Here is a 241,021-nt window from a genome sequence, read left to right as displayed (position 1 = left end):
GTCCTATTCTTCTCCTTTTATACTGGCGGTGTATAAAGCTGTGCAGTCCTATTCTTCTCCTTTTATACTGGCAGTGTATATAGCTGTGCAGTCCTATTCTTCTCCTCTTATACTGGCAGTGTATGAAGCTGTGCAGTCCTATTCTTCTCCTTTTATACTGGCAGTGTATGAAGCTGTGCAGCCTTTTTCTTCTCCTCTTATACTGGCAGTGTATATAGCTGTGCAGTCCTATTCTTCTTTTACACTGGCAGTGTATATAGCTGTGCAGTCCTATTCTTCTCCTTTTATACTGGCAGTGTATATAGCTGTGCAGTCCTATTCTTCTCCTTTTATACTGGCAGTGTATGAAGCTATGCAGTCCTATTATTCTCCTTTTATACTGGCAGTGTATGAAGCCGTGCAGTCCTATTCTTCTCCTTTTATACTGGCAGTGTATAAAGCTGTGCATCCCTATTCTTCTCCTTTTATACTGGCAGTGTATGAAGCTGTGCAGTCCTATTCTTCTCCTCTTATACTGGCAGTGTATGAAGCTGTGCAGTCCAATTCTTCTCCTTTTATACTGGCAGTGTATGAAGCTGTGCAGTCCAATTCTTCTCCTTTTATACTGGCAGTGTATGAAGCTGTGCAGTCCTATTCTTCTCCTTTTATACTGGCAGTGTATATAGCTGTGCAGTCCAATTCTTCTCCTTTTATACTGGCAGTGTATGAAGCTGTGCAGCCCTATTCTTCTCCTTTTATACTGGCAGTGTATGAAGCTGTGCAGTCCTATTCTTCTCCTTTTATACTGGCAGTGTATATAGCTGTGCAGTCCAATTCTTCTCCTTTTATACTGGCAGTGTATGAAGCTGTGCAGTCCTATTCTTCTCCTTTTATACTGGCAGTGTATAAAGCTGTGCAGTCCTATTCTTCTCCTTTTATACTGGCAGTGTATGAAGCTGTGCAGTCCAATTCTTCTCCTTTTATACTGGCAGTGTATAAAGCTGTGCAGTCCAATTCTTCTCCTTTTATACTGGCAGTGTATGAAGCTGTGCAGCCCTATTCTTCTCCTTTTATACTGGCAGTGTATAAAGCTGTGCAGTCCTATTCTCCTTTTATACTGGCAGTGTATGAAGCTGTGCAGTCCTATTCTTCTCCTTTTATACTGGCAGTGTATAAAGCTGTGCAGTCCTATTCTCCTTTTATACTGGCAGTGTATGAAGCTGTGCAGCCCTATTCTTCTCCTTTTATACTGGCAGTGTATGAAGCTGTGCAGCCAATTCCACCTTGTAGACCAACTAACCAAGTACTTTCACTATCCTGCAGAGGAAGCACTCCACAGTATGCTTGAGTAACCGCAGAGCCTCTTTGTAGTTCCTATTGGTGTCCTCCTTTTGTGGCTTTGGTCAGTAGATTAATGGTACTCTACAAGACACAAAGGAAATTCTGCAAGTTTTTTTTTTTTTTGGTTTGCTGATTAGAAGAAAAATATTGTAGCACCCTTTGTTCCATACTGTAAGAAACTAGGGGCCAGATCCACAAAAGGGATACGACGGCGTATCTGCTGATACGCCGTCGTATCCCTGTTTCTATCTATGCGACTGATCCACAGAATCAGTTACGCATAAATATCCTTAAGATCCGGCAGGTGTAATAGTTTTACACTGTCGGATCTTAGGATGCAGTACCGCGGCTGCCGCTGGGGGCATTTCTCGTCGAAATTCCGCGTCTGGTATGCAAATTAGCACTTACGGAGATCCACGAAGGTTTTTCCCTTTGTTAATTTTCCGTAAGTGTTAGTTTGCCGTCGCAAAATTAGGGCTGCTTTTACAAAGTGTAAACTTAGTACACCATGTAAAAGTATACCCTTCTTTCCCGCGTCGCTGTCAAATTTTTTATTTATTTTTTTCCCCGCCGCATCTCTTTTTTACCCGTCGCGATTCACAAAACTCGGCGTAACGCAACGCAAAGCACGTCGGGAAAATAGCGTCGGGAGCATGCGCAGTACGTCCGGCGAGGGAGCGTGCCTAATTTAAATGGGACTCGCCCCATTAGATTGGGCCCGCCTTGCGCCGGACGGATTTAAGTTACACAGCTGCAAATTTCTAGGTAAGTGCTTTGTGGATCGGGCACTTAGGTAGAAATTTTGCGGCGGTGTAACTTAAATCGGAACATTTAAGTTAAGCCCGCTGGTTGTGGATCTGGCCCTAGATCTCTAGATACTTATTTTGCTAATAAATGTTAAAGCGGAGTTCCACCAATATAAAAGTCAGCAGCTACAAAAGTGTAGCTACTGACTTTTGTTAATCGGACACTCACCGGTCTCAGGTTCCAGAGATGCGGGCGTACGAAGCCTAGCTCGTCTCACCCTCCTCTCTGCAGCGCCAGCATCGTGACTGTGGGCGCCCGGCTGTGGCTTCACACAATGCAATGCGCGAGCCACGTTGCATGCGTTGATTGGCCGGGTAATCATCTGGGACCTGTGACGTGTCCTAGATGATTGCCGAGAGGGAGATGGCAGAGGTGAACCTCCTTCCGGTTCCCAGGAAATGGGAGCTGGAACCCTCTAGAAAGAGGGTTTCCGCCCCCCAAAAAAATGATATGCCAAATGTGGCATGTCAGGGGATCACCTTCCCTTAAAACGGAAGTTACATTTTTGGGTGAAACTCCGCTTTAAGTATTAGTGGCCCATATTTTTAAAGCCTCTACACCAGGGGTCAGCAAACAGTAGATTTGAGACAAGAAAAAAAAGCATATATTGAGAGTCCAAGGGCCGCACACCCCAAAATGTTGTAAAGACAAAAATGGAGAAATTCCCCCCAGGGGCTTTTAAGCGACATACTGTGTAAAGTATATAAAATTCAAAGACATGGAAATGTATAAAATATATTTTTACTAGGTTTCTGTATCACAGGTAATGCAGATGCAGATAGTTGTAATATTAAATACATTCAGGTTACAGACAGTTTGAGACCTAACTCAACAACAATTAAATATTAAATGATACAATGGAATAGTATATAGTGCCATTGATAAAGTAGATTCCATAAGAATACCCTGACGCGTTTCGACCACAAATTGGTCTTCTTCAGGGGGATTTGTATTCTGGAAAGATGTCAAAAAGAGGTATGTTAGGTTACTAACATTCAAGCTAAATGCTGGCACCCATAGTACAAGTAGTCTGGATATATTTACTATTCGAAGCATATAAAAGATGACATGTAACCAGAGATGATGGCCGTGGTGCAGACAAAAGATCCCAGTATCCCCAGGTCGAACGTCCCAGTCTATCCAGGCGGGAATCAACCAAACAGAGGCTTGCAGGGAGTCTCGGGTATAGACCTGCGAAAAGGGGGGGGGGGGGGGGGCTAGGAAAAACAGACGACACCCATAATGATTCAATATGTGTTTGTAATAAGAATATAAAGTCATTGTGTACTAATAAGATCTTGGCATAAATATGTATAAAGGAATATGGTAGAGTATAAAAGGTATTGCAAACAGTAGATAGATATCGATACACCATTTTGTCAGGGCTAGGCTCAGCCCTTCCTTCTCTGAGCTGGCTGCTCAGCTGTCAGCTAATTGCCAGCTCCTATCTCTCCACAGTGACTCACCTGTTGATGATCCTGCTGGTCAGTCCTGCCTACTTAAGCCTTCCAGTTCACTTGCTCTCTGCCTTCGTAAATAAGGGCTACTTTTACTGTACATCCATACAGGGTGATACTGTGGATATACTGGCATACAATGTGCCACCGTCTCGATATTGTATAGATCTGGCTAGGAACTAGTAATTTTGGACTTTGAAGGCACACAATAGATATGATAAGAAGCTAGATACATTTATTTTATGGAAATGTCGTAAAAAAACTGTTACAAATATAAAATCAAAGAAATTAAATGAATAACTGGTCCACACAGATTATCACAATCGTAGCACAATTCTATCATAAAAAACTCGAAACAGAGTATAATTTGAAATTAACTGTGCGATGTGTAACCAGGCGGTGGGTCCAGAGGAAAGGAGGGCTCGCTCTACATGTTACGTGTTACAAGTAACGCTTCCTCAGGAGCATAGACATATGGATATGGTTAACCGCGTTGCAAGTAGACAACAGTCGGTCTTTAACCTAGCATTAGCCGTGGTTCAAAATAACCACACACATTGGCTAGTTAGGGGAGTGTTATCGTTTAAACAAAATTATGATAATGAGTAGCAGGACGGTCATGTGCTGGTAAGCAGAGAAAACGATCCCCAGGGGGCACAGGGCTGGTCAAAGGAACAGTGGCTATGTTTTTAAGCCAAGCAGCAGTGAACAGGGGGATAACCGTGAATAACAGAGCGCTGGCTTGAAAATTTAGAAGTGGATTCAAAGGTAAAAAAGGTCCTTGGAAGCCTGATGCATATAATATATGTGTGCCGCCACGTAGTGTCCCCCGATCGCGAAGGACGCCTGCTCTCTGCCTTCGCCTTGGTCAACATCATAGAGAGGGAACCAGGAAGTGAAGTCTAAGAGATGTCTAAGAGATGTCTAAGGCTGAGAGGTCAGGAAGGATTGCACTAAATAGTGTGACATATTTGCAAAGTTTATGCTGCAGAACTGACCCAGGGATCCCCATAATCTTCAAATTATTCCTCCTGGACCTGTCCTCGATATCAGCAATCTTAGCTTTGACCTTATCCATTTCCTCCTCGTTGGTGGCATCTGAGATCATTTATAGTAGAGGCATATTCCCCCATCTTGGTCTCTATGTTATCTTCCTGTAGCACCCTCTAGTGTACTAGAAGTAGAATGGCTAGAGTTTTTTGAGAGTAGTTAAATTTCCAGGCTTTGCTGGCAGCCAAGCCTGGGTGTATTTGATCTGGGTTGGGAGTGACTCAGAGTAGAGCTGGTGACTCATAGGCAGCATTACCCAGACCTTCCACTTCTTTCCAGGGCCTTCTAGAATATTCTGGAAAGGAAGGAGGAGATGGGAGGTAGAGCTGCTTAGGGTGTTTTGAGGAGCCCTGACCAATCCCCAACCTGTTTAAATGGGTCTTGCCAGACTTGCATATAATCACAAGGCGAGTAATCCCTGTAAATGCACTATTTTTAATGTACCAAAAAGTCAGTGCGTTCACGACATGGGACTTTTAAAGGCTCAGGTAAGTAAACGGGGGGTGGGGGGGGGGCTGGGGGCTTTTAAACATGAACCTTTACAACCCCTTTAAGAAATTCAGTATATTAAACTTGTAGATTGAAAATTTAAATGAAATTGTCCAGAAATCTTTATTTTATTTTTTCTTTAAGTCAATATGTGCATGGCCACCGTGTGGAAGATCTGTAAACTCACTAGAAAATCAGTTTCCAGATATACATACAGTACTGGAGATGACGCCAGAATGTGGTTTATTTTAACTAGGAATCACTTCCCCTTAATGCAAAAATAAAAAAACACACATGATAATGTATCACAAAACAGGAAGACTATACAGGCATTGGCACATAGCAAATCAGTATCATCCTACTCGGTCAGGATCGGTTTTACTGAGATGCTGTTACTCGGGATAAGAGGTTCCAGTCTTTATCAATGTAGCGCCCTGCTCCTGATGACCAGGCGCTATGTTTAAATTTAGTGGGTGTTTGAGCTGGTAGTTAGCTCAGACTCTGATGATTAAGGGCCCTTTCACACTAGCGGACCGTATGTCCGCATTTTCATCCGTCTGTTTGCGGATGAAAACGGGACATACATGGGTCCCTATGTGATTACGGGTGTCAGTGGATGAACATCCGCTGAAACCCGGAATTTGTCCGCCTCGGCAAAGATCCGCATTTGCAGACGGAAGAAATCCTATTTTTCTTCCGACTGCCGGATCGGATGAACACGGACATACGGTCCGTGTTTGTCCGATCCCCCATAGGGGAGAGCGGAGGAAACACAGGGCGGTCCCTGCACAGTGTGCGGGGACCGCCCTGTCAGCTGCCAGCTCAGCGGGGATTTTACGGAGGATCCCCGCTGAGCAAAGCGGACACACGGAGCGGATCATTACTGATCCGCTCCGTGTGAAAGGGCCCTAAGGCTAAATCAGCCTCTGTTCCAGTCTATGGCTGTGCTTGGAGGGTTTTCCCTTCGTTTGCCTGTAGGTGGCGTTACCGCCACAGACCAATGTTGGAACACTGGCAGGCCAGAGTGTATTGGGTATTTTTCCTCGGGACAAGCCCAGTGGGAGTGGTCTCCCAGCTGGGGAAGAATACTTAAGGGGCAAACGTCAATTTCTCAGGTCCTTTTTGTCTCGTGGCCCTCCTGCAAGACTTTCTCCCTGGTGTGGAGTGTTGTGCTCGCCCCCTCCCTTGGACTACAGGAGAATCAGGACGCTCTCTACGTTGCAGATAGAGAAAGGAGCTGTGTGTTAGTGGGCGTCCTGACTCTCCAGTAGTCCAAGGGAGGGGGCGAGCACGACACTCCACACCAGGGAGAAAGCCTTGCATTACTGTGTGGAGTTACAGACAGAAGAACAGGAAGTGAGGATTTCTCAGAAGAAATAAGGACATTTAAAAGCAAAATGGAAGGATGAGGTAAGTGAAGGAGGACTGCACTAAGGTAAAGGAAGATATTTAGGGGAAAAAAAATTGTACCTTTACAACCCCCTTTAACCCTCAAGTGCTTTTTTTTACCACTACTATTCCTTTATACTGGCTTTTAACATTTTCAAATGCAGCAAATTAGAAAGTGGGTGAAAGGTTTAGCACTGGGAAACACTTTTTGAGAGATAAATAGTGCATTTTATATACAACTATATAGATCATTCCAAAATGAGGAACAAATCTGGAGGAATGAGGGACAGGGACTTTTTTCCAAATCAGGGACAGTTGGGAGCTATGTGGAAGAACTGTCATGAGTTGCAGTTAGTTGGGTTTTTTAATGTTGCAGTTCTTCTTTTTAAATTAAAGATTGTGAAAACTGATAGGAATGATCTCAGCCCGTGTGCCCGCCGCCTTTTCTGAAGCCACTTTTGCTTCCTTCCTCTTTTAAGCTGCCTGCAGCTGAGCTCTCCATGCAACAACCTGCTTCATCACATCTATTAGGACCTGTTGGGCGCTGCCATTTGTTGACCTCAAACCTGCTTTTCTCAGTCCTTGTAAATACAAAACGGCTCAATACAACTTGACTGCATGGAAAGATAGGTGCGGGTCAGACGGTGGTCCGATGTCATAGTGAAGGAACTCAGGAGCATCTGAAAAGGATCAGAAAGCACCGGAATCCATAATACATTTTTCTATATATAAAAACACTGGTTGTATTTCTCCTCAGCACAGAATCGGGATTGTGTAATATGGATGGAGCGATGTATGGACTGCAACTTCCATTTCCCATCATCCTCATCTGTAAGTAAATCATTTCTCAATGCTCTCTCTGTATTTTCCTACGTAGGTATTTTTAAAATATATTAATTGTATAATTTGTTCCAGAAACATGCTTGTAATCCAAAGCACTTGTACATCAAAGCATTTTTTTTATAGGGTATAAAAGAGAAGAGAGGCGCCTCTAAGTGTAGCAATAAGTTGCTAAATGTTATACCTTCATTAACCGGTTAACGCCCGCCGCATGTAAATATACGTCCACAGAATGGCACGTACAGGCATATGGGCGTACATGTACGTCCCTGCCTTTCCGCGGGTCGGGGGTCCGATCGGGACCCCCCCCGGTACATGCGGCGGTCGGATTCCCGCGGGGAGTGATCCGGGACGACGGCGCGGCTATTCGTTTCTAGCCGCCCCCTCGCGATCGCTCCCCGGAGCTGAAGAACGGGGAGAGCCGTATGTAAACACGGCTTCCCCGTGCTTCACTGTGGCGGCGTATCGATCGAGTGATCCTTTTTATAGGGAGACACGATTGATGATGTCAGACTTACAGCCACACCCCCCTACAGTTGTAAACACACACTAGGTGAACCCTAACTCCTACAGCGCCCCCTGTGGTTAACTTCCAAACTGCAACTGTCATTTTCACAATAAACAATGCAATTTAAATGCATTTTTTGCTGTGAAAATGACAATGGTCCCAAAAATGTGTCAAAATTGTCCGAAGTGTCCGCCATAATGTCGCAGTCACGGAAAAAAAAAAAAAAAAAAAAACGCTCATCGCCGCCATTAGTAGTAAAAAAATAAATAAAATAAAAATGCAATAAAACTATCCCCTATTTTGTAAACGCTATAAATTTTGTGAAAACCAACCGATAAATGCTTATTGCGATTTTTTTTTTACCAAAAATAGGTAGAAGAATACGTATTGGCCTAAACTGAGAAAAAAAAAAAAGGTTATGTTTTTTGGGGATATTTATTATAGCAAAAAGTAAAAAATATTGCTTTTTTTCAAAATTGTCGCTCTATTTTTGTTTATAGCGAAAAAAATAAAAACCGCAGAGGTGATCAAATACCACCAAAAGAAAGCTCTATTTGTGGGGAAAAAAGGACGCCAATTTTGTTTGGTAGCCACGTCGCACGACCGCGCAATTGTCTGTTAAAGCGACACAGTGCCAAATCGCAAAACCTGGCCTGGGCTTTAGCTGCAAAATGGTCCGGGGCTTAAGTGGTTAAATGTAACCATATTGCTACACAGTCTGATGGACCGTTTTCATCAGACCAAACCGATTGTGTGTGGGCCCCATCGGTTATTTATTCTTCGGTTAAAAAAATTCAAACTTGTTTTAAAATTAACGGATGGATACCTAACCGAAAGAAAAAAAACGATCGTCTGTAGGCACGTCCATCGGTTAAAAATCCACGCATGCTCAGAATCAAGTCGACGCATGCTCGGAAGCATTGAACTTCATTTTTTTTCAGCACGTCGTTGTGTTTTACGTCACCGCGTTCTGACACGATCGTTTTTTTAACCGATGGTGTGTAGGCGCGACGGACCATCAGTCAGCTTCATCGGTTAACCTATGGAAAAATCCATCAGACCGTTCTCATCGGTTTGACCGATCGTGTGTACAGGGCATTAGAGGCTCCTCTCTTCTCTTTTATACTCAGTTGTGACATGACACTACTCCATTATCAAGACATCGCTTGTATATCAAGGACACATTTATCAAAAAATGTTGCTTGTCTTGCAAAACGCTTTCAAAGCAAGTTACTCTCAAACCAAGGTTTTTCCGTATACAATTAGTCCCCAAAGTAGCATTAACTTGTTTAAAAATTATCATCAGTCTATTGACAACGTAATAACACTCTCTTATTCCATTGAACTCTTCAGGTCATTGGACTTGGAGGAAAATAAAAACTTCATTCCCAGCAATTACAGATTTGTTGATGTCACTATGGGGAAATTCCAAAGCACATGTCCTGTAGTTCTTCCTAGGGTTTCTGTTTTTTTTTCCCTTATGGTAAAGCTCTTGAGTTGGGATCTGGCAGTTGTGGCGGCCAGTCCATCAAAGGCAGTGGCGGCTGGTGCTCAAAATTTTTAGGGGGGCGCAAACAAATGAAAAAAAAACAAAAAAAAAAAAACACAATTGCAGCCTCACTGTGCCCATCAAAGGCAGCCACTGTGCCATGCCATCAATTGTCACCACTGTGCCCACATCAATTGTCCCCACTGTGCCCACATCAATTGTCCCCACTGTGCCCACATCAATTGTCGCCACTGTGCCCACATCAATTGTCCCCACTGTGCCCACATCAATTGTCCCCCACTGTGCCCACATCAATTGTCCCCCACTGTGCCCACATCAATTGTCCCCCACTGTGCCCACATCAATTGTCCCCACTGTGCCCACATCAATTGTCCCCACTGTGCCCACATCAATTGTCCCCACTGTGCCCACATCAATTGTCCCCACTATGCCCACATCAATTGTCCCCACTGTGCCCACATCAATTGTCCCCACTGTGCCCACATCAATTGTCCCCACTGTGCCATAAAACACAGCCACTGTGCCCACATCAATTGCCCCCACTGTGCCCACATCAATTGTCCCCACATCAATTGTCCCCCACTGTGCCCACATCAATTGTCCCCCACTGTGCCCACATCAATTGTCCCCCACTGTGCCCACATCAATTGTCCCCCACTGTGCCCACATCAATTGTCCCCCACTGTGCCCACATCAATTGTCCCCCACTGTGCCCACATCAATTGTCCCCCACTGTGCCCACATCAATTGTCCCCCACTGTGCCCACATCAATTGTCCCCCACTGTGCCCACATCAATTGTCCCCACTGTGCCCTGTAAAATGCTTCCAGTCAGATTGCCCCCCCCCCCCCCCGCCCGGCACTTACCTTTCTGGGATTTGCCGTCCTCCTTCCACGGTCCCTCGATGTCTTCTGCCGCCCTCGATGACGCTTCAGCCAATCAGGTTACCGATAACCAGAATCAGTGAACCTGATTGGCTGAGACGGCCGTCAGTCTTATCCAAGGGAAGTAGCACACTACGTTCCGAGGATAAGACATCCGGGAGCTGAAGGGCTGTACTGGGAAAGCCTATCCGCTGGCTCTGAAAGGCACTTCCGCACGGCCAACCAGCTGTCCTTATTCAGATAATCGGCGCCCAATGTCCAGTTATCTTATTAGGCTGGCCACAATAACATACACTCATGCAATGCATGAGCGTATGTTATTTGCGCGACGCTGCAAAACGAATTCTTAAAAGCCTTAAAGGGCCGTTTTTGTTTTTTTTAGGACTACAGGACGGACGGACGGACGACGCCCCCTATGGACGGGCTGCCACTGATCAAAGGCCATACTCTGTCTTCCTTCACTCATAGTTTGTCATAGCTGCTGCGCTCTGAGTGGACAGGCGATCTCAAGGGATCTGTCACGTGTCCCTAGAGATCCCCTAAAGGGAAGGGCTGCCTAAGGCGAGAAGAGAAGTCGCCGAGGCGGTCCCTGGGCGAAAGCAGGAATTGGGACAGGAAGTCCCACTCCTACCGAAGCCCCCACTCCCCCCCAAAAAAATGACATGCCAAATGTGGCATGGCAGGGGGTGAGGAGTGCTTAAGGAGGACGTTCCACTTTTGGGTTGAACTTCGCTTTAAGTGCTGACCACCGAGGAATGGTATGTCATTAAAAATAGAGTTGGTAACCTTTTGTCATAGAATGTCATCAGGAGGTGTGGCTACGGCCATCCACTCTGCTCAATATATACTACTAATATACTACTAATTGACCACAATTATTCACAATTTAAAGAGGAAGTAAACTTCCTCTGCAAACTTTTACCTATAAGTAAGTCTATAATAAGGCTTACCTATAGATTTAGAAAATATTTCCTAAACCTGTACTGTACAGTTTAGGAGATATTTCCAGTGCATGCAGCCAATGACCTCACTGGGGCATGCGCTCTGAAGGAGCCGCCCACGTGTGCCGTTCCTTCCAAGCCCGTGCCGTGAACGACCCTCCCCCGCCCCCGTGATCTCGTGGAATCCACCACGGAGACAACTTTTATCAGAAAGAGGACCGTCTGCTGTTTAAGAATATACTGGTGTTATAGCAGCTATCTGCAGCCATAACCCCGGTCTTCTACGTCAAAGTACCGACGTATAATAATGGCGGGTGGTCCGCAAGTTTATATAACAAAAAATTGTATTAATCATTTTTATGTGTAAAATAAGAGAAATGCATTTTCTAAATCATTTTCTGATAATTTGTCAGCTTCCCCATTAGATAAAGAGGCAATTTATCATATAAGGATGGAGATGAAGACAAGGGAGGCAGGTTTGGGGGAATTTGGATTTTAATGCAAATATCCACGTAATTTCCAGTCCTGATATCTCATTTATAACACTTTTTTTTCCTCTGTTCCTTTTAACAGCTCTGATCGGACAGCTAGGTAAGTTTACATTTTTTTTATACATATATTGTTAGAAAATTATGTATAACAACCTTATGATTTTTCAGTGTTGGGACGATACAATTGTATACATACAAACAGTGGTGGCTGGTGCTCAAAATTTTTGGGGGGTGCAAACAAACGAAAAAAAAAACATAAATTGCAGCCTCACTGTGCCCATCAATTGTCGCCACTGTGCCATCAATTGTCGCCACTGTGCCATCAATTGTCGCCACTGTGCCATCAATTGTCGCCACTGTGCCATCAATTGTCGCCACTGTGCCATCAATTGTCGCCACTGTGCCATCAATTGTCGCCACTGTGCCATCAATTGTCGCCACTGTGCCATCAATTGTCGCCACTGTGCCATCAATTGTCGCCACTGTGCCATCAATTGTCGCCACTGTGCCATCAATTGTCGCCACTGTGCCCATCAATTGTTGCCACTGTGCCATAAAATGCAGCCACTCAGCCCATCAATTGTTGCCACTGTGCCATCAAACGCAGCCACTGTGCCATCAAACGCAGCCACTGTGCCATCAAACGCAGCCACTGTGCCATCAAACGCAGCCACTGTGCCATCAAACGCAGCCACTGTGCCATCAAACGCAGCCACTGTGCCATCAAACGCAGCCACTGTGCCATCAAACGCAGCCACTGTGCCATCAAACGCAGCCACTGTGCCATCAAACGCAGCCACTGTGCCATCAAACGCAGCCACTGTGCCATCAAACGCAGCCACTGTGCCATCAAACGCAGCCACTGTGCCATCAAACGCAGCCACTGTGCCATCAAACGCAGCCACTGTGCCATCAAACGCAGCCACTGTGCCATCAAACGCAGCCACTGTGCCATCAAACGCAGCCACTGTGCCTTCAAACGCAGCCACTGTGCCATCAAACGCAGCCACTGTGCCATCAAACGCAGCCACTGTGCCATCAAATGCAGCCACTGTGCCATCAATTGTCACCACTGTTCGTCCTCTGGTTAACCATTTGGAAGCCGATTAGAGCCCACAGGCAGGCTCTGATAGACACTTCCAAAACACACCCACGGCTGTTATTCAGATGGCCGATGCTCAACGGGGGGCCAGCAACCTGAATTGTGGGCAGCGACAATGCATGAATCTATGTATTGTTGAGTGACTGGTGCAGGTGACAGGGGGCGGCGCTCCTGCGCCCACTATGGACGCACCGCCACTGCATACAAATGTTTTATAAAACAAAATTCTTAAAAGAGAAGTATGTTTTTTTCTTTTTTAAGATTCATACTTACCTAGGTTGGAGTGGATGCTGCATCTGTCCCCCGCTGCCTCTTCACTGAGAACTGAGCCACTGAACACCGCCGATGGCTCGGTTCTATCACCTCCCCTAGCGGAGAGCTGCTGACTGTCAGTCAGCATCTCTCCTGCTCTGCTCCTCCACGCTCATTTTAAGCTGTGGAGGGGCAGGCAGCAGCCGTCTCAGCCTCTCGGCGGCGGAGACGCCTATCAGCCCATGTATGCAGGAGAAGCTGGCTGTAGAAATTGTGTTCCTTAAAGTGATGGGGGTTAGGGCAGATTCCAGAATACAATTTAGGCCAGGCTGGAGATCCATGTATGAGGCTGCTTCCCTGGAATGTTCCTGGGAGAGGAGTATCCAGCTAGGAGATGTAAAGAATAAAAAGCTGCTCTTACCCTAAAATAAATTAATGCAATCCCCGTGTTAGAAATCAACACACTAATTCATAAATCTTATTTAAAAAATGTATACATATAAACAATTCATAGAAGTGCAAATGTCCATAAAGTGCTGTCCTCTGTATTAAAGTGCAATGGTGCCAAGTGTGTTCTCCACTCCAACCAATTCCACTTGTGTCACCACCAGTATCCCCTCCAGGGACTGAACTCACTGATGGTTGTTGACCCTCAGAACATATGCTTAGGAAGGTCAATACAGGATTTTTGTCACAGATCCAATGTACCGAATAAATAAAACATAAAATGCACACGCAAATAAAGTGCCTCAACTGGCACCCGGACCGATCACCCAAATGCTTTCACCAGGACACCACCCATCTGATCTGCATAGGAGCTAAAGTACATTCCAAATAGCAGAAATTACACAACAGGAAGAATCCTACGCGTTTCATCATAGGACGTCATCAGGAGGCGTGGCTACAGCCATCCTTGTTGCTATATATATGCTATCATCAGATGGTTCTTCTTACACAGTAAAAAAAAACATTAAAACAAAAACATGTTATTCAGCTTCATTGTAATCCACTGGTGTTTAGCTCATTACCCCCATCTTGTGGTCAAACACCATATTGCATATATTCATAATATAAAACATCTTCTCTTATCTGATACCTAATTTTTAATTAAAATTTATAGTAAAAAAAAATCGAAACAAAAATTTTAATAAAATAGATTATGTAGGGCCTTATGGGTAGATTCAGGTAGGGGCGCGCTAATTTGCGGCGGCGTAGCCTAGCGTGTTTACACTACGCCGCCCTAAGTAAGAGAGGCAAGTACATGATTCTCAAGGCACTTACCTCCTTACTTAGGGCGGCGGGCGTAAGGGCGCCTAATTCAAATGGGTTGGAGGGGGGCATGTTTAATGGCAATGAGGCTTGACCTCACGTTTTTGACGTTTTTTGGCCACTGCGCATGCGCCGGGCGCCTAAATTTCCCAGTGCGCATTGCGGCTAAGTACGCCGTACGGGCCTATTGATTTCGACGTGGACGTAAATCCCGATTCGCGGACGACTTACACAAACGACGTAAAAATTTAGAATTTCGTGGCGGGAACGGCGGCCATACTTGACATTACTATTCCACTAGAGCCTAGCTCTAACTTTACACGGCCTATCTCTTACGTAAATGGCGTAAAAGTACTGCGTCGGCCTGGCGTACGTTCGTGAATCGGCGTATCCCCTCATTTACATATTCTACGCCGACCGCAATGGAAGCGCCACCTAGCGGCCATCCAAAATATTGCAATCTAAGATAGGACGGCGCAAGCCGTCCTATCTTGGATATGTTTAAGCGTATCTCTGTTTGAGCATACGCTTAAACTTAGGTCGGCGTAGATTCTGAGTTAGGTCGACTTATCTACTGATAAGCCGGCCTAACTCTTACTGCGATCAAACTCTTAAAAAAATCTGCGATCAAACTATTTAGATTGATATCAACATTCATTCCATGAGAAGTAAGAGTATCCAATTCGTAAATCCAGCACGTCTCAGTTTGAGAGACCGCTTTCTTCAAACTGGACCCCCCTCCAGTGTTTTTTTTAACCCTATCTATAGCATAAAAGGTAAGTAGGTTAGCATCTTTACTATGGAATGAACGAAAATGTCTAGAGACATACAGTATTTAGAGATTTTTTTAGCATATCGTCTCTTATCAGTATAGGTCAATGCCTTTTGAAGATTCTTTCTACTTCTTTATGCTGTCTATTAAACCCAGTATCAAAATTTAATTCTGGGATTTTTCTTTCCCTACCCCCAGTATTTGTCCTATATCCATTTCCCTCACTATTTTTCTAGTATTTTACAGATCTTTTTGGTCATATCCTTTAACTAGGAACCTTTGGGTTAATATTGTAACGGACCGCCTGGCAGCCCGCCTAGGTGCCTAGGCCAAACAGTGCCTCCTGCCCTCCAAACCCTTCCAGCAGTCTGATAGCTAATACCGGCCCTTTATCCTAAGCATCGTTCTCAGACAGATATTGAGGTAAAAAACAAATGAATTACACTTTATTAAAACCCAGACAAAGGCTTGTATACACCCCAGAAGGACATTCCCCTCTTGGGGATATTAGCATAGATTACATAAGTAGTACAACCAGTAAAAACATGACCATGCAAACTTCAAACAGCAATCCAATTAACAGCTAGCAGTGATCTAATTAACCACCTGAGGCCCGCGCTATAGCCGAATGACGGCTACAGCACAGACCTGAAAATCCAACAGGACGTCAATTGACGTCCGCCCCTTTCCTCGTTTCCCGAGCACGCAGCGGGGAAACTCTGTGCTGGCCGTGTCCCTTGGACACAGCCAATCACAGATCGCCGTGAACGGCCATTTGGAGTGGCCGTTTGCTAGGCGATCTGTGCGGCCAATGAGAGATGATCTCATATGTAAACATATGAGATAATTTCTCATTGCCGGTGATCTGCCGTGCTGGTTCCAGGTATCATGGAAGTTCCAGTGCATGCACGAACTGATGCGCTGAGATGGTTCCAGCTATCGGGAAAGTTCCTTCAAGCACTGCGCAGGTGCAAACTTGCTGACGGAAATCCCCGAACGGCGGCCGGCATCCAGGGCGACGTGGATCCCCAATCCACGGGGATGTTAAAGAATGAGCCTGGATGCCGGGCGAGGTTCGGAGATTTCCGTCGGGAAGTTTGCGCCTGCGCAGTCAGTGAAGGAACTTCCCCCATAGGGGAACATTGAGGACAAGTCACTGGCTCTCACAGAGACAGCGTCCTGTCAGGGAGAGAGGAGACCGATCTGTGTCTCTTGTACATAGGGACACAGATCGGTCACCCCCCTTCCCCCACAGTTAGAACACTATGCAGGGTACACATTTAACCCCTTCCTCACCCCCTAGTGTTAACACCTTCAATGCCAGTCACATTTATACAGTAATTAGTGCATATTTATAGCACAGATTGCAGTATAAATGTGAATGATGCCAAAAATGTGTCAAAAGTGTCCGATGTGTCCGCCATAATGTCGCAGTCCCATTAAAAAAAAAAAAAGTCGCAGATCGCCGCCATTACTAGTAAAAAAAAAAAAAAAAAAAAAAAAAAAATTCTGTCCCCTATTTTGTAGGCGCTATAACTTTTGCACAAACCAGTCGCTTATTGCGATTTTTTTTTTTTTACCAAAAATATGAAGAATACGTATCGGCCTAGACTGAAAAAAAAAATATATTGTATTTTTTTTCAAAATTGTTGTTTTTTTGTTTATAGTGCAAAAAATAAAAACCGTAGAGGTGATCAAATACCACCAAAAGAAAGCTCTATTTGTGGGGAAAAAAGGACGTCAATTTTGTTTGGGAGTCACGTCGCACGACCGCGCAATTGTCAGTTAAAGCGACGCAGTGCCGGAAGCTGAAATTTCACCTGGGCAGGAGGGGGGGTATATGTGCCTAGTAAGCAAGTGGTTAAACAGTAATCTAATTAACAGCTAACTTATTGACCATAAGGCCCCTTTCACACTGGGCGATTTGCAGGCGCTAAAAATAGCGCCCGCAAACCGACCCTAAACAGCGGATACTGTTTCTCCAGTGTCAAAGCACTGAGGGCTTTCACACTGGAGCGGTGCGCTAGCAGGACCGCTCCAAAAGTCCTGCTAGCAGCATCTTTGGAGCGGTGAGGGGAGCGTTGTGTTTACCGCTCCTTCCTATTGAAAGCAATGGGAAACCGCGGCAGAGGAGCATTGCCGCGATATTAACCCTTTTTCGGACGCTAGCGGGGGTTAAAACCGCACCGCTAGCGGCCGAATACTGCCGACAGTATAGCACCGCTAAAAATATACCGCCACTGCACCTCCCGCCCCAGTGTGAAACGGGCCTTAAGCTAATTAACAGCTAGGCACCTAGACAAGCCTTGATTAGTCAGGGAGTGCCCACCCAAGACAGTCCAGTATTCAAGAAGACCCAGGGCTGTCCAAATCGTATTAATCAGCTTTCTTTTCACATACATCTTCTCACTGAGTTTCAAGCTGGCAGAGACCATCATGGCTTCCTTGACTGTTAAATGTGGTAATAACATGTCATCTTGCATTATATAAGTTCAGTCCCTGAGGGGGATAATGGTGGTGACACAAGTGGAATCGGTTGGGGTGGAACACACACAGAGCTCAAGTCACTTTATTTTAAAGGAATTGCACATTTATTTGCACCATTGCACTTTAATACTGCACTTTATGGACATTTGCACTTCTAAGAATTGTTTCTATGTACCAATTGTTTGTATAAGATTGTATAAGATTAATAAGTAAGACTCGGTTCACACTGGGGCGACACATCAGGGGGCTCAGCCGCCTGACGAGTCGCGTCCCATTCAATGCAATGAAACCGTTCCAATAGGAGCGACGCAAGTCACTCCGACTTAGAAAAAGGTTCTTGTACAACTTTGGGGCGATTTGCATTGACTTCTATCGTCTTGAGGACGCCTTGCCGAGTCGCCCCCGAAGTCGTGCCGCTGGAGTGTGAACCGACTCTTAGTGTGTTGATTTCTAACACAGGGAATGCATTAATTTCAGGGTAAGCGCGGCTTTTTATTCTTTCAATTCATAGTGGTAAAGCTGCAGCTACCCCATTTTTATTATTTAACCACTTGCCGACCGCCCCACTTACATACTGCGGGGCGGCGGCTCTATTGCGTGAAATCACGTACAGGTACCTGATTTTTACTTCCAGGCCTGCGCCAATGACACACTCCCGCTGTAATTGGACAGAGCGGGAGCCAATCAGCGGGTCCAGCGGACAGGATATTTGACAAAAATAAGCAGGTAGTCACAGAAACAATGAATGAACGTAATTGGGTTGGGATGACTGATACAAGGTTGAGATAATATACTGGGCCAGATTCAGAAAGAGATACGACGGCGTATCTCCTGATACGCTGTCGTATCTCTGAGTCCGGCCGTCGTATCTATGCGCCTGATTCATAGAATCAGGTTACGCATAGATAGCCCTAAAATCCGACAGGTGTTAAGTGTCTTACACTGTCGGATCTTAGGCTGGAATTTCACGCTGGCCACTAGGTGACGCTTCCGTTTGTATACGCGAGGAATATGCAAATTAGTATTTACGTCGATTCAGAAACGAACGACCGCCCGGCGCTTTTTTTTTTTACGTTGTTTGCGTTCGGCTTTTTCCGGCGTAAAGTTACCCCTGCTATATGAGGGGTGTGTGCGGCGTATCCTATGTTAAATATGGCCGTCCTTCCCGCGCCGAGTTTTGACATTTTTACGTCGTTTGCGCAAGTCATTCGCGAATACGGCTGGACGTACTTTCCATTCACGACGCAAGCATGACGAGCTGCCGACGTCATTTGGAGCATGCGCACTGAGATTCAGTTGCAGCCGGCGCATGCGCAGTTCGTTCGGCGCGGGGACGCGCATCATTTAAATGATACACGCCCCCTACCTGCCGAATTTGAATTCCGTCGGGTGGATTTACGCAACGCCGCCGCAACTTTACAGGCAAGTGCTTTGTGAATACAGCACTTGCCTGATAAACTTGCGGCGGCGTAACGTAAATGAGTTACGTTACGCCAGCAGAAAGATCCGCTGATCTTTCTGAATCTGGCCCACTGTATTTACCTGTTATGGTTACAGAGACTTGTGTAAATCTAATTACTTGAATCTAAGTAAATATCTGGCTTTGAACAGCTTTCCATTTCAAGATCCAATTTAAAGGATAAGTCCATGAATAACATTGGATTAAACATCCTCCCTCTTGGCCTTCGGTACCTTTTTGAAATAAATAAAAAAGCTCACCTTCCTCTGCAAAAGCCACGACATGCCATTCTGGAAATCAGCTTCCTGCTGCCTCAAAAGTTGTCATGAATCCATTAATTACTGATTGATGGGAGAATCAGAAATCGGTTTCAATCAATGGGGTTGCAGGAATTAAGCATGTACTTCTATGGAGACCTGATTGCTGACTACCATGATGGTGTACAGCTGCTTCCATGTTGGAAGTTTAACATTTGTTTTCTTATTAACCACTTAAGCCCCAGACCATTTTGATGCTAAAGGACCCGGACAGTTTTTGCGATTCGGCACTGCGTCGCTTTAACTGACAATTGCGCGGTCGTACGACGTGGCTCCCAAACAAAATTGGCGTCTTTTTTTCCCCCCACAAATAGAGCTTTCTTTTGGTGGTATTTGATCACCTCTGCGGTTTTTATTTTTTGCGCTATAAACAAAAATATTTTTTTACTTTTTGCTCTAATAAATATCCCCAAAAAATATATAAAAAGTTTTTTTCCTCAGTTTAGGCCGATACGTATTCTTCTACATATTTTTGTAAAAAAAAAAAAATCGCAATAAGCAATTATTGACTGGTTTGCGCAAAAGTTATAGCATCTACAAAATAGGGGATAGTTTTATTGCATTTTTATTAATATTTTTTTTTTTACTACTAATGGCGGCGATCAGCGATTTTTATCATGACTGCGACATTATGGCGGACACATCGGACACTTTTGACACATTTTTTGGACCATTGTCATTTATACAGCGATCAGTGCTATAAAAATGCACTGATTACTAAGGATGAGCTCCGGCGTTTTCGTATAGAACACGTGCAGAGCCCGCCAGGAAGTGAGCACGGCGCTGTGAGCGCCAGGGAGACATTGTCCCGATGCTCGGCTGCAGGGATCGTGAAATGTCTCCCTGGCTGTGATTAGCACAACGCCGTGCTCACTTCCTGGCGGGCTCTGCACGTGTTCTATGCGAACACGCCGGAGCTCATCCTTACTGATTACTGTTAAAATGACACTGGCAGTGAAGGGGAAACCTGTAGTGGGCGCTGAAGGGGGTTAAGTGTTTCCTAGTGAGTGATTCTAACTGTTAGGGGCGTGGCTTGGCGTGTGACGTCACTGATCGTCGTTCCCTATGACAGGGAACAGACGATCAGTGACAGTCTCACCAGGAAGAACAGGGAAAGGTTTATTTACACTTACATCTCCCCGTTCTTCAGCTCTGTGAGCCAATCGTAAGAACACCGGTGGCGATCGGGTCAGCACAGTCACCGAGCACAGGACCGGGTCGCGAGCGCCGCGTGGCCGGGACCCACGGCTGGGCATCTTAAAGGGGACGTACCTGTACATTAAAGGATCACTAAAGGAATTTTTTTTTTAGCTAAATAGCTTCCTTTACCTTACTGCAGTACTGGTTTCATGTCCTTATTGTTCATTTTTGCTTTGAAGTTGCTGTAATTCTGCTGTGATCTCCACACTTCCTGGTTGTCTGTTTCCTTATAACCACAGTACTGGGAGCTTTTCACGGTGGTCTAAGCCAGTGTTTCTCAACTCCAGTCCTCGGGGCGCACCAACAGGTCTTGTTTTCAGGCTTTCCATTATTGTGCACAGGTGATTTGATCAGTTTCACTGCCTTAGTAATTACCACAGCAGTTTGATCTGAGGGAAATCCTGAAAACATGACCTGTTGGTGCGCCCCGAGGACTGGAGTTGAGAAACACTGGTCTAAGCTGTCATTACTGTGTGTCTAAAACTTAACAGAACCAATCAGATTAATTTTAAAAACAAAACACTGCCCTGGATTTGTTTGTTTTTGTTCTGTGTGTCTCTCTAGTTCACAGGAACATGAAACCAGTTTAAAAGTGAAACTAACCTGCAGGCACATTATAGGATTGCTTTGTATCTATTTGTAATCATTTTTAAAAGGAATCAGTTAACTTTTATGTCTCTATACCCTGTAAACAGTCATTTCAGCAAAAAAAAAATTTCCTTTAGTGACCCTTTAAGGTGACCAGATTTTTAAAATGAAATCAGGGGACATTTTTTACTAGTAATGGCGGCAATCAGCGACTCTCTGCCAGCCACCACCCCCCTCACAGCCTGTCAAGTCTCACTCTCTGGGCCCCCAGCTACTACTGGGTGGGGAGCGGAGGAAGATCACTCCGCCAGGGAAGGCAAGGAGATAAGGGGGCTGGCCGAGACGTGAGCCAAGGCAGAAGAACATGAATGGGCATGCACCCGAAATTGAAGAAATATTCACTTCATTCTGACCAGCACATGATCATCAGAAAGGGGCACAGATAATGGAAAAAATACACCCTCCTAAGCTACTAGGCGCAGCGAAGCGTGGGGGTGGAGTTCCGTTTTTTTTTTTTTTTTTTTTTTATTCTGCACTGACTGTCTTTGAAATTGTCCCAGCCCCTGTTCAAATCCAATCCGGGGACAAAACTGGGGACAGATTTTGTCTGGGGACAGTGTCCTCAATCAGGGGACTGTCCCCTGAAACCGGGGATGTCTGGTCACCCTACTGTACATCCATATGCCCAGCCGTGCCATTCTGCCGACGTATATCGTCGTGCGACGGTCCTTAAGTGGTTAAAAGTCACAATCTGCTGTCAGGGAGGATATGTATTGGCCATTGGTGTACATGGCATATTCTTCTAAATTCTGGATATTAAAACACCAAGTTGGTCCAATCCAAGTGTTTACTTTGGACTGACCCTTTAATCTTTGTACGAGAACTACAGTTCCTTCTGCCTATCCGGTAGGCAGATGTTTCCATTTTTAATAGTTACTATTATTATCTTACAGGATCTGCAGCAAGACCGGTGGTGACCTTCAATCCAGACTGGAATAAGATCCACATAGGACAATATACAACAATGACCTGTAATATGGAGCCTCCTGCATCTCTCTATTACTGGTACCGTAATAACAATGAGCTATTTACAAAGCAGAAGGTTTTGGCTTTTTATGCTGGGCCAGAACACAGCGGGAATTATAAGTGCCGGACCAGCACTGGCGGTACAAGTGAGATCGTCACACTGAGCGTTATCAATGGTAATCTAATATGGACATTCATTATGTTTTTTTGTCACTATCAATAACATATTGTAGTTATCAGCGTTCACTTTTTCTGCATGGAGTTTGTATTTTTCTGTGTGCTCTAGTAGGTTTAACTCTTACTTGTCAAGTGAATTTCATGGTGTTACCCCTAGAAGAACCCCTGGATTGTCTGGCTCCCTCTGCCCTGCACCTGTGGAGTCCAGCTCTGTACTTGAATTTGAGTGACACCAAAACACCTGTACATTTTAGAACTAGCTTCATTAAACAGGAAAGCCCTGGAAGAAAAGGGTGGATAAGACAGTTTTATGATAACAGCACTGTTATAAATGATGTATATAGCTCTACAGAACAGATAGTGCACATGGGCTTTGCTGCTTAACTGCAGACAGGAAAAGGAACATTATTCAGGGAAAAGACATAGAGCTTACCATAGATGCAGCTACAAACTTATAAACACTGCAGGGGCAGCACAGTGGTGTAGTGAGTAGCACTTTCGCCTAGCAGCAAAAGGGTTGCTGGTTCGAATCCCGACCACGACACCATCTGCCTGGAGTTTGCATGTTCTCCCTGTGCCTGCGTGGGTTTCCTCCGGGTACTCCAGTTTCCTCCCATACTCCAAAGACAAGCTGGTAGGTAAATTGGATCTTGTCCAAATTGGCCCAGAATATATATGTATGACTGTGTGTCCCAAGCGTGTCGAGATCCTACGGGGTAAAATTACCGCACCAGCCAAGCAGACACTGGCTGGAAAAAAAAGCACCTAGAGGCGATTCAGTTTCGCATTTGTAGCACTATACAAGTCATACAGCCGACCAATAAAAGAACGCTGTGTACTGGCAGTGCAATCATTTTATAGCAGCAAGACATGTGTATCAGGAAGCGCTGATTGCACTGGGCACTTCTGCGTTCCAGCGTGGAACGCATACGGGGTCGGGCAATGACATCAGTGTGCGGCCACCGAATGCGTTCCAGCGTTGAACGCAATCGGCAACGAGGACGTCGCGTACACTTGTTAACCTCAAGCAGCTTCTGCCCTCCATCCAGAAAAGTCTCGCCTTCCACTGCCGGCTCTGTGAGGATTACAGAGCCACAGCGGCGAGTAGAAAAGGCTCCTAATTGGCGGGGTGTGAGTTGTCCGAATGGGGCAGTGACACGGTATGCATTTAGACCATGGTCCGCTATTTAGTGATGCCCGGACTATGGGTATAAATACTAGGGGCCGGATTCAGATACGAGATACGACGGTGTATCTCCAGATACTCCGTCGTATCTCTGAGTCCGGCCGTCGTATCTATACGCCTGATTCAGAGAATCAGTTTCGCATAGATTTCCCTAAGATCCGACCGGCGTAAGTGTCTTACACCGTCGTAACTTAGGCTGCATATTTACGCTGGCCGCTAGGTGGCGCTTCCGTATAGTTACGAGAGGAATATGCTAATTAGGTATTTACGCCGATTCAGAAACGTACGTCCGGCCGGCGCATTTTTTTGAGTCGTTTAGGTTAGGCTTTTTTCGGCGTAAAGTTACCCCTGCTATATGAGGCGTAGCTAATGTTAAGTATGGACGTCGTTCTTACGCCGAGTTTTGAAATTGTTACGTCGCTTGCGCAAGTCGTTCGCGAATAGGGCTTTGCGTAAGTTACGTTTGCGTCGAAACCAATGAGGCTTTGCGGCGTAATGCGCCGTTCGTAAAATACGTCAAATACGTTGGGTCAAAGTGAATTTGAATAAAACACGCCCGCATCAAACACATTTGAATTAAGCTTGCTTACCCTGGACGACATACGTTACGCCGCCGTAACACGGGGCGCAAGTCCTTTCTGAATACGAAACTTGCGCCCTAATTTACGGCGGCGTAAAGTATCGCAGATATGTTACGCCAGCAGATAGATACACAAATCTATCTGAATCCGGCCCTAGGGCTGTGGAAATTAACTATTAATTCCTCGATTAATCGTAATATTTTTTTTGATCAATCAAAATTCTTTTGATTGGTACTCGCCTCTCTGCTGGCTTCCGGGTCTTCAGGGAGTTCTGTGGGAGATCCGGTGACGTCACAAACACCGGTGGGGATTGCCGTGTCCATCTAAAGGGCTCCTTTTCTGTGCCTTCATATGTGCATGCCGGCGGGACCTTACTATCTGCCACACGCAAGGGCTGTTACACTTCCCTCTATCAGTTCCCTTCTATCAACCTGGGATTCTACAGCCATCCACTGGGAGTTGTGATAGTTCTCGTCACGGGACATCTACAGTACAGACCAAAAGTTTGGACACACCTTCTCATTCAAAGAATTTTCTTTATTGTCATGACTATGAGAATTGCCAGGTCACTACCTCTTGAAGCTCATCAAGAGAATGCCAAGAGTGTGCCAAGCAGTAATCAAAGCAAAAGGTGGCTACTTTGAAGAACCAAGAATATGAAATATATTTTCAGTTGTTTCACACTGAAGGCATGAAAACTATGAAGTAACACATGTGGAATTATACATAACAAAAACGTGTGAAACAACTGAAAATATATTTCATATTCTTGGTTCTTCAAAGTAGCCACCTTTTGCTTTGATTACTGCTTGGCACACTCTTGGCATTCTCTTGATGAGCTTCAAGAGGTAGTGACCTGGCGCAGCACCCCATCACTCTCCTTCTTGGTCAAATAGCCCTTCCCCGCCTGGAGGTGTGTTTGGGGTCATTGTCCTGTTGAAAAATAAATGATGGTCCAACTAAACGCAAACCGGATGGAATAGCATGCCGCTGCAAGATGCTGTGGTAGCCATGCTGGTTCAGTATGCCTTCAATATTGAATAAATCCCCAACAGTGTCACCAGCAAAGCACCCCCACACCATCACACCTCCTCCTCCATGCTTCACGGTGGGAACCAGGCATGTAGAGTCCATCCGTTCACCTTTTCTGCGTCGCACAAAGACACGGGGGTTGGAACCAAAGATCTCAAGTTTGGACTCCTCAGACCAAAGCACAGATTTCCACTGGTCTAATGTCCATTCCTTGTGTTCTTTATCCCAAACAAGTCTCTTCTGCTTGTTGCCTTTCTTTAGCAGTGGTTTCCTAGCAGATATTCTACCATGAAGGCCGGATTCACACCGTCTCCTCTTACCAGTTCTAGAGATGTGTCTGCTGCAAAAGGTGGAAGAACCTAGAATATGAAATATATTTTCAGTTGTTTCACACTTTTTTGTTATGTATAATTCCACATGTGTTACTTCATAGTTTTGATGCCTTCAGTGTGAATTTACAATTTTCATAGTCATGAAAATAAAGAAAACTCTTTGAATGAGAAGGTGTGTCCAAACTTTTGGTCTGTACTATACATGCTGACGGACTGATGTTAGCCCCTCCTCATCTGGATTCAGCAGTGGTATCGTTGTACACATTTTTATACCAGTATCATACTAGGCTACATGTTTTTATAACTGCTTTTGCTACCGTTTGGTATTACTAGCACCATTTTTACAGTTTATGTAGCTACATCGATTTCATCTCCAGTGCAATATTTATTTTGTTACCTACTTGAAGACTATAAAAGTTTTAATGCTATTCCCCTCGAGCGCTGCCTTTGTGTGTTTTTTGTATCCTGCTATCCATTTTTCCAGTGGTTGGTAGCTGCACTGGGAATCAGCCTGCAATGAGAACAGCTAAAAGTAGTTTGATCTGTATGTGCGTTATAATTAATCGAAATTAGTCGATTAATCGATTTAAAAAAATCGAATAATCGAGCACAAAAGTTTTAAATCAGTAACAGCCCTAATAAATACTATGCTCTGGATTGTCAGATTGCTGTGCACATTCTCCTGAAAATCTATTGTACATTACACTTGTATTATATTTTCAGATTTGGTATATTGGAGATCATACACTAATGTCATTAATGTCTCGACAGGCTCCTTCAATCCAATAGAAGTTGTAGTTTCTCCCAACACAAAATGATGTTTCCATCAATGGTGGATCATCACATCCTCGGATATAACAGATCTCATGTTGTGTTTCAGGTCCGGTCATCCTCCAGGCTCCTCTCTATATATATGAAGGTGACAACATATCTCTCCAATGTTACAGTCCATCTAGATCACTGGCAACACAGACAATATTCTACAGGAACAATCGGACAATCCAGAAATCCACCACCAATGATACTTTACAATTAAAATCTACCGACCTGAAAGACACCTACAAATGTGCCAAACAATTCCTCCTCACTGCTATCTCTCGTACTTACAGTGCTGAAACCACTATTTCCTATACAGGTAAATCCTGCCGAGTAAATTTAGATTTGGAAATTGCAAAATGCTAATCAGTAAAATAAAATGATCTGATAGAAAAAATCAAATGTAAAGCCGGCCCATACAGTAGATGGAGCGATTGTCTTTCCAACCACAGGTTGCAGAAAATCGTTTGATTCCCCCCCGCAGAGCTATTGTGTTCTCCCAGCAGGGAGCGTTCCGGCCGGGAGAACACAATGGGGGGTTATTTACTAAAGGAAAATCCACTTTGCACTACAAGTGCAGTCGCTGTAGATCCGAGGGGGTTATACAAGAAAATCTATTGTTCTGCCTTGAAATACTCGCAGTAAAGAAACCCTATAGTGTGCGTGTACATAGCTTTTGACCTTTTATTTGGTTATACTCTTTCTATTCCATTCTATTCTTCTGTTTTTTTCTATTTGAATTAGAATTGAACTCCATTCGAAATGTAATTTGTTCAATTTGAAATTCAAATTTTGGAAGATGGTTAAATTCTTTCTATTCCATTCTATGCTATTGTTTTTTTCTACTCTATTCTTCTCTAGTCTATTATTTTATTTTCTATTCCATTCTATTCTTTTTCTATTATATTCAAATTTATTCTATTTGAAATGAGAATTTCAGAAGATGGTTATATTCTTTCTATTTTATTCTATTCTATTGGTTTTTTTTTATTCTGTTTTATTTTATTCTTTTATTTTCTATTCTAATCTATTATTTTCTATTTTATTAGAATATTGGGAAATGGTTTTATTTATTCTATTCTTTTCTATTTTATTGTTATTTTATTCTATTTTCTGTTCTATTGTTTTCTATTCTATTCTAGTTCAAATTTATTCTATTCAAAATGGTATTTTCAGAAGAAAGTTATATTATTTTTTATTCTATTCTATAGCTTTTTTTTCAATGTTATTCTTTTCTATTCTATTTAAATTAAAATTTATTGTACTTGAAATTAGAATTTCAGAAGATGGTTATATTCTATTTTAATACATTCCATTAATTTATTTTCTATTCTTTTTTTATTCTGTTATTTTACTTTATATTCTATTTTGTTCTGTTTTACTCTATTCTTTCTATTTTATTCTATTATTTTATGATTTATTATATTCCTTTATTTTCTATCCTATCCCTACTATTTTCTATCCAATATTTTTTCTATTTATTTATTTTTTTCTATTCTTTTATCTGCATTTATTTTGTATTCTGTTTTGTTTTACTCTATTATATTCCAATCTTTTTTTTTTTTATTCTATTCCATTTGATTTCAAATCTCAAATCTGATTCGAAAACAATTTGAATTTCATCTGAATATTTTTTTCTTTATTTCGGATTTGTTTAAATTGGTTTCTATTATCATTCGGGAATTCAGATACATTAATGAAAAATGTGTCAGAATTTGAATTCGGAAACTAAACGAACCACACATAGACTGCCTGACTCTGTTGCCGTGTACTCTTGATCTTGCTCCTGGCATGTAACCAGTACCCTGCTGCCTTGTTCCTTTCCCAGTTTTGTTTCCCCCTTCCCATCCACTCCTCCAGTTTTCCCCTGTCTTGTATGTTTTACACTTGTAACTTTGTACATTTATAGCCAGATTCAGAGAGAGTTACGCCGGCGTATCAGTAGATACGCCGACGTAACTCTGAATCTGCGCCGACTTATGTTTAAGCGTATTCTGGAAACCAGATATGCTTAAATTAGGCTAAGATACGAGCGGCGTAAGTCTCCTGCGCTGTCGTATCTTAGGGTGCAATATTTACGCTGGCCGCTAGGTGGCGCTTCCGTTGAGTTTGGCGTACAATATGCAAATGCCTAGATACGCCGATTCACGAACGTACGTGCCCCCGTCGCAGTAAAGATACGCCGTTTACGTAAGGCGTTTTCCAGCGTAAAATTATTCCAACAAATAGTTGGCCTAGTCAATGTTAAGTATGGCCGTCGTTCCCGCTTCGAAATTTGAAATTTTTACGTCGTTTGCGTAAGTCGTCCGTGAATGGGGCTGGACGTCATTTACGTTCACGTCGAAACCAATACGTCCTTGCGGCGTACTTTGGAGAAATGCACACTGGGATACACGGATGGCGCATGCGCCGTTTGTAAAAAACGTCAATCACGTCGGGTCACCAATCATTTCCATAAAACACGCCCCCCCAACCTCATTTGAATTAGGCGCGCTTACGCCGGCCCCATTTACGCTACGCCGCCGTAACTTAGGAGGCAAGTGCTTTGTGAATACAGTACTTGCCTCTCTGACTTAAGGCGGCGTAGCGTAAATACGATACGCTACGCCGCCTTAAAGATGCGGCGCCCTACCTGAATCTAGCTATTAGTTAGTTGTTAGGTTGCTGCATTTTGTCATTCAGTTTTTCATGCATTCTCATGTTTATTGCTTGCAGGTGTGTAGTTATCTTACATCCACAGTAAATAAATCTCACTTTAAAGATACAGTTGAACCTCGGATTACGAGCATAATCTGTTCCAGGAGAATGCTCGTAATCCAAAGTACTCGCATATCAAAGCGAGTTTTCCCATTGAAGTCAATGGAAACTAAAATAATTTGTTCCGCATTGACTTCAATGGGATGCAATATCGAATGCGGACAGAGGTGGGGGGGGCACCAGAGAGCGGCGGAAACGGACGAAAAGGCCCAAGGACACTTTGGCTCGTTTCCTGCGCCCCCGTACCTCAGGCCAAATGAGGTACTGCAGGCCAATGTTCAGCTTTTCTCGGCTCCTGCGCCCCCGTACCTCAGGCCAAATGAGGTACTACAGGCCTATTTTCGGCTCTGTTCAGCTACTGCGCCCCGTACCTCAGGCCAAATGAGGTACTGCAGGCCTATTTTCGGCTCTCTTCGGCTACTGCGCCCCCATACCTCAGGCCAAATCAGGCCAAATGAGGTACTGCAGGCCTATTTTCAGCACTGTTCGGCTACTGCGCCCCCGTACCTCAGGCCAAATGAGGTACTGCAGGCCAATGTTCGGCTTTTCTCAGCTCCTGCGCCCCCGTACCTCAGGCCAAATGAGGTACTGCAGGCCTATTTTCGGCTCTGTTCAGCTACTGCGCCCCCGTACCTCAGGCCAAATGAGGTACTGCAGGCCTATTTTCGGCTCTGTTCAGCTACTGCGCCCCCATACCTCAGGCCAAATGAGGTACTGCAGGCCTATTTAGCTTGAATTCTACTCGCCTTGCAAATCAACACTCGCAAACCGAGTCAGAATTAAAAAAAAACGCTCTCAAACCAAGTTACTCTTAAACCGAGGTTCCACTGTATCTACATATGGTTTGGTTCCAGTTTCTTTGTGTAGATACATCAGGGCTTCTGTTAGGAGTCATGGGGCCCCATACAGCCTACCTGACAGAGCCCCCTTCCCCTGTCTGAAAGTGACCAAGGACATAGGTTTATTAGTCCCTTTCTCTGTAGCCTCAGCTGCACAGATGAATGAATAGGAAGCGTGAGGCTTCCTGCTCATTCACAAGCGGAAGCATAGAATCACAGTTTACTATGCTTCAGAGATGAATGGACACAGGGGTGATTGATACTGATCACTTACTGTGTTCATTCAGGAAAGGGAATGGTCAGAAAATTACATATTTACTGGGCGCTCCCCCTGCTCTCCATTCTAAAACATCCCCCTGAGTGCCCGCAGCAGGAGGGGAGAGGATGGAAGCCAGCAGAACTGTGGGGGAAAGGGGCACATAGGGGGGCCCAGATAGCTGATGGAAGGCATACATGTGCTAGAACCAATCCCCCTGCAGTGCAGCCAGAGTGGGAAAGAGGAAGAGATTCTGTCAGTGCTGCAGGGGAAGGCAGAAGAGGATCGTGTCTGCAATAAGCCAGTACATCTCCTGCTAAGCATGTGCCGGGCCCCCCGTTTTTGAACTGATGGAACCCGGGCCTAGTACAGGAGAGCTGGCTGTAATGCCATATCAGCGACTCTGAGCTATATACTGTATATCTGGTCATCCCAGCTGAGAATTCCTGACATTCCAAGACATTGGACTCTGGTGGTCCTTTGTGAGTCTTCTCAGATTCAATAGACCAGGGTAACATTTAGAGCAGAGGTTCTCAACCTTCTAGTGCCGTGACCCCTTGATAAAATTTCCCCAGTTGTGGGGACCCCTAACAGTAAAATAATTTTCGTAGCGTGGGTTATCAGCACACAAGAAAAGTAATTTGCGCCCCTAATCCGCAGACATTTTGCGCTCCTTAAGTCCTTTAAATGGCAAATATAATCGCAGGTAGTGTTACTCACTGTGTATTCCGACTTCGCGGTGTCTTTTAGCAGTGACACCTATGCCGAAATCAGAAGATAGGGTCTCCTGCAGCCCCAAAAAAGGGAGAAAGAAAGGCGCACCAGCCTCGTGTACTACCGTTTGGCAAATTTTAATGAAAAATTAAAATAATGAAAACTACTCACAAACAAAGAATGATAAAAGGCTTGTCAAACGATAAATGAAATACCCCTCAAACCACACTCCAGAATGTAGGGGGGGGGTGGCGAGGTGCGTTGCCGCTTGGCTGATGCGTTTCGAGGTGACAGAGACCTCTTCCTCAGAGCCCAGCAGCCCCTCCCACTTCACATTCCCCACCAGTCAGCTAACCTCTAGTCTCCGCCCCCCCAGCCATGCCGTGAACTGAATGGGCGCCTGCGAAGAGGCTGAGTGAGCGGCCGCAGGCTCCAGGAACAGTCCAGCTGGGCAGCCACAGGCTCTAGGGATGGCCTTGCTGGGCGGCCGCAAAAAGGCTTGGAGAGCGGTGCGGTGTTCAGGAACAGCCCAGGATTTGGTGACCCCTGGCAAATCTTTATTTGACCCCCGAGGGGGTCCCGACCCCCAGGTTGAGAACCACTGATTTAGAGGGATGTTCTGAGAAGGGAGGAGATGAGAGCAGAACTATAGAATTGTACTTGTGAAGACGGAGGAAGTTTGGGAATTGGGCTCTGATCATCTCCAATATAACTTTAGCAAAAAGAGCCTCACCCTACCACTGAATGATTTAGCTTGTTTCAGCAGCTTATATTATAGCATTTCTTATATTATTAGTTTAACATTAATCAATAATTCATAAATTGGTATTGTGCGTTTATATTTCTGTATAACGTCTTACAGAAAATTCCAGGACTGTTCCAGTGACTTTCACACCAGACTGGAGCAAGTTACTTACAGGAGACGATATAACAATGACCTGCCATGGAGGAAACAACGTGACTTATCAGTGGTTGCAGAATGGTACGTTAGTGGCAGAAGGACAGATCTACACAATCACATCTGCCCAGGTTGGGCACAGCGGGATCTACCAGTGCCGGACAAGTCATGGTGATAGTTTACCATTCAGCCTGGAAGTCAGCGATGGTGAGCCGATCAGTTCATTTCCTTAGAACGCTTTAGTTCATTCAAAGGAATGAATTACACATTCATTCTATAGGCATACAAAATTGTAAAAAGAAAATATTATACACAGCTTTTTTTGCAATTTTTATTTTAAAAAGTTACATTGTAAGTAGAGAACATCATAAGCATTTGCAGAAAGGTAAAAGGCTCACAATACTGTATATCAGTCTGTGGGGCAGGGCTGTGTGACAGGGTTGTCGTTACGTCCTCCATGTTTCCCTCCTCGTTGGGTGCCAAGCAAGGAGGGTCACATGAAAGTCCTACCCTGGGGGTGGGTTCTTCTGGGCTACGCTAGGGGTTACCTTTACTTATGTGCCATTTTAATCAATGCCCTGGGACAAGGCTGAGGGTGCCATGGGGAAATACTGTACTTGATCTTAAGGTGGGCCTCTACTTTTAAAGATGAACATACAGGCCCAGATTCACAACCGAGATACGCCGTCGTATCTATGCGACTGATTCTTAGAATCAGTTACGCATAGATATCCATTAGATCCGACAGGCGTAAGTCTCTTACGCAGTCGGATCTAAACTGCATTTTTTTTTGACCGCTAGGTGGCGCTTCCGTCAAATTCCGTGTCGAGTATGCAAATTAGCTAGATACGCGAATTCCCAAACGTACGTGCGGCCGACGCAGTAAAGTTACAACGTTTACGTTAGGCTTTTCCCGGCGTATAGTTGCCCCTGCTATATGAGACGAATGTTAAGTATGGCCGTCGTTCCCGCGTCGAAATTTAAAAAAGTTACGTTGTTTGCATAAGTCGTCCGTGAATGGGGCTGGACGTCATTTACGTTCACGTCGAAACCAATGACGTCCTTGCGGCGTACTTTGGAGCAATTCACACTGGGAAATTCCACGGACGGCGCATGCGCCGTTCTGCAAAAACGTCAATCACGTCGGGTTACAGTAGTTTAACATAAAACACGCCCCCCCTTCCACATTTGAATTAGGCGGGCTTACGCCGGACGATTGACGCTACGCCGCTGCAACTTATGGAGAAAGTGCTTTGAGAATACAGCACTTGCCCGTGTAAGTTGCGGCGGCGTAATGTAAATCAGATACGTTAGGCCAGCACAATTTTACGCGGCCTGTACGTGAATCTGCCCCACACTGTTTGCACTATGAGAACAAATTGCTCTGATCCTAAACACACCTCAAAATCCACGGGGGATTACATCCAATACCAAAGTGCCTGGTATGGACTCGGGGGGAGGGGGGTGACTGATCCGAATTCTAGTCGTTCTGAAAAGTTGGAATTCATTAGATAAACAAATACATTGAACACATTTTAAAGGATTTGAACGACATTTGTTGAACAAAAAAAAACTCCCCTTTTTTTTTTTTTTTTTAATAAAAAAAAAAATTAATATATTTTTATTTTATTTTTTATTTAAAGGGCAAATTTTTTTTTTTAGAGGTCCGGAGGTCCCCAGGGGCCCCAGATGGAGACCCCCCTTTTTTTTATAAAAAAAATTATTTGTTTATATTTTTTTCTTATATATATATATATATATATATATATATATATATATATATATATATATATTTTATTATTAAAGGGCTCAGAGGTCCCCAGGGCCCCATGTGGCAAACCCCCTTTTTTATTTGTTATAAATGTTTATTTTGTTTATTTATATTTATTTTTTATGTTTTTATTAAAGGGCCCAGAGGTCCCCAGGGCCCTGGATGGCAACCCCCCCCTTTTTTTAAATAAATGTTTAATTTTTAATTTATTTTTTTATTAAAGGGCCCAGAGGTTTCTTTTTTTATTATTATTATTATTAAAGGGCCCAGAGGTCCCGGATGGCAACCCCCCTTTTTTGTATTTTTTTTTTTATAAAAAAAACAATTTGTGTATGTGTGTATATGTATATGTGTGTATATGTATATGTGTGTATATGTATATGTGTGTATATGTATATGTGTGTGTGTGTGTGTATATATATATATATATAATTTATTTTTTATTAAAGGGCCCAGAGGTCCCCAGCAGGGCCCCGGATGGCTACCCCCCTTTATATATATTTTTCTTTATTTCTTCTTTTTTTTTTTTTGTAAAGGGGGCCCCCCCGCTTCTCAATTCGCAGCAGCCCCCCCCCCCCCCACTTCTCAATTTCAGGCGGCAGCACACCCCCCCCCCCCCTGGTTCTCTGCTCCAGGGGAGCCATGCCTGAAGCTGTGTAAGGGGCCCCATAATTCCTGATGGTCACCAAGCAGTTAAATACATGTATTTCTCTGTAAAATATCAGTTTTGCTGTAGTAGACTGTATACAGTACATTGCATAAATGTACCACTTCATGGGCAGGGTTAGGGCGCCCCCCTGGCATGTTATTTATTGGAGTTTTTCAAGTTTCACTTGAAGCATTGCTAAAATTGCTGCTACCTTACTTTGGTCCAGTGGGGCAGTGGCCAGCACCCAAGTTCCATTTGCATGTCTGCCCCTTGCTTTTTAGCCTAGAAAACAGCTAAAAATTATTTTTAACATTCAGCTCCCATTGAATTCAATGGGGGTTCGGATTCAGCACCCAACCTTTACTCATGTTCACCCAACCCACATCAAACCCAGGGCCGATCCCAGACGGGGTGCACCGGGTGCTCTGCACCCAGGCGCCAGAGGGGAGGGGGCGCAAAAGTGTCAGGAGCATCAAGTGACACCATCAAGTCGGGAATGTGCTTTCCCGCAGCAGCAGCCGCTGTACCGTCCGGGGCTCCAGGCGTCACTAAATGGCGCCCGCAGCCTCGCCTGTGTGTCCTCTCTCGCCCGCCTGTCGCGCCCGCTGCCGCTATATACACCAGTAGCATAGCAGGCGCGCCTGGCGCGGCAGATCCATGCCTTCTCTAATTTGTGTACACTGACTGTCCCCTTCCCACACTGCCTGTCTTAATCATACAAACTGGAAGCACGACCGCGCTGGACAATGGGCGGGACTTTTTAAGTTAAAAAGTGGGTGATTGGTTGCTAGGCAGCGGGGCAGTCCCAGCAATAAATCACTCACTTTTAATGGGAAATGTCCCGCCCATTGTCCTGAGCGGCCACGCTTCATGTCCTGTGTGAGTAAGGTAGGTTTTCTGTGGGGAGGGGGGGCTGTGCTGTGCAGGATAAGGGTTTGATAATGAGAGAGGACTGCGATGGCAGGGGGAGTCATCCTGAGATGGGGGGGTCAGTCTGCCATGGGGGGGTCAGTCTGCGATGAAGGGGGGGTGGGTCTGCGATAGGGGAGTCAGTCTGCGATATGGGGGGAGTCAGTCTGCGATATAGGGGGAGTCAGTCTGCAATATGGGGGTAAGTCTGCGATGGGGGGGTCAGTCTGAGATATGGTGGGAGTCATTCTGCGATATGGGGGGGGTCAGTCTGCAATATGGGGGTAAGTCTGCGATGGGGGGTCTGTGATTGGGGGGATCAGTCTGTGATGGGGTGGTCTGTGAATTTGGGGGTCAGTCTGCGATGGGGGGTCAATATGTGATTGGGGAGTCCGTCTGTAATTGGGGGGGGTTCAGTCTGTGATGGGTCGGTCTGTGATGGGTCGGTCTGTGATGGGTCGGTCTGTGATGGGTCGGTCTGTGATGGGTCGGTCTGTGATGGGTCAGTCTGTGATGGGTCAGTCTGTGATGGGTCAGTCTGTGATGGGTCAGTCTGTGATGGGTCAGTCTGTGATGGGTCAGTCTGTGATGGGTCAGTCTGTGATGGGTCATTCAATATGTGATTGGGGAGTCCGTCTGTAATTGGGGGGGGGGGGGGGTTCAGTCTGTGATGGGTCAGTCTGTGATGGGTCAGTCTGTGATGGGTCAGTCTGTGATGGGTCAGTCTGTGATGGGTCAGTCTGTGATGGGTCAGTCTGTGATGGGTCAGTCTGTGATGGGTCAGGTCAGAACTCTAGGGTTCCTTTGGCACTTTTTCTAGTCTCCTTGAGCAGCGAACAGTTGCTAATTGATTTCCTGCCTTAGAGTGTCTTCATAACTTCAGGACTAACACCACTTACCGAGGACACCTCTACCACTGATCGTCAATGTAACAGAGCACTGCACTAAACACCAATGCAAAGGGGACCTCTCCAGCTAACCACTTATGTAAGAGGACACCATACTGGGCAATAATGTTAAAGAGCATGCCTTTTCTTGGCCACCAATGTAAGGAAGCACTATACTGACCTCCAATGTAAGAAGGTACTTCTCCAACTTGACATTTAAAGCCCCCTCTCTCTGTCCACTACCCTCTCTCTCTCAGCTCCTCTCTCTGTCCACTACCCTCTCTCTCTCAGCCCCTCTCTCTGTCTACTACCCTCTCTCTCTCTCAGCCCCTCTCTCTGTCTACTACCCTCTCTCTCTCTCAGCCCCCTCTCTCTGTCCACTACCCTCTCTCTCTCAGCCCCACTCTCTGTCTACTACCCTCTCTCTCTCTCAGCCCCTCTCTCTGTCCACTATCCTCTCTCTCTCTCTCTCTCTCTCAGCCCCTCTCTCTGTCTACTACCCTCTCTCTCTCTCTCTCTCTCTCTCTCTCTCTCTCTCTCAGCCCCTCTCTCTGTCTACTACCCTCTCTCTCTCAGCCCCTCTCTCTGTCCACTACCCTCTCTCTCAGCCCAATTGGTGAGCAATGGTAGGCTGCATTTGATGGGCACTGGTGAGGCTGCATTGATCTCTTGTACCATGTCTGCAGTCCCTGATCATCTCCTGTATCATGTCTGCAGTCCCTGATCATCTCCTGTATCATGTCTGCAGTCCCTGATCATCTCCTGTATCATGTCTGCAGTCCCTGATCATCTCCTGTTCTATGTCTGCAGTCTCTGACCATCTCCTGTATTGTGTCTGGGGGCTCTTTCTAAACAGACTCTCTAACAGAAGCCCTCTCTGTGTCCATCAGAGAGGCCCCCCCTCCAGGTTCAATTAGAGTACTCTGCTTCTCTTCCTGTTTTTCGTTTATTGTTAAGAGATCATGGGAGGATCCCGGGGTAACAATGACTCCTTAGGGGGAGCATCTCTGTGTTTGAGTCGTTGCCATAGAAAAAATTGCAAAGGGGGAGGGGTTAGTAAGGTGACCACGCCCTTGTAGGGGCGCCAGAAATATTTCTGCACCCAGGCGCATATGACCCTAGGATCGGCCCTGATCAAACCAAACCCAGGTATGTTTGGCTCATCACTAATCAGCAGTATTGTGATACAAACAGGGCTGCTGTTAGAAACCATGGGGCCCCATACTGACAACCTGGCACGGGCCCCATACAGGAGGACCGGTGGTACCCACTTATCCACGTCCTTGGATACAAATAAGGAACGAGAAAAGCTGAAAATTATTTTCTGAGAGAAAAAAATATGGGAACTACTTCATAGCGCTTTAGCAAAGTGAATGTCGTCCACTGAGGATCTAATTTAACTGTTGACTTTGTAATCTGAAATCTTAATGGCAGATACAATACGAGTTACTGCAATATGTATATTCAGTTTTTTCTTTTGGGATTGTTTATCGTAATAATTTAATAACCATTTTGTATTGTAGGTCCTCTTATCCTGCAGGCTCCAATCTTTGTGTATCGGAGAAGAGATATAAATATAAAGTGTCACAGCCGTCCTGAATATTCTGCACACGGGATAAGACTCTACAAGAATAATGATTTCATATATGGACATCTCCATGTTTTCTCTATCTCCTTTCATGATGGAAACTACAACTATTCTGGAAGATACCGATGTGAACAAGTATTATCCCGGAATGAATATATAACGCACACAGATGAAGTGTCCCTACATGTCAGAGGTAACTCATTGTGTGTCTATGGTGTTGTCTGTAACTAATACAGAATAACTATGGCTCCGGTCATCTGTTCCCATACCAGTGTGAGCTGGACCTCCTTCTCCACATAGATCACATCTTCTACAGGTCAGTTGTGTTGTAGACGACCACCAGGACCATGGAGAGATAAGAATTTGGCTATCCTGCGCCAAATCATTCCATAGTATGTAGCCATGAGCAGCTACGTGAACTGTTATGTAATGAAGTGAGGAGAGGGGATGTGGAGCTGGGCCAGCACAGACAGTCATTAAACACTCCTAGAATAGTAGAGGGCTATGATGTGCAAGGAGGAAATGGGCTGTGCTAGGGAATTTACCTTTCTGGAGAACTCCATTTGTTCTGAAAGTTCAAAAGCATAGTGATAGGGGGTTAATACAGCAGCTGGATTGCCAAATATGCCCCCCCCCCCACCTTTTTGCCCCTCCATCATTCATAGAAACTGCACTGTAGCTTCAATCAATGAAAAGCACTCTATGAATGGAGGAGGAGAATTTTTCATTCATTCCCCCATCCGCCCAAAGAGGTCAGAAGATTTCAACAAAGACAGTCGGCACCAGCACAAGGGACACGTCTCATCAAATGTAAGTAACATTCCTTGTTCTGATTTTTTTTTTTTATAATTAAACTTAGGCTTTAAGTTCATGACAGGGTCTTAAACACTTAAAATTCTAGAACAAAGTGAGATGTATCATCAGGGCTTTATTTTTCTTAGAGAATAGGTTTCAAGAACTCCCCCTTTCAAAGTCACCACCTTGTCTCGGCCCCTACCCACTTTAAAGCACTGTCCCTTGGTTCCAACTCCTACCTACCTCCCAGTACCACCCCTTTTAGAGAATACAGAACAAGTAGCATTGGTGCTAAGTAATTTGTATGGAATTTGTCAATGATAACAAGAAAAGCAGTAAAAAAGATCAAATGTAGAAAAAACAAGCTGCGCAAATAATGTGAAATTTCAAACAAAAAAACAACTAGCATACATATTTGAAATAATTGTGCTGATGATGTGTTGAAATCACTGTAACAAATAGGTTGCCCTATTTGTGTCACATTCTAAGTCCCAGTGAAAAAGAGTGAACAAATCAATGTCCTATTTTCAAAAGAAAGGACGCATCAGATAGTGGTTTAATAGCTGGAAATGTACTGCTCTCCTACAGGTAAAATGGTGACATCAAACCAAAAGGAACCACAGAACAGTGATGAGATAGAAAGGAAATCCTCCACCTTCCAAAATAAGTGCCTCTTACCGAAAGGGAAGATCCCAACCAGAGATCTTCTGTTGGCGTGTGGCTTTCTAACCCAGCCTAGGGGTCTATGTAGCAGGATATCGTTTCTCCGGTATCTGATAGATCTCCCACCACTCACAGATGGTCAGATGTGATTACAACCAGGTGAGGAAGGAAATAAGGCTGACATACCGTAATCCAGTAAAACATTTTAATGTAAAAAATAAAATAAAATCGCACTTACAATAAGAAGATAAAAAAATCGCATGTGAAAGTTTGTAGCCGGCCGGCTAACACAGCCCGTTCACTCCTGGACTCTGTATGTAGTGATGACGTCAGCACGCCGCTTCACCCCCGGGACTCTGTATGAAGTGATGACCTCAGCACGCCGCTTCACCCCCGGGACTCTGTATGTAGTGATGACGTCAGCACGCCGCACTTCCTACTTCCACCTATGGACCGCCTAGGCGACTCCTCCTCTCGCCTTAGGCGGCCCCTCCCTCCAGGCGATCTCCTGGGACACATGACAGGTCCCAGGAGATCGCCTGTCCACTCCTAGAGCTCAACGTGAATCGCTCATTCGCAGTGCGCGCCCAGCCATGAAGCTGAAAGCTGTCACGGCCGTTTGCCACAGTGTGAATAGAGGCGCCGGGGGAGAGAGGAGTGAGGCTCTGGGCGGCTGCATCGCTGGACCGTGGAGCAGGTAAGTGTCTGTTTATTAAAAGTCAGCAGCTACACTTTTTGTAGCTGCTGACTTTTAATAAACATAAAAAGTCTGGAACTCCGCTTTAAAGGGGTTGTAAAGTTAATTTTTTTTCCCTAAATAGCTTCCTTTACCTTAGTGCAGTCCTCCTTTACTTACCTCATCCTTCCATTTTGCTTTTATTTTTTGTACTTTATATGTTTATTTGTTTTTTTTCTTTTCTTTACATAAAACAGCATATGGAAAGGCACAGGGCAAATACTCTGCCAAAAACAAACATGAATACAATCCCCTTGACAAAAAAAATACATAAATACATACATATCCGCTCTGGACCCTCCCATAAACTCCCTCACTAAATCTTCCCACTCTAACCCTTTTCTTAGTCATCACTCTCTCTCACAGAGAGACAAGTGATGCATCTGCCCTTTCCCCCCTCCCCCCCCCCCCCTCAAAAGACGAGAGAAAAAAAAAAAGAGAAAAAAAAGAAAAAAAGATAAAAGAGGGGGAGAGAGAAGGGGAACCCCATCCTCTCCCTCCCTTAAACCACAATTCATAACAGGAAAGTTGGTTTATCCTTCATATTATATTTTACATTATAATTCCCTGCGCGTATCCGATTCTTCATTTATCAGGTTCAGTCATTAATCTTTTCCCCTCATCTGAATTTTTAAACAAATTCCAGCTCTTCCACGTTTCTTTGTATAGTTTATTTCTTTATCGTACATCACGGGACACAGAGCGGCATTCATTACTATATGGGTTATATGGAGTACCTTCAGGTGTAGACACTGGCAATCTCAAACAGGAAATGCCCCTCCCTATATAACCCCCTCCCATAGGAGGAGTACCTCAGTTTTTCCGCCAGTGTCTTAGGTGTTAGTCATGGTTTAGCTTGCCTCCACATCCTTGGGATTAGGTGAGCTAACCGGTTCTGTCCAAAAAAGCCTCAGCGCTAAAGTGGTCAGTAACCGGACCCCAAACCCTTGGGGTATAGCCCATAATGCTTTTCTTTTTAGAGAGCTGGACCCTGGGCCCAGAACTTAGAAACCTTTGGGTGCCTAATGTTTCTGTTGCCAGAGTGCTATATGGGCCCAGGACAGTGGATCCTTCATAGGAACCCAGGGCCTGAAGGTCTAGACATCCCCACCGAGATGGGGGAAGATTGGGCCTCTTGCTTGGCAAAGTCCTGCGGCATGGAGCAGGTAAGTGAGGGGAAAAACTTGCGGAACTTGGTTCTTAGCAGGTTTTTTCTGGGGGGTCACAGGGGACATGCCTAAAGTTATGCACTGCATCTGGCAAACTAGTCACATATCATAAAGATAGGATGGCTCTATATGTATTATTCCCCATAAGATGTGACCTCCCTTGTAGTGTTGGAAAAGCATTGAGTGGGGCCTGTGATATAAAAGTATATGTGTGTGTCAGAGAGCTGTGCTTACCTGCAAGCCTCCAGGCGATGCTCCATTCAGTCTTCCTCCTCACGGCCTGCAAAGCAGGCAAAACGCCGACCTCCTCATGGTTCCAGGCTGCAGGCTGCAGTTTGCTGGAGCAGAGAGGTCCCTTCCTCCCAACCCCACCCCCCCCCTGTCGGGAGGGGCATTTCCTGTTTGAGATTGCTGGGGGGGAAGGGCGGGTCAGTGGCTTAAGGAAGGGGCGGCCCTTCCTTGTTTGTTCCATATAGCTCATTCAATACTTTGGAACTGAGGAGGAAAGACCAGAACGGCAAGCACGGGGCGCCGAGGACACACAGTGGCCAGAAAGAATATTGCAGTCTTCAGAAAGACTGTTTTCAAGCCTAGGAATAGGCTGTTTCTTTTCCATCTCATAGTTTTTCTTGCAATACTACTCAGGGGGACAGAATGTTTTTTCTTTCCTAGATTTGAAAAAAAAAAAAAAAAAAAGTGTCATCTAGGGGAGAGGAAGCATTTTTTATCCCCCAAACAGGTGTTTGGGCATTTAACTATTTATAAGTCCCAGGTACCAATAAGTAGCAGGTGTACCTCGGTATTGTACCATGGCATCAAAAAACAAGGGTACAAGAGGTGGGGATTCCCCCAGAGAGTCTGAGGTCTCGGACAATGCTATGCCGCTGCTTTCCCCACAGGGAGCCTTGGGGCCATCGGGATCTGGGGCTGGAGCTGACGCGGGTCAGTCCAACCCTAAGATGGTCACGGAGGAGGTATTACTCACCTCTTTAAAAGAGATGCAGAAAAGCATGGGTAAAATGATAGCCGCAGCTATGCGGGGCAGTAAGCGGAATAGATCTCCGTCGCCCGAGCGCGGACCCTCAGAAGAGGAGGTCCTTTCCTCAGGGGAATTGGACAAGGACCAAGTAGGTTCAGGGATCGAAGATCCGGATACAGAGGAGTCTGGGGCAGTCTCCCTGAGGGAGAGCTGGTGGATTCAAGGATTGTCGGACTTGGTCCATAGGGCATTCAACTTGCCAGTACCAGATCTCCAGGTATCGACGGTTTCAGCTTTGGGCTCACTGAGGGCGCCTCAAAGCAATGCTGTGTTTCCGATCCATCCTCTATTAGAGGGAGTTTTGTTCCAAGATTGGAACAAGCCAGATAAGATCTTCTTACCACCTAAGAAGTTCTCTGTCCTATATCCTATGGAAGAAAAATTTTCCAAAAGATGGGCTACTCCTGCAGTGGACGCAGCCATCTCATGTGTTAACAAATCGTTAACATGCCCTGTAGAAAACATACAGGTGTTCAAGGATCCAGTTGATAAGCGCTTGGAAGCACTACTTAAGAACTCCTTCACTACTGCAGGGGCAGTAGTACAGCCAGCTGTGGCTGCGATTGGGGTCGCTCAAGCATTATCGGATCAATTTAAGCAGATGCTTAAACTTATTCCTGCCCAGCAGGCAGAAGAATTTTCGGATGTCCCTAAGGCCATATGTTTTACGGTAGACGCAATCAAGGATTCTATCCAGCAAGCGTCACGTTTATCGTTATCCCTTATCCATATGAGAAGACTCTTATGGTTAAAAAGCTGGGAGGCTGAGCCCCCATGCAAGAAGCTCCTGGTAGGGTTCCCCTTCCATGGAGGACGACTCTTCGGAGAAGACCTAGATAAATACATTCAGACCATTTCAAACGGCAAGAGTACTCTCTTGCCAACTAAGAAGAAGGTTCAGGGGCCTGCGTTTAAACGACAGTATTCCCCTGGGCAGGGGCCCTCTAATGCCAAGCAGTATCGACGGCCTCCTGCAAAAGCAAACTTCGGCTTCAACAGCAAATCACAAGGACAGGCTGTTAGAGGCAAAAGGCAGTGGTTTCGCAAACCAGCAAAACCAGCCCCCAAGCCAACCTTATGAAGGGGCGCCCCCACCCACGAAGGTGGGGGGAAGGCTGCGACTCTTTTCAGAGATTTGGGAAGCCAGCATTCCCGACGAGTGGGTACGGTCTTCCGTGGCCACAGGCTACAAATTAGATTTCCTAAGGTTTCCTCCTCCTCATTTCCAGGAGTCGAGGATTCCAAACGATCCGCCTCGGATTCCGGCCAGTCCTGGAACAGGGGCTGGGTTTCTACTCCAACCTATTCATCATCCCCAATGGAGATGTCAGGCCAATTTTGGACCTAAAGATGGTAAATGCATATCTAAAGATCCGCTCATTTCGGATGGAATCCGTGCGGTCAGCAGCTGCCACACTCCAGAAGGACGACTTCATGGCGTCCATAGACATAAAGGATGCCTACCTTCATGTTCCAATTTATCAGCCACATCAAAGATATCTACGCTTCATGGTGGCTTCGCGTCACTTCCAATTCGTGGCGCTTCCCTTCGGGTTGGCTACGGCCCCCCGGGTGTTCACGAAGGTCCTAGCTCCGATCCTAGCCAAGCTAAGGATCCAAGGGGTCACGATCCTAGCATACCTGGACGACCTCCTAGTCATAGACCACTCGTCTCCCGGCTTGGAGCGAGCAGTGGCCCTCACGGTCCAATACCTCGAGAGGTTCGGCTGGGTCCTAAATCGAGAAAAGTCAGCTTTCCAGCCCACAAGGCAGTTGGAATATCTCGGCATGAGATTAGACACAGAACAACAAGGAGTGTTCCTACCTCTGAGGAAGGTAAAAGCCATCAAGGAATTAATCCTACTGGTTCTAAGCAAGAAAGAACCGACTATTCGCCTATGTATGAGGTTACTAGGCAAGATGGTGGCCACGTTCGAGGCGGTACCATACGCCCAGAGCCACACTCGCATCCTACAGGCAGCCATCCTGTCAGCATGGAGCAGAAGGCCACAGGCCTTGGATATCCCGTTGCCGCTCTTATCAAGAGTCCGACAAAGTCTGTGTTGGTGGTTAGACCCTCAGAATCTACTGAAGGGGAAGTCTTTCAGCCCAGTGGCTTGGAAGATAGTGACCACAGACGCCAGCCTGACGGGCTGGGGAGCAATTTTGGATGGTTGCACTCGCCAAGGTACTTGGGCAAAGCCAGAGAAGCAGTTGCCCATCAACATCTTGGAGCTCAGAGCTGCTCGACTAGCCCTCAGGGCTTGGACGTCAAAATTGCAGGGGTTCCCGGTGAGAATTCAATCAGACAATGCCACGGCCGTGGCATACATAAATCACCAAGGGGGAACCAGGAGTCAAGCCGCTCAGAGAGAGGTGAGCTTGATTCTCCTATGGGCAGAGGCGCATGTGCCCTGCATATCGGCAATATTCATTCCAGGAGTGGACAACTTTCAGGCGGACTTCTTAAGCCGCCAGACTCTATGGCCGGGGGAATGGTCTCTGCATCCACAAGTCTTTCAAGCACTCTGCCAAAGATGGGGAGTGCCGGACGTGGATATCATGGCATCGAGACTCAACAAGAAACTAGACAGGTTCATATCCCGCTCAAGGGATCCGATGGCCTGCGGAACCGATGCGTTGGTTTGCCCTTGGCATCAGTTCAAACTTCTTTATGCGTTTCCCCCGCTCCAGTTACTACCCCGCCTGCTGCGCAGGATCAGGGTGGAGCACATACCAGTCATCCTGGTAGCTCCAGCATGGCCCAGAAGGGCATGGTACTCACTCATCCTAAAGATGGTAGTGGGAGACCCTTGGACTCGTCCTCTACGGCCAGACCTGCTATCGCAAGGTCCGATCCTCCACCCTGCCTTACGGCATCTAAATTTGACGGCCTGGAAGCTGAATCCCTGATTCTCAGGGGTAGAGGTCTGTCTCAGAAAGTAGTCTCTACCCTAATCAGAGCCAGGAAACCGGTCTCTAGGGTGATTTAATACAGGGTCTGGAAGGCCTATGTAGGCTGGTGTGAGTCCAAGCGATGGCTTTTCTCGCAAATTTACCATCGATAGAGTATTAAGTTTTCTCCAGCTAGGAGTGGATAAAGGATTGGCATTAAGCACAATCAAAGGACAGATTTCTGCTCTGTCAGTGTGGTTTCAGCGGCCGCTGGCCACCCACTCGCTGGTTAAGACCTTCCTTCAAGGGGTCTTACGTATTAGACCTCCAGTTAAATCCCCGCTTTGTCCGTGGGATTTAAATCTTGTTCTGTCAAGTTTACAGAAACAACCGTTTGAGCCGTTGGCTGAAATTCCTTTGGTTCTACTGACAAGGAAGTTAGTATTTTTGGTTGCCATAGTTTCCGCAAGAAGAGTTTCGGAGCTAGCGGCCTTATCCTGTAAGGAACCATATCTTGTTTTTCATAAGGACAGGGTCGTTCTCCGCCCTCATCCTTCCTTCCTACCGAAGGTCATATCCAGTTTTCATTTGAACCAGGATTTGGTATTACCATCCTTCTTCCCTAAACCTACTTCCAGAAAGGAAGGGTTGCTGCATACCTTGGATATTGTCAGGGCCATGAAGGCCTATCTTAAAGCTACAAAGAAGATCCGGAAAACAGATGTGCTGTTCATTCTACCGGAGGGGCCCAAGAAGGGGCAGGCAGCTGCAAAGTCCACCATTTCTAGGTGGATTAAGCAATTAATCACTCAGGCCTACGGCTTGAAAGGGTTGCCTCCTCCAGTATCATTAAAGGCTCATTCTACTAGAGCCATGGGCGCCTCCTGGGCAGCACACCACCAGATCTCTATGGCTCAAGTTTGCAAGGCGGCAACCCGGTCTTCTGTCCACACGTTTACAAAATTCTACAAGTTGGACGTAAGAAGGAATACTGATACTGCCTTCGGGCAGGCAGTGCTGCAGGCTGCAGTTTGAGACCCTCGGATTCCGGGGGCTCCTCTTTTTTGAGTTAAATTTAAAATTTAAAATTATTTTTCTCAACTAAGTTGGATTTATTATGATTTGAGTATATCTCTAAATTAAATCCTTTTGTCTTGGAGATGTTCTCCCTCCCCTCATTGTAAGCATTGCTTTGGGACATCCCATATAGTAATGAATGCCGCTCTGTGTCCCGTGATGTACGATAAAGAAAAAGAGATTTTTAATACAGCTTACCTGTAAAATCTTTTTCTTGGAGTACATCACGGGACACAGAGCTCCCACCCCTCTTTTTTGAGGACCATTTTGGGAGGCATACTGCTTGCTACAAAACTGAGGTACTCCTCCTATGGGAGGGGGTTATATAGGGAGGGGCATTTCCTGTTTGAGATTGCCAGTGTCTACACCTGAAGGTACTCCATATAACCCATATAGTAATGAATGCCGCTCTGTGTCCCGTGATGTACTCCAAGAAAAAGATTTTACAGGTAAGCTGTATTAAAAATCTCTTTTTTTACCCTTAGCTGAGAGAACTAGGTCTTCCATAGCTTCTATATCTCTAACTCTATTTATCCACTCTAAAACTGTTGGTGACGTAGGGCCAGATCCACAAAAACCTGACGTAACTTAAAAAATCCAATTTAAGTTACACTGCCTTAAAGTTTCTACCTAAGTGCCTGATCCACAAAGCACTTATCTAGAAATTTCAGGCTGTGTAACTAAAATTCCGCCGGCGCAAGGCGTTCCTATTCAAATGGGGCGAGTCCCATTTAAATGAGGCGCGCTCCCGCGCCGGCCGTACTGCGCATGCGCGCCGGCCGTACTGCGCATGCGCGAAGTTACGTTACGCCGAGTTTTGAGGATCGCGACGGCTTAAAGTTGCGTCGGGGATAAAAAAAATGACAGCGGCATGCATTCCTGAGGGAGAACTCCATGCCCATTTTCAAAGAAAAAAACGGCATGGGTTCCCCCCCCAGGAGCATACCAGGCCCTTAGGTCTGGCATGGGTTGTAAGGAGACCCCCCCCACGCCGAAAAATTGACGTAGGGGGTCCCCCTACAATCCATACCAGACCCGTATCCAAAGCACGCTACCCGGCCGGCCAGGAAGGGAGTGGGGACGAGCGAGCGCCCCCCCCCTCCTGAGCCGTGCCAGGCCGCGTGCCCTCAACATGGGGGGGTTGGGTGCTCTGGGGCAGGGGGGCGCACTGCGGGCCCCCCCACCCCAGAGCACCCTGTCCCCATGTTGATGAGGACAGGACCTCTTCCCGACAACCCTTGCCATTGGTTGTCGGGGTATGCGGGCGGGGGCTTATCGGAATCTGGGAGTCCCCTTTAATAAGGGGGCCCCCAGATACTGGCCCCCCACCCTAAGTGAATGGATATGGGGTACATCGTACCCCTATCCATTCACCTGGAGGCAAAAAGTAAAAGTTAATAAACACACAACACAAGGCTTTTTAAAATATTTTATTCTGCTCCGGACGCCCCCCCTGTCTTCGTTATTAGCTCAATTACCAGGGGGGGCTTCTTCTTCCGCTCTCCGGGGGTCTTCTCCGCTCTCCGGGGGGGGTTTCTTCTTCCGCTCTCCGGGGGGGGCTTCTCCGGACTCCGGGGGGCTTCTTCCATCTTCTCCCCTCTTCCGCTCTTGACTCGGCGAACCCCGGTTCTTCTGCAGATGTCCGGTGCCTTCTTCTTCAGCGCTGGCTGCCTGCTATGTTTGTGTGTTAGCTCGATTTCAAACAGGCAGCCAGCGCGGTCTTCTGTGGCGTCAGGGTCTTCTCTTCCTTTCTTCCGATGTTGCCTCGTCGCCTGTTGTCGCTGTAATGATGGAAGCGCGCCTTGCATCACATTTATATAGGCATCACCGTCCCATCATGCTCCGGCAGGTACCCACGTGGTGGGTGCCTACCCACGTGCACCCACCACGTGGGTACCTACCGGAGCATGATGGGACGGTGATGCCTATATAAATGGGATGCAAGGCGCGCTTCCATCATTACAGCGACAACAGGCGACGAGGCAACATCGGAAGAAAGGAAGAGAAGACCCTGACGCCACAGAAGACCGCGCTGGCTGCCTGTTTGAAATCGAGCTAACACACAAACATAGCAGGCAGCCAGCGCTGAAGAAGAAGGCACCGGAGAGCTGCAGAAGAACCGGGGTTCGCCGAGTCAAGAGCGGAAGAGGGGAGAAGATGGAAGAAGCCCCCCCCCGGAGAGCGGAAGAAGAAACCCCCCCCGGAGAGCGGAGAAGACCCCCGGAGAGCGGAAGAAGAAGCCCCCCCTGGTAATTGAGCTAATAACGAAGACAGGGGGGGCGTCCGGAGCAGAATAATAAAATATTTTAAAAAGCCTTGTGTTGTGTGTTTATTAACTTTTACTTTTTGCCTCCAGGTGAATGGATAGGGGTACGATGTACCCCATATCCATTCACTTAGGGTGGGGGGCCGGTATCTGGGGGCCCCCTTATTAAAGGGGACTCCCAGATTCCGATAAGCCCCCGCCCGCATACCCCGACAACCAATGGCAAGGGTTGTCGGGAAGAGGTCCTGTCCTCATCAACATGGGGACAGGGTGCTCTGGGGTGGGGGGGCCCGCAGTGCGCCCCCCTGCCCCAGAGCACCCAACCCCCCCATGTTGAGGGCATGCGGCCTGGCACGGCTCAGGAGGGGGGGGGGGGGCGCTCGCTCGTCCCCACTCCCTTCCTGGCTGGCCGGGTAGCGTAACACTTACGGCGCAAAAAGGAAGCTAGAAAGCTTTGTGGATCGCCTTAAGTGCTAATTTGCATACTAGCAACGGCATTTCGACTCGAAATGCCCCCAGCGGCGGATGCGGTACTGCATCCTAAAATTAGGCAGTGTAATTCAATTACACATGCCGGATCTTCTGTGTAACTTTGGAAAAAGCCTTTTGAGGATCGTTTCCAAAGTTACACACAGACTGAACAGCAGTTAAGTCGGAGTATCTCTTTTGAGGATAACCCCCGTAGTATCCCTCCACCGTAAGGGTATACCTGCTTTAGCTGCATTTACCAAATGGCACAGAACTGAGTTCCGATAAGTCTGAAGATAGGTGAAGTAGGAAAAAAGCGGGATCATTGGGTATTTTTAACTCAGAAATTTTTTGCAAGATTCTTATAATTGACAACCAATAAACTCTTATTTTTTTACAAAACCAAAATATATGAATCAATGTCCCGCTTTCTTCTCCACATCTCCAACATCTGTCAGAATTTTCATTGCAGAATTTTTTGAGTCGTACTGGAGTATGGTACCACTGCATCAAGATTTTATAGTTTAATTCTTGAATTCATGTACGGATTGAAGAGTTTAGAGTCGAAAAGATAATCTGTTTACGTTGTAGTGCAGAGAAGGTCCTATCTAGGTCCTTCTCCCATTTGTTAAGGCCTGGTATCTCCTGATCCTCCCTAAATTTATTTAATAGTCCATACATTTTAGAGATCCCTCGGGCTAGTGGTTCTAAATCATTACAGTACGACTCAAAGATTGTTAACTGACAATGAAAATTACTTCCCGGGCCTAATGATCTAAAAAAATTACTTAATTGCAACGCCTGCCAGATATTAACTTCAAAAGGACCTCCTATTTGTATTAATGTTTTAATCGATGGCCAGTTTTCTGATATAATAAAATGTGAGGCCTGATATACTCCTTTCTCTATTAATAACCGGAAACATCCTCTTTCATTACCCGGACTAAAACTTGGGTTCCCCAATATGGGAAACAAAGGTGATTGCACTGTGGAAAAGTTCCCGTTTTGACATATACGTGCAGTAATTTTTAGTGTTGTGCCAATTATAGGGTGATTTTTTAAGAGGAGCCAGTAATACTGTATAGCACCAAGGTGCTCTACCTAAAGGAACTGTACTCAGCTGTTGTTCTATGTCAACCCACCTCTTAGATCTAACATGTTTACACCAGTCCACTAATCTAGATAGATGTACTGCATAATAATACTTAAATATATCTGGGACCCCCATTCCACCAAGATTCTTAGGCATAGTCAACAGATCTCTTTTAATCCTAGGACGTTTCCCGGCCCAGATAAAATTCATAAATAAACTATGTATCTGACACAAAAAAGTCACTGGAATCTTAATTGGTAGCGCCTGAAGTAAATACAAAATTTTCGGAAGAACGGACATTTTGATTATACTAATGCGGCCAAACCAAGAATGGGAACCAAGTCGCCGTTTGTCAAGTAGGGCTCGTAATAGATTATACATTGGTAAAAAATTCATTTTAAAAATGTCCTTTTCTTTTGATGGAATATTTGTGCCCAAGTATCTAAGCATTGGACTCCATTTAAAACAAAAATTTGCCCGAATGGAATCCCGGGAAAGAGGGGATAGTGACATGCTCATGGCCTCTGATTTAGTCTGATTTATTTTTAAATTAGAGAGAGTGTCATATATCATCCGCATAAGCAGAAACCTTGTGGATTCCTCCCCCAACCCTAATACCCCATATATCCGGATTCAGGTGAATTCTGTTCAGCAATGGTTCCAAAGAAAGAACGAAGAGAAGGGGTGAGAGGGGGCAGCCCTGGCGAGTACCATTCGAGATGCTGAAGGGTTCAGAAAGGACCCCATTTGCCTTTACAACCGCTTGAGGGTTTGTATAAACACTTTTAATCCAGCTAATCATTCGTTCTCCCATTCCTATTTGTTTCAGCACCTCCAAATAAGAACCGCCAGTCTACCCTATCAAACGCCTTCTCCGCGTCTGTATTTAAAAATACACACGGTATTTTTTTATCATTTACCTGATTAATCAAATTAAGAACTTTTGTTGTATTATCTCTACCTTCTCTCGTGGGGACGAACCCTACTTGGTCTAAATCTATTATTTGGGGGATCCATGATTGTATTCTGGTTGCTAATATTTTCGTAAATATTGTTCAGTAACGAGATGGGTCTGTAACCTCCACAATCCGCCGGGTCCTTCCCCTCTTTTGGAATTAACGTAATATGTGCTCTCAGGGTATCCATAGGGAATGTGGAAGTCAGACCCACCGCATTAAAGACTTTTGTCATTTGTTTACTTAGCAACTCAGAAAATTCTCTGTAGTAACTTATAGTAAAGCCATCCGGACCAGGAGATTTTCCAGATTTGAATGATTTTAATACTTCAGTCACTTCTTTTACCGTAATAGGAGTGTCCAGACTATAACGGGCTGGTGAGGGTAATCTCGTCATACCTGTCGAGGTTAGATATTCTGCTATCCTGGACTGAGGGGAAGTAGCGTGAGGCAAGTTATACAAAGTAGCATAATACTTCCCGAATGTCTGGGCAATATCTTTAGGTATCTGTTTTAAATGTCCCTCTTTATCTTTTATTTGTGATATATAAGTTGACCTATTCTTTTCTTTAATTTTCCCTGCTAACAATCTGCCACATTTATCTCCTATTTCATAATCTATTTGTTTCCCTCGTTGGATTAGGGCTTTTGCTTTAAACCGTAAGATCTCCGACAGTTGTCTTCTCAGATGTCCCAGCTCCCTACCTACTGATGCTGTCTGTATCTTTTTATGCTGTGTTTCTAAGGCCTGGATCTCATCTAATAATTCTTTGGTCTGTTTTTCCCTTTTCTTTTTCAAAATTGCTCCATGTTTGATTAAAATTCCTCTGATCACAGCCTTGTGTGCCTCCCAAATCATACCTGGGTCACTCTCAGGAATGTCGTTTATCTGAAAATATGCTATAATTTCTTTAGATACATCGTCCCTTACTTCAGGATTTTGAAGAAGGCTTTCATTCAATCGCCAGCATCCCTTACGTCGAGTGGCCAGGTTAGACAGGGAGAGACACAACGAAACCGGAGCATGGTCCGACCATGTTATATTTCCGATTATGATTTCTGTAACGTCTGAAATTAAATAGTGTGGAGTCAAAAACATGTCAATACGCGAGTACACTTGATGTGGGTTGGAAAAAAAAGTATAATCTCGTTCTTCTGTATGTAAAGTCCTCCAGGCATCTACCACTTGCATTTCATGCATTTTTTGTAGTATACTTCTTCGGACCCGACAGGGGACAGCTGAAGTTCCTGAGGAGGTGTCGATTCTAGGATCTAGGGGGATGTTGAAGTCCCCTCCCAGAATCAATCTCCCCTCTATAAAATCCCTTAATTCTGAAAGAATTTTTTTAACAAACTGGTCCTGCTGTTTATTTGGTACATAGATTGTTGCTAATGTTACCTTAATATTTCCAATGCTTCCTTTAAGGAAACGAAATCTCCCATTAGGGTCTACCCGTTTGTCCACTAAGCACCATGGCACTCGATTAGATATTAATATTGAGACCCCCTTAGATTTAGCCTGTTGATTTGGAGCATGATACACACAAGGGAAAAATCGATTTTGAAGAAGAGGGAGTCTACCTGCCTTAAAGTGTGTTTCCTGAACATAGGCTACATCTGTCCCGGATCGCCTCAAATCGTTCAGCAACATTTTCCTTTTCTCTGGGACATTAAGACCCTTAACATTCAAGGAGGTAATCTTCACCTCTTCCATTTTTCAGACAACACTGACAACAACAACAAAAAAAGGAAAAAAGAAAAAAAAAAAAGAGAAAAAAAATACAAAAATTAAATAAAAGGGGGGGGGGGAGCACCCCTCCCAAACCTACCTATACGCTCCTTCCTAACCCCTTCTAATCCCTCCCTCCCTTCTAGGCCCAATCGGGCGCGCACCCAAAACTGAGCCACCTGACTGTGACTTCAGTGGGTAAAACCTAATTGGGGGTTTTGGCACAAGATGACCGGGGGGCTCAGACCTAACCTCTTATCCACCCCGGCTCTGAGTTTACTACATTTACCATCTGTAGTCAATCTTCTAAACGTATATATATCCACTTTAAGCCAAATCGCCTTATTACTTCTTATTTATATCCAAAAAAAAAAAAAAACGCTCATCAACGCTACCCTATATCATCCTTCCTACTCCATCTCTCGTAGGATCCGGACAATCCACTAAAACTCTAACAACACATATATCTATCTTCTAATCATTGCACATTCATGTTCCTCCGCTCTCTCCCCGGCGGTCACATCTTCCTTACTTCTTCTTCAATTCCCGAAAACGAATCTTTAACGTTTAAAGCAAAGATTCTCTATCAAAATATAAATTTTATTCCGCAAAAATAATATCTCATATGGCCCCCCATAAAGAGCGGGCCAAAATACCAGACGGTCTTTGAAAATTAAATTTAAACTGGGAGTACCGCCAGAAGCGTGTTTTGATGTATAATAGCCAAAGTTCGGTAGAGGAACACAAATCTGCCCATCGGTAAGTCTATACAGTATCATTAAAATATCAATTCTCCGATCCCCTATAAACATAGCACACATCCTTGATCAAAATATTATGCCCTACGTTCCCCAAAAAAAACTATAATAATAATAATAATAATAATAATAATAAACAAAAAAAAAGGGGAGGGGGGGCCAGAAACCACCAAAATAATATCCAGTTATCCTTCACCTAAATTCATCACCAGTTAATATTACTGTTCCCTCCCTTTCTTTTCCCATTTCTCCCCTTTACCTTCCCCCTTTTTTCTCTTCCCTTAACCCTTGCTTCTTCCCTCTAACCGCCCCTTAAACAACATATAAATGGTCCTTGACGGACATTTTTTTCACAAATAGAGGGATTGGGAAGGGTAATATAAATCCAACTTTTATTTAAATGATTTAAAAAAAAAAAAATCCGAAAATCCCTCCTGAAAAAAAGTTGGGACATAAAAAATAAATAAATAATAATTTTATATCAGGGGTATTCTTCATATTCTCTAAAAATCCCTCCCGAAAAAAAGTTGGGACATTTTTTTTTTTTTCAAAAAAAAAACAAGAAAAGGGGGGGGGGCAGAAACCTCCAAGATAATATCCAGTTATCCTTCACCTAAATTCATCACCATATACTGTTCCCTCACTTTCTTTTCCCATTTCCCTTCCCCTTCCCCCCTTTTCTCTTCCCTTAACCCTTCCTTCTTCCCTCTCACTGCCCCTTAAACAACATATAAATAGTCCTTAACGGACATTTTTTCACAAATAGAGGAATTAGGAAGGGACATATAAATCCAACTTTTATTTAAATGAAGAAAAAAAAATTCGAAATCGAAAAATCCCTCCTGAAAAAAAAGTTGGGACATGTTTTCTTTTTTTTCTTGTCTTCTTTTTTTTCAAAAAAAGAAAAAGAAAAGGGGGGGGGGGGCAGAAACCTCCAAGATCCAACATATAAATGGTCCTTAACGGATATTTTTTTTCACAAATAGAGGGATTGGGAAGGGACATATAAATCCAACTTTTATTTAAATGATTTAAAAAAAAAAAAAAAAACGGAAAATCCCTCCTGAAACAAAGTTGGGACATAAAAAAAAAAAAAATCAATTTTTATATCAGGGGTATTCTTCATATTCTCTATCTCACTTCAGAAGGACCCAGGTATCTCCCCCCCTTCTTTTTTCTGGGTTGGCGTTTTCTTATCTATAACCACATTTTTTATTCGTTTAGAAAAATTAGGAATAAATTGTAGCCAGTCTGGCACTTCCAAAGAATCTACTTCCAAAAATTTAAACAATTCTGGTAAGTCTGTGCATTGTTTAAGAAGGAAGGATTGCTGATTTTTCTTAATTGTTAAAGAAAGCGGGTATCCCCAGCGGTACGTCCCACCACATTTTTTAATGATATCTAATAGGGGGCGTAGTATTGCTCTCCGCTAAAGGGTAGCCCGTGAGAGATCAGGCATAATTTTTATTTGAGACCCCCTCATATCTTATCTCCCCCGCCTCCCACGATGCCCGGCTAATAGCCTCTTTATCTGAATATCGGTGAAAACAGCAAATCACATCCCTAGGCCTATCTGCATTTACTGAGCGTGGACCCAGTGATCTGTGAACTCGTTCGAATTCAAATGTTTGGGATGGGGGAGTAACAATTATTTGAAGACAAATTGAATAAATAGTCTCTTGCAGTTTCTCTCTTTCAGTTGTTTCTGGGATCCCCCTGAACCTCAAATTTTTGCGACGGCTACGGTCCTCAATTTCTTCCAGCTTTAACTGTATGTCATTACACGTTGGTGGATATTGTGTTTGTGTCTGCTCTAAATGTGTAAACCGATTTTCTAGGGCACTCAACCGACTCCCATTAATTTCTAATTTATCCGAAAGTGTTTTTATGTCTCCTCGTACTGCTTCCAAATCTCTCCGATGTGTCTCCTCAACTCTGGTGACCAAAGCTTCCATATCTTCCTCCACTCTAGAGACAAATTGCTCCATATCAGCACGTGTTGGCAATGTTTGTAAATCTGCCCTGGTTGGGAGAGCCAAAAGCAAAGTCCTGATATCAATCTCCTCATCTCCATGTTTCTGCTGTATTATATCTGGGCTCGGATTTACAATTGAGCTTAGACTAGAACTAGGGGAAACACAATCTTCTCCCCCCTCCATTAACCCACTGAATACTGTTAATGTCAATATATTTCTGTCCTGTGCTTTTACTACAGTATCTGCAGTTTCAATGATCTCAGGCAATATCTCTATGGGTTTGGGGGTCTCTAGTGATAAATCTGTATATTGCAGTGTCTTTCCCTGTTTGCCAAGCCCCACCACCTCGTACCTCTCCTGTATCTCCTGTGTCATGCACAGAGTATCGTACCGCCCACAGCGCTCCTCCGGCTCCCCGGATCTCACAGGCTCTGATGGCTCCGATGACACTGAAGATCCCTGCCCGCACCTGCGCTCCTGCACGGCGACGGCAGCAGCAGTGGCGGTGGCGGTGTCCTCTGTTGCAGAAGTTGCAGCGGCAGCGGCGGCTGCTGCGACTGCGCGGGTCAAAGGAAAAAAACCTTCGGATCTCTGGCTGTTCCACGCCTCTCTGCACTCTGACACTGCGGGGTCCAGTCTCCCTCCTCCTCATTCCAGGAATCCAGCAAAGGTAACAGTAACGGTAAACTAAGCACTATAAGCCGTCACACATCCACTTCATTGAGTCCTATTAAAGTCCTGTTGATGGTTATGGCTTTTGTTTTTTAACTATGACCGGTATGCAGAGTATGAAAGATATGCGAGTTGTACGAGGTATGCACTGCAGAACACACTGAATATGCAGGGTATGCACAGTATACAATGAATGCAATGAATGCTTCTGCACAAACCCTCCATCCACCAGCCAGCCAGCAAGTCTCTCATCAGTCTTCTCATCAATCAGTCAGTGTCATCAACTTCTCCAGTTTAGCCAGGTGGTTTAGGGAGAGGTCTGAGCGTGTGTTACTCTACTCCTTCATCTTGCAACCACACCCCCCTTCATTGATTTAGGCCATTTTGCTTTTAAATGTCCTTATTTCTTCTGAGAAATCCTCACCTCCTGTTCTTCTGTCTGTAACTACACACAATAATGCAAGGCTTTCTCCCTGGTGTGGAGAAAGCCTCTTGAGGGGGGAGGGGGCGAGCAGGAGTGTCAGGACACCCACTAACACACAGCTCCTTTCTCTATCTGCAAAGTAGAGTGTCCTGACTTGCCTGCTTGCCCCCTCCCCCATAAGAGGCTTTCTCCACACCAGGGAGAAAGCCTCCCATTACTGTGTGTAGTTACAGACAGAAGAACAGGAAGTGAGCATTTCTCAGAAGAAATAAGGAGTCTCGGACCAAATTTTTCATGCAAAAACAGAGTTTGTCCATTTACATCCGTTTTTCATCCAATACGTTTTTTTAATTGAAGAAAAATATTGGGGGGGGGGGGGGGTCTCCAGGCTGCTATCGTTTCTGTTATAAACCAGAAAACTATATGTATAGCCTGTTGTCCTGTCACACAGCTTATATATCATGACCCCATATCTGGCACGCTTGCTGGGGAGAAACTGTTTGAAAGCAAGGCGGCCAGAAAACATAATCAGGGAATCATCAATGCAGACAACTTGATCGGGAATAAACAAGGCTGCAAATTGTTGGTTGAAGTGCTTTACGAGGTGGTGGGTGTTCGGCTCATCCCTAGTCAGGAGTCAACCATGCTTGCTACTAGTTTATTTGGACATACCTATTTTGTAGTTTTTTTCCCCACTTTATTAATAGTTCTAACACTTGTCTTTTTCCTAGACCTGTTCTCAAAGCCAGTTATTACCACCAAGCTGTATCCAGTGACAAAAGAAAACAACATGACTCTGATATGTGACACAAGTCTCAGTCCAATCAGACAGGGGACAAAACTGCAGTTTGCTTTCTACAGAGATGGACGAGAGGTACAGAAATTTAGTTCATCTCGCCAATATAAAGTCCAGTCCACTCAGCCAAAGGATTCTGGGAATTATTCCTGTGAAGTGAGAACTCCGACCAACAGTGTCATCAAAAGAAGTGAAGAATTATATTTCCAGATACAAGGTAATAATGTGTAATAGTTGGGGCATTGGGATCACAGTATGAAAGAGAGAGCTTAGACACAATGGCCCGGATTCAGAGAGCAATTGCGCCTGCGTAACCATAGTTACGCAGTGCAATTGCTGACTTGCTCCGGCGTTATGAATGCTCCTGATTCAGGAACATCGTAACGCCGACTGCAGCCTAAAATCTGCCTGGCATAAGGCTCTTATGCCACGCAGATTTTAGGCTGCATTCTTGTGATGACCGCTAGGGGGCGCTCCCATTGTGCTCAGTGTATAGTATGCAAATTGCATACGAACACCGATTCACAATTTTGCGCGGGCCCTGCGTACGCAAGTTACAGAGTTTCCGTACGGCGTCTTTAGCGTAAGGCTGCCCCTTCTAATAGTAGGGGCAGCCAATGCTAAAGTATACACGCCGTTCCCGCGTCGTGAAATTTGAATTTCACGTCGTTTGTGTAAGTGATTCGTGAATGGCGCTGGACGCCATTCACGTTCACTTTGAAGCAAATGACGTCCTTGCGACGTCATTTGCCGCAATGCACGTCGGGAAAGTTTCCCGACGGCGCATGCGCTTTCCAATCGGCGCGGGAACGCGCCTAATTTAAATGATTCCCGCCCCCTGCGGGATCATTTAAATTGCGCGCGCTTACGCCGGGCAATTTTTCCGCAATTTTTCCGCAATTTTTCAGGGTTGGTGGTCAATAGGAGGAGGAGTATTCCCCCTATTAGTAGGAGGAATACTATCCCATCATTGGTATCGGTGGATGATATAGTGCCCCATTGTTGGTGTCAGTGGGAGGAATAGAGCCTTATATCAGTGGGAGGAATTTTGCCCCAAGGGCCTGATAAAGGCTAGCAAAGGGCCACATCTGGCCCTCTGGCCGCAGTTTGGAGACCCCTGATCTAAAGTATTATATTACATGGCCGAACCATAGGATTCAAACCCTGTTGAAGATCTGCACACACCAATATTCTGTAGATAATGTGGAAAGGCCCTGATGGTACAAGTGCTGAAATCTTTAAGAACGAGCTTTAGTCTGGAGGTTCTGCATAAACGCACACTGAATCCATAATGTTTTAACTACAGGGTGGGCCATTTATATGGATACACCAAAAACAAAAGTTGGATTCAAAATGGCCAACTTCAAAATGGCCGCCATGGTCACCACCCATCTTGAAAAGTTTCCCCCCTTACATATACTAATGTGCCACAAACAGGAAGTTAATATCACCAACCATTCCCATTTTATTAGGGTGTATCCATATAAATGGCCCACCCTGTATAATATACCCAATACCTCACTAGTCAAAAATAAGTGAATCCGCCTGGATTCAAGTCGCAACGGGTTGGTTGACTCCTGCTTGTAATCCATTAACCCCAAACTTTGAAGCCATCCCCAATGAAGTCTATAAATCTTGGTACTAAATTCTGGCTGAAAAAAGACACAAGATATAGTGGGGGGGGGGGGGGGGGTACATTTAATGTAATTTTAAGGGGGACAAGTTAAAAACCCCAATCCTTTTACATTCTTAGGAGATGACTTTATTGTATGTGGTGTTACGGAACAAAACAATTCTCACAAACAGCATCAGTAAAAATATATTCCGGCATCACAGATTTTGTGTATGTACCGTATATACTCGAGTATAAGCCAATCTGAATATAAGCCGAGGCACCTAATTTTACCACAAAAAAATTGGAAAACGTATTGACTCAAGTAAAAGCCTAGGGTGGGAAATGCAGCAGCTACTGTAAGTGCAAAAGAGGGTCAACAGTGCCCATCTGCAGCCTCACTGTGCCCATCTGCAGCCTCACTGTGTCCATTTGCAGCTTTACTGTGCCCATCTGTAGCCTCACTGTGCCCATCTTCAGCCTCACTGTGCCCATCTTCATGCCTCACCGTGCCCATCTTCATGCCTCACCGTGCCCATCTTCATGCCTCACCGTGCCCATCTTCATGCCTCACCGTGCCCATCTTCATGCCTCACCGTGCCCATCTTCATGCCTCACCGTGCCCATCTTCATGCCTCACCGTGCCCATCTTCATGCCTCACCGTGCTAATCTTCATGCCTCACTGTGCCCATCTGCAGCCTCATGTACCTGATCTCCCGCAGCCTCATGTACCTGATCTCCCGCTTTGTCATGCAGTCTTAACTGCATTCGGCGGCTGTCCACTGTAACAAAGCCCCGCCTCCTCCTCGTCCGAGCAGTGAGGTAAGTGTTCAGTTTTACGTCTATCACTGACGAGGAGGAGGCGGGTCTTTGTTACAGTGGATGGCCACCGACTGCAGTTAAGACTGCATGACACAGCGGGAGACTCGATTATAAGCCGAGGGGGGCTTTTTCAGCATAAAAAATGTGCTAAAAAAGTCGGCTTATACTAATATACGGTAATTGATTTATTTTTCATTGTACCACACTGCTTTGTCTTAAAATGTTATTAAAATGTGAAATACAAAGTAATTCCCTTACTGTACCATGCACCATGTTCTAATTTCAGGAGAAAACCACAAAAAGGATTATAAAACAGTGAATATAATACGTCTGGTATTGTCGGGCTGTGTGTTGTTCCTCGGTTGTGTTTTCCTCATTCATCACATCAAGACAGAAGTCATTACACCCTCTAAGAAATGAATGGAGAAATGGAGAAATGTTGTGGGTCGGGGCTAATACCTGCCTGTTAAGACCCGACCCATGTTAAGCCCCGAAGTGACATCTTGAATTCTTTGGCGGGAACACCATAAACTGAAGTTTTGACTTAGATCTACCATCTGGTTTTGTTCTACGAAAGGCAGTTTTGGTTGCATTAAAAATAATGGGCCAGATTCATAAAGAGTTACGCCAGCGTATCAGTAGATACGCCGGCGTAACTCTGAATCGACGCCGTCGCAAATTTAAGCGTATTCTGGAAACCAGATACGCTTAAATTAGGCTAAGATACGAGCGGCGTAGGAGACGTATCGTCGTATCTTAGGCGTAGGTGGCGCTTCCGTTGAGTTCAGCGTAGAATTTGCAAATGACTAGATACGCCGATTCACGAACGTACGTGCGCCCGTCGCAGTAAAGATACGCCGTTTCCGTAAGAGATACGCCGCGTAAAGATAAAGCTGCCCCCAGGAGGCGTAGTCAATGTTAAGTATGGCCTTCGTTCCCGCGTCAAAATTTGTAAATTTTACGTTGTTTGCGTAAGTCGTCCGTGAATAGAACTGGATGTAATTTACGTTCACGTCGAAACCAATACGTCCTTGCGGCGTACTTTGGAGCAATGCACACTGGGATATGTACACGGACGGCGCATGCGCCGTTCGTAAAAAACGTCAATCACGTCGGGTCACCAATCATTTACATAAAACACACCCCACTCATCCTCATTTGAATTAGGTGCGCTTACGCCAGCCCCATTTACGCTACGCTGCCGTAACTTAGGAGGCAAGTGCTTTGTGAATACAGCACTTGCCTCTCTGACTTACGTTGGCGTATCGTAAATACGATACGCTACGCCGCCTGAAAGATGCGCCGCCCTACCTGAATCTAGTTAAATGTGTACCTACCTAAGCATGAGCCACACAGGAGGCTAATGTTTGCCCAAAATTGCAATTTAGCTGTTTATCACTTTGGCCCTGTTTCTAGGTCCTCATGCATGACTGTCTATTCTACTCAATACTCATTACTGAGATTTTGTTTTGGCACAACTTAGGACCAACCAAGACCTTGGGGGTCAATAAATAAACACTGGTCATCTAAAGCTGGCCATGCATTTGTAGATTTTTGAACAGACATTATTTCAAACATTCTCAGTATATTAAATGACTTGACAAATGTCATTTGGAAATACTTCAAATTTTTATTTGCTTTGGACATTTGATTATGGAACAATTGCTTTTCCTGAATGAAAATCACAAACACTGTAAGAAATGTGTTTGTTTGAGAACAATTTTCCATCCTGTTCAACTTTTCTTGAAAATCTTTGAACAGAATTCTACTAGTGTATGGCCAGCTTTAGGCTGCATTCACACCTAGGCGTAGGCAATAGCGGCGTTTTTATCGGCGTTTTTTTTCGGCGTTTTGTCGCGCGTATTCATGCTAATATGCGCGTTTGCATACAGCGTTGTCCGACGTTTTTGTACTTAGACGTTTTTTTTTTAGCCAATAGGAAAAACTATCATCTTTTCATCACTTGTTGCTATGTTGGTAGATTTTTTTAATCTTCTGCATGGGCGACAAGTTCTATTGACAAAACGCCCGTAGCAAACGCTTGTTGTCGCGCAATACGCGCGTATCTGGCGTTTTACATTGATTTCAATGGAAAACCAAAAACGCTCAAATACGCGCATATCGCGCGTATTGCGCGACAAAAAAGGGTCCGGAACTTCTTTTGACTACAGGCGATGCGCGTCAGGCGCATCAGCGTGCAGATGTGAACCATGCCCATAGCCTTACATGTATTTTGGTCCCTCTGGCGTTTGTGCGCGTCGCGCTACAGGCGACAAAACGCCAAGGTGTGAATGGGCTCTTAGATCTTTTGCCTTGGGTGCATACAGGAGTAGTCACCAAGTCAATTTCTCCCTCCCCGAGGTCCTCCATTGGTTGACCGTAAAGGACAGAATCACATTTAAGGCCCTCTGCTTGACGCACAAATGTGTACAAGGAACCGCCCCCCAATATCTGTGCGAGAAAATAAAACACCACACCACCAATCGCGTTCTATGTTCTACCAACCAAAATCTTCTACAAATTTCCCAAGGCCCGCTACAAGACCAAAGGAGAACGTAGATTTGCAATCCAAGGACCTCGAATGTGGAACACACTACCAACTAATATCCGAACGGAAGAAAATCACCTGGCCTTTAGGAAAAAACTCAAGACCCATCTTTTCTGAAGGCTAAATGGAAGGAAATGGATACCAAGCGTCTTGAGGCAATTCAGTTCTCATTTGTAGCGCTATACAAGTTATTCACTCACTCACTCACTCAAGGGTTTTTTACAAAGGCAGGTTGAATGTCTCATTTAAAGTAAACTGGCCATGTAGTCTTCCCTAGGATCTGTAAGTCTGGGTATAGGTCAGTAGTGGATTTAGGTTTTATGCTGCCCTAGGCCTGACTAAACTCGTGACCCCCTAATTTAAATATGACACACCTCTTCCTGTCAAGGCCACACCTTTTCTGTTTAAGACCCGCCCTGAAATGTTTGAGTGGGGATACTAGTTCTAAGGGCCTGGGGGGCAATGGATTCCCTTAATTTGCATATATTTCCTCTCACTTGCTGTTTGGCTATGGGGCAGGAAGTGAAATCTCTGCAATGGGACAGGGATGGTAAAAAAAAATAACTGACAGAGGCTATAACCCTCCCTTACTCTATCCAAAATGAAAAAAAGTATTGCCTATAGTTCTACTTTAAGCACAAATTTCTGATAATTTTATGGAGAGGACTATAACCTCCGAGGACGAGAGGGCATCTGTGATAGGCGGAACACGCTGGGAAGCCGAGTGTTCCGCCTATCACGGAACAGCAGAAGGAGGAGGCGCAGCTTTTGAAAAATGGACGGCCGCGGTCTGCATGTTAGGTTACCGGCGTATAAGACGACCCCCAACTTTCAAGAAAAATTTCATGGGTTAAAAAGTCATCTTATACGCCGGAAAATACGGTATATATTAATCTAATTATCCTGACTAGGCTGATGACTGAGTTTTGGACCAAGCTTCTGAAAGAAGAATTTTAAGATACATATAAGTCTGTATAAAAACACTGCTAATCCCCTCCCCCTATCTATGCTGTATTTAGTGCTTATCCTCCAAGGAGTCCCTATTTTTTTAAGGTCCTCTGTTCGCAGAGCCCACGACTCTGTAATCACCACCATGCTCTCTGTCACACCTAGGACGAAAAGGCGATATTTAGTCTAACAATATCCTGTAATGTGCAAAAATCCCAGACAGACAGATGTTGAGATCAGGGCTCTTCGGGGGCCAAACTATCACTTCCAGGATTCCTTGTTCTGCTTTAAGATAATTTACAGAAATGCAGCCACAAACTTGCAAGGAACCTCCACCATGCTTCACTGTTGCCTACATACACTCATAATTGTACGTTTCTCCAGCCCCTCACCAACAAACTGCCTTCTGCTACAGCCAGATATTTCACATTGTGACTTTTGTGCAGCCCAGTTCCTATGTTTTTGTATAACCAGTTGCAGACTTTGGGCATGCTAGACACGCCCACAAAAAATGTCATCATTGTACACTGGGCGTGTCTAGTATGTCCAGTCTTCTGCCCTGCTGCCGGGATTGCCCCTGTCACAATGCACAGCAATTCAGCTCTGATTAATCACAGCTGCATTGCCGAGTACACAGAGAAGGAACCCAGCAGCAGGAGCTGTAAAAAAAAAAAAAAAAAAAAAAAAAAAAGCAGTCTGTGGTTTATTCTTACCCTTATTGCTCCCTCACTATATGTACAACATGTATAACAGTATAACACAATAAAGTTTTATTGTTGGGGAAAAAAAGGCGTGTCTGGCAATGTTTAGCAACAACATTACTTAAAGCGGTGGTTCCCCCTTAAAAACAACTTTTTTTTATTCCACTGCCCCCCCACATTCCATCACGATTAAGGCACATATTTTTTTTTTCCTGCTGTACATACCATAGTACAGCATATTCATCCGGGTTGCGAGTCCCGCAGGAGTGGGCGTTCCTCACATGCTGTTGATTGACGTTTTGCCCAAAAACGAGCTCTCCCCCCGTCGCGTAAGCCGCGTCACGGTTGGCGAAAGGAGCCGAACGGCGAGTCGGCACTATACTGCGCATGCGCATCGCCGTTTGGCTCCTTTCGCCAATCGTGACGCGGCTTACGCGACGGGGGAGAGCTCGTTTTTGGGCAAAACGTCAATCAACAGCATGTGAGGAACGCCCACTCCCGCGGGACTCGCAACCCGGATGCACGGGTGAATATGCTGTACTAAGGTATGTACAGCAGGAAAAAAAAAATATGTGCCTTAATCGTGATGGAATGTGGGGGGGCAGTGGAATAAAAAAAAGTTGTTTTTAAGGGGGAACCACCGCTTTAAGCAGCGAATACAGAAAGCTACAATGAAACATTGTTTCATTTTGTATTTTTATGTTTATTCATTTACAAATCAAAGAGACTAACTTCAATCTGCAGATGAAGTCAGTTAAAGCAACCTGACTAGTAAGGCTTAAGGCCGGGTACTAACGAGCAAACATGTACGATGAAACCGGTCCGTCGGACCGTTTTCACCGTACATGTCTGCCAGAGGGCTTCTGTACGATGGCTGTACTAACCATCGTACAGAAGTCCGCGCGTAAACAATACGCCGCGACGATGACGCGGTGACGTGGGCGGGCCTGCCATTTAAAGGCTTCCACGCATGCGTCAAAGTCATTCGACGCATGCGAGGGACGGCGGGCGCTCGGACATGTACGGTAGGTCTGTACTGACGACCGTACATGTCCGAGCGGGCAGGATTCCAGCGGACGGTTTTAAAACACGTCCAGGAATATTTGTCTGCTGGGAAAAGGCCCGGCGGGCAAATGTTTGCTGGAATTCGGCCCGCTGGCGCCTACACACACGACCGAACATGTATGCTGAAACTGGTCCGCGGACCAGTTTCAGCATACATGTTTGGTCGTGTGTACGGGGCCTTAATGTTTACAACCGATCCTGAACTATTTAACTTGACAGATAGTACCCAATGTTTAAAAACGTCCGTTTTGTCACGTTTACATGCCACGTTTGCGTTTAGAAGTGTTTTTTTTTTTTTCAAATAGTCAAAATTAAAAAACGCCTGTAAACTAAATGCGGCTAAGCACGAGTTACCACGTTTACAAGCTGTTACAGGCGTTTGGAGTTTCAAATGCCTCTGAACATCCGTCCCGAATGCATTTTTTGGTTTTCCAAAAAATTATTCTAAACTCAACTGCCTAGAAACGAGGAGAGTTCAGGGGCAGCTGAAAAAAAAATCGCCCAACTGCTCCTAAATGTCCGTTTACCAGCAGCAGTATACATGAAGCCTAAATAAAAAGTTGTATTTTTTCAATTAAATGTTCCTCTATTGAACCCCTTATTAACCCATAGTTTATTTTTTTCAATTTTATTAACTAATATTTAAACTTTTTTGTCTGTTTGTTTGCTTTGTTCATTAATATTTTTACACTTTTTACATATATTTACACATATCGCACTGAAAAAAGCACAACATTTAAAAAAACTTCTTTGCTTCATTTGTAAATAACCTAGCAATGCTTTGTACCAAAGTCATACATTTTGTGTTTTAAACAGGACAAATTACAGAATAAAATGTACACTTTTTGTGTGCAATACTACTATTTTTAAACTAACAATGCTCAAAAAAAAAAAAGCCTTTTGTTTTGTTTTATAATGTTTACCGTATATACTCGAGTATAAGCCGACCCGAATATAAGCCAAGGCACCTAATTTTACCACAAAAAACGTGGAAAACATATTGACTCAAGTATAAGCTTAGGGGGCCAGATTCACAGTGAGAGTACGCCGGCGTATCTACTGATACGCTGGCGTACTTTCAAATTTGCCGCATCGTATCTTTAATTTGAATTCTCAAACCAAGATACAACGGCATTTGGGTAAGATCCGACAGGCGTACGGCTTCGTACGCCTTCGGATCTTAGGATGCAATACTTCGGCGCCCGCTGGGTGGAGTTCGCGTTGTTTTCCATGTCGGGTATGCCAATTAGCTGTTTACGGCGAAGGTACGCGCGGTCGTCGCATTCTCTTACGTCGCCGGCTTTTCCTGACGTAAAGTTACGGCTGCTATTTCATGGCTTATATTTAGACTTGCTATGTTAAAGTATGGCCGCGTCTAATTTTAATTTTTTTTTTTTTTGCGCAAGTCGTCCGTGAATAGGAAAGGATGTAACGCACGTCGCTGTTCAAAAAGTTACGTCGCTGCGACGTCATTTCGCGCAAAGCACGGCGGGAAAATTACAAAACAGAGCATGCGCAGTACATTCGGCGCGGGAACGCACCTAATTTAAATGATACACGCCCCATTTGAATTAGGCGGGCTTACACCGGACGGCTTTGCGCTACGCCGCCGCAAGTTTACAGGCAAGTGCTTTGTGAATCAAGCACTTGCCCGTAAAACTTGCGGCAGTGTAACGTAAATGCAATACGTTACGTCGCCGGAATTCTATGTGAATCTGGCCCAGGGTGTCCATCTGCATGCCTCACTGTGCCCATGCCTCACTGTGCCCAGGCCTCACTGTGCCCATACCTCACTGTGCCCATGCCTCACTGTGTCCAGGCCTCACTGTGCCCATGACTAGACTGACGTTTAACATGGGAGTCTAAGGAAAGGGTGCCCAGCTTTGAAAAATCGGTGCTCCCCAGCCGTAGGTCCCCCAGACAACAAACTTTGCAAACTTGTAGAGGAAAAGTGGGGCTACAGTTTGGGGTCCAGGGGACCTACGGCCGGCCAGTACAGGGTCCCCAAAATCCAAGAGATCAGGCGCAAAAATGTGACTCGAGTATAAGCCGAGGGGGGGCATTTTCAGCACAAAAAAATGTGCTGAAAAACTCGGCTTATACTCGAGTATATACGGTAATTGTCTAAGGATGGCGAAAAAAAAATCATTGTTGCAGGACATATTCACAAAAAGAAAGCCTTGTTCATTCTTAAAAAACTATTTATTTATTACGTTATTATCCTAAGTAATGACAACATTATCGCTAAATAAACAGGCTCATAGCAGAGATTTGAAAATTGCTCTGGTCCACATGGGGTGAAAAGCTGTGAGAACCGAAGTGGATAGAGTTAAATCACTTAGCCTTTTTTCCATGTCAGAGGTATAAGTTTTAAGCCACTATTCTTCCATAAAGAACACTTCTGGCCAGCCTTCTCCATACAGTAGATGGGTGTACCTGGGTCCCACTGGTTTCCACCACTTCTGTGCTGATCGCACTGCTGGACATCTTCCGATGTCGAAGGTCAGTAAGCATGATGTGTCTTTAATCTGCTTCATTACGTTTTCTTTGGCCAACCACCAGGGGCGGACTGACCATTGAGTCACTCGGGCACTGCCCGAGGGCCCTATGCCATTAGGGGGCCCCATCAGGGTTGCCAGGCTCAGTAAAACCAAGGACAGTATGTAAAAATGTGTTTTTTTTTAGATCTGTCCCTGATATGTCCGAAACCGACATGCTTTTGATGTGAAAATCACGAGATTTCTCCTACGCCTTCCAGGACGGCACACCAGAGAGATAAGGGCTCCTCCCACAGGAAACACAATCAATTGACAAGTTTGTTATAAGTTCCCACCCACCCCCTTGCTCCTCAGTATTTTGATTGTGTTTCTCCCGAACACAGCGGCACGTTTGTTGTTTTATATTACCTGGAGACGGTGAGGTCGAAGGGTACCCCTGTTGAGGCAGGTTCAGGGAGGCCGGGGAGAGCTGAACTAACCTGTTGGCTTCGGTCGCTCACAGGTCGCCACAAAGATATGCATGGGCGCTCTGAGCTGTGGTGAAAAAGCCATCGTCCCTCTGCAAAAAAGCCGCCACGATACTGCTCTCTCCTTCCTGGGGGGGTTGCCACTAAGGAGCATTGCGCTCCAAGCCTCTCTCTGAGAGAAACGGGAACCGCGCCACCGGAGCGTGGGCGTTTCCTTACAGGGCAACCCGGAAGTGACGCTTCGGCGTGGAGAGCAGCGTGGAGCGGTGGGGTCGGCGGCGGATAAACCCTAACACAGGTACCGGCAAGCCAAGGACCCAGCCAACCTCCTCATGGAACAGGAGGAGAGGAAGGCAAATGTGACTGCAGGCAGATCCAGGTCGGGGTGTGGTGAGTACTAATCCCCCTTGGAAAGGGAGGAGGAAAGGGAGTGAGAGCTCCTGGCTTTCAGGGGTCTGGGATCCCGGAGCCAGCCAGAACAGGCTGGAGTTTACCTCTCAACACCCTTTCCCCTCCCCAGTACAAACCTGCAGTCCTAGGGGAGGACAGAGTAAAGTGTATATCTCTTGTCTTTAATCTCCCCAGCGGAGCCCAGGAGACCCAAATAAACAATCTCCTGCCGCTACAGGGCAAAGCTCCTCTAAAAATAAATGTGTGGGTACTGTAAGGATAAATTCCCACCCAAAGCCCTTTTGCTAAGAATCTTTTAAAAACTTTCCGTGTAGCCACCAGGCAGCCAGTAACTTAAGGTCTGACATAGAGGAGCTTATCCCTAGAGAGGACACATCCTCCCAGGAAGGCCTTGTCTGAATGGGATCTAGTGCCCTTCCCCCCACTTTCACAGTCATTCCCTCTAGTCCAGTAAAGGAAACTAAGGAAGACAGGGAGGTTAAGGGGGAGCCGAGCAGAATAGGACGCCCCATTCACCCTAGTGGATCTGGGGGGACTTCTGCAGGGAAAAAAATCGGCCTCTGAGGACCTTATAGAAGTCCCTAGAATAATCTCATATAAAGGCCTGAGCAAGGCTCAATCCAGGGTGGTGGTTTTTTATCCACTCCATTAATCCCTAAAGGATTAGAGCCAACTGCCATGAACCTGACAGCTTACAATGGTGCTGTTAGAGGTTTTTAGCCCAGCAAAAACCTACCTCCTAAACTCTTAAAGTGGGGTGGACAGGCACTCATAAGGGACATCTTAAATGTATATATATTACCCTTGAGGAGGTTGCTTATTAGTGGCAACATCTTCCCAAGTTCCAACAGGTGTCTGATTGCCTATCATCTCCTCCTTACACTGCTACTATATCTATCAGTGTATAAGAGTTAATCAATAAACCTCTGGTGGCTTAGGCAACAAAACCACCAGGGCTGTATGAGAAGCAGAAAATGTGAGCCTGAAACCCTTAATTAAGAGTTTTTTCTCTGCAAACCTCTGTGTTAAGGCTATGAAAATTAGCCTGTATTTAGTATGAAGCCCTACAGGTGTCTGATTGCCTCCAGCCTAAGATTGTGATCACCTCTGCATTAGAGATCTAATTGATCGCTGGGTCTGTGCTCGTTAAGACCTTAAAGGCCTGGACTCGCTCCCACCTGTGTGTATGGATCAGCTACAACTACTCAGACTTATGCATGGTAAAATAGCAGCTACCACTATTGTGGTATGATCACACACCTCAGACTTCCATTATTGGAACTACCATATTCCTCCACTGAGGGAAGGATTAGTATCTGGAGTTCAGGCTCTGCCTAGGATAGATTGTTGGCCTGACCGCATCAGAAATGCTATCCTATGGCTCACTAGAAATGCATAATGTTGATTATGTAATGGCACACAGTTGCTTACCAAAACGCATAACATTGATATGTTGGTAACACTTCTATTATATAACCATACACCATTGCTATTCAGAAATGCTCAACATAGTTTACTGATAGTAATATTTCTGTGGGTTATGCGACTTTACAAGGTTGCTAGTCAGAAACGCACAACATTGGAAGTTTATCTTGTGTCTTTTCTGTTATATAAATATCCTATGGTTCATCAGAAATGCATAATATTGACTATGTAAGGTTACACTACTGCTTATCAGAAACACAGGTCTTTGAGTGACTGATAGCGACATTTCTGCTGGTTATATGACTGTACAATTTTGCTAATCAAGAAAACGCACAATATTGTAGTGGATATTTATGTAGGTTAAGTGACCGTACACGGTGGCTATTCAGATATGCACTGAATTAAGCTTTCAGTTGCTAGTGACATTTCTGTTGATTAGATGACCCTACAAGGTTGCATTAAGTAACACATTAAGTGGTCAGCAACATTCTGTTGGTCATATAACTGTACAAGTTTCTAATCAAAAAATGCATAACATTGTATTGCTGGGAATGACACTTCTGTGGGTTCAGTAACTGTATACTGTTGCTATTCAGAAACGCACAGCATTGGGCGTCTGGCTAGTGACTTTTCTGTTGAGTGGCCGACAACATTCTGTGGTATAGCTGTGCAGGTTCTCTAATCAAAAAATACACAGCATTACTGGCAGAAACGCACAGCATTGAGTTTTTACTAAGTGACATTTCTGCCGGGTATATGACGGGGTTGTCTTGTTAAACAGAAATGCACAATGTTATTGTTGGTAACGTTTCTGTCTTAGGTCCCATACCCTGTTAATGATTTGAAGTGTGTTGGTGCCACTCTCTGGTCATGACTGCAGGTGGTCTAGCACCAGCAATACACAGTTGGGGGGCACATATGTCTTTTTGTGTGGTCATACTGGCTATGCGACTGCTTCTTCGTGACCATCGAAAATACGCAAGAGGTGTTAGTAATTTTTCTGTTGGTTATAAGACCGTACTGCGGTCGGTATCAGGAATACACAACACTGAAGCTGTCCTTGTCTTCCTGTTTTTGAACTTATTACCTTAGTTTGCTGTACATCAGAAAAACACAGCATTGGAAGGTGCCCGTGTCTTCTGTGTTTTTTTACTCAGAAAAACGCCATAATTGCTATTGTCCTTTCAGTTGGATGAAGGACCCTAACCTATTAAGCATCAGAAGCTCACATTGGAGCCTCTGTCCCTTCCCTTTGCTTAGGTTACATGGTATCTTATTACATATTAGAAATACACAACATTCTAAGTTTGATTTGTGTCTTCTTTGTCCTACAGGTGACTGTATATCAGAAAATATAACAGTGAAAGCTGGGTGTGTCTTCCTGTTTTAATGTTCCATATTAAACCTAAGCTGGCTACCCTTCAGAAATTTAAGATTTATGACCTGTATATCTGTGATATTAATTATATATCTGTCACTTTATTTCAGACCTTATTTTCCATACACATGGAAGGAACAGGATTTCTGATGGCAAAAGATTCAGTCCTTTACATCTAGGCATGCCAGAGACATGCCCTAGACCGGAACCCAGTAGGGTTATAGGACACTAGAAGAAGGTCATAAAAATCACCTATCATGGTTATAAAAAAGAGGGGTTACGCTGTTAGAAATTGGTTGCTTGAGGATACAACATCAGAGCTTATCTGACTAGTTCACCCAATCCGATAAATTTACAGCTCGGTATGTATCCTTCAGGTCACCCCATTGGACGAACTGGATGTGAATAACCAATATTCGTTTCTTACTCCTACTATAGAACTAACCCTATGGTAGGGATCTTCTTAACTTGGCACTCTCTGGTGCCTGGAGTAGATTATGCACTCAGACGCCGTGTATTTACAAAATATTGTATTTTGTTGGCGTGCGGCACTCACGTAATTTGCCCTGAGAGTGTAGGGCGAATTGTGCCTGCGGGTTGTGCACAGGGGTGCTGTGGAGAGTTGCTTCCCCTGATACCTTTTGTTTTATATGCCAAAAAATGCAGTGGTTACTCGCAGTTCTTACCAGGCTCCTTCATGCATAGTTTAACGCATCTGCCAGCAGGACTATAAGGAGCTGGGGGATATAGAACAGATTCACATCTGACATGTCAGCATTCAGATGGGAAGAGAACCAGAAGTTGGAAATGACCAGGGGGTGATTGGACTTACTTGCCAACAGGCTTGCATAGCAGCCGTTTTTGACCTGTCTAGCAGTGTGCGTTGGAGACAGGGGGTTGGTCGGCACAAGTGGGCGGGCGCAGGAGTGAGCCACGCCAAGACATCCTGTGGACCTGACACTGACCAGTAGGTGTCCTCTCTATAGAGGCACATGCATTCTGATGAATGGAGGGGGGCAGGTGAACTGAAGGTGAACCACCCCTCCTTGAAGGTGCAGGAACACACCAAATGCCCTACTTGGGTACATACCTGCCCAGTCATTTGAGTCCAGGGAATAAGCTTTCCATAATCTAGTATCCTTGAGTGGGTTGATTTCCTTGTTTCACCATGACTATGGCGGACAAGAAGGGGACCCACAAGGATTGTCCGTCAGGAGACCCTTTTTTTCTAAACCATTCTCCTGAACAGACCACTGGCTTGTAACCAGATGTTTTTTCTTGGTCGATCAGAGTAGTTCCTTGTGCCACAGAACAAATCTCTGATTAAACTTTTTGATGGTCCTATGCAGCAATTGCAGACATTATTGACCACGATGGCTAGAATATTGGCACAGCCAATCCTATCTTAAATAATTCACAGGCTCTCAGATTTTTCTTTGAGAGCACATGCCACCTAGGTCCTGCATCCGAAATGGAGACAGGGACATAGGTGGAGCGGACCTGCAGGTCAATTACATGATCCAGCTAGGATACCTTCATCACACACTAGGTAGTGTAGGTGGTGAAACAAAGTCAGACTCTGACATTTAGCAGAAAGACCTTGCAGGCAAGGGTCCCACCCTAAAGTAGGCCTGAGTTCTTTTATATCCTCTCTGGTGTGCCGTCCTGGAAGGCGTAGGAGAAAATCTACGTTGGATCTACCGGTAACGGTATTTCTACGAGCCTTCCAGGACGGCAGGCCTACTACCCACCCTATGTAAAGAAAGGTAAGCTATATGCTAAATGGTAAGTACCGATGGGGTGCCCCTTGTGAACCAGTTCAAGATTACTTTATTAAATACTGAGGAGCAAGGGGGTGGGTGGGAACTTATAACAAACTTGTCAATTGATTGTGTTTCCTGTGGGAGGAGCCCTTATCTCTCTGGTGTGCCGTCCTGGAAGGCTCGTAGAAATACCGTTACCGGTAGATCTAACGTAGGTTTTTAGCTGCCCCGCCTCTGCACTGCCTCCTGGCGTGGTGGCCATCTGTAAGCCCAGGGGCCCCATAATCTTCTATTGCCCGGGGGCCCCATGAGTTGTCAGTCCGCCCCTGCCAACCACTGTGTCTACAGTCCTCAACGTTGCCTGATCAATGGTGTCCTCAATGCTGAGAAATACAGGCAGATATTTATCCATCATGCCACACCATCAGGGATAGTTGTTATATGTACAGTTTTACTTAATGCTCTTACCAGTGAAGCTAATCTTTACAACATGGATATAATCTTAATATATAATCAGGCAATTTTCAATTTCACACAATTTGCAATTTCAATGACCTATTTGCTTATTTAATTTAATTACTAGCTCTTGAAACCATAAGAAAGCATTGCTTATGGTTTACATATATTAATATATGTAAATATTTCTAGTAACAAATGATCACATCGATACAAATGTGATCAACCTTATCCTGGGTAAGATGTGGGATCTAAGTCACTCTTGCAGTGCAATGATTGTTGGTACTAGAGGTGGTAGTTGTAGCATCTCAGAAATTGCGTACCTCCTACCTTGTGGCAGGCTGTGGTCACTAGGTTGCAATTTTTAGGTTGCCATGGACTTCGAGAACCTGACATCTCCTAAACCTTGCTGACCACAATCTGCAATGCAATTTCTTATACTGATTTGACTGCTGTACTGTGGGTTGTATTATGACATGTGTTCATCCTAAATGTCTTGCGTGTTTTGTATTCCACTGAAATGCACCTTTTTTGCAATTTTGTAAGACGACCCCCTTCCTACTAGTCTGTCTGGAAGCTGAGGGGTAGCCGGAACAACCGCTGACAGGAAAAAACGCTGACAGGAACAGGCTTTATTCAGCTTTTTCAAATCTCACTGTGCCCATTACATGCCTCACTGTGCCATTTCATGCCTCACTGTGCCATCACATGCCTCACTGTGCCATCACATGCCTCACTGTGCCATCACATGCCTCACTGTGCCATCACATGCCTCACTGTGCCATCAACATGCCTCACTGTGCCATCAACATGCCTCACTGTGCCATCCCATGTCTCACTGTGCCACCCACATGCCTCACTGTGCCACCCACATGCCTCACTGTGCCACCCACATGCCTCACTGTGCCACCCACATGCCTCACTGTGCCATCCCCATGCCTCACTGTGCCACCCCATGCCTCACTGTGCTGTCAACATGCCTCACTGTGCTGTACCTTACTCATGTACTGCGGGTGTCCATTATTCAAAAGCCGCGCCTCCTCCTCATGCTGTTCCATGATAGGCGCCTGTGTTCCGCCTATCACGGAGGTCCTCTTGTCCGTGATAGGCGGAACACTGAACAGAGCCTCTGCTGGGAAACCAAGTGTTCCGCCTATCACGAAACACCACAAGGAGGAGGTGAGGCTTTTGAATAATGGATCCCCGAGACAGATACCGGCGTATGAGATGACCCCTGGTCAGTGTCTTGGCCTTTTATGTTCAAGGTGATGAACCATTGGGGGTTTGGCGCTAAATTTCTGGGTATCCTGTCTGTACTTTACTATTCCCCTGAAGCTAAAGTACGCTTTCAAGGTATTTTTTCAGAATCTATCGAGATCCGTAGAGGTACAAGGCAGGGATGCCCTTTATCTCCCCTGATATTTGCAATTGTGATTGAATCCCTGGCTATAGCTATTCGTGAAAATGCAAATAACAGGGGTGTTCGATGTGCCAAAAAGGAACATAAGTGCGCCTTATTTGCAGACGACCTTTTACTTTTTTTGACTGCACCAGAAACATCCCTGCCCGAAGTATACTCTCTTATGGACGAATTTTCTCTGGTTTCAGGTCTTGCTGTAAACATAGCCAAATCCAGGGCCCTCAATGTTTCACTTACTGAGTCCACTGTTTCTCTACTGAAAGAACGTTATAGATTCAAATGGGACGCCTCTTATATTAAATACCTAGGCATTAATTTGACCCCCAATATTCAGAATTTATATCTAGCCAACTATCCCCCTATGTATAGAAAACTTGAGAAGGATCTGAAAGACTAAGTAGAACAGGGCAGACCAGGTGTATGCCGGCACAGCCGTGGTAGCATAACATACAACAACATAACATATGTCCCCGGTGGAACGTAATGAGAGCAGTTCTTACTTGGTCAGCGGGGAGTATATCGGTGATCAGAGCCTGAATGTTTGAAGCCTTTGGGAGAATCCTTTCTCGGGCTCATTTGATCCAGAGGGTGATTAATGGAAGCAGCTTTGGCGGGAGAGTCGGAGTGAGAGTTTCCACGGAGTGAGCGCAGAAAAACTTCCGCTTTAGACGGATCTTGAAAGGCAAGCTGGTCACCGTTGGGGGCTTTAAGTCGCAGAATCGCAGGAAACGCAAGAGTGAATTTGATTTGTCTCTGGTGGAGTTCCGAGCATATAGACTGGAAGGCTTTCCTCTTGGACACTTCAACGGAGTAATCCGCAAAGATCAGGATTTTTGCCCCATCAATTTGGAGGGATCTGGATTGTCTGAAATTTTGCAGGATGGTGGCCTTATCCGAGTAGTTCAGATATTTTGCGATAATGGGACGGGGGGTTTTGCGGTCCGAGGAGACGGTTCCCACCCGGTGTGCTCGCTTAACCGTGCAGGGGCCAGGAAGGCCCAAGGCATCAGGTATACGTTTGGAGCAGAGATCTCCGATTGCAGAGGCCTGTAGTGATTCAGGGACTCCCACAAAGCGCAAGTTGCTCCTTCTGGATCTATTCTCTAAATCATCCAGCTTCTGGAGTATATACCGATTAGTTTTATCCTGGGCTTCCTCCGTGGCCTGTGCCTGATACAGTTCCTCTTCCACGTTAGAAAGGCAGTGTCCCACCCCCAGGTTCTTAACCTGGGGGTGGGGACCCCCTTGGGGGTCGAATGACGATTTGCCAGGAGTCACACAAATGAATGTTATAAAAACATCAATATTATGATTGATAAACATTAAAATGACATTGATTTTTATAAGAACATCATGAAAAGTCCATACAGTGATGATTCAGTGTATTCTACATATTTCACCAACCTATGGCTTCTTCGGGAGTGGTTTTATATAAATACTGCATATTTAATCAAAAAAAATGTAAAGAACAATGTGTTAATACAAATTTACAAAGAACAGATTGTATATGAAAAGAAGAGAAAAATAAAATGGTAGTTGAAGCAAATTATTAGGGTACATACAGGCCCGTCGCTACAGCACAGGCAAAACAAACAATTGCCTGGGCTTCCCCTTCCCAGGCTGTAGCGTGGCCGAGCTCCTCTTCCTTCCTTCCTTCCTCCTGGAGTCCTGTCAGTCCGGCCAGGTACCGCGCGTGTTACAAGAGATTCAGTTTCCCGGCCGGTCTGACAGGAAGTGCACACTGAGTGCTCACTTCCTTTCAGTCCGGCCGGGAACACAGGAAACTGAATCTCCTGTACCGCGCGGTACCTGGCCCGGCTCGGGCACTATCTGATAGGGGACTGGGGACCCATAATGATAGAACACCAGACTGACAGGAGGAAGAGAAGCTCGGCCACGCTACAGCGGCTGCCTACAGGTGAAGAAGGGGAGGTGAGAATAGAAAAACATAGGGACTAGGGAGGGGGGGAGGAGTAAGAACTAGTGAAATTAGTGAAGCTCTAATGTAGGCTTTGCGCGCGGGGGGGGGGGGGGGTTGGTTGCTTGGGGGCCCCCATTTTGCTTGGGGCCCCTAAATTCCTTCAAACGGCCCTGGGTACATAATAAACGCATTCATAAGCATTCTTGGGGGGGGGGGGGGCTTCCTCATCTGAATTATAGCAAATTAAATTCCTGCTACATGTTATGCACCAGCTGGATAGATCATGGAGAAATCAGCAAGCCTCTTACCAAATACCTTGGACTGTCTACATTACAAAAAGGGGTCATTTGGGGTATTTCTGAGTCAGTACATCAGGATTGATCAATTTTCAGATATATATCCCATAGTTTGTGGAATTGTATACCTTTCCTACAGACTAAATAATATATACACTGATTTGGGTTATTTTCACCAAAGAAATGTGGCAGAATAGATTTTGGCCTAAATTCACGAAAAACGATTACTGTATTTATCTTCATATAGCGCGCACCCCCAACCTGGAAGGGAAATTTCCTGAAAAAAAGAATATACTTACAGTTTGAATGCCCCTCGTCGGTGTCTTGCCCGGCATCCATCGGCGGCCTTGTCCGGTCCGGCGTCCGTCTGCGGCCTCGGTGGTGTCCTCCCCACTTCTCCTGCGCTGTTTTTGAGCCGATACCCGCTTCCCGCGCTGTTTGAACGCCGCCGACATATACCGAGCGCAGTACACTCAGGCATGCTCGGCTCCTCTCGCATAAAGGCTAGGAGGCGGCACAGGGCGTGACCACGAGGGGAGCCGAGCCTGGCCAAGTGCACTGCGCTCGGTATATGTCGGCGCATCGCTGGGAAGCCGATGCGTGTAACTGGCGGCCGCGATGTCCGCCGGGTACACGCGATCGGCGGTGACAGCAGGGACGTGGAGCTCTGTGTGAAAACACAGAGCTCCACGTCCTGTCAGGGAGAGAGGAGACCGATCTGTGTCTCTTGTACATAGGGACACAGCATCGGTCACCTCCCCCAGTTAGTCCCCTCCCCCCACACAGTTAGAACACACCCAGGCTACACATTTAACCCCTTCCTCACCCCCTAGTGTTAACCCCTTCCCTGCCAGTCACATTTATACAGTAATTAGTGCATTTTTATAGCACTGATCGCTGTATAAATTTGAATGGTCCTAAATTTGTGTCAAAAATGTCCGATATGTCCGTCGCAATATCGCAGGCCTGACAAAAAAAAAATAAAAAAATCGCAGATCGCCGCCATTACTAGTAAAAAATCAAAAATAAATCATAAAATCTATCCCCTATTTTGTAGGCGCTATAACTTTTGCGCAAACCGGTCAAATACGCTTATTGCGATTTTTTTTAAACAAAAATATGTAGAAGAATACGTATCGGCCTAAACCGAGGAAAAAAATATAAAAAAAAAAAAAATTGGGATATTATTATAACAAAAAGTAAAAAATATTGTGTTTTTTTTCCAAATTTTCTGTCTTTTTTTGTTTATAGCGCAAAAAATAAAAATCGCAGAGATGATCAAATACCACCAAAAGAAAGCTCTATTTGTGGAAAAAAAATGATAAAAATATAATTTGGGTACAGCGTTGTATGACCGCGCAATTGTCATTCAAAATGCGTCAGCGCTGAAAGCTGAAAAATTGGTCTGGGCACGAAGGGGGTTTAAGTGCCCAGTAATGAAGTGGTTAAGTCAATATGTGCATGGCCACCATGTGGAAGATCTGTAAACTAGAAGATCACTAGTAGATACGTTTACCGACGTACATATAGTACTGTAGATGACACCAGAATGTGGTTTATTATAACTAAGAATCATCACTTCCCCATAAGTGCAAAAATAACACATGATAATGTATCACACAACAGGAAGGCTAGGGGGGCATTGGCACATAGCCTCTCAGTGTCATCCGACTCGGGCAGGATCTCTTTTGCTGAGATGCCGTTATTCGGGATTAGAGGTTCCAGTCTTTATCAATATTTATTCATCTTTAACCACTTAAGGACCCCTTCACGCCGATATACGTCAGCAGAATGGCACGGCTGGGCACATCAACGTATAGGTACGTTGCTCTTTAAGCCCAGCCGTGGGGTCGCGGGCACGCGCCGGCGACCCGGTCTGAAGCACCGTGACCACGGGACTCGCAGACCCGATCGCCGCTGGAGTCCCGCGATCGGCCCCCGGAGCTGAAGAACGGGGAGAGCCCTGTGTAAACACGGCTTCCCCGTTCTTCACTGTGGCGGCAGCATCGATCGTGTCATGCCTTTTATAGGGGGACACAATCGATTACGTCGCACCTACAGCCACACCCCCCTACAGTTGTAAACACACTTCAGGTCACACATAACCCCATCAGCGCCCCTTGTGGTTAACTCCCAAACTGCAACTGTCATTTTCACAAAAAAACAATGCATTTTTTGCTGTGAAAATGACAATGGTCCCAAAAATGTGTCAAAATTGTCCGAAGTGTCCGCCATAATGTCGCAGTCACGAAAAAAATCGCTGATCGCCGCCATTAGTAGTAAAAAATTATTAATTAATAAGAATGCAATAAAACTATCCCCTATTTTGTAAACACTATACATTTTGCGCAAACCAACCGATAAACGCTCATTGCGATTTTTTTTACCAAAAATAGGTAGAAGAATACGTATCGGCCTAAACTGAGAAAAAATATATATTTTTAGATATTTTTGGGGGATATTTATTATAGCAAAAAGTAAAAAATATTGCAGTTTTTTCAAAATTGTCGCTCTATTTTTGTTTATAGCGCAAAAAATAAAAACCGCAGAGGTGATCAAATACCACCAAAAGAAAGCTCTATTTGTTGGAAAAAAAGGACGCCAATTTTGTTTGGGAGCCACATCGCACGACCGCGCAATTGTCAGTTAAAGCGACGCAGTGCCGAATCGCAAAAAGGGGCAAGGCCCTTTAGCTGCATTTTAGTCCGGGTCTTAAGTGGTTAAAGGCGATCAACATTAACCACTTAAGGACCGCCTCCTGCACATATACGTCGGCAGAATGGCACGGCTGGGCACGTACCTGCGGAGGCTCTTTACCACGTGATCAGCCTGTCCAATCACGGCTGATAACGATGTAAACAGGAAGAGCCGTTGATGGCTCTTCCTCACTCGCTCGCGTCTGACAGACGCGAGTAGAGGAGAGCCGATCGGCGGCTCTCCAGACAGGGGGGGTTTGCGCTGATTGTTTATCAGCGCAGCCCCCCCTCGCATGCCCACACTGGACCACCAGGGAAGGGGGCAATAAAAAAAAATTAGAAAGATGCCAATCAGTGCCCACAAATGTGCCGCCAAAGAGTGCCCAGTGCCACCTATGAGTGCCCATCAGTGCCGCCTATGAGTGCCCATCAGTGCCGCCTATGAATGCCCATCAGTGCAGCATACCAGCGCTGCCTATCAGTGCCCATCAGTGCCACCTCATCGGTGCCCATCAGTGCCACCTCAGTGCCCATAATTGAAGAAGAAAACTTACTTATTCACCAAAAAAAATTAAAAAAAAGAAAAACTTTCTAAATTTTCGGTCTTTTTTTAGTTGTTGCGCTAAAAATAAAAATCGCAGAGGTGATCAAATACCACCAAAAAAAAAGCTCTATTTGTGGGAACAAAATTATAAAAATTTCATTTGGGTACAGTGTAGAATGACCGCGCAATTGTCATTTAAATTGCGACAGTGCTGAAAGCTGAAAATTGGCTTGGGTAGGAAGGTGCGGAAGTGCCCGGTATGGAAGTGGTTAAAATGAGGGACAGTCCCTCTAAATCAGGGACAGTTGGGAGCTACGCATTTTATATACAACTATATAGATCAGACCAAACTCAGGGACAGTTGGGAGCTATGTGGAAGAACTGTCATGAGTTGCAGTTAGTTGGGTTTTTTAATGTTGCAGTTCTTCTTTTTGAGATAAAGATTGTGAAAACTGATAGGAATGATCTCAGCCCGTGTGCCCGCCGCCTTTTCTGAAGGCACTTTTGCTTCCTTCCTCTTTTAAGCTGCCTGCAGCTGAGCTCTCCGTGCAACAACCTGCTTCATCACATCTATTAGGACCTGTTGGGCGCTGCCATTTGTTGACCTCAAACCTGCTTTTCTCAGTCCTTGTAAATACAAAATGGCTCAATACAGCTTGACTTCATGTAAAGATAGGTGAGGGTCAGACGGTGGTCCGATGTCATAGTGAAGGAACTCAGGAGCGTGTGAAAAGGATCAGAAAGCACCGGAATCCATAATACATTTTTCTATATATAAAAACACTGGTTGTATTTCTCTTCAGCACAGAATCGGGATTGTGTAATATGGATGGAGCGATGTATGGACTGCAACTTCCATTTCCCATCATCCTCATCTGTAAGTAAATCATTTCTCAATGCTCTCTCTGTATTTTCCTACGTAGGTATTTTTGAAATATATTAATTGTATACACTAAAAGTGTAAGGGGCAGATCCACAGAGCGAGTACGCCAGTGTATCTACTGATACGCCGGCGTACTTTCAAATTACCCGCGTGGTATCTTTGGTTTGAATCCTTAAACCAAGATACGACGGCATCTGGGTTAGATCCGACAGGTGTACATCTTCGTACGCCTTCGGATCTAAGATGCAATACTTTGGCGTCCGCTGGGTGGCGTTCACGTCGTTTTCCGCGTCGGGTATGAAAATTTGCTATTTCCGACGATCCACGAACGTACGAGCGGCCGGCGCATTCCTTTAAGTCGTCTCTAGCCGGCTTTTTCCGGCGTATAGTTAAAGCTGGTATTTTGTCGCGTATAGTTAGACTTGCCATGTTAAGTATGGCCGTCGTTCCCGCGTTTAATTTAAATTATTTTTTTTTTGTTTGCGTAAGTCGTCCGTGAATCGGAATGTACGTAAGTCACGTCTATGTTAAAAAAAAAGACGTAATTTTGCGCAATGCACGGCAGGAAATTTAGGGACAGGGCAATGCGCAGTTCATTCGGCGCGGGGACGCGCTTCATTTAAATGAAACACGCCCCCTAATCGCCGATTTGAATTCCGCCGCCAGAGATAGACTACGCCGCCGTAACTTACTTACTTAACTTGAAAATAGGCTTCATCCGACCGACGTAACTTGCCTACGCCGGCGTAGAGTGGGCACATATTTACGCTGGACGTATTTGGCGCTCCCATTGATTTTCTATTCACATATGCAAATGAGGGAGATACGAACGTACGTCCGTCCGACGCAGTGTGCGTAAAGTCAGACGTCCGGCGTAAAGTTATGCCCCATAAAGGAAGTGTAAGTCAGCAGCATCCCTGCAAAGGGCTGCACCAGGGAACTCAAGCCGACATATATTACATAGTTTACGTTGGACGGTATTCTATGTCAAAGTAATAGCGTATAACAGCGGGCAGTCTGCAAATTATAAAAAAGATTTGATGAATAATAAAAAATAAAATAAGAGAAATGCATTTTTTTTTTAAAAATGTGTCAATTTGTCAGCTTCCCCTATCAAATAAAGAGGCAATTTATCATATAAGGATGGAGATGAAGACAAGGGAGGCAGGTTTGGGGAATTTGGATTTTAAAGAAAATATCCACGTAATTTCCACTCCTGATATCTCTGGATCTACAGTAGAGATCATTTTCACATAATCAGTTTTCAGTGAAGGTCATCTCCTCTCCTCGTGTGTGTGTGTTTTTTTTATCATATGCTTAGTTTGAATTGCTCAGGTTTGTGAAACATTTATTTTTAAATAAACCACAGGCCTCATTTATAACACTTTTTTCCTCTGTTCCTTTTAACAGCTCTGATCGGACAGCTAGGTAAGTTCCCATTTTTTCATACATATATTGTTAGAAAATTATGTATAACAACCTTATGTTTTTTCAGTGTTTTCCCTTCCCCCAGTATTTGTCCTCTACCCATTCCCCTTACAAGTTTTCTAATATTTTACAGATCTTTTTGGTCATATCCTTTATCTAGGAACCTTTGGGTTAAATATTGTAATAGACCACCTTGGGCACCCCGCCTGGATGCTTAGACCAAACAGTGCCTCCTGCCCTCCAAACCCTTCCAGCAGTCTGATAGCTAATACCGGCCCTTTATCCTAAGCATCGTTCTCAGACAAATGTTGGGGTAAAACCCCAAATAAATTACATCTTATTAAAACCCAGACAAAAGCTTTTATACACCCCAGAAGGACATTCCCCTCTTGGGGATATTAGCATAGATTACATAAGTAGTACAACCAGGGCTGGACTGGGACACAAATTTGGCCCTGGACTTCATCCAGACTGGCCCACTTTGAGAGATCTCTCCCATGGCGGCCGGACAACTCCCGCACCCCCCGGCCACCCAAGCCCCCTCTCCCCCTTCACTAGCCACTAGCTGTTCTACTTTATTAGCGTAGAACGGCTGGTACTGGTACTCTTATAGGCAGTACCAGTGGGGAAGCTAGACATTATTTCACCCGGGGCAAAGAATCAGTTCGGTGCCCCCCCTTATGGGACAAGATTAGGCAGAAGTGAGAAACTCCCAGGCCATAGCTGTTGAGTCAGCTGTCTGTCCCCTCCCCCATGCTCCTCTGTCGTCCCCCCTGCTCCTCTGATCCTCCCTCTGCTTCTTTGTTCCCCCAGGTGAGCGCTGCAGGGAGGAAGAGGAGGTGAGCACTACAGTAAGGGAGACACAGAGGAGCGGAGGGGGGCGGCGGTCCGCTGTCATTGAAGCCGGCCCACTGAGCCATCAGCCCACCGGGAAACTCCCTGTAGTCCCAATGGCCAGTCCATCCCTGAGTACAACCAGTAAAAACATGACAATGCAAACTTCAAACAGCAATCCAATTAACAGCTAGCAGTGATCTAATTAAACAGTAACCTAATTAACAGCTAACTTATTCCCCATAAGCCCCCTTTTACACTGGGGCGATTTGCAGGCGCTATTGCGCTAAAAATAGCGCCTGCAAACCGACCCTAAACAGCGGACACTGTTTCTCCAGTGTGGAAGATCCTGCTAGCAGCATCTTTGGAGCGGTGAGAGGAGTGGTGTGTTTACCGCTCCTTCCCATTGAAAGCAATGGGAAACCGCGGCTATACCGCCGGCAATGAGCCTCTGCATTGCCGGCGGTATTAACCCTTTTTCGACTACTAGCAGGGGTTAAAACCGCACCGCTAGCAGCCGAATACTGCCGCAATTCCGACGGTATAGTGCCGCTAAAAATAGCGGCGCTATACCGCCACCGCACCTCTCTCCCCAGTTTGAAAGGGGCCTTAAAGTGGATGTAAACCCAAAGTTGTTTTTGATGTCACAATGTAGAGTATAAGATTTCCTATCATTTGTGCCCAGTCTTGCCACACAGAGTTAATCCAGCTCTGAGCAATCCTCTTTTATTGTTCAGTGAAAATTAACAGACTTCCAGAGAAAACCCTGTCTAAATAGAAAATCCTTTCCTCTCTCCTTGCTTTGAGTGACAGGCTATTTACATATCTAGCTTGGACATGTTTATCATATGTTATGTTATGTTATGTTTATCATAATATGAGGTGATCCACAGTTCATTGTATATTACCAGGATGTGTTATGTGGGGGAGGGGTGTATTTCTCACTTTTTATACTGTGGATCACCTCATATTATGATAAACATAACATAACATATGATAAACATGTCCAAGCTAGATATGTAAATAACCTGTCATTTAAAGCAAGGAGAGAGGAAAGGACTTTTTATTTAGACAGGTTTTTATCTGGAAGTCTGTTAATTTTCACTAACCAATAAAAGAGGATTGCTCAGAGCTGGATTAACTCTGTGTGGCAAAACTGGGCACAAATGATAGGAAATCTTATACTCTATATTGTGACATAATTTTTTTTTTTTTGGGGGGGGGGTTTACATCCACGTTAAGCTAATTAACAGCTAGGCACCTAGACAAGCCTTGATTAGTCAGGGAGTGCCCACCCAAGACAGTCCAGTGTTCAAGAAGACCCAGGGCTGTCCAAATCGTATTAATCAGCTTTCTTTTCACATACATCTTCTCACTGAGTTTCAAGCTGGCAGAGACCATCATGGCTTCCTTGACTGTTAAATGTGGTAATAACATGTCATCTTGTATTATATAGGTTCAGTCCCTGAGGGGGATAATGGTGGTGACACAAGTGGAATCGGTTGGGGTGGAACACACACAGAGCTCAAGTCACTTTATTTTAAAGGAATTGCACATTTATTTGCACCATTGCACTTTAATACTGCACTTTATGGACATTTGCACTTCTAAGAATTGTTTTAATTAATTTCAGGGTAATCACAGTTTTTTATTCTTTCAATTTATAGTGGAAAAGCTGCAGCTACCCCATTTTTATTATTTAACCACTTAAGCCCCGGACCTTTAGGCAGCTAAATGCCCAGGCCAGGTTTAACAGACAATTGCGCGGTCGTGCGACGTGGCTCCCAAACAAAATTGGCGTCCTTTTTTCCCCGCAAATAGAGCTTTCTTTTGGTAGTATTTGATCATCTCTGCGGTTTTTATTTTTTGCGCTATAAACAAAAATAGAGCGACAATTTTGAAAAAAAATCAATATTTTTTTACTTTTTGCTATAATAAATATCCCCCAAAAACATATAAAAAAAAATGTTTTCCTCAGTTTAGGCCGATACGTAATTTTCTACCTATTTTTGGTAAAAAAAATCCCAATAAGCGTTTATCGATTGGTTTGCGCAAAATTTATAGCGTTTAGAAAAAAGGGGATAGTTTTATTGCATTTTTATAAAAAAATTTTTTTTTACTACTAATTGCGGCGATCAGCGTTTTTTTTCGTGACTGCGACATTATGGCGGACACTTCGGACAATTTTGACACATTTTTGGGACCATTGTCATTTTCACAGCAAAAAATGCATTTAAATTGCATTGTTTATTGTGAAAATGACAGTTGCAGTTTGGGAGTTAAACACAGGGGGCGCTGAAGGATTTAGTGTTAACCTAGTGTGTGTTTACAACTGTAGGGGGGTGTGGCTGTAGGAATGACGTCATCGATCGAGTCTCCCCTATATAAGGGATCACTCGATCGATGCAGCGCCATAGTGAAGCACGGGGAAGCCGTGTTTACATACGGCTCTCCCAGTGCTTCAGCTCCGGGGAGCGATCGCGACGGAGCGGCTATAAACGAATAGCCGCGCCGTCGTCCCGGATCGCTCCCCGAGGGAACCCGACTGCCGCATGTAGCGGGGGGGTCCCGATCGGACCCCCGACCCGCGGAAAGGCAAGGACGTACCTGTACGCCCATTTGCCTGTACGTGCCATTCTGTTGACGTACATATACATGCGGCGGTTGGGAAGGGGTTAAACACTTGTCGACCGCCCCACTTACATATACTGAGGGGCGGCGGCTCTATTACGCAAAACCACGTACAGGTACCTGATTTTTACGTCCAGGCCTGCGCCAATGACACACTCCCGCTGTAATTGGACAGAGCAGGAGCCAATCAGCGGGTCCAGCGGACACGACATTTGACAAAAATAAGCAGGTAGTCAGAGAAACAATGAATGAACGTAATTGGGTTGGGATGACTGATACAAGTGTAGCGCCTGTGTACTTTAGGTACTGGTGCTAGTTAAATTTAGAGGGAGAATGGAGTGTAGTTAGACTCTGATCCAAATTGTTATGTGCAAAACAGGGTCTCTGTCTCAGCTTGGCTGTGCTGTGGGCTCATTCTGTTGCGCTGGGGTGTTCTTCCAGCCCCGGTGCTGCAGGTGGCAGCAGTGGAGTCAAGGTTTGGGTGCTCTTCCCCAGCAACCAATCAGGAGGGTTCGGCCTCGCTGTGCATGCTGGGGAAGGGTATTTATGGGGCAGACGCCATTGGTTCTGGGTTCTCCTTCGTCCAGTGTGGCACCCACCTTTAGGGAGACCACATCACGGCGCCCCGGCATTATGGCCTACCTGGTCCTGGTTCCGGGACCATGTTGGCCCAGAAACATCTGAGCAGCGACGGGAACCCAGTGAGCGACTGGGTTCCCACCTTTGAGGATCCCAAGCGGTATAGCTGTTCGGTGGGGAGTCCGTCTGAGGATCGCCATTGAGAGGCTGGTGGTCCAAAAGGGCCTCGACAAATCACTGGGGATCGAGGTAACCGGACACTGCAGGATTGATCCCCCTGTCAGTCGGTACCTGGGCGACATTAAGAAGGAGATCCAGGCGTACTTCACCTAAGGAGGATTTCCTCCGTAACTACAAATCAGAGAGGGCCTGTGGCAGGGGTGTCTCTCTGAGTTTTACCAAGGAGGGTCTGCGGCAGAGACTTTTCCTCAAGTTCAAGTTCACCAAGGAGGGTCTGTGGCAGAGACTTTTCCTCAAGTTCAAGTTCACCAAGGAGGGTCTGTGGCAGAGACTTTTCCTCAAGTTCAAGTTCACCAAGGAGGGTCTGTGGCAGAGACTTTATCCTACAATTGTCCGAGTGATACTCCGGCTGGCAGGTCAGTGAGAGAGGCCTGTCCGGGTACGCTAAACCCACTCACATAGGAGTGGTGCAAAGAGAGTGTTACGCTTGGGAGCAGGACTGTTTCCCTATCATTACGCCTCAATCTGCTGTTCATCTTTCTTCTTCAACTTTACTTTCCTCACCACAAGTTTATTGTTTTCACCCGGCTGGGTAATAAAGAGCACAGCAAAGAACACCTGTTGCGGACATTCCTTTACTCCTACCAAATGCAATACGCATCATTCACCCCTAGGAATTCGGGGGAGCCATGAGGTAAATGTGCCACCCAAAACAATCAGCAGCTCCTCCGGGGGTAATGCTACACAAGTTGAGATAAAATACTGTATTTACCTGTTATGGTTACAGAGACTTGTGTAAATCAAATTACTTGAATCTAAGTAAATATCTGGCTTTGAGCAGCTTTCCATTTCAAGAATTTAAAGGATAAGTCCATGAATAACATTGGATTAAACATCCTCTCTCTTCCATGTTGGAAGTTGAACATTTTGTTTCGTATTAAAAGTCACAATTTGCTGTCAGGGAGGATATGTATTGACCATTGGTGTACATGACTTATTCTTCCAAATCCTGGATATTAAAACAGCAAGTTGGTCAAATCCAATCCAAGTGTTTACTTTGAACTGACCCTTTAATCTTTGTACTAGAACTACAGCTTTTTCTGCCTATCCGGTAGGCAGATGTTTCCATTTTTAATAGTTACTATTATTATCTTACAGGATCTGCAGCAAGACCGGTGGTGACCTTCAATCCAGACTGGAATAAGATCCACATAGGACAATATATAACAATGACCTGTAATATGAAGCCTGCTGCATCCCTCTATTACTGGTACCGTAATAACAATGAGCTATATACAAATCATAAGGTTATGGCTTTTTATGCTGGGCCAGAACACAGCGGGAATTATAAGTGCCGGACCAGCACTGGCGGTACAAGTGAGATCGTCACACTGAGTGTTCACAATGGTAATCCAATATGGACATTCATTATGTTCCCTTAATTTGTCACTATCATTAACATATTTTATCATTCACATTATCTGCATGGAGTTTGTATTTTTCTGTTTTCTCTAGTAGGTTTAACTCGTACACACAGTCGGACTTTCCGAGAAAAAAAAGACAGGCATGAAGCTATGTATTGTTGGCACTGCTGCCCACTATTCAGATGTCTGGCCACCTGATGCGCGCCGGCCATCTGAATAACAGCGGTGGGCGTGTTTTGGAGATGCCTGATTAGTGCGAGATGCTCTAATAGGCTTCCCGATTAGAGCCTGTGGGCTCTAATCGGCTTCCAAATGGTTAACCAGAGGGCGCACAGGCTGGTTAAACAGTGCCGTGTTAGGGAATCGCTTCCCTAAAACTGCCTCGCCTCTCAGCCAATCAGGTGCACCGGGTCTGGTTACCGGTCACCTGATTGGCTGAAGCGACATTGAGGGCGGGAGAAGACATAGAGGGAGCGTGGAGAGGACGGCGCTGACCCGAGGAAGGTAAGTGCTGGGCTGGGGGGAAACTGGCTACATTTGGATGCACAAACTGGCTGCATTTGAGGGGACAAACTGACTGTATTTGAGGGGACAAACTGACTGTATTTGAGGGGACAAACTGGCTGCATTTGAGGGGAAAAACTGACTGCATTTGAGGAGAAAAACTGACTGCATTTGAGGAGAAAAACTGGCTGCATTTGAGGGGAAAAACTGACTGTATTTGAGGGGATAAACTGACTGTATTTGAGGGGACAAACTGGCTGCATTTGAGGGGAAAAACTGACTGTATTTGAGGGGAAAAACTGACTGCATTTGAGGGGACAAACTGGCTGCATTTGAGGGGAAAACTGACTGCATTTGAGGGGAAAAACTGACTGCATTTGAGGGGACAAACTGGCTGCATTTGAGGGGACAAACTGGCTGCATTTGAGGGGAAAAACTGACTGCATTTGAGGGGAAAAACTGACTGCATTTGAGGGGACAACCTGACTGTATTTGAGGGGACAACCTGACTGTATGTGAGGGGACAAACTGGCTGCATTTGAGGGGGAAAACTGACTGTATGTGAGGGGACAAACTGGCTGCATTTGAGGGGAAAAACTGACTGCATTTGAGGGAACAAACTGGCTGCATTTGAGGGGGAAAACTGACTGTATTTGAGGGGACAAACTGGCTGCATTTGAGGGGAAAAACTGACTTTATTTGAGGGGACAAACTGGCTGCATTTGAGGGGAAAAACTGACTGTATTTGAGGGGACAAACTGGCTGTATTTGAGGGGGACATACTGGCGGCATTTGAGGGGGAAAACTGGCTGCATTTGAGGGGAAAAACTGGCTGCATTTGAGGGGAAAAACTGACTGCATTTGAGGGGACAAACTGGCTGCATTTGAGGGGAAAAACTGACTGTATTTGAGGGGACAAACTGACTGTATTTGAGGGGAAAACTGACTGCATTTGAGGGGAAAAACTGACTGTATTTGAGGGGAAAAACTGACTGTATTTGAAGGGACATACTGGCTGCATTTGAGGGGAAAAACTGACTGCATTTGAGGGGACATACTGGCTGCATTTGAGGGGAAAAACTGACTTCATTTGAGGGGACAAACTGGCTGCATTTGAGGGAAAAAACTGACTGCATTTGAGGGGACAAACTGGCTGCATTTGAGGGGAAAAACTGACTTCATTTAAGGGGACAAACTGGCTGCATTTGAGGGGAAAAACTGACTGCATTTGAGGGGACAAACTGGCTGCATTTGAGGGGAAAAACTGACTGTATTTGAGGGGACATACTGGCGGCATTTGATGGGCACAGTGGCACCAATTGATGTTTTTTTTTCAGTTTGTTTGCGCCCCCCACAAAAATATTGAGCACCAGTCGCCACTGGTCCTCAGCCCCCCCCCCCCCCTCCATATTACAGTCCTCAGGCTCCTCCAGCTTTAATGTCATCAGCCCCCCATATCACTGTCCTCAGCACACACATTTCTTAGCTCCTTTTCAGTCTTTCACACTAGTGTTCTCACCCCTTGTAACTTCACCCCTATCTTATTGTTTTACCTTACACAGACAGGAGATCAGAGGAAGGCACAGCACATCTTAATGGATAGTGGGTGTTGCAAAATAGCGATTGGTTGCAAGGACCGCCCTTCATCCTAGCAGCCAATCACCTGCTTGTTAACCTCAAGCAGCTCCTGCCCTCCATCCAGAAAAGTCCCGCCTTCCGCTGTGAAGATTACAGAGCCACGGCGGCGGCGAGTAGAAAAGGCTCCTAAATGGTGGTACCAGAGTGGTCCGAATGGGGCAGTGACACGGTCCGCATTTAGACCATGGTCCGCCATTTAGTGATGCCCGGACTATAGGTATAAATACTATGCTCTGGATTGTCAGATTGCTGTGCACATTCTCCTGAAAATCTATTGTACATCACACTTGTATTATATTTTCTGATTTGGTATATTGGAGATCATACACTAATGTCATTAATGTCTTGACAAGCTCCTCCAATTCAATAGAAGTTGTTGTTTCTCCCAATACAAAATGATATGTTTCCATCAATGGTGGATCATCACATCCTCAGATATAACAGATCTCATGTTGTGTTTCAGGTCCGGTCATCCTCCAGGCTCCCCTCTATATATATGAAGGTGACAACATATCTCTCCAATGTTACAGTCCATCTGAATGGGTGACAAAACAGACAATATTCTACAGGAACAATCAGACAATCCAGAAATCTGACACCAACAATACTTTACAATTAAAATATACCGACCTGAAAGACACCTACAAATGTGCCAAACAATTCCCCACTGGCAATACTATCTCTCGTACTTACAGTGCTGAAACCACAATTTCCTATACAGGTAAATCCTGCCGAGTAAATTTAGATTTGTAATTTGCAAAATGCTAATCAGTAAAATAAAATGATCTGATAAAAAAATCGAATGTAAAGCCGGCCATAGAGGGAGCGATTGTCTTTCCTGCAACCACATGTTGCAGAAAATGGCTTGATTCCCTCCAGCAGAGCTATTGTGTTCTCCGGCAGAGGGTGGGGCGCGGGGACCGTCCGGCCGGGAGAACACTTAGGCCCGGATTCAGAAAGGACTTACGCCTACGTATTCAGCAAACAAGATACGCCTGAATTTTGGCTTGATACGACCGACGTAAGTCTCCTACGCCGTCGTATCTTGGGTGCTTCCATTAATTTACGCGTCGAATATGTAAATGACCTAGATACGCCGATTCACGAACGTACTTGCGCCCGTCGCTGTAGTATACGCCGTTTACGTAAGGCGTACGTCCGGCGTATAGTTACTCCACCAAAAGCAGGGGTAAGTCATGTTAAGGTATGGACGTCGAAACAGCCGTCGTATTTTACGTTGTTTATGTAAGTCGTACGTGAATGGGGCTGGGCGTAGGTTACGTTCACGTTGTAGGCATTCAGCCAGCGTATCTTAGGGCGTAAATTCGATGTGATTCTGAGCATGCGCACGCATGCGCCGTCGTTCGGCCCTTCATTTACATGGGGTCCCGCTTCATTTCAATACATCACGCCCACTACCTGCCTACTTTGAATTAGGCGGGCTTACGCCGGCCCATTTACGCTACGCCGCCGTAACTTAGGGAGCAAGTGCTTTGTGAATACTGGTCTTGCCTCTCTATGTTACGTCGGCGTAGCGCATATGAGATGCGCTACGCCCGCTCAAAGATTCGCCGCTGTACGTGAATCTGGGCCATAGTGATGATTGCAGGAAAAATCAGACATGATTGCTGTCACCAAGTTAATTGATCAATCAACTTGGGTACATTCAGCCTGCCGACTTAAGCAGGAGAAAGGGAGGGGCAAAATAGAAGAAAACCTATTGGTCTGCCTTGAAATCCTCACATTTCTGTTATTTTTTTTTCTATTTAAATTAGAATTGAATTCCATTCAAATTCCATTCGAAAATTAAATTTATTCTATTTGAAATTCTAATTTTGGAAGATGGTTAAATTCTTTCTATTCCATTCTATGCTATTGTTTTTTTCTACTCTATTCGTCTTTATTCTATTATTTTATTTTCTATTCCATTCTATTCTTTTTCTATTATATTCAAATTTATTCTATTTGAAATTCGAATTTCAGAAGATGGTTATATTCTTTCTATTTTATTCTATTCTATTGTTTTTTTTTCTGTTCTGTTCTATTTTATTCTTTTATTTTCTATTCTAATCTATTATTTTCTATTATGTTAGAATATTGGGAAATGGTTTTATTTATTCTATTATTTTCTATTCTATTTCTTTTATTCTATTCTTTTCTATTTTATTTTCTGTTCTATTCTATTATTTTATATTCTATTTGAGTTCAATTTTATTCTTTTTAAAATGTTATTTTCGGAAGAAAGTTATATTCTTTTTATTCTATTCTATATATTTTTTTTTTTTATTCTTTTCTATCTAAAGTGGATGTAAACCCGAAATTATTATTATTTTTTTTGCTGTCACAATGTACAGTATACGATTTCCTATCACCTGTGCCCAGTCTTGCCACACAGAGTTAAACCGGCTCTGAGCAATCCTTTTCTTTTTTTCCATTGAGATAAACGGACAAACAGAAGAAAACTTTTGTCCGTTCTTCCCCCTTGCTGTGAGTGACAGGCTATTTACATATCTCATGCACTAGCCTGAGACAGGCATTATTTTTTAATTCCCACCCCCACTCCTTTTCTGAAGTCATGCGGTTACTTTTCTGAATTTTGACTGAATGTTAGGGATCATAGCAGAATTCAGTGTAAGGAATACACAGGAAAAAATGCATGTTGACAAGGGGAGTGTAGAGGGGGGCGGGGAGTCTACTGACATCACGACTTCACCCACAGAGCTCCAGACAACAGATCCACCCACAGAATCTGCAGTTTTTCAGTTCTTATAACAGACAAAGGGGAGACATTTGACAGGTAAGGATACATGCATGAGGCGTCTATATCCTTATAGATCAGCACTATGGGCCAGATTCACAAAAGGGATACGACGGCGTATCTCCTGATACGCCGTCGTATCTCTCAGGCCGCGTACAGACGACCAAACATGTACGATGAACCCGGTCCGCCGGACCGTTTTCACCGTACATGTCTGCCCGGGGATTTCTGTATGGTGGCTGTACTCACCATCATACAGAAATCCGCGCGTAAACAATACGCGGGGCGTGTCCGCGCAGTCGGCGCGACGATGACGCGGCGACGTGGGCGGCCCTGCCAGTTCAATGCTTCCACGCATGCGTCGAAGTCATTCGACGCATGCAAGGGATGGCGGGCGCTCGGACATGTACGGTAGGTCTGTACAGACGACCGAACATGTCCGAGCGGGCAGGATTTCAGCGGGCTGTTTTAAAACAAGTCCAGAAATATTTGCCCGCTGGGAAAAGGCCCGGCGGGCAAATGTATGCTGGAATCCTGTCCGCTCGGGCCTACACACGACCGAACATGTCTGCTGAAACTGGTCCGCGGACCAGTTTCAGCAGACATGTTCGGTCGTGTGTACGGCCCATTAGAGTATCTATGCGACTGATTCATAGAATCAGTTACGCATAGATATCCATAAGATCCGACAGGTGTAATTGTTTTACGCTGTCGGATCCTAAGATGCAGTACCGCGGCCGCCGCTGGGGGGAGTTCGCGTCGTAAACCAGCGTTGGGTATGCAAATTAGGAGTTACGGCGATTCCCGACGGTTTTTCGCTTTCGCTACGTCCCCGCTAGTCTAGTTTCCTGTCGCAAAGTTAGTCGTTTTTTTTGGTGCCTTAACTTTACACAGCAACCGTATTGCTGTATAAAGTATGGCCGTCGTTCCCGCGTCGAAATTTAAAAAATAACGTCGTTTGCGTAAGCCGTCCGGGAATACGGAATTACGCTACTCGAGTCGCTGTTCGAAAAAATGACATCACGGCGCGAAATGCACAACGGGAGGTCGGAAACGGAGCATGCGCAGTAGGTCCGGCGCAGGAGCGCGCCTAATTTAAATGGCACACGCCCATTTAAATTGGCCCGCCTTTCGCCGGAGGCCGCCGGCGGAGGATTTCATCGCAAGTGCTTGGTGAATCAGGCACTTGCGATGAAAAATTGTGGCGGTGTAACGTATCTACGATTATATATTCCATTCCTTTATTTTCTATTCTTTTGTTTTCTATTTGATTTTACTCTCTTTGTATATTCAAATTTGATTCGAAAACTATTTGAATTTCATCCGATTTTTTTTCTCTTTATTTCGGATTTGTTTAAATTGGTTACTATTGTCATTCGGGAATTCAGACACATTAACGGAAAATTTGTTTGAATTTTAATTTGAAACTAAACGAACCACACATGTCTACTGCCTGACTCTGTTGCCATGTACTCTTGATCTTGCTCCTGGCATGTACCCAGTACCAGGCTGCCTTGTTGCTGTTGTTCCTTTCCCAGTTTTGTTTCCCCCTTCCCATCCACCCGTCCAGTTTTCCCCTGTCTTGCATGTTTTACACTTGTGTATATTTGTACATTTAGGGCTAGATTCAGCATTGAATTACGCCGGCGTATCTATAGATACGCTGCGTAAATTCAAAGCTGCGCCGGCGTATCTTCTTTCTGTATTCAGAAAGCAAGATACGCCGACATTAGCCTAAGGCCCCATACACACGGGAGGATTTATCCGCGGATACGGTCCAGCGGACCGTTTCCGCGGATAAATCCTCTCGAGGATTTCAGCAGATTTTAATGTGATGGAGTGTACTCACCATCACATTGAAATCCGCGCCGAAATCCTCTGGCGATGACGTGTCGCGCCGTTGCCGCGATTATGACGCGGCGACGTGCGCGACGCTGTCATATAAGGAATTCCACGCATGCGTCGAATCATTACGACGCATGCGGGGGATCCCTTCGGACGGATGGATCCGGTGAGTCTATACAGACCAGCGGATCCATCCGTTGGGATGGACTCCAGCAGATGGATATGTTCTGCATGTCAGCGAATATTCGATCTGCTGGAATCCATCCCAGGGGATAAATATCCGCGGAAACAGATCCGCTGGCGTGTACACACCATAGGATCTTTCCGCTGAAACCCATTTGCTGGGATTTATCTGCGGATGGATTCTATGGTGTGTACGGGGCCTCAGATCCGACTGGCGTAAGTCTCTTACACCGTCGTATCTCAGGGTGCATATTTACGCTGGCCGCTAGGTGGCGCTTCCGTCGTTTTCGGCGTAGAATATGCAAATGACCTAGATACGCCGATTCACAAATTTACGTACGCCCGGCGTTATTTTTTTACGTCGTTTACGTTAGGCTTTTTCGGCGTAAGGTTGCTCCTGCTATTATGAGGCGTACGCAATGTTAAGTATGGACGTCGTTCCCGCGTCGATTTTTTTATTTTTTACGTCGTTTGGGTAAGTCGTTCGCGAATAGGGCTGGACGTAATTTACGTTCACGTCGAAACCAATGACGTCCTTGCAGCGTACTTTGGAGCAATGCACACTGGGAAATTCCACGGACGGCGCATGCGCCGTTCGGGAAAAACGTCAATCACGTCAGGTCACCACCCATTTACATAAAACACGCCCCCCTCATACTCATTTGAATTAGGCGCGCTTACGCCGGCCCCATTTACGCTACACCCCTGTAACTTACGGAGCTAGTGCTTTGTGAATACTGCACTTGCCCGTGTAAGTTGCGGCGGCGTAGCGTAAATAACATATGCTGCGCCCGCACAAAGATACGGCGGGCTACTTGAATCTAGCCCAGTGTTAGTTGTTAGGTTGCTGCATTTTGTCATTCAGTTTTTCATGCATTCTCATGTTTATTGCTTGCAGGTGTGTAGTTATCTTACATCCACAGTAAATAAATCTCACTTTAAAGATACAGTTGAACCTCGGATTACGAGTATAATCCGTTCCAGGAGAATGCTCGTAATCCAAAGTACTCGCATATCAAAGCGAGTTTTCCCATTGAAGTCAATAATTCATAAATTGGTATTGTGTCTTTATATTTCTGTATAATGTCTTACAGAAAATTCCAGGACCGTTCCAGTGACCTTCACACCAGACTTGAACAAGTTATTTACCGGAGACAATATAACAATGACCTGCCATGGAGAAAATTACCGGACTTATCAGTGGTTTCAGAATGGTACGGAAGTGGCAGAAGGACAGATCTACACAATCACATCTGCCCAGGTTGGGCACAGCGGGATCTACCAGTGCCGGACAAGTCATGCTGATAGTTTACAATTCAGCCTAGAAGTCAGTGATGGTGAGCCGATCAGTTAATTTCCTTAGAGCGCCTTTCTCAAGATAGGCCCATTTGCCCCAAAAAAAAAAAGGCTTCGGGGGTTGTAGCTCGACGACCAGAGGTCACAGAAACCCCACATTTGGGAGGTAGGCAGTTGAAGACCTACCCCAAAACTGGTCAAAATATGGGACAGCTATCATTTATGGTTCCGAGGATACGGGCCTGCTTGCACAGCCTGTCAGAAGCTACATACAGAGCGGCCAATATAAATATAAATACAAGCTGACACACTGCAGCAGACTGATAGGATCACAGGGCTTATAATAATTATTTGTATATTACTCATGGTAATTAACCCCTTGCCACCCAGGCCAATTCTGACACTTCTCTCCTACCGTTTCCCCGAAAATAAGACGTACTCCTAAAATAAGCCGTAGCAGGATTTCCAAGCATTTCCGAAATATAAGCCATACCCCCGAAAATAAGACGTAGTGATGGGCGTGACTATGCGTAGCGGTAAACAAGACGTGATAGGCGTATGTACCGTAGTGTACTGGTGCGGAGCTGTAAAAAAGTCGCGCAGCCCTTTTTATCTGCATCATCGTGACAGCTGCTACGGTATCTCTAGGTGACCGCAGAGTTGTCAGCAGCCCCATCAATAAGGTCGGTTCCCCCTGTCAGGTCCCGCTGAAAGTGAAAGTAAAAAGTCTCCTCAGTGAAGTGACCAAGTGAGGAGCAGGACGCTCTGTCCTCAGGGGAAGTAAAGCTGCTTCCCAGCACTGACCAGCAACAGTCTCTCACCCCACACAAACACCAGGGGACAGGGGGAAAAGCTTCAATAAAATAAGACATCCCCTGAAAATAAGCCATAGGGCCAGATTCACGTAGCTCAGCGGATCTATAGATCCGCTCGATCTACGTGAATTAAGATCCGCTCCCGCAAGTTTAGGAGGCAAGTGGCTAATTCACAAACCACTTACCTCCAAACTTGCGACGGCGGATCCTAAATCCCCCAGCGGAATTCAAATTCCGCGGCTAGGGGAGTGTCATATTTAAATCAGGCGCGCTCCCGCGCCGATTTAAATACGCATGCGTCCGGGGAATTTCCCGGCGTGCATTGCTCCCACTGACGTCAATAGGACGTCAGTGGTTGCGACGTGAGCTAGACTTGCGACGCGCGTGTTCGTGAATCGGCGTACGCAAACGACGTAGGAAATTTCAAAATCGACGCGGGAACGACGGCCATACTTAACAATACTTACCCCTGCTTTTAGCAGGGGTAAGTATACGACGGAAAACCGCTACGGAAACGACGTAAGAACACCGCGTCGGGTCCGCGTACGGTCGTGAATTTCGCGTATCTCGCTGATTTACATATTATTCAGTGTAAATCAGCGGGAACGCCCCCGGCGCCATTTTTAAATCAAAAAAAAGATCCGACAGTGTAACACAGTGTGACACTGTCGGATCTCAGCCCTATCTATGCGTATCTGATTCTATGAATCAGGTGCATAGATAGGACTAGAAAAAATCCGAGATACGATGGTGTATCTGAGATACACCGTCGTATCTCTTTTGTGAATCTGGCCCATAGTGTGTTTTCTTGAGGAAAAATAAATATAAGACGGTGTCTTATTTTCGGGGAAACACGGTACATGTTAAAATCATCATTTGTTTTTTGCTAGAAAATGACTCTATGGTGGTCTTTGCACTTTTTATGTTGCACGGTGTAGAGCTGCACGATTCTGGCTAAAATGAGAATTGCAATTTTTTTGCTTAGAAGATAGATCACGATTCTTGCAGGGTAACATCATCTTTCACATTAATACAAAAAAAAGAAATGGGCTAACTTCACTGTTTTGTTTTTATGGTTTTTATTATTCATTGAAGTGGTCAAATTCAGTGTGACATAAAATATTGCAGCAATAGCCATTGTATTCCCTAGAGTCTCTGCTAAAATATATATATAATGTTTGGCGGTTCCAAGTATTTCTAGCAAATAATATTGCTTTCTAACTTAAGAAACAAGTGTTGGACTTTAAGTGGTTAAATTTCCCGCATTTACACACAGAAGTTTGATCTAAGAAGGAAGTTAGTTACAATGTTTCATTTTGTTTACAAACTTGGCAGACTGCCCAGATTTTTTCTTTACACACAGAAGTGTATCCCTTTGATCTAAGAAGGAAGGTTAGTTACAATGTTTCCTGTTAAAAACTTGGCAGACTGCCCGGATATTTTCTTTTGATAGCTGAAAGTCTTTCCACTTGTTATATGAAAGAATCAGCAAACTCTGCAGGAGATCAACAGGGGGGTTGAATCGAGATCACGATTTTTTTAACGATTAATTGTGCAGCTCTAGCACGGTATTTGCGCAGCAATTTTTCAAACATGTTTTTTTGGGAAAAAAACTGTTTCATTCATTAAAAAAAACACTAGTTAGTTAAGTACGATTTTTTTTTGGTATCCTAAACGATGCTTTACATTTTTTTTTAGGTTACATGTTTAGAGTTACAGAGGAGGTCTAGTACTAGAATTATTGTTCTCTCTCCAACGATCGTGGCGTATGTAACCTGTGTGTATCTGGCTCTGATACTAGCCAGTGCCTACCCAGCCACTGACTAGTATCTCTCCCCAGCCTGTCCCCACACACCCTCTCACCTGCTGACCTGTGGATTGGGGAATCACTCCTGCAGTGTTATTGTGTTCTGCCAGTGAGTACAATGATCAGTCTTGCTAACTATAACTGGCAGCACTGATTGTACTCAAGTCGATTAATAGATTGACTTGTGTGAAACCAGCTAGCCCATACATAGATTGACTATGGCTGGTCTCTGCATAATTGGCATAATTTCAATCCATGTATGACCCGCTTAACCACTACGCAGTCCCTAAATATCCTTCCACTCCTGTACATAGTGCTCACTGTCATACTCTCCACATTCCTCTCCTGTACATAGTGCTCACTGTCATACCCTACACACTCCTCTCCTGTACATAGTGCCCACTGTCATACCCTCCACACTCCTCTCCTATACAGAGCACTCACTGTCATACCCTTCACACTCCTCTCCTATACATAGTGCCTGCTGTCATACACTTCTCTCCTGTACATACTGCTCACTGTCATACCCTCCACACTCCTCTCCTATACATAGTGCCCACTGTCATACCCTCCACACTCCTCTCCTATACATAGTGCCCACTATCATACCGTCCATATTCCTCTCCTGTACATACTGCCCACTGTCATACCCTCCACACTCCTCTCCTGTACATACTGCCCCATCATACCCTCCACACTTCTCTCTGGTACGTACTACCCTCTGTCATACCCCCACACTCTTCCTGTACATACTGCCCATTGTCATACCCTTCACACTCCTCTCATGTACATAGTGCCTTTTGCCGTACCCTTTGCACTCCTCTCCTGTACATAGTGCCCACTGTTAGACCCTCCACATTCCTCTCCCTCACCTGCACATACTTCCCACTTATATACTCCTTCCTTATGTCGCTTACCCACAAAAACAGTTCTTTAAAATTATACTGAATACCCTCAATGTTACCAGTTCTAGAATGGAAACACTTTTGTTAGTTCAACTAAAGGAAATCTCAGTTCTCATATTTGTTCTGCCCCATTATTAGTACTTATCAGGGGTCAAGTCCTGGGGAAAAAAACCAAGATCCACTCCCCCACCAAAAAAAAAAAGTATGCTCATATGCATAATTACTGAACCGCATGTTTTTTGTTTTTTTTCTGATCCACTGTACCTTAGTAATCCTTTATGTTACTGGCCGCTTCCTGTATATGGATTCATCTGGTAGTGTGCGGGTATTCCGTCACTTCCTCAATGCCACAATGTCTCCTGGGAGCTTTTGTCATTGTTCCCAGGAGACATTGCAGAGGTCTGCCACGAGTTATCGCAGGATTTAGAAAGAAGCAAGTTACTAAGGTTCGCCTGCCCTTGACAGTGACTCGAGCTGGGCATCGCCGCTTAGTGAAGGATTGGCTTGGGCGGCTCGGCTGCTCTTGTCCTGCAAAGGGAACTGAGTTCCTGCTGTGAAAAAAGTGCAGGAACTCCGTTCCCACAGGACTTGAGCCCTGGTACTGACATTACTACTTGTTAGAGGCCCTGGGGTAGGTTATGCCACAATGTACAAGTATACACAGCTTATTAGCACATTAGTGTACACTTAAATTTTCAGACTGAGCCCTACAGTGCTGCGCTGTGATGAATCAGGCGGGGCCCGGACGCTCCATCTTCACCCGGTCTTCCTTCTGGGTTCTATGCCTTTGGTTACTTGCCTTGGCCGAGCTGCGTTCATGTCATTCCCACGCAGTCTGTCTCTTACGCCGTCGGATCTTAAATGCATATTTACGCTGGGGCGTGTACGCTGATTTACGCCTAGAAATATGTAAATCAGCTAGATACGCAAATTCGCGAACGTACGCCCGGCCGACGCAGTACAGATACGCCGTTTACATTAGGCTTTTCCCGGCGTAAAGTTACCCCTGCTATATGAGGCGTACATGCGGCGTACCAATGTTAAATATGGACGTCGTTCCCGCGTCAAATTTAGAAAATTTTACGTCGTTTGCGTAAGTCGTCCGTGAATGGGGCTGGACGTAATTTAAGTTCACGTCAAAACCAATACGTCCTTGCAGCGTATTTGGAGCAATGCACACTGGGATATGTCCATGGATGGCGCATGCGCCATTCGTTAAAAACGTCAATCACGTCGGGTCACATAACATTTACATAAAACACGCCCCCCTGTTCCACATTTGAATTAGGTGGACTTACGCCGGCGCAACTTACGGAGCAAGTGCTTTGAGAATACTGCACTTGCCCGTCTAAGTTGGGGAGGCGTAACGTAAATAGGATACATTACGCCCGCTCAAAGATGCGCCGATCTACGTGAATCTGGGCCTGTGTGTATGTATACTGTGTGTATGTATATTGTGTGTCTGTGTGTGTATACTGTGTGTGTATATTGTGTGTCTACTGTGTATGTATACTGTACTGTATGTGTGTGTGTGAAAATACTGTGTGCGTATATTGTGTGTCTGTGTATGTATACTGTGTATGTATACTGTGTATGTAATCTGTGTGTGTGTATATTTTGTGTCTGTGTGTGTGTGTATACTGTGTATGTAATTTGTATGTGTGTATACTGTGTACGTATACTGTATGTGTGTGTGTGTGTGTGTGTATACTGTGTGTATATTGTATGTCTGTGTGTGTATACTGTGTATGTAATCTGTGTGTGTGTATACTGTGTAAGTAATCTGTGTGTGTATACTGTGTATGTAATTTGTATGTGTGTGTGTATAGGTTTCATACTTCATATTCCCATCGCACACATTCCTGTATACTGTGTGGCCCCATAATCTATTACCTGGGGGCCCCATAATCTCCTATTGCCCAGGGGCCCCATAATCTCCTATTGCCCGGGGACACCATAATCTCCTATTGCCTGGGGGCCCCATAATCTCCTATTACCCGGGGGCCCCATAATCTCCTATTGCTTGTGTGCTCCATGAGTCGTCAGTCCGCCCCTGCTCACAGGAAAGTCCTAACCTGGGGGTGGGTTCTTCTGGGCTACACCTTTTCTACAACTTGCACTTAGGAGGGACATGCTGAGCTTTGTCCACATCCACCTTTCTAGTGCAGCACCGCTTCTCTAACAGTATGGGTATTTCCTTAGGCTAGGTTTACCTTAGGGTGACCACATTTCCAAACTGCCATTCAGGCACACACCCCCTCTCTCACCTTCCCCCCAAAAAAGATGAGGGGGGGCGTTGGTAATGTAGTTTCAGGGTTGATGGGGAGTTTGTAGGCGAGTTATTTGTCAGGAGAATGCGCCACTTGCCACCAGATGCAGTGCCGCTTGCCACCCATAGCCTGCCACCAGATGCAGGGCTGCTGTCTCTCTCTCTGCATGAGCCACGCGCGTAGAAGAAAAGGAGTGGCGTCACTATCTGGAGAGTGAAGAGCACACCAGTCCCTTCTGCTTGCCGCTGGGTGCCAGAGAAGGAGGAGGTGCCGAGGTGGGTGGAGACAGCAGTACTGCACTAGGCGCAGGCCTCGCTCCCGGTCTCACTGTCTGAGAGTAAATTATCACTGGTTGCAAGACGCCAAGCAGCGCTGGCCCTAGCAACCAGTTCCGGAAATGTAATAGTAACGGTCAGGGGTTAACGCCGTTACGATATTCCATTCCACCAACCCACGACAGCTTCCGACACTCCACAATCCAGCAGACATGACCCATTGGATTTCCCCCAGAAAACGAGACACACAGCTCTGTTCTCTGGTTCCAAACGAAATAGCTTTTAATGACAAACTCAGGCTCTTTTTATACAGTTAGCAACCAAAATGAAATATCTTAGGAGCCAGACTTAATTAACACCTTAACAGTATGTGTCCCCACATTGAATGAATCACACTATTATTGACCTGTTGGGTTCAGAATTAACCACCTGTAATATTTCAAGATATCCTGCAATACATTGTGAATTATCATTACTGTCCCATCCCATGTAATTCAAGATATCATTTCTCAGTCATCCTATGCCCCTAGTGGACATAGGATGACCCTAGACACAAGAGTCATTAGTGAAGCTGACACAGGAGTACCACACACCCTCAAGAAGCTTTGGGTCCCACGGGCCATACCGTTACAGTAGTTATTAGTAAGTAGGAGGTGGCTGTGTCCTCTATTCTATTCCGGGACGTTGTATTTTCCCAGAATGAAGGTGCCTGAGACCCAGGAGTCCAGGACAGACATGTCAATTGCGGGACAGTCCCGGACAATCCAGGACACGTGGGCACCCTAGTTTACCTATGTGCCGGCCAGGAACACATGCATAATGCATAATAATGGGACCAGACATTTTTCCCCTCACACCCCTGTGGATTCTCTTTCTTCTGGAGTCTATGAGAGAAGACCCGGCTATTTGAAGTGTTGCCTCCACCAATAGTAGGCATCCACATGACCACATCACACAGTGATGCAATTATCTGAAGAAAGACCCCAGGGAGTAAACACAAGAAGACAGAAAGATCATCATGTGCCCATGAGTTTACATAAGTAAAATGGATATTTTATTAAATTTTATTAAAAACATGCATGCCTGTTACATACTAGTAGGAGAACAGCTGGGGGAATCAATGGTGGAGAAGGATCTGGGGGAATCAATGGTGGAGAAGGATCTGTTTTTTTTTAGTAGATCATAAGCTCAATAATGGCATGCAATGCCAAGCTTCGGTTTCCAAAGCGAGCAAAGTACTTTCTTGTACTAGGAGAGGTATGGACTCTCCTAGTACATACTTTCTTGTACTAGGAGAGAGATATCATTTTGCCCCTGTACAAATCATTAGTAAGACCTCATCTGGAATATGCAGTTCAGTTTTGGGCACCAGTTCTCAAAAAGGATATCGGGGAGCTGGAGAAAGTGCAGAGAAGGGCAACCAAACTGATAAGAGGCATGGAGGAGCTCAGCTATGAGGAAAGATTAGAGGAACTGAATGTATTCTCTATTGAGAAGAGGAGATTAAGGGGGGATATGATTAATATGTACAAATATATAAGGGGTCCACCGTCCATATAGTGAACTTGGTGTTGAGTTATTACTTTCTGCTATAAAATATATCCAATTAAAAAATGGAAAAAATCGAATTTCTTCATAAATTTAGGCCAACATGTATTCTGCTACATATTTTTGGTATAAAAAATCACAATAAGCCTATATTGATCGGTTTGCACAAAAGCTATAGGCCCTGATTCTCAAAGCACTTACGCCGACGTATCTTTATATACGCCGCGTAAGTGCACAGAAGCGCCGTCGTATCTATGCGCCGGACTCTTAATGCAAGATACGCCTGAAATGTGGCTTCATCCGATCGACGTAAGTTCCCTACGCCGTCGGAGCCTGGGCGCATATTTACGCTGGCCCGCAAGGGGCGCTTCCATTGATTTACGCGTCAAACATGCAAATGACCGAGATACACCGATTCACGAACGTACTTGCGCCCGTCGCAGTAGTATACTCCGTTTACGTAAGGCGTACGTCTGGCGTAAAGTTATTCCACCTATAGGAGGCGCATCCCATGCAAAGGTATGGGCGAAGGAACAGCCGCCGTATTTTAGGTCGTTTACGTAGTAGTACTTGAATGGGGCTGGGCGTAGGTTACGTTCAGTGATTCGACGTATCTTAGGCGTTAGGTCCGACGTGATTCTGAGCATGCGCACTGGGAAGCGTCCACGGGACGGCACATGCGCCGTTCGTTCGGCCCTTCATTTACATGGGGTCACGCTTCATTTAAATGCATCACGCCCACACTCCACCTACTTTGAATTAGGCAGGCTTACGCCAACGGATTTAAGTTACCCCCGGTGCAACATTGGGAGCAAGTATTTTGAGAATACTGTGCTCGCCGCTCTACACTACGTCGGCGTAGTGTATATTCCATACGCTACGCCGGCATAACTATGCGCCCAGGTATGTGAATCTGGGCCATAGCGTCTAGAAACTATGGGATATTTTTTATTTATTTATTTTACGAGTAATGGCGCCAATCAGCGACTTACTGCGATATTGCGGTGGACATTCTGACACTTTGTGGGAACCAGTGACACTAATACAGTGATCAGAGATAAAAAAAATATGCACTGTCACTGTACTAATGACTGGCTGGGAGGGGGTTAACAGCAGGGGTAATCAAAGGGCTAAATGTGTGCTTAGCCAGCGTTTAACTACTATACTGTGTGAGGCGCTTTTGCTAGGGGAAGAGATGGAATCTATTTATCCCTTCTCTCCTGACAGATCTGAGATCTGCCTTTTTTTTTACATAGGCAGATCGCAGTTCTGTCTCTCTGCCCGAAATACGAGTACCTTTAGGTCAATATGTATTCTGCTACATATTTTTGGTTAAAAACATCCCAATAAGTGTATACTGATTGGTTTGAGCAAAAGTTATGGCTCTCTCTGCAGCAGCTGAAAGCCAATGGCAAGGGAGAGGAAAATAATCCAGCTTTCAGCTGCTGCAGAGAGAGCCATACAGGTGATTGGCTCGAGTAATTACCCTCCCACAACAACGCTGATTACCCTCCCTGCCCACATCCAATTCACCCTGCTGCCTGGGCCCTGTACAGAAGGACCGGTGGTACCCCCTTATCCAGGTCCTTGGGTACATATAAGGAAAGAGAAAAGCTGAAAACTGTTTGTTTTTTTGCTAGAGAAAAAAAATCGGGGAACTACTTCATAGCGCTTTATCAAAGTGAATGTCTTCCACTGAGGATCTAATTTAACTGTTGGAATAAATTGGGGTGTGGGGGTAGTATGTGTGACTATATGGTGAGTCACTGAAGTGCAAAACTATTGCTAGTTAGGACCAAACATGCTAAGTGAATAAAATTAAATATACGCATAAAATAGGGTGAAATGGATGCAAATAGACCCAGCCTAGGACAAAAGCACAAAATAAATTGAACTAGAAATCCACTAGCAACATACAAACGTGAGATAAAGTGCTGTGATGCCCGTAGCTAATTATATAAAAATATAAATATAAATAGGGATATGCACACAATTGTGCAAAAAACATCAACATATATCACCAAAAAAGTATAAAATCCTGTGGTAACCAGAGTTGGATAGATATGCCCAACTGTGTAATAAAAAGTGTATAAAAAAAAAACAGTAGATCAAAAAAAACAAAAAGTCATAGAGTCAATCCAAATATATCCAAAAATGTATATATAAAAAAGTGTCACAAAAATCAGCAGTAAAGTGATGAATCCTCAAACAATTAATTGAAATTCAACTTGAGTGCAGTATAAATTTAAGACAGTGCTTCTTGCTGTGCTGGGTGATCACACTATGCAGTTTGTGTAAGCGCGGTGGTCCCGGTGCTCCCCCACTTGGGTCCCCACTCACCAGAAGCCCTCACCCCTGCAGGGGTAGGGTGCAAAACACGCTGCAATGTCTCTCAGTCCCAATCCTTCCTTCCCTGAGCTCTCTTAGAACGACTTCCACCAGGTGGCAAGGATCCTCCTAATCGTCCAGGCTCCTCCAGGAAAAAAGACAGGCTCCCAAAGCATGATATGTAAAAACCAGGGTAAGCTTTATTTGCACTGCCACTAAAGAGCTTGGCGTGCTAAATACAAATATGAGCGTATACAAACAATGTAAAGTATTGCCCACAAGCTAGTCAGGACAAGGGTAATAAAAATGAATAAAAATAAAAATAGAAAAAATATATATTTTTTTAAAAATGAGCTATCTGCGATGATCGCAGGTGTGCAGACACGGCACTATCGGTCCGGTATGTAAGTGGTAGCAGCTGCCGGACGCTGTGCGAACCACTGAATTGGTTAGCTGTTCCACCCGAAAGTGCGTGTGCGTAAAGCGGTTACACGCACTTCCGGGTGGAACAGCTAACCAATTCAGTGGAACGCACAGCGTCCGGCAGCTGCTACCACTTACATACCGGACCGATAGTGCCGTGTCTGCACACCTGCGATCATCGCAGATAGCTCATTTTTAAAAATGTTTTATTTTTTCTATTTTTATTCATTTTTATTATCCTTGTCCTGACTAGTTTGTGGGCAATACTTTACATTGTTTGTATACGCTCATATTTGTATTTAGCACGCCAAGCTCTTTAGTGGCAGTGCAAATAAAGCTTACCCTGGTTTTTACATATCACACTATGGGAGCCTGTCTTTTTTCCTGGAGGAGCCTGGACGATTAGGAGGATCCTTGCCACCTGGTGGAAGTCGTTCTAAGAGAGCTCAGGGAAGGAAGGATTGGGACTGAGAGACATCGCAGCGTGTTTTGCACCCTACCCCTGCAGGGGTGAGGGCTTCTGGTGAGTGGGGACCCAAGTGGGGGGGCACCGGGACCACCGCGCTTACACAAACTGCATAGTGTGATCACCCAGCACAGCAAGAAGCACTGTCTGAAATTGATACTGCACTCAAGTTGAATTTCAATTAATTGTTTGAGGATTCATCGCTTTACTGCTGATTTTTGTGACACTTTTTTTATATATACATTTTTGGATTGACTCTATGACTTTTTGTTTTTTTTATATACTGTTTTTTTTTTTTTATACACTTTTTATTACACAGTTGGGCATATCTATCCAACTCTGGTTACCACAGGATTTTATACTTTTTTAGTGATATATGTTGATGTTTTTTGCACAATTGTGTGCATATCCCTATTTATATTTTTATATAATTAGCTACGGGCATCACAGCACTTTATCTCACGTTTGTATGTTGCTAGTGGATTTCTAGTTCAATTTATTTTGTGCTTTTGTCCTAGGCTGGGTCTATTTGCATCCATTTCACCCTATTTTATGCGTATATTTAACTTTATTCACTTAGCATGTTTGGTCCTAACTAGCAATAGTTTTGCACTTCAGTGACTCACCATATAGTCACACATACTTTGGTTTAGATGCTGCCTTTTATTTTATATTTATTTATGCTTAGCTGTGCCTAGCAATATATTATATTTCCAGGCTGGTGGATGCCACCTCTGGTGGTATTAGTGTGCATTTCTTCATATATATTGCCGTGTGTCTCCATTTCCCTCTAGCCATCGGCTATAGCACAGACAGCGCCACTACCCCCACACCCCAATTTATTCCATTTTTATTTGTATCCTCTTGGGGATACAATAGAGGGGGGGCTGCAGTCTTATTATTTATATTTATAACTTATACCATTTCCCACATCTTATCCTAAGCGCGGGTATTCCATCTATTTTCTATCTAATTTAACTGTTGACTTTGTAATCTGGGGCCAGATTCACGTGGGAGAGCGTATCTTTGTGCGGGCATAGCATATCCTATTTACGCTACGCCTCCGCAACTTAGACAGGCAAGTGCAGTATTCACAAAGCACTTGCTCCGTAAGTTGCGGTGGCGTAGCGTAAATCGGTCGACGTAGCCCGCGTAACTCAAATGTGGAAGAGGTGGGCGTGTTTTATTAAAATGAGCCGTGACCCCATGCAAATGAAGTGCCGATCGTATGGCGCATGCTTGGTATCACGTCGAATTTACTCCCTAAGATATGCCGGCTCAATGCCTGTGACGTGAACGTAACCTACGCACATACCCATTCACGTACGACTTACGTAAACAACGTAAAAAGATACACTTGTTTCGATGTCCATACTTTGCATTGGCTGCGCCTCATATAGCAGGGGTAACTTTACGCTGGACGTAAGCCTAACATAAACGGCGTAGCGGGCGCAAGTGCGTTCGTGAATCGGCGTATCTACCTAATTTACATATTCGACGCGAAAATCTACGGAAGTGCCCCTTGCGGCCAGCGTAAATATGCACCCAAGATACGACGGCATAGGAGACTTGCGTATCTTGGCCAAATGTATGCGTAACTGATTCTAAGAATCAGGCGCATAGATACGACGGGTCACATTCGGACTTACGACAGCATACGTGGAGATACGCCGTTGTAAGTCCTTTGTGAATCTGACCCCTGAAGTCTAAATGGCAAATACAATACGAGTTACTGCAATATGTATATTCAGTTTTTTCTTAGGATTGTTTATCGTAATAATTTAATAACCATTTTGTATTGTAGGTCCTCTTATCCTGCAGGCTCCAATCTTTGTGTATTGGGGAAGAGACATAAATATAAAGTGTCACAGCCGTCCGGAATATTCTGCACGCGGGATAACACTCTACAAGAATAATGATTTCATATATGGACATCTCCATGATTTCTCTATCTCCTTTCATAATGGAAACATTGACTATTCTGGAAGATACCGATGTGAACAAGAATTATCCCGGGATGAATATATAACGCACACAGATGAAGTGTCCCTACATGTCAGAGGTAACTCATTGTGTGTCTATGGTGTTGTCTGTAACTAATACAGAATAACTATGGCTCCGGCCATCTGTTCCCATACCAGTGTGAGCTGGACCTCCGTCTCCACATAGATCACAGCTTCTACAGGTCAGGTGTGTTCTAGATGACCACCAGGACCATGGAGACATAAGAATTTGGCTATCCTGCAGCAAATCATGTATGTAGCCACCATGAGCAGCTACGTGAACTTTTTTATAATGAAGTGAGGAGAGGAGACAGCACAGACAGTCATTAAAGAGGATGTAACCCTGATGGGTTTTACTTCCTCTTTGTTTCCCTGTAAAGGTAAATCATAATGGGCTACTAAGCATCGCATAGTAGCCCATTATGTGACACTTACCTGCAGGAGAAACCCGCAATGTCCCAGTCTTCTTCACTGGTAGCGAGTGGCCATTCTTCACCCCTCTTCTTCCGGGGTCTGCGAACTACGGATTTGTGACTGGCCGGGGTCGCGTGGGAGCCGTCAGTCACGGGATGACCCCAGCTTGAAACGGCATGGCGTGCCCTTTCAAGACGGCGCATGCGCAGTAGAAGGCATCGTTCGGGGACATTGCAAATATCTCCTAGACCGTGTAGGTTTAGGAGATGTTTTAAGCACCTACAGGTAAGCCTTAATCTTGGCTTTCCTGTAGGTTAAAGTGGTTGTAAAGGGTTTACAACAGTGGCGGTGCGTCCATAGAGGGCGCAGGAGCGCTGCCCCCTCTCTCCTACACCACTACTGAAAAACAATAAGAAGATTCATGCATTGCATAAATCTATGTATTGTCGCCGCTGCCCACTATTCAGATGGCCGGCCCCCTGGCGAGCGCCGGCCATCTACATATTGGCAGCTGATTGGCTGTGGAAGTGTCTATCAGAGCCAGCGGCCTGAGGGCTGTAATCGGCTTCCAAATAGTTAACCAGGGGATGCACGGGGGGTGCGTTCCCTGGTTAACACTGACACGCATCTCAGCCAATCAGGGTCACCGAATCTGGTTACCGGTAACCTGATTGGCTGAAGCGACATCGAGGGCGGGACTACTTCGAGTGATCGTGAAGGAGGATCCGAGGATGGCTAACCGAGACAGGTAAGTGCCAGACAGGGGAGACGGCAATCTGGCGGCATTTTAGGGGCAAACTGGCGGCAATTGATGGGCACGGTGGCGACAATGGCATGGCACAGTGGCTGCATTTGGCATGGCACAGTGGCGACAATTGATGGCACAGTGGCTGCGTTTGGCATGGCACAGTGGCGACAATTGATGGCACAGTGGCTGCGTTTGGCATGGCACAGTGGCAACAATTGAGGGGCACAGTGGCGACAATGGCATGGCACAGTGGCGACAATTGATGAGCACAGTGGCGACAATGGCATGGCACAGTGGCTGCGATTGGCATGGCACAGTGACGACAATTGATGGCACAGTGGCTGCGTTTGGCATGGCACAGTGGCAACAATTGATGGGTACAGTGGTGACAATTGATGGGCACGGTGGCAACAATTGATGGCACAGTGGCTGCATTTGATGGCATGGCACAGTGGCTGCGTTTGATGGGCACAGTGGCTGCGTTTGATGGGCACAGTGGCTGCAATTGATGGGCACAGTGGCGGCAATTGATGGGCACAGTGGCGGCAATTGATGGGCACAGTAAGGCTGCAATTGATGGGGGTTTTTTTCGTTTGTTTTCGCTCCCCAAAAATTTTGAGCACCAGCCGCCACTGGTTTACAACCACTAGAAGAGGAAAGGGCTATGATGTGCAAGGAGGGAAGGGGCTATGCTAGGGAACTGACCTTTCTGGAGAACTCAATTTTTTCTACAAAGTTCAAAGGCATATTGAAAATTTAAAACAAATTGTTTATGGAAAGGAAAAACCTTGCAAGTATTTTTTATTCATTTTTTTTTTATTTTTTTTTTACAGTTTTATACTTAATGAGAAATGTTCCTTATGCTGGTTCTGGCTGTGTTAGTTGAAATTTTCAGTGCTCTGCCCTCCTCCATACCCTCGCAGTAAATATATTCCAATGCTGTGGGGGGTTAATACAGCAGCTGAAGTGCCAAATATGCCCCCCCCCCCATCTTTCTGCCCCCTCCATCATTCATATAAGCTGCACTGTAGCTTCCATCAATGAAAAGCACTCTATGAATGGAGGAGGAGAACCTTTTTTTCATCCTCCCAAAGAGGGCATAAAGTTTCAACAAAGACAGTCGGCACCAGCACAAGGGACACTTCTCATCAAATGTAAGTAACATTCCTTGTTCTGATTAAAAAAATAAAAATAATTAAACTTAGGCTTTAAGTTGATGACAGGGTCTCTTTAACCTCCCTGGCGGTATGATTATGTCACATTTGTACGTCTCAAAGTGGTACATTGTTTTGCATAGAAATTTGGCATTTTACTGTATATTGTAGGCCTGTAATTCTTAGGAATAACACACTTGAAGTGGTTGTAAATCCTCAGGTAGAAATTTCACCTACAGGTAAGCTTAGATTAAGGCTTACCTGTAGGTGCAAGAAATATCTCCTGAAAAAAGGAAAGTTTCCCCAGTGGGGTTTTTAGGCAGCAAATGTTGTTGCTTGTTGTGGGAAATTACAAAGGCGTACCAATATTTGTAAAAAAGGTAGAAAAGATATTTATTTTAGCAAGTAGAACAAGTTTGATTATAAAACAATGAGCTATGGTACAGTTTAAACATTGAGAACACATACATATGATGATAAAGCATCAAAGTTGCATGACATTGATCAACATGATTGGCTGATCTTTGAGTCAAAATGTTCCTGACGCGTTTCGACTCTTGCATGTGAGTCTTCTTCGGAGGAAAAGGTATATGATGCAAACTATAACAAAAAATAAATATATAATAATAGAATACATAATATATAGTACAGTCTGAGTAAGAATATGTTTTAAAATGTATAGTTACCAACTCACAGGTTGTGTTTCTCAGTTTTATTTGGACCAGAGTAGAGTTAAAGTCCTGAGGATCCCTGATAGCTTGTCTCCATACGGGTGGTCTATACCCCCACACGAGAGTCCACAGAAATGCCCCTTATGAGTGGCCTACAGGAACTCACAGTGTGAGTGGGAAGGAATCCAAGTACAGCCAGGGAGCGTGGGCCGGGCAGGTGGACAGGGGGCCCAGCAAAGCAAGCTGCCTGAGTGATGCCTATTTAAGAGTTCAAAAATAGAGTGGTATGAGTACCAAATTTAGATATATTTTAAAGTATAAAAATAATAATAAATTGTATCAGTAGATGGCGCTCGACCTGCACATGTACCCCATTATAATAGTATATATGTAAAGACGGATATCTAGAGTACCATATAAAACTTAATTATGTAAGTGCATATGGAAAGTTCAGTGGTGTAAAGGAAGGGGTGATGATGGGAAGGGTAATCAAACTTAATTTCGATTTGTTATATGAAATACAATATAGATTAAATTAGGATACCAAAAAATTATTATATGTTGGTATAATGTGTGGTGAATCAAAACAAAAGTGTATGTGTAGGGATGAATTTCTTAGTGAGTGTGAAATGTGTATGTGTGGGTGAATATGTGAGAGACAGGAAAAATAAAGAATAAAAATTGTTGGGTAGAAATAAATAAATAAATATAAAACAGTAGAATTAAATAAGTGAATAAATGGGTGGATGGTGATGTGTGAATATGATAATAAATGGTAAAGGACACAAACAAAGGGAACGAAACTGCTATGAGTGGGGGCTAATGGGGTGAAAGGTAGGTAAATATGTTAGATAAAAGAGTGCCAGTTAGATTAGTGTAAAAGTGTGCAGCTAAATGATAAAAAAGTGCATTATTAATAAATAGTGTTGTTATAGAGATTAAATAGAGTTGTAATAAAGTTACCTTGTTTGGATGTATAATAGATTATAGAAACAAATTCCAGAAGAGGCATTAGTAGGCGTATCTGGAGAAAAAAAGGTGTGATTCATAAATAATAATGAATCAACAGAAAAAAGTTGTTGCAAGTGTGCAGAGTTTTGGAAGATTGTAGTCTTACCCTCTGTGTGGTGTATCCAGTAAGGTATGGGAATGGGATCACAGGCAGGTGTCAGGTGTACACCTAGTGTGTTTAAGTATGTGCATGTCAGGTGCCTCCACTTAGGTAATCACTCTTAGGCAGCTGATGCCTTGCTTGGAAAATCCCTGTCCAACCTGGTGGGCTGCCCCTCCCAAACAAGCTCCTCCAACTGAATCAGGATGCCAGGGTCAGATGACCCTCCCAGCTGTGAGCTCCTCGGCGTCAGAGAGGGGAATTAACCCCAACCCTCTGTTGCGATCGCGAGCGCCACAGTGACGTCACGTGCGCGCGCACTGCGCGCGCGCACGGGGCGTCCACGGCTCCAGGGAGCGTCGCTGACGCCGTCAGTGGGGAGGAAACACCTCCATCATGGCGCAGTTAGCACCATCTTGTGGAGGAAGAAGAGAACACAGGGCCCTGCGTCTCCCCCTCCCCACTGAGAGACCACAAAGGTAGCAAATTGTAGAGGTACTCAAGAGGGAAAAACCACCCGGTGGAGACATGACAGGGTCCTATAGGAAGAAAAAAGATATATTAATAAAGTACTTATTTATAGATATAGAAATAAATTCTGCTGAAAGTGAACATTTATGCCCATCACAGCAGAGATTACATACATGATTATATTACAGTCACAGCATTGATCATGAGCAGTGGATGTCAAAAGATTTATGCATAGACCATATATGCTTGTTTTTTGGAGTTTTATCATGAACATCTGGCATTGCCGCTGTGGGTGGGTAAACATATGTTGAATTGTCTATACTATGGACTATGATACTTAGAGGGGGATATAGGGATATAGAGATGTTCCGAGTGGCTATTTGGAGTTTTTTTGGAATAAGAGAAAATGTACAAAATAATAATAATATTGATTGTACCAAATTTTATGTATTTGGAACAGAAGCATCCAGATATATGGATATTAGCCATATATTGATTCTGATGGTGGTGCCATGGACATGACATGTGTGGGTATTTAATGAAGAATATGATATATACATAGAACAATTTTATTGGGTTTTTCCCGAGGTGAAACCTTTTAAAAAGGGGGCGAATGAAAGGGCATCATTCAGGCCTGGTTGCTGAGTAGCCCCCAGCCTGAATATCCATTTCTGTTCGCGTTGTAGTAAAGTTTTATTCCAGTCGCCTCCCCGATCTGGAACAAGAACGTGATCGAGGGCGGCAAAACTTACGTGTGGTACACGATAGTTATGAGAGAGGGCAACATGCCTCCCTATGGGGAGGTAAATGTTCCCAATGGTCATACTATACTTGTGTTTGGAGATTCGTTTTTGGAATTCCTGTTTAGTTTTACCTATGTAATAGGCCCCACACTCGCACTCCATGAGATACACCACTCCGCGTGTGCGGCAATTCACAAAATATTTGGGCTTGAAGGTCTCGCCATTTGGGAGGCAAAAGGTTTTTTCTCTTCTTATTAGGTAACAGCATGAGCAGTGTCCACACTGGAAGGTACCAGGTAGGGGACACCGTGATTTCTCATTTGTAATATCCTTGAACTCACTAGACACTAAAAAATCCCTAATAGACATGGCCCGCCTATGTATAATGGAGGGATGTGTGGTAATGAAGGGATTAATTTTAGGGTCATCGGTTAAGATTGTCCAGTGTTTCTGTATTATGTCTTTTATCGCTTTGTGTTGCAAAGAATAGCGGAAGACTGGTCTAGTGGTCTCGGATTTGAAGTCAGTTATAGTTTTCTTTTTCGATAAGAGATCATTTCTTAATTGAGTAGAGGATCGGTTATAGGCCCTGCGCAGGCAGTTTCTACTATATCCTCTGGTTAGAAGTCTAGTCTGGAGTTGGTCTGCCTCCTCCCTGAAGAGCGAGTCTGTTGAGCAATTGCGGCGGAGCCGCAAATATTGCCCATAAGGGATGGAACTTTTTAAGGGAATTGGATGGTGGCTGTCAAAGTGTAAGATGGTATTGCCTGCTGTAGCTTTCCGAAACAGAGTACTGCGTAAGTATCTGTCAGGATCAATGAACAATTTCACATCAAGGAAAGTTAAAGTATTTTTGTCATGTATCATAGTGAATGTCAGGTTAAAGTCGTTGATGTTCAATGCATTGAAGAAGGCAAGGAGGTCCTTTTCGGGGCCATCCCAGACGATGAAAATGTCATCAATATACCTCCGCCACAGTTTAATGTGGCGGAGGTACACGGCGAGGTTATCATCGTCTGGGAGGGATCGCTCCCACTCCCCCAGGTACAGGTTGGCGTAGGATGGGGCACAACATGTCCCCATCGCTACGCCTTGCACCTGGAGGTAGTGGGAGCGATCAAAGGAGAAAAAGTTGTGATATAAGATATATCTCAAACCCTTAATCAAAAAATCATTAAAATCAGGAGTGAACATATGTCCACGTGTAAGGACCTCTTCAATAGCACTGAGGCCCTTTTCATGAGGGATGCTGCTATATAATGCTTCCACGTCAATAGAGACGAGGAAAGCTTGATCACACAGCATGCATCCCTCAATGGTTTGCAAAAAATGCATGGTGTCCTTAGTAAAAGAAGGAAGAGATATGACATAGGGTTGAAGGTGCGCATCTATGACTTGGCTGAGGTTTTCGGAAATCGAACCGATCCCGGAAACTATAGGTCGTCCAGGAATGGGGGTCTTATTTTTGTGAATTTTGGGCAAGCTATAAAAAGTGGCCGTTTTGGGGTGCTTGGTTCTGATGAAGTCTCGTAGATCTAGAGAGATAACACCTTGAGAAAAGGCCTGATCAACGAATTTATAGAAATCAATATAGAAACGGGTGATGTTGTTTATGGATATTTTACAATACCAGTCATTGTTTCTTAAGATGGTTTGGCACATGTCAAGGTAGGTTTGGTTGTCCATCAAGACAACATTTCCCCCTTTGTCTGATTGTTTGATAATAATTTGTTTGTTGTTGCGTAGAGAATCGAGGGCCTTGAATTCTTTTTGACTGAGATTTTTGGGGCGTAAGTGAGTGGTGGCAAGCTTACACATGTCTCGCATTGTTTGTCGCACAAAGGTAAGTATGCTAGGGTTAGTGCCAAGTGGAGGGAATTTTTTAGAGGGAAGTTTGAACATATGGAGGGCATTGTCGGACACCAAAAGAGGTTCCTCCAATAATGTATCTAAATCAATGAGGTCAATTAGATCAGCCGTGTTGTTTTCCTCATATAACAGAGTGAGGTCCCTTAATGCCTTAAATTCTCTCATAGAGACACCTGACCAGTCTGTTGTGTCTGAATTAGTATGTTTAGAATAAAGGCTTCTCAATGTTAGTTTGCGCGCAAAAAGGTGAAGATCAGTAATGGCCTCGAAAAGATCAAAATTGCGTTCAGGGCAGAAGGTGAGACCACGTAAGAGAACTGTTTCCTCATCAGGGGTTAATGGATGAGAGGATAAGTTAATGATACTTAGTTGCCGGTTGGTAGCCGGACAACAAAGGGATCCAGGCCCTTGCCCATTTTTTTGGGGAGGGGAGAGCCGGGACCCCCTGAGGGGTTTAAAGTTTTTCGTAGAACTGGTTCAAGTGTATCCAAAATGCCAGTTTTATTAGCTTGAGTATCGATTAGATCAAAATTAGTGGGATATGTAGTACCATTGATCACAGTCGATGGTGTGTTCGTATCAACCACAAAGGTGTCATCATCAATGATAGGATCATTGGTAACAATGCGTTTTTTTACATCTTGTTCTTCAGAGCCTCTATTATTGCGATTTCTTTTGTATTTTCCTCGACCTTTATGGACGGGATTGTTATCCTGTCCTAATAGAGGTTGGGGGGGCACATTAGAAGTTGTTTTTGTTGCATTAGGTCCTTGTTTGTACTCACGTGGGACTTTTTTATGTTGCATTTGTGCAGAGGTATTGTTCCATTTATAGGCCCGCTCCTCGGAAAAGGCAGACTTATCACGCCAGAATTTGACTTCTTTATCCTGTAGAATATTCTTGTTAAAAGATAACAGATTAGTTTCAAGCATTGTTTGCAGTTTAATATATGCATCATGTTTTTTATGGGGAGACAGCAGAGCCTCCAAAGTACCAATCTCGGTATCCACTACAGCAATTTGTCTAGTGTATTCCCGAGATAGGATATTCATCATCTCTTGAGAGCATAACTGTAAGTTGGTTTCCCATTCTTTTTTGAAAGGGGTATCCACTTGTTCAGTGTGAGGAAAAATTTGTATGCGAAGACCAAAAGGGTTTATCTTGGCGCTAGTATATCTTTCAAAAGACTTAATGTGCCAGAACAGAGACGACTTCTTTTCTAGGAGTTTTCCCAGTTTGCGAAAATGGGAAGAGATCTGGGTATCGACCTGTTCCCCTTTTTCAAATTTTGCTTCATATTGTTGCATCAGGTTCATCCATTCATCGCCTTGATAGGCGGACATGTTAACACTTCTAGTTATTCAAAACCATAAAACAACAAACAAACATATGTTAAATACAGTTGCACAGTGCCAGAGCTCATAGGTTATACTTTCCTGTGTCCATGTGGGGAAGAATAGGTGTTTAGCCACCGGGAAAATATATGAAAAAAAAGGATAAGGACACAATGGGATGGGGGAAAGTGCTGCTCACCCCTAAATAGATAATGAAAAAAGGAAAGTTTCCCCAGTGGGGTTTTTAGGCAGCAAATGTTGTTGCTTGTTGTGGGAAATTACAAAGCCGAAAAGGACCTCCTTGCCTTCTTCAATGCATTGAACATCAACGACTTTAACCTGACATTCACTATGATACATGACAAAAATACTTTAACTTTCCTTGATGTGAAATTGTTCATTGATCCTGACAGATACTTACGCAGTACTCTGTTTCGGAAAGCTACAGCAGGCAATACCATCTTACACTTTGACAGCCACCATCCAATTCCCTTAAAAAGTTCCATCCCTTATGGGCAATATTTGCGGCTCCGCCGCAATTGCTCAACAGACTCGCTCTTCAGGGAGGAGGCAGACCAACTCCAGACTAGACTTCTAACCAGAGGATATAGTAGAAACTGCCTGCGCAGGGCCTATAACCGATCCTCTACTCAATTAAGAAATGATCTCTTATCGAAAAAGAAAACTATAACTGACTTCAAATCCGAGACCACTAGACCAGTCTTCCGCTATTCTTTGCAACACAAAGCGATAAAAGACATAATACAGAAACACTGGACAATCTTAACCGATGACCCTAAAATTAATCCCTTCATTACCACACATCCCTCCATTATACATAGGCGGGCCATGTCTATTAGGGATTTTTTAGTGTCTAGTGAGTTCAAGGATATTACAAATGAGAAATCACGGTGTCCCCTACCTGGTACCTTCCAGTGTGGACACTGCTCATGCTGTTGCCTAATAAGAAGAGAAAAAACCTTTTGCCTCCCAAATGGCGAGACCTTCAAGCCCAAATATTTTGTGAATTGCCGCACACGCGGAGTGGTGTATCTCATGGAGTGCGAGTGTGGGGCCTATTACATAGGTAAAACTAAACAGGAATTCCAAAAACGAATCTCCAAACACAAGTATAGTATGACCATTGGGAACATTTACCTCCCCATAGGGAGGCATGTTGCCCTCTCTCATAACTATCGTGTACCACACGTAAGTTTTGCCGCCCTCGATCACGTTCTTGTTCCAGATCGGGGAGGCGACTGGAATAAAACTGTACTACAACGCGAACAGAAATGGATATTCAGGCTGGGGGCTACTCAGCAACCAGGCCTGAATGATGCCCTTTCATTCGCCCCCTTTTTAAAAGGTTTCACCTCGGGAAAAACCCAATAAAATTGTTCTATGTATATATCATATTCTTCATTAAATACCCACACATGTCATGTCCATGGCACCACCATCAGAATCAATATATGGCTAATATCCATATATCTGGATGCTTCTGTTCCAAATACATAAAATTTGGTACAATCAATATTATTATTATTTTGTACATTTTCTCTTATTCCAAAAAAACTCCAAATAGCCACTCGGAACATCTCTATATCCCTATATCCCCCTCTAAGTATCATAGTCCATAGTATAGACAATTCAACATATGTTTACCCACCCACAGCGGCAATGCCAGATGTTCATGATAAAACTCCAAAAAACAAGCATATATGGTCTATGCATAAATCTTTTGACATCCACTGCTCATGATCAATGCTGTGACTGTAATATAATCATGTATGTAATCTCTGCTGTGATGGGCATAAATGTTCACTTTCAGCAGAATTTATTTCTATATCTATAAATAAGTACTTTATTAATATATCTTTTTTCTTCCTATAGGACCCTGTCATGTCTCCACCGGGTGGTTTTTCCCTCTTGAGTACCTCTACAATTTGCTACCTTTGTGGTCTCTCAGTGGGGAGGGGGAGACGCAGGGCCCTGTGTTCTCTTCTTCCTCCACAAGATGGTGCTAACTGCGCCATGATGGAGGTGTTTCCTCCCCACTGACGGCGTCAGCGACGCTCCCTGGAGCCGTGGACGCCCCGTGCGCGCGCACGTGACGTCACTGCGGCGCTCGCAATCGCAACAGAGGGTTGGGGTTAATTCCCCTCTCTGACGCCGAGGAGCTCACAGCTGGGAGGGTCATCTGACCCTGGCATCCTGATTCAGTTGGAGGAGCTTGTTTGGGAGGGGCAGCCCACCAGGTTGGACAGGGATTTTCCAAGCAAGGCATCAGCTGCCTAAGAGTGATTACCTAAGTGGAGGCACCTGACATGCACATACTTAAACACACTAGGTGTACACCTGACACCTGCCTGTGATCCCATTCCCATACCTTACTGGATACACCACACAGAGGGTAAGACTACAATCTTCCAAAACTCTGCACACTTGCAACAACTTTTTTCTGTTGATTCATTATTATTTATGAATCACACCTTTTTTTCTCCAGATACGCCTACTAATGCCTCTTCTGGAATTTGTTTCTATAATCTATTATACATCCAAACAAGGTAACTTTATTACAACTCTATTTAATCTCTATAACAACACTATTTATTAATAATGCACTTTTTTATCATTTAGCTGCACACTTTTACACTAATCTAACTGGCACTCTTTTATCTAACATATTTACCTACCTTTCACCCCATTAGCCCCCACTCATAGCAGTTTCGTTCCCTTTGTTTGTGTCCTTTACCATTTATTATCATATTCACACATCACCATCCACCCATTTATTCACTTATTTAATTCTACTGTTTTATATTTATTTATTTCTACCCAACAATTTTTATTCTTTATTTTTCCTGTCTCTCACATATTCACCCACACATACACATTTCACACTCACTAAGAAATTCATCCCTACACATACACTTTTGTTTTGATTCACCACACATTATACCAACATATAATAATTTTTTGGTATCCTAATTTAATCTATATTGTATTTCATATAACAAATCGAAATTAAGTTCGATTACCCTTCCCATCATCACCCCTTCCTTTACACCACTGAACTTTCCATATGCACTTACATAATTAAGTTTTATATGGTACTCTAGATATCCGTCTTTACATATATACTATTATAATGGGGTACATGTGCAGGTCTAGCGCCATCTACTGATACAATTTATTATTATTTTTATACTTTAAAATATATCTAAATTTGGTACTCATACCACTCTATTTTTGAACTCTTAAATAGGCATCACTCAGGCAGCTTGCTTTGCTGGGCCCCCTGTCCACCTGCCCGGCCCACGCTCCCTGGCTGTACTTGGATTCCTTCCCACTCACACTGTGAGTTCCTGTAGGCCACTCATAAGGGGCATTTCTGTGGACTCTCGTGTGGGGGTATAGACCACCCGTATGGAGACAAGCTATCAGGGATCCTCAGGACTTTAACTCTACTCTGGTCCAAATAAAACTGAGAAACACAACCTGTGAGTTGGTAACTATACATTTTAAAACATATTCTTACTCAGACTGTACTATATATTATGTATTCTATTATTATATATTTATTTTTTGTTATAGTTTGCATCATATACCTTTTCCTCCGAAGAAGACTCACATGCAAGAGTCGAAACGCGTCAGGAACATTTTGACTCAAAGATCAGCCAATCATGTTGATCAATGTCATGCAACTTTGATGCTTTATCATCATATGTATGTGTTCTCAATGTTTAAACTGTACCAGAGCTCATTGTTTTATAATCAAACTTGTTCTACTTGCTAAAATAAATATCTTTTCTACCTTTTTTACAAATATTGGTACGCCTTTGTAATTTCCCACAACAAGCAACAACATTTGCTGCCTAAAAACCCCACTGGGGAAACTTTCCTTTTTTCATTATCTATTTAGGGGTGAGCAGCACTTTCCCCCATCCCATTGTGTCCTTATCCTTTTTTTTTCAAGAAATATCTCCTTAACCTACACGGTTTAGGAGATATTTGCAAAAAAGACTGTACCAATGTCTACGGCGCAGGCGCACTGAGTTTTATGAATGGGGTCATGTTGTAAGTGACGGTTCTCGCACGCCTGCGCAGGAGTGACGTCACGCGACCCCGGCCAGTCACAGAGCTGGAGTTTGGGAACCCCGGAAGAAGAGGGGTGAAGAATGGACGCTCGTTACTAGCGAGGAAGACTGGGGACATCGCGGGATTCTCCTGCAGGTAAGTGACACATAATGGGCTACTATGCTACCTTTGCAGGGAAACAAAGAGGAAGTAACACCCACCGGGGTTTACTTCCTCTTTAAATCTGTCCAAACAAGAGTCTAATAGACATCCCGGGTATGATAAAATTTGAAACACAAAATCATAAATTCTACTATAATAAATAACTTACCTGTCCTGGTTGCCCGCGATGTCGGCACCCGAAGCCGATCTGTCCCTTGGCTCTCGGGTGCTGCCGCCGCCATCTTCGGTAAGGGAATCAGGAAGTGAAGCCTTGCGGCCTCACTTCTTGGTTCCTTACAGAGCATGCGCGAGTCATGCTGTGCGATCCCACTGGTCCCTGCTGTCTTCTGGCACCTGTGTGTCTCCCGGAAGACAGAAAAGGGGGACTGAGTAGAGGCCGGACGTGGCGTAGATCACCACAGTGATCTATGTCCGAAAGTGAGAGCAAATACCTGTATTACACAGGTATCTGATCCCTCCTCCCCCTGAAAGGTGCTAAATGTGACACCGGAGGGGGGGAGGGTTCCAAAAAGCAGAAGTTCAATTTTTGGGAGGAACTTTGCTTTAAGGGGCACAAATTTACCTGCCTTCAACCCGACAACCTACGCTACGCCACTGTCTCTTGGCACTTCTCTAATTTTACCGGTGCATTACTGTAACGGAATGACCCGGGACAAACAGAGACTTTGGAAGGATGAGGGGTACTCCTGTGCCAGCGTCATTAATAACTCTTATGTCTAGGGTCACCTTATGTCCGATAGGGCCATAGGGTGACTGAGAAATTATATCCTAAATTACAGGACAGGGGACATTACTGATAGCTCATATTGCAAAGTGTTGGTTTATTCTATGACTCATCTCTCTGTGTAGACTGTTGACATGCTAATTGAGTCTGGTCCAGGATCTCTAATTATGTATGCTAAATACTGTTTTGTGTGTGGAATGGAACTTGTCAAGCTGTATGCGGACACAGAACGTCTGTCTAAAGATATGGTTTGAGGGGAATGCATTGTGTGATGGTGTTTTGTTTGAATTCTGTTAATGAAGGAATGTGACTTCTCAGGTGGAGTGATTAGATCATGATAATTATAGCCCAGCACCGAGATGGCTGGAATGTTTAGCAATTAGCCATCTGAAGGTGTATTGAAGCTCCCCCAGGGTGTGATGTGTGGGTGGAGAGTTTGATTGTTCCTTTCATGCTTAAACTGTATATAAACTTGAGAGCTAACCATTAAAGTTGTCTTGCATTTGAAACCAGAACACAGAGCTGTGTGTCTCGTGTCTGGGGGGAATTCTTATGGGTCGTGTTCGTTTGCCTGATTGTGGAGTGTCAATAAGCTGTCGTGGGTTGATGGAAGGTCGTAAACGGTGGTGACCGTTACAATTACCACTGTAATTTTATGCGTCTTTTGGTCACTAGCGGGGCACTTATAAACCCCACAGTGTTTCCTCGCACACTTATCTGGCCTCTGTCCCTCTGTAAGCAGCCTTTGGGTAAAGAATCCTTCTTACAATGTCCAGATGGCAGCTTCTACCCATCTCCTCTGTAACACTGATTCTCTCTTCAGCCAACTTCCCATTGGGTATCCACCCCAGATCTAGTTTAGTTTCCAGGGCACTCAGCACATGGTTAATGCTGAGGCCAGGCCCAGGCAACAGTTCTTCGCATAGGCCTCCTCCCAGGAAGAAGCCCCCGGGGGAGAGATAGTTATGTAAAGGTGCTCCCAATCAGTTATCATCTCCCAAAGCCTTACCTCTAAGTCAGCTGCTCAAGGGTTGGGGAGGTCAGATAAAAATTCATAACCACATGGGAAAACCTTTCAATACTGCTTGCTGGAGCCTCCTCCCAGCTATAGGTGGAAGCAATCAAGCCACTAGACATAGGGAAGACTCAAAACGTTAAAGTGATACTAAAGCTTGTTTTTTGTTTTTTTAAATAACAAACCTGTCATACTTGCCTCCACTGTGCAGCTAGTTTTGCACAGAATGTCCCCAATCCTACTCTTCTGAGAGCCCTCGGCGGCTCTCGTGGCTCCTCCCCGCATTAGATAACCCCCTGGGAGAAGCGCTCTCCCGTGGCGGTTACCTTGCTGGCACGCTCCTGTGTCATACACTCGGCATCTATGGATGCCGAGTGTATGACTTGGCCCCGCCCCTGTTGCCCGTGTCATTGGATTTGATTGACAGCAGCGGGAGCCAATGGCAGCACTGCTTTCAATCTATCCAATCAAAGCCGGGACTCCATGGAGAGAGGGATGGCGGGAATGCGCCCATGGAAATTTGGGGCTCATGTAAGTAAAATGGGGGGGCTGGGGGGGGGGCCGGACACTGCAAGGTGTTTTTTCACCTCAATGCATAGGGTGCATTAAGGTGAAAAAACAAGAAGGTTTACAACCCCTTTTAATTTAGCTAGGAACACCACTGCATAGGGCAGGGTCCCTACATACAGTATGTTTTGTAGTTTATATGCTTTCTATTTTAGTTAAAGTTGTTACATTTAATGATTTTCTCAATTCTAGACCTGTTCTCAAAGCCAAATATTACCACCATGCTGTATCCGAAGACAGAAGGTGACAACATGACCCTGATATGTGACACAAGTCTCAGTCCAATCAGACAGGGGACAGAACTGCAGTTTGCTTTCTACAGAGATGGACGAGAGGTACAGAAATTTAGTTCATCTCGTCAATATGAAGTCAAGTCTGCTCAGCCTAAGGATTCTGGGAATTATTCCTGTGAAGTGAGAACTCCGACCAACAGTGTCATCAAAAGAAGTGAAGAGTTCTATATCCAGATACAAGGTAAGCATCAAGATTAAACTGTTTTAGAAGGGTTGTACACCTTATTTAAGGTCCTCAGATGTTCTGCATAAATACACACGGAATCCCAAGGTGAACTATAATATATTTAAAGTGGTTGTAAAGGCAGAAGTATTTTTTTTATCCTAATGCATTCTATGCATTAAGATAAAAAAACCTGTGTGCAGCAGCCCCCCCCTCTCAGCCCCCCAATACTTATCTGAGCCCCATCTCGATCCAGCCATGTTGTACGAGAGACTTGGCTGTACAGGACTCTCCCTCCTGGTTGGCTGAGACACAGCAGTGGGGGCCTCATACTATCATAATGAAATCATAATTTCATTCTGTTTAATATTAGGTCAGTTGTTGGATTTTGGAAACTTGTCATCTGAACATATAAATATAGTTAGAAAAGTTGACATTACGGGATCTGGAACATCATGAAACATTTCAAAACCCCTTTCTGCACACTTGTGAAACCCTTTGACTGGTTGTGTTATATCTGAACAAGTACATCCCGTCTTCAGGGACCAAAAAAGATGGCTTAGTATCTCCCCCCCCCCTTGAAACTATAAAGGAATTTTAAAAAGGTTCTAAAGTAATAATTTTTACCCTAATACATTCCCCCCAATAAAGTGATTGTAAGAGTAAAAGGTTTTTTATCTTGATGTATTCTCTTAATGCCCAGGCACACCCTAATCACCCTGTGCAGCATATAAGCATATATTCTCCCTACTGCCCTAGCTCCTCCCTCTACTCCCCACACCACTGCTGGGTTCCCTCCTCTCCTGCTGGCTGTTGTTGCAGGGATGTTTTAGGATGAATGTGGGAAGGGGCCAGTAAATATGTTATTTATTGGCCCCTTCCCTTTCTGAATGAAGAGCGAGTGAGCGATCCGTAGGTAGTGTTTGAGCTTTGGGGTGCACATCCTAATAGGCTGCACACACCTATTTATAAGCTGCTCCCCCCAGCCCCTCTGAAACACTTACCTGAGCCCGATCTTGATCCAACACTGTGCCCATCTGCAGAAACCCTATTCCCCTCTCTCTTTTCACAGGAGACTCTGCAGCAGGGGGAGCCATTGGCTTCTGCTGCTGTCAGTCAAATCCTGTGAGGAGGGATCAAGGGGGCGAGGTTAAGCCATCCTCTATGCGTCTATGGACATAGACAGCCTGGCTTGGGAGCAAGCCTGCATCAGTGCCCCCACATGGAGCCAAGATTGCTGGTGGGGTACTCCAGATAAGAGGGCTCAGGGCTGCTCTGTGCAAAACTATTGTACAGAGCAGGTAAGTATAGTATTTTTTATATTTAAGCTATTTAAGCTTTATAACCACCACTAATAACAAGGTGAAAAATGTGCCACTACTTGTTTCCATCCCTCCTCAAACACTTGCCTGAGTCTGCTCTTAATCCAGTGCTATCCCATGTGCAGCACCACTGGTCTTTCTTCCTGCTCTCATGCCACGTGCACACGATCGGATTTTCCATTGGAAAAACCTTGGATGGTTTTTCCGATGGAATTCCGCTCAAGCTTGGCTTGCATACACAAAAGTTCTCTGAACTTTTGACCGCCAAAAACACAGTGATGTACAACACTACGGCGAGCCGCGAAAATGAAGTTCAATGCTTCCGAGACGATCGGATTTTCCGATAGGATTTTTTTCCGTCGGAAAATTTGAGAACCAGTTCTCAATCTTTTGTTGGGGAAATTTCAACAGCGAAAGTCAGACCATACACACAGTCGGAATTTCCATCCAAAAGCTCACATCGGACTTTTCTTGTTGGAATTTCCAATCGTGTGTACGCAGCATTACAGTATATACTTATGACCTGTCCTGTGAGGAGGGAGCTGGGGTCACATGATGCACACAACATGGCTGGGGAGCACGCTCACACAGGGGCCCTCAGAGCATATGGCTTACTATGGGGACAATCAGAGAAGAGAAGGAGAGAACAGTGCCCGCAAGGGACTGCTAAAAAAGAGGTAAGGTAAGTATAAATAGCTTTTTTATTTAAAAAAAAAATTGTCTTTTACATACCTCCCAACTTTTTGAGATGGGAATGAGGAACACCTATCAGCAAAAGTATACAGGCATAGGACACACCCCTTGCCACGCCCGTTTAAAGGAGAATTGTGCAAAAAAACGAGATTGGTTAAACTCACAAGTGCTTTTTATACCACTACAATTTTTTTCATTCAATACATTTTTATTGAAAAGGAATTATATGCATACAAATAGAATATACATTGAACATAAAGCAATACATAATACAGTCATGTTCAACAATGCAATTGTCAAAAAAATAAATAAATAGAATTCCAAGATAACATGGCGATATACAGTGAAAAAGTTTCATCAAGAGTATCACCGAAAAACCTCTGTTAGTGGGTCTCCACATCCCGGGCACGCTGCACCCGGAGATCCGGACCCCACCCTATATAGCAATCAAGTGTCATCACATACTCATGTAACACTACAATTTTTTTTTATACTGGCTTTTGGAATTTACAAATACAACATTTAGAAATTGGATGAAAAGTTTAGCGCTGGAAAACACTTTTGATAGATAAAAAGTGCATTTTATATACAACTATATAGATCAGACTAAAAATGAGGGACAAATGAGGAGGAAACAGGGACAGATGGACATTGCTTCAAATCAGGGACAGTCCCTTGAAATCGGGGACAGTTGGGAGCTATGCCTTTTACAACCACTTTAAGAACTTAAGTCATTCATGAGAGCCAGTGGCCTGGATTCAGATACATTGGTGTATCTTCTCGGGGGGCGTAACGTATCTCAGATACGTTACGCCGCCGTAAATTAGGGCGCAAGTTCCGTATTCAGAAAGAACTTGCGCCCTATGTTACGGCGGCGTAATGTATGTGGTCCGGCGTAAGCCTGCCTAATTCAAATGTGGATGATGTGGGCGTGTTTTATCAAAATTTAGTGTGACCCCACGTATTTGATGTTTTTTACGAACGGCGCATGAAAGAATCCCAGTGCGCATGCTCGAAATTACGCCGCAAAACGTCAATGCTTTAGACATGAACATAACTTACGTACAGCCCTATTCGTGAACGACGTACGCAAACAACTTAACATTTTCAAAATTCGACGCGGGAACGACGTCCATACTTAACATTGGATACCCCTCATATAGCAGGGGTAACTTTACGCCGGAAAAAGCCTAACGTAAACTACGTAAAAAAATGCGCCGGGCGGACGTACGTTTCTGAATTGGCGTATCAACCTATTTGCATATTGCTTGCGTAAATATACGGAAGCGCCACCTAGTGGCCAGCGTAAATATGCAGCCTAAGATACAACAGTGCAAGACACTTACGCCGGTCGGATCTTAGGGAAATCTATGCGTAACTGATTCTATGAATCAGTCGCATAGATACGACGCCGCACACTCAGAGATATGACGGCGTATCCGGAGATACGCCGTCGTATCTCCTTTCTGAATCCGGGCCAGTGACTCTATTATCAGCTTGGACTACTTAGCAAACAAACTACTTTGCGTGAAACCAAAGACCAAGCAAACTTTGATCACTTTTAATCCTATTAATTATGCAGTTGCTATTGTGTTTTGTAGTACCTTTTCTGTAAATAAATTCTTGCACTGATTTTTTTTTCAGTAAAACAACATTTTAAATTGTCAAGCTAAATCTCTAAATGCTCTAAATCATAAATTAAAGAATCCTTGTCTCCTTGAAGAAAGCTGGTATATTTTAAACTCTTGGTTACATGTTACATTCTTGGATGGATGTGGCAGCAAGTGACATTCTGATGTAGCATTTCCTTAGCATTCATAATTGCTATAGCAGATGCTGTGAGCAGTGTGTATCTACTGTAGCAGTGGGACCCTGTGCTACTGAGAAGATTGCTGGTTTACGCCAGATTTTTGGAGAATCAGGCACGCTGATTGCACAGCTGTGTGCTGGGCTATTAGTTGTGACCTGACTATGGCTCAGGGCTCCACACAACAGACAAGAGGTCTGTACCTGGGAGTCAGGTGGACTCCCAACCTCTTCAGGAGTTATAGAGGCTTCATGGGGCAGCCAGAGCGTGCATGTCTGCAGGAGGAAGACTTAAGGCCTATACACACGCTTTGATTTTCAGACGTCAATGTTGTAATATGTTGGCCGATTTATGTAGGATATTGTATTACATTACCATTGTAGCGCTGACATTCTTGTATATTGATGTGTGTTTGCATACTTTAATACAACGTCTATGGACATTGCTATGTTCAAGTATTTGGAGCCATCTAGTGACCAAATACTGGTAATGCAGAGAGATGTTTTGTTTAGTATTTTGGTTGCCTTGGAGACGAGGAGAGACCCAAATACTGGTAATGCAGAGAGATGTTTTGGTTGAGGATTTTGGTTGCCTTGGAGACGAGGGGAGACAAGAGTGTAAACAAAAGCCTTCTGGAGGCTGATGCCGAGCTGCTGGGGAGAAAAAGGCTGAGCTCGGAGAGCTAGAGAAGTGGCCGGATTGCAGAGACCGAGAGACACTCATCCGAGCATCAGAGAACCGGATCCATCCAGCGGAGCTGAACAGAGCTGACGGAGAAGCAAGTTGCAGTCACAGGACCCTGAACAAAAGTTACTACCCGGAGCTCCGATCCAGTGGGTGAGCGGGTCACGACCCACAGTTTGCTAAGTTTACACACAGACTCATATACAGGCCTCACTTGGATTTATAGTTCCACAGAGGAGCAGAGGAACTGAAACTGAGAAGGCTTGAGGCCTATCTAATTTGACATTTCAAGCGATTTTAAAATAGTTGTTGCAGTTACACCAGGAGCATTTTCACTTCAATTTGACTCATCAAAACTGTGGATTACAAATCACTTTAGCTAGCGAAGAAAAGAAGATAAAAGACCAAGTACTTTAAGTGAGATCTCACGCATAGCTAATAAAGTAGGGGGAGCTCCCAGGTATAAAATGTTTATGTATATTGTTTTCAAAAAGCTTATGTTTAAATCAATTGTGCTGTCGTCTTACGTTGGGATGACAGCACAATTACTGTAATCACTTATTTGCATATTTCACAGTAAAATATATCTCTGGTTAAGTATCCAGTTGTTGTGGCGTACTGTTTTTCTCACTCCAAATGCAGTCAGTGGATCCTGGGGTTATAATACAGGTATTTTGTATTGTCTTACATTGTATTGTATTGCATTGCATCACAGCTGTGCCAAGGGGATTGAGCCAAGTTAGTGGGGTTTATTAGTAGAGTGCAGGCCCAAATTAAACCAGCAGCTCCTTCGGGGGTCAGTGCTACACGTGGGGGCTCGTCCGGGATTCCTGTCACTCTACAAGCAAGCCCGCCCCTTCACGCTATCATGGACCCCATCAAAGTAGTCCAATGGTGCAAAGCAGAAGGGACAAGCTCAGAAGCGAGCGTGGTCATTGAACTTCCAGGGAGCGACTGGGGAAAGAAACAAATTAAAGAGTTGGTACAAGCATTGTCCCCGGACATAAAGGCTTACGTGGTCGCAGTGAAACCCGATCCTGGGACCGACTGCACCTATGCACTGATAGAGTGGGAACGGGATGTCCCTGAAAACTTCCACGGTGCCAGTATAAAATTGTCCGAAAAGACAGAGTTCCACCTGACACACCCCAGCAAACATGAAGGGCGCTCTCCCAGTCAAAAGCAGTTAGAACCTTTAGACAGGAAAGCAGAGGCTGCTGTTAAATCACTGGCAGAACGACAGCTGGCTGATCTGAAGCGACAGTACTGTAACATACAGGAGAGGTTTCAGGAGACCTCCAGTATGATAGCTGAACGCATTAATGGGTTACGTGTCGTTTTGGAGGACCAGAAAGATGGCCAGATAACGCCCAACACTGGGAAGGTACTGAAGAAACGCACCCAGGGCCGCTTGCAGGAAGTAACCATCCGGAAGGATTTCCACATTGACGGCCAGATAGGAGAAAGAGGGCAGAAGGACAAACTGTCCTACACCAGCCTCCTACACCAAATAGAGTTGGGGCTACAGAAAGGATATCTGGAATCGGAAATTAGAGAGGCTGTAATCCATGCCATCAGCCCAGGTTCAAGTGTTAGGGGCATGTTGGAGAGGAAGAGTGGATTGACCTTGAACCAGCTAAAGAGGATACTGAAAAGCTATTATGAGGAGGAAGATGCCACTGAGCTGTTTCATCGACTGATAAATATGACACAGGATAATAGAGAGACTCCTCAGAACTTCCTATTTCGGGCCATTGAGCTCAAGGACCGCCTGCTGTTCACATCAAAGGAAGAAGGAAATGGAGAACATTTTGGAGCCGAGCTAGTTAAGAGGAAATTTAGGAGATCTGTGACTACGGGATTGAGGAGTGACTATATCAAGCTACAACTGAAGCAGTATTTGGAAGATCCCTCCACTCCGGATGAGGTCCTCATTGAGAAAGTGAATGAAGCGGATAAAATGGAGATTGAGAGGGACCAAAAACAGGGGAAACTTCAACCTCCTAGCACCACAAGTGCTAAAATACAGCAGATAGGTGTCCCCTCAGACACTCAGGAACTTAATGTATTGGCAACAAGCGTTGAACAGGGATCATGGCTTTCACCTATTCACCACCTACCCGTAGGTCAGACTGAACTGGAGAAGCTGTTCCAAACCCAGAAAGAAATACTGGAGATGATGACCATGTTGATGATTCGTCTGGTGAAACCCCAGACAGAAGAAGTCCTGCCACTCAAGGCTCCAGAGACTCCTACCATTAATCATCCTATGAAACAAACACAGACAGTATGCTTCAAATGTGGAGGAGTAGGACATCTCAGGCGAGTGTGCCCAAGCCCAGTAACTGAAACAAAATCCAAACAACTGGGGGAAAAACTTCAGAGGGCCCCAGTGAAGGAGTCAACTGGGCGCCCGGTTGCAATAGCGAACTCCCCACCGACACATATACCCCTGACCACTGAGGTCACCAACAAGCCAGGAGGGAAAAGAGAGAGACCCCCAAAACCAAAGGCGAAGGTACAAGCCACCAGGCAGGTCAAAGGTACTGCAATCAGTGGATTTCCCCCCAAGCTAGTGGGACCCTCCCCAATTGTTCCCATCCAAGTAGAGGAGATTTATACGAAAGCCCTGCTGGACACTGGAGCCCAAGTAACCTTGCTCTACAGGGATTTCTATGACAGACATCTCAAGCACCTGCCGTTACAGAAATTGGAGGAACTAGAGATATGGGGATTAGGCACCCAGAACTTCCCATATGATGGTTACCTGCCGGTCAGACTCACCTTCGACCCAAGTACAGCAGGAGAGGCTGAGACTTTCGACACCTTGGCCATAGTGTGCCCTCGTCCCCCAGGGGCTGACAAAAATTCCCTCATCATTGGGACGAACACTGACTTGGTGAGGAGGCTACTTGCACCGCTTGTGCTGCAGAAGGGGACCCTCCCCACTAAAATACATCCAATGTTGGCCCAGACATACCGAGACCTTAGACAGGAGGAAGAGGCTCCTGAAGAGGGAGTGGGGAAAATCTGGCTCCTGGATAGGGAAAAGAGGTTAGTCCAGCCAGGTGAAGTAGTCTGTCTGAGAGCCTCCGTCAAGTTAAGCTGGAAAAAAACAGGTCCTTTCATTGTCCTTGAAAATACAAGCCAGGAAGAAAAAAAGGGGTTAGAACTTATCCCTGAAGTATTGCCCACCAGGGCATTGAAGAGAACTCACGGCAAAGTTCCAGTCAGTGTCCGCAACACAGCAGCTGTGCCAGTTAGGGTGCCAGCCAGACTACTGTTAGGACAGGTCAGCCCAGCAACTCCAGTCGCAGCATGTGGTTCGACGGAAGGACCAGCAGCAGAAATCCCTGTAGAAGAATTCTGCCCAAAGAATACGCCTCTTACTCCTGCATGGAGAGAAAGAGCTAAAGCCCAACTTCTGAGATGGAGGGCAGCTTTCTCAAAAAGTGAATTTGATGTGGGTTTGGCAAAGAGTGCCACCCACCGAATTCGACTGGAGGAAGACAAGCCGTTTCGTTAAAGGGTTAGGCGAATCCCATTGGGAGATCTGGAAGATTTGAGGGAACAACTGGCTGAACTCAAGAGGACTGGCATTATCCGGGAGTCCAGGAGTCCTTATGCCTCCCCAATAGTGGTGGTCAGGAAGAACGGGTCCCTACGCCTATGTATCGATTACAGGACCCTGAACCGGAGGACCATTCCTGACCAGTACACCACACATCGGATAGAGGATGCTCTGCAGAGCCTGTCGGGAGCAAAGTGGTTCAGTGTGCTGGACTTAAAGAGTGGGTATTATCAGATCCCCATGTGCCCTGAAGACAAAGAGAAGACCGCTTTTATCACCCCAGTCGGATTCTTTGAGTTCAACCGAATGCCACAAGGCCTGTCTGGGGCCCCAGCAACATTCCAGAGGTTGATGGAAAAAACAGTGGGTGACATGAACCTACTTGAAGTACTAGTTTACCTGGATGACGTCATAGTATTTGGAAGAACGTTGGAAGAGCACGAAGAACGCCTGGAGAAGGTCCTGAAGAGACTTCATGATGAAGGTCTGAAGCTCTCTATGGAAAAATGCCAGTTCTACCAGCCCTCAGTGAATTACCTGGGACACATTGTGTCTGAAGAGGGAGTGGCAACCGATCCCAAGAAGTTAGAAGCTGTCACTTCTTGGCCAAGGCCCACCAACGTGACTGAACTCAGGTCATTCTTAGGCTTCTGTTCGTACTACAGAAGGTTCGTGGAGGGGTTCGCTAAAATAGCCCACCCACTCACTGAGCTCCTGAAGAAACAGGAAGAAGTTAGTGTAAGCCCAGATCAGTCAAGGAAGCCAAAAGAAGGGCCCAGAAGGAAGAAAGAGTCCATCCAGGACCAGTGGACTCCAGGATGTGAGGAAGCCTTCAGACAATTGAAGTGGAGCCTTACCACTGCTCCAGTTTTGGCCTATGCAGACCCTGCCAAACCATACGAGTTGCATGTGGATGCCAGCCATGACGGACTGGGAGGAGTGCTCTATCAAGAGCATGAAGGGCATCTGCAGCCGATTGCCTATGTGAGCAGAAGTTTGATTCCTGCCGAAAGAAACTATCCGACTCACAAGCTTGAATTTCTGGCTCTGAAGTGGGCAGTGGTAGACAAGTTGAAGGATTACCTTTATGGGGCTGAATTCGTGGTAAAGACGGACAACAACCCCCTCACATACCTGCTCACCACTGCAAAGCTGGACGCCACCGGTCACAGGTGGCTAGCTGCTCTCTCGGCATTTACCTTCAGCCTGAAATACAGACCAGGGGTTGGTAATCGAGATGCGGATGCTCTATCAAGAAGGCCTCATGACCCCCGAAATCCATCAGAAGACTGGACTCAACTTACTCCAGAGGGGGTAAGAGCCCTTTGTGAAGGGACAAGTCTACATGGTAGAGGTGGGGCCAGAGCTGAAGAAGTGGGAGTATCCTCAGCGGGAGTACCCAGGTGCTATTGCAACGTCTCCCAGGTTGTACAAGAGGGTCTCCCCAAGCTATCCAGAAAGGATCTCAGGAGAGATCAGGAGGAAGATCCACTGTGTGGGCTGGTGCTGAAGGCATTGGAACATCAACAGTCTGATGTGCTGCAGAAGAGCCCCAAGAAGGAAGCCCGGCTGATACTGAAAGAATGGGATCGGTTGCAGTTGCAACAAGGGGTGGTCTACCGAAGGGGCCCCTCTGATGATCCAGAAGCAAAGTGGCAGCTGCTCCTGCCGGAAAAGCACAGAGAGAGGGTACTGATTGCTTTACACGATCATCATGGTCATTTGGGAGCCGAGAGGACTTTCCAACTAGTAAGGGACAGGTTCTACTGGCCTCACATGAGGAAAGAAGTGGAGAGTTACTGTCATTCCTGCCTCAGGTGTATACAACGAAAGACATTGCCCCAGAGGGCTGCCCCAATGGGCCATTTGGAGAGCCAGGGACCAATGGACCTGGTCTGCATAGACTTTCTTTGTTTGGAATCCGATCTGAGTGGGCAGGGGGACATCTTGGTGGTAACAGATCACTTTACCCGTTATGCCCAAGCATTTCCTACTAGAGACCAGCAAGCAACCACAGTAGCAAAGACTCTCCTGGAAAAGTTCTTCGTCCATTATGGCTTACCTCAACGGATACATTCGGACCAAGGAAGGGACTTTGAGAGCAAATTAATAAAAAGACTGTTGGATCTACTAGGCATACAAAAGTCCAGGACTACTCCTTATCACCCACAAGGGGACCCTCAACCGGAAAGGTTCAACAGGACTCTCCTGAATATGTTGGGGACGTTGACTGCGGAACAGAAACCCCATTGGAGTAAACACATTACTGCACTGGTTCATGCCTACAACAGTACCAAAAGTGACGCCACTGGGTATTCACCTTACAGATTGATGTTCGGCCGTGAAGCCCGATTACCAGTCGACCTGGCTTTTGGTTCCTCCTTGGATCACACATCAGAGACCTCCCATAGAGGGTATGTGGATAGGCTGCGGAGGAGCCTGAAGATAGCTTACGAGCAGGCTCAAGCCACCTCGAACTCCAGAGTCAACAGGAACAAGAGAAACTTTGACCTGAAAGTAAGAGTTCAGGATCTTCAACCAGGTGACCGGGTTTTGCTGAGGAATCTAGGCATCCCAGGCAAGCATAAGTTGGCTGATCGTTGGAGATCACAGCCTTATGTTGTGTGTAGGAAGCTTCCAGGGCTCCCAGTGTATGAAATCAAGCCAGAAGGAAACACTGGGCCAATAAAAACCTGGCATCGGAATCACCTTTTACCTCTCACTGAGGCAGTCAGGATAAGCACAGAGGAGGAATTCCCATCCACATCCACCGATGTGTGTAGGCCAATAACCAGATCTCAGCCTGCACCCTCTACAGATGAAGATGAGGAAGTGGAGCAGTGGCGGCTGGTGAATTTTTAGAATGGGGGGGCGCCAGACTCCGCCCCTCCTGGTTGACCACTCCCTCTTCTCATAAGCCACACCCCTTATATAATCCACCCATTCCGCCCCTGTATTCCACTAGTGTCAGGAGTATTTAGCAAGAAAAAAAATTAATGCAATGAAAAATTAAGAAATGTCTACATTGCTTTACAGCTTTACAATACCATGATCTAACAGCATACGGGACAGAATCAAAGACTGCAAATACTGCAGAGTGTATAGTGGTGGGTGGTATGTGTAGGAGAGGGGTGCGGAGTGTATGGCGGTACATGTAGGAGAGGGGTGCGGAGTGTATGGCGGTACATGTAGGAGAGGGGTGCATGGCGGTACATGTAGGAGAGGGGTGCATGGCGGTACATGTAGGAGAGGGGTGCATGGCGGTACATGTAGGAGAGGGGTGAGGAGTGTATGGCGGTACATGTAGGAGAGGGGTGAGGAGTGTATGGCGGTACATGTAGGAGAGGGGTGAGGAGTGTATGGCGGTACATGTAGGAGAGGGGTGAGGAGTGTATGGCGGTACATGTAGGAGAGGGGTGAGGAGTGTATGGAGGTGCATGTAGGAGAGGGGTGCGGAGTGTATGGCGGTGCATGTAGGAGAGGGGTGCGGAGTGTATGGCGGTGCATGTAGGAGAGGGGTGCGGAGTGTATGGCGGTGCATGTAGGAGAGGGGTGAGGAGTGTATGGCGGTGCATGTAGGAGAGGGGTGAGGAGTGTATGGCGGTGCATGTAGGAGAGGGGTGAGGAGTGTATGGCGGTGCATGTAGGAGAGGGGTGAGGAGTGTATGGCGGTGCATGTAGGAGAGGGGTGAGGAGTGTATGGCGGTGCATGTAGGAGAGGGGTGAGGAGTGTATGGCGGTGCATGTAGGAGAGGCGTGAGGAGTGTATGGCGGTGCATGTAGGAGAGGTGTGAGGAGTGTATGGCGGTGCATGTAGGAGAGGGGTGCAGGGCACATTACATGGATAGGGGTGCAGGGCACATTACATGGATAGGGGTGCAGGGCACATTACATGGATAGGGGTGCAGGGCACATTACATGGGGAGGGGTGCAGGGCACATTACATGGGGAGGGGTGCAGGGCACATTATATAGGGCACAAGGTAAAAAGGCAGCTGCTGGACAGTGTAGAGTTAATTGTACATCCCATTGGAATTAAACTGATCAGCTGTGCCTGTGTTGGGGGGGAGAGCAGATAATATATATATATATATATATATATATATATATATATATATATATATATTACTAGGCTAAGCAGTTGGAATGCTGGGATTGCAGGGAGATAACTGGTCTGATAAGAGGCAAAGTACAAGAGAAAAAGGCTGCAATCCTAGCTCAGTGTGACTGTAAAGATAAAAACATCGTGCAGCTTCACAGAGACAGAGGGGAGATATGACAGGGAGAGCCAGTGGAGATCATTCTGGAGGGAGGGGGGGAGAGGGGTGAACACAAACGGAGCCATGCTGGCTGCAAGAGAGTGACACATGAGAGGAGAAATTAACTCTCAGCTGGAGAGAGAGAGAGAACCTCCAATCCCCACACTCACCTTCAGCTTCAGGCTCGGCACTGTCAGCTCCAGTGCCCATCCATTAGTGATCCGATTCCTGCCTCCATAAGTTTACTAAGGGAGAGGGGGATCGGGAGCAGGCATCTTCACCTGGCTGCAGGCTCACTCTGATGCGTCCCTCTGAGATGCATAGTGCTGACGTCACTTCCTGTTGTCGGCACTATGCACAGTATACACTGGGTGCCGTGCACCCGCCCGGTCACAAGTCCATCGCGCCGGAAGCAAGTGGCGCGATGGGCATAGCCACAAAGGCATATTTTGCCTGCCAATGTAGCGCCTCGTCTGCAATCTTGTGATTGCACAGACGTGGCGCTACTCGTACCGCACTGCACCGGCGCCCAGCGCCCGGGAACAGTGCACATAGGGACCTTTTTTTGCTTTATTTTTTTTTAAAGGGACATGTTTAAATAAATTTTTTTTTTTTTTTTTTTTTTTTTTTACTGACTTGGGGGGAGGGGGGGCGGCGCCCGGGCGCCCCCTATGGACGGGCCGCCACTGAAGTGGAGATGAGTTGGCTGTGGCCTCCGGAAACTTCACAAACAGATGCTGATATCTCTTCAGAAGTAGAGGAGGATAATAACGGAACTCTCAGGGCAGAGGCCCCAGAATTTGTGCCGGCAACTCATCTTGCAGAAGAGCCCAGTACTCTTATTTACTCTCCATTTTTAGTCACTGAGAGGAGGGATGACGACATTTGTCAAAAAGGAATGGATACCCCGAAAGTGAGACATTCGCCCACCACGCAGACTGACTTATGATACATTGGGCGAATGCTCTGAAGCATCTCAGTTTGTCAGCAAAAGAAACCTTGAACTGTCTGGTCCCTCTACTTTTGATTCAGTAAGGGACAACCCCACCTCACCCCTTGGCACATCTGTACCAGACACAGTAGTATCAGCTGTGAGTGCACAGGATAGCTCCCCATCATATGACAATTGGTGGGAAGCTCCTCTGTCTGTATTGTATAACCGTATAGAGGCTAAAATGCAGAATAGAGTTAGCAATTTGAACCTCTTTGGAGGACCAAAGAGATAAAGTAGGGGGAGTGTGTAGCGCTGACATTCTTGTATATTGATGTGTGTTTGCATACTTTAATACAACGTCTATGGACATTGCTATGTTCAAGTATTTGGAGCCATCTAGTGACCAAATACTGGTAATGCAGAGAGATGTTTTGTTTAGTATTTTGGTTGCCTTGGAGACGAGGAGAGACCCAAATACTGGTAATGCAGAGAGATGTTTTGGTTGAGGATTTTGGTTGCCTTGGAGACGAGGGGAGACAAGAGTGTAAACAAAAGCCTTCTGGAGGCTGATGCCGAGCTGCTGGGGAGAAAAAGGCTGAGCTCGGAGAGCTAGAGAAGTGGCCGGATTGCAGAGACCGAGAGACACTCATCCGAGCATCAGAGAACCGGATCCATCCAGCGGAGCTGAACAGAGCTGACGGAGAAGCAAGTTGCAGTCACAGGACCCTGAACAAAAGTTACTACCCGGAGCTCCGATCCAGTGGGTGAGCGGGTCACGACCCACAGTTTGCTAAGTTTACACACAGACTCATATACAGGCCTCACTTGGATTTATAGTTCCACAGAGGAGCAGAGGAACTGAAACTGAGAAGGCTTGAGGCCTATCTAATTTGACATTTCAAGCGATTTTAAAATAGTTGTTGCAGTTACACCAGGAGCATTTTCACTTCAATTTGACTCATCAAAACTGTGGATTACAAATCACTTTAGCTAGCGAAGAAAAGAAGATAAAAGACCAAGTACTTTAAGTGAGATCTCACGCATAGCTAATAAAGTAGGGGGAGCTCCCAGGTATAAAATGTTTATGTATATTGTTTTCAAAAAGCTTATGTTTAAATCAATTGTGCTGTCGTCTTACGTTGGGATGACAGCACAATTACTGTAATCACTTATTTGCATATTTCACAGTAAAATATATCTCTGGTTAGGTATCCAGTTGTTGTGGCGTACTGTTTTTCTCACTCCAAATGCAGTCAGTGGATCCTGGGGTTATAATACAGGTATTTTGTATTGTCTTACATTGTATTGTATTGCATTGCATCACAGCTGTGCCAAGGGGATTGAGCCAAGTTAGTGGGGTTTATTAGTAGAGTGCAGGCCCAAATTAAACCAGCAGCTCCTTCGGGGGTCAGTGCTACACCATATTGACAAGGAATTCAGTTGAACTGTCGAAGCCAGCTGAATTCTAACATATCAAAGGGACAGCTGAAGGCCCTTGGATGAGTTAATCTTATGCAAGACTACCTAGGTGTGTGAGGTGGCCCATTAACCTCAAAGGGTACATTGCTTACATACGTAAGGAAGTATTTATTGATGGTAATTAGACTTGCGGGGGTATTCATTCATGGGAAACTTGGTTGACCTGGAAGAATCCCTCCCTCCAGTGTGAGACCAGTATTTGAGACATTCAAGCTGACATTCAGTCAGTCTTGTCACTCTGTATGAATATGAAGGCGCAGGTCTAGAATTGAGCTAGTCAAATGGGACTTTGAATTACTCTGTGGATTTGTATCATCTGTGGAATTTGGACTTTGTTCTGTGTTGGAAGCCAAATAAATTGCACTCTCTGGAGAACTTGGGTGTTGCTATGGAACATTATATCACTACAGTCAATTGTGTTACGACGACCGATCGTCTGCAAATCTTACCGTTAGTACAGCGCTTTCGACAACCAATTTCACTTTTTTGTCAGATGTGAACTCAACATCTGATTTTCCTTTGTATCATTAGTACGGTTTTCATCTGAAAAAAAAAACGTAAGAGCTAGACTACGCATGCTCAGAAACAAAAGAATACATACAAAAATTTTCAACACGTTACGTCACTTCTGACGTTGTTTTCTGTCAAATGAAAATTCTTGTTAGTAACCTCTTCACTTTCAACATGAAACTAGCATATAGTCCGAAATCAAAGCGTGTGTACGAGGCTTTAGTCTGTGACAAAGCAGCAAGGTGCTGCTTGTGACTAAGCTTCGAGAGAGCTTGACTCTAAGGAAGTCTTTTGGTCTGAAGAGCAGGTCTAAGGCTTCCACTTGAGGCCTAAAGCAGACATGTAGCAAGAGAGTAAGCCAGGAGGCTAAATAATTCAGATTGTGCAAGTTACAGTAATGGTGGAACGCCCTGCGTGGGCTACTGATGGCTTTCGTGAACTTTTCTGTTCTTTTAAATAAAAGTGGGCTACCATGCCCTTAAAGATATAGCTTTGGACTGGCACACGCATTGAAAATGCACCTACCGCTTGAGTCTGATCACCCAATCTTACACTACATTAAAGCATGTGGTGGCTACTATTTGTGTGTGTAAAGGGTGAACTGTGGCATTGCCCCCATCCCAATGATGTCCACTCTCAGCCTACTGGCTCTTAGATGTTGTCCCATGCAAAATCTCTATGCAGGATGATGGTACAGCCATACCATTGCTTTGTAAATTATAACTGTAACGAAATGTCCAACACTCCGCTTGAGTGCTTTCGTCATATACCGCTTCCTCCCAGTCTGAATATAGATATCAGATATTCCAACCGCTAACAACCACAAAACAAGACAATACTCATTTGGTTGCTGAACATGGACTGTTTATTGAAAACACAGGTACGCAGGTAATACTCTGGACAACCCCCCCTCCCTTTGCATTCCGGGCGGGGGAGACTATCAATTCAGCAGTGAGAGCTGTTGGAGGAATTCGCCCCCACCAATCTCAAAGCTAATCTACATACACATAGTTACATAGTTAGGTTGAAAAAAGACACAAGTCCATCCAGTTCAACCACAAAAAAACAAACAAACAAAATAAAAAACACAATACAATCCCATACACCCAACTCCATACCCACAGTTGATCCAGAGGAAGGCAAAAAACCCCAGCAGAGCATGATCCAATTTGCTACAGCAGGGGAAAAAATTCCCTCCTGATCCCCTGAGAGGCAATCGGATTTACCCTGGATCAACTTTACCTACAAATCTTAGTACTCAGTTATTTTATGTACATTTAGGAAAGAATCCAGGCCTTAAAGCAATCTACTGAGCTGGCCAGAACCACCTCTGGAGGGAGTCTGTTCCACATTTTCACAGCTCTTACATACACATCACATAGTATCCAAGGCAGACAGACTGTCAGGTCACCTGTGGCCAGGTGACAAGTGCACCCCGTAGGGGTCAGGGATGCACCACAGGGTGGTGAATCCTATGGCCGACTACTGCTAGCAGAGACGAAGCATGAACCTAAGATCACCCAGGGCGCGGAGTCTAAGACCCAGTATTGTATTCACCAGAGCCTTTGATGGTAAGGATGGTCTTGGCCGCTACTGGGTCCAGGTCGCATCCCCGAGATTCCTCAAGTCACACTCCGCAGGGAGAAGGGGGAGGCAGCCAGCAGGACAAACAGTGGTGATGGACAGGCCGAGGTCAGGGCAACAGGCAGACAAGGATAACCATGGAACATGCAAATAGTCAGGGGCACAGGCAGACAGGGAAGTCGGGGACAAGCCAAAACGGTACACGGAAGATGATCGTAGCACTCTGCAACCAGGAACTAGCAATACACTGCAGACAGGAAGTAAGCATAGGAACACTGTTGAACAGCACTGCAGACCTGTAGAGCAACGGTTAATATAGGCTTCCTGGGATGGACTAGGGTGGAGCCATACAGGAAGAGGAAGTGATAAAAAGGGGAACCAGAGCAGGATCTGCCTCTAATGAACACATGGAGATCAGGTAGGCAGACAGGCTTGATGCATATTCATGACAGTACCCTCCCTCTTAAGGCCCCTCCCCCTCCCCAGCCTGGAGCCAGGGCTAAAGGGGAATCCCAGAAGAAACCTCTTCGACAAATGGGGCGCAAAGATCTCAGATGCAGAAATCCAAGACGCTTCCTCAGGACCAAATCCTCTCCAAAGCACAAGGTACTGAAGAACGCCTCTGCGGAGACGAGAATCCAGAACTTGAGTATCCTCATTGACCAGAACCGAAGTAGGGACAGGAGGAGAGGATTTATTGAGGACCAAAGGCCTTTTAGGAATAAGTAAGGGCATGAGAGGGTCAACAGGAATCCGAGGAGGATCAAGCAGACCCTTAAAGATGAACTGGGGATTAAGCACAGGACCATCAGACTGGGCAGAGGTCAGAGGAACCCTGAAGTCAGGTTGGTTAGAAGGTGACAGGGCACAGGAGTCAAGCTGGATAGCAGGGAAACCAGCAGAATGCAGAGAGCCCTGAAAACAAGGTAGAAAACCCCATTTGGCCGACGATGGCAATCTATCCAAAGGATGGATTGAGCCCCTTAGACAGGTTGCAGGAGGGCCTGAACAAGAAAAGGTAGGAGGCTCACTGGGCATGGGCTGACCTGGCATAGCTGATGCAGAGGCCGATTGAATAGCATATTCAGGTGTAGCGATTACCCGAATCGCATCACAAGGCGTAGTGACTGCAGAACTCGCAGACAAGTTAGCCTGGCTGTGCGTTTTAGGGACAGTCAACGGTAAACTGGAGTGAATGATCGGCTCAGGTTCACAGACGGGCTCCTCATCCAGAGTGCTACATTGGCTAGAAAGTGCATCAGCCTGACTATTGCAGGACACATTCCGGACATCACGACATGTGGTGGGACGAGCAAAAGATTCTGGAATGGTGGCAACAGGAAGTTTCTCTTTTGGGGCAACCTTGGGTAGGCAAGACGTGGAACAGGAGGGACCCCAAGCCAGGATCTGTCCGGCAGTCCAGTCAATGTGAGGAGAATGGAGTCTTAACCAAGGAAGACCCAAAATGATAGGAGCTGAGGTCTTAGGTAGAACAAGGAAGGATATCCACTCATGGTGAAGTGTGCCTACTGACATCTTAACAGGGACTGTCTGGAAGCGAATAGGACCCCCCGGGAGAACAGTGCCATCAATCGCCGAGACCACCAATGGTGTGGTGAGGGGCAAAAGGGTAAGTCTCATGGACGATGCGATTTCCCAGTCTATGAAATTGCCAGCGGCTCCGGAATCCAGATATGCCGAGACCGAATGAGAAGAAGCACCAAAATGAAGGGACACAGGAAGAAAAAGACGAGAAGGTGAAGGAGATATTTCTGGATCCAATACTCCACCTTCCAGATGTATTGAACCCGAGCGTTTCTCGGGGCGAAGAGGGCAAGTGTCACGAAAATGACTTTTACCCCCACAGTATAGACACAAGCCTAGAGTTCTGCGCCTGGCACGTTCCTCAGGGGATAGCCTGGTCCGACCCAGCTGCATGGGTTCCTCAGTTGGCAAGGGATGCTCCACGGGTCGAAGAGAGGGGAGCTCAGGCTGACTAAGGGCCAAGGAATGTTGGCGTCGCTTTTCTAGGGTCCTTTCCTGAAAGCGAATATCGATCTGATTACACAAGGAGATCACTCCGTCCAGATCAGTGGGGATGGTTCTTCCTGCTAGTTCATCCTTCACTCTATCAGATAGGCCATGCAAAAAGGTTGCGACTAAGGCCTCATTGTTCCAGCTCAGTTCAGCTGAGTGGATACGGAACTGCAGAGAATATTGTCCCACTGAACGGGATTCTTGGCGGAGACGTAAAAGGGCGCTGGCTGCTGAAGAGACACGAGCCGGTTCTTCAAAGATATTCCGAAAAAGTTTCAAGAAAACAGGCAGGCTAGAAACCACTGGATCATTCAATTCCCACAGAGGGGCAGCCCAGGCTAAGGCCTCCCCGGAGAGGAGAGAAATGATATAGGCTATCTTGGCCCGATCAGACAAGAAGTACTGGGGCAGGAGCTCAAAATGAATAGTGCATTGGCTAAGGAATCCCCTGCAGGCTTTGGAGTCTCCAGAAAAACGGATTGGAGGTGATAACTTCAGTGAATGCGACTCTGCGACTGGTGCAACAGGTGCAGCTGCTGATTGTACTTGGGGTTGCGGATTCGGGGTTCCCAGCGAGGTCTGAAGCTGATCAAAGCGGGAAGCCAGATCCTGAAGGAAACGCATCACCTGATCCTGATTAGCTTCATGCGTCTCGAGTCTGCGAACAATGCCCTGTAATGGATCATCTGCGGGGAGCGGCATGTCGGCCGGATTCATGGCTGTTCAAACTGTCAGGTCACCTGTGGCCAGGTGACAAGTGCACCCCGTAGGGGTCAGGGATGCACCACAGGGTGGTGAATCCTATGGCCGACTACTGCTAGCAGAGACGAAGCGTGAACCTAAGATCACCCAGGGCGCGGAGTCTAAGACCCAGTATTGTATTCACCAGAGCCTTTGATGGTAAGGATGGTCTTGGCCGCTACTGGGTCCAGGTCGCATCCCCGAGATTCCTCAAGTCACACTCCGCAGGGAGAAGGGGGAGGCAGCCAGCAGGACAAACAGTGGTGATGGACAGGCCGAGGTCAGGGCAACAGGCAGACAAGGATAACCATGGAACATGCAAATAGTCAGGGGCACAGGCAGACAGGGAAGTCGGGGACAAGCCAAAACGGTACACGGAAGATGATCGTAGCACTCTGCAACCAGGAACTAGCAATACACTGCAGACAGGAAGTAAGCATAGGAACACTGTTGAACAGCACTGCAGACCTGTAGAGCAACGGTTAATATAGGCTTCCTGGGATGGACTAGGGTGGAGCCATACAGGAAGAGGAAGTGATAAAAAGGGGAACCAGAGCAGGATCTGCCTCTAATGAACACATGGAGATCAGGTAGGCAGACAGGCTTGATGCATATTCATGACACAGACACAATAGAACATTGGAATATAGCCACACCCCAAACGACCCAGCAAAGAGTACACAACAAAATGAGACTATATATATACAGGTATATATATATATATATATATATATATATATATATATATATATATATATATATATATACATATACATATACCGATTAGTACAGAACAGACTGGATTTCTCGGTCACCCTGTGCCCTTATTAGAGACACAGGGTGACTTAGACATAGGAGGTGCATGGGGAGCTGAAACAAGGTTTTCCCAACCACCCCAAGGGATTCTGGGTTTAATGGGCCCCCCCGCCCACAGTGACTCTGTCACAATAACCATAGTTTATTAGCTTGAATATTCAAAATCAGTGACAATGAGCAAAATTCAATGACCTGTAAATGTGAACGAGATGTCACTCTATGTTTTTAATTGTATTTCTGATTTCTGAGTTTATTGCTGATTGGTTGCTGTGAGATTTGTATTTTCCATATGATTTGTGCTCTTTCCATTTCCTTCTAAAAATACATCTAGGAATTGTCCAGAGGCCTGTGATCACTTAGTTCTGCTTTCTCCGAAATATAGGGAGCAGTTTTGATAATGCTACATTGATCCGAGACACTGGTTTGATCATTCTCGCCATCCTCCTCATCACCATCATAGTGATCATTGTTGTTATTAAGTACAGACGCAAACCATCACCAACGTCTACAAGGGCAACAATGGACCCTCCAGATGCAGGTACAGTACCTGACCATTTCCGACTTGCAAAATGTATTGGCAACATGCAACAAACCTGTACAATACAAGAAACAACTGCCTGAATGTCTTATTCTATGTAGAATGCCCCATTCAGACCTGGACTGAGGGGTAGGCAGAAGAGATGTCTGCCTTTAGCACTTCAGTAGGAGGGAGGTACAAAAATGGCAACCAATGCTGTACTTTCCCTATTTTACACCTTCCAAATTTGTATGCTATGCTTTCCCTGTTCCACATCTTCCAAGTATGTATGCTGTGCTGTACAATCCCTAGTCCACACTTTTCAAGTATGTATGCTGTGCTGTACAATCCCTAGTCCACACTTTTCAAGTATGTATGCTGTGCTGTGCTTTCCCTGTTCCACACCTTCCAAATATATATGCTGTGCTGTATTTCCCCTAGTCCACACTTTCCAAGTATGTATGCTGTGCTGTACTTTCCCTAGTCCTCACTTTTCAAGTATAGGAATGTTGTTAGGGAGAGGGTGCATGGGGTTGCCAACATCCCAATTTAACATGGGAAAATGTGCATCAAATGCAGATATGATAACCCCCTTGGACTTTTCAGACAGAGGGTATAGTGTAAGTACATTTCTTTAAAAGGCAGTGACGCCACTTTTATTAAATACAAAAGCATGGTAAAAGGGCAAACATAGCCCTGGAGACAATTATAATACATATTCACGGACGACTTACGCAAACAACGTAAATTTATAAATTTTGACGCGGGAACGACGGCCATACTTAACATTGATTGCGCCTCATATAACCAGGGGCAACTTTACGCCGGGACAAGCCTAACGTAAACGATGTAACTTTACTGCGTCGGCCGCGCGTACGTTCGGGAATTCGCCTATCTATCTAATTTGCATACTCAACGGGGAAAACGACGGAGGCGACACCTAGCGGACAAAAAAAAAATGCATTTAAGATCCGACGGTGTAAGAGCCTTACGCCTGTCGGATCTAATGGATATCTATGCGTAACTGATTCTAAGAATCAGTCGCATAGATACGACGGCCCAGATTAGGACTTACGACGGCGTACATGGCGTTGCGCTGTCGTAAGCCCTTTGAGAATCTGGGCCTGTATATACAAAAAGATAGAAAGTGGGTATATATAGTTCAAAAAAAGACATGGTATATTCAAACCCAATATTGTCAAGTATACCCATCCTTTTGTTACATGCGGCTGCAGGAAATTCCATGGCCGCAGCTGATTGGGCCAGCAGCCTGCTGTATGTGACAGTTTCCTTAGCTCATCCTTACTTGTAATGATTCCAAGAGTTTGATGCATTTTTTTATTTTTGCTGTTTTTACAGAATCATCCAAAGGACTCTCTCAGGAAGGGGATGCGTATTACGCTAAAGTTAATTTTAAAAATAAAGGTAGGTTACAAAAGAACTTGGTCTGTCTCTGTTCATAAAATTACCCAGTACTGAGATGACTTAATATTGTGAATTATTTAAAAATCCTGTTCACCCTATAAAATTATTAATATATCATAGACATACAAGCTGTTACCCCATTGCTTAGTGGCCATAAGCAGGCAAGCCCTCCTATGGAAAAAATAGGTCTACATTCCCTTCAGTACTAGCCTAGTTCTCCAAGAGATGGGTGTAAAAAAAATGGACTTTCAAAGCACCCAGATGGGCTTTTTCACACTGCTGCTGTCCTAAGAGGGGGGTAAAAGACTTAAAATGGGCAAATTCGCCTATAGTGGAACCTCGGGTTGCGAGTAACGTGGTTAACGAGCATTTCGCAATACAAGCACTGTATTTGAAAAAATCCTAACTCAGTTTGCGAGCGTTGTCTCGCAAAACAAGCAGGATTCAGGCCAAAGCGGTGTGCAGTACCACATTTGGCCTGAGGTGGGGGGTGCCGGAGCCGAACGGCGTCAGTCGTAGCGAACGGCGTCGATCGTAGCGATCGGCGCCGTTCGGAAAGACTCTGAAAAACGACGTTCCGGAGCCTTTCCGAGGTTTGCCCAGGTCAGCTGAATTGTCCTTGGGCCTTTCCGTCTGTTTCCGAGGCTCTCTGGCGCCGTTCCCGCTTCTGGCCACAGTATTGCATGCCATTGAAGTAAATGCGGAACTAATTATTTTCATTTCTATTGACTTCAATGGGTAAACTCGCTTTGATAGGCGAGTGCTTTGGATTACAAGCATTCTCCTAGAACGGATTATGCTCGTAATCCAAGGTTCCACTGTAATCATCATATTTTTTTATATCATATACATACAAGCTGATGCCCCATTGCTTGGTGACCACAAGCCCTCCCATGGTGAAACCAACCTGCATTCCCTTCAATACTAGGTTAGTTCTTTGAGGCCTTGTACACACGGGCAAACATGTCCGCTGAAAACGGTCCGCCGTACCGTTTTCAGCGGACATGCCCGCCCGGAGATTTCTGTATGATGGCTGTACACACCATCATACAGAAATGAGAGACAATCCGCGCGGACAGACAGCGCGGTGACGTGTTCGTGCCGTCGCCAAGATGATGACGCGGCGACGTGCGCGACGCTTAAAGGTCAATGCTTCCACGCATGCGTCAAAGTCATTTGACGCATGCGAGGGATGGCGGCCGCTCGGACATGTACGGTAAGTCTGTACAGACGACCGAACATGTCCGACGGACAGGATTCCAGCGGGCATGTTTCTAAGCAAGTTTAGAAACATTTGTCCGCTCGAAAACGGTCTGGTGGGCAAATGTACGCTGGAATCCTGTCCGATCGGCCGTACACATGACCGAACATGTCTGCTGAAACTGGTCCTCGGTCGTGTGTACGGGGCCTTAGAGAAAATAATTGGCTTTCTTTCAAAGCACCCAGATGGGGTCTTTCACACCACTGGTGTCCCAAGAGGGGATAAAAGAACCAGAATGGGCAACTATGAATGAGCAAATTAGAAAACCAAGATTCTAGTTGATTTGCTTCGATACAAGGAAGCACAGATCCAATTGACCAAATAACCATTTCCCCAAGCAAGAGGGCAAAGGTGACACCAGTTCATTTCCAGCTGCCACTGGTCCAGGTACTTCCAGAATCCAAGGGGGGATATCTCTATCATTTTTAAATGGAGTTACGGGGAGAAAATCCTCTCTCCTCCTTGTGTTGTCCCTACCTTGATAAGTACTATAGTTCCTCATTATGTGCCATACGAATAAGGAAGTACAGCGCTGCCTAATTATTATTAGTATTATATAGGATTTATATAGCGCCAACAATTTGCACAGTTCTTTAAAAAGTAAGTAGAGAGTGCAGTTTCAATACAATTTTATAATTGAGGGTTGGGAGCACCCTGAACATGAGAATTTTCAATCTAAAGGGAAGACCTAGCTACACAAACTATGAAGGATGAGCTGATGGAGGAAGCAGTAGTTTTTAGTTGGAGGTGAGATAGGCTTCTCTGAAGAGATGGGTTTTTAGGGAGCGCCCAAGGCTGGACAGAGTAGAGGATAGCCAAATGGGTTGGAGCAGGGAGTCCCAGAGGATGGGAGAGGCTCTGAAGAAGTGTTGGAGCTGAGCATGGGAGGTGGTGGTAAGGAAGCTAGAGGTCTTGGAAGCAATGGAGCAGATGGTTTGGATCAGGGCTTTTTTTCTCAAACAATAGGTGCTGGAACTCAACCACGACCCCCCAAAACCCCTCCACCCATTCACATCCTCCAAATCACATCAAATAGTGGGTGTGGTCAGTCAAATTTCACAAACAGTAGGAGGGTCTTAAAGGGGCAATTCAATACCAGGATTGCATTCCATACAGAGTGCAGAGTTCAGAGGTGTTACACACAGAGTGCAGAGCAGTGCAGACCTATCACTTGTAAACACAGAAACCGGACTTCTGTGTTTACAAGTGATTGTGGTAAGCAGCCTCCCCCAAGGGTCTGAGCCAGAGGTGCTGGAACTGAGTACAAATCTGAGTTCCACCACGTTCCCCCTGAAAAAAAAAACCTGGTTTGGATTATGATTTGGGTGATATTTTGAGATGAGATTGGTGATGTAGTTGGGGGCAAAGTTGTGGAGACTTTGCATGCTCTTGCTCATATTTTTTATTGTATTCTGTGAGCTAGCAGAAGCCAGTTGAAGGGTTGGCAGAGACGGGCAGTGGGTTCCGAAAATTTGGTAAGCTGAATAAAACTAGCAGCATCATTCATGATAGACTAAATGGGGGATAGCCTGTATAATGGTAGGCCAATGAGAAGGGAGTTGCAATAGTCGAGGCGAGAGATAATAAGGGAGGGAATGAGTAGCATAATGGTGTTGAACAGTATACTAGGAAAGGGTGAATTTCGGAAGGGAAGGTGGCAAGATTTTGTACTGTGATAGGAAGGGGCCCAAAGGAAAGGTCAGAATCCAGGAATACACCTAGCATCTGGTATGATGAGTAGGACTTTAGTTGAATGGCCAGTTCTTGTACTTAGCCTGTGGAAGGGGAGAAGCACCTCAAGGTATCCTATGAATTCAGTTTAACTTAGAGGAAACACCATGGACCAGACAAGGTTTTGTGTCTAGGCTGGTACATTTTTCCCAGGAACGATCAGTAGGGTTGTCTACAGCAGGGATCTCAAACTGGCAGCCCCCCAGCTGTTGCGAAACTACAAGTCCCATGAGGCATTGCAAGGGTGACATTTACAAGCATGACTCCCAAAGGCAGAGGCATGATGGGACTTGTAATTCCGCAAAACAGCTGGAGGGCCACCAGTCTGAGACCTCTGGTTACATATACTGAAAACTACTAGATTAAGGGCCCTTTCACACGGGGCGGATCAGTAATGATCCGCCCCGTGTGTCCGTCAGCTCAGCGGGGATCCTCCGTAAAATCCTTGCTGAGCCGTCGGCTGACAGGGCGGTCCCTGCACTGTCTTTTCTCCGCTCTCCATACATTGGTCCCTATGTGATTGCGGGGGTTCATCCGCTGACACCCGCAATCACATAGGGACCAATGTATGTCCTGTTTTCATCTGCAAACGGATGGATGAAAATGCGGACATACGGTCCGCACGTGTTAAAGGGGCCTAAGTGGTTGAACTAGTTTTTTTTTAACCAGACTATGTAACTATGGGCCAGATTCACAGATATCTGCGGCGGTGTAACGTATCGTCTTTACGTTACACCGCCGCAAGTTTTCAGCGCAAGTGCCTGATTCACCAAGCACTTGCGTGTAAACTTACGGCGGTGTAACGTAAAGCCGTCCGGCGCAAGCCCGCCTAATTCAAATGGGGCGTGTACCATTTAAATTAGGTGTGTTCCCGCGCCGAACGTTCTGTGCATGCTCCATGTGAAAATTTCCCGACGTGCTTTGCGCGAAATTACGGCGCCCCGACTTATTTTTTGAACGGCGACGTGCGTTACGTCGTTTCGTATTCCCGGACGTCTTACGCAAAACAATTTTTTTTAAATTCGACGCGGGAACGACGGCCATACTTTAACATGGCTGTTCTATATGTAAGCCATGAAAAAGCAGGCTTATGTTTGCGACGGGAAAAACCGACTAGCGACGACGTAAGAGATTGCGACGAACACGCGTATCTTCGTGGATCGCCGTAATCAGCTAATTTGCATACCCGACGCTGGAAAACGACGCAAACTCCACCCATCGGCCGCCGGAGAATTACACCTAAGATCCGAAGGCGTACGAAGCCGCACGCCTGTCGGATCTTAGCCAAAAGCCGTCGTATCTTTGTTTGTGAATGACAAATAAAGATACAACGCGGCAAATTTGAAAGTACGCCGGAGTATCAGCAGTCCCTCCACTGGCTGCCCGTACAGGACCGGGTGACATTCAAGACACTCTGCCTCACCCACAAATGTACACAGGGTAAAGCTCCTCAATATTTAATCGAGAAAATAAAACCCTATGTCACCAAGCGCGTGCTCCGATCAACCAACCAAAACCTTCTCCAAATCCCTAAATCTCACTACAAATCTAAGGGAGAACGTAGATTCTTGGTCCAAGGACCACGGCTCTGGAATGCTCTTCCCAAGACCATCCGTTTAGAAGAAAACCATCGGGTTTTTAGGAAAAAACTGAAGACCCACCTCTTCTGAAAGACCTGTACAACTCTGGACGCCAGCGCCTTGAGGCGATTAAGTTCGCATTTGTTGCGCTATATAAGTTTCTCACTCACTCACTCACTCAGATACTCCGGCGTACTTTTTCTGTGAATCTGGCCCTATGTAACTATTGCCCTGTACACACGATCGAAAATTCCGAGAGCAAAAGTCCGATCTGAGCTTTTGGTCGGAAATTCCGACCGTGTGTATGCTCCATCGGACTTTTGCTGTCTGAATTTCCGCCAACAAAAGATTGAGAGCCGTTTTTTTTTTATTTCACCGGCGGAAAAAATTTCTATCGGAAAATCCGATCGTCTGTAGCAATTCTGACGTGCAAAATGCGAACGCATGCTCGGAAACAATTCAACGCATGCTCAGAAGCATTGAACTTAATTTTCTCGGCTCATCGTAGTGTTGTACGTCACCGCGTTCTTGACGGTCAAAAGTTCAGGTAACTTTTGTGTGACCGTGTGTATGCAAGCCAAGCTTGAGCGGAATTCCGTCGGAAAAACCATCCAAGGTTTTTCCAAAGGAAAATCCGATCTCGTGTACGCGCCATTTGAGTGATTGTCATCTCATCTGAGTATTAAATTATATTTGGTATTCTTTATTTTATCAGAACCTGCCACCAACTCCAATGCTGATGAAGACTTATGCTATGCCAACCTTAAAACTGGCCAAAAAGGTGAGTAGCGACAGCCCATCATGGGTGTCTGGAGGTACAATAGGTACATTTTATATAATATATTATTTACAATTAAAAAAATTACAAGTGCTAGACCTTTGAAAATCCTTTGATTCCTCTTTTACCAAATTGTAATGCAACTGTAATGTCTGCCTTTATTTTGTTAAGCGCTGCGCAAACTGTTGGCGCTATATAAAGCCTGTATAATAATAATAATAATAATAATAATAATAATAATAATAATATAGATACGAACACAAATCTCATTATTTCCTTTAAAAGTATAGGCACACCCATTCCTACCTTCTAAGCTTCCTATTGGACAAGGAGTCTGCCTGTCACATTAAAAAAATAGTGGCCTGGATTCAAGAAGCAATTGCGCCTGTGTAACCATAAGTTACACAGCGCAATTGCTTACTTGCCCCGGCGTAACGAATGCTCCTGATTCAGGAACCTCGTTACGCCGACTGCAGCCTAAGATATGCGCGGCATAAGGCTCTTATGCCCGCATATCTTAGGCTGCATTCTTGCGATGGCCGCTAGGTGGCGTTCCCGTTGTGCTCAGCGTATAGTATGCAAATTGCATACTAACACCGATTCACAACGTTGCGCGAGCCCTGCGTACGCAATTTACGTCGTTTCCGTACGGCGGTTTTCGCGTAAGGCTGCCCCTGCTATTAGCAGGGGCAGCCCATGTTACGTATACCCGTCGTTCCCGCGTCGCGGAATTTGAAATTTACGTAGTTTGCGTAAGTGAATCATGAATGGCGCTGGACGCCATTCACGTTCACTTTGAAGCAAATGACGTCCTTGTGACGTCATTTGCCGCAATGCACGTCGGGAAAGTTTCCCAACGGAGCATGCGCTCTACGCTCGGCACGGGAACGCGCCTAATTTAAATGATTCCCGCCCCCTACGGGATCATTTAAATTGCGTGCGCTTACGCCGGGCATTTTGCCGACGCGCCCACGCAATTTACGGAGCTACTGCTCCGTGAATCAAGGGCAGCTCAGTAAATTTGCGGGGGCGCAGGGCAAAAACTTTGCCCTGCGCCTCCGTAAAAAATGCGCAAATCTACTTGAATCCGGGCCAATGTGTAGAGGGTTGGCTCAAGTTGAACTTGACAGAAAGAAAGGATAACAATTAAACATCTATTAATGAAAAATACAAATATTTGCTGTTTATAACTTGATATTTCCTCCTTCCATTTTTAGCTCCTTCACCTAGAGCCACTGAAAATGTAAGTCATTTAGGATTGTTCTTAATATTAAGAATTCTTTTTTTATTAAACATTTTATTAAAAGAACCTAGAATGGGTTGGTTTGGGGTCAATATTTATATGTTATGTTTATTTTTTATTTATTTTTTTATTTATAAAATATCTTTATTTAACAAATTAATAATAAAAACTGTGTTTGCCCTCGATAGGGACAGAAAGCATTATAAAATCCAGTAGTGTTGTCTTCGGAATGTCTCTCTCTAATTTAAACAGGCTTTTTTTTTGTAATCAGAGTAGTTAGAATAGAGAGCTAAGCATGGGAAAAAGAACCCAGAGCGCCCCCTGTTGCCTTGAAATTTAGAACATTGTTATGCAATATTTTAATACAGGCTTTTCCCCGATAACAGTGTCCCAAAGCATTATGGAGTTTTTAAAATTTTTATTTTTTTTGCATTCAGATTCTTACTTACTTTCTAAAGCTGGCTGTATGCATTTAGACTTAAAATGCCAAAATCTAAAAGATCTTTCTTCACAGCATTTAAAGCAATTCTAAAGAATTTTTTTTTTTTTAATAACAAACATATTCTACTTCCCTGCCCGGTGCAGTGGTTTTGTACAGAGCAGCTCCGATCCCGAGCACCTGTGCATGCTCACTCCCGAGCCGGATCTGTGTGTCCATTGACTCAGACCCGCCGTCCCGCTCTCTCTTTACTGACTGTGATTGACAGCAGCGGGAGCCAATGCCTCTCTGTCCAATCAGGAGAGAGAGAGCTGAGAGAGCTACTGCTCTTGTGCACATGGATTGAGATGGTAAGTATTTAATGGGGAGTTGGGGGGGGGGGATTGCATGCAGAAGATTTTCTTTTTACCTTTAGAAAACGTTGTACCTTTTAGAATCGCTTTACCCACTTGCCGACCATATCACTTACATGTATGGCGGCAAGGCAGCTCTGCTGCGCTGGATCTGGTAGTAGGTACATGACCTAGCAATTCCAGGTAGGAGGCGCACGTTCGTGCCACCTTCGACCAGGCTGTGCTGTGATTTTTATAGCAGAAAGTAATATATATATATTGTAAGATTGGGGTTATTAGACTCCAGCGATAGGTGCGTTTTCCAGTGAGTACGCCAGTCCAGAGCTGAGTTTTTAAGGGCCTGGAATCCCACTTTTATTTAAAAGCACAAAAGTTCACAAATACATTAGCAGCCCTAGCAGGGGGTTCCACCATTCCTGTATCTTGCCAACTCAACAGTTTAGCCTCCTGGCTTTCATACTTGCCATCCGGCAGTTTCAGGCCTTTAGCCTAGGCCTAAGTTCTATTCCTCAGAACAGTTTCCTAGAGTTAAGCACACACCTAGCTTGCTCCTGTCAGCGTCTTGCTGCTCAACCATTAATGACATCTGTCTCCTGCAGACATGCATACAGCCTCCTACTCCTCTCAGAGGGATTTGGGAATTCACCTGATTCCCAGGACAGACTTCCTGTCTGTAGGGTGGGGCCCTGAGCCATGTCAGGTCAGACTTAAAAAGCCCAAGACACAGCTGTGCAATTAATGTGTCTCTCTCTCCAAAATCTGGCGTAAACCAGCAATCTTTCACATAGCACAGAGTCCCACCCTCACATATACATATACATATATATATATATATATATATATATATATATATATATATATATATATATATATATTGTTTTCAAAATTGTTGTTTTTTTGTTTATAGCACAAAAAATAAAAAAGGAGAGGTGATCAAATACCACCAAAAGAAATCTCTATCTGTGGGAAAAAAAATGACATGAATTTGCATGACTGCACAATTGTCAGTTAACCACTTAAGACCCGGACCATTATGCAGGCAAAGGACCTGGCCAGTTTTTGCGATTCGGCACTGCGTCGCTTTAACTGAAAAACGTTTTTTTCCCCTCAGTTTAGGGCAATACGTATTCTTCTACATATTTTTGTTAAAAAAAATCGCAATAAGCGTCTTATTGATTGGTTTGCGCAAAATTTATAGCGTTTACAAAATAGGGGATAATTTTATGGCATTTTTATTAATATTTTTTTTTACTAGTAATAGCGGCGATCAGCAATTTTTTTTTTTGGTGACTGCGACATTATGGCGGTCACATCTGACACGTTTGACACATTTTTGGGACCATTGTCATTTTCACAGCAAAAAGTGCTATAGAAATGCACTGCTTACTGTGAAAATTACAATGGCAGTGAAGGGGTTAACCACTAGGGGGCGCTAAGGGGTTACGTGTGCCCTAAGGGAGTTATTCTTACTGTAGGGGGGCGCGGCTGTAGGCGTGACATCACTGATCGTCGTTCCCTATATCAGGGAACAGACGATCAGTGTCACTGTCACACAGAAAAACAGGTAAGTGTCCATTTATTAAGTCAGCAGCTGCAGTATTTTTAGCTCCTGGCTTTTAATATTTTTTTATTTTCGCAGGACCTCCACTTTAAATGGATTCCCAGACATATTAATGGGGTTTATTTTATTGCATGTGAAATCAATGATGGAATATTGCAAATCCAAGTTTGTTTAAATGTATAAGTATGTTGCATATTTAGAAGTATTTTTATACTGTATATACATTATGAGCTAGATTCACAGAACACTTACGCTGGCGTATCTACAGATGCGCAGCGTAAGTGAACAGATGCGCTGTCGTATCTATGCACCCTATTCTCTATACTAGATACGCCTGAATTCTGGCCCCATCCGACCGACGTAAGTCTCCTATGCCGTCGGATCTTGGGTGCATATTTACGCTGGGCGCTAGGGGCGCTTCCGTTGTTTTACGCGCCGAATATGTAAATTGGATTGGATTGGATTGGAATAAATACTTATAGAGCGCCGAATGCGAGTTGTGAAACTCGCGTCTATTCATGTAATGACCTACATACGCCTATTCACGAACGTACTTGCGCCCGTCGCTGTAATCTACGGCGTTTACGTAAGGCGTACGTCCGTCGTAAAGTTATCCCTGCTATAGGTGGCGCAACCCATGCCAAGGTATGGACGTCGAAACAGCCGTCGAATTTTATGTAGTTTACGTAAGTCGTACGGGAATGGGGCTGGGCGTAGGTGACGTTCACCTCGAAAGAATTGAGCCGACGTATCTTAGGGAGTATATGCGACGTGATTCTGAGCATGCGCGCGCATGCGCCGTTCGATCGGCCCTTCATTTACATGGGGTCACGGTTAATTTAAATGAAGCACGCCCACTACCTGCCTACTTTGAATTAGGCAGGCTTACGCCGACCATATTAAGCTACGCCGCCGCAACGTACGGGGCGAGTGCTTTGTGAATACTGCTCTGGGCTCTCTGCGGCGGGCGGCGTAGCGTATATTAGATACGCTACGCCGACAAAAATAGGCGCCGAGCTACCTGAATCTAGCTCTATATGTTCATCAGTCATTGGGGTTGTAGTGGATATACTACCTGATTATGTTTTAGAATCTACTGTAATGATAATTCAAGTTTTGCAGACACTTTATACGAGGGTTCTTCAAAAAAGTTTCCACACTTTTTATTTTATTTATTAGAGTTAAAAAAAAGTGTGGAAACTTTTTGAAGACGTAGAAACCTTTTCTTGTATTGTTCCTTCATGCATTCCTATACATATATCATTTAAAATAACAAGTCTTGGCCACAAAGTTTTAATTTTCCAAGCACATTACCTTAAGTGTGATTTTTTTTTTGTTCTGGCCTGAGAACCAAATTAACACTTAAAATGTAGTTACATCAAATAACAAACAAGTAACATTTTCCATCCTTCGTCTTTGTTTTTTCTCATCACTAAAGTTGAAAATGATCATCATTTTGTTTCCGTTAACCAATAGCAAATCAAGTTAGCATTTTGAAAGTGAACATTTTCCATGCAAAATTCTGCATATGGCCAACTTAGTTGACATTCTCTTTAGCCCCCAGCAAAGCTGGAAGGGGCATGTAGGGAAATGAGTCAATCTTTTGAGCTAAATTTTAGATTGAGTCTTTGGGCCAGATCCACATACATGTAGTGTACACATATTCGCCAGCACACCAAGGATCATTTAAAAAACGTCCAAAAATGTAATGCATAATAGCGATCCAAAAAGCAACGTTTCGAGGTCACGCAGGACCTCTTCGTCAGGCAAAAGATGACCTTTTGCCTGACGAAGAGGTCCTGCGTGACCTCGAAACGTTGTTTTTTGGATCGCTATTATGCATCAAATTTTTGGACGTTTTTTAAATGATCCTTGGTGTGCTGGCGAATATGTGTACATGATTTGCTTTCCGGTTCCCAGCTGGTGATCGTTTCAGCACCCTTTTACTTATTGGCCATTTTCCTGGAAGGTGTGCAGTTGGAATATTTTGTGACCACATACATGTAGATCGGCGCAGCGTATCAGAGATACACTACGCCGCCGTACCTTACCTGGCGTATATTCGAATTCTCAGCGAGTTTGCGCCGTAAGTTACGGCGGCGTAGTGTATTTCTGGCGGCGGATTTCAAATTGGGCGGGTTGGGGGCGGGTTTCATTTAAATGAAGCTCGTCCCCGCCCCGAATGAACTGCGCATGCGTCGTCCCGAAATTTCCCGACGTGCATTGCGCTAAATGACGTCGCTAGGACGTAATTTTTTAAACTTGGACGTGAGTTACGTCCATCCCTATTCACGGACAACTTACGCAAAAAATAAAAAAAATCGACGCGGGAACGACGACCATACTCAACATGGCAAGTCTAGCTATACGCCGTAAAATACCTGCTTTAACTATACTCCGGAAAAAGCCGACTACAGACGACGTTAGAAAATGCGACGGCCGCGCGTACGTTCGTGGATCGTCGTAAATCGCTAAACCCAGCGTAAATCGCCACCCAGCAGACGCTGAAGAATTGCATCTTAGATCCGAAGGCGTACGAAGACGTACACCTGTCGGATCTAACCCAGACGCCGTCGTATCTTGTTTTGAGGATTCAAAACAACGATACGACGCGGGAAATTTGAAAGTACACCGGCGTATCTACTGATACTTCGTCTGTGAATCTGGCCCACTGAGTTCAGAAAAAAAAAGGCTTTATTAGGAGGGTGGTTGAGACCAGATAGGTAAACATGTGAAATGGTGCTAAGAGTGCCACCTGCTGGCTGGAAATTTAAATTTGAAATATTCATATGCAGTATTTTATATTGACTTCAATAAAAATTATTATAGCCAATATGTTTTTAAGTATCATGTTCTTTTTTTTTTTTTTTTTTCCAGCAGGTTGTCTACTCTGAGATTAAAGCCAGAACAAAAACATGAAGATGATCAAGTCCAGGCTTTGATGTCTCTTGCTGGATGGATTCAGAAAGTCTGAATTGATTTTTAACTCGGCTTTGGTTTTGGGACCTACAAATACGGAGACCAAAGCTTGATAAATTTTAACATGACCCGTCCATCAAACTGCATAAGCCAAGGCAACATGTTTTAATTGCCAATGCCATTACTTGCCTTTTAATCACTTTTTTTTGAGCCTGGGGAGGTGCCTGTATTCTGGCCAATGCTACATAAAGGGCCCCAATGTCTGAAAAATGTAATTAAACATCCCCTCCCACCACAAAGCTTCATCCTTGCCATTTAACCACTTAGATGCCTATCTGTGCCGCCTCATCAGCGCACATCAGTGAAGGAGAAAAATTACTTATTTACTGACAGAAGTAAAAAATTTAAAACCTAGGAGTAATTAACCACTTAAGCCCCGGACCATTATGCAGGTAAAGGACCCTGCCCCTTTTTGCGATTTGGCACTGCATCGCTTTAAGTGACAATTGCGCGGTCGTGCGACGTGGCTCACAAACAAAATTGGCGTCCTTTTTTTTCCACAAATAGAGATTTCTTTTCATGGTATTTGATCACCACTGCGGTTTTTATTTTTTGCGCTATAAACAAAAATAGAGCGACAATTTTGAAAAAAATGAATATTTTTAACTTTTTGCTGTAATAAATATACCCCAAAAATATATAAAAAAAACATGTTTTTCCTCAGTTTAGGCCGGTACGTATTCTTCTATCTATTTTTGGTAAAAAAAATCGCAATAAGCGTTTAATGATTGGTTTGCGCAAAAGTTATAGCGTTTACAAAATAGGGGGTATTTTTATGGCATTTTTATTAATATATTTTTTTTACTAGTAATGGCGGCGATCAGCAATTTTTTTTTCAGTACTGCGACATTATGGCGGACACTTCGGACACTTTTGACACATTTTTGGGACCATTGGCATTTTTATAGCGATCAGTGCTATAAAAATGCATTGGATTACTATAAAAATGCCACTGGCAGTGAAGGGGTTAACACTAGGGGGCGGGGAAGGGGTTAAGTATGTCCCTTGTGTGTTCTTACCTTGGGGGGGGGGTGGCCTCACTAGGGGAAACACTGATCCTCGGTTCATACATTGTATGAACAGAAGATCAGCATTTCACCTGCTGACAGGACCGGGAGCTGTGTGTTTACACACACAGCTCCCGGTCCCCGCTCTGTAACGAGCAATCGCGGGTGCCCGGCGGCGATCGAGCCCGCCGGGCACACGCAGGGGAGTCGGGGGCGAGCGGGGGGGGCGCTCGCGCGCCTCCGGCGGCGCGCACACGCCCCTAGTGGCCACTAAAAAAGCCGCCGTATAGCTAGGGGCTCTTGCCCAGGAGAGCCGACCTGCCGCCGTATAATGACGGTGGCTGGTCGGCTAGTAGTTAAGCAAAATTTATAGCGTTTACAAAATAGGGGATAGTTTTATGGCATTTTTATTAATATTTTTTTTTACTACTAATGGTGGCGATCAGCAATTTTTTTCGTGACTGCGACATTATGGCAGACACATCGGACACTTTTGGCACATTTTTGGGACCATTGTCATTTTCACAGCGATAAGTGCTATAAAAATGCACTGATTACTGTGAAAATGCCACTGGCAGTGAAGGGGTTAACCAGCAGGGGGCGCTGTAGGGGTTAAGTGTATACCAAGGGAGTGTTCTTACTGTGCGGGGGGGGGCGTGGCTGTGCTTGTGACGTCACTGATCGTCGTTCCCTAACACAGGGAACAGACGATCACTGAAACACTAGGAAGAACGGGGAAGGTTTGTTTTGTTTACACTCACCTCTCCCCGTTCTTCCTTCCTGTGACCCGATCGCGGGACAGCGGCGGCGATCTGGTCCCACGGGCGCGGTCATGGAGGACAGGACCGGGTTGTGAGCGCGCCACCGGTGGCACGCTCGCGACCCACGGCTAGGCATCTTAAAGGGGACGTACCTGTACGTCCATGTGCCCAGCCGTGCCATTCTGCCGATGTAAATAGTTGTGCGGCGGTCCTTAAGCGGTTAAAGGGTAACTCCACTATCATGGGAAAAAATAGCAAATAAAAAAATAATATAGCATATACAATTGCGACTCAAGTCATATTGTAATTGAATGTTATTAAAAACGACCTTTCCTTTTAAATTTGCAGCTCTGTAGTTTTCTTTAAAATGCAATATGGCCACCTGGAAGGGTTCTGTACACAGAATGTGTACTGAACACTCACCAGAAACATCATTTCCTGCTTGTGTGATTGGCTCACCAATTTTCCCAGAAATCTACACTAAGATACAAATCAGATATCAGGCATCCCCTGCAACAAAAATGTCATCTTTGGTGAGATACTCCCAATAGGTAATCACATCTAAAGGGATGCAGGCCATGCAATTTTTCTCATACGAGCCCGGCAGGTGCAGCAGCTGGTTGATAATTAAGAAACCACTCCCAATAGATTCACTTACCACATGGACATAGAGAAACACACAAGAAATCTTTGCACAATAACAAAAGGTCGAAATCTGCAACAACATTTGTTAAGATCCCTGTACTGTACACAGGCCTGTCGCGACAAGGCAAGCAAACCAAGCAATTGCTTGGGGCCCCGAGTTAGCCTGAGGCTCCAAGCAGGGCCCTTGCCGCGCTTCCTATAAATGCTGCAGCCGCCTGAGCGCCCTCTCATCCTTTCTAAACTACTGCCACAGTGCTGATCTATAAGGATATAGATGCCTCCTGCATGTATCCTTACCTGTCACATGTCTCCCCTCTGTCTGTTCTAAGAACTGAAAAACTGCAGATTCTGTGGGTGGGTCTGTTGTCTGGAGCTCGGTGGGTGGAGTCGTGATGTCAGTAGACTCCCTGCCCACCGATACACTCCCCTTGTCAACATGCATTTTTTCCTATGTATTCCTTACACTGAATTCTGCTATGATCACTAACATCCAGTCAAAATCCAGAAAAGTAACCACATGACTTCAGAAAAGGAGTGGGGGTGGGAATTAAAAAATAATGCCTGTGTCCAGGCTAGTGCATGAGATATGTAAATAACCTGTCACTCACATCAAGGGGGAAGAGCGGACTAAGGTTTTTCTCTGTAAGTCCGTTTTATCTCACTGAACAATAAAAGAGGATTGCTCAGAGCTGGATTAACTCTGTGTGGCAAGACTGGGCACAGATCATAGGAAATCTTATACTCTACATTGTGACATGAAAAAATAAAAATAAAAAAAATGTTGGGTTTACATCCACTTTAACCAAACGTGATTACAATTGAAGGCCAGGGGAGGCCTTGGGATGGAGCAACCATGATTTCAAGAAAGAGGAGGATTGGAGATGTTTAAAAGCAAGCATGTTTTCATATTGACACTGTACATTAACATGAGTGATGATTTCTTCTATTTTAGGCGGTGACGGGGATTTCCAGTTACCGGTAATAGATATCCTGTCTGCGAATAGAATATGAGATATTACTGTTCGCACTTGCTCATTTTATTAATTTGAGACTTGCAAGATTTCCTCAGCAAATAATAACAATGGTCAAAAACGAAAGCTGAATTTTCAGGTTCATTCACATCCACACGTTGGGGCAACATACAGTAACACACTATAAATGAGCTAGCGCTGTGTGGTGCTGCTCATTTTGAATGGCACCCCAATGTACCCCTATAATACACTTGCTCTACAACACATTACAGCACACCACATTGCAAAAAAGAAAAAAAAAACACACTAAGGGCCAGATCCACAGCCCCGCAGCACAACGTAACTTAACAGATTTAAGTTACACTGCCGCAAATTTCCTAAGTTAGGTATCGATCCACAACACACTTACCTGGAAATTTGCGGCGGTGTAACTCAAATCCGTCCGGCGCAAGGCGTTCCTAATCTAATGGGGCGAGTCCCATTTAAATTAGACGCGCTCCCGCGCCGGACGTACTGCGCATGCTTGTGACGCAAATTTCCCGACGTGCTTTGCGCGACGTGACGTCATTTTTTGATCGGCGCGTAGCGTATTTCCGTATTCCCGTACGGCTTACGCAATCGACGTAAAATTTAAAAATTCGACGCGGGAAGGACGGCCATACTTTACACAGTACGCCTGCTGTGTAAAAGTAGGGCTGCTTTACAAAAGTGTAACTAAGCGACGGTAAACTAACGTAGCGGCGACGTAGCGAACGCAAAAAAGCTTTGAGGATCGACGTAACTCCTCATTAGCATACCCGACGCATAATTTCGACGATGAATGCCCCCAGCGGCGGTCGCGGTACTGCATCTTAAAGTGGAGGTTCACCCTCAAAAAAAATTGTGACATGACAGAGTCAAGCCATCCTACCGACAGAATGCCGGTGTTTTTTTTTTTTTTCTCAACACATACCTCGTTATCACAATTTTCACCTCACGGCAATCCCGCGGGAGTGGGCGTTCCAAAGCACTGCCTGTGATTGACAGGCTTCCGAACGGCCCATACTGCGCATCACATGTTGCCGAAAAAACCCGAACGTCGGTGCGGCTCTATACGGCGCCTGTGTACCGACGTTCGGGTTCTGTGGGCAACCTGTGACGCGCAGTATGCGCCGTTCGGAAGCCTGTCAATCACAGGCAGTGCTTGGGAACGCCCACTCCCGCGGGATTGCCGTGAGGTGAAAATCGTGATAACGAGGTATGTGCTGAGAAAAAAAAAAAACACCGGCATTCTGTCGGTAGGATGGCTCGACTCTGTGTCATGTCAGAATTTTTTTTTAAAGGGTGAAGGTCCACTTGAAGATCCGGCAGTGTAAAACTATTACACCTGCCGGATCTTCTGTCTAACTCTTGGAAACTGATTCTGTGGATCAGTTCCAAAGATAGAAACAGGGATACGCAGGCGGAACAGCAGATCCGCCTGCGTATCTCTTTTGAGGATCTGGCCCTAAATTTACATGTTTTGAGTTGTGTTACTGCCTATTCACTTTAAATGAGCTTCTTAGGCCGCGTACACACGACCGGTCAAAACCGATGAGAATGGACCGAGGTTCAGTTTCATCGGTCCAAACCGACCGCGTGTACGGCCCATCGGTCTTTTGTCCTTCGGACCAAAATTTTAAAACTTGCTTTAAAATCGAACCGATGGACCGCTGACCGATCGGGCCAAAACGATGGTTAGTACACAAAAAAATCTGTTCAAAACCCGCGCATGCTCAGAATCAAGTCGACGCATGCTTGGAAGCATTGAACTTCATTTTTTTCAGCACGTCGTGTGTTTTACGTCACCGCGTTCTGAACCGATCGGTTTTTGAACTGATGGTGTGTACGCACATCAGACCATCAGGCCACTTCAGCGGTGGACCGATGAAAACGGTTCGTTGGACCATTCTCATCGGATGAACCGGTCGTGTGTACAGGGCCTTAAAGTGGTTCTTAGGCCCCATACACACGATAGAATCCATCCGCTGAAAAATCCCAGCGAATGGGTTTCAGCGGATAGATCCTATGGTGTGTACACTCCAGCGGATCTGTTTCCGCGGATATTTATCCCCTGGGATGGATTCCAGCAGATCGAATATTTGATGACATACCAAGCAAATCTATCCGCTGGAATCCATCCCAACGGATGGATCCGCTGGTCTGTATAGACTCACCGGATCCATCTGTCCGAAGGGATCCCCCGCATGCGTCGTAATGATTCGAAGCATGCGTGGAATTCCTTATATGACAGCGTCGCGCACGTCGCCGCGTCATAATCGCATGCATTCTATGCATGACACTTAAAACAAACTTTAGTATGTAGCTCCCTCTAATACTTACCCGAACCCGATCGTGATCAGGGGCGGGCTGGGCCAGGGGGCAGAGTGGAGATTTCCCCCTGGGCTGCTCTGATTCCCTGTAAAAGGGCTGCTGTGCGGCCAGCTCAGAACTGCACATGTGCAGTTTTCAGACACGGCCAAGTGCTACTGCTCGGGCAGCTCCGGCAGGAGGGGGCTTCACTGTGTCCTGTGACAGGGATATTAGCTGCACCTGTCACAGGGCTGAGAGTGTGTTTCGTCTTACAGAGCACAGCCCTCCCCCTCCTCTCCACTAATGGGAGAACGATCTGGGGCGGTACTGTTGGGTGGCAATGATGGGCATTAATAGGTGGCACTGATGGGCACTGAAAGGTGTCACTGATGGGCACTGATTGGTGTCACTGATGGGCACAGACTGACATCACTTGCTGGGCAGTGCTAGGGCTGCACTGTAATCGGTGCCCTAATTGTCTGTACAGTCTCCACTGTGAGGAGATGCCGCTGTCATTTACATGTGATTGGCTGTTATTGGATATAGCCAATCACATGGGTAAAGAGCAGTGTCATCGGCTCTTTACCAAGATCGGGGTCATGCTGTCATTGCTGTGTCATATTTGTCTTGCTTCATAACATCAATACGTGTTATAAAACCTGGTGGGCATGGATGGTGAGCTGATTTGGTGGTACAATGGGCCACTCGACTGGACTTGCCCCCCAGGCTTAAGGCTGTCAGCCCTCCCCATTCGTGATCAGCTACTCTCCCGGGTCTCTGCCTTCTCATTGGCTATTGGCTCCTGTTGCTGTCAATCACAGCCAGTCAGAAGAGATCGAGGGCAGAGCTCAGTCCCATTTTGTGCGTCTTATGGAACAAGCACGCGCGAGTGCTCCCATAGCAAGTGGCTTGCCAAGGGGGCAATCAGAGAAAAGAGGGAGCCAGAAGCACCAATGAGGGACCCGAGAAAAGCAGGATTGGGGCTTCTCTGTGCAAAACTATTGCACAGAGCAGGTAATAACATGTTTGTTATGTAAACTTTTTTGTTTAACCACTTCCTTACTGGGCACATATACCCCTTCCTGACCAGGTGACATTTCAGCTTGTGGCACTGCGTCACTTTAACTGACAATTGCGCGGTCGTGCGACGTGGCTCCCAAACAAAATTGACGTCCTTTTTTCCCCACAAATAGAGCTTTCTTTTGGTGGTATTTGATCGCCTCTGCGTTTTTGACAATTTTCCAAAAAAAAAACCAATATTTTTTACTTGTTGCTATAATAAATAGCCCAATTTTTTTTAAAAAACATTTTTTTTCTCAGTCTAGGCGATACGTATTCTTCTACATATTTTTGGGGAAAAAAAAATCGCAAGAAGCGTCTGGTTTGCGCAAAAGTTATTGCGCTTACAAAATAGGGGATAGAATTATTATTATTTTTTTTATTTATTTTTTACTACTTATGGCGGCGATCAGCATTTTCGTGACTGCGACGTTATGGCGACGTTATGGCGGACACATCGGACACTTTGACACATTTTTGGCGCCATTCACATTTATACAGCGATCGGTGCTATAAATATGCACTAATTACTTTATCAATGTGATTGGCAGGGAAGGGGTTAACACTAGGGGGTGAGGGAGGGGTTAAATGTGTACCCTAAATTGTGTTCTAACTGTAGGTGGAGGGGGGGTGACTGGGGGAGGTGACCGATCTATGTCCCTATGTACAAGGGACACAGATCCGTCTCCTCTCTCCCCTGACAGGACGTGGAGCTCTGTGTTTACACACAGAGCTCCACGTCTTGTCCCTGTAGCCGCCGATCGCGAGTCCCTGGCGGACATCACGGCCGCCAGGCACTCGCATCGGCATCTCAGCGATGCGGCGAGCACGCAGGATGCGCGCGCAGGCCGTCTTTTTACGGCCTGTTAGAGATTGACAACCACCCCGCGGCCGTATAAAGTCGTACGGCCGTCGGGTAGTGGTTAACCTTTAATATCACATTTAGGGCTTGCTTCAAAACAAGGCTTCGGACAGGCTTTGTTAAAGCTCTCTGAACGCCAGTCAAAGCTCCTGTCACCAAATAAAATGGTTATCTTAAGCTGTGTACACATGATCGGTTTGTCCGATGAAAACAGACCGATGGACAAACCGATCACGTGTGGGCCCCATTGTTTTTTTTTCCCCTCGGTGAAAAAAAATAGAACATGTTTTAAATTTTTCCGATGGATAAAAAAACGATAGAAAAATCCGATCATCTGTGTGGAACTCCATCGGACAAAAATCCACGCATGTTCAGAATCAAGTCGACGCATGTTCGGAAGCATTGAACTTTATTTTTTATTCGGCTCGTCGTAGTGTTGTATGTCACCGCGTTTTGGCGCGATCAGATTTTTGACTGATGGTGTGTAGGCAATACTGATGAAACTCAACTTCATCTCAAGACCTCCTACTGTCAAGCTCTCTTGTCTCCTCCTCCCATGCTCGTCTCCAGGATTTCTCCAGAGCCTCTCCCATTCGCTGGAACTCACTACCTCAACCTGTCCGGCTATCCCCTACTCTTGCTACCTTCAGGCGATCCCTGAAAACTCACCTCTTCGGGGAAGCCTATCACGTCTCCAACTAATCTTTTACCACTTCCACCAGCTCATTCCCCACAGTTACAACCTTTTGTACCACCTGCCCCACCCTATTAGATTGTAAGCTCTTCTGAGCAGGGCCCTCTTAATCCTCTTGTATTTTATTGTATTGTAACTGTATTGTCTCCCTTTTATATTATAAAGTGCTGCGTAAACTGTTGGCGCCATATAAATCCTGTATAATAATAACAATAATAATATCCGACGAAAAAATCCATCGGATTAGATTCCATCAGATATCCGATCGTGTGTACAGGGCTTTACAGTCTGTTTACACATTGCGTTTGCTTTGCTTTGCTTCAGCTTTACTTCAAAAATGATACCCCATATCGCTTTAATGGTGCTTCAAAGTGTCTTCAAAGCCTCCATAAAACTCTAGGACAAAGCTCGCTTGAAGCACCTGAAGTTTTAATTCAGCTTTAGCTTCGCTTTGTTTTGGAGACATTTCAGGTATGAGATATCGACACACACAGGGCATCTCTCAAGCTTCAACAAAGCTTCAAAAGAGCATCACGGAAGCATCACCGACACTTCAATGAAGCATCATCAAAACATCAAAAACACATCATAAAAGCATGTTGAAGCGGTAGGCGCTTTAATGTGTGTTGAAGCCAAAGCAAGTGTAAATGAGCCCTAATAAGGAAACCTCAACACACACCAGTGGCGGCTGGTGCTCCAAAATTTTGGGGGGGCGCAAACGAAAAAAAAAATTAATTGCAGCCTCACTGTGCCCATCAAATGCAGCCACTGTGCCATCAATTGTCACCACTGTGCTATGCCATCAAATGCAGTCACTGTGCCATGCCATCAAACGCAGCTACTGTGGCATTAATTATCACCACTGTACCATGCCTTCAAATGCAGTCACTATGCCATCAATTCACACCACTGTGCCATGCCATCAAACGCAGTCACTGTGCCATGCCATTAAACGCAGCCACTGTGCCGTGCCATCAAACGCAGTCACTGTGCCATCAATTGTCACCACTGTGCCATGCCATCAAACACAGCCACTGTGCCCCTCAATTGTCGCCACTGTGCCAATTGTCACCACTGTGCCCTTTAATTGTCGCAAGTGTGCCCATTGTTGCCACTGTGCATGTCACTGTGCCCTTTAATTGTTGCCACTGTGCCCATTGACACCACTGTGCCCATTTTTGCCACTGTGCATGTGACTGTGCCCTTTAATTGTTGCCACTGTGCCCATTGTCACCACTGTGCCCTTTTTTGTCCACTGTGCCCTTTGTCACCACTGTACACATTGATGCCATAAGACATCCGGGAGACGAGGGCTGTACTCGGAAAGCCTATCAGAGCTCCTGGCTCTTATAGGCACTTCCGCACAGCCAACCAGCTGCCGTTATTCAGTTAGCCGGTGCCCAAGGTCCGGCCATCTGAATAGACCAGCGGCAGCTGGCCACAATAACATACATTCATGCAATTTTTTTTTTTTTTTTTTACAGGAGGGGCGGGGGGGGGGGGTGGCGCCTGGGCTCCCCCTATGGACGGGCCGCCACTGACGCACACACACAAATGCATGTGTTGCCTCAAAGTGGTTTCCACTCTTCTGTGGATGTTGATTTTATGAAGTTCTGCTTTTGTGGAAACTCCAAGGTGTGTACTGAGCTCTGGTTTCAGTTTTAGTTCAGTACTTCTGTGTTGTTTAGCCACACGCCTCATTGGTGTTTGACGGTCCCTTTCAGCCAAATTTGGTTTTCGGCCACAATTCTTCGCAATCAAGATGTCTTTTTATAGTTTGGGAACAAATAGCGAATAGCGAACAATTTGGGGTGTTCGCGGCAAATTCGAAAGCCGCGGACCACCCTTTAAAAGTCTAAGGGAGAAATCAAACGTGTTCATTTTAAAGGCTTATATGCATTGGCCCAGATTCTGAAAGGGCTTACGACGGCGCAACGCCATGTGCGCCGTCGTAAGTCCTTATCTAGGCCGTCATATGTATGCGCCTGATTCTTAGAATCAGTTACGCATAGATAACCATTAGATCCGACAGGCGTAAGGCTCTTACGCTGTCGGATCTTAAATGCAATTTTTTTTTCGCCACTAGGTGTCGTCTCCATCGTTTTCCCGATCGAGTATGGCCCATGGGTGCTCAACCTGTGGCTCTCCAGCTGTTGCGGAACTACAAGTCCCATCATGCCTCTGCCTTCGAGAGTCATGCTTGTAACTGTCAGCGGCTTCCAATGCCTCATGGGAATTGTAGTTCTGCAACAGCTGGAGAGCCACAGGTTGAGCACCCATGGAGTATGCAAATTAGCAAAATACGCAAATTCCCGAACGCACGACCGGCCGACGCAGTGAAGATACGACGTTTACGTTAAATTTGCGCCGCGTAAAGTTGCCCCTGCTATATGAGTGGCAACCAATGTTAAGTATGGCCGTCGTTCCCGCGTCAAAATCTAAAAATTTTCGTCATTTGCGTAAGTCGTCCGTGAATGGGGCTGGACGCCATTTACGTTAACGTCGAAACCAATGACGTCCTTGCGACGTCATTTAGCGCAATGCACGTCGGGAAATTTTAGGGACGGCGCACACACAGTACGTTCGACGTGGGAACGCGCCTAATTTAAATGATCCACGCCCCCTACCCGGATCATTTGAATTAGGCGGGCTTGCGCCAGAGGATTTACAACTTTACAGGCAAGTGCTTTGTGAATCAAGCACTTGCCCGTAAAACTTGCGGCGGCATAACGTAAATGAGATATGTTACGCCGCCGCATTTTTAAGCCAGTCTACGAGAATCTGGTCCATTGTTTTGTTATAAAAAGTGTTTGGGGACCCGGGTCCTGTCCCAGGGGACATGTATCAATGCAAAAAAAAGTTTTAAAAAACGGCCGTTTTTTCCAGGAGCAGTGATTTTAATAATGCTTAAAGTGAAACAATAAAAGTGAAATTTTCCTTTAAATTTCATACCTGGGGGGTGTCTATAGTATGCCTGTAAAGTGGCGCATTTTCAGTGTTTAGAACAGTCCGTGTACAAAATGACATTTCTAAAAGGAAAAAAACTACTCACGGCTATAATGAATTGTCGGGTCCTGACAATACAGATAAAAGTCATTAAAAAAAAATGCATGGGTTCCCCCCCCCCCCCTCCCAGTCCATTACCAGACCCCGAACCAAAATGTAAAAAATAAATCGCGTGGGGGTCCCCCCAAATTCCATACCAGACCCTTCAGGTCTAGTATGGATATTAAAGCGGAGGTCCAGATTAACCAAAAAAAAAGTCAGCAGCTACTAACACTGTAGCTGCTGACTTTTAATAAGGAGACTTGCCTGTCCAGGGTGTCCACGATGACGGCAGCAGAAGCCGAGCAAACGCTCGGGTCTCGGCTGCCCCACCGCCATTCTCGGTGAGGGAATCAGAAAGTGAAGCCTTGTGGCTTCACCGTCTCGATTCCCTACTGCGCATGCGCGAGCCGTGTGACGTAAATGGGTGATGTCTCCTGGGACACACAAAAGGTCCCAGAAGACACCGCTCTCGCATTCCACAGGAGGCAGCCGAGGAGGAGAAGAAAGAAGATGGACCGCGGATCAGGAAGTGGCAGATTAGGATGATCTGCTTGGCAACAGGCACTTCAGGTATGTAGTGGAGCTCCGCTTTAAGGGGAACCCTGTGCCAATATTTAAAAAAAAATGGCTTAGGGGTCCCCCTCAAAATCCATACCAGACCCTTCAGGTCTGGTATGGATTTTAAGGGGAACCCCACGCCAAAATAAAAAAAAATGGCTTGGGGTTCCCCCCAAAAATCCATACCAGACCCTTATCCAAGCACGCAACCTGGCAGGCCGCAGGAAAAGAGGGGGGGCGGTAGAGCGCCCCCCTCCTGAACCGTACCAGGCCACATGCCCTCAACATGGGGAGGATGACCCAATGTTCATCCCCACAACCCTTGCCCGGTGGTTGTGGGGGTATGCGGGCAGAGGGCTTATCGGAATCTGGAAGCCCCCTTTAACAAAGGGGACCCCCAGATCCCGACCACCCTATGTGAATTGCTAACGGGGGACATTGTACCCCTACCATTTCACAAAAAAAGTGTCAAAAATATTTAAAAACACAGTTGACAGCTTGGGACAAGTCCTTTATTAAAAAAAAAAAGAAAAAAATTCCTGCGATGTACATCCATTCTCGAGCAGAGGATACGGGGAAAAAAAACGCCAACAGAAGATAAGATAATTATTCCTCATTTCCGGACAGTGTTTGGTGCCTTCCTTTATGCCCCAAAACAGGGTAATTTACTTCCAGAACAGCCAGTATATAGTGCAGCTATAGCCTAATATTATAGATCGATTAGTTTCAAATTACTTATAGCTGTTTCAGGCTTTTTAGCCTTCACCAGTGCAGTGTATGTAAACCTAGGGCCAGATTCACGTAGGTGAGCGGCGGCGTAACGTATCGTAGATACGTTACACCGCCGCAAGTTTTCATCGCAAGTGCCTGATTCACCAAGCACTTGCGATGAAAACCTACGCCGGCGGCCTCCGGCGCAAGGCGGGCCAATTCAAATGGGCGTGTGCCATTTAAATTAGGTGCGCTCCCGTGCCGGACCTACCGCGCATGCTCCGTTTCCTAACTCCCGTCGTGCTTTGCGCGCCGAGACGTCATTTTTTCGAACGGCGACGTGCGTAGCGTAATTCCGTATTCCCAGACGGCTTACGCAAACGACGTTCATTTTTAAATTTCGACGCGGGAACGACGGCCATACTTTAGACAGCAATACGTTTGCTGACTAAAGTTAGGGCACCAAAAAAAACGACTAACTTTGCGACAGGAAACTAGACTAGCGGCGACGTAGCGAACGCAAAAAAACGTTGTGAATCGCCGTAACTCCTAATTTGCAAAAAAAAAACGACGCTGGTTTACGACACAAACTCCCCCCAGCGGCGGCCGCGGTATTGCATCTTAAGATCCGACAGTGTAAAACAATTACACCTATCGGATCTTATGGCTATCTATGCGTAACTGATTCTATGAATCAGTCGCATAGATAGAACAACAGATACGACGGCGTATAAGGAGATACGCCGTCGTATCTGCTCTGTGAATCTGGCCCCATGTTTTTTTATGGAGTAGGACTTTGGACTCAACAAGACAGTATAACCATACAGGAAATAGTGAGAAGGAGCCAGGGCCGATCCTAGGCAGGGTGCGCAGGGTGCTTTGCACCCAGGCGCCTGCAGAGGTTGGGGCGCCAATGTGTATACACACATGAAAGTGCCTCAAAGAAGCTACTTGCAGGATATATTTGGACGTCCTGCAAGCGCACTGCTCCAGTGTGAAAGCACCCGGGCTCTCACACTGGGATTGCATTATTATAAATGACAATGGTCCCAAAATAGCGTCAAAAGTGGCCTGCCATAATATCGCAGTCACGATAGAAAACGCATATCGCCACCATTACTAGTAAAAAAAATAATTATTAACCCCTTCCACACAGGGCATTTTCACCCCCTTCCTACCCAGACCAATTTTTAGTTTTCAGCGCTGTTGCACTTTGAATGACAATTGCGCGGTCATCCAACACTGTACCCAAATTAAACCCCCCCACAAATAGAGCTTTAATTTGGTGATATTTGATCATCTCTGCGGTTTTTATTTTTTGCGCTATAAACAAAAGAAGAGCGACAATTTTTTTTAAAAACACAATATTTTTTACTTTTTTATTTAATAAATATCACAATTTAAAAAAAAAAAAACATTTATTTCCTCGGTTTAGGCCAATACTTATTCTTCTACATATTTTTGGTTAAAAAAATAGCAATAATCATATATTGATTGGTTTGCCCAAAAAAAGTCATAGCGTCTACAAAATAGGTGATAGATTTATGGCATTTTTATTTTGTACATTTTTTTACTAGTAGTTTTACTATCATAACCAAATGGAAAGAACATGGCACAATAGCAAACCTGCCAAGAGACGGCCGCACACCAAAACTCCCGAACCTGGCAAGGAGGGCATTAATCAGAGAGGCGGCACAGAGACCTAAGGTAACCCTGGAGGAGCTGCAGAGTTCCACAGCAGAGACTGGAGTATTTGTACATAGGACGACAATAAGCCGTACGCTCCATAGAGTTGGGCTTTATGGCAGAGGGGCCAGAAGAAAGACATTACTTTCAGCAAAAAACAAAATGGCACGTTTGGGTTTGCGAAAAGGGACGTAGGAGACTCCCAAAATGTATGGAGGAAAGTGCTCTGATCTGATGAGACTAAAATCCACGACGGTTTTTCGCGTTCGCTACGTCGCCGCTAGTCTAGTTTCCCGTCGCAAAGTTAGTCGTCGTTTTGGGTGCCTTAACTTTAGAGAGCAAATGTATTGCTGTCTAAAGTATGGCCGTCGTTCCCGCGTCAAAATTTACACGGGCGCAATTGTACCTGAATCTGGCCCAGTGTATCTAAGATACACTACGCCGCCGTAACTTATTATTTTTTTTTTCAAATCCACAAAGAATGCGCGCCGTAAGTTACGGCGGCGTAGTGTATCTTTGGCGGCGTAAGGGCGCGGAATTCAAAACGGTGTGATGGGGGCGTGTTGTATGTAAATACGTCGTGACCCGACGTAAACGACGTTTTTTTTTAACGGCGCATGCGCCGTCTGTGGGGGTATCCCAGTGCGCATGCTCGAAATTAAACCGGAACAAGCCAATGCTTATGACGGTGACGTCATTCTACGCAAATCCCTATTCGCGAACGACTTACGCAAACGACATAAAAAATTCTAAATGAGAGGCGGGAGCGACGGCCATACTTAACATTGAGTACGCCACCATGGGGAGGAGTGGGAGGCGGGACGACTGACAATTTTCCGGTGGTTTCATGGGAGGGAGAGTGGGAGCTGAGCAAAAAGGGTGGGGGGGGGAGGGTTAGGTTGTTTTGTTAACTTAATTGCGGGTTGTGTACGTAGGCCATGTTGGCCTTTCACCGGCCCAGTGTTATGCTGGGTCGGCTGCCTTTTTCTTTTTTTCTTTTTTGTCGTCGTTTTTTGTGTTATCTATAATTGTCAAAATCAATAAAAAGAATTTTACAAAAAAAAAGAGTACGCCACCATATAGCAGGGGTAACTATACGCCGGAAAAAGCCGAACGCAAACGACGTAAAAAAAAACGCTGGCCGGACGTGGATCGCCGTAACTAGCTAAATTGCATACTTGATGCAGAAATCGACGGAAACGCCACCTAGCGGCCACCGAAAGAATGCACCTGAGATCCGACGGCATACAAAGACGTATGCCTGTCGGATCGATCCCAGATGCCGTCGTATCTTGTTTTGTGGATACAAAACAAAGATACAACGCGCAAAATTTGAAATTACGCGGCGTATCAAGACATACGCCGGCGTAATTCTTTTGTGGATCTGCCCCATTGCCCTTTTCTGTTATTTTGTCCTAATTGTTGTTTGCTTCACAATAAAAAAAAATAAAAAATCTTCAAAGTTGTGGGCGTGTTCTGTAAATGAAATGATGCAAATCCTCAAACAATCCGTGTTAATTCCAGGTTGTGAGGCAACAAAACACGAAAAATGCCAAGGGGGGTGAATACTTTTGCAAGGCACTGTATGTGTGTGAGTAAGTGCATGAAAATCTGTTTTCTGCAATACGCTGAATTTTTACCAAGAATGAATTTGCAGATAATTTAGCAAAAGCCAATAGTTTCATTTCTACATATACGCTATACTATCTTCTTCTTCTTCTGCCTAAGTAGCAGAACTTTCGTTTTCATGTTCGTTGTTAATAGGTCATCTCATCTTGTGGTTTTTCACACTCTTCGTCTCTTCTCATATAGTTGTACTTAGTGGTGAATTTACCTCACAAAGATCTCTTATAAAGGAAACCAGTCAAGCTAGAAACATGGAGCCTGCCATTGCTGGTCTTCTTCTGAAAATGCTTGTGTCCTGGCTGCCGTGATGATAGATTTCAGTAGTTTGAATGTTCTCACAATGCTCATTTAGTATCTGTCCTATCTGTGGTTGCCTCTCTTCCTTCCTCTTCCAGCATGACTTCTCGAAATAGTTGAGTACCGCACCTATCATTTCACGCCCGCTCTGTATACGACATATAGGGTCAAAAGATCTTCTGGTTCCTTTAGATGCAGCATTGGAGAGACAAGTCGGAGTAATGTGTGGGCTGTGGGGTCCATGCCAGATAATCATCCTCATCTGTAAGTATGGAAACTATTACTAATATTATTACCAATTACTACTGGATACTCTATTGCCCCGTACACACGACCAAGTTTTCCGACGGGAAAAGGTCAGTCGGAAATCCCGACAGGAAAAAAGAGAGCGGGTTCTCTTTTTTCCCCGGCAGGTTTGGCAGTTTTCTCGTCGGAAAAACTGCGAGGGTGCATAAACAGGGTCGGGATTCCCGGCCAAAAGCTCTCATCCCAGTTTTCCCATCGGAAAACCCGGCCGTGTGTATATGTCGGTCGGGGCATATGTCTTTGTTCCAATATCTGGGTGCATGTATCTGTCGGAATCTAATGATAAATTGTTTTATCTTGGGGACCCAATGGTTACAAAAAAAAAATATACTGATTTGGAGTTTTTATGTATGCAGATTTGTTTTCTATCTTCACCACTTAACCACTTAAGACCCGGACCTTTATGCAGATAAAGGACCTGGCCAGTTTTGCGATTCGGCACTGTGTCGCTTTAACTGACAATTGCGCGGTCGTGCGACGTGGCTCCCAAAAAAATTGGTGTTTTTTTCCCACACATAGAGCTTTCTTTTGGTGGTATTTGATCACCTCTGCGGTTTTTATTTTTTGCACTATAAACAAAAATAGAGCGACAATTTTGAAAAAAATTCAATATTTTTTACTTTTTTCTGTAATAAATATCCCCCAAAAAGATTTAAAAAAACGTTTTTTTCCCTCAGTTTAGGTATTCTTCTACCTATTTTTGGTAAAAAAAATCGCAATAAGCGTTTATCGATTGGTTTGCGCAAAATTTATAGCGTTTACAAAATAGGAGATAGTTTTATTGCATTTTTATATATTTTTTTTTTTTTTACTACTAATGGCGGCGATCAGCGATTTTTTTCGTGACTGCGACATTATGGCGGACACATCGGACAATTTTGACCCATTTTTGGGACCATTGTCATTTTCACAGCAAAAAATGCTATAAAAATGCATTGTTTACTGTGAAAATGACAATGGCAGTTTAGGAGTTAACCACTAGGGGGCGCTGTAGGGGTTATGTGTGACCTCATATGTTTTTCTAACTGTAGGGGGGCGGGGCTGGACGTGTGACATCATTGATCGTGTTTCCCTATATTAGGGAACACACGATCAATGAAGCTGCCACTGTGAAGAACGGGAAAGCTATGTTTACACACAGCTCTCCCCGTTCTTCAGCTCCGGGGACTGATCGCGGGACTCCGGCGGCGATTGGTCCCGCGGTCACGGAGCTTCGGACCGCGCGCGACCCCAGCCGTGCCATTCTGCCGACGTATATCAGCGTGAAGGGGTCCTTAAGTGGTTAAGGACCAAGCCCCTTTCTGAGATTTGTTGTTTACAAGTTAAAAAATTTTTTTTTGCTAGAAAACTACTTGGAACCCCCAAACATTATAAAAAACAATTCTAACACCCTAGAGAATAAAATAGCAGTCGTTGCAATACTTTATGTCACACCGTATTTGCGCAGTGATCTTACAAGCACACTTTTTTTTAATTAAAAAAATAAGACAACAGTAAAGTTAGCCCAATATTTTTTATATATTGTGAAAGATAATGTAACACCGAGTAAATTGATACCCAACATGTCACGCTTCAAAATTGCGCCCGCTCTTGGAATGGCGACAAACTTTTACCCTTAAAAATCTCCGTAGGCGACAGTTAAAAAATTCTACATTAATTAATTAAATTAGGGGGTATGGCGCTGCTTATACTATGTGTTTGAGTGTCCACAAGGTGTCCTATGTTATAAGAAGATGTTATATTTGTAGGGGAGCTCCAATTACTAGGAGAGACCAATGGAAGTGGGTCTCCTAGGCCTGCTTATCGTTTATCCAAACGACCAGGTGCTACCCCCTATTATTGCTTATAATCAACACTGGTGACCCAATGATCTGTTGGTTCTTCCAGTGAAATTGGTGCGTGTATTTCGAAAGGAGTGTGAAGGCAGCCGGTAGATTAAATTGCAGTTCTGGTAATAACCTATGTACTGGGTGTCGCAGGTGGTTCCAAAGTGTAACCTCAAAGTAATAATGTGTGCAATAAGTGCACAGGTCCAGTGTTCCGTAATATCAAAATTAAAAAAATGTATATTAAACACAAAACATATATATAAAAAGTGGCCCCCAGGGCACTATGAGTGAAAATTCAGGGTTTACCACCCTAAATAACTAAGGGATATAGTGTCCCTTAGTTATTTAGGGTGGTAAACCCTGAATTTTCACTCATAGTGCCCTGGGGGCCACTTTTTATATATATGTTTTGTGTTTAATATACATTTTTTTAATTTTGATATTACGGAACACTGGACCTGTGCACTTATTGCACACATTATTACTTTGAGGTTACACTTTGGAACCACCTGCGACACCCAGTACATAGGTTATTACCAGAACTGCAATTTAATCTACCGGCTGCCTTCACACTCCTTTCGAAATACACGCACCAATTTCACTGGAAGAACCAACAGATCATTGGGTCACCAGTGTTGATTATAAGCAATAATAGGGGGTAGCACCTGGTCGTTTGGATAAACGATAAGCAGGCCTAGGAGACCCACTTCCATTGGTCTCTCCTAGTAATTGGAGCTCCCCTACAAATATAACATCTTCTTATAACATAGGACACCTTGTGGACACTCAAACACATAGTATAAGCAGCGCCATACCCCCTAATTTAATTAATTAATATATCCAAGTTTTTCTGAGACTTGTCAGGGAGGCAGCAGCTTAAAAATCTTTTTACCCTAAGCGCGGATCCCCCCAACCTATCTAAAAAATTCTACAGGTTGCATGTTTTGAGTTTCAGAGGAGGTCTAGGGTTAGAATTATTTCTCTCGCTCCAACGATCGCGGTGATTTCTCACATGTGTGGATTGAACACTGTTTTCATATGCGGGCGCTGCTCACGTATGCGTTCGCTTCCGCATGTGAGCTCAGCGGGACGGGGCGCATTTAAAAAAAAAATCCCTTATTTATTTTACCTTGTACTGTGATTGTTTATACTATTCTTTTAAAAAAAATTGTGTTACTTTTTTTTCTATTACAAGGAATGTAAACATCCCTCGTAATAGAAAAAAACATGACAAGTCTTCTTAAATATGAGATCTAGGGTCAAAAAGACCTCAGGATCTAATATTTACACTAAAATGCAATAAAAAAATAAATAAAAATTACTGTCATTAGAAAAAATAAAATAAAAAATGGCCCTTTAAGAGCTATGGGCGGAAGTGACGTTTTGACGTCGCTTCCGCCCTGCTATGGTATGGAGACGGGTGGGGACTATCTTCCCCTCACTCGTCTCCATACCCAGCCACCAGAAGGACCTGATCGCCTCTGCCGCTGTCGGCGGCTCTGGTAAGAAGCGGAGGGCAGGGAAGAGCGGCGGGAGGGGAGGCCCTCTCCCGCAGCCGATAATGGTGATCTCGCTGCGAATCCGCCACAGAGACCATCATTATCGGAAACCGGACCGCCATCTGTAGAAGAGGGCAGCTAGCTGCTGCAATAACAGAGATATTCCTCTTCAAACAGCCGACATATATTGGCGAAGTGATTTAAACGTACATTAGGGATGCTACCATGGGTTCTAGGTGATTTCTGTGGGTTGGAGATTTGTGGTCCAAGCTAATTTTTGGACAGGTGTGTTTGGAAGAATATTTTTTTTATCATTATTATTTTTTGCTCATGGTACGGTAAGACATATACATTTTTTTAATCCCACAGCACTGTACTGTATTGCCTCGTACACACGACCGGATTTCCCGTCTTCTTGTCGGAAATTCCAATCGTCTGTATGCAATTCCAACGCACAAAAAAATCACACACGCTCTGAATCAATTCAACGCATGCTCGGAGGAATCATTGAACCTAATTATTCTCGGCTCGTTGTAGTATTGTACGTCACCGCGTTCTTGACGATCTGAATTTTTGTGTGACCGTGTGTATGCAACACAATTTTGAGCCAACATTCCGTCGGAAAAAAATCCACAGTTTTCTTGATGGAATTTCCAATTGTGTGTACGCGGCATAATAGTCCTTGAGAAATGAACATGGAAATACTGATCTGCCATATAATCTGTATAACAAATTATTTCCTCTTTTGCAGATTTAATGATACAACACCCAGGTAAGTTCTTGTTTTTCACAGATTTTTTTTCTTACAAGTAAAAATTGCTACATCCAAAAATAAATAACATCTTACATGCTTGCCACATGCTCATATACCTCTTTTTAATCTATAAATTATTTTAAAATGACCTTTCCCATCTTTAAAATAATTCTATGTATGATTTATGTCTACAATTTGCACCTATGTTGGTGAAATATATAAAAGTCTTCGGATTTGCTTTCACATACGGCTCTTCTCACCTGAAGCTCCCGCTTGAAATCGTAGGGAAACTTTCAAGTAGCCATTTTATTGTGTTCTACTAGTATAGAGATCAGGGGGCAGATCCACATACATACACTGCGCCCGGCGCAGATGTAAGATACGCTACGCCACTGTAACTTACTTGGCTCTGGTTTGAATCCTCAACGAATTCGCGCTGTAAGTTACGGCAGCGTAGTGTATCTCTCACTGCGTAATTCAAATTGGGCGGGTAGGGGGCGTGTTTCATTTAAATGAAGCGCGTCCCCGCGCCGAACAAACTGCGTATGCGCCGTCCCAGGTTGCATTGCTCCAAATGATGTCGCAAGGACGTCATTGTTTTCAACGTGAACGATAATGGCGTCCAGCCCCATTCACGGACGACTTACGCAAACGACGTAAAATTTTAAAATTTAGACGGGGGAACAACGGCCATACTTAACATTGAGTACGCCACCATATAGCAGCTTTAACTTTACGCCGGAAAAAGCCGAACGGAAACGACGTAAAATGCGACGGCCGGTCGTACGTTCGTGGATCGTCGGAAATAGCTAATTTGCATACTCGACGCGGATTACGACAGGAATGCCACCTAGCGGAAGCCGAAAAATTGCATCTAAGATCCGACGGCGTATGAAGACGTACGCCTGTCTGATCTAACACAGATGCCGTCGTATCTTGTTTTGTGGATACCAAAACAAAGATACGACGCGCAAAATTTTTAATTACGCGGCGTATCAAGAGATACGCCCCGTAATTTCTTTGAGGATCTGCCCCCAGGGCTGCTGTTAGAAATCACAGGGCCCCCAGTACAGCCTACCTGGCAGGGCCCCCCCTTACATATATCAAAACAACATTTTCACAATAAATATACTAAACTCATTCTTAGCGGGCACAAAGATAACAGAGATGCTGTGTGAATTAGCCCTTTTTTAAATAGTATTTTTTTAAAAAAATTTAAAGTTGGAATGTTTTAAAATTATTTGATTTTAAAATTTTTGCTAATATTTTTTTACAATTTTTTTTTTTTTTTACAAGGGATTAAAACAGTACAGGGTTAGAATTTGTTATAACGGGACAGTGAAGCTGGCAGTTGTGTCTGTGTCTCTCCCTGCAGCAGCTGAAAGTTGGCGGGAGGGAGAGAAACCGGCACATGGCATCCTGTAATTGCCCCTCTGGTGTTTGGGCCCCCTCTGTGTGCCTACAGGAGGACTGGTGGTCCCCCCTATCAGGGGCCCTGATAGAGATCACTCGTGACTGACACCCTATGGGCATGGCCAGAGGCAAAGCCACGCGTTTGTTGTCTCCTGACAACCTTTTTCCCCGGGTGTGGTCTGACGCTGCCTTTTTTTTGGTAGAAAGGGAGGACCCCCACTATGCCAACATCCAAAAATTGAATATAAAGATTAAGAAAAAATCTCAAAAAATAAGCGGACTTTGTAGGCACATCATGAGGCAGTGAATATGAAAAAACATATCTTTATTACAAAAAGTTAAAAAACATATACACATTTAGACAACACCTTATATTAAGGTCAACAGATACCCAATATACCAGACATGAAGGTTGGATTGTTACATATGTAGATAAATATATAGATATATCTGTTTTGAAATATGATCCAGCAGCTCCTCCATGTCTGCTTGTCAATGCGTTTCGCAAAATAGCTTCCTCAGGAAACACTGGGTAGGTGCTGATACAGGTTAAAAATATAGACAGTCAACACTTCCACCCTAGAGGGCATTTATAAAGTGCTCCTGCGGTGGTACTGGGTCTGGGCTAGGCTGGCCCATGCTTATCCTGGCAGCAGTGATAGATGTTTTCGGGAATTGTGGTGAACATGAGAATGTCCTACATATATGGTGGTCTTGCCCATGCTTGATCAGCTTCTGGTTCAGGGTCTTTGGCCTGTTGCAGACATTATTTCATATGACAATCCGTAAAGATGCCCAACTGGCTCTTTCACATTAGCCTCTTTATGCCCCAGCAGAAATTGGCCACATACCTTTTTATTTCTGCCAAGAGAGCCATTGCTCAGGCCTGGAAGACTCCGTCAGAATGACCAGCTATGATGACTGATGATGAGCAGATGTCCACAGGCCCAGATTTACTCCCTTTGCTGCCCCAAGGCCGGGTCCTTCAATGCTGCCCCCCCCCCCCACACACACACTATCACATAGGGGGCCTTCATCCAGACCGGCCCAGGGCACAACACATCAGGTACAGTGCACATCAGGGCACGGTACAGAGCTCAGCACATCAGGGCACAGCACATCAGGATACAGGGCACAGCACATCGGGGTACAGCACATCAGGGTACAGGGCACATGCACATCAGGGTACAGAGCCCAGTACGGGGCAAATCAGGGCACAACACGTACAGGGCACATCAGCAGCTTCTCCTCTCTTCTCGCTACTCTGCATGCTGGCTAAATCTCGATCTACCCGTCAGGCACCACCTTTCGGCGATTGATGGGTAGATCGCCGTGGACCTCTGATGCAGATTAGGTGACCGCTGTAACCGGCCCACTGAGCCGGTGCCGCCCCTGCACCCACTGCTGCCCTGAGGCCTGGCCTCGGTGGGCTTGTCTGGAATCCGGCCCTGAATGTCCAGTATACTAAAGGATTTGCATGCAAAAAAAAATTAAATCTGGGAACCATGGATAAGTTATTCCCTTCCATCCCTCCCCCCGACTAGTTGTGGTCAGCTTTAAACCTTGTTTCGGCAGGTCCAGTGTCCGTGGTACTCGTCCTCTACTGGGGCTCCTCTTTTCCTCCACTTTCTCTCTCTTACTTTTTCTATTTTTTCCCTGTTTCCTTCTTCTCCTCTTGCTTTCTGATATGAAGGCTAGCAATGTAGACTGCTGTACTCAAGGGAACAGATTAATATAATCATGCCTAATTTTCAACCTGGTCCTTTATAGCCCTGGTTACAGTTTATTGTAATGTTATTCATTGGGCGTTCACGCGCTACTTCCTTACATATCTGTTCAATGTCGCCCCTGCGCAGGCAGACCACTGCTTGTTACGACTTTTGAAACTCCAATAAAAATATTGAAACAGAAAAATATAGACAGTCAGAGAAATATGTAAATATATAAACTTGTAAACATTTGTATATGCACAAAAGTGTTTAAATAGTTTATATTCATCTTCGAAGGTAACACATAATGGAGGCTGTTAAAAGTAGTACAGATGCTGGGGGAGCTGATTCTGCAAACCAAGTGCTGCACTCCACTCCAAAATAGACAGTCTTCACTGCACAGGATGGGGCTGGTAGATGATGACAACTGTCCTAGATGTGCCAGGGACCATGGCGAACTCATTCATCTGATGTGGCAAAATAGACAGTCTTCTGACAACTTCTTTTGAAATATGACTGTAAGGACACCCCATGTATGAGAGGGGTTAAATCCATTTAGGACATTCCCTTTCTGAACACCAAGGCAGCTACCGACACTCTAGTCAGGCGAACAAGACCCATAAGAATAAATCTCCCCCAAATACGAGGCGAAGCTCCGTTTTGAAGGTCAAACAGGAATATGAACTCTATTGAAAGCAATGCAAATATTATACACAGTAAAAGAGGAGGTTCCTACAACCTGCTCATACCACTCCAGCAGTACACCTGAGACCAGATCTAATTAACATGAGCTAATTAACTAATCCCTTTCAGCAGCTGATGACTCAGAGATATGACCTTTAGGCTAGACCTGCCATCTGGCAGCTCAGAAGACACAATCAACATTATCACAAATACACCTTCAGACAATTGCAGGGTCAATTGGCACAAGCAACAATGAGATGCAGAGCAGTCACACTAGACTCCTTTACATTATAGAAGACGACAGACAGGTGGCTGGAGTTGATGACATTAGCATCATTAAGCAATAGAAAGTCGGCCTGTTACATTGAACTTCCTGGAATGCCCAAATCAGGAGTTATACTTCCTGGGCATAGACCTCACAGTGTACAGGGAATAACATCTTCATGTTTCTTGAGAGATATTGTTAATGAAATATTACTGTCCCATTTTAAGTAGTCCAAGATATATTTTCTCAGTCACCCTATGCCCCTAATGGACATAGGGTGATTTAGACATAAGAGGTGCATGGGGATTTGAAGCAAAGGTATCTCATACTTTCCAAGAGATTCTGGGTTCCACGGGCCCTCCCATTAAAATGACTCTGCCTCTTTGACTTCAAATCATACATTTTACAAATATCTGCAGTTGTAGCATCAGATGGTGGTGAAGGTTGGCATTGCCAACACCACCATCTGCATCAACATAACAGTTCTACTTTCCATACTCTTCTTCTCTTCAGTAACATATCTCTTGTGAAATTCCACATCACATTCTAAAGTAGTCAACCTCCAGAAAGTAGCTAAACTTTTCAAATTTGTTTACCTTCAACCTATTCAACTTGTTAGTACTATCCAAGATGTAAAATGTGTACACATACTTTAACTATCTTTATGTACAAACAGGTATACTTTTTCTAGTCCACTAATGTAAATTGTCTTGTAGGATATGCAAAGAGGCCTGTGGTGACGGTCATTCCAAACTATAATAAGATCCCTACAGGAGAGAAGATAATAATGACCTGTGATGAGGAGTCTGCTGCATCAGGATGCTCTTGGTACCATAAGAATATCTTGATATACACAGGAAAGGATTATGTCATTTCAATGGCTGACATAAGACACAGTGGAGATTATCAGTGCAAGAACAGTGCTGGAGAGAGAAGTGAGATTGTCACTCTGAATGTTACCACAGGTGAGTTGGTCCAAAGTGAAAATTCTATACTTCCTGTCCTCAAATGCTTATCACTAAAGAGCCCTCAGTGTTCCATTATGTGTTTTAGGAGTTGGTTTGAGGTGGGAGATGTATCATATACGATGGCAGTCAGTGGCGGCCAGTGGAAAGAAATCTGGGGGCGGCGAATAGTATGCCACCCCCAAATCTGGCCTCTGGCTCTAATCAGGGCTCTGAGCAAGAATGTTGTCCTTGGAAACACGTCAGGCAGCAGTGTGCCTCGTCATTCCCTCTGTGACCATTTGGAGCGTATTTGGGTCTGACTCATTGCTACTTGTGGAAACTATTTACATTGTGAGCCATTCACCTACGTTTGTGAGTAGTTTTCTTTATGTATTTTAATAAAAATCCATCCAAAGGATAATGCACTAGGCTGGTGCGCCCTTTCTTTCGTTTTTTTATCGCTTAAAAAAAAAAGACTGTAATTCATGCGTCCCGCGCCCTGAAAGGTGGCAATGGATAGATTCATGTTATGCATGAATCTATCCGTTGCATATAGGGGGTGGTCTGCAGAGAGAGGGGACGGCACCCAGGCGCCCCTAATGGACAGGCCGCCCCTGATGGCAGTGTTTGAAAGTACAAAAGGTATTGGATCAGAATGTTCACATTAACCCAAGCTAACATTCTTTATTGACCCAATTTGAATGCTCTAAGTAAAGGGTCGCCAAACTTTCTAAACAGGAGGCCAGTTTACTGTCTACTGTCCTTCAGACTTTACAGGGCTGGATTGTGACCAGTGGGAGTAGAAAATGTCCCAGTGTCAGTGGGAGTAAACAATGTCATAGGCTTGGTGGTAGTGGGTGTAAAAATGTTTTACTTGTGGTCAGCAGGAGAAGGAATAGTGCCCCATCATTGATATTAGTGGAAGGAATAGTGCCCCACAGGGCTTTTTTTTTCTCAAACAATAGGTGCTGGAACTTAACCACGACCCCACAATACCCCTCCCCCTACACACACCCTCCAAATCACATCAAATAGTGGGTGTGGTCAGTAACATTTCACGAACAGTAGGCGGGTCTTAAAGGGGCATTAAATACCAGGATTGAATTACACACAGAGTGCAGAGCTGTCACCAGGGGCAGACTGAACATTGAGGCACTCGGGCACTGCCTGAGGGCCCCATGCCACTAGGGGGCCCCATCAGGGTTGCCAGGCTCAGTAAAACCAGGGACAGTATGTACAAATCTGTGTTTTTTTTTTACATCTGTCCCTGATATGTCCAAAACCGACATGCTTTTGATGTGAAAATCCCGAGCTTTTAGCTGCCCCGCCTCTGTACTGCCTCCTGGCTTGGTGGCCATCTGTAAGCCCGGGGGGCCCCATAATCTTCTATTGCCCGGGGGCCCCATGAGTTGTCAGTCTGCCCCTGGCTGTCACTTGTAAACACAGAAACCGGACTTCTGTGTTTACAAGTGATTGTGGTGAGCGCGCACCAAAGGGCCTGAGCCAGAGGTAGTGGAACTAAGTTCCACCAAGTTCCCCCTAAAAAAAAGCCCTGGTGCCCCATCATTGATATTGGTGGAAGGAAAAGTGCCCCATCATAGGTGTCAGAGGTAGAAATAGCGCTCCATCATTGGTGTAATTGGGAGGAACCGTGTCCAATCACTGGTATCAGTAAAAGGAATAGTGTCTCATCGTTGTTGTCAGTTTAAGGCATTATGCCCCATCTTTGATGTCAATAGAAGGAATCATTGCTCCATCATTGATATCAGTGGGAGAAGATAGTGCCCCCTCAATGGTATTACTGGGAGGAATAGTACCCCATCAATGATGTCAATAGGAGGAATAGTGCCCCATTATTGATATTAGTTAGAGGATTAATACCCCATTGTTGGTATTAGTGGATGCAATAGTGCCCCATAATTGGTATCTGTGGGAGAAATAGTACCCCATCCCTGGTATCAGTGGAAAGAATAGTGCGCCAACATTGGTGTCATTGGGAGGAATTATAGCCCATCATCGGTGTCAATAAAAAAAATATTGCCTCAAAGGGACAGATTAAGACAAGCAAAGGGGAAAATTGGAGACCACTGTTCTATGCGATTCAGCCTTGTTGTCCCTCAACATTTATACTGAAAAGTCTGAGCTTTGCTGTCATGTGAACACATAGAAATACATGAATACAGTTATATTGTGATTTATGATAAAAAGTATGCAGGGTCATTTTGAACATTGGGGAGCCAAATTTTTAAAGTTGGTTTATTGCTGAGCCTTTTCTGTTTACTTTAAATAAATCAATTTAGGATATACCCATTTATAATGAAAATAGCACTTGTCAGATTGTGGTAACCTATGACAGCACCCATTGAAAGGGAAAATCTTGTAGAATATGTTGAATTAAAAAAGTTCTCTAGTATATTACAGAACACTCAGAAATCCTTTCAAAACTGTATAAAAGAACCCAAGATAATTTTAATTGTAAAAAAGTTTATATGATTTTTTTCTCCCAACAATTACAATTAACTTGGACTTTTTTGTTTGGTTTTGAGATGGCGCTCTTTTGTCTATTTCTATGGTTCGTGTAAAATAAAATGTCTGATTAATGCACAAAAAGTTTCAATGTATCTCTTACTGTGCACATCAATAATGTTAATTAATTTCTTACAACAAATTTAAATAAACAAATTAGAAATTAAAATTAGAAAAATTCTATTTGTTGAAATGTTTCCTATAATGAACTTTTTACATCTTATTGCATTTAATAGCTGACCAGAGTTTAAGCTTATAAAAGTAAATCTGTTGTGCTTGTGGCATGCAATACTAGGAAATTCTAAAGGAGCTAAAATTATTATGGAACCTTGAATGCTGTATTCTCCCCTTTATAAAACCATATTAATCCCCTGGTGTTACTCTGATGTAGGGATGAGCTTTATGTTCGAGTTTTATGGGGACCTGGGTCCTGCCCCAGGGGACATGTATCATTGCAAAAAAAAGTTTTAAAAACTAACATTTTTTCGGGAGCAGTGATTTTATTAATGCTTAAAGTGAAACAATAAAAGTGAAATGTCCCTTAAAATGTTGTACCTGGGGGGTGCCTATAGTATGCCTATAAAGTAGCGCATGTTTCCTGTGTTTCGAAAAATCATTTAAACTACTCACGGCTGTAATGAATTGTCGGGTCCCGGCAATACAGATGAAAGTCATTAAAAAAAAACGGCATGGGTTCCCCCCTTAGTCCATTACCAGGGCCTTTGGGTCTGGTATGAATATTAAGGGAAACCCCGAAACAAAACAAAAAACAAAACAAAATGCGTGGGGGTCCCCCCAAATTCCATATCAGGCCCTTCAGGTCTGGTAAGGATATTAAGGGGAACCTTGTGCCAATTAAAAAAAATGGTGTAGGGGTCCCCCTCAAAATCCATACCAGACCCTTCAGGTCTGGTATGAATTTTAAGGGGAACCCCGTGTCAAAATATAAGAAAAATGGCACGGGGTACCCCCCAAAAAATCCATACCAGACCCTTATCCGAGAAAACTGGCAGGCCGCAGGAAAAGAGGGGGGGGATGAGAGAGCGCCCCCCCCCCTTCCAAACCGTACCAGGACAGATGCCCTCAACATGGGGAGGATGTCAAAGGCCTCATCCCCACAACCCTAGCCTGGTGGTTGTTGGGGTCTGCGGGCGGGGGGTTTATCGGAATTTGGAAGCCCCCTTTAGTAAAAGGGGACCTCCAGACCCCCCCATGTGAATTACACCTACCATTTCACAAAGAAAGTGTCAAAATGTTAAAAACCAAAGGAGACAGCTTGGGACAAGTCCTTTATTAAAAACAAAAAACAAAAAAAAGATTCCAGCGATGTAATCCATTCTTGATCTCCAGCGATGTAATCCATTCTTGACCTCCAGCGATGTAATCCATTCTTGATCTCCAGCGATGTAATCCATTCTTGATCTTCAGCAATGTAATCCATTCTCGATCTCCAGCGAGGATACGACCCACGCGATCCTGCCTCCACGGGAGGCACCCGACGAATGACGCACTCCAGCTTGACAGCTCTAATATAGCTGAGGGCGGGGCCACCCCGACGTTTCCCCTTGCGTCTGAGCGGGGCGGAGTCACCTGTACACGTCACTGGGTAACCCCTGACGTTCCCCCTTGCATCGGAGGGGGGCGGGGTCACGTGATGGTCGGCCCCGCCCTCAGCTATATTAGAGCTGTCAAGCTGGAGTGTGTCATTTGTTGGGTGCCTCCCGTGGAGGCAGGATCGTGTGCGTCGTATCCTCGCTGGAGATCGAGAATGGATTACATCGCTGGAGATCAAGAATGGATTATATCGCTAGAGATCGAGAATGGATTACATCTCTGGAATCTTTTTTTTTATTTAATTTTTTTAATAATGGACTTGTCCCAAGCTGTCTCTTTTGATTTTCACCATTTTGACACTTTTTTTTGGTGAAATGGTAGGGGTACAATGTACCCCTTACCAATTCACATAGGGGGGGCCGGGATCTGGAGGGAATTCAAATTGGCAACAAAGGGGGCCTTCAAATTCCGATAAGTCCCCTGCCCGCAGACCCCCACAAATAGCGGGCAAGGGTTGTGGGGATGAGGCCCTTGTCCCAATCAACATGGGGACATCCTCCCCATGTTGACCGCATGTGGCCTGGTACGGTTCAGGAGGGGGCGCTCTCTCGTCCCTCCTCTTTTCCTGCGGCCTGCCAGGTTGCGTGCTCGGATAAGGGTCTGGTATGGATTTTTGGGGGGAACCCCACGCCATTTTTTTTTATTTTGGCACGGGGTTCCCCTTAAGATCCATACCAGACCTGAAGGGTTTGGTATGGATTTTGAGGGGGACCCTTACAACATGAAAAAAAAAAATTGGAGCAGGGTTTCCCTTAATATCCATACCAGACCTGAAGGGCCTGATATGGAATTTGGGGGACACCCCCACACATTTTTTTTCGGGGTTCCCCTTAATATTTATACCAGACCCAAAGGGCCTGGTAATGGACTAAGGGGGGAAACCATGCCGTTTTTTTTTTTCAATGACTTGCCGAGACCCTACAGTTCATTATAGCCGCGAGTAATTTTAAATTACTTTTTTTTCTTTAGAAATTTAATTTTGCGCAGAGACTGTTATAAACACGGGAAACGTGCGCTACTTTACAGGCATACTATAGGCACCCCCCAGGTATGACATTTAAAGGAATATATCACTTTTATTGTTTCACTTTAAGCATTATTAAAATCACTGCTCCCGAAAAAACTTCAGTTTTTAAAACTTTTTTTGTATTGATACATGTCCCCTGGGGCAGGACCCGGGTCCCCAAACACTTTTTATGACAATAACGTGCATATTAACCTTTAAAATTAGCACTTTTGATTTTTCATGTTCGTGTCCCATGGACTTTAACGGTGTCGCGCGTTCGAAATTTTTTTTGTCTGTTCGCATGTTCTGCTGCGAACCGAACCAGGGGATGTTTGGCTCATCCCTACACTGATGCTACTTTTGTGACATAATGGATATAATAGATGTCATGTTATGTTTCAGGTCGGGTCGTCCTTCAGGCTCCAGTCTATATATATGAAGGTGATGATGTGTCTCTTCGATGTTACTCATCATTTCCTGCCATACAGACAATATTTTACAAGAACAATCAGATGATCCAGACCAACGACTCTGATCTACTTCCTATAAAATCCACAAACTTGACATCTACCTACAGATGTTCCAAACAAGTCCTGACTACTTTCTATAACACTTATAGTTCTGATGATACCATTATAGACTACACAGGTAAATATTGTTCTATTTATTCATATCTCTTTACTAAAGTGTTAAAAAGAAATTACAATTATCTACCTACAATCAAGAAAAATTATCTTTATGAATCGGCTTATGAAAGTCAACACACAGGCTTTAGTTAAAATTCTCTACCATGATCAGTGCTAACAATAGGTTGTGTTATATGGAAGAGTTTTTCCAATGGGGCTTTGGACAGCAATGTAACAAGGTCAAAAAGTATATGGAATTAATAGTAAAAAGAAATAAAATTGCGTTTAATTGAAGTTTGATAGACGTCACAATAAAATATAATGCAATATATAAAATCTGGCCAGGTGATACAGTACATGTTCCACAGTGTAGTATGAAAGCAAAGTTATACAGAGTTATAACATCATTACATAGCGAAAGAGCTATATGGTGTGTGTGAGACCGACGCGTTTCGACCTGTGAGCGGTCATCTTCAGGGGGATAGTTGGCTCTATAAGACACATAAAAAACATCTTCAGAATTCCAAAGCATATCATCATAGACCCCATTACAGGTAAACCATGGTGATATATTTACCGCTAGCAAGGAAAAAGGGTAATCACGTGACCAGAAGTTGATGGACCAGATATTAAAAGCCGCTGGATGATCCGGAGGGCCTCGCATGGACCCTTCCATATTATTCGTTTGGGGGTGTGCAGCTCCTACATCTCTCCCATATGTGTCTTTTCCATATACAATACGTTGTGTTTGGTTATAGCACATTGTGCCCATGTACACTGTAAACATGCCTGGATGAAGTCGGAAAATAACATCAACACAACCCCAAATGGCTAGTGCCAAGTGGGAATGAATTACTCGGCCCATGATTATAGGGTAGTACATGTGTAGCACCCTCTAGTGTGAAAATAGTGTAGGTAAATTTATTTTGTTGACTTATGATAGCTGTGTGAGTCTGGAATTGGGTTGGGTTACTACAGGTTAGACAAGAGGGCTCTGCAGGGCCTCTGGTGCCTCCCCCTGGTTCTAGAAGCTTGGAAAAGCTTCTGGAAGTTAGCGGGCGGAGGGTAGGAGGTCCTTATCTGCTTACTTGAGGGAATCTGGCCAATCTCCACACAGAAGGCACTGGCAGGGTGGCTGGGCCTGCCCTTAATTATGGTGGAGCCTGAGCAGCAAGGGGAATCAGGTGGAAGATAGAATGCTAAAGTTGCTGTCGTATGGCCTGAGAGGGAACCCCAGGTCTGTGGGCTCTGCCTCCAGGCAGGAGCTAAGGAAAGAAACTAGAGGAAGCCCAAAAGAGGGATCTCCATTGCCTTTGGGTCTTGTGCAGAAGACATCCGGGCTGGCATGGGAAGATCTGATCAGTTGGAGGCCTGAAAATGATTCTTACCCAGTGCAGGAGAGAGCAAAGGACAGTGTAAGTACCTCAGCACACCCAGGGGCATACAAGGGGAGATTGCCAGGCTTTCCATGGACAGCATTGTGCTATATCCCATTTTCTTGTCTTGGTATGCTCTTCAGAAACAGCCAGTTGGGCTGGTAGTTGAGCAGCCAGGGGAACTGGTAGTCAACAGTCTGGAATGCCAACAAATTTAGAAAAACAACAACTAAAGCTTTCACTAACTCCAGAATAGCTTTAACTAAATTTAAAACAAGGTCCCTGTTTCACACCCACTGGCCAACAGTGTAAAGGGGCAGAAAACACACTGACCACTAATGTAAGGAAGCACAAGATCCACTAACCACTAATGTAGAGGGAGCAAAAAAACACTGCTCACCAAAGCAAAAGCTATGGACCACTACTGTAAGGGGCACCAAAACCACTGATCAACAATATAAGGGGGCACCAAAACCACTGACCACCAATGTAAGGGGGCATAAAAACGACTTACCACCAACTAAAAGAGGGACACTACACTAACCAACTAAAAACAGGACACTACATTCTTTGACCACCAACTAGAAATGGGCTCTATACTGACCACCAACTAAAAGCACGGCCCTAAGATGATCATCTGGTAAAAGGGGTCACTATTCTGACCAACCAGCATGCACCACTGGCAATAAACCAGCTAGTGATTTGCCATCCAATACACCACCCCTCTCAATGGGACCAGTGACGGGAATGGAATACAAAGATTTTTAACAAACATATAACAACTTTATTTGTTTAAATACAGAATAAAATCATAATGTGCTGCTACATATACACAGGTTCTACAGGTTGCATCGAAAAAAATGCTTTTATTCTATCTGACAAAACATGGAAAGACAGAAATAACCAACGTGTTTCAAACAATGTTCTTTACACTTTTCTTTCTCTGGGGTAAATATTTGCAGAATATGTTATATCTATAACAGAGAGGTATAACTAATACCATATTTATGCATAAGCAAGTATATATATAAATGTGTGTATATATATATATATATAATATATATTTTTTTTTTTTCTGTTTGTTACTACTTTGCATGATTCTTGAAATATTTCTGATTATGAATCATTAATTTATACATAGATTTATCTGTTTACCATGATACCTTTAAACAGAATTACAGGGATGTAATGTATTTTCATTATTTTCTTCCTCCTGTTCCTGTGTCAGATGGTGATTCGGTGATCTTCACACCCGAGTACAACAAGTTACTTACAGGAGAGAATATAACGATGACATTCAATGGAGGAATTGGTGTAACGTATTACTGGTATAAAGATAATGAGAGAGTGGCAGAAGGACGGAGCTATACAATCACATCTGCCCAGGTTGGACACAGCGGGAACTACAATTGCCGGTCAAATAGTGGTCTTTATGCCGAATTCAGGCTAGATGTCGGTGATGGTGAGTTACTTACCAATTCCTATTTAATTAAAGAACAGCTATTACTATAAAACTGTGTCCAGAACAGTAGCATTATGGATGGGGCAACATTTTTAGACACACTATTATGCCACATACATACGATCGGACATTCCGACAACAAAACCGTTGTTTTTTTTCCGACGGATGTTGGCTCAAACTTGTGTTGCATACACACGGTCACACAAATGTTTTTGGAAATGCCGAACGTCAAGAACGCGGTGACGTACAACACTACGACGAGCCAAGAAAAATGAAGTTTAATAGCCAGTGCGGCTCTTCTGCTTGATTCAGAGCATGCGTGGATTTTTGTGCGTCGGAATTGGCTACACGCGATCGGAATTTCCGACAAGAACTTTTGTTGTCGAGAAAAATTGAGAACCAGCTCTCAAACATTTGTTGTCGGAAATTCCGACAGCAAATGTCCGATGGAGCCTACACACTGTTAGATTTTCCAACAAACAAGCTCACATCGAACATTTGTTGTTGGAAATTCCGACCGTGTGTACGCGCCATTAGTATAACTTCTCTGATTCCACAAAACGATAAATTGGACATTGGTTGAACTAGACAAAGTTGGCATGGCCAAATGACGAGTGATAGGAAGTGACAGCATTGTTCGACCCAAGTCAACAGGTTGTGGTGAGAAATAAAAATTGCTTACACAGGGCCAATCAATGGCTTTTTCCCCCCTTTTGAATCACTTATGATGATGTAAATGTGAAAGCATTAAAAATTCCATCAATCAACCCTGTAGAATCAATTTATTTCTTCTGCCGCAACCACTCAACTTAGGTCTATTGAAACCTGTTGTTCGTTGCACTGCAATGCCATTTTGTCTCACTCTATCCATGTCCTATTTAATTGTTTTGTAGAATCGGAGATCAATTGTTCAGTTTTATCGTACCGTGTATGGCCACTATAACCTCAGTGCTTATTACATGTTTCAGGTAGAAAATGTATACAGGGGAACCTTGGATTATGAGCATAATCCGTTCCAGGAGAATTCTCGTAATCCAAAGTACTCGCATATCAAAGCGAAGTCAATGGAAACGAAAATAATTTGTTCCGCATTGACTTCAATGGCATGCAAAACCGCATGTGGCCAGAGGTGGGGGGCCGGAAAGCCTCGGAAACACTCAGAAAGGCCAGAGGACAGCTCGGCTGAACTCAGAAAATCTCAGAAAGGCTCGGGAACGGAGTATTTTCGAGGTTTTACAAGCATTGCCAAACGGCTCCGAACAGCTCTGCTCGGCTCCGGCGATGCCCCACCTCAGACCAAACGCTACACTGCACACCGCTGTGGCTTGAATCCTGTTTGTTTTGCGAGACAACACTCGCAAACCCAGTCAGGAAAAAAAAACAGTGCTCGTATTGCGAAACGCTTGTTAACCGCGTTACTCGCAAACCGAGGTTTCGCTATATTTTACTTGTACAGATCTTTTTCATTCCGGATAGAGCCCCTGGTCTGATTCTCTTCCCAACTACTATGTTCCTGTCCCCAACACTACTAACCCTTCTGGCGCCAAGTCACCCCCTCCACTCACCTCCCTTACTCCTGCCCCAGTAAAAGTACCTCAGAATTGGGAATGTAAAGGGTTAAAAGTATGGGATCCAGGAGATTATATGGCGTGAACCATTTTCTAATCAAATCTTCTCCATCAGTTTTTGGTACTCGGGGGCTCACCATATCTGGCCTCTATAGCAGTTGTATTGCTCTACGCATGGTTTTCTTCCCAGGATAGGTGTTACCTTTTTATGCGCAATACACAATGATAGGGGAGTTTTCTGTCCTTTCACCACCACCTACAGTCTTCAACATCTGTTAGATATCAGTTTGGTATTGCCATATGACAGCAATAGTTGTAGGTTCAGTTTTCATGAGCAGTGAACCTCTGTAGTTGGTGTCACTCCAGTTCTCCAGGCATCATATGGCTCTAGTTCTGTTCTATAAAACATCAGTAGTCAGTAGGTTTATATCGTCTATTTAGGTGAAAAGTTGTTCAATGTCAATCAAGAAAATCCAGTGGTGGCTGAAGGGGGGGGGGGGGGGGAGGGGTCAGCAAACAGTACCACCCCCTCCCGGTCGGGTGGGTCTAGAGCAGTTATCCCATCTATGGTGGGCAGCGCTTCTCTCGGGCTAAACCAGCGGCTTCTCTTGCTCGGTGGTGGTGATGGCTTTCCCTTCCCCTGCTCTTCACAGGGACTGTGGCATCTTCTGTTTTCTCCCTCCTCCTTAGCGGGCAATTGGGACTGTTCTCTTTTCGGCTCAGACCTGCTTCTGATTGGCCGGATTGAAGATCAGTGTTTCAAAAGCAAATATTCATTCGCTGTTGTAACACCTGGGTGGGTTCCTGGCACAATACTCTGCGCCACGAGCTCACCCTACTGTGAAGTCTATTAAAGCCTCTCGCTCTAGTCAGGTGCTTCAAAAAACACAATGTAATTCATGGGCCCGGTGTCCTGAATGGGGCCAGATGCATGAATAGGGGGTGGCGGTGTTCTGTCAAAATGGCGTCCATGGATAGAGCATGGGGGTGGCGGCCATGGATAGAGGGGGCAGTGCTCAGGCGCCCCTAATGGATGGGCCGCCACTGTTCTTATGCCGTTTTATTAATTTACTCTTCTCGTCCATGGCCACCCTACATTTCACTTTGTGTCCCATGTTCTGGGTACCCTCCTCTCCTCCGATGAAAACGGTCTGATGGATTTTTCCATCGGTTAACCGATGAAGCTGACTGACGGTCAGTCGTGCCTACACACCATCGGTTAAAAAAACGATCGTGTCAGAACGCGGTGACGTAAAACACAACGACGTGCATAAAAAAAACGAAGTTCAATGCTTCCAAGCACTTGATTCCGAGCATGCATGGATTTTTAACCGATGGACGTGCCTACAAACAATCATTTTTTTCCTATCGGTTAGGTATCCATCGGTTAAATTTAAAACAAGATTGAATTTTTTTAACCGATGGATAAATAACCGATGGGGCCCACACACAACCTCATCGGTTTGACCGATCGTGTGTATGCGGCATTAGAGACTTCAAGGAGGTGTGATTTACTGGGCGTGCCGCAAAGCATACTGGGAAATGTAGTTCTTACATGAACGAGTGCCGCAAACCAGGAAGTGAATGAGAGAACAGAAACTAGAACGCCGGAGGTGATATAGATAAAGGAATTTAATAGGTATTTACTCGTTTTTTAACAGAATCATTACACCATTCTGTCTGTCTACCTTGCAGAAATTAATTTTAGGCAAAACAAATTTTTCCTTTACAACTCCTTTAAATTAGTCTTAATGAGTATGTATACCCAGAAGTTTGTTCCATGCACAAAGAAATGTGTACATGCAAATAAGAGAAGTACGGTAATCCTACAAGTTTTTAAACAAATTTCAAAACCGATCGTGTGTGGGCCCCATAGGTTATTTAACCATCGGTTAGAAAAAAGCCAACTTGCTTTAAATATAACCGATGGATTCCTAACCGACAGGTCAAAACCGATCGTTAGTAGGCACAACCATCGGTTAAAAATCCACGCATGCTCAGAATCAAGTCGACTCATGGTTGGAAGCATTGAACTTCGTTTTTTTCAGCACGTCGTTGTGTTTTACTTCACCGCGTTCTGACACAATCGTTTTTTTTAACCGATGGTGTGTAGGCGCAACGGATCAGTCAGCTTCATCAGTTAACCGATAAACGGTCCATCAGACCGTTCTCATCGGATGGACGGATCGTGTGTACATGGCTACAGTATCTCCAGGCAAAACCTATCTGTGGATGTTTGTAGTACTGACCAGCACGCTGTGTAAAAGACTGCAGATTAAGGGGGCTTATTCATTAAGGCAATGCAATCACCCATGCCATGGCAACCAATCAAAAAGCATCTCCTAACACAACCAACTGCAGTAATCTGAAATCTGATTGGCTGTTTTAGGTTACTTCACATCCTGGACATGGTCTTTGCTCACCTTCACAGAATCATCCTGTCTGTATTAAAGATGGTCTGAGATAGTTTTGTATTGCAGGTCCAGTCATCCTGCAGGCTCCTCCCCTTGTGTATTGGGGTAGTGATATGGTACTAAGATGTCACAGCCGTCCTCAGTATCGGGTCATCAATACAACATTCTACAAAGATGATGAAGTCATACAGCCTTCAACCAATGATCTTACTACAGTTATCATTCCACGGAACCAACAAGTTGGAAGATACAGATGTAAGAGAACATTATCCTGGGAAGAACATGTAACTTACACAGATGAAGTGTCCCTACACATCAGAGGTAAGAGCTCCTCAAAGTGAGTGCCATGGTAGTGTCCGGTGTGAGTAGGGTTGCCACTTTTTCTTCAAGCCAAACCCGAACACTTTAATTTTTATTTTTGGAAAAACACTAGTGACTAGAGCAGTGGTTCTCAACCTGGGGGTTGGGACCCCCTCGGGGGTCGAATGATGATTTGCCAGGGGTCACCGAATCCTGGGCTGTTCCAAAAGCCTGCACCACTCTTCCAGCCTTTTTGCCCACTCAGCCTCTTCGCAGGCGCCCATTCAGTTCATGGCATAGCTGGAGGGCAGAGACTAGAGGTCAGCTGACTGGTGATGAATGTGAAGTGGGAGGGGCTGGAGGAGACCCTATCTCCTGATTTCGCTTTAGGTATCACTGCTACGAGACACCACAAAGGGGTTTTAATATTGTACAAGTGGAAGGAACTCTAAACGTTAATGGGTTAGGGGCGCAAATTACTTATCTTGCCTTGGGTGCTCACAACCCATGCTACAATTTTTTTTTTACTGTTAGGGTTCCCCACAACCGGGGAAATTTTATTAAGGGGTCACGACACTAGGAAGGTTGAGAACCACTGGACTAGAGGATTGTATTGGACCTGGGACACCTTTGTGCCCTTGGAAGACAAGCTTGTGCCTCGCCGAAACGTCAAATTAAACCACCATCGTGCGTTCACCTTTCAAGACTAGGGTTGCCACTTATTCTTCAAGCCAAACCCCAACACTTTTATTTATTTTTTGGGGAAAAACACAAGTGACTAGAGGATTGTAATAGACCTGGGACACCTTTATACGCTTGGAAGACAAGCTTGTGCCTCGTTGAAACATTGAATTAAACCTCCATCGTGTTTTCACCTTTCAAGAGTGAGCATACTCAACAATTGTTTCAACATATTGGCAGAATAAGTAGGATCTACCAACTACCAGACTCCCACATATAGGCCCAGGTTAACATACATCGGCGCATATTTTTGCCATCGCAGCGTATCTTTTTTACGCTACGCCGACGCAGCGCAGAGAGGCAATGCCAATGAGGCGTGACCCTATGCAAATGAATGGGCCGAGCGCCAGATAGATACCAATAACGAACGGCGCATGCGCCATCCCGTGGACGCATCCCAGTGCGCATGCTCAGAATCACGTGGGAACGAATGCCTAAGATACGACGGATCACTGCGTACGGCGTGAACGTAACCTACGCCCAGCCATATTCACGTACAACGTAAACGACATAAAATACGACGGCTTGTGTTCCCTGGTCCATACCTTTGCATGGGTTGCGCCTCATATATGGGGAATAACTTTACGCCGGACGTACGACTTGCGCGCACAAGTCGTAGCCTGCGTCGGACGGACGTACGTTCGTGAATCGGCATATCTCCCTCATTTGCATATGTGACTAGAAAATCAATGCCACAGGCCCCCACTGATTGCAATTACGGAGACAATCCTCCTTGAAGAATCACACCTGGATCTCCTTCTTATTGTCGCCCAGGTACCGACTGACAGGTGATCACTCCTTCAGTGTCCGGCTACCTGGATCCCTGATGGTTTGTCAAAATCCTTTTGGATCGCCAGCCTCTCATTGGCTCTCCGCAGATGGACTCCCCATCGTACAGCTATACCGCTTGGGATCTTCAAGAAATGGAAACCCAGTCAATCACTGGGTACCCGACGCTGCTCAAATGCTCCGGACCAACAGGGTCCCGGAACCAGGAACGCCGCGTGGGCCCCCGGCCAGGTAGGCCATAACGCCGGGGCGCCGTGATGTGGCCACCCTAAAGTATTCCTTTTCATCTCTCCATGAAAGTTTATGTAGGAAAGTGAGGGAAAAGGTGGAGGAGCTGAGCCAATGCAGAAAATAATTAGCCACTCCCAGAAGAAGAGAGGGCTATGACATGCGAGGACATGACAAGAGAGGAGATGGATGTGCCAGGGAATCAACACTTTCTGGAGTATCAGTTCACTAGCAAATTCAGAGACACATTGCAAATCAATAGAACATAGGCTGACCACATTTCCAAACTACCATTCAGGGACACCCTCCCTTCCCAAAAATCAGCTTGTGCTGTAACGTATCACAGCACAGTGATTGGACACAAGAGGCGAGATTTTTGATTTCTCCAATCACAAGCAGGGGGCGGGGATTGTGCTCCTCCAGGCATTCCCTGCCAGGACAAGTACTGTCAGTGAGTAAAGCGGTGATGCGGCGGCCTTTTTTTGCGGGCATCAAATTGGCCCCGAGTGGTGGCTGTGTCAGTTTCATTCTGTATTGTCCTGGAATGAATGTGCCCGGGACAGACCTGCAAAATGTGGGACTGTCCCAGGCAATCCGAGACACGTGGTCACCCTAATAGAGTATAGTTTATTTGAAGAATATTCGATTTCTAAGTGATTTTATCTGCAATTTGGAGACAAGGTCTCTTTAAGGTGTATCACCAGGCAACATTTTTGTTTTAGTCTTGGATAGAGTAGGGAAAGGTTAGACCCCCTGTCTGGGTTTTTTTTTTGTTTGTATTGTTTTTGCTGTCTGAGATCTCTTTTGGGAGATTCAGAAGAATAAGTAAGAGGAAATATTCCAAAGGGGACACTTTTTCCAAGGACAACTAAAAGGAGAATTTCCCCTCTCTTTGGGAGATTTCTTCGTACCTCCTCTTGTGTCTCCGGGTCAGGCAGTGAAGGAAAACTTCCCCAATGGTACACACAGAAAGCAAAAAATAGCCAGTGCTGGGACAAGATCCATTATCAACTATTCGATGCATTCTCAGAAGCATTGAACTTAATTTTGTCGGCTCGTCGTAGTGTTGTACGTTACCGTGTTCTTGATGGTTGAAAGTTCCGAGAACTTTTGTGTGGCCGTGTGTATGCAAGCCAAGCTTGAGCGGAATTCTGTCGGAAAATCTACCCAAGGTTTTTCCGACGGAATTTCAGCTCGTGTGTGCGGGGCATAAGGCGAAAAGGCCAAAGTACCTTTTCCATGATCTGTGAACTTCTTCAGCAGCATAGGTTGCAGGTCCTGCCCCTTTTTTGCCCCCCTCTAGGCTAAAACACTCAAGGTGGCAGCTTCCTATGCTCATCCCTTGGCCAAGCCCTGGATGTGTGACCTTTGCTCTATTTTGTGAAAAATGAAGGCATATCAGAAGCTGCTAAGACCAGGATGAGTGATGGCTGCTCTCCCAACCATCTTAGTGCATTTGATTGTGTCTTTTTTCTTATTCTGTGACATCTTGTAGCTGTATTGTTAGACCTGTCTTGTTCAACCTTCTCTGATTGCTCGCTGGTGCAATCACACATGTGCAAAGATTAATGCTGCGTACACACGATCGGAAATTCCGACAAGAAAAGTCCAATGTGAGCTTTTGGTCGGAAATTCCGACCGTGTGTAGGCTCCATCAGACTTTTCCTGTCATTTGGGAAAACACATTTCTACTTAGGTGTGATGGGCAGGGCCGGCCCTATGATGGGACCGGGTGGTACCATGGGTACCAGGCAGCACTTTTAGGGGGGCAGCATATTTTTTGTGCTATAAATATATATATTTTTTAACTTTTTGCTATAATAAATATCCCCAAAATTTAGAAAAATAAACAATTTTCTTCAGTTTAGGCCAATATGTATTCTTCTACATATTTTTGGTACCAAAAAAAACAATTAGCATACATTGATTAGTTTGCGCAAAAGACATTGTGGCTGCCGGCAATTCACAGGTCCCTTTATACTCCTGGATACCTGTATAGAGCCATGGCAGGTCCTCTTATACTCCTATATACATTTATAGAGCCATGGCAGGTCCTCTTTATATTCCTTTACATGTGAGGCCTTGTACACACGGACGGACTGTCCGCTGAAAACGGTCCGCCGGACCGTTTTCAGCGGACATGTCCGCCCGGAGATTTCTGTCTGATGGTTGTACACACCATCAGACAGAAATCCGCGTGTAAACAATACGCGGTGACGTGGCCGTGCCATCGCCGCGACGATGACGCGGCGACGTGGGCGGCCCTGGAAGTTCAAAGCTTCCACGCATGCGTCGAATCACTTCGACGTATGCGAGGGATGGCGGTCGATCGGACATGTCCGGTGAGTCTGTACAGACGACCGAACATGTCCGACGGACAGGCTTCCAGCGGACATGTTTCTTAGCATGCTAAGAAACATTTGCCTGCTGGAAAACGGTCGGCTGGACAAATGTCCGCTGGAAACCTGTCCGGTCGGCCGTACACACGACCGAACATGTCTGCTGAAACTGGTCCGCGGACCAGTTTCAGCAGACATGTTCGGTCGTGTGTACGGGGCCTAAAGAGTCTCGACAGGTCCTCTATATACATGTATAGAGCCATGACAGGTCCTCTTTATACATCTATAGAGCCATGACAGGCCCTCGTTATACTCCTTTATACATGTATAGAGCCATGTCAAGTACTCTTTATAGTCCTATATACATTTATAGAGCCATGACAGGTCCTCTTGATATTCCTTTACATGTAAAGAGTAATGACAGGTCCTCTTTATACTCCTATGTACATGTATAGAGCCATGACGGGTCCCCTTTAGTTATCATGATATAAAATAATGAATGTGGGGGCCTTTTGGTTGGCGTAATTTTTTTTCTGGGGGGGGGGGCAGCATTTCATTATTGGTCCCAGGTAGCACAATGTCTTGGGCCGGCACTGGTGATGGGGGTTAAATATGTATAATTTCTATAATTTATTTTTCATTTTTACATTTCCCTTTTTAGAGCTCTTCGCAAAACCAAGGATTTCCATAGTACAAAATCCAGTGAGAGAAGGGGACAACATAATATGTAACACAAGTCTCAGTTTGCCCAAAAAGAGGACTTTACTGCAGTTTACCTTCTACAGAGATGGACACGAGGTGCTGAATTTGAATTCATCAAGTATTCATCCAGTAGTCCTAAATGTCAGTCTGGAGGATTCTGGGAATTATTCCTGTGAAGTGAGAACGGCAAACAACACTGTAATGAAAAGAAGTGCAGAATTATATATTCAGATACAAGGTGAACCTATTGTTGTTCCTGAATACTCTATATACTATAGAGTACTATATCTGTACTTATTGTAATTTATTTTAATTAGTGTATTTATTGTCGTATAACACGCACTTTTTCACCCAAAAATCGGGTGGAAATAGTGTGTGCGTGTTATACGCCGATACTGCAATTTGGGCTCCTTTGGAGAGAACAGGGTGGGGGGTGGGACAAGCGCCGTCAGATTACATACAGCGAGAATCTCCTGTTTACTCAACGGCATCTGTAATAGGAAGTCCCGTCTCCTGGGCCAGCATTGAACCAGTGTTCTGTCTATCATAGAAGCGGGTCCAGGAGGCGGGACTTTTGCCTCGTACACACAACTGTTTTTCGGGTTCTAAAAAATTATTGAATTAAAAACGATCGTGTGTGGGCTCCAGAGCATTTTTCGGGTTCTGACAAACGGGCAATTTTTTTTTCAAACATGCTCTATTTCTTCACAACGTTTTTAACGTTGTCGTTTTTCGGGTTGTAAAAAACGGTCGTGTGTGGGCTTTAACAACGTTAAAAATCTGCGCATGCTCAGAAGCAAGTTATGATACGGGAGCGCTCGTTCTGGTAAAACTACCGTTCGTAATGGAGTAAGCACACTCATCACGCTGTAACAGACAAAAAAGCGCAAATCGTCTTTTACTAACACAAAATCAGCTAAAAGCAGCCCAAAGGGTGGCGCCATCCGAATGGAACTTCCCCTTTATAGTGCCGTCATACGTGTTGTACGTCACCGCGCTTTGCTAGAGCATTTTTTTTTCACGATCGTGTGTAGGCAAGGCCGTTTTAATGATCAAGTTGAAAAAAACTTTGTTTTTTCTAGAGCCTGAAAAACGTTGTTTTTTACAACCCGGAAAATGATCGTGTGTACGCGGCATTAGTGTTAAAGAGGCCGCCGAGTAAACAGGAGATTCTCGCTGTATGTTATCTGACGGCACTCATCCTGCCCCCCTCCCCGTTTCCTCTGAGGCAGCAGTAATCTGAGGTGAGGATGCAGATATGAATTGGTCTGGCTGGGTATGGGCATTGATCAAGCTGCAGATGGGTAATGGTGAGGCTGCATTGATGGGCACTGACCCTTATATTGCTTCAAAGTTCTCTGTTTAAAATCTACGTTTTTTTCCTGAAACTACCCTCCTAAAATGAAGGTGCGTGTTATACGCATGTGTGTGTTATATTCCGATAAATACAGTATATGTAATGTATTGCAATATTAATAACTATTAATCATGTTTAAAAAAAAAAAAACGATGGCAGCAAAATGTTTCGCCCTTCAGCTTCTAAACTGTATTTTAGGATTTGTAAAATAATTGAAATAAAAATCAACACATATAAAGTCCTGTGAAAAAGAATCTTTACAAAACCAAATCCATTGCAATTAGCAGAAGGTATTAATATTTTGCCAAATCGTATAGAATTCTTGCAGCTTTGTCACACAGTACACCAACCTAAAGGGTCAATTAAACTAAGCCTTATATCTCTATTTTTCGTAAAAAGTTTAGTTGAGACCATAACAAGATTTCCATCTCATTTATACTACCAGGGCCAAATTCCCAAAAACTTAGCCTAACTTAACTTTCAGCAGTTAAGTTACACAGGCGTTTAATTTCTACCTAAGTGCCCGATCTTCAAAGCACTTACCTAGAAATTACACGCCGTGTAACTTAAGTGCCTCCGTCGCAAGGCGGTCCTCCTCTCCGGGGGGCGATTACAATTTAAATGAGGCGCGCTCCCGCGCCGGCCGTACTGCGCATGCGTGTGAAGTAATTTTCCCGACGTGCAGCGCGCGAACGAAATTTACGCCGGCCTTTGTGGATTGCGACGGGACAATAAAGTTGCGACGGGTGAAAAAAAATACACGCCGGGAAAAAAAATTCAAATTTAAAAAAAAATCGCGGCGATCGAAAAAAAGGTCTGGTTTTACATGGTGTAGTAACTTTACACATTGTAAAACCAGCCCTAGTTTTGCGCAAGCAAATCGGAACTTACGCAGAAAACACAATGCTTAAAAGCTTTGTGGATCTGCTTAAGTCCTCATTTGCATACGCAAAGCGGCATTTCAATGAGAAATGCCCCCAGCGGCGGATGCGGTACTGCATCCTAAGATCTGACAGTGTAAGTGTCTTACAGATGTCAGATCTTCTGCCTAACTTTGGAAAAATCCTTTTGAGGATCGTTTCCAAAGTTAGGCACAGACTGAACAGCAGTTACGCCTGCGTATCTCTTTTGAAGATTTGGCCCCCAGTCCATAAAATAAAGATGCTATTGATATACTAGTTTGTGGCAAAATGTGGCCAAGTACAGATACACCGTTTCCAACACAAATGGTGCTATTCAGAAAATCCTGTACCTAGGAGTAATGGGAATTAAATACAGACACTGTAGGTCAACAAAAACTTCAGAAAAATTAAATCAATGATAAATCTCTAATTTATTCCCAATTCATTCACAAAGCCATGGCTAACGTCCAAACCCTCTAAAATATAGAAGCTCAACATCTAGAGCAGTGGTTCTCAACCTTCTAGTGCCATGACCCCTTGATAAAATTTCCCAAGTTGTGGGGACCCCTAACAGTAAAATTATTTTTGTAGCGTGGGTTGTCAGCACCCAAGTCAAGACAAGTCATGTGAGCCCCTAACCCACAGACATTTAACGCTCCCTGACTCCCTTCAACTCGTACAGTATTAAAACCCCTCATGGTACATTTTGGGATGTACCACTCTCTCTTTGTTCTCCTTTATTTCCCTTTTATCTCTCTCTATCCTAATTTCTTGCCCCCCCCCCCCCCCATCCCTTTCTCTAGACCCTTTTCTTGTCCTCTTATTTGTTCTCTGCCTTATTCTTTGTTCTTTCCCCTCTTTTCCTCTCCCTTCCATGTATTCTCTATTTTTATTACTTCTCTTACTCCTTGGTGGGGGGAGTTGGGATGAGTGGCAATGCTGGGGGGTTTGGGGAGTTCTGATCAGCCAACTTAGGTGCTCTTGATGAAGGTCATCTGCTGATCTGAGAACTGTAGTGGGGACTTTTAATGGCAACTCTAATCACAGGTAGTGTTACTCACTGTGTCTCTGACTTTGTGGTGTCTCGTAGCAGTGACACCGATGCCAAAATCTGGAGATAGGGTCTCCTCCAGCCCCTCCCACTTCACATTCCTCACCAGTCAACTGACCTCTAGTCTCTGCCCCCCAGCCATGCCATGAACTGAATGGGTGGCTGCAAAAAGGGTGAGTGGGTGGCTGCGGTCTCCAGGAACAGCCCTGCTGGGTGGCCACAGACTCCAGAGACAGCTCTGCTGAGCGGTTGCAAAAAGGCTGGGAGAGCGGTGCTTCAGGAACAGCCAAGGATTCGGTGACCCCAGGCAAATCATCATTCGACCCCCAGGTTGAGAACCACTGATCTAGAGGAGCAATTCTGAACCAGGGTTCTTGGGATCCTATAGTTCCTAGAGAAGTTACTAGGGGATCCTTGAGGTGTGGCTAACCGACCTTCCATTTAACAGTGCTTGCATAGTTCTGGGTCCTATGTCACTTGGCAAATCTTTTAGGTTTTCTTTAGGGTAGAATTTCAACCACTACTGTTAGGGAGGCATTCTTTCCACTGACCACTGAATATAAGAATAATTTCTCCAACTACAGACGGTCCCCTAGTTACAAACATCCGACTCATACTTACAACGCCTCATACTTACAAACGGAGGAAGACAACAGGAAGTGATGCCCCGTACACACGATCGGTTTTCCTGTTGGAAAAAGTCAGACGAGAGATTTTGGTCGGGAATCCCGACCGTGTGTATGCTCCATCTGACTTTTTCCAGCAGGGAAACAGCCGGCAAAAGATAGAGAGCTGGCTCTCTTTTTTCCAGTCAGGATTCCCGACTGACTTTTTTGCGACGGGAATCCCGACTGTATGTACGGGGCATGAGAAAAAATCTTCCCCTAGGAAGGGAAATTCACTCCTGTAAGAGTTATTATGGGGAAAAGATACCTCCACTGATGCTTTATCATCAGTCCTTGTTTCCCTAACAACCCAAAAGTTTCAAAATCCAATTGTCATAGGGACAGAAAGTGAGGTGAAGTCTTCTGAACAGGGGCACAGACAGCAAAACAAACGTTACAGGGGTGATAACCCTTCCCTATGTTTTCCAAAAAGCTTAAATTTCACCTTTTTTTGACTGGAGCTACACTTAAAAAATGTATCTATTCTGACTTACAAACAAATTCAACTTAAGAACAAACCTACAGTCCCTATAATGTTTGTAACCCGGGGACCGTCTGTAACTCCCAATTAATTCATTTTAGCAAGAATTCCTTGAGACCTGAAAACGATTTCAAGGGTTCCTCTGGGGTAAGAAGGCTGACCTAGAAAGTAGATATGTGCATTCCTGTTCGTACGAATGTCATTTTCGTACGAAAATGTTCATTTTCGTACCCGCAGAATAATGTGTACATACGAAAAAATTAAAGCACCAAAATACGAAAACGGCGGGATTACGAATGAGCCGCATAACGAACAACCGCAAGTACGAACGAACGATCCGACGAAAATACGACAAAACGAAAACGGCAAAAGAACGAAAATGACATCTATAACAAAAGATTTGCATTCTGTATTTTGTTTGAATCCTTTTTCTGTTCGTATTCAGTCGTATGTTCATATGACATCTAACAAAAGATTTGCATTCTGTATTTTGTTTGAATCCTTTTTCTGTTTGTATTTTCAGTTGTATGTTCATATGACATCTATAACAAAAGATTTTCATTCTGTATTTTGAAATTCCTTTTTTCTGTTCGTAATTTGGTTTCAAAATACAGAATGCAAATCTGTTATAGATGTCATATGAACATACGAACAGAAAAAGGATTAAAAAAAAAATACAGAATGCAAATCTTTTGTTAGAGATGTAATTTTCGTTTTTTTTGAATGGGCAGTGAGTGACGTGTAGATAGTGAAGCAGCTTCTCTTTTGTGCTGAGTAGTACAGTAAAGCCAAATAAACTTTTCTGTGGATTTTTGTCTGAAGAGAGATCAGTTGGCCAGACTTTTGAACCTGGAACCCAAAAATGGTTTTCTGATGGAGTTTAAAAATGAACGAACGTTCGGGAAAATGATCGTTTTTATGTTTGTTGTTAAAAAAGTCTGACCAAGTGTATGGGGCTTAACAATAGTTAATATGGATGAGCCGCGTGTTGAAAGTGCCGCAAAACCCGCGATATATTTACGAAAGTACAAAACGACGAAAATTCACGAAAATTATTGTCTAACAAGTAACGAACATGAATTAAACAGAATAACGAACCATCCCGCATGTACGAAAATAAAACGGTAACCAAAATACGAAACGATCGGAATACGAAAAAATCGCGTCGTACGAAAAACGAACGGGAACGAACAGGAAAACGGGCGTCATACGAAAAACAAACGGAAACGAACCTACGGAACGATACGAAACGGAACAAAATAATACGAAAAAAAATTCTGTGCACATGTCTACTAGAAAGGTTGTGTTGGAAGGTAGAGCCATGCCATCTGAATTTTTTCTGAAAGTGTATCCCTTGTATTAGGGGATAGACTCTGGGCAACATTTGGCTGTGACCGATCATCAATAAACTTGCTTACATGTTCATTTAAAGAACCAACCCCATAATAATAAATGTTCCTGGGGAAAACTCATGTCCTTGTAGACATTGGGCAAAGCATAAAACATTGAAATCCATGGATACATAACCTTCCAATAAACTTTTTTTTTTTTTTTTAAACAAAATAAATTATACAATTGACTATTGCATCATCAATAGCTAACAGGGATTAGTGATCAGAAATCACGGGAGCTGTCAGTAGCCTCTTGTACCAATCAGTAATTTAAAGACCCTCATGCATCTCCCTATATGCATCTGTGTATCCAATGAATAGTTTGTATATGTGCAAAACATTTGAGGTAAAGTACTACCAAGAAGTGAGAAAAGTGCTTAATAATAAAGTGCTTGATATAAAAAGTGTATATAGCAGCTGAACTTCTGTAGTGTTGCCAGCACCAGTGAATGTATATATGGTGTAGTGAAGCAGCACAAAATACTATCAGCAATACCTAAAGTAAGGTGCTAGTAAATAAAATTAGCTAAAAATGCAAATATCATATCCAAAAGTGAATCAAATTCAATCAAAGTGTTAAATTTCATTAAGTCCAATGAATAATGGTTCAGAAAAAAATATTATTATTATTTTTATTTTTTTTCTGAACCATTATTCTTTGGATGCGCTTTAACATTGGACTTAACCTGCCTGGCGGTATGATTCTGTCTGGAATTACGTACCAAAAGCGGTACAATTATTTTGCAAGGAAATTTGGCGTTTTATACTGTAGGCCTGTAATTCTTAGGAATAACTCACTTAAATCTGATCAAACAAGATTCTAGTAGGCATCCCGGGTATGACATTTTTTAAAAAACAAAATGATAAATTATAATATAATAAATAATTATAAATAATTATAACAAATAATAATATAATTCTAATAAAAATTATTCAATAATGTAATCATATCAAAATCACTGAAATTTGCTCAGTTGCAGAATTGTCGCTGTCATTATTATTATTTTTTTATGACGAATTTCCCCACAAATCGCTATCGCACATTTCTGCAAGTGATTATAATTTATTATCGCTGTTTTCTAGCTGATCTAAAACCATTTTTGACATAAAGGGACACTTTTGGTTGCTATGGACAATCTACAATTTGCAGGGAGAAAGAAACGTTTTTATTTTATAAAATAACATGTAGGGCACTGGGCAGACCACTAGGGACAAGGGGTGTGTTTTTTTTACATACAGTACTGTAATCTATAAGATTACAGTATACTGTATGTATAGTGTTTGTTTAAGTTTTTGAATTTGGCGCCGTTCTCCGCTCCCGTGCGTCCTAACGTCGCAGCGAACGGAGATCGGTGGCACAGGAGGACGCTGTGTGAATCGAGCGAGGTCCCGCTCACTCACACAGCTAGGTGGCATCGCTGGATCCAGGACAAGGTAAGCCAGCGCACGCTGCAGGCTCTGCATAGCTTACCCCGAGCGTGACTCGGGGATACCGATTGCAACATGAAAAACCCACCCCGAGTCACGCTCGGGGATACCGCCAGGCAGGTTAATGAAATCTAACACTTTGATTGAATTGTATTCACTTTTGGATATGATATTTGCATTTTTAGCCACTTTTATTTACTTTGCCATACTTTAGGTATTGCTGATAGTATTTAGCGCTGCTTCACTATACCATATATACAGTGTCTTTTCTCTTACATTTTTATCTTTATAATGTTTTCTAGAGCTGTTTACGAAACCAAATCTGACCGCAATACGAAATCCAGTGAGAAAAGGTGACATGGTGACCCTGATATGTAACACGAGTCTCAGTCCGCTCAGACAGAGCACAGAACTTCAGTTTGCTTTCTACAGAGATGGACAGAATGTTCAGGGATTCAATTTGTCCAATCGATATAAAGCTCAGTCCACCGAGCTGGAGGATTCTTCTGGGAACTATTCCTGTGAAGTGAGAACTCCAACTAACAATGTAAAGAAGAGGAGTGAGGAGCTATCCATCCAGATAAAGGGTGAGAGTGTAGGGACACTGGGATCACTGATCATTTATTATACCAATGATTAAGTAAGTGTTTGAAATGGTCAAAGCAACTCTATACTGAATCATAGGCAAAGTGTTAAAGGATGGTTCTCGAACCATATATAATACAAGTAAAAGGCGCAAAAGTCTAACAATATTTTGATTGACAGTCTTCCGAGAGGCTTCCGACGGTCGCATCCATCGCATCACGATTTTCCGAAAGTAGCCGAACATCGGTGCGCAGGCGCAGTATAGAGCCGCACCGACGTTCGGCTTCTTTCGGCTACTCGTGACGCGATGGATGCGACCGTCGGAAGCCTCTCGGAAGACTGTCAATCAAAATAGGAATGCCCAGTCCCGAAGACCCATACCCGGAAGCGGCGGAGAAGATGCATCTCTAAAACGGTAAGTACTGCTTCGATTTTAAAACAACTAGCCGATTCCCCTAGACAAAATGAGCATCAATCTAAGGGTAACATTTTTTTTATGGGTGATCTCCCGCTTTAATATGCAGTAAAAGTTTTCTCATACGCTCACATTTTAGGAGTCATAAAAAGGCATGTAGTAATATCCCAAAGGGTATGATGTCACCGTGGTGCGTCACGTTTCACGAGTGTACGGGCTGTGGATGACGTGAATAGCTGTAACGAGTGTACCTGGTAGGAGTCTGATATGATGAGGTGAGCCTCCCTTGTATCTCCTACCCAAGCCCCTCTGAAGGTGGAACAGATGGCGGCTAGGGACAGGGGGGACAAGAGTGCCTGGGAATGTTGCTTGTAGAACTTGTTATAGGCTCGGTGACAGCAGCAGTATAGCAGGTGAAGAGCAGAAGACCAGCGGATGTTAAGGAGGAACTCCAACCAACTTGCAGGTTCAGGCTTGGTGGATTGTCAGTACTTCCTGTGGTCAGGAGACAGGAGAGGACTGGACCCAGGACAGCTGAGATGATAGAGAGCCAGCACAGGTTCCCAGAGGCAGTGTTAGAGCCAGGGAGATGATGGAAGCAGAGACGTGGAGATAGCCGGGTTCGGTAACAGGCGGACTGCAGAGTACAAGGCATAAGCAGGAGCAAGGTCAGGTGAAGGCCGGAGTCAGGTACCAGTAATCAAGTATATCAGAGTCCAGAAGCAGAGTCAGATGAAGCCGGGATCAGTAACAGGTATCAAGCAGGTAACGAGCAAGGTTCAGAGGATCAGGACACAGCTTTTGTGTGACCGTGTGTATGCAAGCCAAGTTTAAGCGGAATTCCGTCGGAAAAACCATCCAAGGTTTTTTCAACGGAAAATCCGATCGTGTGTAGGGGGCATTAAAGTGATTGTAAACCCTTTACAACCACTTTTTACTACAGGTGGCCTATAATAAGGCTTACCTGTCGCTACGCCGGATATCTCCTAAACCTGCACATAGAATATATCCCCTGTATCTGCATGTGCCGACGTCATTGGCACATGCGCACTGAAGCAACTGTACGGGCCGTTGCTTCAGTTAGTGTGCCGTTACCGGCACATGCGCAGGAGTGATGCGATCGCGGCTCCGGCCAATCACAGCGCGGAGCACGCAATACCCGGAAGTAACTCTGTGTCAGGGAACTATCCGCAGAAGGACTGGCATCAATGTTCAGCATAATCGCGGATCAACAAACACAATGCGCATGCGCGGCGCACACACAGGCAAGAACGGTCAGGAATCTATGTTCCCCAGTGCGCATGCGTCAGAACGCACGCAATACCTGAGTGACTCTAGTTGCCCAGTGGCAATAACTGCTGCATGATCTTCAGCCTTTCTGTGATTGTTCCTGAGTTCCTGTTTCTGCTATCTCGAATTACCGTTATCGACCCGGCTTGCCTGACCAGTCTTCTCTGTGTATGACCCCATCTTGATCCTTGGCTCGTTCCTGTATCCTGCTTCTGTCTGCTGTTCCTGTGTATGACCCTGGCTTGATCCTTGGCTTGTTCCTGTATCCTGCTTCTGTCTGCTGTTCCTGTGTATAACCCCGGCTTGATCCTTGGCTCGTTCCTGTATCCTGCTTCTGTCTGCTGTTCCTGTGTATGACTCTGGCTTGATCCTTGGCTCGTTCCTGTATCCTGCTTCTGTCTGCTGATCCTGTGTATGACCCTGGCTTGATCCTTGGCTTGTTCCTGTATCCTGCTTCTGTCTGCTGATCCTATGTATGACCCTGGCTTGATCCTTGGCTCATTCCTGTATCCTGCTTCTGTCTGCTGATCCTGTGTATGACCCTGGCTTGATCCTTGGCTCGTTCCTGTATCCTGCTTCTGTCTGCTGATCCTGTGTATGACCCTGGCTTGATCCTTGGCTCATTCCTGTATCCTGCTTCTGTCTGCTGATCCTGTGTATGACCCTGGCTTGATCCTTGGCTCGTTCCTGTATCCTGCTTCTGTCTGCTGTTCCTGTGTATAACCCCGGCTTGATCCTTGGCTCGTTCCTGTATCCTGCTTCTGTCTGCTGTTCCTGTGTATGACTCTGGCTTCATCCTTGGCTCGTTCCTGTATCCTGCTTCTGTCTGCTGTTCCTGTGTATGACCCTGGCTTGATCCTTGGCTTGTTCCTGTATCCTGCTCCTGTCTGCTGATCCTGTGTATGACCCTGGCTTGATCCTTGGCTCGTTCCTGTATCCTGCTTATGTCTGCTGATCCTGTGTATGACCCTGGCTTGATCCTTGGCTTGTTCCTGTATCCTGCTTCTGTCTGCTGTTCCTGTGTATGACTCTGGCTTCATCCTTGGCTCGTTCCTGTATCCTGCTTCTGTCTGCTGTTCCTGTGTATGACCCTGGCTTGATCCTGTATCCTGCTCCTGTCTGCTGATCCTGTGTATGACCCTGGCTTGATCCTTGGCTTGTTCCTGTATCCTGCTTCTGTCTGCTGTTCCTGTGTATGACTCTGGCTTCATCCTTGGCTCGTTCCTGTATCCTGCTTCTGTCTGCTGATCCTGTGTATGACCCTGGCTTGATCCTTGGCTTGTTCCTGTATCCTGCTTCTGTCTGCTGATCCTGTGTATGACCCTGGCTTGATCCTTGGCTCGTTCCTGTATCCTGCTTCTGTCTGCTGTTCCTGTGTATGACTCTGGCTTCATCCTTGGCTCGTTCCTGTATCCTGCTTCTGTCTGCTGTTCCTGTGTATGACCCTGGCTTGATCCTTGGCTTGTTCCTGTATCCTGCTCCTGTCTGCTTATCCTGTGTATGACCCTGGCTTGATCCTTGGCTCGTTCCTGTATCCTGCTTCTGTCTGCTGTTCCTGTGTATGACCCTGGCTTGATCCTTGGCTTGTTCCTGTATCCTGCTCCTGTCTGCTTATCCTGTGTATGACCCTGGCTTGATCCTCGGCTTGTTCCTGTATCCTGCTCCTGTCTCCTTATCCTGTGTATAACCCTGGCTTGTCCCTTGACCTGTTCCAGTGACTCTACCTCTGCTTTCTAACCTGTGTATGACTTCTGGCTTGGCTCATGACTCCGCCTCTGGTTCTCCCTGCTGCACAGCCTCATCTGGTACTTCCGAGGTACCCCCGCCTGGCAGTCTACCCTGCTCGCCAGCTGATCTCCAGCATCACCTCAGCTTGTTGCAGCTGGCAACTCCTGCCTCTTTGGGTATAGCACTCCCTGTGCCACCTTCAGGGGGTGCTCTGCACTTAGTCGCAAGGGAAGCCCTCCCAGCACTTCGGTCTCTGGTAAGGTACGTGACACTCTGGGAGCAATGTCACCAGCCGGAGCGGTGTACGAGGACCGCTGCGGGGGCTTCGATCTAAGGTAAGTAATTCATAATGAGCTAGTATGCTATGCTTACAAGCTCATTATGCCTTTGTCTTGCAGGGTTTTTTTGTGGGTTTACAACCACTTTAAGGCTCACCCATGGCTCACCCTTCATGAGGATAAGTACCTTTGCCCAATTATTGCCTAATGGCAAATGTTATTCCCTTCCCTGAAATGTATCTTTCTTCCCATGTGTAGAGTATGAGCACAACAATACAGCAACTTTAGTCACTATTTCGGTTATCATCATTCTCCTTATCATCATCATCATCCTCATCATTGTCAACAAGAACAGATGCAAATCATTGATGACTTCTACTAGCAAAAGACAAACAGCAGACCCTCAAGAAACAGGTAACTAAAGACTTCCTCCAGCTCTAACATATAAAAACGTATCCAAAAACGAAAACCTGTATATAATAAAGGGGTCCTATGCATTAAGGTAAAAAAACATCCGTCTTTTGACAGGTATCTGACCCCCCCCCCCCCCGAATGGTGTCAAATGTGACACTGGAGGGGGGGAGGGTTCCGATGAGCAGAAGTTCCACTTTAGGGTGGAGCTCCGCTTTAAAGTCAGGGGATCAGCAGGCAACTAGAGGTCAGTAATAGCAGAAAAACCTTTTCTCCAAGACTTTTGTTAGTTCTGTCCTGTAGTAAGGACATGATTAGATGACATTTAAATTTGTCAATTTATATTTATAATTATCACCCTACTTGTATTTTCCTAATAAATATTTTATTTCAGAGTCGCACAGAGACCTCCCTGGGGAAGGAGATGTCTGTTACGCTGATATTAAGATCAACCGCAAAGGTAGGCTACTCAAGATTACGACAAATAGAAATGACCATATATACTCGAGTATAAGCAAATTTTTTTGTGCCAAAAATGCCCCCCTCGGCTTATACTCAAGTCACCTTTTTGCGCCTGATCTTCCGGATTTTGGGGACCTGGTACCGGTACCAGGCATACATGTAGTGCCATTCTTCCTCTACAAGTGTGCAAAGTTTGTTGTCCGGGGGACCTACGGCCGGGGAGCACCGATTTTTCAAAGCCGGGCACCCCTTCCATAGACTCCAATGTTAAACAGTAATTTCTTCTGGGGACCTGGTACTGGCCGGTGGTAGGTCCCCTGGACCCAGAACTTGGTACACATGTAGCCCCATTTCTCCTCTACAAGTGTGTAAAGTTTGTTGTTTGGAAGACCTACGGCTGGTGAGCGACGATTTTTCAAAGCCAGGCACCCCTTCTATAGACTCCCATGCTAAATGTCAGTCTAGTCATGGACACAGTGAGGAATGGGCACAGTGAGGCATGGGCACAGTGAGGCATGGGCACAGTGAGGCATGGGCACAGTGAGGCATGGTCACAGTGAGGCATGGTCACAGTGAGGCATGGGCACAGTGAGGCATGCACATGGGCACAGTGAGGCATGGACACAGTGAAGCATGCACATGGGCACAGTGAGGCATGGACACAGTGAGGCATACACATGGACACAGTGAGGCACAGTGAGGCATGCAGATGGACACCCTAGGCTTATACTCAATTCAATAAGTTTTCCCATTTTTTGTGATAAAATTAGGTGCCTCGGCTTATACTCGAGTATATACGGTAATTAAATGCTCTGATGGCCTTATGGGTCTGAATTCGTTAATACGGAAAATGTTTTTTAATTGAATGTATTTATTTTCATTATTAATTTATTTGATTTAATTTAATGTATTTCATTGTATTGTATTTTTTATAAATGATTGTATTTAATGGAAGATATAGTGTATTTTAACCACTTAACCCCCGGACCATATTGCTGGTCAAAGACCAGAGCACTTTTTGCGATTCAGGACTGCAACGCTTTAACTGACAATTGCGCGGTCGTGCGATGTGGCTCCCAAACAAAATTGACGTCCTTTTTTCCCCACAAATAGAGCTTTCTTTTGGTGGTATTTGATCACCTCTGCGGTTTTTATTTTTTGCGCTATAAACAAAAATAGAGCGACAATTTTGAAAAAAATGAATATTTTTTACTTTTTGCTGTAGTAAATATCCCCCAAAAATATATTAAAAAAAAATTTTTTCCTCAGTTTAGGACGATACGTATTCTATATATTTTCGTAAAAAAAATCGCAATAAGCGTTTATTGATTGGTTTGCGCAAAAGTTATAGCGTTTACAAAATAGGGGGTCTTTTTATGGCGTTTTTATTAATATATTTTTTTTACTAGTAATGGCGGCGATCAGCGTTTTTTTTTCGGTACTGCGACATTATGGCGGACACTTCGGACACTTTTGACACATTTTTGGGACCATTGGCATTTTTATAGCGATCAGTGCTATAAAAATGCATTGGATTACTATAAAAATGCCACTGGCAGTGAAGGGGTTAACACTAGGGGGCGGGGAAGGGGTTAAGTATGTCCCTGTGTGTGTTCTTACTGTGGGGGGGGGGGGGGTGGCCTCACTAGGGGAAACACTGATCCTCTGTTCATACATTGTATGAACTGAAGATCAGCATTTCCCCCGCTGACAGGACCGGGAGCTGTGTGTTTACACACACAGCTCCCGGTCCCCGCTCTGTAACGAGCAATCGCGGGTGCCTGGCCGCGATCGAGCCTGCCGCGCACACGCACGGGAGTCGGGGGCGAGCGGGGGGCGCGCGCGGGCCGACCTGCCGCCGTATAATGACGGTGGCTGGTCGGCTAGTGGTTAAAGGGGTTGTAAAGGTAAAAGTTTTTTCACCTTAATGCATCCTATGCATTAAGGTGAAAAAACATCTGATGGTACCGCCCCCCCCCCCCGAGCCCCCGTTTTACTTACCTGACCGTTCGAAATTCCCGGGCGCGTTCATGTGATGTTCTTGTTTTCCCAGCCTGGCCGTTGATTGGCTAGGCTGGGCGGATTGATAGCAGCGCAGCCATTGGCTAGCGCTGCTGTCAATCACATCGGATGACGCGGCGCGCCGGAGGGCGGGCCGAGTGATACAGTCGGCGGCTATGGCCGCCGATGTATCACGGGAGCGCGCTCGCAAAAGCTTTCCACCATGCGAGGGAGCTCGCATGAAGGTGGAAAGCTTTTGCGAGGAGGAGCCGAGACAGCCGCCGAGGGACCCCAGAAGACGTGGATCGGGGTCACTCTGTGCAAAACGAACTGCACAGCGGAGGTAAGTATAACATGAATGTTATTTAAAAAAAAAATTCTGCCTTTAGTGTCCCTTTAAGTTACTACGTACAAAGTAATATGTCGTTATTGCAGTGTTTATGATTTTGGAGCGATATTGGTTTCCTTTTATTCCTAAAAAATGTATTCTTATAGGGAATACATCCATGTGTTAGCCATGAAGAATATATACCAATAGGCCGGTGTTCTTATTATTGTCATTAGTAGCCGGGAATAACATTTTGTCGTTTTCTAACTTTTTTAGCTCCCGACACACACACTACTTCTAATGAAGACTTATTTTATGTCAACTTTACAACCAGCAAAACCGGTAAGCAGCACTAGTGCATTGTGGGTGGCAGAATATACTTTCATCTGTATTGTTCTTTGCAACCAAATAGTGAATTATTCATTTTGGATGGATTCATTCCTTAACCACTTCCATACCAGGCACTTACGCACCTTCCTGCCCAAGCCAATTTTCAGCCTTCAGCGCTGTCGCACTTTGATTGACAATTGCGCGGTCATGCTACACTGTACCCAAACAATTTTTTTATCATTTTGTTCCCACAAATAGAGCTTTCTTTCGGTGGTATTTGATCACCTCTGCAATTTTTATTTTTTGCGCAACAACTAAAAAAAAGACCGAAAATTTTGAAAAAAACAATTTTTACATTTTTTTCTGTACATTTTTTTGTAAATGAGTACGTTTCCTTTTTCAATTACGAAAAATTACGATGAGGTGGCACTGATGAGGTGGCACTGATGGGCACTGATGGGCACCGATGAGGTGGCACTGATGGGCACTGATAAGCGGCACTGATGGGCACTGATAAGTGGTGCTGGTATGTGGCACTGATGGGCACTCATAGGCGGCACTGATGGGCACTCATAGGCGGCATTGATGGGTACTTATGGGTGGCACTGATGGGTACATATGGGTGGCACAGATGGGCACTGATAGGTGGGCACTGGGCATGGATGGGCACTGAGGGGTGGCACTGATGGACACTGAGGGGTGGCACTTGTTTATTTACTATTTTGCCAATCAGTGCCCATGTTGCCAGTCATTTCCCATTTGTGGGCACTGATTGGCATCTATTGTGCCTATTTTTTTACATGTGAATGGCCATGGCTGATGTACCTGGCCATCCACATGTTGCCCCCTTCCCTGGCGGTCATAAGGTCCTGGCACTCCCCCTTCCCTGGTGGTCTAGTGTGGGCAACCGAGGGGGGAGAGCTGTCAGGAGAGCTGCCGATCGGCTTTCCTCTACTCGCGTCGATCAACGGCTCTTCCTGTTTACATCATGATCAGCTGTGATTGGACACGGCTGATCACGTGTTAAAGAGCCTCCGTCAGAGGCTTTTTACCGAGATCAGAGATGCAGGGTGTCAGACTGACACCCAGCATCATCGATCGCCGCGCTGCGCGCCCCCACGGACGCGCCGGCATGTTATCCTGCTGGACGTCAATAGACGTCCAGTCAGGATTACACAACCACATCAAGTCACCCATAACATTCCCCTTATTGCTTTGTTTACGCTTGGAAACCATCACTAGGTCACTGGAGAATCTCATTTGCATGCTTAGCCAACAAATTATTGAACATGTCCATCATCAATAAAAGAACTGATTGTAAATTGACTTGTACATAAATGGGCCCTTAAAGCCCAAAGGTAACTTAGTTCTGATATAACATTCTTCTTTCTCTTTTGTAGCTTCTTCACCTAAAGTTGTTGAAACCGTAAGTAAAACATTAAAAAGCGATTTCAAAGAATTGCTTTCCAAGCATAAAGCTAAAAGTATTACCCCCCCCCCCCCCATTATTATCTACATTGTACATTAATATCAGTCCTTATCCTGGAAGAGCTTACAATCTAAGATCCATTCTTCTAAAGCAGGGGTCTCCAAACTTTTCACACAAAGGGCCACTTTATTGTCCTTCAGACTTTAGAAAGGGCCGGATTGTGGCCAGTGGGTGCAGAAAATGTCCCGGGCCCAGCACCAGGGCCTCAGGGTTGGTGGTCAGTAGGAGGAGGAGTAGGGCCCCTATCAGTAGGAGGAATAGTATCCCATCATTGATATCAGTAGAAGAAATAGTGCCCCCTTGTTGGTGTCAGTGGAAGAATAAGTGCCTCATATCAGTTGGAGGAATAGTGCTCCAAGGGCCGCATAAAGACTAGCAAAGGGCCACCTGGCCCTCGGGCCGCAGTTTGGAGACCCCTGTTCTAAACAATGCATACTTAGGCCAATTAAGCCAATTAACCTACCGGCATGTCGGAGAGAATTGGAGAAAACTCATACAGGTATAAGCAAGGGGAGGACATGCAAACTACATGTAGGTAGCGTCATGTTAAAGGGAACCAGAACTCAATTATAAACTGTAGCACCCTCCTAGTTAAATTGCTATTAGGATTAGCTTTTGTTATTGTCTCTTCTGTAGCCAGTGGAGCAGAGTTTGATTACTTTTGGCTGTTCTGAGTTCTGCTGGTTGCAGGCTCAACTACTTCCCCCTGTCTTCTAGTAGATTCCGGAATATAGTGAGTTGGAAGACCCTAGGCTGAATATTCATACAGCCTCAGGCAATCCCTGGTTAATGGGATGACCAGCAGGTGGCTGAGGTGTGTATAAATAGTCTGGGGCCTGGAACTGCAGGCTGAAGAAGGAGATCCAGATGCCCTTATGGGCGGATCAGTTTATGACTGCAGGAGTTTCAATGAGGTCCCATCTTAGGGAGAACTGGGGGCCTACTTTTAAAGCTGCTGAGAACAGTTTGGAGAAAGCCTACTGTGGATCTGGCCTGGAGGCTCATGGAATCTGACTGGTTTGCCTAGGCTTGTAAACCTAGATGTAACTAAAGCGAAAAAAGTTTTAAACAAGCAAATATATATATTTTTTTATCCAGCAGCATGAGGATTAAAAATACAAAAAATGAGTGAAGTTTTGCTTTAATAATAATGTAATCAGTAGTGTGGATATTTGATTATGAATATAATTACCCATTTTATATTAAGCATTATGGGCCAGATCCACAGCCAGCCAGCGCAATGTAAATTTTTCCATTTAAGTTACACTGCCGCAAAGTTGCCAAGTTAGGTGCCGATCCACAAAGCACTTACCTGGAAATTTGCGGCGGTGTAACTTAAATCCGTCCGGCGCAAGGCGGGCCAATTCAAATGGGCGAGTCCCATTTAAATTAGGCGCGCTCCCACGCCGGACGTACTGCGCATGCTCCGTCGGGTAAATTACCCGACGTGCATTGCGCTAACAGACGTCGCTCCGACGTCATTTGCTTAGACGGTAACGTAAATGGCAAACGACGTAGAGTTTGAATTTTCGACGCAGGAACGACGGCCATACTTAATAGGGCTTAGTCAAATAGGACTCGGCGTAACTCGACGTAAACGACATAGAATTAGCGCGACGGGCCCGTCGGAACGTTTGTGGATCGCCGTAAGTGTTCATTTGCATATTCTAGGCCGGCCGCAATGGCCTCGCCACCTAGCGGCCGGCCTAGAATTGCATCCTTAACCACTTGCCGTCGCCGCACCGTCGAAATACGTCCACAAGGTGGCTCTCCTAGGCGAGATCACGTTATATGACGTCCTGCCTATTAGCCGCCCCCCGCTCACCCCCGACTCCCGTGCGTGTGCCCGGCGGGCGCGATCGCCGCCGGGCACACGCGATCGCTCGGTACAGAGCGGGGAACGGGAGCTGTGTGTGTAAACACACAGCTCTCGTTCCTGTCAGCAGGGGAAATGCTGATTTTCTGTTCATACAATGTATGAACCGAGGATCAGTGTTTCCCCTAGTGAGGCCACCCCCCCCCCCCCACAGTAAGAACACACCCAGGGACATACTTAACCCCTTCCCCGCCCCCTAGTGTTAACCCCTTCACTGCCAGTGGCATTTTTATAGTAATCTAATGCATTTTTATAGCACTGATCGCTATAAAAATGCCAATGGTCCCAAAAATGTGTCAAAAATGTCCGAAGTGTCCGCCATAATGTCGCAATACCGAAAAAAAAAATCGCTGATCGCCGCCATTACTAGTAAAAAAAAATATTAATAAAAATGCCATAAAAATACCCCCTATTTTGTAAACGCTATAACTTTTGCGCAAACCAATCAATAAACGCTTATTGCGATTTTTTTTTACGAAAAATATGTAGAAGAATACGTATCGGCCTAAACTGAGGAAAAAAAATGTTTTTTTATATATTTTTGGGGGATATTTATTACAGCAAAAAGTAAAAAATATTCATTTTTTTCAAAATTGTCGTTCTATTTTTGTTTATAGCGCAAAAAATAAAAAACGCAGAGGTGATCAAATACCACCAAAAGAAAGCTCTATTTGTGGGAAAAAAAGGACGCCAATTTTGTTTGGGAGCCACGTCGCACGACCGCGCAATTGTCTGTTAAAGCGACGCAGTCCCGAATCGCAAAAAGTACTCTGGTCTTTGGGCAGCAATATGGTCCGGGGGGTAAGTGGTTAAGATCCGACAGTGTAATTCAATTACACATGTCGGATCTTCTGTCTATCTCTTGGAAACTGATTCTGTGGATCAGTTCCAAAGATAGAAACAGGGATACGACGGCGTATCAGTAGATACGCCATCGTATCTCTTTTGTGGATTACCCCCTATATCATCATTTATCCCATTTCACATGAAATGAACCAAAGCTAGAATAGTAATACACAACAGACTAAGATTTATCATAAAATGTACATACCTGGTACACAGGGCCGGCCTTAGGTGTTCAGGCATCCTGTGCGAGCTAATCCTGTGCCCCCCCCCCCATCTTCACCCCCTCACCCCCTGGTCACCTAAACATACACAAATAGAAAAAAAATATTTGTAACAAATAATTTGTTTTAATTTAACTTTACATTACACAGCACCCTGCACCTCTGGATCCCTTTACATTACAGAGCACCCTATACCTCTGGATCCCTTTACATTACACCCCATGTATGTTACACAGACCCCCCTTCAGTGCAGACTTCCCTTCAGTGTATCCCCCCTTCAATGCAGACCCCCCCGTTCAGTGTAGCCCCCCGTTCAGAGTAGCCTCCCCCCGTTCAGTGCAGCCCCCCCCCCCTTCAGTGCAGCCCCCCCTTCAGTGTAGACCCCTCGGTCAGTGTAGCCCCACCTTCAGTACCTCAGATCAGTGCGGCGGCACATGCACAGCAGGTCCCCTCCCCCTGTTTACACATAAACAGAATGGAGGGGGAGGCGGCTTCACTCAGCTGCGCCTGTGTGACATCTGGGATCGCATAGACAGGCAGCCCGTGGCCGCAAGAGGAGGGGATGGTAGGTGCAGCGGTCTCATCCTGCACCCCCCCCCCCCTGCACACCCACTCCCCACTGTAGCTAGCTCGCCTCTCCCTGCCTGTGCCAGTGTGCCGCTGCCTAAACCCGCGGCACTGCCACCACGGGTGTAATACAATCGCGGAGGGGGGTGCCGGTCTGACACCCCCCCAGTGTGTGATACCCGGGGCGGCCCACCCCCCTCGCACCGCCCCTTAGTACGCCTCTGGATGGCCACACGGCGCCCCTGTTGCCCATGGCGCCCTGTGCGGCCGCACAGCTCGCACACCCCAAAGGCCGGCCCTGCTGGTACACATAGGGTAAGTCGATGGTCAAGTCCAGTGACAGAATATATTGAGGCTGTAGACACAATGGAGGTCAGTGATAGAATAGAAAAGCTCCCCATGTATATTTATCTATCCACAATCTTCTTCTGTTTTCCAGCAGGTTATCTACTCTGAAATAAAGCCCAGAACAGAGATATGAAGATTATCTGGTGATGATGTTCAGAGGCTTCTAATGATGTTCTGAATTCAGCTTGACAAATCCAGAGTCTCTGGGGAATTTTCACAAAGACATTTTACCCTAATGCCGCCTACACACGACCGTTTTTAATGGTCTAGAAAAAACACATTTTTTTCAACCCGATTATTGGTCTTTGGCTAGCCAAATGGTCCCGGGCTGAAGTGGTTAAATACTAAAGTATAAAGGACCCGTCTCAAAAAGCCAGATCATCATGTGTCTACAATAATATTATTAATAAAAAGGTGCCCAGCTAGCGTGGCAAAACCTAACCCAGTCACACCCTATACATACCCAGCCCACATTAAACCCAGATCCACAAGTACACGTAGGGCTCTCCCAGCACCCAAAGACCCAGGGAGAGGGGGAGAGACCTACCTACATCCAAACCACCTAACTACTCCCCTAATCATGGACTAACAACCAGATATCATACCCCCAAAGATACATCACCCCATCCATCTAAAACATACGCCCACCCAACAGCCATTCATCCATCCCAATCATGCCCCTCCAACCCGACCATACTCCATGCATATCACAGCCATAGCAACATATATCCAAAGACAAACCAAATTGCACTTATCCCTTCCACCCAACATACCAGTGGATATCATCCATCTCATCCCTTTATTACCGTATTTATCAGGGTATATACCGCGCACTTTTTTCCCCTTAAAATCAGGGGGAAATCGTGGGTGCGCAATATACGCCGATACTGCTGTTTCCGGGCGCCGCCGAAGTATACCGAGCCGAGCGTACTCTGCACTCAGCTAGGCTCGGCCACGCTCGACTCCGCCCGCAGCCACGCGAGAGGAGCCGAGACAAGCCGAGAGGAGCCGAGCGCCGCAGCGTAGAGCCGAGCCGAGTGTACTGCGCACTCGGCTAGGCTCGGCTCTGCCCGCAGCCACGCGAGAGGAGCCGAACACACAGGAAATCTGGCTCCTCCCAGCGCCAAATCCAAAAACAAACACCGCTGCAACCCCGGGCAAGGTGCGGATGGACTGGACGGACCCTGAGAGGAAGCCGCAGACTGACACCTCCAAAGCCGCAGACTGACACCCACAAGGCTGGACGGACCCCGCGCAAGGCCGCAGACGGACGCCGGACAAGGCCGCCAATGGACGCAGGGCAAGTAAATGTACGTTTTTTTTTTCTTCCTAAAAATACCTTCCAAAGTTTGGGGTGCGCATTATACGCCGGCACACGGTATACCCCGATAAATACGGTATCTCCCGCCTCCTCAATCATTTCATACAGCAATGGGCAACATAAATCCCCCCCCCCCACCTCACTCCACATGTGGGCAGCCGCTCGCCACGCTAACCATGGAGGTTAATCAATATAACCAACCAAGAGGGGTATCCCACCATTCACAACACCATAGCGTGGGTAAAAAAACAAGAATTTGCCGAAGTTGATGAAGTTGGTGAGCAGGTTCTCTATTCTTTTTCTGTATTATTGGTTTTGCTTTTGTTATTGTAAAATGATTATTCCACTTGTAGATTGTTGTGATTATAATGATGTTTTTTTCAAATGTAATGATAACCCAGATGCATATTGAGTGTCCCTGAAGAAGCGGAGATACAGCTCTGCGAAATGTGTTGGGTTTCTCTGTGTCTATGAACTCATCAATGCAAACAAGTATTATTGGCTTATTTTAGCCTTGTGATATTCACATACCTATATGTTCTTATGATGCTTTTATTCATGTTTGTACAATAAAAACACTTGTTTACATAATTTTGCTTCTGTGCTCACCTTACACCCTAAATAGTGCTACCTGTTCAATGGGAGGGAGTCTCTCCTCCCATTCATTCCCATTTTCTACTTGTGTATATTACAGGATGTAGATGGGATATTTGTCCCTGGAACTGGTTAAAGATAATTGTGATTACTAAAGGGCCGCTCATAATATTCTGTGAACATTCGACGTTGAAGACAGCAGAGACACAACAGGATATAGTTAAATGTCGGTCGTGCGACGTGGCTCCCAAACAAAATTGACGTCCTTTTTTCCCCACAAATAAAGCTTTATTTTGGTGGTATTTGATCACCTCTGCGGTTTTTATTTTTTGCGCTATAAACAAAAAAAGAGCAACAATTTTTAAAAAATATATATATTTTTTACTTGTTGCTATAATAAATATCCCAATTTATTTATTTTTTTTAATTTTCTCAGTTAAGGCCGATACGTATTTTTCTAAAAAAAAAAAAAAAAAATGGCGGCGATCTGCGATTTTTATTGTGACTGCGATATTGCGGCGGACGTATCGGACACTTTTGACACAAATTTGGGACCATTCACATCTATACAGCGATCAGTGCTATAAAAATGCACTAATTACTGTATAGATGTGACTGGCAGTGAAGGGGTTAACACTAGGGGGTGAGGAAGGGGTTAAATGTGTAGCCTGGGTGTGTTCTAACTGTGTGGGGGGAGGGAGGTGACTGTGGGAGGTGACCGATGCTGTGTCTCTATGTACAAGGGACACAGATCGGTCTCCTCTCCTCTGACAGCACGTGGAGCTCTGTGTTTACACAGAGCTCCACGTCCCTGCTAAGTTACCGACGATCGCGTGTACCCGGCGGACATCGGGGCCGCCAGGTACACGCATCGGCTTCCCAGCGATGCGCCGGGACAGTGTTTACCCGCTGCGCGCCCCCCAGAGGCGCGCACGGGTAATGCACTTGAAATGACGTCCAAAGACGTCCAGTTGGCACCTGAGAGCCGCGCTGTTGACGTCTTTTGTCAATAGCGCGGGTCTCAAGTGGTTAAGAAAAAAAATGAAAAAAAGGTCCTTAAGTGTATTGTGTTTGGGCGCCGGACACAGTGCCCTATGGGAAGCGCCACGTCTATGCAATCACATGATTGCATACTAGGCGCTTAATTTTCAGGCTTTTAAACTTGCTTTGAGTGGGAGCATTTGATGGCACAGTGGAGCATTTGATGGCACAGTGGAGCATTTGATGGCACAGTGGAGCATTTGATGGCACAGTGGAGCATTTGATGGCACAGTGGGAGCATTTGATGGCACATTGGCTGCATTTGATGTCACAGTGATGCTGCAATTGATGTTTTTTTTTTTCCAGAATTCTTTTCCGTTTGTTTGCACCACCCCAAAAATGTTGAGCACCAGCCACCACTGGCTTTAACAATCATGAAATAAGAAGTATATCATGTTTCTGTTTCTTTTATTTAACTCTGTGGAAAACCAAATATATTCATATAATTGTAAAAAAAAAGAACATGGACACATTTTACACCCTAGTGAAAATGTTGAAAGACTAAAGTTTTTTTTTTTAAATCAAGTTTACTTGTAGAAGTAACCACAAGCTCAAATACCATTTTGTGCATTGCAGGTAATAGACCACACGTGTCCCCATTTTGCAGCAGTTGAGGTTAATTTCTGAGAAGTATAGATGAGTTACCAATCTGTCTTTTACTTTAATATAGGCACAGCGGAAAACAGCATTGCTTTATACAACTAGCGCAGACCTCATGCACAATGGGCATTTAGCTCGGGTGTATGAGGCTCCAGCCTTTAGCTGCGGGCAGAGGACACAAGTACGCTGTCCAGCCCCACTGCCGAAAACCTATCAAACTCTGTGGGAGGCTGACAACTGCTATGACTGGACAGGACTAGATGGTCCAAACTTTTTTCAAAGAGGGCCAGATTTGATGAAGTGAACATGCTCGAGGGCCGACCATTTTGCCCGACATTCTTTGAACCATTAAAATTTGGTCTAAGTGTGTTCCTCCGAGCAACTAATACACCGCCCAACGAGAATTCTCTTGCCTTTGTGGCTGTGTGTGGCGAAGAGATGAGCTTGGGCGTGTTATTTGGATATACCGTATTTATTGGCCTATAACACACACCTTCACTTTAAGAGGGAAGTTTCAGGGAATTTTTTTTAAAAATTTTAAACAAAGGACTGTGAAGCAAAATAAGTGTCAGTACCCATCTGCAGACCCCCAATTGCTAGGAATGCAGCACCAACCATTGCCAGGAATGCAGCACCCATCATTGCCAGGAATGCGGCACCCACCATTGCCAAGAATGCAGAACCCACCATTCCCAAGAATGCAGCACCCACCATGGTCAAGAATGCAGCACCCACCATTGCCAAGAATGCAGCACCCACCATTGCCAAGAATGCAGCACCCACCATTGCCAAGAATGCAGCACTCACCATTGCCAGGAATGCAGTACCTATCATTGCCAGTAATGCAGCACCTATTATTGCCAGAAATGCACTTACCATTGCCAGGAATGTAGCGCCTATCATTGCCGGGAATGCACTTACCATTGCCAGGAATGCAGCACCTATCATTGCCGGGAATGCAGCACCTATCATTGCCAGAAATGCACTTACCATTGCCAGGAATGCAGCACCTATCATTGCCGGGAATGCACCCGCCATTGCCAGGAATGCAGGACCTATCATTGCCGGGAATGCACCCACCATTACCAGGAATGCAGCATCTATCATTGCGGGAATGCACTCACCATTGCCAGGAATGCAGCATCTATCATTGCCGGGAATCCACTCACCATTGCCGGGAATGCAGCACCTATCATTGCTAGAAATGCCACACCTATCATTGCCAGGAATGCAGCACCTATCATTGCCAGGAATGCACTCACAATTGCCAGGAATGATCAGCAGTGCCCAAGTGTCCATCTGCAGCCAGTGTTCCCAAGTGTCCATCTGCAGCCGGTGTTCCCAAGTGTCCATCTGCAACCAGTGTGCCCAAGTGTCCATCTGCAGCCATTGTGCCCAAGTGTCGATCTTCAGCCAGTGTGCCCAAGTGCCCATCTGCAGCCATTGTGCCCAAGTGCCCATCTGCAGCCAGTGTGCCCAAGTGCCCATCTGCAGCCAGTGTGCCCAAGTGTCCATCTGCAGCCAGTGTGCCCAAGTGTCCATCTGCAGCCAGTGTGCCCAAGTGTCCATCTGAAGCCAGTGTTCCCAAGTGTCCATCTGCAGCCAGTGTTCCCAAGTGTCCATCTGCAGCCAGCATGCTCAAGTGTCCATTTGCAGCCAGTGTGCTCAAGTGCCCATCTGCAGCCAGTGTGCTCAAGTGTCCATCTGCAGCCAGTGTGCTCAAGTGTCCATCTGCAGCCAGTGTGCTCAAGTGTCCATCTGCAGCCAGTGTGCTCAAGTGTCCATCTGCAGCCAGTGTGCTCAAGTGTCCATCTGCAACCAGCTTTTAAATTTTGCCGCCGAGATGTCCTGTGTATTCGGCGGTATTTGGCTCCTCTCGCAGTCCCGCCCAGTCCCGCCCCTTGGCCCGGCTTCTATGATGGACATAACACACGTCCAATGGCGGGACTACAAGCAGAGCCGAGCCTAGTCGAGTACACAGTATACTCGGCTCGGGCTATTTCGGTGGCGCTCGCTCCGCCTCACCCACAAGCAGCAGGGATCGGGCGATAAATGCAGTATATCTTTTGTGGCCCCGGCGCTGGGAGATCGCCGGGGGCCGCAAAAGATATATATGTGTAGATACTCAGGCAGGCCATTCAAAACCGGGCCGCGGGCCGCAATTGGCCCGCGGGCCGGACTTTGGACATACCTGACCTAGGTGAATTCACATTTAGGCCAGTATGCACTCAGACACAAATGTTTGTAAATGCATGTAGTCTACCTACTGAGCATTTGTTCCTGGGTGCATACTGCCCTAAATGTAAGTACCATTTGGTGCAATTGAAAAAAAATATAGGGGTAGTGCTGCGCTGTGAATAGCATATAAACCCAGGTACACTTTTCTGGTCGTATCCACATAGGGTGTAATCCAAATGGACTGTAATTGAAAAGGTAGACCCCTCTCGGTAGTCACGTCCGAACAGTGACAATGACTCGCACCCAGGGAGATAAAGTGCCAATAGTGTAGTATTGTTTTTAAAAAAGGTTTATTCAAACAAAAAAATAATACACTAGGTACTCACATAGTTGTGATAAAATTCAGGCATGTAAAAACAGGGCGTTCGCCGACGTCACCTCCGGTACCGGAGGTGACGCCGGCGAACGCCCTGTTTTTACATGCCTGAATTTTATCACAACAATGTGGCCCAGATTCTCAAAGGGCTTACGACGGCCCAACGCCATGTACACCGTCGTAAGTCCTAATCTGGGCCGTCGTATCTATGCGACTGATTCTTAGAATCAGTTACGCATAGATATCCATTAGATCCGACAGGCGTAAGGCTCTTACACCGTCGGATCTTAAATGCAATTTTTTTTTTGTCCGCTAGGTGTCGCCTTCGTCGTTTTCCCCGTCGAGTATGCAAATTAGCTAGATACGCGAATTCCCGAACGTACGCGCGGCCGCGGCAGTAAAGTTACGACGTTTACGTTAGGCTTGTCCCAGCGTAAAGTTGCCCCTGGGTATATGAGGCGCAATCAATGTTAAGTATGGCCGTCGTTCCCGCGTCGAAATTTATAAATTTACGTAGTTTGCGTAAGTCGTCCGTGAATGGGGCTGGACGCCATTTACGTTCACGTCGAAACCAATGACGTACTTGCGACGTCATTTAGAGCAATGCACCCTGGGATACTTTATGGACGGCGCATGCACAGTATGTTCGGCGCGGGAACGCACTTAATTTAAATGCTACACGCCCCCTACCCGCCTAATTTGAATTAGGCGTGCTTGCCCTGGGTGATTTACGCTACGCCGCCGCAACTTTACACGCAAGTTCTTTGTGAATAAAGCACTTGCCTGAAAAACTTGCGGCGGCGTAACGTAAATGAGATATGTTACGCCCGCCCTAAGTTACGCCATTCTACTTTGTAATACTTCACACTTGTGTCAGCTAGCTTTAGCTGCATTGGAGCACGTTCATTTTGATATTATCTATCTGTTATGGTACACTACTATCATTTCCTATTACTGTTATTGTGATTAGGAGACAGATTATATTTTTTCATATATAAGGTTTTGCTACACTTCCTCTGCACGTTTATCCCATCCACTATTCACAGCGCAGCACTACCCCTATATTTGTTTCACTTGTTCCTGGTTTGATACACCATCCAGTGCCGCAGCTGTACCCCTTCTCCTTCCCCCTCCCCCCATTTTCTTGGTAAGAGCGGTAATATTCACCCCACCACCATTTGGTGCAACGTCCAGCCCTCGAAACTAAAAAAAAACATGCAATATTGGGAGGAGTGCCAGACCAAAAGATAAAAGAGTCAAATTTCATTTATTGCTAAAAGACAGCCAACACATTTCGGGGGTCAAAAGAACTCCCCCTTCATCAGGGCTTCGGTTAAAAATGAGAACCTTGAATGGACTCAAAGTAAGGCTTTCTTGTGTGAATCTGTGCTGGGAAGCTAGGGAATTCCTAGATTCAGTGCTGGGACAAGGTCATTCTGCGCCCTGGGTGAAGATGCCAAACTGCGCCCCCATGCACACACTCACCCCCCCTACAGACGCCTGTACACACTCAGCCCTCCCTCCTGTACACATAAAGGCCCCCCCAAACATGTACACCTACAGGTCTCCCACACCGGTACACATACAGGTCCCCCCACACCTGTACACATACAGGTCCCACCCCGGTACACATACAGGTCCCCCACACCTGTACACATACAAGTCCCCCCACCCCGGTACACATACAGGTCCCCCCAAAACTGTACACATACCGGTCCCCCCACAGCTGGGGCTTCTCTTCCTGGATGAACAGGAAGTGGGTCCTAAGACCCGATTGGTCGGGAGTCCTAAAACTCCCTGTTCAATCGGGTCTCAGGACCCGCTTCCTGATTTGGTCGGGAGGACACATACTGGTCCCCCCACAAACCTGTACACACTCAGCCCCCCCAACACACACACACACCTGCACACAAACAGGTCCCCCACACCGGTACACATACAGGTCCCCCACAGGGCACCTATATGTGTACAGGTGTGGGGGGCTGATTGTGTACAGGTTTGTGGGGGGACCGGTATGTGTCCTCCCGACCAAATCAGGAAGCGGGTCCTGAGACCCTATTGCAGACACAAGAGATTACAAAAAAGCGCATGAAGTAAACTATAAAATTAATAAAATTCAGAGCTTGAAAAAGGTGCGCGCCGTGTGTTTCTCCCCATTGAACCGCGGCACTAGCACGAAAACGTGTTGCATCATTGAAGTCCAGCGTGATGACGTCATCCCCTCCTCCCATGCCATAGCGTCCCGACGTGCGTTCCAGCGTGCGCTCCAGCATCGCTGCCTGCACATCCGTGCACCGCCATCGACACATCCCCCGTGTTTTGAGCAGGAGATTTGAATTGTCACACAGCACCAGCGACAAAGACATTGATTGTGGCTGGGCCGGACGACTCACAGACTTCACACTTATGCCTGACAACCAACACCTCCATGTGAGTGATTCTATGTTCAATTTACATTAAAGTCAATCAGTTTATTAAGTGGCGCCTGCTTCTGTTGTTTTCTCGTTTCCTGAGACCCTATTGGCCAGGAAGTTTTAGGACTCCCGACCAATCGGGTCTTAGGACCCACTCCCTGTTCATCCGGGAAGAGAACCCCCAGCTCTTCCCAAATCCTCCTGAAGTGAGGAGCAGCAGCCCTCCATGTCATCTTCCTCCTAAAATTAAGGCCTCTAAACCCCAGCCTTCCCGTCCGTCTCCCACGTGCGAGGGGGGGGGGGGTGATTGGTGGTGGCGGTGTGAGTGAGGGGGGCAGGTTTATTTGCCACCCCCCCCAAAATATTGAGTACCAGCCACCACTTTTCAACATGCTTCTACTACTGGGGTGAGGGTGACCGTAGTATTTGAGAGGGAACAGGGTCCAGGGGGCAGGAGGTTAGGTGGGCGTTAGAAAAAAGTTTAGCGACTTCCTCTATAGTAGCTGGGTTAAAAGAGGGAAGTATTGATTGTGCAGGAGGACAAGGAGTGTAAAGTGAGGGAGATATCTGTAGAGCGGAGATCTCAAGACGGATTGTCTCAATCTTATTTTTGAAGTGATTAGCAATCTCCTGGGCAGTGAGCAAATTAGTGGGTGGAGGTAATGGAGGACGAGGTAGAGTGGTAAAGGTATAAAAGAGTTGACGGGGACTGTGTGAGAGGTGTTAATAAGAGTGATAAACCCATTGCAGGTGGCCCTAACCACAACACAATGACCTTGTGGTGCTGAGGTCCTGGGTTGCTCGATTTGTTTCAATCAGGCTTCCGTCCGGGTCACGGAACAGAAACGGCGCTGCTCAAAATATGGGATGACGCTCTAGAGGCCGCAGACGAAGGAGAATCTTGTCTCCTGATACTGCTGGACCTAAGCGCGGCTTTTGACACTGTAGACCACGGACTACTACTGGCTAGGCTAGCTGAAGTAGCCGGAGTCGCTGAATGTGTTTTACCCTGGTTCTCCTCCTCCTTGGAAAACCGATCACAAATAGTGAAACTAGGGTCTTTCACTTCTGAAAAACGCACAGTGTCATGCGGAGTCCCTCAGGGATCTCCCTTATCGCCTGTATTGTTTAATATCTATCTTCGCCCTCTCTTTGAAATCATCAGTAACCAGAAGTTACTTTACCACTCCTATGCAGACGACACACAACTGTATTTCCGCATCTGCAACAAAAAGGATCATTCTCTTGGACTAGAGAAATGCCTCACTCTAATAGATAACTGGATGACAAACAGTTATCTTAAACTCAATGGTTCGAAAACAGAACTTCTCCTGTTTCACGCTAACCGGAAAAATCACCCCGCGTCAACATGGACTCCCCCACCTATTCTGGGTAAATCTATCACCCCTAGCACCAAAGTCAAAAGTCTCGGAGTCATTTTCGATACCTACATGACAATGGATGCACAAATAGGGTCAGTAGTCAGCGTATCCCACCATCTGCTGCGCCTACTACGCAGACTCACGCCCTTTATCCCGAAAGAGGACATTGCATTCGTGGTGGGAACAATCATCAATTCCAGACTCGACTACGCAAATGCCCTCTATCTAGGACTCCCCAAATACCAAATCACTCGTCTGCAAGTCGTTCAAAATACGGCCGCTCGACTAGTGACTGGGAAAAAACCATGGGAATCAATCTCGCCTTCACTGAGATCCCTTCATTGGTTGCCAGTAAAAGACAGAATCACTTTCAAGGCACTCTGCCTAATACATAAGTGTATTCAAGGCAACGCCCCCCAATATCTATGCGAAAAAATAAAAGCCCATAACCCAAATCGCATTCTGTGATCCACCAATCAAAACCTCCTCCAGATACCCAAAGCCAGATACAAGTCCAAAGGAGATCGAAGATTTGCAGTCCAGGGACCTCGCCTGTGGAATGCACTACCAACCACCATCTGACTGGAGTCGGACCACTTGGCCTTCAGGAGAAAGATTAAAACCCATCTCTTCTGAGGTCAAGGGGTTCCTTACCCATGAAATGGATACAGCGCCCAGAGGTGATTCAGTTCGCATGTGTTGCGCTTTACAAGTCTCTCTCTCTCTCTCTCTCTCTCTCTCTCTCTCTCTCTCTCTCTCTCCATCATAAACAAATTAAGTTGGGTTAATGCTATTTTGCTGTGGGCGCCCCTATTTCCTTCTATGTAAGCAATACACATATTAGTAGAATAAACTTTCTGCTTTCATAGAAACTGGCCCTAGATGTATCTGTGTGATTGCGGCAGGGGAAGTAAAATGTTAGCACCTTCTGGCCCAATGCCTAAGTTGTTGAATTTCTTCGTAATGGCTCGAGTCTGTCCTGTCTGCATGTTGTGGTCTGGGTGAGCGGATGAGAAGCAGAGAACAAAAAAAACTGCCCCCCCCCCCCAGTTTAAATAGACATTCAGTCTCACTGGCTGAAGGAACCATGTCAACTCTGGTATTGCTCTTCTTAGTCTGTAAGTATTTCCCTTTTTTAGATCTTTTACATCTCCCGATTGTAGCTGCCAACTGTCCCTACAGTTTGAACACATAACAATTAGATCATTCTTTACATTTCATTCATTCATAACTTATGTTTTCAATCAATTAATTTATTTTTATTTTTTTATTGTGCTTATTGTATTTGTATTGTTTTGACTTGCATTTTTTATTTATTTTTTGCCTTACAAAGTCTACATTCAATTATTCCTAATTAATTTTTCACTTAGATGGAAGGACCTCTTAAAACTGAATCTCCCCCCCCCCTTTTTTTTTATTGTGCTTATTGTATTTGTATTGTTTTGACTTGTATTTTTTATTTTTATTTTTGACGAAAATTATTAAGGAAGAATTGAAAGTAGACTTTGTAAAGTCTAGTTTTAATTCTTCCTTAATCATTTTCGACTCAGAGGGAAGGCCTCTTAAAACTGAATCTTTCCCTTTTTTTATTATTTATAAATTGTTTTATTTTTTTATTATTATTATTATTTTCTCTTTTCCCACTATTGGGGACAGCTCCACTCCCCCTTGTCTACCTTGACTTGGGCATAACACACTGACTGACCCCCCAGCCTCGACTTAAGGGTCTGTGTCAGTCTATAATTTATATCCTTAAACCATGTTTTATTTTGTAATTTCTATCTTATGCTTCATGTCCATATGGGAATTTGTTATCTGGTTTCCCCTTTTTTTTAATATATCAATAAAAACATTGTACCAGAAAAAATCATACTTAAACTACACTATTTAAAAAAACTGAAATTTTCCACCTTTTAGTTTATTTATTTTTTAAATCAATTTTTATTATTATTATTATTATTATTATTTTTTATTATTTCTCTTTCATCCCACTATTGTAGACGGCTCTGCTCCCCCTTGTCTACCTTGGCCCCTGGGTCTATAGACTTGGGCATAATGCACTGACCCCCCCCCCCCCCCCCGGACTCGACTTAAGGGTCTGTGTCAGTCTATAATTTATATCCTTAGACCATATTTTATTTTGTAATTTCACGTGAACTTCTATCTTATGCTTCATGTCCATATTTCCCATGTGTGGGAATTTGTTATCTGGTTTCCCCTTTTTTTTTATATATCAATAAAAAAATTGTACCAGAATAAATCATACTTAAGCTACACTATTTTAAAAAAATAAAGATTTTTTCCACCTTTTAGTTAATTTTTTTTAAAATCAATTTTTTTTTATTATTATTATTTTTTTTTCTGTCTCTCCACTATTGTGGACGGCTCCGCTCCCCCTTGTCTATCTTGGCTCCCTGGGTCTATAGACTTGGGCATAACGCACACTGACCCCCCTGGCCTCGACTTAAGGGTCGGTGTCAGTCTATAATTTATATCCTTAGACCATGTTTTATTTTGTATTTTCACGTGAACTTCTATCTTATGCTTCATGTCCATCTCCCCTGCATGGGCATTTGTTATATGGTTTCCCCTTTTTTTTATATATCAATAAAAACATTGGGCCAGATTCAGGTAGAATCGCGGCGGCGTAACGTATCGTAGCACTTGCGTGAAAAATTACGCCGGCGTAAGCCCGCGTAATTTAAAGGGGCGTGTGCCATTTAAATTAGGCGCGCTCCCGCGCCGGACCTCCTGCGCATGCTCCGTTTCGAAATTCCCGCCGTGCTTTGCGCGAACTGACGTCATTTTTTCGATCGGCGACGTGCGTAGCGTACTTCCGTATTCCCGGACGTCTTACGCAAACGACGTGAAATTTAAAAATTCGACGCGGGAACGACGGCCATACTTTATACAGCACATACGTGTGCTGTGTAAAGTTAAGGCACCAAAAACGACGACTAACTTTGCGACGGGAAACTAGACTAGCGGCGACGTAGCGAACGCGAAAATCCGTCGTGGATCGCCGTAACTCTTAATTTGCATACCCGACGCTGGTTTACGACGCAAACTCCCCCCAGCGGAGGCCGCGGTACTGCATCCTAAGATCCGACAGTGTAAAACAATTACACCTGTCGGATCTTATGGATATCTATGCGTAACTGATTCTATGAATCAGTCGCATAGATAGAAACAGAGATACGACGGAGTATCTCCGCTGTGAATCTGGCCCATTGTACCAGAAAAAATCATACCTAAACTACACTATTTAAAATAAAATAAAAAAAATCACCTTTTAGTTAATTTTCTTTTAAATCTATTTTTTTATTATTATTATTATTATTATTTATTTTTTTCTCTCTTCCCACTATTGTGAATGGCTCCACTCCCCACTTGTCAACCTTGGCCCCTGGGTCTATAGACTTAGGTCGCGTACACACGATCAGTCCATCCGACGAGAACGATCCGAATTACTGTTTTCATCGGTTAACCGACGAAGCCGACTGATGGTCTGATGTGCCTACACACCATTGGTTAAAAAAACGATCGTGTCAGAACGCGGTGACGTAAAACACAATGACGTGCTGAAAAAAACGAAGTTCAATGCTTCCAAGCATGCGTCGACTTGATTCTTGAGCATGCGCGGCCTTTTGACCGATGCCTTTGCATACTAACGATCGGTTTTGACTCATCGGTCAGGCGTCCATCGGTTCAATTTTAAAGCAAGTTCTCTTTTTTTTGACCGAAGGATAACTGACCGATGGGGCCCACACACAATTGGTTTGGACCGATAAAAACAGACCTTTCATTACGTTTTCATCGGTTTTGACCGATCGTGTGTACGCGGCCTAAGGCATAATGCACTGACCCCCCCCGGCCTTGACTTAAGGGTCGGTGTCAGTCTATAATTAATATGATTACACCATGTTTTATTTTGTATTTTCACGTGAACTTCGATCTTATACTTCATGTCCACTTTTTTAGATATTTGCGTTATATAATAGTGTAGTGAACATATACATTTTCCTTACTCGTGTATCAATTTGGCAGAATAAATCCTATAATTATTGTACGTTAAAAAAAGAAAAAAAAAAATTTTTATATGGATATGGCCAGATCCACGTACCTCCGCGCATTTTTCCGCCCGGCGTAGCGTATCTCAGATACACTACACCGCCGTAACTTTCAGTGTATTTTCCGTATCCTGAAAGAATTTTCGCCGTAAGTTACGGTGGCGTAGTGTAACTGTGTCGGCGTAAGGGCACGCAATTCAAATGGATGAGATGGGGGCGTGTTTTATGTTAATACGTCTTGACCCAATGTAAATGATGTTTTTTTTTTAACGGCGCATGCGCCGTCCGTGGGGGTATCCCAGTACGCATGCTCCAAATTAACCCGCAAGGAGCCAATGCTTTCGACGTGAACGTAATTCTACGCAAAGCCCTATTCGCCAACCTTTTTTACGCAAACGACGTAAACGACGTAAAATTCGACGCTGGCCCGACGTCCATACTTAACATTGAGTACGCCTCATATAGCAGGGGTAATGTTACGCCGAAAAAAGCCTTACGGAAACGACGTAAAAAAAATGCGCCGGCCGGACGTACGTTTGTGGATTGGCGTATCTAGCTAATTTGCATACTCGACACGGAAATCGACGGAAGCGCCACCTAGCGGCCAGCGTAAATATGCACCTTAGTAATTTATTTTACATTTATTTATTTATTCATTTATTATTATTATTATTATTATTATTATTATTGATAGTAGTAGAAGTAGTATTAACACCATAACTTTAACAAAAATAAATAAATAACCCTGTGTCAGTAAGCTAGTTCAGCTAATACTTAAATTCTCATACAGACATTCAATTTTCTTGGCTGAAAGCTTTCCCAGATTAGTGGAGGCTGCTGTAGCCACTAGGGATGAGCTTTATGTTCGGGTCAGTTCGCCCGTTCACTGAATAGTGGTATACAATTTGGGGTGTTCGCGGCAAATTAGAAAGCCGCAGAACACCCTTTAAAAATCTATGGGAGAAATCAAAAGTGCTAATCTTAAAGGCTAATATGCAAGTTATTGTCACAAAAAGTGTTTGGGGACCCGGGTCCTGCCCCAGGGGACATGTATCAATGCAAAAAAAAAAGTTTTAAAAACAGCAGTTTTTTCGGGAGCAGTTTTTTTTAATAAGGCTTAAAGTGAAACAATAAAAGTGAAATATTCCTTTAAATTTCGTACCTAGGGGGTGTGTACAGTGTGTCTGTAAAATAGCGCATGTTTCCCGTGTTTAGAACAATCTCTGCACAAAATGACATTTCTAAAGTCATTTAAAACTACTCGTGGCTATAATGAATTGTCGGGTTCCGGCAATACAGATAAAAGTCATTGATAAAAAAATGTCATGGGCCCCCACCAGTCCATTACCAGGCCCTTTGGGTCTGGTATGGATATTAAGGGGAACCCTGCACCATTTTTTTTTAACATGGCGTAGGGGTTCCCCCCAAAAATCCATACCAGACCCTTATCCGAGCATGCAACCTGGCAGGCCGCAGGAAAAGAGGGAAGGGACAAGAGAGCGCCCCCCCTCCCCCTCCTGAACTGTACCAGGCCACATGCCCTCAACGTGGGGAGGATGTCTCCATGTTGATGGGAACAAGGGCCTCATCCCCACAACCCTTGCCCGGTAGTTGTGGGGGTCTGCGGGTGGGGGCTTATCGGAATCTGGAAGCCCCTAACAACAGGCAAACCCAGATCCCGGCCCCCCCTATGTGAATTGGTAATAAGGTACATTGTACCCCTACCATTTCACCCAAAAAAGTGACAATAATTGTAAAAAAAACACACACACATAGCTTGGGACAAGTCCTTTAATAAAAGGGTCTGGTATGGATTTTTGGGGGGAACCCTGCCCCAATTTTTTTTAACATGGCGTAGGGGTCCCCCTCAAAATCCATACCAGACCTTATAGGTCTGGTATGGATTTTAAGGGGAACCCCGCACCAAAATAAAAAAAAATGGCGTGGGGTTCCCCCCAAAAATCCATACCAGACCCTTATCCAAGCACGCAACCTGGCAGGCCGCAGGAAAGGATGGGGGGGACGAAAGAGTGTCCCATAGACTTTAACCGGTTAACGCCCGCCTACTGTATATATACGTCCTCTTTTTAAAGATGGATATCTCGGTAACGGCAGCAGCTGCTGCCACAACCGAGGTATCCATCTCTTCAGTGGACGGGCGTGTAAACGATAACGGTGGTCTCCGCGGCGGATTCGCCGCGAGATCGCTGTTATCGGTGGCGGGAGAGGGCCCCCCCTCCCGCCGCTCTCCCGCGCCCTCCGCCGCTTACCGTAGCCGTCGGTAGCGGCGGAAGAGATCGGGTGCTGCTGCTTAGTGTGTGAGGACTCGAGTGAGGGCAAGATGGCCCCCACCCATCCTCTTAGCTTTGCTGGGCGGAAGTGACGTCAAAACGTCAGTCCCGCCCAGCGTCTTAAAGAGACAATTTTTTTGTTGTCATTTTTTGCATTTCAGTCTAAATATGAGATGTGACATCTTTTTGACCCCAGATCTCATATTTAAGAGGACCTGTCATGCTTTTTTCTATTACAATGGATGTTTACATTCCTTGTAATAGGAATAAAAGTGATACATTTTTTGTATTATTTCAGTGTAAAAAATTATAAAATCAATAAAAATAAATAAGAAAACAAAATTTTTTTTTTTTTAAAGCTCCCCGTCCCGACGAGCTCGCGCGCAGAAGCGAACGCATACGCGAGTAGCGCCCGCATATGAAAACGGTGTTTAAACCACACAAGTGAGGTATCGCCGCGATCGTTAGAGCGAGAGCAATAATTCTAGCCCTAGACCTACTCTGTAGCTCAAAAAATGCAACCTATAAAAATTTTTAAACGTCGCCTATCGAGATTTTTAAGGGTAAAAGTTTGACGCCATGCCACGAGCGGGCGCAATTTTAAAGCGTGACATGTTGGGTATCATTTTACTCGGCGTAACATTATCTTTCAGAATATATAAAAAAAATTGGGCCAAATTTATTGTTGTCTTATTTTTTAATTAAAAAAAGTGAATTTTTTTCCAAAAAAAGTGTGCTTGTAAGACCGCTGCGCAAATACGGTGTGACAAAAAGTATTGCGATGACCGTCATTTTATTCTCTAGGGTGTTAGAAAAAATATATATATAATGTTTGGGGGTTTTAAGCAATTTTCTAGCAAAAAAAACTGTTTTAGTCTTCTAAACGCCGAATCTGAAAAACACCTTCTGTCCTTAAGTGGTTAATGGTGTTCTCGTGTTCAAACAAATTTTTTGCCTGTTTGCGTGTTCTTCTGCGAACCGAACCGGGGGGGGGGGGGGGGTGTTCGGCTCATCCCTAGTAGCCACAATAGTGGACCCATGGCCGCTGATAGAAATCATGGGGCCCCGTATAGCCTACCTGACAGGGCCCCCTTCAGCTCCACCCCTGGTCCCGCCTTTAGCTCCACCCCTGGCCCCGCCTTGAAACTGTCTCTGCAGCACGTTACGGGATTGGCGGCATTGGTAGGCACCTGGAGCAGAGAACCGGGAGGGGGGGGGGGGGGGGGGGCTGCCGTCTGAAATTGAGAAGCGGGAGGGGGGGGGCTGCCGCGAATTGAGAAGCGGAGGGGGGCCCTTTACAAATTATTAATAAAAATGAAAAATGAAAAATAAAAAAATATATAAAATAAATAAATAAACATTTATAAAAAAAAAAAAAAGGGGGGGTTGCCATTCAGGGCCCTGGGGACCTCTGGGCCCTTTAATAAAAAAAAAAAAATCATTTATAAAAAAAAAAAAAAAGGGGGTTTGCCACATGGAGACCTCATGAGCCCTTTAATATATATATATATATATATATATATATATATATATATATATATATATATATATGGAATAAAAGGAAAAAAAATCCCTGGGGACCTTTAATAATATATATATATATATATATATATATATATATATATATATATATATATATATATATATATATATATATATATAATATAAAATAAAAAAATATATAAAAATGTATTTATTTTTTTATAAAAAAAAGGGGTGTTTTCATCCCGGGCCCTGGGGATCTCCGGGCCCCTGGGGACCCCCGTACCCCTAAGAAAAAAAAATTGTCCCTTTAATAAAAAATAAAAAAATATATATATATTAGGAAAAATATATATTTTTTTATAAAAAATAAATAAAAAAAAGGGGGGTTGCCGTCCGGGGCCCTGAGGGCCTTCGGACCCCTGGGGACCCCTGGACCTCTAAAAAAAAAAAAAAAAGGCCCTTTAATAAAAATTAAAATAAAAATATATTAAAAAAAAAATATATATTTTTTATAAAAAAAAAAAAAAGGGGGAGTTGTCATCTGAGACCCTGTGGGCCTCCGGGCC

The 241,021-nt window shown here is 44.9% G+C and overlaps 4 protein-coding genes across 7 annotated transcripts in view; all 4 read left to right on the top strand.

Moving 5' to 3' along the window:
* Positions 1–6,938: 6,938 nt before the first annotated feature.
* LOC120920735 (high affinity immunoglobulin gamma Fc receptor I-like) lies at positions 6,939–159,131 on the top strand. 4 transcript variants are annotated; one of them, XM_040332978.1, is made up of 12 exons: positions 6,939–7,343; positions 11,769–11,786; positions 22,086–22,334; positions 26,347–26,601; positions 31,711–31,953; positions 108,859–109,116; positions 124,334–124,615; positions 145,416–145,571; positions 146,910–146,975; positions 152,263–152,328; positions 153,543–153,568; positions 158,799–159,131. In XM_040332978.1, the coding sequence occupies exons 1-12, from the start codon at positions 7,292–7,294 to the stop codon at positions 158,838–158,840; spliced, it is 1,713 nt and encodes a 570-aa protein (XP_040188912.1). In that variant the 5' UTR covers positions 6,939–7,291; the 3' UTR covers positions 158,841–159,131. The 4 variants fall into 4 exon arrangements, with proteins under 4 accessions (XP_040188912.1, XP_040188914.1, XP_040188913.1 ...); XM_040332979.1 differs by lacking the exons at positions 6,939–7,343; positions 11,769–11,786; positions 22,086–22,334; positions 26,347–26,601; positions 31,711–31,953 and adding exons at positions 80,568–80,911; positions 82,328–82,345; positions 87,728–87,976; positions 90,599–90,856; positions 96,016–96,258 and having other exon boundaries at positions 158,802–159,131; XM_040332977.1 differs by lacking the exons at positions 6,939–7,343; positions 11,769–11,786; positions 22,086–22,334; positions 26,347–26,601; positions 31,711–31,953 and adding exons at positions 80,569–80,911; positions 82,328–82,345; positions 87,728–87,976; positions 90,599–90,856; positions 96,016–96,258.
* A 15,903-nt stretch (positions 159,132–175,034) lies between these two features.
* On the top strand, positions 175,035–190,559 carry LOC120920738 (Fc receptor-like protein 4). The gene is made up of 4 exons (XM_040332982.1): positions 175,035–175,420; positions 179,542–179,562; positions 184,332–184,580; positions 190,111–190,559. Exons 1-4 carry the CDS (start codon positions 175,378–175,380, stop codon positions 190,485–190,487), a joined length of 690 nt encoding a protein of 229 aa, XP_040188916.1. The 5' UTR covers positions 175,035–175,377; the 3' UTR covers positions 190,488–190,559.
* Positions 190,560–193,000: 2,441 nt separating this feature from the next.
* LOC120920106 (high affinity immunoglobulin gamma Fc receptor I-like) lies at positions 193,001–223,623 on the top strand. Its single transcript, XM_040332018.1, has 9 exons — positions 193,001–193,172; positions 197,221–197,475; positions 202,213–202,491; positions 209,831–210,115; positions 214,083–214,238; positions 214,630–214,695; positions 217,303–217,368; positions 218,757–218,782; positions 222,795–223,623. The coding sequence occupies exons 1-9, from the start codon at positions 193,001–193,003 to the stop codon at positions 222,834–222,836; spliced, it is 1,347 nt and encodes a 448-aa protein (XP_040187952.1). The 3' UTR covers positions 222,837–223,623.
* Positions 223,624–233,609: 9,986 nt separating this feature from the next.
* LOC120920737 (high affinity immunoglobulin gamma Fc receptor I-like) overlaps positions 233,610–241,021 on the top strand; it is a 20,978-nt gene continuing 13,566 nt past the window's right edge. Inside the window, exon 1 of the mRNA XM_040332981.1 lies at positions 233,610–233,727. Within this exon, the coding sequence (XP_040188915.1) occupies positions 233,619–233,727 (109 nt within the window). The 5' untranslated portion in view covers positions 233,610–233,618. The remainder of the gene's footprint in view (positions 233,728–241,021) is intronic.

Source organism: Rana temporaria, chromosome 13, assembly GCF_905171775.1.
Source record: "Rana temporaria chromosome 13, aRanTem1.1, whole genome shotgun sequence".
NCBI lineage: Eukaryota > Metazoa > Chordata > Amphibia > Anura > Ranidae > Rana > Rana temporaria.
The sequence above is the reverse complement of the archived record's forward strand: the minus strand, read 5'-3'. Positions and strand labels throughout refer to the sequence as shown.

What these genes read in the sequence shown, in the direction of transcription:
- LOC120920735 (XM_040332977.1), top strand. Translation starts at nt 80,860, where the DNA reads ATGGATGGAGCGATGTATGGACTGCAACTTCCATTTCCCATCATCCTC. An exon ending in AGTTAATTTTAAAAATAAAG is followed by an intron (nt 146,976 to 152,262) that starts GTAGGTTACAAA and finishes TTATTTTATCAG; the next exon opens with AACCTGCCACCAACTCCAAT. An exon ending in CCTTAAAACTGGCCAAAAAG is followed by an intron (nt 152,329 to 153,542) that starts GTGAGTAGCGAC and finishes TTCCATTTTTAG; the next exon opens with CTCCTTCACCTAGAGCCACT.
- LOC120920738 (XM_040332982.1), top strand. Translation starts at nt 175,378, where the DNA reads ATGTGTGGGCTGTGGGGTCCATGCCAGATAATCATCCTCATCT. An exon ending in TTTAATGATACAACACCCAG is followed by an intron (nt 179,563 to 184,331) that starts GTAAGTTCTTGT and finishes ATTGTCTTGTAG; the next exon opens with GATATGCAAAGAGGCCTGTG. An exon ending in CACTCTGAATGTTACCACAG is followed by an intron (nt 184,581 to 190,110) that starts GTGAGTTGGTCC and finishes GTTATGTTTCAG; the next exon opens with GTCGGGTCGTCCTTCAGGCT.
- LOC120920106 (XM_040332018.1), top strand. Translation starts at nt 193,001, where the DNA reads ATGACATTCAATGGAGGAATTGGTGTAACGTATTACTGGTATAAAGAT. An exon ending in AGTGTCCCTACACATCAGAG is followed by an intron (nt 197,476 to 202,212) that starts GTAAGAGCTCCT and finishes TTCCCTTTTTAG; the next exon opens with AGCTCTTCGCAAAACCAAGG. An exon ending in CACCTAAAGTTGTTGAAACC is followed by an intron (nt 218,783 to 222,794) that starts GTAAGTAAAACA and finishes TCTGTTTTCCAG; the next exon opens with CAGGTTATCTACTCTGAAAT.